At 34.7% G+C, this 288358-nt stretch overlaps 3 protein-coding genes, 3 long non-coding RNA genes and 1 pseudogene across 7 annotated transcripts; all 7 read left to right on the top strand.

Moving 5' to 3' along the window:
- Positions 1-26431: 26431 nt before the first annotated feature.
- On the top strand, positions 26432-30729 carry LOC114402250. Its single transcript, XM_028364752.1, has 4 exons — positions 26432-26648; positions 27503-27573; positions 28671-28806; positions 30398-30729. The coding sequence occupies exons 1-4, from the start codon at positions 26492-26494 to the stop codon at positions 30481-30483; spliced, it is 450 nt and encodes a 149-aa protein (XP_028220553.1). The 5' UTR covers positions 26432-26491; the 3' UTR covers positions 30484-30729.
- Positions 30730-37648: 6919 nt separating this feature from the next.
- On the top strand, positions 37649-119018 carry LOC114402015 (annotated as a pseudogene).
- Positions 119019-142124: 23106 nt separating this feature from the next.
- On the top strand, positions 142125-143991 carry LOC114402905 (transcription factor MYB59-like). Of its 2 annotated transcripts, none has more exons than XM_028365594.1 (3): positions 142125-142571; positions 143074-143191; positions 143295-143991. In XM_028365594.1, exons 1-3 carry the CDS (start codon positions 142412-142414, stop codon positions 143785-143787), a joined length of 771 nt encoding a protein of 256 aa, XP_028221395.1. In that variant the 5' UTR covers positions 142125-142411; the 3' UTR covers positions 143788-143991. The 2 variants fall into 2 exon arrangements, with proteins under 2 accessions (XP_028221395.1, XP_028221394.1); XM_028365593.1 differs by having other exon boundaries at positions 142146-142571; positions 143074-143203; positions 143295-143989.
- A 15868-nt stretch (positions 143992-159859) lies between these two features.
- On the top strand, positions 159860-162266 carry LOC114402398. Its single transcript, XR_003664430.1, has 3 exons — positions 159860-160082; positions 161883-161949; positions 162104-162266. It is a non-coding gene; the product is annotated as an uncharacterized LOC114402398 (long non-coding RNA).
- Positions 162267-162838: 572 nt separating this feature from the next.
- On the top strand, positions 162839-165326 carry LOC114401393. Its single transcript, XR_003664262.1, has 8 exons — positions 162839-163518; positions 163675-163805; positions 163903-163993; positions 164059-164134; positions 164237-164394; positions 164472-164592; positions 164670-164829; positions 164912-165326. It is a non-coding gene; the product is annotated as an uncharacterized LOC114401393 (long non-coding RNA).
- A 1018-nt stretch (positions 165327-166344) lies between these two features.
- LOC114401703 lies at positions 166345-167892 on the top strand. Its single transcript, XR_003664335.1, has 3 exons — positions 166345-166691; positions 166980-167354; positions 167469-167892. It is a non-coding gene; the product is annotated as an uncharacterized LOC114401703 (long non-coding RNA).
- Positions 167893-222974: 55082 nt separating this feature from the next.
- Positions 222975-223400, top strand: LOC114402017. The gene has a single exon (XM_028364568.1). It carries the CDS (start codon positions 222975-222977, stop codon positions 223398-223400), a length of 426 nt encoding a protein of 141 aa, XP_028220369.1.
- The last annotated feature ends 64958 nt before the right edge of the window (positions 223401-288358 follow it).

Here is a 288358-nt window from a genome sequence, read left to right on the forward strand (position 1 = left end):
TCCCATTATTTTTATGGATGTAAACCTTAGTATGTAGTTGACATTTCTATGAAATTGTATGTAATACATGTCATTTCTGTAGACTTTTTAAAATTTTGGAAAAAAATGTACAATGGAAGTATGATTTCATTATACACAATGTAAAATGGAATCACACTTCGTTGTATATTTTTTTAAAAAGAAAAATTACTAAATGAAAGTGTGATTTTGGTACAGATCATACAACAGAATCACACTTTCTTTATATTGGCATCTTTTAACCCCCTTGCACAATGGAATCATGGTTTCATTGTGCATTTTTTCCTCACCAAGATGCATTGCGGAATTGTGATTCCCCAACATAACAAGAATGCAAAAATTATGTCGTTGTACCCAATTTTTGCACCCTCTATTATGTTGCAAAATCATGATTCCGTAATACTTTTCGGTGATGGGTAATTTTGGAATTTTGAGGGATTGTAGGGGGCAATAACAAAGCCCATTAAGGTCAATAGCAACTCCCGATAGTGAATTGCTTTGCTCCCATTCCCATGGATGTAGGTCTTTAAGACTGAAACACGTATATCTTGTGTTCATCTTCTCTTTTCCTGTATTCTCTTTAATCCATTTTTAATTACTTTCTGATTCAGTTTTGTTCTTTATGTGTTTTCTTGTTGGTTTCTTGACGGTTTGTAGGTTTACCCACTTACATGTTATTACTTTTATGCCATCACTTTCATTGTTATTACTCTTATGCCATAAAAAACAACTTCAGTGTTGTCTTACCTCATTTTTTTTAAAAAAAGAAGTAATAGCCACATGGAAATACTGTTGCCTTGAAGGGAATGTTTGGTACCAAGAATTTTTTGTATTTGAGGATCATGATTCCTAGAGATTATAAATCTTGGGAATTAGGATTCCTAGAAATGATTATAATTTGTTCAATTTGTAATAAATATTCCTTGAAATATTTTTGGGAATAAAATATTAACATGGTATTTTTACCAAATTTTTTAAATGTTTATTAAATTAAGTGATTTAATAAGAGTAAAATAGAAGAATTTAATTACTTTTATCACAGTAAAATCTCTTTTTTTAACTTAGGAAAGTTCGATTTTCACCTTCTCTCATGGGAATGTTTTAATAAACTCAAAAACTTAATTAAGAAAAAAAATGATTCTTGGGAATGATTTTGAAAATATACATACCAAACACATGAGTTTAAGATTCCTAACCTAAGATTTCTAGGAAACTTAAGAATCTCCCTACCAAACGCACCCCCTAAAAGCAATAGTACCACTAATTTAAAAAACTCAATTTCAAGTAAAGTATTAATATTTGAACACTCCTCTATTTAAAACATCACATTAATACCTCTCATTTTTCTCTTTTTCTATCACATCACATCATCTATCATACTTATATTTTTTTCTCTTTTTTGTCTCTCTCTAGGTGTCTAAAAGTATTAAGGTGTCTAAACATCTTTTTCCTCCCAAGTATACTTTTCACAGAAAATTGGTGAAAGAGCAAATGTTGAGTTGGTGCTGTAGGCTGTAAAGGTTCAGAAGGATGAGAGGATTAAGTAACTTCAGGTGAAAGGCGAGAAAAGGTAATAATGGGAGAGGGATTAACAGGTTCAAGGATAGGTTTAGGTTCGGAAACAGAAGCAAAAGCAAAAGTGGTTGGAGGGGAAATACTAGGTTCTGGTGTAGGATGATAGGAAGAGTGTTGGTGTTGTATAGATGCAGTGGATAGTTGGGAGGATTGTGCACCAAAAAAAATAGGAATAGTGGGTAAAATAGTGAGAGGGGTGGGAATAGGTTGAGAATCACTGGAAGTAGAAGGTTCTTAAGGAAATAAGGTAGGATAAGAAAATTTTGACTCATTGAATAATGCATCTTCAGAGATGTAAATTCTGCCATCTGAAGCTAAGCATTTATAGCCTTTGTGTGAATAGGAGTAGCCTAAGAAGACACTTTTGTGATCTATATTGATGTTTATGAGAATTATAGGGTTTTAAAAGGGGAAAACAAGCACATCCAAAAATTCTGAGGAATAAGTAGTCTGGAATTTAGTGAAACAACTTATGAAAAGGAACAACATTTTGAATACATGTCAAAGGAAGTCTATTGATTAAATACACCCAGTAAGAAAAGCACGATCCCAATAGCGAAGAGGCATAGCAACCTGAGATAACAAAATTAAACCCATATCTACTATATGCATGTGCTTCCTTTCTATGACTCCATTTTGATGACAAGTATGCGGATAGATTAATCTATGCTGAATACCCAATTCACTCAGGAACTTTAGAGAAAAGTTTGTATTCTCCACCGCAATCAAATTGTATAACCTTTATAGGAAAATTAAACTAAGTATTCACCATAGTCTTAAACTGTTTAAACACATCCAGAGTTTCTAGTTTGTTTTTCAATAGTAGATCCATGGAAATCTGGTATTAGCATCAACAAATGTAACATAAAACTATAGCCCAAATTAGATACAAAAGATTTAGGGCCCCGTAGGTCTATTCAAACAAGTTCAAAAGGACTAGAATAGGCAATTAAAGAAAGAGAAGAGGGCAGTTTGTGACTTGCCAAGGCAACAATGAGAACAAAAATCTGAACCAATTTTATTCATAAATGGAAATTTACAAATTTGGAATACATGTTTCATGACATCTACACTAGGATGTCCTAGTCTAGCATGCCAAGTAGTAAAAGAAAAGGCTTTACAAGGGGCAGAATTGCCAACAAAAGTATTATTTTGAGTACTATTTACAAATTCAATACTAGAATTTTAACAAACAGTTACAAAGGGCAGAATTGCCAACAAAAGTAGTATTTTGAGTACTATTTACATATTCAGTACTAGAATTTGAACAAACCATAGAGTTTGCAAAGGACTTTGACTTGGAAAGCTGAAGCGGGTTAAGGAATTAGTAAAGACCATCTTGTCCCACCAAGCCCTTGGTGGGAACCTCTTTAGAAATCTATAATTTCACCAAAAAGAAGGTAGGGTGAAAGTCAAAGTAAACCAGATTATCCTTACAAAATTGACTCACAATAATCAGATTTTTAGTAATTGAAGGAACAAAAAGCAAATTGTTAAGAATGAGAGAATATTTAGGATTTAAAGGAGATTGAAATGAAGTTAGACCTATGGAATTTATCCCAAGACCTTGCCCATTACTAATTGTCATCTGATCATGTCCTTCAAAGGGAGTTAATTGCTGGATGTTTTAAGAAACATTTGTGACATGATGAGAGGCGCCAGAATCTAGATACCAGTTGTTTGAAGGTGCTGAACTGGAAGAAGCTATGTTGGCTTGAGGAGAAACTGTTGCCTGGATTCCAACATTGTGTGCATATGGCATTTGAGGATAATAGTATGGAAAAAGAGTCATTATAGGCATGTACTGCTAAGTAGAGGGAAGTGGTTGAGTTACAACTTGTTGCAAAGAGGTTACTGATTTATAGCTTGTTGTGTTGAAGAAGTGGATTGTGTGTTTCCATAGTCCATAGGTTGTGTAGGAAAATAATTTTCTTCATAGCGATAATAACAAAATGAAGCTTCATGACCATATTTAGGGCAAACTTGACACTGAATATTTTCAAACCTTCCACGACCACGACCATCACCTCTACCAACATTACTTCTTCCTCCATTTCGACCACCATAGCCACAACCAACTTGGTCGAAGTTAAAAAATATGTTACCATTATTAGTGTTATTGGAATTATTATAATTCCCTTGAGTAATATTGGCTTGAGCATCAAAGTTCTGAGTAGTAGAACTGCCATTAGAGGAACTTTGAAAATTTTGAACCACTTGAATAGGTTGAACATATGCAGAGTTATTAGAGGTTGAAGCTCCTTGAGTAAAATTAACAGAACTATTAGAAGTAGAAACCCTTGAGTCAGATTAAGAATAGTTTGGGAGTCATGTTTCTGAAATTTATCAAGCCTAGATTCATGACTTAGCAGTAATCTTTCAACCTCATCAATGGAAAGAGGTTCAAACTTACTGCAAATCAAAGACATTGTAGACACATACTCCCTTGGTAGGCCCTCAAGAACAACATCAAGATGTTCATCCAAAGAGATTGTTACTCCTATTGAACCAATAGAGTCCATAATAGTTTGAATTTGAAGTAGATATTCAGACACTGACCTATTTTCCAATTGCATGCTGCAAAGTTCAATTCGTAGTTGTCATATTTTTGTACGGATCAAGGAACGAAAATAAGAATGGAGTTTATCCCACAAATGCCACAAAGTTCAACATCCAAGAAGCCTAGGAAGAACCTCTTTAAAAATTGTAGATTGAAGCCATGATAATAGAAGTTGATCATATGATTCCCAAGCAAGATACTCAAGAGAAGCGATTCCAAGGTCGTGATCAACTAGGGTTCTGAATCATGGAGAAATTGTAGGATGTTCAAGAAAGTGATGAAGGTGTTGACCTTTCAACACTGGTTCTACTTGCTGACACCACAACAAGTAGTTCCTATTGGTCAATTTTGCATAGATCGCATGTGAGAATAAGGTAGAAGGATGGGATTGTAAAGACAAGGATACCGCAGCGACCGGAGTCAAAATCATCTAAAGCGGTGTCACAACAACTGGAATTGGAGTTAGTGTCGGAATAGACTGAGGGATCTTCGTTGGAACCGGTTGAGAAACCAGAATCGGTTGAGGAATAGAATCAGCCACCAGAGTTGAAGAAAACAGTGGTGGAGGGGGAGAAGGAGGTTGAAAATTGTTTGTAGAAGCCATTGTTGAAGCTCAAGATCAAACAAATCTCTATGATACCATAAAAGGATTTTAGAAATGAAAGAAGAGAAAATCATAAACTTGAAAATCGAGTTTTGATATTAACTAACTCAACTGAAAATAGTTACACCTCTAGTATTTATACTAGTGTTAGACAACTGATACAACTAACATTCGTAAGTGTCAACTAACCTTAAGTTAGTTGAGTTAACTAATACAACTAACCAACATTAGTTAAAAAAATAGAAAAGGAGTAACTTTACTCTTCTACTCTAATATAGACAGTTAAAAGAAAGCGATATGCAAAGCTGGCAACAAATTCCATCTGCCAAGCTAATAAGAGCAAAATGATGTGAAAAGAAAAATAATAAGACATATTAAACTTATTTGTGTCTATAACTACCAAATATAAAATCTTAGGGTGGTGTTGATGAATAAGATAGAACATAATGATTATAAATAAAGCATATCTTTTATTAAAACCTAAGAGGTGTGAGCCTTGTCATTGCTACCCAATCCTTTTCCTGACACAGGAGCAATTAAAGGTACAATTGTGTTAAGACAACGTGTTAATGATACAAGTGTTGGTGACAAGTAGGGGGCTAATGCTCTTGTAATTTTGAAACCCTTGTCTATGCATAATACATAGATACATGACCTAATCAGTAAGATCAGTGAGCCCAATAATTAAAGAGATATCTCTCTCCTTCTCTCCCTATCTTCTAAGGCTATCTATAGCTGGTTTCTGGTTGGAAACCTCAAGTTAGAATGGGCCTTGAGCATAAACTATCTTGAGCAGAAGCTTCCTAGTTCCCAGCACAAAACTGACATTAGAAGCTTCCCAGTTCATAGGACAAAACCGGCATCAGTAAACTGACATTAGTATTAAGACTGACAAATATGAAAACAAATGATAGAAGGAGAATAAAGATAATGCACACAAAATTTTATTATGATTAAACAAAATAATAGTACAATAAAGATTGGGTTCATAATCTCTCTCTAACTAGCCTTTCTTATAGGAGTTGACAACTAACAAAATAATTGAAAAATGATTACAACGACTAAAATAGTTACAACACAGAACATTTTTAATGAACCATCTAATCAGACAGAATAAATAGATTGGACGATACATTGTTAAACCTGATTAGATGCTCCATTGGATAGAAGACAACATCTAGTATAGAGAACAAGATTGGACTATACAGATAATGTTGTCTAGTCAGCTCTTTCAATGACATCAACTCTTTCTTCCAACAATCTCCATCTTGGTTCAATAATGATTTTGAATCAGTTGTAATACTATTTATTCCTAGCAATTTACTTTAAGTAGATCCAAACAATGAATGAACTCACTTTGAAGAACATGCTTTGTGAATATGTCAGTTGGATTCTCCTTTGTATAAACTTTCTAGATTGCAATATGCTTCTTAGTATGGATGAAGTGGTCAATATGTTTAGATCTCCCATGATGGGCTTGATCTTTAGCTAAACAAGTTGCACTTAGATTGTCACAAAAAATGATAGCTTTATCTTGTGGAAACATGAGGTTACTAATAAGACCTTTAAGCCAAATACCTTCCTTTGTTGCTTCTACCAGAACCATGTACTTTGCTTTTGTAGTGTACAAGACAATCATGAGTTGAAGTGTAGCCTTCAAGCTGACAAGTGAATTGCCAATTATGAATGCATACCTTGTCACAGATCTTCTTGCATCAAAATTTGCAGCGTAGTCAGAATCTAAATATCCAGCAGGGACACAAGATATGTCACCTTGATAGACCAATCCAATATCAGTTGTACCCTTAAGGTACTTGAATATACATTTCACAGCTTGCCAATGTTGCTTCCTAAGTTTACCTGTATACCTATGCACCTAACTGCTTTTGCTAGGTCCAATTTTGTGCTCATCATTGCATATGTGAGACTACCTACAACACTTGCATAAGGATTACGAGACATGTATTCCCTTTCTGATTTTGACTGAGTGGCATTAGGTTTAGTGAGACGAATGAATGCTGTCAAAGGAGTACAAACTAGTTTTCTACAACTCTCAAAAGGATTCAACACTTTCTGAATGTATTCCTTCTGAAATAAGAAAAACTTCTTTTTGACTCAACCCTTCTTAATCTCCATGCTCAAAATCTTTTATGCAACTCCCATATTTGTATTCTTAAATTTTCTATTAAGTAGTGATTTCAGATTTTGAATTTTAGACTTGGCTTGAGATTCTATAAGCATGTCGTCCACATGGAGTACCAGATAGATGTAGGAACCATCCACCACCTTACTATGATAGACACACGAAACCTAAGGACTTCTGCTGTACCATAAGAAACAATGAACTTATCGAATCTCCTGTACCACTGTCTTGAAGATTACTTCAGCCCATAGAAAGACCTCTTCAACGTATAGACAAAATTTTCCTTCCCTTTCACCTTGAAACCTTCAAGTTGTTGCATCAAAATGTCTTCCTCCAATCTTCCATGGAGAAAGACTGTTTTGACATCGAGGTGCTCTAACTCCATGTCCAGAGTTGTTACAAGATCCAATAAGACACATGTTGAAGTGCGTCTAACTACTGGAGAGAAGATCTCGTTGTTGTAACATCCCATTTTTTGTAAATAAAATTTTAGAGAATGATGAGATTTTTATAATTAAATAAATAAAGAAAAATAGTTATAATAAAATAATGGTTTGAGAGAAAATAAAATAAAAATATTTTATTTATTCATTTGATAGATAATAAAATAGAGTTTCTTTTTATGAAATAATAAAAATAAATAAATAGAGTAAATAATAAGTTATGAGTACCCTAAGTATAAATAGCGTTGTTAGGTCAGTTTTCAGACTGACGATGCCTCCTCTTCCCCTCATTTTCATTTTTCTCTCTTCTCCTTCCAAAACCCTCTCTTTTTCCCGTATACCACTAAACCTGTCTCAGAAAAACAACGATCTCGGACTCATTCACCGTTGGACCATCATGAAATTTTAGCACCACATTAGCAACTCAATTCTGAGCCTTTCCAGCGTTGGGAATTTAGAAATCATGTTTGAGTTGAGAGAAATACACTTCATACTGTAGACTTTTCTTCTCCCGCAGAAACCCAAAATTGTTTCGGTAAAACTACGATTCCGGATTCGTTAACCGTTGGATTATGGTTAAATTTTGATATGTTGTTAGAGATTCAATTTCACACATCTTCACCGTTGGGATTGTGGAGATAATATTCATGGAGGGAGATAATGGAATCACACGAAGACCATACAAATGGAGGCTGCAATCCCTTCTCATTCTCTCTAACGTTTGGGAATCCTATCAGAGCAATCAGAGGAGAAACTTGTGGAATCTCAAGAAATTGCTAGAGATGCCATTATCGCTGCTGGAACATACGTGAGCCCACTTAGAGGTAAGTGATGAGTTTATCGCAATTGGGGTTAGAATGAACATGTGTAGGGATCCTTGAGGATTAAATTGGGTTTATTTTGGGATGTTTATTGAATTAAAATTTTTCCTTTATGATTATAAATACAATATTGTTGTGTTCTACGTACCAATTGATGTTTTGATTAGAATTGATCGATAAACTTGAGTGCTCTTGATGTTTTTGTGTTTTGATCCATGATTTTGATTAATTGATTTTGATATAATTGTGAGAAATTATTTGAGGGGTTTTACTCCCCATGTTGTGATAAATCGTTTGTATAAATTGTTATGTTGAGATTATGAAATGATGATTCAAATTGTGAGTATGTGATAAATTGAACACGTGATGAATGATGAAATACATGTGTATGGAGATGAGATGTGTGTATTGAGTTGTGAGTTATGAACTGTGCAATCACACAATTGTAAGACCCTTTAAGGGCAATGTGTACTGTGATGGGATTCACTATGGGAACCCGATGAGTTAAAATGATTTTGAAAACAATTGAGTAGTTGTGTGTATTGCATAGTTCATAGGTAAAGTGTATATGATTCATGAGGTGTGATAACATGTTAATTGAGATTATACCATTGTGATTGAAATCGAGTGTATGAGATAAATTGTGTATGTATGTGATTGAGATGTTGTGTGTATTGAGTTGTGAACTATGAATTGTCCAATCACACGACTATAAGTCCCTTTAAAGGCGACGAGTTAATGTTAAGTCCCTTTAAGGGCAACAAGTTAATGCTAAGACCCTTTAAGGGCGACGAGTTAATGCTAAGTCCCTTTAAGGGCGATGAGTTAATGTTAAGACCCTTTAAGGGCGACGAGATAAACTATTTGAGAACAATTGAGGAGTTGTGTGTTTAGTACAATTCATAGATAGAGTCTGTATGCTAAAATGTTTTCTGGGTTGGACCTGAATCAGGAGGGAGAGGCCCTGACAGACTCTTCGGAGTGTAGGCCTTGGGGGTCACCTTGTTTGAGTGCTCCTTTAAGCCTATGTTGATCCCATATGGTTAGAGCATTCTTGCAAAATACTGTGACCCTGACTGGTCTCCCTATGATATTACCTAGTGAGAGTGACTTGACTTGCTAGTGTGTGGTTTGTCTTGTCATGTACTCCTAGGCGCCCAACGAGGTTTTTCACTAACATGGTACCACATTGCATATAGGATTGAGTCTTAGTGTATATGTTGCATAACGCTTGTGTATTGATCAATATTGATTGACTTGGTGATATTGTGTGTTGATCCTTGAGTACGTGAATGTTGTGAAGATGAATGAGACATGTTGTGTTATGATGTGATGTTGGGAGACAAAGTGGTGAAATGATGTGAGCTATGTTTAAGTAAGTTTTATTTTATTTTTATGATATTTACACCTACATGTTATCTCGTTACTCTTCATTAGTTAGGAATGTGATAACTCTTCATTAGGTGGATGACTATGAAGAACCTGATGTTAGAGGACACGAAAACATAATGTTCTGATAGGATGTGATATTAGGGTATATGTTCTATATTAATTGTATGAAGTTTTAGACGGTCTTGTTTTGAGCCGAAGTGAATTTATTATTTATTTGGACAAGTTTTATTATGATGTTAGAAAGGTGAATGTGAGCCTTTTACCCTTTTGAAAGGCTTGTATTTAAATGTGTTTTAAAAACTTTTAATTAAGTTTGATTTCTTATTTCTTTTATTATTAGTACATATATGTATGGGGTAGAGGGTGTCATAGTTGTAGTTCACTCTTTTTTTATGACTATAGCCTTTTACTACCAGACATGCTTTATACCTGATGACTTCATCACTTGATGAACCAAATTTCTTCTTGAAGATCCACTTGTATCCCACTACTCATTTGCTTTCATGTAATTCAAATAAATCCCAAGTTTGGCTTTTCTGAAGGGTTTCCATCTTTTCATTCATAACCATCATCCGCTCTTCTACTTCAGAATTGGAAATTGCTTCCTGATAAGTGGTTGGTTCAAATGAATTGATTTCTTTTGCTACTTGAGGTGCATAAGACACTATACTATCAAAGCCATATCTTCCAGGTGCTTTGATTTGTCTTTGAGACTTTTTGGGTGTTGTGGTTTTTGGTTGCTTCGGATGTTTCTGACTCGTCTAGTCAAACTCCTCAACTAGTACTAAATTTTGATGTTGAGGTTGCATTTCAAGATTCTGATCAGTATCATTGCTCGTTGGGAAACGATCTAGGATCACTTCCTAGTTACTACATTTTAATGTTTATTTGATTCGGGTACGGCCTCGATCAGAAAGTAACAAAAAGATAAGTTCCAAATGGCATAAAATGGATATTGTAAGAGTGGCTTCCAATTTATTTGGAAAAATGGTTTTTTCATCATGTTATAAATTTTTTTGTTCCGTTAATCAAAGTAGTTGATAGTAAAGTTTAGTCTTAGTATGAATACATGTGGAGTCTTTACATTATTAACAAACTTTTTATGGTTCAAGAATTTATCAACAGGTATATGTTTAAAGTAGTCTTATCATTTTAAATACAATTTAGATATAAAATAGATTCCTTTTATTCGGCAATACATGTTATGAACATAGTTTTTCCTTCACCCACTAGATTCATTCACCCAAAAATGGGGTGTACTTTTTTTTCCCCGTATACTCATTCCATTGTTGAGCAATTGGTAAAGAAGATGAAGAGGAAGACCACTCCCCCTCTCACCCTCCCTGGTGATATGATCATAGAAATTCTTTAAGGTTATGATGAGATCTTTATCGTGTTTCAAGTGCGTGTGTAAGTCATGGCTTTCCCTCATTTCCCATCCTCAATTCACCAGATCACATTTTGAGGTAGCCGCCGCACGCACTCACCGACTTATTTTTAGATTCTCTAGAGGTTGGGAAGTTAATTCGATAGACATAGAAGCACCACTTCACGATGATTATGCGAATGTAATCTTTAAGTCTCCAGTTGGATCATTGTTTAACATGCATGTATGGAGACTGGGCAAATATCATAGGTTCTCACAGAGGATACTCTTTATGAAAGAGTGCATTGATTACATTGATTTCATCATATGGAATCTGTCAACTGGCCTACTTAAACTTGTTTACACTATGAAGATGTATGGATATCTATGTGGCTTTAGGTATGAATTTTCGGATGGGTCCACGTTCCTCTATTTTTGCCATTGCAGTTTTTTCGGGAATTTATTTTCTGAATTTGCTCCATTTTCCTCCCACGTTCAATCCTTATCTCTGCAATGTTCAGTAACAAACTCACGTCCTTATCCTCAAACCCACATTCTGATCAAAATTGGTTGAACTCTATGATGGACATACTCTATAAATAGGATGAGGTGCTCTCAGTTTTGAATCACCAAGTCTACTTCTTTATTCAGAAAAATACACCATCTATTTTGAGTGAGTAAGGGTCTGGAAAAACAAAGTTGACTTCGGGTTCGTGTTTGCGCCGCTTCGTGTTTGATCTGCAATGGCTGGAGGTACGCTTGTGTTGTTTAGCTTCCACTGTTTAATCTGAATATGTCATTTAAATTCATTTGCATTTTTAGATCAGTATGTATATCTTTTACATGTATGACTCATCAACTAATGACTATGAGGCAGCTAGTGAAGCTAAACACATTTAGTAGGTATTTGGAAGTCCAATGTTTCTCTCTGAGAACCAAATCATGGAGTTGCATTGAGCTTATTGTTCAATATTATCGTGGAAATGGATGGCGCAATAGGTTTCTCTTTAATGGTGCTCTTCATTGGTTTGTTGAATCTATTAATAACATTGGCATAATTATTGCATTTGATGTGATGGAAAGGAAATTATCAGAGATTTCGGTGCCACATGATGTAGCCGTTGGGTAGGTTTTGAAATATATCAGAGGGGAGGATGTTTGTGCCTCTGTTCCATGCTTTACCACATGTCGTCCAGGACTACAATGGTTGAGATGTGGACGATGAAGAAATAAAAAGTGCAATCATCTTGGACCAATTCATCATTTGTTCTACTTACTACTAATTATTATCCTTGTTTCTCTATGTTTTCTCCAATTTTCTTTAACAAAAATGGTAAATTTGGGGATCAGGTGGCTATTATACATTAGTGAGACTTAATGACAAAGGAGAGTTGATTGAGCATCGCAGGTATAGGAAGGAGATCACCATATTTGATTATTTTCTACATTGTACAGAGAGTTTTCTGAACAAGAATAATAGACAATAAGTTAATGTTCGTGAAGTTATAAATCGAGTACATGATGCATGATTTGATTTCTTACCCTATCTTGTAAATCCTGACTGAAGTTACTACATGCCATTCAATATCTTTATCTTCATTTCTTGTCAATATCATATGTTTCACAAGTTAATTTTTCATACAAACTTTTTTTTTTCAGGTTCAAGCCCTACTTATAGGGTAGTGTGTTGTTACTCATTTTAACTTGTAGTTATTGAGATATTAACCTTGATAGCCTCTAGTACCTAATAGAAGGAATAGTTTGAAAGGGGTCGAAACTAATCATATTGTGATTGAATTTGTTTTGAATATATTTTGGTTTAATTTGTTTCTCGTATTGATATTGATAAGCCTTATGTCACATTGTCACATATTTTTTCATGATATCCCTAGAGATACATGCATACACAATGAATCAAGAAATTATAGCTTTAGAAGAACTTTGCTAATATTTTCTCTTCATTCCTATGTCCAGATTTTATTTATCTGCATAATCTATATATGCGACAAGAAACTTACATAATTAGAAAACTTATACAAGGACTTACAAAATTAGAAAACTTATGAGGAAGGCCTGATATTAAAATTATGAATATTAAATATTTAAATATGCATTTGATTTTTTATTATTTCTCCAATTATTTACCTCCTAACATAGCATATTCAAACATCAATTATTGGAAAAAAAAATCCAAGTTTCATATTGGCTAAAGATAAAACCAAGTTAGAGTATATAATGAGGGACAACCCTCACCCCTTGAGTTAATATTTGGGGTTGAGTTAGGCCTAAACTAATATTCGAAGAATCTAAGATATTATTAGAGCATATTCAAGATTAATTCAAATGGTCACCTACCACGTTATTCACGCACCAAGCCCAAAAAGTGTTGGGCGTGAGGGAGTGTATTGAGAAAAATCCTTGTTCTCTTTTCACTCATCTTTATTTGGTCCTCACAAACCTCACTTAGAGACAAAGGTGTGAGGGTCACCTTTTTCCCTTTATGTACAAATGAAAATTTGTTTGTGACACCATTATGGACAACATCCCTATCATACTGCTATGGCCTTCCAAGTAAGAGATGGCTATCCTCCATAGGGACTACATCAAGCAGTATCTTATCAACATATTTTCCAATGGAGAGGCATATCAAAACTTGTCTATCTACAACTAGTTCCCCATTCTCACTCAACCATTGTAGTTTGTAAGGCTTAAGGTGAAGGGAAGTTTTCAAAACAAGCTTTTCAATCAATCTTTGGCTAACTACATTGGTGCAACTACCCCCATCAATAATCAAAGAACATATTTTCTTCATTTAAATATCATGAAAAAAAGTGTTGTCCTTGGTAAAAATAATTCTAACCCTACTCCCACTTCTTCAAAAATGAGTTCTATTAAATGTTTTAAGTGTTTAGGAAATGGTCATATTGCCTCATAATGTCCTAACAAAATAACTATGGTTGTGTTGGGTAAGTTCCACATTGACTAAAGATAAAACAAAGTTAGAGTGTATAAGTGAAAGACAACCCTCACCCCTTAAGCTAGCTTTTGGGATTGAGTTAAGCCTAAACTCACATTCTAAGAATCTAAGATCAATCTGAATGACTTACAACAACAATTAAAACAAAAAATATACAAATCAAGAGCTAATTTATATCACACACTATACATATATCTATCTATTTGTATTTCTAATAATAAGGTCAAAATACTAGTAAACCAAGACATTCACTTTCAAGTGGCTACAACACATTATACACAAGTAGAAATTAACAAAATTCATCAAACTCATGAACTAGGCACCAGAATGTAGCCAGTTATGACTTTAGGGCAAGACCACTAAAGGCATAATTTAAACTCAAGGATTGGTGGTTGAAAATATTTTAGGAACTTTATGAACATTAGGAATTTAGGGACCTTAATCATCTCAGGAACCTTAGGAAACTTAGATTTTGGGAAACCAGTGACCTTAGGCAGCTCATATACTTTAGGCATTTTAGGAACATTTGCTAGTAACAAGACTATGTGTTGTATTTTTAATATTTATTTCAAAAGAATTTTCTTAAAAAAAATATTTAATAAAATGGAAAAGTTATTGTAAGTGCATATGTTGTATGAAGATTTTGATGATGCCAAAAGATTGAAGCTATTCCACGTTGATTCAAGTCAAGATCAAGAGAAACGATTCACAATAGTCTTTTATATGTTAAAAGAATCTCTTAAAAAGGTTGCAAAGGTTTGGCCTTAAAAGACTTAAGTTTTCAAATCTCTTATAAAGTTTTTAAAGTAATTTTACATCTTTGAAACATATGTATTTCTCTCTGGTAATCGATTACCAAAGGCTGTAATCGATTACCAGAAGCAAAAATGTTTTTGAGCAGCTTTCAAAAAGTTTGAATTTGAATTTTAAAAGTTGTAATCGATTACCACTATTGTGTAATCGATTACCAGTCACGGAAGATTTTGAAATTTAAACTGAAAAGACATGACTCCTAAAAAATTAACTGTGTAATCGATTACCACAGGTCTATAATCGATTATCAGTGAGGAAATTTCAAAAATAACTCTGAAAAGTCACATCTCTTCATAAGTTTTTGAAAGGCCACCAAAGGCCTATAAATATTTGACTTGTGTTCGAAATTCTTCAGAGTTTTTTAGAATTTCATTATCCTATTCTCTCACAAGAAAACCTTTGGCCAAACACTTGCAAAACTATTAAGGATTCTTATAAGTTCTTCAAGTTGTATCATTCTTCTCTTAAAGAGAGAAAAACATCTTTTGTACTTTAAAAGCAAACTGTTTTTGTAATCAAGAGGCAGTGGGTCTCTTGATTTGTAAGTTTTCTGAACACAAGGGAAAAGTATCCCTGGGTGGTTCAGAAGTTGTAAAGGAATTTACAAGTATAGTGGAAATCTCAAGTAGATTGCTTGAGGACTGGACGTAGGTACAGGGAGTGGCCGAACCAGTATAAAACAGAGTTTGGAATTCTCTCTTCCCTAAACTCTTTTACTTTATTGTAGTTTAATTTTACCTTGCATATTTAAAGAAGCATCAAGTAAATTGTTTATTACTTCTTTTTCTGCATATTAAAGTCTGCATATTTCTTTTAAAGAGAACTAAAACTTGTTAGGGGAAATTTTTTAAACTTAATTCACCCCCTCTTAAGTGATTGATACCACTTGTTTAATAGTTATGACATTTAAATTCAAATTTTATATTAATGCCAATAAAAGTGAAAATGAAGAGGGGGACAATGACATTATAGGCTTATAATTGGTGATAAAAGACAAAAAAAAAGTTGGCTGAAGTTTTTTTTTTTTTGAAAAATGATTTTAAAAGGAAATAAGGTCATTGACTTCTTCTTAGTTTTTCTTCTTTGTTTCTTCTGTGCTTCTTCTTTGCTTCTCTTTGTATTTTCTTTGCATTTATTAAGCCATCTCCCTCTTTACTCCTAGGTCAATCATTTTTCTTTGCGAGTTCTGTAACCTTAGCTCTGCTAAGACATTCATATTGTATCCTAGGAGGTTTGCGTGGGATTCCATGGATAAACCTTTTAGGAAAGTGACTGACACGCCTCAGGATGTTCAACCGCATTCTTGATTTTTGACTTCAGCAACAACAATCTAAAAGGTTTATTTTTCATGGATGAAGCCACAAAACTTGTCAACAATGTCGACGCTTCCAACCCCATGCCACCGACAACAATCTTTGCTAAGTCGTTGCCCGATGTCTCAAAAATTGAGGTCTTCACTGGCCAAAATTTTCATCCCTGGCAAGAATGTGTTCATACCTTGTTGGACATGCATGGAGTTGTCTTTGCTCTTTCCACTCCTAAAACTATTGTGATGCTGATGCTAGTCAACTTCAACAATGGGTTCAAGCCAATAAGGTATGCCATCACACTTTGTTAAGTGCCTTGTCTAATGATCTATTTGATGTCCATTGCTCTTACAAGGAATCCAAAGAGATATGGGACTCTCTCATACTCAAATACATTGTTGAGGACATATTCAGACAGAGATTCATCATTGCCAACTACTACCACAGGACCATGAACGAAGAAAAAAGACATCAAGGTACAAATCAACGAATACCACAACTACTGGAAGACCTGAAGACTGAAAACATCTCTATTCCTGACAAGTTCATTTCTGAACTATTGATTGAGAAGTTGTTGGAGTCCTGGACAGAATATAAACAACAGTTAAAGCACAGGCACAAACAGATGTCATTGTCAGACCTTATCATCCACATTATCATTGAAGATACAAATAGGAAGGAAAGTGTTGCAGCAAGGACCAAAGCAATGTCTGCCAAAGTAGACATGGTACAAGACAAACCATTTCATAAGAGGTATGCCAACAAAACTGATCACAATAACAAGAATAAGTACAATATAATAACCCATGTGTTGTTCCTTCTAATCCCATCCCACGTGCTCTTGCTTATAATCCTTCTTTCAAGAAAAAAAGGAGTTTGTTTTGTTTGTGGGAAGCCAGGACATTTTGCTCCTCAGTGCAGGTATAGAATTGTGAGAAATGACAATCCTCCTAAGCCTAGGGCTAACCTAGTTGAAGGAGATGACATTATTGCTCCGGTCATTTCTCAAGTGAATGTTGTCACCAATGTAAGAAAATGGGTGGTAGACTTTGGGGCTACCAGGCACATATGTGCTAATAAGAGTATGTTTACCTCCTACACTATTGTGGGGGGATGGAGAAGAACAAGCTTATCTTGGTGATTCAAGAACTAATTTGGTTCAAGGAAAAGGGAAAGTTCTTCTCAAGCTAATATCTAGGAAAATACTTGCTTTGAATAATGTGCTACATGTTCCCTCTATAAGAGTTAACCTTGCTTCTGTAGCATTGCTGGGAAAGGTTGGGGGTAAAGGTTTCCTTTGAGTCTGATAAGATAATTATGACTAAGAATAATGTATTTATGGGGAAGGGTTATTGTGATCAGGTCTCTTTGTACTCAATGTTTCTTAAGTGATTAATAAGAATGCATCTTCTTCTGCTTACTTGATTGATTCTTATGATATATGGCATGCTAGATTAGGACATGTTAATCCAACATATGTTATGAAATTGCAACAACTAGGTTTAATTAATATGAGTAATAAACAAAATAAGAAATGTGAAATATATATTGAATAAAAATTAACTAAGAAATCATGTCCTTTAGTACAACGTGAAACTAAACTGCTAGGCTTAATTCATTTTGATATTGTTGATTTAAAACAAACTAAGACAAGATGAGGTGAAAGTTACTTTGTAACCTTTATAGATGATTACTCTAGATATACTAAAGTTTATCTAATTAAGCACAAAGATGAAGCGTTTGATATGTTCTTATCTTATAAAGCTGAAGTTGGAAATCAATTGAATAGAAAAATCAAGAGGTTAAGATCTTATAAGGGTGGTGAGTATACTTTGTTTAATGACTTTTGTGAAAACGAAGGTTAATTCATTAAGTAACCCCCCCCCCCATATTCACCCGAGTCAAATGGAGTAGCAAAAATGAAAAATAGAACCCTTAAGGAAATGATGAATGTTTTACTTGTTAGTTCCTTTGCTCCTAACAACCTTTGGAGTGAAGCTCTCTTGATTGCTTGCTTTTTACAAAATAGAATTCCACACAAGAAAAATAGGTTTGAGCCCTTATGAGTTATGGAAAGGATATAAACCAAACCTCAAATATCTGAGAGTGTGGGGGTGCCTAGCTAAAGTGATGTTACCCAATCCAAAGAAAAGGAAAATAAAATGTAAGACTTCTGATTGCTTGTTTATTGGTTATGTTGAACATAGTGCTGCCTATAGATTTCTAGTTCTTAAGAGTGATATGATTGAGTGTGACACCATTATGGAGACTAAGAATGCCGAATTCTTTGAGGACATTTTCCCTTTGAGGTCTAGGGCTAGTTCCAGTACTATTTCGAGTCTTGAACAACAAGTTGAAACCTATAGTGAACCTATAAGCGAGGATTTAAGGAGAAGTAAAAGACATAGGACAAAAAAATCTTTTGGAGATGAGTTTTATACATATCTTATTAAGGATGATCCCTTAAGTTTTTCAGAAGCCATTAGTTCTTTAGATGCAAACCTTTGGGAGAAAGCCATTAGGATTGAAATCGACTCTATCAAAAAGAATAATACATGGACTTTAGTAGATCTACATGAGGGTGCAAATCCTATTGGATGTAAATGGATCTTTAAGAGAAAGTATAACCGTGATGGATCTATAAATAAGTACAAGACAAGGTTAGTTGCTAAAGGGTTTACTCAGAAACCTAACATAGATTTTTTGATACCTTTGCACTTGTTACAAGGATTTCCTTCATTAGGATTTTGGTAGCCTTAGCTGCAATCCATAAGTTAGTGATTCATCAGATGGATGTTAGGACAAATTTCTTGAATGGTGATTTAGAGGAAGAGATATATATGACTCAACCTAAAGGGTGTGTGGTGGATGGTCAAGAGAACAAAGTGTGCAAACTTTTGAAATCCCTATATGGTTTAAAATAAACGCCTAAACAATGGCATGAAAAATTTAATGAGACTTTACTTGTTGATGGTTTTTCTAGTAGTGATGCTGATAAATGCATGCATACAAAGTCTGTGAACGATGATCATGTTATTATATGCTTGTATGTGGATGACATGCTTATTTTTGGTGCATGCAATGATATAGTTTTTAAAACTAAATCTTTCTTAGCATCTAAATTTGATATGAAAGACATGGGTGAAGCAAGTATTATTTTGGGAGTTAAAATTATAAGGAAGGGAGATATTATATTACTATCCCATGAGCATTATGTTAAGAAACTTCTTAGGAAGTATAAATATTATGATTTTAAGTCAGTGAGTACCCCTTACGATGCTAACTCTCAATTAAAGAAAAATAGAGGAGAATGAATTGCTCAAACTCAATATGCACAAATCATTGAGAGCTTATTGCATTCGGTGAACTTTTCTAGACCTAATATTGCATATGCAGTAGGCAGATTGAGTAAATATACCCATAGTCCTAATCAGGACCATTGGGATGCACTTGTTAGACTCATGAGATATATGAGAGGTAACATGGATTATGGTATTGAATACAGTGGATTTCCCGCAGTACTTGAAGGGTATAGTGATGCTAACTGGATCTCTAATTCAGATGAGACAAAATCCACTAGTGATTATGTGTTTACTTTTAGTGGTGTGCAGTAGCTTGGAGATCAGCCAGACAAACTATTATTGCTAGATCAACAATGGAGTCAGAGTTTGTTGCTCTAGAAATGGCTGGTAGTAAGGCTGAGTGGTTGAAAAACTTCTTAGCTAACATTCCTTTGGGAATGAAACCAACCCCATCAATATCTATGCATTGTGATTCCCAATCAACAATAGTTGTGGGTAAGAATAAAATATTCAATGGGAAAAATAGTCATATACAACTGAGACATAATGTGGTTAAGCAACTGATAAAAGATGGAACAATTTCCACAGATTATGTGAAGTCAGAAGGAAACTTGGCAAATCCTTTGACAAAACCCTTAGGAAGGAATATGATATTAGAAACATCGAAGGGAATGGGACTTAAGCCACTTGAAAACAAACAAGTGATGGTAACCTAACCTTTGTGATTAGAAATCCCATGAAGAAGGTTCATATGGGTAAAAACAAGTTACTTGTCAGTTCTGCTAACACTCAAATTGATTTCTATCAATTTGCTTTTAGTCACTTCCTATGGTGTGAGAAAGTGTTAGAGCTGCATTAATGAGAGGATAAACTTTATAGTAAACTTTATATGTTGGAGAAAGTTTTACTTCTTAAATTTTTTTTACTGATTTTCATATCCCTTATGGGTGGTATATGATTTGTAGCATGCACTTGATGAAATCATCTATATGAGTGTCAAGTGGGGCCGCTTGCATGAGATCTTGGAGAGATCTCTAGAGCACTCATGAATACTGGGCACGCGCATGACCTAGTAGCGCAACACAACGATAACAGGTTTATTATAAAAAAATGCTATATGTAAATATTTTCGTCTTGGATTCAAGTAGTGAAAAGGAATCAATAAATTTAGAAATGATAGTTCTTTCACTACACAACTATTGTAGTGTCCATCTACTGGGTCTCGAATTAGATTGGATAAGGATAAGTTGGATATGGAATTCCCTTTTTAGTTAGAGAATGGGCGGAAGAAAAACCTTGTATACAGACTGATGAAAAGTCTATTACTGCTTCCACATTTCATTAATATTAGTTAGATTAGTTAGATTGAATAGTTTTTAATTTAGCTAATTGGCTTTCTTAATCTTAAAAGTATATATATATATATATATATATATATATATATATATATATAATTTTAAGTATTTTACAAAAAAATTATTCTAAAATCGAATAGAAAAAAAAATTTCTTTTCACTAACCTCTAGTAAAAAAAATGAATAAGCTAGGGTGTCTTATGATTAATAGACCACTATCACACGCCAAGTGTCTTTGGTTCATATAGCTTGCTACACCAACTAAATTGTGTGTTAAGTCCTATTAGTATAGGTCAGGTTCATATAGCTTGCTATATCAAGTCCGATGCATTACACCTCATGTTGACCCATGAATTTTCTTTTATTTATTAAATGTAATTTATTCTTTTGAAATATGTGGATGATTGTTGTATTTTTAATATTTATTTCTAAAGAATTTTCTTAGAAAAAATATTTAATTAAATGGACAAGTTATGACATTTAAATTTAAATTTGAAATTCAAATTTTCTATTAATGCCAATAAAAGTGAAAATCAAGAGGGGACAATGGCATTATAGGTTTATAATTGGTGATAAAAAAAAGTTGACTGGAGTTTTTTTTTTTTTGAAAAATGATTTTAAAAGGAAATGAGACCATTGACTTCTTAGTTTTTCTTTTATGTTTCTTCTTTGCTTCTCTTTGTATTCTCTTTGTATCTATTTAGCCCTCTCCCTTTTTATTTCTGGGTCAATTATTTTTCTTTGTGAGTTTTGTAACTTTAGCTCTGCTAAGACATAGACGTTCCTGTTATATCCTGAGAGATTTGCGTGGATACCACGGATAAACCTTGTAGGACATTGACCGTCACGCCTCATGAAGTTCAACCACATTCTTGATTTTCGATTTCAGCAACAATATGTACCATAAGAACCAAAAACTTCATCATACACATGTACCGAAAGGTGAATTCAAATTTTCACAATACAGTACAAAATATAATAAGCCAAAAATGTAATCTCCTCTGCAACTAACTATAAGCACACTGTTGTTAAGATCACTGCAAACACTAGCAACTAACTAGTCGAGTTATATATTAGCAGCCGAGGACTTTACATCAACAAATTTTTGTTTTTGTGACAGAAAGATACTAGATTTCATTGAACCAAAAAATTCTGTATGCCAGACTTTCTAACAAATCCGCTACTCTATTTCCTTCCCTCTTTACAAACATAATATCAAAAATTAAAAAAATAATCTCCAGCCAAGGTCGTTTCCTTTTGAAAATTCATTCATTTCTTAACAAGATAGACCAAATAATACCAAAAATTTGCTTCATGAACTCTTCATCTTGCAGCTGCAAACAATCCACAAGCCACTGATTAGAGGAGCTTTGGTAGGCATTTCTCATTCTTCCACTCACCGGGCTAGCAAACCAGATTGGTTGTACTTCCTTACGTAACAAGAATGCATATTCCAAAGACTCATATTCCTCTCCACAACAAGGGCACACATGATCTATGTCCATCTTTGTTTGAAGGTTTCCCCTCACAAACACTATTTTTGCATATTCTCCAAATAAGGCTTTGGCATTTTGGTTCCACTTGAACCTTCCATATTTTTTCTGCCAGAGTGTTCCAGTGTTAGAAATAGAAGAAGCTTTGCACCTGTAATTTTTTGGAAAACCTGATTATAACCAGATTTCACCGGGTAGAAGCCATCATTTGTGTGTTTCCAGGTGAGTTGGTCCACAGATGAGTTGATCCTAAGAGGAATATCCAGAATATTAGCAGCAATATTTTGTGGGAACAACCTCCGAATCTTTTGTTCATCCCATGTTCTAGTTTAATTAAGAATGAGTTCAAAAAACTCTGAGATCTGTGTCCGCTTCCTCAGGTATCAGAATTCCAACTCTATTATGATCCCAAGTTCCTAGAATCCATTTGTCAGTCCACACCTTGATCTGAAACCCATCTCCCACCTTCCAATAAGTACCTTCCTCTAGGATATCCTAGACTAAATGAATACTTGCCCATGTAAAACTCGGCCAAGGTCCACGATCTGCCTCCATAGCTCTCGAATGGAGAAAATGTTTTGCTTTTAAAACTCTGGTCATGAGTGAGTTGTTGCATGTTGCCGATCTCCAGTATTAATTGTTGGCCAGCAGAGCTCTATTAAAAGCTTCAAATCATTCTAAATCCTTGCCCCTCTCGTTTTTTGGATCTTGATAGCTCCCAACTCAGCCAGTGGATTTTCCTCTCTTAAGTATTCACACTCCAGAAAAATCTAGTTGCAAGACTCTCAATCTGGTTGCATATAACATTTAGAAGCTTCAAGCACCCCATAACATGAGGGGATCGCTTGAACTACAGTTTTTATCAAAATCTCCCTTCCAGCTTGTAATAAAAACCTCCTTTTCCATACTTTAATTAGCTTCTTACAGACCTTTTCTCGAACAGATTGGAAAACTTGAGTTTTGGACCTACCAATAGTAATAGGAAGTCCCTGGTATGCCATGGAACTCTCCATTCCTTAACTCCAAGCGGCTGTTGTAGTTCATGTTGACCTGTACTAGGCACGTTTCGGCTACAAGAAAGCTCCTATTTGTTGAGGTTGACATGTTGTCTAGAAGCTAGTTCATATTCCCTGAGGATAGAAGAAAGATGGTAAGCTTCTTCCAGATTGCACCTTGTATTATTAAGAATTATATTATTTTTATACACACAAGGTAAAGAGCATATCAGAATCTACATTGTTAATTTGTTTAGTGGGAAGATTTAAAGAATTGTGTAATAAATATTATATTTAGCCATTTAGGCGGGTTAGAACACTCTTTAAATTTGTTTATTTGAAATTCAAATGTTGAGATTTTCTAAAATTTGCAATATTATTCTCATTTAAATTTTTCATAACTTTTTTTTTATGTTTTTTGAAATTATTTTTCATCACATCATTCCTTTAATCTCACAATTCTCTTCTCTTCCTATGTAGAAGTGTTGTGAAAAATTTAACAAAAGTGCCATTACTCTTCTATAATATTTGATTACTTTAACACCATGCATGTATGTTACAAGTTAGAGTACAATAATAATATGTGTGTGTAATCACACCATTGTAATAGACTAAAATAAATGTTGAATTAATAATGTAAACGGAATAAAAGATGTAGATTCAAAATGATTTTGGTGAAAACTTAACAAATGAAGTGAACGGTGGGTGCTTCGAAACACTTGTTCTTATACAAATGTGGACACTGTTCATTCTGAGTGTATTATTATGTTATTTGTCTTATGCGACAGAAAACAATGTTTGAGATCGCACCAACCATATGAACCTATTGATTTCCCTGATTTGTACATCACTACGTCAGTTGTCCTCTAAGTAAGAGAAGAGAACAATTAAGATTGTACCGAAAAAGTCATCGATTTTTATTTACCCGATTCAACCACTAACAAGAAAAGCAAACGTTAGAGTACGTATAATAAAAAGGTAAATGGACATCAGGACAGAATAAGCTTACAATAACATGAACTAATAAGTCTATAGTCTATCCAAAGATCATGATACAAAATATCAGAGACGAAACTAGAAAAATATATGAGGGGGGCAAAAATTAATACATGAATCAACAATGATCCATAATTAAAATTAATTTTTCTTATATAAATTAAATCAATTTATCTATCGAATAATTTTTTAAAAAAACCTATTTAAACACAATTAATATAATTGAAACTATGCAAAAAAAAACACCTGATTAAAAGAAATTAACGTATAATTTCTAAAATTATATAATAGATAAAATAATTAGGGTTTCTATAATTCATATAAGAAAATAAAATAATTTATATAGCAATTAACATAAAAGAAGATAGTTTTACTAATGTATAGTTTTATTAAAAGCAACTGCTTACTCTATCTATCTAATGTATAGTTTTATTAATTAACCCAAATATGACTTAATTAAAAATGATATATGCGCAGAGATAAATGAGGAGTATGAAATTACACCCGGGATATAATTTTAATAATTATTGTATCATTTTTGTAATTTGATATAAAATGTGATTTTTATTAATCCAACCGTTGAATTATATCTACATGTTATCAAAATTATTTATGTCAAATTTTGTTTGATTTTAATAATAAGATAATAAATAATTTTTTATTAATATCAACTTTTATATATGTAATTTATGTGAAAGAAACTTTTAATTAAAACACAACTAATGGATTTTAAAAAAATATTATTTAATTAAAAATTATAAAATAATGTAATAATTATTAAATTTATACTATTGGATTCTTTCTCTCAATATATATAACATCCGAAGAAAATATATTTTTGTTTAAGCATGCGAAATGAACAAAAAAAATAACAAAAAGTACACGTGAAGGCTAACTTTAGAAGACGAATATGAAGTGGTGTGTTTTTCTGGCGGTGGGTGTGTGAGAAGTGAGTGCGAGAGAATAGAAAAGGGAAGGGGAATAGAAAATTCAACTCATGGAGTATGTTTTTCATATATGTAAAATAGGTTATTTTGGTTTTACTACTCAAATTATTTTTTTATTATCTAATATTTTTATAAGTTTGATTTTAATACCTATCATTAATGATGATTTATTAAGTAATCATATGATAAACTAATAGATGATGCATTTGCTTTGGTAAAAAATAAGGGACTAAATAGTATAAAAATATTTGTCCAGTATTTGATTTAAAAAATGATTGAGGGTTAGTTCAGAATAAAGAATGATGAACTAGAGAAATACTCAAAAACTTGTAACTCATAAAAGTTTGTACAACTTTTTATTCAGTGTCTAACAAAAGTAAAAGTACAATATTATCTCTATTTTCTGACTTTTCATTATCCCACATCTTTTTTCATTTTCTATATGTGCCTCCTTTTCTAAACCTCCTTCTCCAACCATCATACCTTAGCCGTCAACATGGGCACCTTGCCTGCCGACAAGGGTCGTATGGACTACTTCTGTTCCCATTTTGTTCATTATTTTTTTTTTCTTTTCATTTTTAATTTATTCAAATGTTCCCATTGTCATTTTCTTCATTCTTGCTATATATATTTTTTCTTTTGGCCAACTTTGGCGAGGCCACATCGTGCTGTCGTCGTGACCCTATGGCGGCCTTGCTCCGCCAGGCCTTGCACCCGGTGGCATTAGGGGCCGTGCCTCCTTGGTGGAGTTGCCTCTCCTGTGTTGTGTCATCAAGATGCTGTTAATACACCTATGATTTTATAGTAAAATTTATATTATTTTATCCAATACACAAGCACATCAAACGAAATACAACACAAAAATTACTTGTACTGTGCATCGACCACCAAATAACGTATAATATAAAAAAATTTCTTGTGACTCAACTACTTGTCCAATGTTATTATATCTCTCCTGTATTTTTAGCAAATCAAACGCACCCGGAATGTCATGTTATCAATAATAATGTGATAGACTAATATAATATCACGTCATGACTTAACGACTTTTTATTGATGTCATATAATAAAATAGAAGATCAATAATCTCAGGTAGTAAAATAAATAAAAAGGTAATTTGTGCAGTAAAACAAAAATGTACTATTTTATAGGTAGGAAGAACCTATGTAGGCTTTGGAGTGGGCTCAGCAATTTAGGAGGTGCCTTTAACAATCCCTTTAAAATTCACTCCTGAAGCCACGTTGACATTGGTAGCTACCACTTTCCTTTCCTTTCCCAAGTGGGCAAATTCGGAGTCATGTTAAGGTCCCACACCGTGAATATAGTAGCAAATAAAAATCGATTGCCACAATCTATGTGTCTTCGAAGTTAACCAAAAAATAATAATGGAGGTGCAGCAATGGTGGAGGCTCAGATTCTCCTTCAGGAATGCAACCATGGTCGTGTGTTTCCTTAACATAATCACTGCAATCTTCTTGCTTCATGCTTTTCTCACCTCTGCTTACACCCGCAACAAATTCTCCAACGCTAACTCAAACTCAGGCTAGTCCTTTTCTTTTTGTTCATTTTCTCTCTTTCTTGTGGAAATTTGTACCCTTGTAGTTGAATTGGATAATGGATATTCGGTGATTTCGTTGATCATGTCCTAAAGTTGAGATTTTTGGGGTAAAGATTGTGGCTTTTTGTGTGATTGGATTAAGTGGAAAGGGGGGGATGATGGGTTTTGTTGTTTGATAGATTGTGATTTGGGGTATTCTTAAAATTTTTTGATTTTTGTATCTGGTGGTTGTTCTTAGACCTTAGAATTGTGAGTTTGAGTTATCATGATTGTGTAAAGTGCTGATGTTTAAAATCAGAAGATGGATTTCTTGGCAAGTGGTTTTGTCATACTTTATTTGCTTGCTGCCCACAGTTATATGTGAGTTTAGTTCAATATTTTAGCTTTGTAGGTGGTCCTTAAGTGATGAAGTTTGAACTTGTGGCTAGTGTTTTGAATTTTGTGACATGGGTTTGGATTTGAATCCTTGCATGTTATTAGAGAGTACCATTGTTCAAACTTCAGTGAACATAAGGCAAATCTCAAAGTTGAAATTGTCACTGGTCGTCTTCCTTATTCAGTGGAACAAAGGGACTCACTTGAACAAAGGCTAATCTATGATAACTTTGGAGAGAAAGACACAGAACAGTTATCTTATAGTGACACTGATTCTACTTATGGACAGAGAAAAATGAAAACATTATATTTTTGAACTTTGGACTAAACAGTTATCTTATAATGACACTGATTCTACTTTTAAAATGCCTATAATAGACTGATAGTGATATAATGTGAAGTATTTGTTAAACTTGCCTGCATCATATGTTCTTCATTTTAAATTTGATGTTTTTAATTACAGCTCAACTCAATTACATTAAGGAATCTGAAGAGATTCGACTTGCCATGCTACCGGTGGAACTGATAAAAAGAGTGAGTTTGGAATTAGTTTTGTTCACTATATTTGTTATTACTATGGTTGCACATTAATGATGCTGAATATGTCAACAGTATAACTTAGAGAGGGACATACAATTAAAAAATCCTTGCACTTTTTCTGACCAACTGATAGCTTATTTCAGATGTTCTGGAACAAACCCAGAACTTTGTTGTGGTTTTCAATTCATTGTCTAGATGGAAAACTAAAAGGAGGTCATTTTTCAAATTATTCACATACAAAGCCTCTGCTCTGCCCTATACCGAATTTTCTATTTACTAGTGACTTGATAGCTTATCTGTCTGCCTCTGCATCTCTAAATGTAACATGAATTAAGATATACTTTGTTAAACTCATTTCTTGCACAATACTAATTCTTTTTTTTATTGTTTCAGCCAAATCCCTCTGTTTGTCTGTGTGTTTTTTTCTTCTCTTTTCCTTTTTACTACGACACACCAGTGAGATTATATTGCAATTCACTGACTTCATTGCTTTCAATTGTGTAAATCTGCATTTTTCCTGAACAAAGCTTGATCAGAGTAATATAAATTGTAAACTTTTAGTTCTTCAGCTGGTCGTGTTCATATAACATGCCACCATCACTGATATGCCTCATCATATCTATTGTAATCAGACACTCATTTACTTAAAATTAAAATTGCCCAGTGTCTAACATTCAAAAGTTAGACACTTAGACATCATGGTAGGTGGGTCAAGTATGGGAATTCAGAAGTTTAAATCAAGTATAATGAAGCCTTGTTTCTTCAACATGGCTATTTATGCACACATAATCACTTCCTCTTCCTTTAATTTCTCCTATTGCATGTTTGGTCTTCACTGCAATCATCTCTATACAGTGTGAGCTTTAGTCATACATATCTGAAAATTTAACTTCTATATAAGTGAGAAATTTTTTTAACTTTTGGGTATGCCAAAATGTGTTTCTCAACAGTCATAGCAATGTCCTAGTTTGTTTTCCTTTTGAGAGGCTAAAGCTAGGCCAGCGATACAGTATACACCAGTGGTTCAACTTCTGGTATATATATTTTTTAAGAATACATCTTTCTATAAATCTGAGTGTATTCCATTTTAGGTGAGGGAGATTGAGCAGGAAGTATACACTGAACCAGAAACTGCCCAGAAGAAAGACACAAAGCTGACTGCTGCAGTTGATCTGTCTAAAAGGTTAAAGGATTTCCGTTCCTTGAATGATGCTGCCAGCTTGAAAGGTATTTCTCTTTTCTCCCTAACAAACCATCTCAATCATAACACACTTTTGTGTGCAAATATACAAGATAAATGTTCATGCTCATCATTTATCACTTGTCTAAAAAATAATTTATTCAGGAAGTTTTTTCCTGAGTATTACTTAATAATTATTTCAGTTCCATCATATTTGGAATTGTGGATTATCATAGTGATGCAGCAATAGAATCACAAAAAACCATAGTTATAAGTTGGACAACATTAGCCATTTAGGTGAGGATCCTTCATTAGCACGTTTGTAACAGGGACATGATTTGTGTTTAAAGGCTTATAGGATTAGGCAATTAGCAATAAATTCTATGAAGATTTGTAATTATTTATTGACTTGAATATGTTTTTGATCCCTAATAAATATCTAATTTTTGTGTTTGTTCCCTAATAATTTTTTGTTTTGCATTGAGTCCCTAATAAAACAACAATTTTGTTTTTAGTCCTTGACACTTTTTTTAGTCCTTGATAAATTATCAAATTTTGTGTTTGCTCCCTAATAATTTTTTTCCATTTTTTATTAGTCGGAACGAAAATAAAATTTGCTAATTTATTAGGGAGCAAATACAAAATTTGTTAATTTATCAAGGACTAAAAAAAGTATCAAGGACTAAAAACAAAATTGTTGTTTTACTAGGGACTCAATGCAAAACAAAAAATTATTAGAGAGCAAACACAAAAATCGAATATTTATTAGGGATCAAAAACATATTTAAGCATTATTTATTAGATAAATGTTCAATTCTATGGGCAGTTCCAACAAATTTAACTTTTTTTTTTCTTTTTGTATTCTCTTAGCTACACTATGTTTAAAGCCTAGAACCCATTCTGTTTTAAGGGCTACAACAGTTTTGCATCTTCTACCTGGCATAGTTTAAAGTTTCCACTTTCTAGTTCCCAGCTCTTTTCTTTGTATTCACCCAAAACCTATCAAACCCTGAAACTTTATTATGCAAACCCTGCTTTCATCACACTTGCAGCCAGCTGTGCCTATGTTAGCCCATGATATGCCTCCAATCTTTTTTCCTGATGTAGTTCTTCACACCAGCTTGTTTCCTACTGGAAAAATAACCTTACTTGAGCCAGCAAGTAATTTTTGCCAGCAAAATGTTTAAAATGGATTCCAGTGAACTTTACAGTTCATTGATATTTTTTCAAGTTCTCCTTTGTGTTCACTTTTGTTTATCTTTATATGTCCCTCACTTGTGTCATCAAAATAAAAATAAAAAACCTTAACTGACATGATTTAATTGATGTTCTAAAGCTGATTTAAACAAAGCTTAAAGCCAAATTTCACAATATTGGATTTGTTCTCCTCTCTAAAGGCTATGTTTTCTACAAACTACAATCATCATTGCATCCACGTAACGGCTTTTGCTGTTACTGTATACAATTTATTCTGGAGTTTGGTTTACAATATATCCACTGTTCCAATTTCAAGCTTCTCATATTGAAACCTGAATCCTGCGGTATTTCAGTAAAGAAACATTCCTTGCTTTAGATCATACCAACAAAATTATATTGGCATTGGAGTTAATTCCCTTTGATGATGTTTGTGGTTCTCAGCTTTGGAGGAATGGCGAAAGAGGAAGATGGAGAGGGCCAGACAAAGAGAATTGGAGAAAAATGGAACAACTTCTTCTCAAGCTTGACTTTATATATTCTCTTATATCAAGTGAAAGTTGACATGCTGATTTCAATACATAATGGGACAATTAGTAGTCATTTAGTGTACACTGTATAGCATCTTTAAGATTTTCCACAGCTTATGTTATAAAGGAATCTTTCTTCGGACAGAATTTGTGATTGATAGTTTGATACTATTACTCATCTACTTTAGTTTTCTTTATATTTTAAAAATTAAAATAAATAATTTACCATCTTTCTTGATCTTGTCTGATTGTATCTTCTTGCTTTCCACCGTTACTTTTCAAGAAGCATAGTGTCATGAAAATTGTATGAAGGCAGCCATTTGTGATTGATAGTTTGATACTATTGCTCATCTTCTACTTTAGTTTTCTTTATATTTTAAAAATTGAAATAAATAATTTATCATCTTTCTTGATCTTGTTTGATTGTATCTTCTTGCTTTCCACCGTTACTTTTCAAGAAGCACAGTGTCATGAAAATTGTATGAAGGCAACAATTTGTGATTGATAGTTTGATACTCTTACTCATCTTCTACTTTAGTTTTCTTTATATTTTAAAAATTAAAATAAATAATTTACCATCTTTCTTGATCTTGTTTGATTGTATCTTGCTTTCCACCGTTACTTTTCATGATGCATAGTGTCATGAAAATTGTATGAAGGCAGCAACTGTGGAGTGAGGATCAAGGCATTATTGTTATGAAATATAGCTGGAAGCTACTACTATATATATTATTAGCGTACGACTGAGTTAGATTTTGGAGGAAAAGGGCGGAGAGGTAAAATTTTTATTTCTAAAAAAGCTTAAATATGTTTTTAATCTTTGATATATATACTTGAATTTTGCGTTTGATTCTTGATTAAAAAAAAAATCGCATTTGCTCCCTGATATATGAAAAGTTTTGTTTTAAATCTCTATTGCCAGTTAAGTGATGATGTGTTTGTTAAATATTTGACAACATGGTTTATGGTGACTAAAAAATCGTCAATATTTATTTCAAAATTAAATTTAAACTTTCTGACGGTTAAAAACCACCATAATCAATTAAAGTAAAAAATAAATATTGAGAAGGTTCTCTGCTTTTCCCTCTTCTTCCATGACCTCCTCCTTTGCATTGTTGCCTTCAACCACTCTCGCATCGTCTATGTCTTTGCTGGCGTCGATTTGCGGTGGGCCCCCACTCTACCATCATTGTGGGCTATCGTTACCACAACCGTGTGTCCTAGATCTCCAGTGTCAGATTCCCGCAGGCGCCTTCCCCTGTCGAGACAAATATCGAGGGAGACGCAGTGGAGCTCGTTGGAACTGTTGTGTTACCAACATAGTAACCATCGGCTTCTTACTTGAGGCCTCTCCCATCAGCAACAAGCCTCTCATTGAAGGAAACAACAAAGACAATGCTTATTCCTAACCAACCTATGAGCAAGAGCACCAACCTTGTTTCATCGAGAAGTGGGACCAACTATTCCTCCAATAACTACAAGCTCTTCTTTGACTTTGAGAATGTTCTGCATCTCATGTACTAGGGTCCTCATGTTTCGAGTGTTTAGTGTCCTTACACTTGGTTTCAAAGCAATAACTTCAATAATGGAAATGGTAGGTTCACTTTCAATGATAGCAAGGTTGTTGTGCTCGACGATTTCGGCAAACTCGTTTCTTCTGATAACCTCACTTTCGCTACAATCGATTACAAGATGGTGGTGCTTCGACGAGATTGACCCTCAATCACGACGAAAATGCGAGGGTGTATAGCATCAGAGATAGAGAAGATAATTGGAAGGTGATGGAAATATTTGGACCACAACCTTGTTTTATTCATGGGATTTGGGGACCCAATAGTTATTGTAGTAATAAACCAACTACTGGAAGAATGTGTTCCTGCCTTCCAAGTATTAGAACAAAAATTACAAGATTAAATTAATTAAATTTTGCTTTTGAGAGTTAAAATTAACTTATGCTTTTTCAATTTTTCGCTTGAAGCAAGGGTTTTCCCTAATTTATTTATTTTTTTACCTTAATACCGCTAGAAAATTTAAATTTGATTTTGAAACAAATAGTGATGGTTTTTGAGCCGTCAAAAATTATTATCAAAATATTTAACAGACATGTTATCATTTAGCTAATGGTAGAAATCTGAAACAAAACTTTTCAAATATCAAGGAACAAATACGAAGAAAAAATTTATCAGGGATCAAATGCAAAATTCGGATATATATCTGAAATCAAAAACATTTTTTAGCCTTATAAAAATAACTATTATTAACATTTTATGTTCAATAAGTTATAAGATTGGTTTGATGATAAAAAGAAAAAAAGAAAAAAAGACTTGTGAGTTCGACTCCTCTCACTAACAATTAATAACTTACATTTGTCCATTAAAAAAACTTTTTTTCTTGGATCCTTAATTTTAGTTAAAACTACTATAATGAGTATTTTTATTATGCATTCCTCCATTCTTTTTTTCTTTTTATCTTTCATTTGCCATGACACTGTCCTGGTTTAATTGTTACAATAGAAACTCTGGAGTCTCTCGGGAATTCAGTAACTAGCAGTTTCATACGCTACAAGGATTCCAAATGGCAAAATAAGGCAAATCAAGGAGCCTATAGCTTAAGATTATAAATCCTCTGCAAGAAGCCACGATAAGTCCCCATGATTGACATTTAGAAAACAATGGCAGATATGGAATATTGAAAACCACATTTGCAGGATCATCATGAAGTTCTCTATGTCTACGGAATTAACTCCAGCAGGATTTTCGGGGGATCTCAAGAAGTCGGTGTGTGGGTGCAGGCCCTAAGTCAAAATGGGATTTGGTGAATTGAGGATCGGAAATTAGAAAAAGCCATGACCTACGCACACACTTGAAACGCAATAGAGTTCTTAAAGGCAATCTTAACAGAATTTCTACAATTAGATCGCCAGGGAAAATGAGAGGGAGAGTGGTCTTCCTCTTCATCTTCTTTACCAATCGATCAATAATGGAATGTATATACAGGAAAAAAAAAAAAAAAGGAGTACACCCCATTTTTGGGTGAATGAATGCGGTGGGAGGTGATGAATGAATGAATGCATTATGTTGAATAATATAAACTTTATTTAGTCCATTAATTAAATGTTAGGTTTATTTAAGTTTGTGTTATTATTCCAAAGAAAATTCAAAAGAAGTGTAGAAATAAATAGATGTAATATTTAATAAGTAATTGAAAGAAATGTGTAAAATTAAATAACTGGGAGAAATATGTAGAAATCTAGTGTGTGGATTTTTTTTTCTTAATGTATTGAAACTCTTGTTTGGAGCCTATAAAAAGAGAAAAGATTGTCATTTGTAAACTAAGTCAAAACCAAAACATTTCTGAAGTAATAAAAACTATTTTTTTTCAAATATTTTCTCCTCCTCCATTTATTTCAAATACTTATGTAACCTTGTTCTTTCCAACACATTATGCATATATCAATATACAATCGAGGTAGCTTTTATCTTTTTCGAATATTTCTAAATTTGTTTTAAATTTTAATTTTATTTAAATTTTAAATCTTAGTTTTATTGTATAAGATACTTTTTAGATAAATTAAATCTTAAAATAATTTATAATCTAAATCAATCCTAAAAAAAATTATTGTAGTCTTAATAGGACATGTCAAAATTTAAAATTAAATTTAAATTAAGATTAATCAATGTTAGAGTAATATTTAAATTTAGTTTTTTTTTACATACCAACATGTTAAGATTTATAATAAATTAGTTTATTATTTATGCTTGACAAGTCATTTCAGTCTATTTTATTGTTTTTCCTTTACTTCTTGTTAAAAATCTTTTTTTTAATAGTTTCTAACATTTTTGTGTTAGATTTTAGTTTTTTTTATCTTTCATTATCTTTTCATAGTATGAAATTTTTTAAGAAATAATAAAAGATTTAGGTTATGACTATGTTTGACAAGACATTTCAGTTAATTTCTAGCGTTTTTTACTAGCTAAAAAACTTGTTTGACTATTCGATAAATAAACTTTTTTTTAGTAGTTCCTAGTATTTTTTGAAGCATTACTTGAAGGCTATGATTATGTTTGGCAAGACATTTAGGTTAATTTTTAGCCTTTTCACTAGCTTAAAAACTTGTTTGATTGTTAGATAAACAAGCTTTTTTTAGTAGCTTCTTGCGTTTTTTGAAACTCTACTTAGGCTATGTTATGCAAAACTAGCTGAAAAGCTAGATAGCTGGTAGTTAGAAGTTCAAAAGCTAGCTTATTGAATTATGAGTGTTTGACAAAACTAGCTGTTGAAGAAGCCAAAAAATATAAAATGACGGAAAAATAATAAAATCATGATTTATTTAAAAATGGTAACTAGGAAATTAGATAAATATATTGAAAATACAAATGGAAGAAAATATAAAAAATTAGAAGTTAGAAGCTAGCATTTTAAAAAACATTACTTCAAGTAGCATTTCAAAAACCACTAAAAGTGACTAAAAAAACTTGTTTATCGAACAGTCAAACAAGCGTTTCAGCTAGAAAAAAAAAAGCTAGAAGCTAGTTGAAATGCCTTGCCGAACGTAGCTAAAATGCCTTAAGCTATGGTTATGTTTGGCTGAATTAATTGGAATGCTAGCTGTAAGTTGAAAAGCTAGTTGAAAACTAAAAATCTAAAAAGCTAGCTGAAAGTTGATAGCTCAAAAGTTAACTTATTAAATTATCAATGTTCAGTAAAACTAGATGTTGAAGTAGCTGAAAAAAGTCAAATAGCAGAAGTAATAAAATCATGATTTATTAAAAAAGGATAATTAGGAGGTTAAATATATTAAGGATAAAGATAAAAGAAAATATAAAAAGCTAGAAGCTAGAGTTTAAAAAAAATGATACTTTGAGTAGCGTTTCAAACAATGCTAGAAGATACAAAGAAGCTACTAAAAAAAGCTTGTTTGGCTATGTTTGACAAAACTAGCCGGAAGCTAGAAAACTAGTTGGAAGTTGAAAAACTAGCTTATTAAGTTATAAGTGTTCAATAAAACTAGTCGATGAAGTAGCTGAAAAGTATAAAATGATAAAAATAATAATAAAATCATGATTTTGAAATGTCTTGCAAACATAACCTTTACCAAACAGTCAAACAAGTTTTTCAGTTTGTAAAAAAAGTTAGAAGCTAGCTGAAATGCTTTGCCGAATATAGTGTATGTTCAGCAAAACTAGCTGAAAGCTGGAAAACTAGCAAGTATCTGAAGGCTATGTTCGGCAAAACTAGCTGAAAAGTTAACTGAAAGCTAAAAAGTTAGCTGGTACCGAAAAACTTAAAGTTGAAAAGTTAGCTTATTAAATTAAAGTGTTTGATAAAAGTAGCTATTGAAGTAGCTGAAAAGTGTAAAATGATAAAAAAAAACAATAAAATCATGTTTATTTAAAAAGGGGAACTAAGAAATTGGATAAATATATTGAGGATAAAAATGGAAGAAAGTATAAAAAGCTAGAAACTTGATGCTAACGTTTTAAAAAATGCTCTTTCAAGTAACATTTCAAAAAATGCCAAAAGCTATTACAAAAAGTTTGTTACCAAATAGTTAAACAAGCTTTTAAGCTAGTGAAAAAAGCTAAAAGTTAGTTGAAATGTCTTTTAAATGCTTGGCATAAGATGACATCTATGAAATAGCCTAAACGAAAGGGAGGTTGATGTTTACTTTACTCACAACCTCAAGAAATTTTCTAAATTGTATATCCCGCTGGTCATTTTTAACTCTATGAGGAAAGGGTAGACTTACTTAAGGAGATGCCATTATCTCCTTTTTTTTTTCATCCCCTTCCTTCTTTGGCATTAGATTCCATCAGTAGGAACCTCAACTTTCTTAGGTGCTTGGTCCTTCTCAGTAAGGACGTCATCTGTAACTTTTGGGAAGGAATTTTCTGTCTCCTCGGAGTCCTCTTGAATCCTCTTTCTTCTAGTCATCACAACATTGACATCCTCCCTCTTAGGATTTGGTTTAGGTTCTAAAGGGAGTTCATTTGACTGCCTTTTGAACAAGAGAGATTATATGCTGGTCAGTTGAGACTCCAATAACTTCTTTCTCTGATCATTTTGGGCCATATATTAAAGCATGGATTCTTGAAGAGCGGGTTGCCTCTCCTCTTTCTCGGGCCTCTGATTTTGCATCCATTGAGACCTATACATTCCTTGATTCTGCTTGAAGCTCTATCCTTGATTGAAATTGATGATGTACTGATTATAAGAGTTGTTTCTTCCCCTAACAAAATTGTTCTCCTCCATGGCTGCAACCAACATATCATTACTAGTGCATTCTCTTGGCTCATTCACAATCCCACATCTATCACAGGTTGGGAATGGAGGTGTAGTGATGAGGACTTGAGCTTAAGCTCTCATGAGTGTCTCAATCTTCTATGTTAGACCTTGCATTTGCTTTCCCAATTCAATTTGGGAATCATCTTTCTCCACCTGATTGATGCTTCTCTTCACAATCCTCCTATCCCCTGAGTTTTTATAGGGGTAAGAGCACATATCTTCAATGATCCAAATGGCACGAGTAGGAGTTTTAACATGAGGTTACCCCCACAAGCAGCATCTAAACTTGTCCTATTGTGTGAGAACACTCCACCATAGAAAATGTGAACTAACCTTTGTTGAGTAATGCCAAGGTGTGGACAACTTCTGCTAATCTATTGCAACCTTTCTCAGGCTTCAAGTAGACTATCTTGCTCCCTCTACACAAAGTTTGCAATGTCCTTGATGTACTAATTCGTCTTCATGGGAGAGAAATAAAATACTACAAATTGTGTTTTAACATCGTTATACCTACGATGGTTTTCTCAAATTCGATGTTAGAAAAAACACGGGTGCATTTTTGAAATTAAGTATAACTTTTTGACAACGGTTGTTGGAAAACTGTCTTTGAAAGTAGCATATCATGGTGGTTTTTGAAAAAATCTTCGTTAAGTTGAAGAATATAACGACTTTTTTGACAAAATTGTCGTTGATATGAAGAAAAGCACAACAATTTTATACAAAACCGTCATTGAGTTGAAGAATGCCACTAAATTTTTCACTCTCGCGCCCTCACTCTCTATGAACCCTCACTCTGAAAGCTTCTAACTCTCGTACTCCTTCACTACTGTGCCCTTGCTCTACCACCGCAACGGTTCCCTCACCATTTGTTTTCACCGTGATGGCACTTCACTCTTGTGTCCTCACTGTCATCATGACAACACCCTCACCATTTGTTTCCACCGCGATAGTGCTTCAGTCTTGTGCCCTTGTTGTGACCACGATGACACTTCTCTTTGCATATTCAGTTTCTCTTACCTTGAACCCTTTCTTTCTATTTTTGTTACCCTTGAGCCTTCTCTTAGTCCCTCTGAATTCCTTTGTTTCTGCAAGGTTTGGGTTTCTAGAACTCATGCTCACAGTGATTTTCGTCGAGCGGCAAAAGGTTTGGGTTTCTGGAATTGGGGTTTGGGAGGTTAGTACGAAGGGAGTAGTTTTTCATATATGTGCACCACTTGTTTGGTTATTTGCCCAAGCTTTAATGATGTGTTGAAAGTTGTTTGAATGATATTTTGTTCTTAGTTTTGCAATATTTGTTGAAAGTTGTAGTATAATGTTGCAATATTTTTCAATATTTTGTACCTCCAGAGATGGATTAGGATTTTGTTGCCAATCTTGTTCCAAGCAGCAACAACGACATTGCGTGCAGCAAATCCTGCTAGGCTCTATGGCCCTTGGAACCTCTTTTTCATGAGGATGGCCATATGCCTTGAGTCCTCCCTCAAATCTTTCGGGTTTATTTTCCTTGGTCACGTGTTGGCATGCAGGGAACATTAATGGAAAATTGTCATTTATTAGGTGGATGAATCTATTGCATGGCATCATTATTTATTGGCCTGTTGCAAATTGTGGAACCTTGTTCTCGGGCTCATAAATGTGGTTGATGGGGTGTTATTGGTGGGATGAGGAGGTTTTGGTTTGGAAGCAAGTGTTGCGGGTGGATTTATCTAGTTGATTTTGTAGAGTCACAAACTTGTATTTTTCTGGTTACTTATATTTATATAGTTATGTTAATATTGAATAACTGAGGATTAGGATGTTGAGACTTGATTTTTATCACTTGTATATAGGTTTGGGTGCCCTTTGTACCTTACACAAATTAATATATACATCTATAATTTGCTGATTAAAAAAAAAAAAATACTGCTCCCAACTTGGGTTGAATGTTTATCTTCTTATTCATACCGCCGCATTAGAATGCTGCTTCGTTGATGAAATTTCAAATACATGTGTCGGGTTAGCACTTAGAAAATTTCATTTTTATCAAACATCTAGTTCGGATGTCAATGGGAGTATTTTAACAAAGTATTTTAATTGTTAGTGTTTTGGTTTCTTATTAAAACAGGGTGACAAGGCTCAAGTAATACAAACACTGCTCTTTGTGATTGACATTAGCACACTTCTCCAAGCACTTTTTCGAACAAGACTTCCTGCTGTAGTTGGAGGTTTATTTGCATATGTAATTCCAATTGCTCATAATATCAGTTCCAGATATGCTAATTATTGATCAACTGAAAAATCACTTAGTATTTATGAACTTCATTGAATGCACATTATGAAGTTGTAGATGACTAGTAGGGTCCCATGGTATTATGCATCATGGTACTAGGTAAATCCCAAATCTTTAAACTTTTAGTCTCAAAATATTTAATAAATTTTCTAGTTTAAAGTTTAACTCCCACTTACATGTGAACTAGAGATGTATGATAGATGACGTTGGTAACCTAAAATAATTTAGGGACCAACTATAAGACTATTTAAGTTTTCTTAGAAATATACTTAAAATACTTAAAAATTCATTTCTTCTTTTCTTTTTCTTGTCTTTAACTAAACTTTAAAGTTGGACCATTCATGTGCAATTAAGATAAGTGACTATTTATATGTCTTAGTTAATTAGTTTGAAATGAGAAATTAAAACTTTTCTAACTGTCTTTTGATGTGTGCAACATGTCACATTGCCATGTCTTGTAAATAAAAGAGTGATATAACTGTATAGTTTATGGCATAAGAAACTATATTAGTGATAAAAAATATATTTATAATTATAGTTTATGTCCTAATATAAAGAGTACTGGGAAATACCTTTGATTCCTTCGAATCTAATTTTCATTCTTTTCATTTTGTTGTCTTTGGTGGTCAAAGTAGAAACTTTCATTCTTTAAGTATCATCTAAGTTACGCTACTTTGTAACTATTACCAATCATGATAGTGAAGCCTTTTGATGTATCATCACCACTTTGAATGATTTTGGTGTTCTAATGCCTGCATATGCAAAATTATAATACAATAAATATGTGAGAATGGATATGTGGTTTGCTGAAATTAAGGAAACTTCAAGCAAGGACTATATTAAGTGATGCAATCCTACCCCCTAAGGGCATTGGATAGAAGACTCCAAGAAGATTGAGCCAGAGATGCAAGAGAAGGCTCTAGGGTTCTCATGAGCTTTAGGATAGATTTCGGGCCCATGGGCTAAGTATTAGCCTACTTATCTTTGTACATATTAAATTATGGTTTCATTATTTTTGGACATTGTATTTAGGACTCTATAGTATAGGTAGGGTACCTTAGAAATATAGGATTTTTTAGCCCTTGTATTTTAGGGCACCTAGACTAATTTTTATATTAGGGGTAATTTTGTAATTTCACATGCATTAAGTGAATATTTGATGTGTGTGTTGGGAAATAAATTTAATTGAATTGGGAGAAGTCCAATCCAATTAAATTTTAGAGGACGAGGTGAACATTTGTTTGCTACACTATAGTCACATTTTGTGCATGTCCTTCATGTTTTACATGCCTCATGACACCTAAACACACTTAGTGGAGAATCTTGGACTTGATCTTGGATTAGTGGGCTGAACCATAGCTAAAATTCACTAATCATAATTAGTGAAATTTTGGCTCCACAATTTGGCTCCACAAATTCAATTTCAAATTCAAGTGAAATTTGAATAGAAATTCAAATTTGCCTCCAATTTTGTGACACTTAGGCTATAAATAGAGGCCATGTGTGTGCATTTTTTCAACTTTGATCATTTGAGAATTACACTTCAAAGTTCAGACCTCTTTCGAGGCACAAAATTTCATGGCTTCCTTCACTCCTTCTCCCTCTACTCATCTTCTCCTACCTTCAAGCTTTTATCCATGACTTCCTATGGTGGTGAGCTTCTTCTTGACGCATCTTCTCCTTGAAGCGACGTCTCCTCTCAACTCTTCTTCTTCTCCATTCTGCTGCCATGATCTTCAAGAAGCAAAGGACTCCATTGATGAAGAAGATCCAAGGCCTACAAGCTCCACATGGAGCTACATCATGTGCTTTTTGTTCGGTCAATTCACTTTAATTCCTTGTTCTTCATCTTATTCTCCATGTATATCCTCCATTTTCTTGTTTTTTGGTGCTGTTTAGAGTAGATTCAAAAAAATAAACCGATTAAATCTTAGATCTACACTTGTTCTTGCATTCCTATGATTCAAATTTTATAGATTTACTCTTGAATCATGTTTTTGTGTTGATTTTAGGTTCTATCATTTTTCAGTCATAATATTTTTGTGCTGAACCTTTAGATCTTAATTTTCTTCCAAAATATTGATTAGAAAAAAAATACAAAAATCTAAGTATAAATCACTTAATCCATGTTGTCTTAGAGTCATGTTTAGTCATAATAATTGTCACATTATGTTCTAAGTTTGTGTTGAATTTTTATTTTGTTGATTGAATTCTAGATACATGAGTTCATGTATTCTTGTCATTCTTAGCCTATCTTTTGAGTTTTGAGTCTAATTCATGCATGTTATTTAGTTCATAACATGTTCTAAATCAATTCCTAGAAGTAGTCTTATTGTTGAACTTTGTTTTGTTTTATAAGTTTCCTATATGATGCCTGTGAAGAAATTGAGTTGTGGTGCTAAGTTGTGGCTGGATTTGTGAATCAAAATAAGTCTTAAGCTCTCTTGAATTGTGTTATTCAAGATAATTGAGCATAAGCAAACACAAATTGTAACTATCCAAGCCTTAAGCAACATAAACACTACTCTTGATTTCTAAGTTGATATCGCTGGTGCTGGCAGCTTGAACATATGAACTTGTATAAATTACTGGGAATTGGTCACTACGAATTTTGAGCTGAAAGTTTTACTGAATTTTCTAGACATCTGGACCCAAATTATAAAAAAAGAACCAAGTGATTTGGATAAAAGGAAAAAATACTAAAAAATCACACAAGTTGGCAGGAAAAATTAGTGTCCAGGAAAAAAAAAGTGAAAGGGAAGTGTGCTTGTTGTTTAGGCTTGAAATTTGTTCTATAATTGGTGCCTATTTTATACCAATCTTAGTTCTGAAATTTCAATTGAAAATTAGTGTGAAAACAAGTGCCAAAACTAGAGGTTTCTTGAGTCTTATTTTTTTTGAGTTTTTTTTACTCTACTCTAAAGCCTTTCTAGCTTTCTCTTTGAGTCCTAGCTTGCTTCTGTGTGCTTTTTATTGCTTTAATTGTTGAATAACCCTTGAAAATTTGTATTGTTAAACTTTATTGGTTTAACTTTCATTTCATTTTTTGGTCTTTGGTTATTGCTTGTCTCTTTGTTTCCTTGTTTGTGAGTTGGCATATAGGGAATTGGAAAGGAGGATTGGTGCCATCTCTTGAAGAATTTGAGTCAAGAAGCAAAAGGCCAACCACCTTAAGAGCTATTGGACTAATAAGCACTCCAAATTGAGTGAAACACCAAAGGGAGAATAGCCACCAAAATTGAGGACCTTTTTTTGTAATTTTGTAATTGACAATTTGCTTTGCTTTCAAATTTTGTAACAAAAAGGTCTTTCATTGGAAGTAAGTTGGGAGCCTCCAATAGGTCACCCTACTTCCATTTGTGTGTAATAATTTTAGGCAATTTTCTCTTAGGATTGTGAGTGTTTTGTTGGGAACCTTAAATGAGGTCATCCAAACACTCTTAGAATTCGCCTAGTTTACGTTTCTTGCACTTTAATTTCTTGCTTACTTTCATTGCTTATTTTCTTTACTAGTCACACCTAGTTTATCTTGTTATTGCATATTACTTTCTTCTTGCTTATCACGCTTATCTTGAGTTCTTTTGAACCCTAGATTTTACCTTTTGCAAACCCCTAACAAGAAAGAACCACAACTTAGGAACCAACATGAGTCATTATTCATCTAGTGTTAATGGTGAGGGTACTAGTCATAAGGAACCTCTATCTAGAATCTTAGATGAGTTAAGTTCTCTCAAGTTATGGAAATAAAAACTAGAAAGAAAAGAAAAAGGAAAAGAGAGGGTAGGAATAAATCAAGGTGAGTGGGAACAATTAAGGGAAGAAGAAAGAAGGAAAATACTAAAAGAATTAAGAAAAGAAAAACATGCCTCCTATAATAGTCATGACCCTTGTAAGAGCCTAAGTGAAGAACTTCATGACTATTATGAAGGAAAGCATAGGTAAAATCTTAGACCTCACTCTCATAGGAGAGAAAAGGAAAGAAAGCCTTAAGAGGCTAACATTAACCTCCCATACTTCCATGGGAAGGACAATGTAGAGGCTTACTTAGATTGGGAAATAAGGGTAGAGCAACAACTTAAAAGGACGTCTACTTCAAAATCTTATTGTCCTCACTCTTATCCAAAGAAAGACCAAGGTCAAGGCATCTTAGGGGCAGCACCTTTTAGGCCCAAAGATGATAAGAGGAAGACAATAGAAAAGCAACCCCCTAAGGATAGTATGCAAGGCAAGACTAGCTCTATAAAGTACTTTAAATGTCTTGGAAGAGGATACATTACTTCTCAATGCCCCACCAAGAAAACCATGATTATGAGGGATCAAGACATTTATAGTAGTCAAGATGAGGCTACTACTTCACCTTCCTCAAGTGAAAGTGAAGAAGCAAAAGGGGAAGAATCTAGTGAAGAAATCTACCCCTAAGAAGAAGGACAACCATTAATGGTTAAGGAGGAGTGTAAGGAGATAAGTGTCTCCTCCAAGAGGTTAGCTAAGAAGGAAATTCATTTTGCAATAAAGACAAACATTAAAGAAACTTCCCCTCTTAGACAACCTTCACATCTTCTCCTTTGTAAAAAGATACTTGTTAGCACTGCCACACCTCTTGGGTTTGAGATTTTTCCTCAACTAAAGGAGTTGTTGGATGAGGGTTTGGTTTGTAAGAGCTTAAATCCTTGTGCTTTGTTGGTGCCTAAAATAGGTATTATGAGGCACCAAATCCCTATGATAGGTGGTATGATGATTGTGTTGAGTGGTGCAACCCTCTTTTGTAAAATCACTCATGCATCCAACATCTTCATGATTCACATACATAGGGACTCATTAGGTAGGTTTGTTCTTATTTTTTGTTTCAATACAAACCTAGGTGCTGATATGGGATACCTTAGGTTTGTCATACTTTTTGGTGGGAGTAATCAACATGAAAATATAAAAAAAATGTACGTTTTATTGCATTACTTTCCTTAATTTTTTAAATGGTGATCAAGGGGTTCCTATGAACCCTAAGAGAATAAAGGTCATTCTTGTGTGGCCCACTCCACCAAGTATAAGGAAAATTTGGGGCTTCCATGACTTAGCAAACTTTTACAAAAGGTTTGTACCATATTTTTCTATACTTGTAGCACCACTCATTGAGTTGGTGAGGAACCATGTTCCCTCCTGGGAAGATGACCAGGAAAAGGAGTTTTCAGACCTTACCTTACTCCAACATACCAAACACCACTAATATATATGTTTTTATTATTTTTACAAGTGTGGAGGGAAGAAGCCCAGAGTTTCGAGAACCTCGGAATTTGAGGTCAAATCCTTTTCAAGGGGGAGAGAATGATGCAATCCTACCCCCCAAGGGCATTGGATAGAAGACTCTAAGAAGATTGAGCCAGAGATGCAAGAGAAGGCCCTAAGGTTCTCATGAGCCTTAGGGTAGATTTCGGGCCCATAGGCTAAGTATGAGCCCAGTTATCTTTGTACATATTTGATTAAGGTTTAATTATTTTTTTGGGCCTTGTATTTAGGGCTCCATAATGTAGGTAGGGTACCCTAGAAATGTAGGATTTTTTAGCCCTTGTATTTTAGGGCACCTAGAGTAGTTTTGTATTAGGGGTAGCTTTGTAATTTCACATGCATTAAGTGAATATTTGATGTGTGTGTTGGGAAATAAATTTAATTGAATTGGGAGAAGCCCAATCCAATTAAATTTTAGAGGAGGAGGTGAGCATTTGCTTGCTACAACCCATTGCTACATCATATTGTCACACTTTGTGCATGTCCTTCATGCTTTACATGTCTCATGACACCTAAGTACACTTAGTGGAGAATCTTGGACTTGATCTTGGATTAGTGGGCTGAACCATAGCTAAAATTCACTAATCATAATTAGTGAAATTTTGGCTCCACAATTTTAATTTCAAATTCAAGTGAAATTTGAATAGAAATTCAAATCTGCCTCCAATTTTGTGACACTTAGGCTATAAATAGAGGCCATGTGTGTGCATTTTTTTAACTTTGATCATTTGAGAATTACACTTCAAAGTTCAGACCGCTTTCGAGGCACAAAATTTCATGGCTTCCTTCACTCCTTCTCCCTCTACTCATCTTCTCCTACCTTCAAGCTCTTATCCATGACTTCCTATGGTGGTGAGCTTCTTCTTGACTTATCTTCTCCTTGAAGTGGCATCTCCTCTCAACTCTTTTTCTTCTCCATTCCGCTGCCATGATCTTCAAGAAGCAAAGGACTCCATTGATGAAGAAGATCCAAGGCCTACAAGCTGCACATGGAGCTACATCATTAAGGATTAGGTGGGGTGGAGATTTAATGCTATCTATGCATGAAGCCTTAGTAGGTTTATGAATTTGTGCAACATCATTAGTTGAACTAGGTGTAGGTATGTGCTTGCAATCAATCCCTAAATTAGAAATCTCTCTAATTAAGCTCTTATTTACTTTGAAATATTTTCTTTATAACACTTGCACGGTAGTATTGCTGCAACATTATCCTTGCAATTTACTTATTTATGTTTGAAGTTGATCAAGAATTTTGTTTCTTCATGTAATTTACTTATTTAATATGATTTCTCTGTAGTTTAACTACTTTACCATATATGCTTGGATCTCTTACCTTTTTAAGGGAATTGCCATTCTCTTTTTGAGGTACAATTGTTGGTCTTGTATATCTAAAGAGTGTTGTTATCCGTTAGCTATAGCCTTATTTTTTGTGTCTTGATTTGATTTTTTTTTGTTTCCTCTATTTTGTTTTGCTGGTGTAGGTAGTGTTCAATTTCTACGATTCTTAACTTTTATATAACACATCACTACCATCACCGCACTCTTGTTTTTGTTAGTGAGCATCTTACGAGGTACATATCTCTGTGATATTTTTGTGCTTGTTACAAGTTTGAAATTACTTCATAAAATTTGGGTTTGGTAGTATCTTAATCCTTAACTTATGCTTTATAATGTGTTTGTTGACATTTGAGTATTGTTTTATATTAATGTTATGTGCATTATGAGTGAACCTTAGTTTTCTGTTTAAGATTCAATACAATGATTAATATGGATAGTTTGGATTAATCGTTGAATTGGATATTGACTTGTCCGTTTGGACAGTTTGTGAAGAGTCATTTTTTATACTTGATTCATACGTAGAGGTTAAGTCTATTTTGCTAAATTTGATTAAATTTCAATTTAGTGCATTTCGTATTGTTCTTCGGGTCCAACTGGATTGTAGTGGAAATGACGTCATTGCTTTCATGTCATGTACTTGAATACCAACGTGAAATGCTATTGAAATTTTTCCAAATTTAACAAAAAGAGTTTCAACATTCACATATGAATCAAGTATAAAAAAACTCTTCCTAAACGGGATAGGACCACACCTTTATAAAAAAAGTGAAATGTTCACACATGGGATAACTTTGTGAGTATCATAGGAGTTGAAAGATGGATCAAAGTTGGATGAAAGCATTATGCATTAGTGATGAGTATGAGAATGTCGATGATTAGTTTTTTGGAATTTGCTCAACAAAATGCACATGAAATGGGTGAGAAATATTTATGTCCCTATGTTAAATGTGGGAGTAAGAGACAACATGTAGAAAATAACATAAAGACACATCTTATCTGCAATGGGATTATTCCAAGTTATACAAGATGAATATGGCATGGTCAATTGCATAAATACCAAGCGTGTCCTAAACTGAGCATGTTGATGTATGGGAGATCGATTAGAGGACATGATTCGCAATGTTGGACAAGAGTCTTTTCAACAAGCAAATGCACATTTGTATGATATATTACAAAATGATTCGAAGAAGTCTTGTTTCCGGAGTGCACAAACTTCACACGGTTGTCAGTGGTGTTAGATTTGGTCCATTTGAAGGCAAGATATGGATGGAGTAATAAAAGCTTCATTGAATTGCTTGACATGTTAAAAAAGATGCTTCCAAACCAAAACACATTCCCAAAAAATCACTATGAGGCGAAAAAGATATTATGTTCTTTGGGTATGGAGTACCAAAAAATACATGCATGCACTAATGATTGCATATTGTACAAAAATGAGTTTGTAGAAATGTGCAAGTGCCCCAAGTGTGGGGTATCTCGGTACAAAGTGAAGGACTGTAGTAATGAGGAAAGAATAAAGAAAGACCCCCCAATAAAGTTGTGTTGGTATTTTCTAATAATTCTAAAAGGTTTGGGCGATTGTTTGCTAACGGAGATGATGCAAAAAACCTTACATGACATGTAGATGGGAAAAAAATGATGGATTACTCCAGCATTCGACCAATTCTCCCTAGTGAAAGACAATTACTTACGTTTTTCTTGATTTTGGGAAGAAGGCAAGAAACCTTAGGCTTGGATTTGCTTCAGATGGAATGAATCCTATTGGTAACTTAAGCACTAACCAGAATTCATTTCATGTTTTGCTAATGATTTACAACCTTCCTCTTTGGTTATGCATGAAGTGAGAATACGTTATGTTGTCTATGGTGATTTCAGGTCTAAGACAATTAGGAAATGACATCAATGTTTATTTAAGTCCCTTAATTGAAGATTTAAGAAAGTTGTGGGAAGACGGGGTTGATGTGTTTAATGGGTACAAGCAACAAACCGTCAAGTTCCATGCAATGGTATTTTGTACCATTAATGACTTTCCAACATATGAGAATTTGAGTGGATATAGTGTTAAAGGGCATTTCACATGCCCAATTTGTGGAAATCAAACAAGCTTCATGCAACTGAAGCATGGGAAAAAGATAGTCTACACTACACATTGTAGATTTCTCAAACAATATTACTTATATCGTCGATAAAAAAAGCTTTTAATAGAAGACAAAAGTCTGGATTTGCCTCAATACCTTTATCCAAAAGAAGGATGAAAATGAGAAAAAAAATATGAAAGAAAAGCTCAATATTATTTGATATTCCATATTGGTTTGTCCTAGATGTTAGACATTGTATTGACGTGATGTATATGGAAAAAAATATTTGTGATAGTTTAATTGGCACGCTTCTTAACATCAAAGGCAAGACAAAGGATAGTTTGAATGGTCATCAAGATTTGGTTTACATGGGTATACGTGAATAGTTGTGTCATATAACAACAGAAGGTCGAGAAACATATTTTCCCCCAACATGTCATACATTGTCAAAAAAGACAAAATAAGTTTATATCAGTGTCTACAGAGCGTGAAAGTGCCACTGGGCTACTCTTAAAATATTAGGATACTTGTATTAGTGAAGGATCTCAAATTAGTTAGCTTGGCGTCTCATGATTGCCATGTCTTGATGCAACAAGTGTTGGCTATGGCAATACGAGGTATCTTACATGATAAAGTCAGGGTTGCCATAACCTGTCTTTGTTTTTTCTTTAATGCTATATGTAGCAAAGTCATTAACCTTCAAAATTTAGATGACTTGGAAAATAAGGTTGCTATTATCCTTTGCCAATTGGAGATGTATTTTCCTCCTTCATTTTTTGACATCATAGTTCACTTAATTGTTCATCTAGTGAGAAAGATTAGATTGTGTGGGTCTATTTATTTAAAGTGGGTGTACCAGGTTGAGCGATATATGAAAGTCTTAAAAAGGTATACCAAGAACTAATATCATCCAATTGCATTCATTGTTGAAAGATACATTGCAGAAGAAACTAGAGTTTTATTTAGAGTACATGGAAAAAGTGAAATATATTGGGCTTCTTGAGTCTCATCATGACAACAGATGGGGTGGTAAGGTTTCACGGAGGTTTTGAGGTTGTAACCATGGGTCGTGAGAAACTAAATCAAGTGCATTTGTATATATTGAATAACATCGAAGAGGTTGTCCTGTACATAGCTGCTCAAAAAGAATTTTTGAAGGTTAATCAACCAAAAATTACAAAAAAGAGGTGTTGCAAAAGCATAATAAGACTTTCATAAACTGGTTTAAAGGTACAATCTTTGGTGATGACAATGCTTTTGAAACATTAAGAACGTTAGTATATGGGCTAAAATAAAATGTGCTAACTTGGAAGGGATATGATATAAACAACTATTCCTTCTACACAAAGTCTTAGAATGAGAAAAGTACAATACAAAATAGTGGGGTTAGTTTTGACACTCATTCTGAACACTATTGTAGTGCATTAGATAACAACTCCATTTTGACGTCCATGCCTTACTTTGGAGTGATTTAACAAATATGGGAGGTTGATTATAGTCAACTCAAAGTTTCTATTTTTAAGTGTAAGTTGGTTAATGGGAAGACCGATGTGCGAGTCGATGCTATGGGATTTACATTGGTAGACCTTAATAACATTACTTATAAGGACGAGCCTTTCATCATGACAGAACAAGCAAAATAGATGTTTTATGTTTAAGATTTGTGTAACTCAAAATGGTCAATGGTTCTACAAGGAAGACCAAGTGGTGTTAGTCATGAAAATCAAGATTCAACACTTGATTTTTGTGACACTCCTTCTTTCTTCATATGCATGCCTTCCATACAAGCAAAAAATGAAGTGGATGACATTCATGCAAATCGTAATGATTATTATGAAGGCTTATGGGAAAACATTCTTGCCTTATTGTGTTTTACATAAGTAATGTTTATGTTATTGAATAATTAAAATCATTTTGTTGCATATTTACAATTTATATTAACTTAATTTGTATGCTTGCAATTGGTGTTAATGTTTTTATTCTTTTATTGGCATAGGCATATGGCTAAATCACCAAGCTTCCCTCTTCTTGATTCATTAGCTCCTTCAGAGTTTACCTCTAAGAGGACTAGACAATGTACACAACTCAGAAGATTGACTGCTAAATACTCAAATCAATTGAGGCCAGTGGTTCATGTGAACCCTTCCACTGAAAAAGCTTTAGGCCCACTTAAAGAGAACTTCCACACCTATTTGGGGATAGTAGCTCAAGAAAGGTTGGTATTTTGTATCCCAACTGGAAAACTATGTTGGAATCTCTAAAGGATTTGATTTGGGATGACATTCTGGCATGTGCAGTTAACCATCCAGATTTTAGTAACTTTTACATTGGTGCGCTTCACTATCTCTTATGAGGAATTTTGTAATGCAGAGACAATTTGATATTCCAAAAAGGTCCAATGCCAAGAAGAAGGTCATTTCATTGGTGGGTACAAGATGGAGGCAATTTAAGATAAGCCTTACCAGTAAATTTGTATACGCAAAAAATAAGGGTGAAGTTGGGATTCCTTGTAATAAATAAGGTCTGGATGAAAAGATATGGGAGGAATTTTTTGCAAACTGCAAAACCCCTTCTTGGAAGGTTAGTTATGTTTGTTTTTTTTTTTTTAAAATTGAAATTCATAATTTTTTTTACTAAAATTCTGTGTAATTTATCATAGGAATCAGAAAGAAAGCTCAAGAATGCCAAAAACACAACATGTGGCAACACGTATTGTCTCGTGGCGGTTATGACTTGCTTAAGAAGAAACTCATGGCTGAGAAAATGAAAAAATGACCGGAGGAAGCAATTGCATCTGGGAGTTCAACAATTGTTGACCCTTTATCTCTCATTAAAAGACATGTGAAGTGAAGGATGGTCCACACAAAACGTTCTGGGCAAATGACATCTGAGGTGGCACAACAAATTTCTGATATGATGTTAAGTAAATTTTTAGTTTTACATGTAACTTTATAATAACAACACCATTTGACAAATTAATTTTTGTTGGTTGTAGGATTCCATAGAAGAGCAGATGACATAAGACACCTTTATTCCCCATGGATGTCAGGATATATTGACTACTATCATTGGGCGACCGGGGCACCCTGGTCATGTTCGTGCTACGGGAATGGGTGTCACCATCACTTAATACTTTGAACAAGCATCATGTGGCTTTGATGCTTCTACATCGATCAACCTGTAGTAATTGGCTGAGTTGATAGAGACCTTTGAAGAGCGGTGGAAGAAAGAAATAGATGACGAAAGCAAATGTAGAGAGGAAAAACTTAGAGAGGAGTTCAAAGAGGTTCTACACAATGAGTTGAGCCAGAGGGCATCCCAGCAACCACCTGCAATAAAGGAAGTTGAACCTTTTATCAGTGCCCGTGTGAGCACAAAGGGAATGCAGGGACTGCTACTAATCCTTTAAGGGGGAACCTCACACTACTGATATAAACTAGCATGAGCTGTACGTTGAAGATGAGCATTGTACCTGTCTGGTGGCATTGGCAAAAAATAAATGAGAGGTCGTGAATCAGACACCATGTTATTTTGACCGATGGTGTGGTGAAGATCAGTGTCTCAAAAGTTTTAGATGAGGATGCATTAGTTCCTTTTTCAACTTTAGAGGTTCAGTTTGTGAGGCAGGCCAAGAACATCTTCATTGCATGTCCAAGATATCTTGTGAGACTTGTTTCACAGGAGGTGTTTGCTTGAGTTGTGTTTATTTGTAACAAAATGGACTTTACACTATTTATTGACATTAACTTATGTTTATTAACTACATAAGATTTACATAGACGTCAAAAGAATCCAGTTGAACCTGTTGATAGGTCGAAGCCAATTGATGGAGTTGATATGGTTAAGGTTTCCTTTGACCTTTACAGTAGAGTTATCAAGTGACATGGGAAGCAACTTTGTTTGGGGTAGACAATGATGATTTCCCCTTGTTCATAGATTATAGTGATGTACAAAAAATAATCTTAGGCAATCAGTGTCTAAGCATCACTGTTTTATAGTTTTGGACAACATAGGTATAATTTAGCATTATAGTTTCATTAACTTGTATACTTATAATATGATTAAAAATTTGCATTTTTAAAACAAAAATAGGGCAATGAATGACTTGAGCATAGAATCCGATCATGGTTTTGGGTATGGATTCCTTAAGCCTCAATCCATGCATAATGCAAATGATAGGTGTGATGAATGTCAAGGTTACATTACAAGATGGTTGAAGCATTTAGCTTGTGTTTGCATTTAGCTTACTTGAATAAGTAAGTAAAAAATTTCAAATGCATTTAGCTTGTGTTTGCATCATAACTAATTGTTTTCCAATGCAATCAACATTGGTCTTGTTATCTGTCCTAGGAACAATATTGTTGTATGGTTTTGTTCCTTGCGTAGGAAGGCTAACAAGGACATCAAAAGCGTAGTTAACAAGTTAAGTCTCAATGTGTAACACATTTACTATATTTTTAGTATTATACATCAACCATTTGATCTTACAATATACATGTATGTTTCTTTCTTTTAACTAGTGCTTTGAAGGAATTCCATGGCAAGTCCCTCAAGAGTAAATCCGATGCTAATTGGATTGAAGTAAAAGTAAGTAATTTAACAAACAATGCTTTAATCCAATTAGTTAATGACATTTTGTACGTTTGTAATCATGGAATATAATTAAATTTCATATTGAATTTAAAGTCATTTTCAAATTGGAGGCTCTGAATGTGGCTATTATGTAATGGATTGGATGCGAACCATAGTCACGAGGAATTTGAAGAATCAATGGGAAAGGGTGTACTACCTTATATGCTTTATCAACAATCATTTATTACACTTCTAATTATTTAATATAGTATTTTTCTAATTTTAAAAAATATATGTTAGTTTACTTTAACATGTTTCATTTATTAGAATTTTGATTATTTAATGTGATTAATTTTAACACGTGTTTATTATATGTTGCAGTGGTTTAGTAATCAAACATCATTGCAATCAAAGAGAAGGGAAACAATTCAAAATGAATAGACAAGATGTTTTTTAAAACTTAGAAATTTAGCATTGAACAATGAGAATCTCTAGGATAGTTAAACTTGTATTTTAGAATAGTTTTAGGTTGGGTTTACATTGTAAACATGAAAAATCTTGAATTTGCTTGTTTAATGTAGTTAATTTGATAATGTATTGTTATTTATCAGTTTTCTTGAATTTATTGCTTTTGATTGATGATAATTTGAATATAATTAAATCTACTTGTTACAAACTGTCTGGGTTTGGTTTTGTTTGAAATTACAGGTTGGATTTGTTATCAAAACAAAAATAATATTTTTAAAAAAATTGAACTTTCTACATTGATTACCAGAAAACCGATGTAGAAAGTCGCTTTCCATGATGGTTTCCCTAACAACCATCTCTGAAAACACATGTTCATAGACGGTTTTGGGAAAAATTGTTATGGAAAGTCGACTTTCAAAGACAATTTTCCCAAAACCTTCTTTGAAAATGTAGTTTAGAGACTTTTTTGATACCTTTAAACCATCATTAAAAGCCTTTGACTCTTAACAACGTTGAAACCCTTCAAGAACTATCGTTAATTTTTTTTTTTATAGTAGTTTATATACCTTCGTAAGAAGACACTTGTGCACTAGTTCCATGTAGTGATACTGTTCTCAGGTAGTGAGCACAGTCGATCCCATGTCTTCCCATTGAGAGAGAAAGGAAAACATAGAGTCTAATGTACTCTGTTGGTACTTGGTTTCGTCTCACTATGTAGGTCAACTTGATGAACTTCCTTAGGTGCTGCCTAGGATCTTTATGGGCAACGCCACTGAACGGGTTATTCTCTAGCATTTGTAAGAACCCATGCTTAAAGTCAAATGTAACTCCCTCAGGTAGATCGGGAATGGTATTGGCTTCCCCCAAGGTAGGAGTGAGGTAGTCCATAAGTGTCTATGCCTAATTAACTACCATTGTTCTTTCTCTCTCTTCTAGGATCTCGGCATAAAGTTTTCTAGCTTGTCAATATCAGGTTCATATTGTAGTGGTGGATTTTGGGGCTAGGTTTTCATGCACTACAAAATAGAGGAAAAGATCAAGTGCAATAGGAAATAAAAGAATAAAATAAAAATAAATAGCAGAAAATTAAATAAATAATAAAAGAATTTCTATAAACAAAACTATTGTGTATAACAAAATTGAACTAGTTGGAAATTCTGCAACTAATCCCTGGCAACAACGCTAGAAATTTCATACATAAAGTATGTAAGGTTCGGACGAGGGTAGGTGTACCCTACACAATAGTAACAGTAGACTTGAAAGTCCGGATATTAATAAGAGAATTTAAATATTTTTTTATTTTAGTTTTTAGAAGAAAAGAAATAAACATATGCAAAGAGAGGTTTTGAGTGATGATATGAGTGACTAGGGGTTATGACTAACTAGTACAAAATTTCCAATAATCCAAGTTATAATGAAATTCAATGCTTGGTTAATTACTGATTTCCAAAATCAACTAAAGCCTATGATCAAGGTCAGAAGATTCTTTTTTCATATAATCAATACCACAATGATCATGGATCTATTAATTTAAGTCAATGGATAAAATCAATTATAGGGATTATTAATTAAGGATTAACTAATTTATCGGAGATTACCCTAACAATTTGATTATGTAATTTGGAGCAAAACATTATCTACCTAGATTTAGCAATTACATGCAAATGATCACTACTATACAATTGGTTAAATATCAGAATGACCAGTTCCAAATAAACAATAAAGATAAGAAGAGAATTATTTAACACAAAATAATGAGAAATTCCATTAAGAACAAGGAAAATAGTACATTTGGACAGTTACATCATAACCCTCAAACAAGGAGGACTAGCTACTCATGATCAAAGTAAAACTAGCAATCTTATATGAGATAAACATAGACATACCAATAGGTAAGAACGATGGTCATGATCCGTCCTGGCGGTGTTGTCCACTCTTCACAGCTCTCAAAAGTCCTTAAGGTTCTCTTAAATTCATAACAAGATAAAAGTGAACAAAAAAAAATCAAATTACAACGTCTAGAGACTTGTATATAGCTTCCTAAAGATATTAGTATGAAAAGGCACACTACGGCTGTGGTAAATCCACCACGGCATGGTCGGAAGTGACATTGAAGCTCTAGGCCAATATGGATTGACTGTGGCCCTCTTAGTTGGCCACGATCCTCATAAATTGTCCATGATGATGGTGAGTTTACCATAGTTGTTGTCAGATTATTAATGTTGCTTTGGAGGGTTGTTATCATTTTATTGTGGTCATGCTGTTTACCATGGGTGATCAAGTGCAGAGTCTTCAAATCTTCATAAAATCGTACAATTTCTAACTATTTCATTCCATTGAGCGGTTGTACTTCTACAATGCAAAACTAATGTCCAAACGTGAGTTCTACCAAGAAAATGCATGCAAAATGACACAAAAACTCACACAAAATATCACTCAGAAAGTGGTTTATCATTTAATAACTAATTTTACCGAATACTTTTAATTTATTAGGCCAATTTTTCAGAGTTATCAACTCTTAACTTTCAGCTACCAACTAACTTTCAAACTTTCAGCTAGTTTTGTTGAACACAACCTAAGTAGTGTTTCAAAAAACACTAAAAACTACTATAAAAAACTTGTTTACAAACAATCAAACAAGCTTAGCTAATAAAAAGCTAAAAATTAGCTATAATATTTGACTGAACATAGCCTTAAAATTATAGACAAGGTATTATAGTATAATATGAATTATGGATGGTTATTTTTACCTCTTCCAAATGTTATTTCTAAATTTATGTTAAATTATAATTTGATTTAAATTTTAAATCTTGATATGTTGTGTTAATTTGAAGATATTTTTCCAGATAATCTAAATCATAAATTATTATAATCGTAACTAATCCTAAAAAATATAATCTTTAAAAATATAATTTTAAATAAGGATAAATATCTATTTTCTTCCTTAAATATGTTAGGTGCGGATAGTTGGGTCCCTAAAGATGAAAAGTTAAACTTGTGTCCCCGAATGTATAAAAAGTACGATAAATTAATCATACCATTAGTTTTGTTTGTTAACTCAAATGGTTGTACATATGTGACATTTTTTGTGATGACTTGGAAACTAATCATTGTCACATATCATCTATTACTACGTATCAAAAAGTAAACTTTTTGATTTGTTCTTTGAACTTAACATTCAATTTGTTGTTACATACTATCATTGATCCCTAAAAGTACTTTTGAATTTTTAATTAAGTTTCACACTATATATAAATTATTAGCGTAATGATAATAAATTACAATTGTTTATGGTGATAATAATTATTATGATAATAAAAATTGAATGGAAAATAATTGTCAACTATTGAAATAAAAAATATTGTATTTTATATTTGAAATTACCATTAATTTATTTATTATACTTTATTAAGTTAAATTCTAACAAATAATGTTATAATAATGACAAACAACCGTATAACTTAATTAAAATAAATAAACATACGAACACTAACTTAATCTTTCATAAGAATTAAATTAAAAATATATTGTTTAAATATATAGATACTAATAAATAATTTATTTTTAAAAGTCATAGTTATTTAAAAAAATAATTAAATATTTATTTATGAATTATTAAATAGTAATTTATAAAATATTTTAAATTAAATTGTAGTTTGATTTTGATGATATATTTTAGTTTGCTACTTTAATCATTTAATGTCAATTTAAATGCTTTTATTACCTTTGTTAAGTAGCTTGGGGAGCACTATCTAAGATTAGCCAGGGATGTCACTGAGTAACAAAATGTTTATGTTCGTTCTAGACAAAGGAGGGATACCCAGGACACATACACATGAATATAGTTGGGATTGATTAAGTAGTATAGCATACATGTATGCAATATGACTAAGCAGTGTTTAATATTTTTATTATTTGACAAACTATGTATCTTATGACTATGGTTTTATTTGTGCTTATGTAGTATTTCACTATTATGTTCTTCGACTAAATAGATTATGTTCAACCCTAAACCATAAACCCTACAACATAAAGCCTAAAGCCTAAACCTTAAACTCACTATGCCCTAAACCCTAAAATATAATGCTTAACTATGTCAACCATAAACCCTAAACTCACTAAGCCTTAAACCCTAATTTGAATAGTTGAACAACTCATGAATACATAAAAGAAATAATTACATGAATGTCCATTGAAAGACACGTTAATTACCACATTACATGTGTTATTTGTGTTTGTTTGACAAGTATGTAAGTTATAAACATTGCCCAAACAATAGCAAAATGTTTAATCTTCTTCTAAATCAACATAGTGTGTGGTCAACCTCATCAAATTGGTATACTGATGCATTCTACTAATATAAGGAGTAGACCACTATTTTGCATGATAATGACAATGTGTTGACCATAACAAAGCTGTTGGTGGCAAGGGACAATCATCTCTTTGAAATACATGTTACCTAGGCACATACACATTCCAATGTTCACAACACATTTTATAATAAAACAATTAACAAACAGGATGATCATTGTTTTACCTAAAAAAAACGATTGTCATACACATGACCAATACATATAACAAGATGTACAAAACTATCTCTTGGTGATTGACCTCTAAGAGGAAAAAACGTCAGCTTTGTTTAGAGAAAGAGAAACAAGGATGACATTATACCTTGATGCAATCACATAACCCATGTTGGTTATATTCATCCACTTATCCATGGTAACCTACATGTAACAATTTCAATTAGTATTATTTATAGAAAATTAATCCATGAAAACGTAACAAAAGACTTATATTCCATGGATAATCCATCAACAAGTAGCAAGCACTTTAACTCCTCATATCTGTCTATGCTACCAAGTAGGTGCATATACTTATCAGACCATTTTGCAAGTTCTTTCAGCAAATGGTTACGAACCAAAGACCATGAATCTTCATCCATAACTAATAAGCCAGCAATTTCATGATATCTACAATTACCATCAGCTTTAACATCGACATTGTTTTCAATGAAATCATGAATTCATGGATGAAATTGATCCAACATGGGAATCTTCCTCTTTGGTTTTGGTTGCTCAAATCATGATGCAGCCCGTTTCACTGAAGAATTGTTATTTTGCATAGAATGTAATGCATCCACATACTCCTAGTAAGATGAATCACGCTTCATTGATCTTTGATGTTTGCTCATCTGTTTCTTTTGAGCACCTTTTGTTTTCACATTTTCTAGAGAAGCACGCATAGAATTTAGATCAAGGTAGGCAATTACCTGAAGTTTACTCTTTAGAGTCACTTTGCCACATACATTAAGCTCTTCAAATGCTTGGATATGACTTCCATCTCTTTGGTTATGGTGACTTCGGACTCACATAAACCTTGGTCTAAAAAACTTAGCCTCTGCCAAAACATATGGATTGTGTCAAGTGGTATGCTACCAAGAACATATCTAGCTAGCTTACATGCACATGAAAGACTGTGAGTAGCTCTCATTATACATCCACAACGAGAACTGCCAATGCCAACATAATTTACACGCTCAAACTCAGCCGCAATTTGGTTTAATGCATACCTTGATATCATGCCAAATAGTTTCTTGTATAAGGTAACTTTAAAAACATGTCCAACCACATATGTACTTGTCTCAAAATATGTCTTAATTTCAGTGTGCTGCAGAGTGATTATGTTGTTCATGACTTCCCAAACACTACATAGATCTCCAAGGTTATTTTGCAGTAGTCTCTTTAAGGCCCAATGTGCAGACTCAACCCTGGATTTAAAAAACACAAACAAGTAAACAAAAATAATTATTTTAATCCATTTATGTCTAAACCCTAAAACCAATATATATTTACAAATTTCATATCTGTTAGTTGTTATGTTTCCTAGATGCATCACCTTATTTGTCCAGACTTTAACAAATCTTTATTTATGGGGAGCCAACCATGTTTGTTTGACATAGTCAACAAACATTGGCCATGGTGAGCAAGCAATTTCAAACTTCATAAGGCAGTCATTAAACTCTTGCTCAAAAGGACAATCCTCCAGACTCTCCTATGCTTCCATGACATAATCTCATACATTTTTTTTTACCCACAAGAGTTTTACATTTTGTCTTCACATTCTTATTAATGTGAAACCAACACAACAGGTTGGTTGACTCAAGGAAAATAGTTTTTACTACATTCATCAATGCCGAATCTTTGTCGGTAACAATAACTTGAGGGATTGTATCACGTTTCAGAAAATTACCTCGAAACCGTTCCAGAGCCCATGTTGGATCAAGTGGCCTCGGAATAATTAAGAAGGAGAGGTTGAATTAATTATTAACGAACCTTTACTAATTAAAAATCTATCCTTCTTAATATTACCAAAAGTAAAAACAATAATTAAAGTGTACAGCGGAAAATAAAGAGTGTAGGGAAGAAGAAGACAAACACAAGAGTTTTATACTGGTTCGGCAACAACCCATGCCTACATCCAGTCCCCAAGCAACCTGCGGTCCTTGAGATTTCTTTTCAACCTTGTAAAAATCCTTTTACAAGCAAAGATCCACAAGGGATGTACCCTCCCTTGTTCTCTTTGAACAACCTAATGGATGTACCCTCTGCTAGAACTGATCCAAAAGAGATGTACCCTCTCTTGTTCTCAGTTACAACAACCCAAGTAGATGTACCCTCTACTTGTACCACAAAGGATGTACCCTCCAATGTGTTAAGACAAAGTTCTCAAGCGGTTAGTCCTTCGAAACTTTGTGAAGGGGGAAACAAAAGAATTCTCAGGCGGTTAGTCCTTTGAAATCTTTTGTTTATGGGAAAGGGAAGAATCAAAAGAATTCTCAGACTGTGTCGTTTTGAATTCTTTGACAAGGGAGAAGGGAGACACAAAAGAATTCAGGCGATTAGTCCTTCGTTCTTTTGGAAAAGGGAGAAGAGAGACACAAAAAGAATTCAGGCGGTTAGTCCTTGGCGAATTCTTTTTGGCAAAGGGAGAAGGGAATGAAAAAGATGAATAACACAAGTTTTTGAACAAAGAACTTTTCTTGGAAGAGAAAGTTTTGAACAAAAACTTTTAGAAAGATGAAGAGAAGATGAAATAGAAAGTTTTGAAAGAAATGAAAGAAGATGTTGAAAGATAGAATGATTGAAAAAGATGATGGATCTGAATTAATTGAATTTTTGTTTCATGCCAAGGTCACATATTTATAGTTTCTTGATGACTCAAGTCAAAACTTGTAACTCTTGGCAATTCCTTTAAAACTAATCACTTAAAAAGATATGACTTTTGAAAGAATCTTCAGAAACAAGTCACTTGAAGAAATGTGACTTTTAGAAATGAATTTTTCGAAAACAGTCATTGGTAATCGATTACCATAAAGGTGTAATCAATTACACATCACCAGATGTGACTCTTCATTTTGAATTTTGAAAATCTTAATGTTTTAAAACCACTGGTAATCGATTACTATAATATGGTAATCAATTACCAAAGAGTAAAACTCTTTGATAATGATTTTGTGAAAACTTCTTGTGCTATTCAATGTTTTGAAAAACTTTTTAATACTTATCTTGATTAAGTCTTCTCTTGATTCTTGAATCTTTGAGTCTTGAATCTTGATCTTGATTATTCTTGAATCTTGAATCTTCTTGATGAAACTTTCTCTTGAATCTTTCTCTTGATTCTTGAATTGTTCTTGACTCAATCTTGAAATCATTCTCTTGGGCTTTTTGTCATCATCTTTGTTATCATCAAAACACCTTGAATCAATCTTGATTCATCATCATGAAGCAATGAAGTTTGCTTCTACAGCCCAAACAACATTGTTTATATGTTCTCTCTCCAAATAGGCAAATGTAACTGAAAATGTCATCCCAATTGGTGTCACACCAACAATATCAAATAAAGACAATCTGTATCTGTTTGTTTTATAGGTACTATCTATGAGAAATACCAAATTATAAGCATTGGTTAATTTCACTATATTGAGATGACTCCAAAATATATCACGTACAACATCTTCATCCATCAATCTATGCCAATGAATATACTGATCCCATTCAAGAAGCTTCATTAGTTGTTGCATTCTACTATTATTGCCTCTTATAGAAGAACGGTATGCATATCTTACATTGTATACTTGTTTCATTGTTGTAGAATTGTTGGAATTGTGCTCCTTCAATGTTAGAAGAATATTTTTTGGTTTGACCATTGACTTTGTCATATCACCAATAATAATTTTCTCATCCTTAGTTAGTCGACCAACATATGGATGTCCAAATAATGACTTAGCCAATGCATGATTATGACTCCCACATATTAATTTCACCATCCATCATTCACCTCCCAACAATGGTTTCGCTCGCAGCCTAAAGGGATACTCACATTTTTTACTGCCAGTAACTCTTCGTACTAAATCTTTCTTGTATGCCTTATATTTTTCACTTCTCTCACAACCAATTAAAACATATGAGGTCCTTCCTCTATTTCTAGTATTTGTGTCTGACCTCATTATCACCGCCACAAACCCAATATCGTACGCAACAGAGTGAGCTCAATGCAAAATGTCATCACGGATAGCTAACACCTACAAAAGAGATAATACATGTTTAGTCTTCAAGGGACATTCATTTACTTACTTTAACAAAATACAAAATCATATCAATACCTGAGAAGTATTGAAGGAATCAGACCATCAATATTTCCAAACACACTAGGTTCCTCTCCATTATCTTAATTCATATTAACTTCTTCAAACATTATGATGTCATATATCCACTATCTTCATCCATCTTAACAAAACATTAAAAAAATTCAATGACAAACTAATGACCCCTAACGACACCACATATAATTCCAATTATTTATAAATAAATCTATTTATTTTAAACAACTTCCATGTTGAAATTTATTTTAAAATCTTTTACACTACTTAAGTATGTCGATATATCAAAATAGAGTGTTAATTAAGTTAGTGTTAACATAATTTATAGCTAGTTTTACACATAAAAATAATAAATATTTGTGTCAAATTCACAATTTATTAGATAATTTTGTATAAAAAAATTAACTCCCCTTTAATATTTATCTACATCCATCTTTGTCTATATATAAATACATAAATATCAATGTAGCATCTAGATAACTTTCCATACAATCCAAATCGTAGTTCACCTTATATTTCATGTTGCAACACCATGAAAAAAAAAACAATTATGATAGGATGGGTGAAATAAGGCCAAAAACAGAAATCTACTTAATGTAATAATATTTACACAAATATTATAAAAACTATAACTAAATTTATTAAAAAAACATTAAAAATATTTTTTTTAATTTTTAATAAAAATTTTAGGTTATACGGATTTGTACTCCGTATAATTCTTACGGATTGACAATTCGTATGAATCATATGGATTGTCAATCTATATGAATCATATGGATTGCAAATCCGTCTGTTTATTAGCACAAACAGATCGAAGTTGCAGAAAAAACAAATGTACCTCCGTCATTTCATTGCAACAACAACCACCATGACAACCACAAACTGCCAACGAACCATTGTAACAATGCACCTCGATCAAACCAGACACAACAAGGAAGGAGGAGCGCAACCACGATTCATGAAAATGAATGGTGTATGAAGAAAACAATGAACGAACAAAGGAATAAAAAGAAGTTAACAGGGCTAGTTTTGGAATTTTAATAAAAGTGTTGGGTGTAGAAGAAATTCTTCCGGTGTAGGAAGAAAATCCCTCCACTCTTTCCACCCCAATCTTTAATTTGTTTGATGTGATAGAAACCTGATTTCATTAAGTAAAAATGCACAACAAAAATGCATTTTTGTTGTGTTAATGGGTGTAAAATTCACAAAAAGTGCAATTCCGTTGAGCAATATACACAACAAAAATGCATTTCCATTATGTATTATTTAAGTGAAATTCTAGAGAATGTTTGTTATCTTAAAATTTTCGTCAGTTTACATTCAACTAACACAACGAAATTATATTTTTGTTGTGTATTTTGCTCAATAAAATCATTTGAAAAAGAATGTTTGATATATTAGATCATAGAGCAAATGCCATATTTTCCGTTGTTGTTGCATTTTTCTTTTTGTTAGTTTCAATTTTTTTTTCTTTTGACAAACTTCAGTTGTTGTTGTTGCATGATAATCACAACGAGAGAAAAAAAAACTTTGAAAAAATCTTTATATTAAAATATAGACAAATATAATTTATATATCAACATATACTTTCTTTTCTTTAAAATAAAAACAGAAATAAGTATATTTTAAACATTTCTATAAGTTTTTTTTTTTCAAAATAAGAGGTAAAAAGATAATAAAAATAAGTTTTCCAAATTCAACATCTCAATCAAGTATCTCCTGCTAATCAATAAAACCGTTCAACTTTTATTTGCTTAACCCGTGTCTTTTTTTAGGGCCGTTTGATACATAATTTTTTTTTTCATTCCTGATAATTATATTTCTAAGAATTATATCTTCTAGAAATGTTATAAATATGTTTGATATGTCTTAGATGTTTTCGGGAATGAGATACATGAAAAAAATTAAAAAAAAAATCCTCTTCATGGAAATCTTTGTTACCCACCCTCTCTCATGGAAAAATTTCAGTGATAAACTTAATTAAAAAAAACTATTCTTAAGAAGAATGTTAAATTCGTAGAAATGATTTTTAAAATATTCATACTAAATATAAAACTTTAACATTATTAATATAATATTTCTGGAAAACTTAAAAAGAATTATTAACCTAATATTTTTGGAAAACTTAAAAAGAATTTTCCTACCAAACACCCTCTTAATATGATCTACAGAAATTCTTTCAATAGTATAATTGGGAAGAGTGTGAAATAATATTTTGTTAACATTTCTCCAGGGTCGTACATTCAACAAGGCAACTAAGGTCATGGCCCAGAGCCCCCAAATTTATAAGGCCCCCAATTTTTTTTAATAGTAGTATTATTAATATAAATTATTTTTGAAAAGTCCATAATCCATTTTTTAGTTTTTGCAAATGAAAAGTCACTTAAGAGTGACTCAGTCAATTTCTCAGCACCTGAACGTATAATCCCTATTGGCTACTTGTACGGTTTCAACATTAATGCAATTTAATTTTCTTTTGACAAAAAAAATGTCATTTTTGGATCAGCCTCTCCGTTTCCTCTCTAGTCTCTCTCATTCTCATTCTCTCTATTTTGAGTTCTCTACTACTACATTCAAACAATTATTTGACTTTTCAACTTTCATATAATCATATTCTAATTTGTAAATTGGTATACCCCACATCATGTGACCAACTCCAATGCTCCATCTCCAAGTGACACAAAGAGGATACTCACAAACGTTGTTAGCATCTCAAATTCTCAATAGGTTTGATCATTTCACTCATTTGCTTTGCATTTTAATTTATAAAGCAATTGATTGAATTGAAATTAAATTGAATGAACATTTACAAATTACAATTGTTAAATCTTATTTTTTTTTTATTGTTTATCATTGTAGGTGCAAGCAAAGTGATTGTCACTACAATTTGGATTTTGGATACTCGTAGATGTGACGGTGCATAGTCGCAACTTAAAGAAATTTTCATTCATGGATTTAATTTTTCACTTTCCAGGTTTTATTGTTTCATTATTATCTTCTTTTAATTTTAAAATAATTTTGCTTGTTATTTTTATTTTAGTCTATCAACAAAATATGTCAAATAGAAAGTATGCATCTGGTTTTGAAAATTGAAAAAAAAAAGAATTGAAAAATTGATTCAATCTCAACAAGGCGCTCTTCATAAATTTGTTACTATTCATAAAAAGGATGTTACAACTAGTTCAACACATACAAATATGACAGAAAATTCTCATTTAGAAATTCCAAATAATATTAATACAGTAGAGCAAAATACTGATAATGAAAATATTCAAGAGGTAGAAAATCTTAACAATATGAATAGTCCTAATCCTAGTCAAGAACAAGAGGATAATGAAAATTTACAATAAGATAGTTTAGAAACAAAAAGGAGCTCAATAGTACATCAAATGAAGTTTCTAAAAATATTTATGATCCAGGACAATGGAAAAATATTGATGAAAACTTTAGAGATTTAATTGTTGACAATGGTTCAATTAGATATAATGATATGCAATATCCAAAAGATGAAAATAATAGACATTTTTCTTCATTTTACTACCAAAAAGTAATGCCAAATGGAGGTACTAGATAAAGTGTATTGTTTTTTATGTAAGTTGTTTTGCTCAAAAAGTAGTGCTTGTATTGCTAATCAATTAGTTAATGAAGGTACTAAAGATTGGAAAAATATTGGTTCCAAGATTAAGAGTCATGAAACAACTTATGAACAAGTAACTAATATGGATAGATGGATCGAATTAGAAACAAGATTGATAAAGAAAAATACAATTGATACGGATATCCAAGAACAAATTAACAAGGAGAAGGAACGTTGGGAGAAGGTTTTGGTAAGGATTATAACTATAATTGAATATCTTTCTAAAAAATAATTTAGCTTTTCATGGGATAAAGGAAAAAAATATACCAAAAATGCAATGGAAACATTTTGAGTTTGATTGAGTTGTTAGCGGAATTTGATCCAGTTATGCAAGAGCATGTTAAGCGTATAAAAAAAGGTGACCTTCATAATCATTACTTGAGTAAGACTATACAGAATGAACTTAGAGTGTGTTTGGATGGAGAAATTTAAAATTATGAGAAATTTTAAATTCTAAGAATTTTAAATACTTCAATTGAAATTCTTTTATTTTCAAAATTTTGTGTTTGGATAAAAAAAATTAAAATTATGAGGATGAAAAAAATGAATGAAAAAAAAGAGAAGATATGATTGATGTGCTAGTTAAGTGTTGTTTCTCTATGCTCACACCTGATCGATATTTTAGGAGCTCAGACGATGTTTCTTGAAGAAGACGATAAGAAGAGAATTTCAATTTCTCACATTTTAAAAGGAAATTGAAATTCCAGATCTTTAGTTGTTTAAAATTCTGTTTTAAAATTCCAAAATTTTAAATTCTTCATAAAAAGCATCCAAACAATGAATTCTAAATTACAGAAATTCAAATTCTCTGATAAATTACTTTCCTTAGTTAAAATTCTCTATCCAAACGCACTTATAGAATTGTTAACTTCTTAAATAAAAATTATTATACTAAAAAAAGTTAAAGATGCAAAATATTTTTCTATCATTCTTGATTGTACTTCGGATGTAAGCTATCAGGAGCAAATGACTCTTATTTTGAGATGTGTTGATACTTTCAGTTGTCCCGTCAAAATAGAAGAATACTTTTTAGAGCTTTTACAAGTCAATGACACAACAGGAAAATGTCTTTTTGAGGAATTTACTCGGGTATTAAAAAATATGACCTTGATATTAATGATATAAGGGGGCAATTGTATGATAACAGGTCTAATATGAAAGGTAAAAATCAAGGAGTACAAAAGAGATTGCTGGACATAAACCCTAGAGCATATTATACTCCTTGCAGTTGTCATAATTTGAATTTAGTTCTAGGTGATATGCCCAATTCATGTACAAGAGTTGTTTCTTTTTTTGGAGTTTTGCAACACATTTATTCTTTGTTTTCTTCTTTGACCAAACGGTGGAAAATCTTACAAGAAAATGTATGTAAGTTTTCAGTTAAGTCACTATCTCAAACTAGATGGGAATGTAGAATTGAAAGTGTCAAAGCCATAAAGTTTCAAGCACCAAAAATAAAGGACGCAGCTGTTCAATTATCGAAAACTAGCGAAGATCCTAAGATAAAGAGTGAAGTAATATGTTTAGCAACTTATGAGATAGAAAATTTTGAATTTTTATTGGGAATGAATATTTGGTATGATATACTTTTTTATGTGAATTCTGTAAGTAAGATCATGCAATCTAAAGATATGCATATAGATGTTACTATAGATCACTTAAGAGACCTTATAACTTATTTGAAAAATTATAGGGAAAATGGTTTTGCATCTGCATTAGAATCCACCAAAGAAATGACTATTGAAATGGATATAGAGCCCAAGTTCAATGAAAAATGTAAGATTCATAGGAAAAAACATTTTGATGACATTATTAGTAGTGAGATAGCTTATTTTGCTGAAGATTCTTTTCGCGTTGATCATTTTTTGTATATATGAGATCAGTGTATTTCTTCTATTGAGAGTTGATTTGAACAATTTTTAGAATACAAAAACATGTTTGGATTTTTATTTGATTCAAATAAATTTAAAATTTTGAGTGAAGATGAATTGAAAAAATATTGTATCAATCTTGAAAAGATTGAGTTTTGAGGACCATTCTGATATTGATGGTCTTGATTTGTTTTTAAAATTAAAGTTATTGATACTATTAACATTATCTATAATTGTTACAATTGCTGAAAGAAGTTTTTCAAAATTAAAATTGATTAAAGTATATTTGTGATCAATTATGCTATAAAATAGATTGAATGGATTAGCTATGTTATCTGTTGAGAGTAAGATGTTAGAGTTACTTGATTATAGAACTTTAATAAATAATTTTACAGCTCAAAAAGCCAGAAAAATAACATAAAAATCATTATTCTATATTAGCATTATAACATAAGCCTCTGTCTTTTCTTTTCTTTTTTTTGAAAAAAAATAGGTCCCTATCTTAATTTTTGCCTTAGGCCCCGAAATTCCTAGATACGGCCCTGCATTTCTCATAGTACTCAATATTGATCCAAAACAAATTAATAAATTAACAATCATGAACAATGAATAATTAAATTGAAAAAAAATCTTTAAGCTCTCTTAGATGATGCAGGGCAAGCAAAGACAAGCATAATATGGTGGGTTATGGTTATATGTATGCCTACCCAAGCGTGTAGCTAGCTTGTCCCAAATGTTGACTAGTTGACCGAGGTTGATCCTTAATCCTATCCTTCACATTCAGTCAGAAAAATTAAAGTTAGCTCAAATGGAGAAAAGGGTTCTGCATTAGGATGTGCTTTGCATTAGGGGATGTGGGTCAAAGTAAAGCAAGAGTGCTTTGCATTAGGATGTGGGTCAAAGTAAAGCAAGAGTGCTTTGGTTGAATTGGGCTTACAAATACCTAATCAATTCAGTGCAAAGTGTGTAAAGATGGAAGAAAACGTGGGAGTTCTAATAAATTAATAAAATACTTTCCAATCGATATCATTATTGTCCAAATAAAGCTGGCATTAGCAAAACTGGTCGGCAATACCAAACGTTAACATCTAATACAAATTACTTTTGTTTGCACTACGATCTATTATTTCCTAAAATTTTTTATGTTGATTGTGCAAGTGCGTGTCTCAAAATTCTGCCATTCAAATTTTCTATCACTGGGTCGGTTCTAAAGGAGATATAAGAGTGATTTTGTGAGAAACGATGAAGGGGAAGAAATAAGTTATGGATTTGAATTCTTTGACTAATAAAAATTAATAAACTAACAATTAATATTTAATGATAAAAAAAATTAGATCGACTTCAAATTTATAGAAAAACATTTCTTTTTATTGAATTTACCCCTGCATTTGCTTAATTATGATATCCATGTTTAGGGCAACTCCAAGTAATTACGGGTTATCAAAAATATTTTTTCAATCAAGATTAGCCTAACATGGATCAAACGTCGAATGAAAGGAGTTGACTCCAGTACTAAAATTATTACAATTTACGTACATATTATTCAATAAACTGAGACGCCCTTGATATGAATCAAGTACATGTTAATCAGATGACTTGACGTTGTTACTTGCTGATGGACTTTGACACTTCTCATCATGGAATCGTTGTCTCTTATATATAAGGGCCAATTTATGTTCTTTTGAATTGGATTCGACAAATGATTCTAACACTGACCATGTTTACAGTCAGAAAGTGCCTATGGTTTTAAAAACAATTTTCTTGTGAAAGGTCTTAATAATTAGTACTCTTACAAACTAGTTAAGAAATTAATTTTGGAATTTTATGTTTTAATAGTTAATATGAGTTAATATTATAAAATAATTATATTAGTTATTTATTATTAATGAATTTTATTTAATGCGATCAAATTAAGTAAGTATATTACTAAATAAGATGATATAAATTTAAATGAGTAGATGTTAGGGCTGACTCATTAGAGAATAATGAAAATCCTATTAAATTAATATATTATAAGAAGGTTATGATCTATAATATACTCTCACACACATGGTTTTTTTTTTCCTTCCTATATGAAGAGTTGCAAAAATATTATTGAGGAATAAAAAGACCATGATTGATGAAGAATCATAAAGTTGTTGTTACATTATTCATTGTTTTTGTTTGTGATGGATTGATGTAAAGATCTTGCAACAATTATTGAAAAACGCTTGAATGATCAAGAACCATCTATGGATCGAGTATTTTATCTAATTCATGTTATAGATCACAGGACTTTGGTGAATTGTTCTAATATGTGTACATGTGAATTTTGATTTCTACATAAATAATAAAGAATACTAAAACAAGGAATAAAGGTTGAAATTCCTACAATTAATAATATTTTTTATGAAATATTAGAATGAATAAAAAACCATGATAAAATGCATTAATAATATTTTTAAATGAAATTTTTTTATTTTTACATTTGATTTAAATATGATTTTGGTCGTTATTGTTTTAAGTCCTTAATTTTTTTGAAATTGAGTTTGTAATATTTTTTTTTTGTTTTTGATCCTTATTATTATGTTTTAGTCCTTTTAATATATTGTTTTTTTAATTCCTATAATTTTTATCATTAGCCCTTGTTAAAAAAATTAAAAAGGATTAAAGCAAATTATTCACATATTACAAAGATAAAAATGATATATATATATATATATATATATATATATATATATATATTACAGTAGCTAAAAAATAATTAAGACCAATTTATTTTAAACCAAAAAAAAAAATACTCAAAATATAAGTCCGCTATATATTTTTTTTATAAGAAAGGAACAACTAATTCACAATGATTAAGAAATTTAGTTAATAATATATTTTTTTCAAAATTTATATTCTGTTTTTAAAATTATCCCTAAATTAATAAGGTATGTTCTTATTCTTTATTCAAATATTTTTATCAACTTTAAAATTTTTCTCACATAATACATCCTTAAAGAGAAACAATGAACTTTTAAGTGTGACTAAATCTTTGAGTATTAGTTTTATAGCTTACTCAAAAGATCAAAACTTGTAAGAATATCCCAAGGTTCCACCATAGAGGCACAAGCCCTAATTATGGTGATTATTCAGAAAATATTCATTGCTTTAATTTTAATTGTCTATACACGTAAAAAGGAAAAGTAATGTTCCTAAAATACTCCTCATACAAGACAAAGTTAAACTCCCAACAAGCTTAACATATTAATATATTCCACCTACTATTTACTAATTTCATAGAAATAACTTGTAAGTAAGGATATTTTTGTAAAAATAATTTATACAGGAGATATTCTAAATCGGTTCTTATATAAAAGGTTAAACACAATCTCTATTAATCCATTTGATTGACAAGTGATTTAAGGTCATGTTGCGGCTATTTAGCCGTAGGTGAACTTGCATTTAATTTCCTTCGTGGGAAAATTTCTTTGAACCATGCTCTGCAAGCATGAATTAGTGTGTCTGTAATCCAATAGATTGGGGGAATATTCATTGTCTCTAACCCAATACAAAAAAAAAAAATCTTTATTTTGGTTCTTATAAAAAGCACCAAAAGGAAATAATTGTTTTTGGAGTGTAAAACAAATTGATGTTTAAAAAAAATGCTCATTTTATATATTTGTGATTCAATGCATACATGCAAAACTAATTTTTACTAATGGCACCCAAATACATGTTCTAATTTTCTGTCTCATTTATCTTGTTCCTTTAATTAAAATATGTATGACCAAAACACTAACAACCATGGAAAGATAAGAGCAAGTTTTACGTGTGAAGCCCCATTATCTAGCAGCAGTTCCTAAAAAATAGGAACATGGCATATATGCTGAGCGGATTCAACTTAGATTTTATAATATAAATATTTGTTTCACAATAGTACAGTGGACCTTCAGCCAAATAAACAATCAATGCAACTATTTTTTAGTTATTATTCTTTTAAATTTATTGCTTTCTTTCAAATTTAATTGTTTACTCATATTTTTGTTAAAATTCACCTCCAATCAAGTATTTTTTTTTTTTCATAACTTTGAGAGCCCTCGTAAGATCAAGAGACAACTTTTCCTTCTTGGCAATTATATCACTTGATTCAAATATTCAAATTATGAAATTGTGTTGGAGCAGTCGAACTTTGTTCAGCTAATGGTCAGTTATTCACGCGACAACAAGCTTCCAATGACTTTTTTTTTCCTCCACTTCTTGTTAGTTTATGAGCATAATATTTAGTTTTAGGGTTAATGGCCCTTCGTAAAAGAAAAGGAAAAAGATTGATGTTAGTTCACAAAGTATTCTTAATTTATAATATAGCAATAAATTCCATATTTTGAAAATTGAAAAATGTTTTGAATTTCAAATATTACGTGAAAAACGGATACACAAGTTAAAATTTCCATAATTAGGTGATAGATTCAACTAAATGACTAACCCAGTTATAACCAAAAATAATGATTTTTATATGCAAGCTTGTATGTGAATCTCGGTTGTTTCTAGCTCCGGACTATAAAAGGCTATGGAGAAAAGTGTTGCAAAATATTGAAAGGAATTTGCAGCCATGTTTTTTGTGAAGCTTCAAATGATAAACTGAATATGGATATATTCTTCGGAGTTATTGGTCAGTGATCACACTTCATCTACTTTAAAGGGTAAGAATAGTATGTAAAATGAACTGATGAAGATAATGATGCCAGGGAACCCAAATTTTGGTCCCAGAGAAAAAATAGAATCATTAATTAATTAATTCTATAAAAAGTACCACAAGCCCCACCTTTTTGGGGGATTTTCTGGAACATAACATGGCAGGTATGGTCATCAATAGCATGAGCTAATTAGGTTGTTTCATTTTGTAATTGCGACCACTGTTGTGCTCAAACTTTTGATCTTTAAGCCAATGCCACTAATTGTCACAACTTTTCATCTGCTTTGATTATGTCAGAATTAGAAACTCAGAATATGGCTCGTACTTACCTACCTTAAAACAACTTGCAATTGGTTCATCAATATCTAAATATCATCTAAACGATTGATGTCACCCGAGGTCTGACGTCATATCACTAATTGATGTGAGATTTTTAACATACTTCCTTATGTCAAGGGTTAGACATCTCAAGTATAAAGTTTGCTAGTTTGAACATCTAGAATAATCTTACAATGACTCGATAGTGGGTGAGGTGATAGACCCAACAATAATTGTTATGATAGACTTTTATATCATCTTAAAATCAAGGAAGCACAAACACCTTTATAAAGTGGTGTATAAGCGTGTCAAACACATTTTGCACACAATGTTGTCCAGCACGCCTTAAACAGGTGTCGTCAAACATCTTTCAACCGTGTCATAATTTTTTTCCGACTCAAACACCTATTCAAAAGAGCTCGGACACCTCTCCAACGTTGCTTGAGCATGAGTGAATAAAGTGAGTTGGCACTTATTATTGGCTAAAGACTCCTTAGACAATGTTATCATATTAGAAAATAAAAAAATTGCCTTATATTAAAAATATTACAAGGCTGATAACATTATTTTGCGAGGTTTGTTATCACATAACTTAACTAGTTATTTTAACTTATAAGGAATATGGTTCATCTTATCTTTGATTTTTTTCTTTTGTAAACATGATCTCTCCTTGTATTCTATCTATGTGGATCATTATGATATGAAACTTGTAAAGCTTAATAACTTTGTCTTTTGAATGTGAATTATAAGTGGTGTCTCAATGTCCTATATTTTGGACATACATTAGCAATTTCAGTAATCTCTGTGTCTCGTGTTCATGTTGAAGCCGGTACTTCATACATAACTTAAAATTTTGGGTTGGACTTAACTAAATCCTATAAAGTTACCTTATAAGGTAAGGATTGTCCTCACTTATATACATTATATTGATCATATCACTAGTCAATTTGAGATCCAAAAGACACCTTACATATTGTCATCCTATATTAGTTTTTATAAGTGTAAAAATGACAGTGGTATTTTTAAAATATTAATAGTTTATAATATAATTTTAATCTTTTATTTTAATTTTTAGTTTCAATTTGTTTCTTTAAAATATTTTACTTTGATCCTTAAGGTGTCTTTGTTAAACTAAGTTAGTCCTTCGGTCAATTTATTACACTAATTCAAGCAAGTTGCACTAAACCAAAAATGGCATTTTATAATAGGATTTAACATCAGTTATATATGAGAAACAACATGACAAAAATGCACAATGACATTTTTGCGATTAGGACAACTTGTTAATTTACATCAATTCTAATTTGAACCAATATAAAATGAGATTTTAAAAACTGGCAACTCAGTTTCATTCCAGTGGCATGCCCTCCAAACCTTGTCTTCTTCTTCCTCTTGCTTTATAACCTTCCTTCTCACGAGCCCTTACCATTGTGTTGTGTTCGTGCTGCCATAGTAGTAGCAGTAACAATAATAATAGAATTCTGTAGAGGACTCATAGTTCACATTCTAAGACAAAATCAAGAAAATTTATACCTTATTATTTCTTATTATCATGCCCCTTTGGCTATTAGGTACCTAAGACGAGTTTTACTTTTATTTGTGGTATAGTTTAGGAATCAGAATGTCAGAATGTGCCCAAAATTAAATAATTTTAGACTGTAAATTAGTGTGTGCTAAGAGTTCAGTTTCAGTGAGCCTTGGATGAGGGAGTGTGAGTCTTGAACTATACATATGAACTAGCTAGGAATGTGTAAGTCTTGATTATGTATTTGAAAACAATTAAAATTTAACCTTCCAAAACATATGTATGTCACATCAGTTTTGGAGAAAATTAAGGCGATGGGCTTGATTGAATTGGTTTAGGTGAGCTTAGACTAATTAAAAAGATAACCTGGGTACTTTAAGGGAGTTAGCATGATTTAAAGATTATGAACTTAGTGATCTAACCAATATTAGAACAAAGATATGATGATATCTAACTCCTCAAAATCTCATAGTTCTTTTTATAACAAAAATATTGAAATTTGATGGGCTCATGAAATTTATTAAGTATTACAAGATTATGTGTCCAATATAAACAAAGGTATTGTATTTCTACCTTAGACATGCAAAATCATTTTAGTTAAATGTATCCAAAGTGAAAAACTGGACTCAATCCTATGTTTTCCAAAGCCAAACTTAGTGCCCAATGCACTATCAAGGAACATGTGTCCAAAGTTTTATGAAAATAGCACTTGACATGCTAGATCTCTTAACGTCCAATTATGATAAAGGAAACTTAAACTGATTTTAAAGTTTCTTTCATCCAACATAATGGATATGCATGAGTTCTTTTCAAGAATGATTTTGCTTGAAAAGTTTCATGTTCTTTTGTTCCCTTGCCTTTTCAAAAATATCTCACCATTTGAATTTTAAGTGTATCTATTGGAATTTTTTATTCCAATAATTAATGTGGGTTAATATTATAAGACAATTATATTAGCTATTTATCATTAGTGAATTTTATTTTATGTGATCAAATTAAGTGAACCTGTTAGACTACCAAATCAAATGATATGAACTTAAATGAGCAGATGTCAGTGTTGGCCCATTAGGAGATAATGGGAACCCTATTAGGTTAATACACTATAAGAAGACTATGGTCCCCAATATACTGAGCCATCACATTAGTTTCTCTTCTCCATCTGAAGAGTTACGAAGTTCCTATTAAGGAATAAAGAGGTTCCGGTTGAGGAAAAACCATGAAATAACCGATTACCTACAAATTCAGATTCCGCTGCATTTGTTGATCAGTCATTATGAATCCAAGTATTCTTAAAACTCTTCCTAATAATCTAATGTAATGTGTTCTTGGTGGTTATTGGTATTTTATAAGGATCTCCTAAAAATCCAAGAGTATCTTCATTAGGTTGGACAAAGGCACAATCGAGATATGCTCTGTGCAAATCATTTTTGTGCAAGTAGTGGAGACAATGCAAGGTGAATATTGCTCAAAATTAAAAAGGAATATTGTACCTTTTGCCTTTCTCTCTCCACCACAAGCTGACACTTAGCAAGAAGACAAACTTTGTGTCTTAAAAGGAAAATTCGAAGGATATAATTAATCCCCACAACGTCATACCCATTGAAGCCTGTATAAAGAGAATGAAGCTTTGAAGAAGAAGCCTTTGTAATCAATGAAAACAAAATGTTGAAAAAAACTCTACTCAAAGCTCTCATCTTTGGACGATTATCTGCTCTAATAGTTCTATTCTTTACTTAGCAAAGTTAGTGTAAAAATTGGTCTATATTGCCTATCCTCTCTTTGAGAGTTGATTTCATTGTAAAGATTTTTAAACATTGCTTTTTGTGAAAACCATGAGTGATTTAGTAAACATTGAACATTTTGTTTTTTAACCAATCTTTGGGTGAGATTGTTCGTGTGACATAATGGACCTAAAGAATACTAGTTGTAGCTAGAAGTGTGACAATGGTAGAATATTGTTGTAATAACTTATGGATTAGTGGAACTTTTCTAGGATTGAAAGATAGCTAAATTAAACTTAAGGATGAGTGAACTCGTATAAAAATGAGCGCTATCACTTTTATTCAAACGTTTTTCTTTACATGCTTTCTTTTACACATTAATTTATGGACATACAAGTATTTGATAAGCCTTGAGAAAAGTTTCTTTAATTTGTGAAAAAAAATCATTTTTGGACAATTGTCTTGACAAACTTGTTTTCAGAAATTTTTTGCAAAACCATTTTTGAAAAACTTTAAGATCTCATTAACACGCTATTCAATCTCCTTCTACTGTGCTTATTTGAATTTATTCCTAGAAATTAAATGTCCTACTAGTTTAGGCATATAGATTTATTTTAAAAGCTCCTTTAGTAACTAAAACCAAGTAAAGAGAGTTAAGTGTCTAAAGTGAGTTAAGACAAAAATTAGAATAAGCTGATTAGCTTTTTAAATTAGCTTAAACAACTTTCAACTGAAAATTAATTCAACTTTTCAACTAATTTTTAAATTTTAACTACTTTTATATTGTTAAACAAAAAATTTCACATATAACTTTGTGCCAAGCTGTATTAGCGTAAGATTTACATGAATTTTAATTAATATTAAGAGAAAATATAGGCTATGTATTGATAATAGAAAACAATTTTACACTATCATTAACTCACAAATTATCATTTATGGGAAGGTTGTGTTAGAATGAGTTAAAGAATACATTAATATTTGTCTTAATTTTTTTATGATCAGTGAGAATTGAAGACATGTATAAAAGAATTTATAATAATTTATGCATGCATCTTACTAAATCAACTGAGTTAAATTTCTTCCATAATTAAGTAAATTTGAAGTTTAAATGTGTTTGAGTCTCTTATCTGCCATGCGTTTTGTTGAAGAACAAGGTTTCAACAATTTCAGCAATGTCATATTCGAAAGTGATTGTATGGGGGTGGTAGATAAAATTAAACAGAATGTGGTTGATGTATCTGAGTTACACACTAAATTTAACGAGTACAGAAACCTCATGTCCCATAACCAAACCTTTTATCCAGAGGTTTTGTTAGGAGGCAAGTCAATGATATTGTCCAACCTCATGTCCCAACTAAACCTTTTATCCAGAGGTTTTGTTAGGAGCCAATTCAATGATATTGTGCACCCCCTTTGTAGGGTAGTCTCATCTTTTCCTTGTCTCTTTATTTTCTATTATGTTCCTTCTTGTATTCAATTGATTATTATTGAAATGTCAAGATTTTTTAAGTATATATTTTTTAAGAGTTTAATTTTTATATATACACTAAGAGTAAAATAATTTTACAAATTACTATATATTTGAATTACTTTAAAATAATTATTTTAAAAATTAATAAATTTATTATATATGATAGATTGTGATTACATGACTGTATAAAATTTTTAATATTATAAATATATAATCATTTTTCTCTTTTTATTATTCTACAAGTCCCTGTATCATTTGATAATTTTTACTTAACTCTCTGACGTATTTATTTTCAATTAGATCTCTGAAATTGTATTTGTTTGTTAATTAGGTCCGAATGCAGAGACCTAATTTTAAAAAATACATATATGAAGGCCAAATTAAAAATAAATAAAAGTTTAAGGATTCATTAAATTTTTTTTAAAAAAGTCAACCATTTAATTCAAAAATTGGTAAAAGTTCATGAATCTGCAATAAAAGCTTAAGGACCCCATTAATTTTTTTTATAAAAAGTCAACGATTTAATTCAAAAATTGGTAAAAGTTCATGAATCCGCAGGGTAAACTAGTGGTAAAATTTCGTAAAAATTCAGGAATCTTCTTAGTAAAATATTTATAATGTCTGTCATCATTCTTTTATTTTCTTTTAGTAAAGTAGTGGTAAAATATAACAAAAAGCAATTGGTAACACAAAGAGAAATATATATATATATATATTTAATCTCTATGTTCCCAAACGCATGAAGTTGGATAGGGTTAGTGGCTTAGTTAGTTGCATAATGCTATTTCTGGTTAGACGTAATGCTGGGAGGTTTATAATGATCATAATACCTTTCCAAAATTGTAAAATTCGTGTTTATCATTTAAAGAAGAATAATTCAATTTACATGACAGCCAATAATGTATTTTAGACTTATGTACCCTGGTGTGACGGTGTATACATAGAAACTCATCTTATTGGGTTCATATTTAAAAATTTTCGTCAGTTTCATAATGAATCTGACATATCTGATTCAAAGTATCCAACTAGATAGTAGCTGTAGTAGCTGTAGTGTGATCAAATCTTTATCACCCAGACATATCTTGATTTTCACTCTTCCTTTTTCTCCGTACAAATGCATGAACATTTCATTTAAATTAATATCAAATGCACAAAATGACTAATTAAAGGCTTTTGTTAATAAATGACTTAAGATGACGGGTGTTCCTCAACTTATTAGATCAGAGACCAATCTCATTCATGATATGTAACTCTCGCTAACTAGGAATGACAAATAGTATAGTTCATCCTACAAGTACCTACAAAAATATTCACAAATGAATAGAGTAAATACCTTCTTATGGGAAATGGTGGGTCTCGCCGGTATTTACTCATAAAAAATTAATGGAGATGAGTATTGGTACAAGTACTATAATACCTGTCTTACCAGCACCTATAATATATATTAGTTTAATTAAAATATATATTTATATATTTTTATATATTACTAATTACTACCTATTTTATTTACTTTTTATGAATTATGTAATTATTTCTTATATATAGAATTATAGGTAGCTTAATTTAATGGTAATTGGTAGGAAAGATAAGTTTTTGTTGACCCACATATAAATTTGTCATGCTGTTATATGTGAATTATGAATCAATGTATTTGGAAAGCATTGTAGATTGGGTGAAATTTGATTTTGGAACTTGTTATCAAACTAATACACGAAATATCATGTAAATTTATTCGTAATATATTTTTTTTATTACTTCAAATTTAAAATCAAGATAAATCATATTTCATTTGATGAATTATTTTTCTTTATTTTGTTATTAGTGAGTGAATGTTTAGTTAAAATTTAATCTTAATCAACTATTCATCATAACTTTTGGTTTTTGAATAGCTAGATTAACTAGTATATAAAATTTAGTATATAAAACATGACACTCCCTATAAAATATTTAATATATTAAATTTAAACACAACTATATAAGCCATATCTATATACTATATTATAAAAGAGAACCTCAGGAAAATTACTGGTGTGACCCTTCTTAGAAAATTGGCACCTGTCCCTTTTGCTGGGTTTATTGTCATTTTGATATGTTTTTGGTTTGTCCTGAGCTTCTACACGTCGGTGGTTTATGTGTTGGTTTTTTTATCAGCAAGTGGTTTACGTGTTAATTGTTTTGATCAGCAAGGGATTTTTGTGCCATGTGTCTGATGGCTAAGGTAGCTTCCACTCTTTGATTGGGCACGTGGTTTGGGGGTTTTGTGCAATCCCGTTGGTTGTTGTTGTGTCATTTTGGTTTGTTTCTTTTTCAAGTTTGAAAGCAAAGCTGGATTTGAAGGTGTGAGGCTCGGGCTTGGTCGTATCTTTTCTAACTTTTATGTGCATGGCTGTGATTTTCGTTTTAGTTTTCCAGTTTGGTTTTGTTCTGTTGTTGGGGTTGTTCTGTTTTTTTGTTGTGCCATTTTCGTTTGTTTCTTTTTCAAGTTTGAAAGCAAAACTGGATTTGAAGGTGTGAGGCTCTGCCTTGGTCGTTTCTTTTCGAACTTTTATTTGCATGTCTGTGATTTTCATTTTTATTTTCCAGTTTGGTTTTGTTCTATTGTTGGGGTTGTTCTGTTTTTTTGTTTAATGTCTTTGCGTTCAGTTTGGTTACAGTTTGTATGTGTGTTAGTCTTTTTCGTTGTTTTTCTTCTTTGGTGCTTTGTTTACTAACTTTTATATTGTGCATGTCTGTGATTTTACAGTTTTTCTTTGGTTGACAAGTTTCTTTTGGGGTTTGCTTTTCCTCCGTTGCTGGGTTTGACTGTGAGAAGAAAAGGTAATGTTTATGTTGTGCATGTGTGTTTTAGATTTCATTTGGCTTTTGCTGGGTTTGTTATGATTTTTTTGTCTTTTTGTTTTCTTCTTCGGGTGCAACACATGTGTGGTTTACATGTTTGTTTTTTTCCTCGAAAAGGAACTGTTGTACCATGTGTCTGATGAATAAGCTAGCTTGCATTGTTTGATTGGACAGGTGGTTTGGGTCTTTTGCAGAATGGTGTTGGCCGTTGTTGTGTCATTTTCATTTGTTTCAGTTTTCAGTTTGAGAACAAAACTGTTTGTTTGGTTGGTCGTTTGTTTTCTAACTTTTATGTTGTGCATGGCTCCTATATTATAAAAGAGAAACATAGGAAAATTACTGGTGTGACCCTTCTTAGAAAATTGGCACCTGTCCCTTTCGCTGGGTTTATTGTCATTTTGATGGGTTTTTGGTTTGTCCCGAGCTTCTACATGTGGGTGCTTTACGTGTTGATTTTTTGATTCGCAAGTGGTTTACGTGTTAAGCAAGTGGTTTACATGTTAATTTTTTTTATCAGCAAGGAATTTTTGTGCCATGTGTTTAATGGCTAAGCTAGCTTCCACTCTTTGATTGAGCACATGTTTTGGGGGTTTTGTGCAATGTCGTTGGTTGTTGTTGTGTCATTTTCGTTTGTTTCCCAGTTTGGTTTAGCTCTGTTGTTCGGTTGGTTGTGAGAAGAAAAGGTAATGTTTTTTTTGTTGAATGTCTTTGTCTAATTTTTCTATTGTGCATGACTGTGATTTTACATTTTTCCTTTGGTTGAGAAGTTTGTTTTGCAGTTTAGTTTTGTTGAGGTTGATTGGGAGAAGCTAAGGTAATGTTCATGTTGTGCATTCTTTGCTTGAGAGGTTTGTTTTATAGTTTGTTTCATTTTCAAGTTTCAGAGGAAAACTGTTTGTTTGTTTGGTCGTTTGTTTTCTAACTTTTATGTTGTGCATGGCTGTGATTTTCCTTTTTGTTTCCCAGTTTGGTTTAGCTCTGGTGTTCGGTTGGTTGTGAGAACAAAAGGTAATGTTTTTTTGTTGAATGTCTTAATCTAATTTTTCTATTGTGTATGGCTGTGATTTTGCAGTTTTTCTTTGGTTGACAATTTTGTTTTGCAGTTTAGTTTTGCTGAGTTTGATCGGGAGAAGCTAAGGTAATATTCATGTTGTGGATTCTTTGGTTGAGTAGTTTGTTTTACAGTTTGCCTTTGTTTGGGTGTTAGTTTTGAGTGTTGCAGATAAAAATTATACTTTTGTGCCCAAGTTTGGGTTTGGCTGAGAGAAGTTGAGGTTTAAGTTGAGGATGACTGTTTTTTGTATGGTTTGTTAACTTTGGTGCTAATGGATTCTTATATGTTAATTCTGTTTAGTCACATGTGCAGATGTTTTGTCCACATGTTTATTTTTACTGATTTATATGGAGTTTATTGTGGTCTATGTGTGCTTTGTGAATTTTCTTCTTTGTTTTGTTAGTGACAAGCTGTTAGCTTTGGTTTGCAGTGGTTGAGGTGGTAGTTTAGTTTTTTCGCCGTTTGACTATATGCTTGGTTTTTAACTGATGTTCTGTTTTTCTTGCAGTTGTTGTTCAGGGTTTGCGATTATAAAATTATGGCACGTGTTGCTGATAAAATAAAATTGATCGATGGATCAAGGGAAGCTCTTAAGCTTTCTGTAAGGATCACTGATCTTTGGTTCATTGGGATTCCCGGAAAGACTGAACAAGCCGAAATGGTGGTTGTTGATTCTGATGTATGTTTTTGCCGGTTTTTTGAAATTATAAATTATGTTATTATATTATTGGTCATTCAATGAAGTATTTATATGCTTTCTATATTGTAGGGAGACGAAATCCATGCTGTTTGCAAGCAGGATCAGCTGAAGTCTCGCAAGGCTGATTTGAAAGAAAATTTGACTTATGTGATGCATAATTTTAAAGTTATCAAGAATGATGGGAAATTTAGAGTTTGTGATCATGAATATAAATTATGTTTTACTGGAGTTACTGTTGTTAGGCAATGTGATATGGAACAGTTACCTTTTAGGAAATTCAGATTTGTTAATTTTTCCAGTGTCATTGCTGGTCATTTTAAAATTGGACTCTTGGTCGGTAAGATCGTTGTTTGCAATTTGTGGATTGATTTTGACTGACTTGCTTATGGCTTTTCAAGTAAGATACATTTACCTTGTGGTTGTTTTAGATGTTATTGGCGTGGTTGATGAAGTGGTATTCCAATATGAGTCATCCAAAAATACGAGGGTTGTTTTGAATTTAAAGGATTTGAGGTTATCTTTTACAATTTAATTTGAGTGTGTGTGATTGTTGTTTGTATCTGATGATGATTAGCTGCTGATATACTGATACATTAATTGTTGTTTCCTTCTGATAGTGGACAGGTGCTATCTTGTACACTCTGGGAAAATTACTGCTTACAGTTTTTGTCTTATTTGGATGATATTGAAGATGAAAGGCCGATCGTTATTCTCTTGACTCATGCTAGGATTAAGGAAGCACAGGGTCAGTGTAATGTTAGATTTCTCAATTTCCATGCTTACTTGATTATATTTTTTTTGGGTCTAATCTGTAGGATCATATCCGGCATCGGTCAGTAATTCTTTCAAGGCGTCTAAACTCATGATCAATGACCTCGTGCTGGAAATTCAATAATTTAGAGAGAGGTATTTTGGTAATGTGTTACTTATGTGATTGTAATTTCAAAATGTTAAATATGTAAGTAATGTTTGCTGGGCTTTTGCATTTGTTGTATTGTTATAACCTTTTAGATTTAGGGATCGAGGTTAGATCAATTTTGGCGCCTATTGGACAAGGGAGTTCACAGGTTTCAGGGTCATCTCAATTATAATCAAAAAATGCATTTCTGTCAAAGACTGAAGTAAAAAATATCTCTCAGATTAATGCCAGTTTAGAGGTGATGTTCTTATTCATTTGTAGCTTTTCTTTGTAGAAAATCTAATGTCAGTTTCTTCAAACAGGAGTATGTTTGTGTTACTGTCGCCAAGATTACAACTATAGTGATGGACAACTATTCATGGTGCTATCCGGCTTGTGGTCAATGATATAAAAAAGCTGACATGCAAACTGTGCCGTTCACATGTCCGTGTGGCAAAGAGAATGATCAACCTGTACTGAGGTGATTGATTCACTGTTTAATTAGTATGACGTTCATCAGCTACTTTTTCTTATGCTGGTATCTATATTGGCAGGTATCGGGTTGAGGTGATGGTTAATCACAAGGGTGAACAAACCAAATTTTTTATCTGGGATCGTGAATGTGCACAATTAATTGGTTAGTCAGCGGATGAAGTCAACAGGCTCAAAATAGAAGTATGTTATTGTATTGTCATGCAATTTTTTTAATTTACACTGAACATTTGTTACCTTGCTATCGATTTTCATTCTTCTTTTTCTGCGCAAGGATGGGGATGTTGATTTAAATGCCTCTCCTCAAGCACTAGATAGGCTATTGGGTTGTTTCCTTGCATTCAAAGTGAAGGTGCAACCAAGGTTCAGGAATTCTGTTGTTCTTAAATATTCAGATGAATCAGACTTGATCAATGCTGTGCTAGATATGATTCCCGATAGTGAGGTTGTGTTTTGTCAAATCTATTTTAGTTATTGTGAGTGTATGCATATATTCCATTTGTTTTTAACTGTCGATTCATATATCATGTAGCCATGTTGCAAGATCAAGAATTCAATACTTGAGTCGACTGATCCTACAGTGCTTGAATTTGTGAGCTAACATTGTCTTTCTCTGTTTTTCTTGGTGTATGTTGCAATGATGGCAACAAAATTTAGCTGACTCATCAATCAATATTTTATGCAGCAATCTTTGTCTATTACCGCTGATCATGATCGGTCAATGCTTGGCTCAAGTGAGCCTACAGAGCTTGAATCTGTAAGTTGGGATTGTCGTTGTGGGTTTTTGCTGGTGTATTTTTGGATGATGTCAACAAAATTTAGCTTACTGATCAATTAATATTTTATGTAGCAATCTATGTCTGTTACCGGGGGATCATGACCCTCTTCTCAGGATTCCATTGACACCAACTAAGCGCGTATCTTTTGATGAGTTGGATAATGAGCGAAAAAACTTTCAGATTTCACCTACTGAAGTTTCCTCGAACAAATTAGCCAAGCATTCTCAGCCTGAATGAATTATGTTGTTGACATGTTGCCTTGGATGTTTTTTGATGATCGTATGGTCAAATTGTAATATTTACCACGTGTTGGATCGAGTGGCCTCAGAATAATTAAGAAGGGGGGTTGAATTAATTATTCCTAAACCTTTACTAATTAAAAATTACTCTTTTAAGGCTTTTACAAAATTGTTAAGAGAATGAGGAGTAGAAGAGAAAACTTAACAGAAAGTAAAAGCAGAAATTAAATGCACAGCGGAAAGTAAAAGAGTAGGGAAGAAGGAAACAAACACACAAGAGTTTTTATACTGGTTCGGCAACAACCCTCTCTTGTTCTCAGTCAAACCCAAGTAGATGTACCCTCTACTTGTACCACAAAGGATGTACCCTCCAATGTGTTGAGACAAAGATCTCAGGCTATTAAACCTTTGATACTTTGTGAATGGGGATACAAAAGAATTCTCAGGCGGTTAGTCCTTTGAACACTTTTGTATTAGGGAAATGGAAGAATCAAAAGAATTCTCAGACTGTGTCGTTTTGAATTCTTTGACAAGGGAGAAGGGAGACACAAAAGAATTCAGGCGGTTAGTCCTTTGTTCTTTTGGAAAAGGGAGAAGAGAGACACAAAAAGAATTCAGATGGTTAGTCCTTGGCGAATTCTTTTTGGCAAAGGGAGAAGAGAATGAAAAGATGAATAGCACAAGTTTTCAAGGTTTGGAAAACCAGAAAATTTCAGAAAGCTTTTGGTACAAAGAAGAAGAAGTTCAAAGAGATTTCAAGGCTTGTAAAGGATTGATTGGAAAAGCAAAATTATTCAAGATATGAAATGAAAAACAAAGCCTTGCTTTTATAGACTCTCCATGTCTGGTCAAGAAGACCATTCAGAAGAGTTATAACTTTTAGAAAAACTTAAAACCCATTTGAAAAAGTCAAAACCTTTTTGAAGAGTTACATCTTTTGATTTTTCAGAAACAGTCACTAGTAATCGATGACCAAATAAGTGTAATCAATTACACAAAACTTTTGAGTGAAAGGATGTGACTCTTCACATTTAAATTTGAGTTTCAACGTTCAAGGGCACTGGTAATCGATTACCAAAACATTGTAATCGATTACTGCCTTTTGAAAATAATTGGAACATTGTAAATTCAGTTTGAAAACTTTTTCAAACTTATTTTGCTACTGGTAATCGATTACAACAATATGGTAATCGATTACCAGAGAGTAAAAACTCTTTGGTAAAGGTTTTGTCAAAAACTCAAGTGCTATTCAAAGTTTTGAAAAAAAAATTTAATACTTATCTTGATTGAGTCTTTTCTTCATTCTTGAATCTTGAGTCTTGAATCTTGATCTTGATTCTTGAGATCTTGAATCTTGATTCTTGATTCTAGGCTTTCTTCTTGAGTCTTGAATTCTCCTTGATTCTTGAACTCTTAACTTGTTCTTGATTCACTTGAGATGTTCTTTGATCTTTGAGCTTTTTGTTCATCACCTTTGTCATAATCTTTTGTTGTCATCATTGTTATCATCAAAACACCTTTGAATCACATTCACCATGAAGCCTTGCTTCTACAATCTCCCCCTTTTTGATGATGACAACTTCTGAAATCAAGAAACACACACACACTTTTTCCTAGTCGATCACTCTCATAAATTCTCCCCCTTTGTTTTTGAATTTATGCTTATCTTAAAAATAAGTTGATTACTCATGTGAATTTTTGATTTAATCCCATTTCTCTCCCCCTTTGGCATCAACAAAAAGCCAAAGTGCGTATCAAACAAATTTAATTTAAACATCCATACGATGTTCATAAAAAATATCAAACAAATCATGAAGCAAGAAACAAGAACCATGAAATCATGAAGCAAACAACCATGCATAGATTAATTATAAACTCCACATAGTCAAATAATATACTTAATATTGGTCCAAACATACCATGCAAATAAGGAAATAATAAATTGTTCAAATACCATACTAATATAGCCAAAATACATGAGAATAGAAAACAATCAAACAAGATATCATAACCATTCATCACACTAAAAATATAATACTTCATAGAATGTCATATAATCAAGAAAGTCATTCATAATAACCAAATAAAAGTACATACCACTAGTCATATATCATCAAAATAATTGAGTTTAAAACTCATAACCGTAAACAACCAAGAGCAAGTAAATATAATCATCATGTTCAGTCATACTAATCAAATAATAAAAGAAATACTAAGTATTTAAATGTCATAAAAACATACCAAAATACAAGGATTAGAAACAAAATATAATCATTAAACAAGAAAAGAGAAGCTTATAGAAATCAAACACGATAATAAATTATCCTCATATTATAATAGAAGCATGTGCATAAATAACAAATAAGTCATAAGTCATCAAAACACAAATCATTTGTCTAAGTTAGAAAGAGTATTTGGTTAGTGGTTTTGTGAAGATGTCTGTAAGTTGATTTTTAGTATCTACAATTTTTTTTAAATACAGTTACTTTTTTTTTAAGACTAAGTGCTAATTGACTACCAACACTTACCAAGATGAGTTTTTGTTAATATAGAAGGTTCTATCATATCAAAATAATTTTGTTTGAAATACAATATAATAATTTTGAAAAGCATAAAAAATATTTTGAACAATCAATCAAGTAATTCAAACATATCAAACAAGAATCATACAAGGATTGAAGGATATAGATAACAGGCATTATCAAACATTCAGATTTGTTAAAGATAATTTAAAAACTTAGAAAGTTCAAAGAACTCAATCAATCATGTAATCATTATTTTCTCTAAAACCTACATGCTCAATATCTTTATCATGCTCATGCTTGATAATACATTTTTCATAATCAAAAAGATACTTTATATATGAAAATTCTTATATATAAAAATAAATAAATATAACATAATGGATTTAAAAAAAAAACTTTATGAATGAACCTTAAGCAAGTAATTCACATGTCGTATTTAAAAATTATACAAGAATCATACAAGAGATATAAAACCATACATAACCATTCATAAATGACTAATCACATATCACATCAAAAATCATGCATAATCATTTTAAAATTATATTATCAAAATAATCAACATAACTTTTTTAAAAAAAATCATAATAACTCTCAAACACAATCAATCATCAAACATTTCAAATTAATTAAATTTAATTAACAATCAACTAACTATGCACAATTCTTTCAAAAATTCAAATTTCAAATTTTTAAATTTCAATTTTAAATTTCAAATTTCAAATTTCAAATTTTAAATTTTAAATTTTAAATTTTAAATTTTAAATTTTAAATTTTAAATTTTAAATTTTAACTTCCAACGTTTAATAACTTCCACTTCTAATTTTTCAACTTCCATTTTCAACTTTCAACTTCTAGTAACTTCCATTTTCAACTTCCAACTTCTATTTTCAACTTTCAACTTCCAATAACTTCCAAATTTTAATTTTCAAACTTCTAAAAAGTTGGACACAATTTCCAAAGAAAAAAAAATCAATCATGTATATTGAAATTCTTTTAAACTAAATATAGTTAATTAATCATGATAAATTTTAACATAAGTATCAAATAACAATCATCAACACATATCATGGTAATTATTTACTTAATTCAATTAATATATCATGTCAAAACAAACAAAACATAAGCAATTCAAACATTAATCAATTTAAACAAAATTAAATTTATCATATATATTCAAAATTAAAACTAAATATCGTTAATTAATAATTGTAAACACAATCAAACAATTTCAACAATTATTTTCTATTAGCCACAAACAAATAAATTAACTGAAAATACTACTCATACCTTAATTCATAGAGATGGCTTAGATGTTACCTCTTTTGAGATTTTATTGATATTGTTGTCGTCGTATGTAACATGTCCACTTTTGGGGGAAATGGTTGTAAACTTGGATACATCTCCCATCATATGCTTGGAACATCCACTGTCGATGTACCACTTCTTCCTTACAGAATCTTCTTTGTTGTTTTCATGAGATTTTTTCATGAGACAAAAGTTGACTTGGTCTTCATCATGATCTTGGAATAACCTGTTCCTGAAAATACGTTTGAAAAACAAAGAATCTAAAGAGGCCATTAATCTTGAAGTTGTCAAACTTTCTACAAGAAACCTGCTCTGATACCACTTGTTGGATCGAGTGGCCTCAGAATAATTAAGAAGGGGGGGGGGTTGAATTAATTATTCCTAAACCCTTACTAATTAAAAATTACTCTTTTAAGGCTTTTACTAAATTGTTAAGAGAATGAGGAGTAGAAGAGAAAACTTAACAGAAAGTAAAAGCGGAAATTAAATGCACAGCGGAAAGTAAAAGAGTAGGGAAGAAGGAAACAAACACACAAGAGTTTTTATACTGGTTCGGCAACAACCCGTGCCTACATCCAGTCCCCAAGCGACCTGCGGTCCTTGAGATTTCTTTCAACCTTGTAAAAATCCTTTTACAAGCAAAGATCCACAAGGGATGTACCCTCCCTTGTTCTCTTTGAACCTAGTGGATGTACCCTCCACTAGAACTGATCCACAAGAGATGTACCCTCTCTTGTTCTCAGTCAAACCCAAGTAGATGTACCCTCTACTTGTACCACAAAGGATGTACCCTCCAATGTGTTGAGACAAAGATCTCAGGCTGTTAAACCTTTGATACTTTGTGAATGGGGATACAAAAGAATTCTCAGGCGGTTAGTCCTTTGAACACTTTTGTATTAGGGATAGGGAAGAATCAAAAGAATTCTCAAACTATGTCGTTTTGAATTCTTTGACAAGGGAGAAGGGAGACACAAAAGAATTCAGGCGGTTAGTCCTTTGTTCTTTTGGAAAAGGAGAAGAGAGACACAAAAAGAATTCAGGCGGTTAGTCCTTGGCGAATTCTTTTTGGCAAAGGGAGAAGAGAATGAAAAGATGAATAGCACAAGTTTTCAAGGTTTGGAAAACCAGAAAACTTCAGAAAGCTTTTGGTACAAAGAAGAAGAAGAAGTTCAAAGAGATTTCAAGGCTTGTAAAGGATTGATTGGAAAAGCAAAAGTATTCAAGATATGAAATGCAAAACAAAGCCTTGCTTTTATAGACTCTCCATGTCTGGTCAAGAAGACCGTTCAGAAGAGTTATAACTTTTAGAAAAACTTAAAACCCATTTGAAAAAGTCAAAATCTTTTTGAAGAGTTACATCTTTTGATTTTTCAGAAACAGTCACTGGTAATCGATGACCAAATAAGTGTAATCGATTACACAAAGCTTTTGAGTGAAAGGATGTGACTCTTCACATTTAAATTTGAGTTTCAACGTTCAAGGGCACTGGTAATCGATTACCAAAACATTGTAATCGATTACTGCCTTTTGAAAATAATTGGAACATTGTAAATTTAGTTTGAAAACTTTTTCAAACTCATTTTCTACTGGTAATCGATTACAACAATATGGTAATCGATTACCATAGAGTAAAAACTCTTTGGTAAAGGTTTTGTCAAAAACTCAAGCGCTATTCAAAGTTTTGAAAAAACTTTTTAATACTTATCTTGATTGAGTCTTTTCTTCATTCTTGAATCTTGAGTCTTGAATCTTGATCTTGATTCTTGAGATCTTGAATCTTGATTCTTGATTCTAGGCTTTCTTCTTGAGTCTTGAATTCTCCTTGATTCTTGAACTCTTGACTTGTTCTTGATTCACTTGAGATGTTCTTTGATCTTTGAGCTTTTTGTTCATCTCCTTTGTCATCATCGTTTGTTGTCATCATTGTTATCATCAAAACACCTTTGAATCATATTCACCATGAAGCCATTGTTTGTTCAAAATATTTTTTATGCTTTTCAAAATTATTATATTGTATTTCAAAACAAAATTATTTTGATATGATAAAACCTTCTATGATGATAAAAACTCATCTTGGTAAGCGTTGATAGTCAATTAGCACTTAGTCTTAGGAAAAAGGTGATTGTGTTTTAAAAAAAATTTTATAGACACTAAAAACCAACTTGCAAACATCTTTACAAAACCAACCAAAGACTCTTTCTACACCATTAGAAGAGAATTAGGACTTCTAGATGCAAATGACTTAGACAAATGATTTATGTTTTGATGACTTATGACTTATTTGTTAATTATGCACATATGCTTATAATATAATGTGAGGATGATTTATTATCTTGTTTGATTTTTATAAGTTTTTCTCTCTTGTATGAATACATTCATTGTATGGTTATCCATTTTTATATAATTTGACATGATTAGATTTTTGTCAAAATTATATTAATATGCTAAAATAATTGAGATAAGTAATGAGTTACCATGTATGTGTTCATAACTAATTTTTGTTACTTAGAATTAAGTTTTGATTCTCTGATAATAGATTTAGATTATAATTATATTTTGTTTTTTAAAACCTTGTATTTGTCTATGTTTTTATGACATTTGAACACTTTTGTATTTTTTTTAATACTTGTTTAGTATGACTGAACATTATGATTATATTGACTTGCTCTTGGTTGTTTATGATTGTGTGTTTTTAAACTTAATTACTCTAATGATATATGACTAGAGGTATGCACTTTTATTTGGTTATTATGGATGACTTTCTGGATTATATGACATTCTATGCAGTATTATCTTTCTAAAATTGATGAATGGTTAAGATATCCTGTTTGATTGTTTTTCTATTCTTGTGTATGTCACTTATGTTGTTTTTATATATATATTTGATCTATTCATGTTTCTTGCTTCATGATTGGTTTATATTCTTCCATGATTGTCTTGTGAATGATTAGTAGTATATGTATGTTTCATACTTGTTACGCACTTTGGCTTTTTGTTGATGCCAAAGGGGGAGAGAAATAAGGATTAAATCAAGAATTCACATGAGTAATCAACTTATTTTTAAGATAAGCATAAATTCAAAAATAAAGGGGGAGAATTTATGAGAGTGATCAACTAGGAAAAAGTGTGTGTGTTTCTTGATTTCAGAAGTTGTCATCATCAAAAAGGGGGAGATTGTAGAAGCAAGGCTTCATGGTGAATGTGATTCAAAAGTGTTTTGATGATAACAATGATGACAACAAAAGATGATGACAAAGGTGATGAACAAAAAGCTCAAGGATCAAAGAACATCTCAAGAGAATCAAGAACAAGTCAAGAGTTCAAGAATCAAGAAGAATTAAAGACTCAAGAAGAAAGCCTAGAATCAAGAATCAAGATTCAAGATTCAAGATCTCAAGAATCAAGATCAAGATTCAAGACTCAAGATTCAAGAATGAAGAAAAGACTCAATCAAGATAAGTATTAAAAAGTTTCTTTCAAAACTTTGAATAGCACATGGTTTTTTGACAAAACCTTTACCAAAGAGTTTTTACTCTCTGGTAATCGATTATCATATTGTTGTAATCGATTACCAGTAGCAAAATGAGTTTGAAAAAGTTTTCAAATGAATTTACAACGTTCCAATTGATTTCAAAAGGCTGTAATTGATTACAATGTTTTGGTAATCGATTACCAGTGCCCTTGAACGTTGAAATTCAAATTTAAATGTGAAGAGTCACATCCTTTCACTCAAAAGCTTTGTGTAATCGATTACACTTATTTGGTAATCGATTACCAGTGACTGTTTCTGAAAAATCAAAAGATGTAACTCTTCAAAAAGGTTTTGACTTTTTCAAATGGGTTTTAAGTTTTTCTAAAAGTTATAACTCTTCTGAATGGTCTTCTTGACCAGACGTGGAGAGTCTATAAAAGCAAGGCTTTGTTTTACATTTCAACAATCTTGAACACTTATTTCATACAATCCTTTACAAGCCTTGAATCTCTTTGAACTTCTTCTTCTTCTTTGTACCAAAAGCTTTTTGAAGTTTTCTGGTTTTCCAAACCTTGAAAACTTGTGCTATTCATCCTTTTCATTCTCTTCTCCCTTTGCCAAAAAGAATTCGCCAAGGACTAACCGCCTGAATTCTTTTTGTGTCTCTCTTCTCCCTTTTCCAAAAGAACAAAGGACTAACCACCTGAATTCTTTTGTGTCTCCCTTCTCCCTTGTCAAAGAATTCAAAATGACACAGTCTGAGAATTCTTTTGATTCTTCCCTTTCCCTAATACAAAAGTGTTCAAAGGTCTAACCGCCTGAGAATTCTTTTGTATCCCCATTCACAAAGTATCAAAGGTTTAACAGCCTGAGATCTTTGTCTTAACACATTGGAGGGTACATCCTTTGTGGTACAAGTAGAGGGTACATCTACTTGGGTTTGACTGAGAACAAGAGAGGGTACATCTCTTGTGGATCAGTTCTAGTGGAGGGTACATCCACTAGATTCAAAGAGAACAAGGGAGGGTACATCCCTTGTGGATCTTTGCTTGTAAATGGATTTTTACAAGGTTGAAAAAAATCTCAAGGACCACAGGTCGCTTGGGGACTGGATGTAGGCACGGGTTGTTGCCGAACTAGTATAAAAACTCTTGTGTGTTTGTTTCCTTCTTCCCTACTCTTTTACTTTCCGCTGTGCATTTAATTTCCACTTTTACTTTCTGTTAAGATTCTCTTCTACTCCTCATTCTCTTAACAATTTAGTAAAAGCCTTAAAAGAGTAATTTTTTAATTAGTAAAGGTTTAAGAATAATTAATTCAACCCCACCTTCTTAATTATTCTGAGGCCACTCGATCCAACACCACGTCGCAGTTTTTGTGGTTTTTAAACTCTTTGCATGGAGGACGTTGTTGGAACATTAATTTTCGTTAAATAGATTTTGTAGTTGCAAACAAAATTGGTTTTTCCCTCTTTGATTAAATGAAACATTAGTTTTTTGGGACTTTGCATTACTCTATTTGTTAACCCTATGATGAAATTCCAATATGTGGATTGTTGTTGTCAAAATCTTAATGGATGTAATCAATTCAAGTTAGCTGATGAATTAATTTTGTGTCCTCTGCTCAGTGCTAATCAAAGAGACATTGAATACAAGCATTGTTTCGATTCAATACAAGGATGTTGATGAATGTTAACGAGTCAAGATAACTGATAAAGACAAATTGAATACAAGGATTATTTCGATTTATTACAAGAATGTTGATATATGTTAACAAGTCCAGATAACTCATGAATTAAGGTTTTTTTTGAGGGAATTACGCATGAACTAAAATATAAGCTGACATTTACTAATTAAAAACTCAGTTTTTTGACTACTCAAATATTAATGGTAAGTCATTAGAATCAATAAAATAGGAAATTGCTATTGCACAACTAATTTGGAAATTTAGTATAATCAGTACTAAGTGAGGACAAATTCAAGGCAAGGATTATTTCGATTCTATTAGAGATGATAATTGCAAATATGACACATTGATTAATCAAAGAGAGATTCGACAGCGTTCCATATCAAAGTTTTCTCTACCCTGCATCTTTAGTTGTAGTTTTGTGTTGTAATTTCAAGTTGATGCTAAATTTTTTTTATTACAATGATAATTGTCAAAATGTCTAATCACATTTAATCTAGCAAACACAGATTTGATATTTGCCATCTCTTGCCTTATGTCAATTAAGATTTGTTTATTAAAATTTAGGCATGAATCTTTAGCTGTAATTTTGGATGCCAAAATAAATCTGTTCATTAATTATGAAATCCATTATATAAAAACGTCAAATCACATTTAATCCCCCAAATCGGCATTTCATATTTGGCATCTCTTGCTTGATGTCAATTAACATTTGTTTATTAATTTACAAAATATTCCATCCTTTGTTGTAAATTGCGTTCTGAATTCTTGACCTCTAAAAGTGCAGATCTGTTGCATAGTCGATTCTATATCCAGAACTTACTCCTCTATATACAATATCTTTATAGCTGAGTCTGATCATTCCTACATGACTGATTTTCGAAACTACTTTAATTCAAATTGCATGTTTAATTTTGTTTTTATTACACAATTGAACATTTGGAATTACTTTGATGTATAATTTCGTCTCTGTGTATTTCAAATCTTTATTGTGGTGAATTGATATACCAAAAAGCTTCATTGATATCAACTGCAAACATGCAAAAAAATGTACATGCAAATGCATATACCTCTGGTAAAGCCAGAATGTATAGAAAAGGTATCCTTAAAAAAAAAAAAGGCTCAGCCTGACAGATCACATGAGGCAAATATAGATTCCACTCTGAAAGATATACAATGTCATGGTGAGAAATTATAAATAAGATGTTTTCTTTTATAAAAACATTAATCTGTTCAACTTGACTTAATTTGTCTCTATTCTTAACTCATGACAGCTAATTCATTAGAAGATATAAATTCTAAATCTCCACAAGGTATGATGATAGAAAATCCTTACTCACTTTTTTGCCCAAATTCTAATATTATCAATTATATCTAACGTAAATTGTTACAACATCTGATTCTAATTCTTTGTCTGACGATGAAAATTGCGAATCCAATAGTAATGAACCTGCAATCGATACTGAAGGTAATAATTATAGCTCTGATATAACGTTAACGATATCAACTTATATCCTTTAAATTAAATTCCACTATCTCATTATACAATTTCAGGCTATTCTGACTTAGGTGATCAGGCCATGGAATGTAGACATTGCAATGCAAAAATGTGGTATGATGAAAGAATTTCAAAAGATAGAAATACAACAAGTCCAAAATTCACCTTATGTTGTGGAGATGGGAAAGTTGAGCTTCCGTTATTACAAAATCCACTGAAATATCTGGAACGACTTCTGTTTGATGGTAAAGCAAGAGATAGTAAAAATTATCAATGTAACATACGGACATACAACATGATGTTTGCCTTTACGTCTGCTGGTATTAAGCTAGACAAATCAATTAATGAAAGTAGAGGACCTCCTACAATTAGAATTCAGGGTCAACCATGCCATCGAATAGGCAGCTTATTACCAATGCTTGGAAAGCAACCAAAATTTTCACAATTGTATATCTTTGATACGCAGAATGAAGTTGAAAATAGAATTAATACAATGAGGTAGTACTTCTTTTGTTTCTTTTATTATCAAATATGAAGAATTCTAATTCGGAAAGCATGTTTTGTGACACCAATGGATGTATTTTTATATTGTTTTTTGCAGTCAACATGTTGAAATTCAACCAGAGATTGTTTCAACTTTAAGTCAAATGTTGGATGAGTACAATGTCCATGCAAAAAGTTTTAGAATGGCCAGGGACAGATTGACAGATAGTCAAGTCGATAATGTAAAATTGAGATTGATAGCTGCACGTGAGAAAGATGGTCGTACATACAATCTCCCAAATGTTTCTGAAGTTGCTGCTCTGATTGTTGGTGATTTTGATCCAGACTCAAGAAGGGATATTATTGTTGAAACTCAAAATGGAGAATTACAAAGAATCCATGAATTACACTCTAGCTATCTAGGACTCCAATACCCTTTACTCTTCCCTTATGGTGAAGATGGATATAGACCTGATATACTTCACCGTTGTACACCTAGCAGCACAAAAAGGAAGAGAAATCATCTAACGATGAAAGAGTGGTTTGCTTATAGACTACAGTCCAGATCAAATGAAGCACACACTTTGTTGCATTCTAGAAAACTATTCCAACAATTCATTGTTGAAGCATACATGATGGTTGAGTCTGAAAGACTTAGCTACATTAGGAACAATAAAAAAAACTTAGAGTTGACAAGTATTGTAGTTTACAAACATCATTGAATGCTGGAAGCAGTAAAGGCTCTTCTAAAGGAAAAAGAGTGATTTTGCCGTCAACCTTTGTTGGTAGTCCACGTTATATGGACCAACTTTACTTTGATGGTATGACAATATGCAGCCATGTGAGTTTCCCAAATCTTTTTATTACTTTACCTTGTAATCCAAATTGGCCTGAAATCCATAGAGTACTTGCACCTTTGAATCTAAGAGCAACAGATAGACCGGATCTTATCTCACGTGTTTTTAGATTGAAGTATGAGCAGATGCTTTTTGACTTAACAAAAAAACACCTGCTTGGAAAAGTGGTCGCATGTGAGTATGCCATTAATATGCTTCTTAAAGTTACACATTTGTTTATTGCTTTTCATGTTTCCTTGATATAATATAACTATACAGAATTTCTATATTACTGTTCCACTATTAATACAATCAGCTAACAATTGCAGATATGCATACAATTGAATTTCAAAAAAGAGGACTTCCTCATGTGCATTTATTGCTATTCTTACACCCAGATAATAAATATCCATCTTCAGATGACATTGACCACATAATATCAGCAGAAATTCCTTTGCATGAAAATGACCCTGAACTCTATACATTAGTCCAAAATCATATGGTACATGGGCCATGTGGAATTCTCCAATCTAAGTCTCCATGTATGAAAGAAGGCAAGTGTAGCCGTTTTTACCCTAAAATGTTTCACCCTCAAACTATTTTAGATTCAAATGGCTATCCAATCTATCGTAGAAGAAATGATGGCCGTACCATTTCAAAGAATGGAGTTATTATTGATAATAGATATATAGTACCTTACAATGCAAAATTGCTGAGGAAATACCAAGCACATATAAATATTGAATGGTGTAATCAAAATACTTCCATTCAATATCTATTTAAATATATAAACAAAGGTTATGACAGAGTCACTGCTGTTGTTATTCATGATGCTAATGGTACACTTGAGAATGCTATCAGTCAAAATGATGAGATTAAAGAATATGTGGATTGCAGGTAATATTAATTCAACATGTATACTTAAGCTACTCATTGTTTCTTTAATTAATTCTTTTAATTATGAATTTTTTATGTCAGATATATTTCTCCATGTGAAGCTACTTGGAGAATTTTTGATTTTCCAATACATGCTAAAAAGCCTTCTGTGGAGAGATTACATTTTCATCTGCCAGGACAGCACAATGTTCTTTATGAAGATGATGATGATATAGATGTGTCGCAACCTACCCTTCGGCGGGAGGGCGACGCGAGACTCGCGGGATGCGTGTTCCATGAAAGGAATACGCGCGGAGTCGCCACCAACGTTTATTTGAGGAAAACGTCGGAAAAACCGGAAAAAGACGCGATCTACGAACTTTTAAGTGAAAGGTTCGGGAGTTGTATTTACGCACGGGGAAGGTATTAGCACCCCACACGTCCGTCCCAAGGGACGGCAGCCTTTAATCGAATGTGCAAACATGACTTTGATTTTTACGTTCCCTTTTATGTCCTTATATCCTTTATACCCTTTATATTTTTTCCTTTTTTTGTGGTCGACAAGGGTGTTTCCCTTTGCTCCTACGTATTCCTCAATTTTGGGATGAGAAAATCAGACCTACGTAGTTCTTTCGGAACAAAGTGTTTGGTTAAGTTGTTTTTGTCTTTTTTTGCAAAATATGTTGTTATTGAACAAAAGGTCATTTAAGGTGTTGGACCATTAAACGGTCTTTTGATTTTGAAAGGAGAGAAACGTTAAGGCGTTGGACCATTAACGATCTCTTGTTTTTGAAAGGAGAGAAACGTTAAGGCATTGGACCATTAACGATCTCTTGGGGTGGTCGACAAAAGCGGGGCTTTTGCTCCTACGTATCCTCAATTGCGATGAGGAAATCAGACCTATGTAGTTCTTGCAAAAGCGGTAAAGTTACATGTTGATTTTATGCTTTTGAACGGTCCATGTTAACCGATAAAAGCAAAGAGGACCGTTTAAGGCGTTGGACCTTAAAACGGTTTTTAGTGATTTTCGAACAAAACTTGATTTGTGAGTCTATTTTAGTCTTAGTTTCACTTTGGTTATTAATCAATTCATTCAAGGAAACTTCCAAAGAAAAACGTCCGATTGATTTTTTTAATTTATTTTATTGAAAGATATTTTGATTATTTTATTATTATTTTTCAAGATATTTTGATTATTTTATTATTATTTTACTTTTTTTGGTTTAACCGAGGTTATAGCGTGAACGATCGGTTAGATTTCATTTTAAAAGTGATTAAATGAGATTACAACACAAATGATCGGTTGAAATTCATTTTATCATTTATTAGATGAGAAAACGGCTTAAATAAACGGTAAAAGCGCGTTAAAGACGGAAGAAAAGAAATCGAAAATAAAGATGAAAGCTTAAAAAAACAAGAAATGAATTGAAAGTCTCGGATTCGAAAACTTACCCGTTGAAGAATGAAGAACGGATGAAGAACGATGAAGAACGGACGAAAACCTTCACGGATTTGCTTACGGAAACATCTCGGAAGCGTTACGGAAGCACCTCGGCTTGGATTTTCTTCACGGAAACAAGTTTTTTTCACCCAAAATAGCTGAAATACATAGCCAGGGGGCTGAGGGATCCTTAGAACAGCCCCCTTCAGCCTTTTTATAGGAAAAAGGGGGAGGAGGTTGCCGCCCAGCTCGCCCAGGAGGAAGCAACCCAGCTTCAAAAAACGTTCCGGAAGGCCCAATTCAAAATTTCAAAATTGCTATTTGCACCCCCCCAATTTTGATGAGTTCACCCCCCTTCTTTCATAATTTACGGAAAAGTTATGAAAGCCTTACGGAAGCATATAGGACTTGATTTTCTTCTTTTTTTTCTCTTTCGTCTCACCCGTATTAAGTTAATTATGCTTATTTAGAGTTATGGGAATTTTACGGAAGCATTACGGGTGTCCCGGAAGCCCCGGAATCCCATTTTTCAATAAAACGGGGGGTGTGGTGGCCATCTAGCTCGCCCAGGCGAGCTAGGTTACTTCAACCTTAAGCAAGAAATTGCCCAGAAACCTCTAGAAGGGCCCAGATTCGAAAATTACTGTTTGCACCCCCCCATTTTACTAAATACACCCCCTTTGGCTTTTTTTTGGTGATTCTTTTTTCGTAAAGTTACGGAAACTTACGAATTTCGTAAAGATACTTGTTTTCTTTTCGTAATGTTACAGAACCTTGCAGATTACATAATCATCCCCTTTTTGACTTACGGAATGTTACGGAACCTCACTAACTACGCAACGATGCTTCCATTTGATTTCCGGTGTGTCACGGAACCTTACGGATTGTGCATCAATATTTTCTTTTCTTTTTCGGCATGTCCCGGAATTTCACAAATTGCCTAATGATGGGTGCCAAGCACCTCACATGGACCAAAGAAAAGTCGCATGTCATCAAGCAAAGGTCCCCGGACGAAATTAGGGTATGACAGTTGCCCCTCTTTACTTGTCTTTTATTGGAAATAAAAGGAAAGTAAAGATAAGACACTAATTTCGTTCCTCTCGATTGACGAGAGTCGCGGGTAACCATAAAATTTCCGCATGCAAATGACTTGTTGTTCCCGGAATTTCACAAATTGCCTAATGATGGGTGCCAAGCACCTCACAAGGACCAAAGAAAGGTCGCATGCCATCAAGCAAAGGTCCCCGGACGAAAATTAGGGTATGACACTAATTTCGCTCCTCTCGGTTGACGAGAGTCACGGGTGACCATGACTTGTCGTTCCCGGAATTTCACAAATCGCCTAATTATGGGTGCCAAGCACCTCACAAGGACCAAAGAAAGGTCGCATGTCATCAAGCAAAGGTCCCCGGACGAAAATTAGGGTATGACACTAATTTCGCTCCTCTCGGTTGACGAGAGTCGCGGGTGACCATAAAATTTCCGCATGTAAATGACTTGTTGCTCCCGGAGGAACAAAAGGTGCAGAAGACTATGTCAGTCTCTGCATGCTATCAAGCGTTCTGTCTTACAGATAGCAAAAGAAAGTTTATACGGATTACCACTCGGGTATTTCCGCGTATCATCGGGCCCGCCGCCTCTGGATGACACAAGGGTGCAGATAACCGTAAGGTATCTCCGCGTGTCATCGGGCCCGCTGCCTCTGGATGGCACAAGGGTGCAGAATGACCAAATTTTGTCTCTGCTTGTCATCGGGCCCGCCGCCTCTGGATGACAAAAGGGTGTGGATAACCGTAAGGTATCTCCGCGTATCATCGGGCCCGCCGCCTCTGGATGACACAAGGGTGCAGATAACCGTAAGGTATCTCCGCGTGTCATCGGGCCCGCCGCCTCTGGATGACACAAGGGTGCAGAATGACCAAATTTTGTCTCTGCTTGTCATCGGGCCCGTCGCCTCTGGATGACAAAAGGGTGCGGATAACCGTAAGGTATCTCCGCGTATCATCGGGTCCGCCGCCTCTGGATGACACAAGGGTGCAAATAACCGTAAGGTATCTTCGTGTGTCATCGGGCCCGCCGCCTCTGGATGACACAAGGGTGCGGATAACCGCAAGGTATCTCCGCGTGTCATCGGGCCCGCCGCCTCTGGATGACACAAGGGTGCGGATAACCGCAAGGTATCTCCGCGTGTCATCGGGCCCGTCGCCTCTGGATGACACAAGGGTGCATGTCACATGACCTCAGGGTCAGTATGACAAAGATTATGGGGCGGCCGACAAAAGCAAGGCTCTTGCTCCTACGTATCCTCCAATGAGGAACTCAGACCTACGTAGTTCTAGATAACTTGTGAGACTTGAGAAAGTCTCCACTGGAAGATGCTGACATCTCCGGAAAGGGCGCAGATGACCACATTGGCCTCTGCTCATCAATCACACTTGGGGTCACTGAATAGCGAGGTGCGGATAACCGTAAGGTATCTCCGCAGGCTACCAGCTCTTGGATCATGGTAACAAAAAGCGGTGCGGTCGACAAAAGCGAGGCTTTTGCTCCTACGTATCCTCCAATGAGGAACTCAGACCTACGTAGTTCTGGATAACTTGTGAGACTTGAAAAAGTCTCGGTGTTTTCTCCACTAAAATGCAAACATGCTTTAGCAAAGAGACAAATATTCCAACTGATTTAGAGCAGCATATGCTTTTTTGAGTGAAAAACAATGCGTCTACCGGGGAAGGAGAGTCTGCTGATGAAATCTCCCATAACCATAAATGAGATTTTGGATGTTAGCATTTCGTTTCTAAATGACCATTTAGAGGAAACACTGGGTTCGACAAAAATAGAAGAAATCCACTCAAAGTGTATCAATCTCGCACAGGTAAGTGTTTGATCCTAATTCTGAACCATAGATATGTCATGACTTGACTTTGCAAATTATTTCCTATCAAATCAAAAATTACATGCGTGATCATGGATCAAATAGGACTTCCCTTGGGAATGGGTTCTTTTAGGGAGTTTTTCGGCTTTTGATTATTTTTTTGCCTTTTCCTTTTCTGTTTTGGTTTTGCACGAGGCGAACAAGTCACCGACGCACAGGATTTTGGTTGGTAATCAAAGGGAGAAGACCACTTTAGGTCATGGTTTCCTTTTCTTTCTTTTGTTCATTTGATGACAATTCTGTACTGTTCAGATATTGTCTGGTCCAAAGACCTCTCTGCACATTTCTTCTGGTTTCTTTGACCAGGAGCTTCCTTCTTTTTTACTTTCTCCCATTCTTTGGTTGGGAATTTTCTTTCTTTTCTTTTTTCTTTCTCCCACTCTTTGATTGGGAATTTCCTTTCTTTTCTTTTTTCTCTTTCTCCCACTCTTTGATTGGGAATTTCCACTTCCCTTGGGAATGGGTTCTTTTGGGGAGTTTTTCGGCTTTTGATTATTTTTTTGCCTTTTCCTTTTCTGTTTTGGTTTTGCGCGAGGCGAACAAGTCACCGACGCACAGGATTTTGGTTGGTAATCAAAGGGAGAAGACCACTTTAGGTCATGATTTCCTTTTCTTTCTTTTGTTCATTTGATGACAATTCTGTACTGTTCAGATATTGTCTGGTCCAAAGACCTCTTTGCACATTTCTTCTGGTTTCTTTGACCAGGAGCTTCCTTCTTTTTTACTTTCTCCCATTCTTTGGTTGGGAATTTTCTTTCTTTTCTTTTTTCTTTCTCCCACTCTTTGATTGGGAATTTTCTTTCTTTTCTTTTTTCTCTTTCTCCCACTCTTTGATTGGGAATTTCCTTTCCTTCCTTTTTTGCTTTCTCTTTGATTGGGAATTTCCTTTCCTTCCTTTTTTGCTTTCTCTTTGATTGGAAATTTCCTTTCCTTCTTTTTTTTTTTTGCTTCCGAGGGTAAGGTTTATGGTGAGTCAGGATTTTGGCTCAAGGCTTGTAGAATGGCTAGACATGATACATGTCAGGGTTTGGTTTGGTTCAAGGATAAAAAGGGATGCCCCACATTATTTCCATGACACAAATGCAAAAATGATGATTTGGAAATTTTATGCAAAACTGGTTATGCATGCACCTATGCGGACACTCAAGTGTCAAATTTTTATGGTCATGTGATGCTAGGGCTCAGGATTCATTTCCTCTATTTTAGTCAACCCAACGTTTCCAAAATATGTTCTTTTATCAATTTGTGCATTCATCCGAGTCCATTTTGGGCGTCTGGGAAAATCTTCACAGCATTCACCCTTCAGGTGTATACACATTTTTTCAAAAACTAGTTATGATCAGTGAATTTTTCCAAAGAAAAGTTGGAAGTCATCTCTTTTCAAAAGCATGTTGGTTTTTCAGCTTGACAACTTATTTTTTCTTTTTTCTCCTTCTTTTTTTTATCATTATCATTTGTTTATTTCTTTTTCTTGTTTTTTTTTCTTCTATTTTTTCATGAGGTATTTTGCTACCTAAACATGTGCATATTTTTGTGAGGTATTTTTGCTATATACATGCATATCCAAGGTATCTTGCCACCTAAACATACATATATATGTTTTGTGAGGTATTTTTTTGCTACATACACGCACATCTAAGGTATCTCTCTACCTAAACATACAAATATATATTTTGTGAAGTATTTTTTTGTTTACATACACGCACATCTAAGGTATCTCTCTACCTAAACATACATATATATATTTTGTGAAGTATTTTTTTGTTTACATACATGCATATCTAAGGTATTTTCACTACCTAAACATACATATATATATTTTGTGAGGTATGACTACCTTCCGAGCTTGCGCTTGTTTTATTTAAATCCCCAGGATCATGAGCAACTAGGTGCGTCCTACTATAAAAAGTGATCAAATAACAAGCATAGATTCAAAAGGTACTAGGTTGCCTCCTAGTAGCGCTTCTTTAACGTCTTTAGCTGGACGCCTTATGACTTGTCGGTCACTGACCTAGTACTTTGCTTACCTTTTGGCTTTGGACTTGGTTGCCTATTGGTCGACCATGTGTCGTAGGCAATACTCAAACCTTTTTGTGGATGAGCAGAGGTGAACTCTAAAGGTGGTGGCGGTGCGTCTATTGCCCGCTACCGACCATCCCCAGGCTGCTGTGGTGTTTCGCCCTGCGCCTGCCTGGAGACGCAGTACTTCTTGATGAAAGCTCGATTAGTAGGGTGCCTGATGCCCTTGCCGGAGGTGACAGGTACTCCGTAGAACTGACAGAGACCCGTAATTAGAGCTTGACAACTCCAAGACCCTGTTGGACTTCTTCGGGTCCACTGGGTGTCTTGCAGGCGCGATCCCTGCAAACAATAGATGAAATTAGAAATCAGTTGAGCGATGTGCATACTTACCTATGATGATGTGACCTTGTCGGGAGGGTACGAGCACCCTGTAGGACTGATAGAGGCCCGTAACCAGAGCTGGAAACCCCAGGGCCCTGTTGGACTTTTCCGGGTCCACTGGGTGTCTCTTGGGTGCGATCCCTGCAAACAATAGATGGTATCAGAAATCAGTTGAACTATATGCATACTTACCCATGTCAGGACGACACAAACCAACTGATACTTTTGCAGGGGGAGATTGGCATTGCGGTCGCTGGGCAGAATGTTGCTAAGTAGCAATGTAATCTATATCTGTGTAAGAGTGGTCATGTTGGTGCGCATGATCCGCACTCGTCTCTTTGCAGCGGCACGGGTGAAATCTTGCCCCGGTATGCATAGTAGCTGTGTGATAGCCTCCCTCTCTGGTTGTGCTCGCACAGTTGGCCCTCCTCCAATATCAGGGGGTGGCCCAGGAACCGTTAAAAGGAAACTACTGGCCCCTTAACCGGAAGTGCAAGTCTCGGTTAAGCATTTAAGGGCAGAGGACCTTAAATTCTTTTAAGGTGTGGATGTCAAGCACACTGAAAATGAGGACACGTAGCCCTCTAAAGGTGAGGGCGTGCAGCCCTCTAAAGGTGAGGGCGTGCAGCCCTCTCAAGGCGAGGAGGTGTAGTCCTCTGGAGGTGAGGGCGTGCAGCCCTCTGCTGGCGAGGACGTGTAGTCCTTTCAAGGTGAGGGCGTGTAGCCCTCTGACGGTGAGGGTAACTAGTACCCAAGGTGAGGATGTGTAGCCCTCTCAAGGCGAGGACATGTAGTCCTCTGGAGGTGAGGGCATGCAACCCTCTGATGGTGAGGACGTGTAGTCCTCTCAAGGCGAGGACGTGTAGTCCTCTCAACGGTTAGGGTAACTAGTACCCAAGGTGAGGGCGTGTAGCCCTCTCAAGGCGAGGACATGTAGTCCTCTAGAGGTGAGGGCGTGCAGCCCTCTGATGGTGAGGACGTGTAGTCCTCTCAAGGCGAGGACGTGTAGTCCTCTCAACGGTGAGGGTAACTAGTACCCAAGGTGAGGGCGTGTAGCCCTCTCAAGGCGAGGACATGTAGTCCTCTAGAGGTGAGGGCGTGCAGCCCTCTGATGGTGAGGACGTGTAGTCCTCTCAACGGTGAGGGTAACTAGTACCCAAGATGAGGGCGTGTCTCAAGGCGAGGACGTGTAGTCCTCTGATGGTGAGGGCGTGCAGCCCTCTGATGGTGAGGACGCGTAGTCCTCTCAATGGTGAGGGTAACTAGTACCCAAGGTCCACCCTTATGAGAAAGCAAGAGATCGACTCATCGAGAGGGCCGGTCATCCCAAATCCACAAGATTTGGACATTAGATGCAGGAAATCTATGCAGTTAACATGATTTTTAGGGATGCAGATGCATGCAACCTTTGTCGTGAAATTTGGTAAATGCGGACTTCATTTGAAACAATGCAATGTAATGGAAAGTTGTACAATGTTCATGACATTCTTTCCCTATTTTGTGATTTTGATTTTGATTTAATTTTTTTTGGAAAACACAGATTGACTGTCCTTTTGAAAGAGGTGATAATTCATGCAACCTCATCCTATCTTTTTTGCAAATCTCTCCGGGAACTCCCTCAGAGTGTGTGTTCTGTTTGATTTAGTCACTTGACCATTTTGGAGTGACGGCAATGGAGTCGTTTGATGTTTGATCAATCCATTGAAATCCTAGGGTTTGTCCCCCTTTTTTTTTTGTTAAAAACATCGATGGGTGAGAACTTTTGATCGGCCCCTATGTTCACTTGAGGCTCATGCACGGTGCCCCTCATTGCCCCAGTGTAAGGCTTTGAGGTATCAATCGTTGCCTTTCGTCATGACCTTGTAGGAGGGAACCTATTGGGTGAGAACTTCTAATCTGCCCCTAGGTTCGCTTGAAGTTTTTGCATGGTGCCTTTCGTTGCCCCAGTGTAGGGCTTAGAGGTACCAATTGTTGTCTTGTTTTCACGACCTCGTAGTGAGGAAGAATGAAAGAAGCAGTTGATTCTTGCAAAAAAGAATTTTCCAAGGACGAGAAATAATTGAAGGATCTTTCAGTTGATGGATTAAGTCAAATGACTCCTATGTAGAAGCAAGATGTTTTGATGTCTTGATGATGCTAAAGGATCAAGTGCTTCTAAGTTTTATCCAAGAAAATCAAGATATATGATCAAGTTTGATCTCTTTAGAATCTTTAGGAAGAAGTTTCCAAATTGAAACAAACAAAGGTTTGACCAAAGAATTCTATCATTTCAATTTGAGATTTGCTCTCTGGTAATCGATTACCAGTAGTTAAAAATGTTTTTATTCAAATTTTTAAAACCTGTAATCGATTACGTAAGTCTTGTAATTGATTACCAGAGGGGATTTTCAGAAAATAATTTCCAAGAGACATATCTATTCAAATGTTTTATGAACGGCCATTCAAATGTTTTAAAGAGAGTTTTCATTGCCCAAACAGTTTTATCCTCTCGAAAGATCAAGAGTTTTTCTGAACTGAAATGTCTTATCCTCTCAAAAAGATTCCTTGGTCAACCACTTGCATATTCAATAATGAATTTTGATTGGTCTTCATTGTACAATCTATCCCTTTTAAGAGAGATTTCTTCTTCTTATTTCTGAAAAGGGATTAAGAGACCGTGGGTCTCTTGTAGTAGAGGATTCTTGAACACAAGGGAAGGGTTGTCCCTATGTGCATTGTTAATCCGAAAAGAGAGAGTGAAAGTTTAATTGGGGAATAATATTCGTATCTTAATTCAATCCCCTCTTCTTCTCAAGGTAACTGAGGCCATTTGTCCAACATCCTATTCTTGATAACTCACTTCTCTCTAAAAAGACAAAATGAGGTCACATGAACGTCTATATTTTTACTTGAAAACACAGTCAATCAAATGCCTTTTTATTTTTTATTTTGAAACTTATTTTTTATTTTGAAACTTATTTGTTTTGAACTTTGCTCGTTGTTTTACGGCACCCCCACCAACGTGCAAGATGAGTAATCTCTGATTGAACGGTCTTGGAAGTCAACACTTAGGAGCGCAGGTTGCTTGAGCAAACAGACCAATGGCTTACACTCACATTCCGGTGGAAGTTGAATAAGCAAAGATGTGTTCGTGAGAGGATGTCCATTTTATCTATATCATTTAACATTGTAACTGTGGTTTATGGCATAAACTTGAAAATCCTGATGAGTCATAACAACAGCTTCCAGAATTGCCCCATGTATGGTGTTGCTTGTTAATGTTAGGATTCAACAAGCGATTCTCCTCAAATTTCAGCCAGCCCGTATCAATTAGACCTTGCACCTTACGCTTCAGAGCCCTACAATGCTCAATGGAAAGCCCTGGGGCTTCTCCGTGACAAGCACACGTTGCGTTCGAGTCGTATTCTCGGAGAAATGGAGGTTGATGAACCTTGGCTTGGGTTATGGCTACCATTGAATTATCAAGTAGATATGGGATCAAGTTTAGCATATGACAACGGAATTTGGGGTGAACCCTACAGGCTTTTTGCTGCAAAATTCCTTTTTGTTGGTGTTTTTTTTTTTGGTTTGTGCTAAAGGTGGTCTTCGTCATTGGAAGTGCGGTAGACAGACTTTGTGGTTGATTTAGGGATGGCCTTTGTGGATAACTGGGTGGTGGGTAAGGAGGAGGTTTGTTATTGGCTGAGTAATGACATTGTTGGGTTGGTGGGAAACTTGGCCGTATAGGAATGGCAGTCACAGCATGGGTTTCTCCCTCTTTCTCACCCTCTTCATTTGCCCCAGTTTTCTCAGTCGTCCTAGTAGGATGATCAAATTTTCCTCTTTTCGGATCCACTTCGATCTTTTTGCTGGCGAAGACCAAATCTGTAAAACTTGAAGGTGTGTAACCCACCATTTTTTTCATAGTAGAACACCGGTCACGTGTCTACTATCATTGTGATAATCTCTTTCTCTGTTTTTGGGGGTGCTACTTGAGTTGCCAAGTCTCTCCATCTTTGGGCGTATTCTTTGAAAGATTCGTGCCCCCTTTTTGCACACTTTTTGTAGTTGCATCCTATCCGGAGCCATATCAGAATTGTACTGACACTGCCTAATGAAGGCAACCATTAGATCCTTCCAAGAATGGACTCAAGAAGGTTCCTAAGTTAGTATACCAGGCGACAATTGTCCTAGTAAGACTTTCTCAGGAAAAATGTATCAGCAGTTTCTCATCTTTTGCGTATGCCCCCATCTTCCGACAGTACATCTTTAGATGGTTCTTGGAGCAAGTAGTCCCCTTGTACTTGCCAAAGTCCGGCACCTTGAACTTGGGAATGACCATGTTTGGGTATTAGGAACAACTCTTCTAGGTTAGCAAAGGCATAATCTTCACCTCCTTCAATGGCCCTGAGCCTTTCCTCTAAATGATCCAACTTTCCCATTCCTGCCATAGTCATGAGGGTTTTTAACCGCTGTGGAATGCAAGAGGTGCAGTTGTGGGTGATACTGAGGGCCCTCCAAAGGGTTTTGTAGGGGTATACCACCAACTGCTTGCCCTTCAGTGGTATATCCGAGCCAAGGCTCGAAGTCGGCTAGATTGTGATAGGGAATTTCATGGGTCTCTTCCACGGTTTAAGAGACATGTGCATGATCAGTTTGGGGTTGCTGGCTTTCAATGGGTATAGGAGTGGAGTTATTGACATTCTTATTGGGAGTGTACGCTACATTGGGTGGCGTATAGTTGAGAGGCAAGCCATATGACGGGAAGGCGTGCTCGTTTTGAATTTGCACATCATGGGGGCCGCCCGTACTTCCTAAATCTTTGCCTACCATATTTGAGGTTGGATGATTCATTTGCTTGAGGCCGGATGGGGACGTCGGGTTCACCTTAGCAACAACGCTGGTAGCGGCAATTGCAACCGCATTGGCTTCCATTATCTTCTTCACGCTCATCATGGCCTCCATCATTGTGGCCATTTTCTCTTTAATGGCCTCCATGTCGGCCTTCATCTTCTCTTGTACCTCCTCTACTTCACCCATTACTCTAGCTCTAGCACGAGTTCGGTAAGGGCATCGTAAAGCGTGTCCCTTTCTTTTTATAACAATGATTAAGTTCATTTTATTTTATTTTTCAAGGAAAGAATGCAACGAGCAATGCAACCAATGAAAAGCATGGATGCATGCGAATGATGTACAGTTGAAGTATTGCGAATTTTTACGCAAGATATGGGGTTGAATCAATTTAGATTTTCAACATGGTCCATGACATCTTTGTCAAGGTGAAACTGGAAGTAACAAGGACATCAATAATCCTAAATATGTTTGGCAGTAGACGAAGCAGTGATGTGACTCGATTCATCTTTTGCCCCAATTTTGCAAGACGGTTACTTCCATATTTCAACTTGACTTGATGAACCTTTTTGTAAAAGCATGAGCTTGGTTCAACCCTATAATCCAAGGAATGGCAATTCTGATCGCCAATACTTCAACAACATCTCATAGGGATGAATGACTCGGGCATACTTTAAGCTTATGCACGGAAAATGTAATTATGAAATTGAGATGCCCGAAGAAACACCATTTCCTAGTTAACCATGCATTAGGTACCATGTTCAATTATTTTGTTTTTAAGTGAAACGGGTTTATGATCCCAACATGGTTGGCTCGTGGTGCCTAACACATGAAACTAAGAATGTAGTGTGAAGTTTTACGCTTCCCCCTTTTTTGTTTTTGTTTTGTAGAGGAAAACGCAAGGATGAGCAAACATGAAAACAAATGGTATGCAATTTTGCAGATCAAAAAGTTTGTTGAACGCATATGCATGATGATGCCATGACTCATGCAAAATGTGAGGCTGGAATATGATAACGGACAAATGCAGGATATGTCCATTATGATGTTATGAAGAGATGCTTATGCGATGCATGATATGAATGCATTTTACGGACACGAGAGCCCGGAAAATTATCTCTTCTTACTTGCGCATTTGGGGGTGCAGTGCCCCATGTGTACAATTAAGAAGGTGATATGGACCTTCCGGCTTCCCGTGACAAAGGACGAGACCAACATACAATGCATGCTAGAGATAAAATGCGGGAGTGACTTGATTCGCACTGATTTTTGGAGTAAAAACGTGGGATAAACTCATTTTATTCAAAAAGTTATAACTAGTCAAGATCTGAGCGACAATACAAACTTCCTAGCGGTTTCTAATCATATGGTCCATTAAGTCTATCATATGTTGACAATAGCTGAGAAGTCCGTGGATCTTCTTGGGGGCGGAGTAGGTGTCCGCCATTGCTTTGGCCTTGGCTAGCAATCGGGGAAGTTCTTGACTCCTGTTCAAAGTAAGAGCAAATCGGTCCGTCAACATTGTTGCCTCTTGGTGCCATGAATCAATTACCCTCTCCCTTGCTTCGCTTTCTGCTGATATCTTGGCGTACTCATCCTCTAGCCTTTGCTCGTGAGTCGCCGCTAGATTTAGCTTCTCTTTGCACTCATCGATGATGGCCCACATATTCCCTTCAGTCTCGCTTAACTATTGGGACAAATTTCTTTTCGACCTAAGGTAAGCCTTTAGCTCGTCCTTCAAGATCATGCCTTTGACCCGTGATGATTCCTTTCACCTCTTCGGAGCTTGAGCTTACTATTGCTTCCCTATAAAGCCCCTCAAAACTTTGCTGGCACGTGTTCTTCCTTTCGGGCCTTCTTGGTTTCTCGTTCCAAGGCTTCAGCGGTGGCCATATTGACGTCCCTTAGTTCATCATACTCTTTTCAGACTATGGACTTGAACTTCTCTTCGACTACTCGGGCTCTTTCAAGCTCTGCCTTTAGGGCTTGTACCTCATCACTTTCTTCCGAAGCTTTAACCTCATCGTCCCTCACAGTCTTTAGATTTGGGAGCCAATCCAATCCTTGTGTTCGGACTCTCAGCCACTTATGATAGCCGCCGATGATCCCATTATTGCTTCCCCTAAGCTCTCTGTCCTTTCTTCACGCCGCATCCCATGCCTTGCGAACTTCTTGGAGTACCCTCGCGTTGTGGTCACTAAAACCCCGTGCGATGAAAGGCGTGATGCTTTCGTCTAATGGCGCTCCTCTCATGGGGTAGCCAAGCTGTCTTATGGCGAGAACGAGATTATAATTAATACAACCCCTTATTCCCATCAAGGGAACATTTGGACATCCTTCGCATGAAGATAGAATCTTGATTCTTCCTTCCTTCTAGCGAGGGAACCAATTAATAGACGCCCCCCCATGCTAGCCAAGAGTTGGTCCCAATTCGCCTTTCCTTTTTCGACGCACGAGCGGTAACCTTGTAGCGGATAGACGGGCCTACCTTCTTGGAGAAAAAGGTGTGAAACCAGCCCCACATAGAGAGCTGGAGTACAGCAAACAATCCTTGCATTGCTTTCTTCACATCTTCGGTCGAAGGTGTCATATAGGTCGGCTAGCATAGCGACAACCGGACTTTCCTTGTGGTTATGATAGGCGAGAAAAACGTCGATCGCTGCCAGGTCCACCAACCCATCCACATTTGGAAAGAGGACTCCCTCGAAAATCAACAGTGTGAGAATATCTATGAATGGGGTCCACTCGCCTTTATCTGCCAAGATTCTTGCTTTTACCTCCAAATATTTTCTCGGTATTCCGACCACCCCATTTTCGACTTGCCTTTGGCGGTCTAATTCCTGCGCCGAGATTTGGACTTTTTTAGAAATTCTGGCCAATGAGGGGTAGAACCCTGAGAAGAGGTATGGTTTCCTTCCCCCTAGAGGACATCCTAGGATCTCTTCAAATTCTTCCACCATTGGTGATAGCTGGAAGTCCCCAAAGATGAAGCACCTCAACGGCTGATCATAATACTGGGCGAGGGAGGCAATTGGTTCCATGGAGACTTCTACCCTAGCTAGGTCCCAAATGCTTACCATAGGCTTTGCGGAAGGCTTGCCGTTGAAGTTGACCCATTAATTGCCCCAACTTTCGTAAACTGGTGACCTCTAAGCTCTTGATTTTGACTTGATAAAACCTCTTTTTAAGCGAAGGCTTTTGACTAGATCCCATGTTTTACTAAAGTGAAATAAAATCTAGTGCGAATCAAAACTCCGACATCTATCATGGGTGGAATGGATGAATGCATGAAGGAATGCATATGACACGGATGCAATTTATGAATACGGGAGCTCGGGAAATTGTCTCCTTCTTAGATACAACGTCTTGGGGTAGCAAAGTGCCCAACGTATGTATTTAAGAAGGTGACACGGACCCTCCGTTGGTTTGCCCAAGAGAGGGGATTAAGACGGAACCCGCACATGATGCACATGCGAAAGGTACAATACGGGGATGTACATAGTATGATAATATTCACTGAACATAAGCAAACGGGTATATGATACTTATGCATGGCAGTGTGAAAAATGGCACGCAGCGTGTTTGCTCCGTGCCCCTATTTAAGGGACCTATAAGGGAGAGAACTAACTAGGCTTTTAGCAATAATACCCAAGGTAGTCATATCTCTCTTGATGGTTTCTAGAGGTATCATCCCCTTCGAAGAACATATTGCAGCAGTAGGGACTACTAGCAACAATAAGTTTTCAAAGAGAAAAGCTCTAGATGAGGGTTCACTGTAATCAAGCAAGTCGGAGACCTAGCATGATCACAGATTCACTTCCACTCCTTATGTTCCCATGAACCCGGGTATAGGGCCCTTTTTCACTCACAGTGTGTGCAAATAGTGTTAGTGTTTGTGTGCATCAAATGAATAAATATTTACCTCATGCATACATTCTAAAACACACTAAAAGCAACAAATAGTTTATATACACAAGAACATAAGACAAATAAAGGGAAACCAACAAAGGAGAAAGTCATGATAAAACATTGCACAAGATTAAATGGCCTAACTCTCTAAAAAACAGTCCCCAGTGGAGTCGCCAACTGTCGCAACCTACCCTTCGGCGGGAGGGCGACGCGAGACTCGCGGGATGCGTGTTCCATGAAAGGAATACGCGCGGAGTCGCCACCAACGTTTATTTGAGGAACACGTCGGAAAAACCGGAAAAAGACGCGATCTACGAACTTTTAAGTGAAAGGTTCGGGAGTTGTATTTACGCACGGGGAAGGTATTAGCACCCCACACGTCCGTCCCAAGGGACGGCAGCCTTTAATCGAATGTGCAAACATGACTTTGATTTTTACGTTCCCTTTTATGTCCTTATATCCTTTATACCCTTTATATTTTTTCCTTTTTTTGTGGTCGACAAGGGTGTTTCCCTTTGCTCCTACGTATTCCTCAATTTTGGGATGAGAAAATCAGACCTACGTAGTTCTTTCGGAACAAAGTGTTTGGTTAAGTTGTTTTTGTCTTTTTTTGCAAAATATGTTGTTATTGAACAAAAGTTCATTTGAGGTGTTAGACCATTAAATGGTCTTTTGATTTTGAAAGGAGAGAAACGTTAAGGCGTTGGACCATTAACGATCTCTTGTTTTTGAAAGGAGAGAAACGTTAAGGCATTGGACCATTAACGATCTCTTGGGGTGGTCGACAAAAGCGGGGCTTTTGCTCCTACGTATCCTCAATTGCGATGAGGAAATCAGATCTACGTAGTTCTTGCAAAAGCGGTAAAGTTACATGTTGATTTTATGCTTTTGAACGGTCCATGTTAACCGATAAAAGCAAAGAGGACCGTTTAAGGCGTTGGACCTTAAAACGGTTTTTAGTGATTTTCGGACAAAACTTGATTTGTGAGTCTATTTTAGTCTTAGTTTCACTTTGGTTATTAATCAATTCATTCAAGGAAACTTCCAAAGAAAAACGTCCGATTGATTTTTTTAATTTATTTTATTCAAAGATATTTTGATTATTTTATTATTATTTTTCAAGATATTTTGATTATTTTATTATTATTTTACTTTTTTTGGTTTAACCGAGGTTATAGCGTGAACGATCGGTTAGATTTCATTTTAAAAGTGATTAAATGAGATTACAACACAAATGATCGGTTGAAATTCATTTTATCATTTATTAGATGAGAAAACGGCTTAAATAAACGGTAAAAGCGCGTTAAAGACGGAAGAAAAGAAATCGAAAATAAAGATGAAAGCTTAAAAAAACAAGAAATGAATTGAAAGTCTCGGATTCGAAAACTTACCCGTTGAAGAATGAAGAACGGATGAAGAACGATGAAGAACGGACGAAAACCTTCACGGTTTTGCTTACGGAAACATCTCGGAAGCGTTACGGAAGCACCTCGGCTTGGATTTTCTTCACAGAAACAATTTTTTTTCACCCAAAATAGCTGAAATACATAGCCAGGGGGCTGAGGGATCCTTAGAACAGCCCCCTTCAGCCTTTTTATAGGAAAAAAGGGGGAGGAGGTTGCCGCCCAGCTCGCCCAGGCGACGTTAGCTCGCCCAGGCGAGCTGGGTTGCTTCCTCCAGAAGCAACCGGAAGCAACCCAGCTCCAAAAAACGTTCCGGAAGGCCCAATTCAAAATTTCGAAATTGCTATTTGCATCCCCCCAATTTTGATAAGTTCACCCCCCTTCTTTCATAATTTACGGAAAAGTTATGGAAGCCTTACGGAAGCATATAGGACTTGATTTTCTTCTTTTTTTCTCTTCCGTCTCACCCGTATTAAGTTAATTATGCTTATTTAGAGTTATGGGAATTTTACGGAAGCATTACGGGAGTCCCGGAATCCCATTTTTCAACAAAACGGGGGGTGTGGTGGCCATCTAGCTCGCCCAGGCGAGCTAGGTTACTTCAACCTTAAGCAAGAAATTGCCCAGAAACCTCTAGAAGGGCCCAGATTCGAAAATTACTGTTTGCACCCCCCCCCATTTTACTAAATACACCCCCTTTGGCTTTTTTTTGGTGATTCTTTTTTCGTAAAGTTACGGAAACTTACGAATTTCGTAAAGATACTTGTTTTCTTTCCGTAATGTTACGGAACCTTGCGGATTACATAATCATCCCCTTTTTGACTTACGGAATGTTACGGAACCTCACTAACTACGCAACGATGCTTCCATTTGATTTCCGGTGTGTCACGGAACCTTACAGATTGTGCATCAATATTTTCTTTTCTTTTTCGGCATGTCCCGGAATTTCACAAATTGCCTAATGATGGGTGCCAAGCACCTCACATGGACCAAAGAAAAGTCGCATGTCATCAAGCAAAGGTCCCCGGACGAAATTAGGGTATGACAAGATGATATCCTGTCAAAGCCAAGTATTTCAGATTCAAAATTCTTAGCTTGGATGAATAGCAACAAATGTTTTTCAAAGGGTAGAAATCTGAATTATTCACAATTTGTTTCCAAATTTGTCTACAACCAAAAGGCTAGATCATGGAACCTTAAAAAGAAAGGCAATACAATTGGCAGGCTAATATGGGTTCCACCAACCACTGGTGAATTGTTTTATCTAATAATGATGCTTACTGCATGCAAAGGAGCTACTTCATTTGAGGATATTAGAACAGTTGAAAATGTTCTATACCCTACATATAGAGAAGCATGCTTCGCAATTGGTTTTTTGCAAGATGACAGAGAATTTGTGGAAGCAATCAAAGAAGCTAAGGACTGGGGTACAACTAATTATTTGAGGAAATTATTTGTGTTAATACTATTATCAGGTGTCATTACTAAACCTGAAGAACTTTGGAGTCAGACATGGAATTGGTTAGCTGAAGACATTGCATATCATTATAAAAAAACAACTCTGAACACAGGTTAGTTTTAATCAGTTTGTAACTTTCTATATTGAATAACATCACATATATGCATTGTTTAACTATCTCCTTTATCATTTGTTAGAATTACACATTGATGATGAGCAACTTAAAAATTTAACATTACTGGAAATTGAAAAACTTCTGCATGCAAACCAAAAATCACTCAGAGGCTATCCTACAATGCCATATCCTGAGAGTGCAAATCCTGCATCGTGTCTAGAGAATAGCTTGATATTGTCTGAACTTAATTACAACAATGATGAGGCTAGATCAGAATTCGAAAATCATTTTCTATCCATGACAGGTAATCTACCAATTCATGTATTATAAATTGCATTAAACAAAGTTAAATTCCATCTGTATTTTCTAATTTTCCATCGGCTAATTCTTCATTTCTATCAAATCACAACTTATTTTTTATTCTAGACGAACAAAAACAAATTTATCACAAAATTATGGAAGTTGTCAACAACGATGAAGGTGGCATGTTTTTTCTATATGGATATGGAGGTACAGGAAAAACATACATATGGAGAACATTAGCAAGTTCACTAAGGGCAAAAAATCAAATTGTGATTATGGTTGCTTCTAGCGGCATAGCTTCTTTGTTATTGCCAGGAGGCAGGATTGCTCATTCCAAATTTAAGATACCTGTGCCAATTTTCGAAGACTCAACATGCAATATACTTCAAGGAAGTCAGGTAGCAGAATTGTTAAATCAGACAAATCTGATAATTTGGGACGAAGCACCCATGGCACACAAATTTTGCTTTGAAGCACTTGATCAAACTTTAAGAGACATTATTAAAGAAAAAAAAATCCCAATAAAATTTTTGGAGGCAAAGTTATTGTATTTGGTGGAGATTTCCGACAAATTATGTCAGTCATTCCAAGAGGAAATCGTTCAGACATTATAAATGCAACAATCAATTCATCATATCTGTGGCCTTCCTGTGAAGTCTTAATACTCACCAAAAACATGCGTTTACAAAGCAATGCCCAATCAATTGATGATCAAGAAACTACTAAATTTGCAAAGTGGATTCTAGATATTGGAGATGGAGTTATTGGGAGTCACAATGATGGATATGTTACCATTGAAATTCTTGAGTACCTACTGATTACTAAATATAATGACCCCATTGATGCTATAGTCAAATCAACATTTCCAAATTTATATCAACATCACACTAATCCTGAATTCTTCAAATCTCTAGAGCAATATTAGCTTCCACCAATGAAACAGTTGAAGAGGTCAATGATTATATACTTTCCTTGATTCAAGGTATTTATGCACATATGAAATTTACAAAAACTAAGGTCTACTCAGTATTTATTCTCTATTTAACTTTGCATGCTACCTCAAATAAATATAATAGGTGAACAAATGGAATACTTAAGCTCTGATTATATAGAGAAGTCAGAAAACATTGACAGTTGGCATTTCCAATCAATCACAACTGAATTTCTCAATTCACTAAACACATCTGGTCTGCCAAATCATCGTATCAAGCTAAAAATCGGTAGTCCTATAATGTTGCTAAGAAACTTAGACCAAATGCAAGGACTCTGTAATGGTACTAGATTAGTAATTACTAGACTAGTCAAACATGTCATTGCAACTGAAATCATTTCTGGCAAAAATCTTGGCGATAATGTTTACATCCCAAGAATGTCAATGTCACCTTCACAATCACCATGGCCTTTCAAGCTTTTAAGAAGACAATTTCCAATCATGCTATCCTATGCAATGACGATTAACAAGTCTCAGGGCCAATCACTTTCTATAGTTGAACTTTAATTGCCAAAACCAGTTTTTAGCCATGGACAATTATACGTTGCATTATCAAGGGTCAATTCAAGGCAAGGATTAAAAGTTCTTATTCATGATAAAGAGCAAAAAAATATGACTTCTACTACTAATGTAGTCTTCAAAGAGGTTTTCAAAAATCTTACAAGGTAACTCTAAATTTTCAAACAACAAATTGTACTATCTATTGACAACAATTCCTAACTGTTATCTTACTCTTATACATTCTAACATACAGCCAAAGATGATATCATATATTACAATGTTAAATTTTACATTGTCAGGTATGTAATCTTAATCACCACATTAATATCTTCCATTTATAATTTCATTTACTTAACGTTATATTATTTAGCAGTTTATCACAGCTTAACATTTGCTTTGACATTTACATGTACAAATTTTCTTTATTTCTCTACGAAATATAGAAATTTAAATTGCTGAAGTTCAATGATGAAATATCTAGCGTTCATATGCTACTGCTTATATGATAATTATGCCTTAAACAATATTTTTAAAAAATCGTTCATGTCAATCGTCCAAATGTAGCACATCATGCTGCATATACTCCATTCGTTCAAATCAACATCATTCTTATTTTATAGAAAAAAAACTACATTAAAAAAATCCAATTATCCAACATGACATAATCAGTTTTAAATAATTCCCATATATATCCTTCAGACATGATATCATTAAAAAATACCATATCATACCCCCTCTGCAATACATTAAAAATGAAATCCTAACAAGCAATTCTAGAAGTTGGCCCAATGCTCATATCCAGGCCCAAGATAAATTTACACAGTTACTGCCCTACAATACCAACGGTCTTTAGCTTCTATTTCGAACAAAAACTCTACATCTACTTCGCACCTTTTCAATTCACAATTATTGACATCACATCTATTCACAACCGTGTGGCATTGGAAAGAAGCAAATATTAAATACCACACTGTAGAAAGGCATATCATCTACTTTCTTCTGCAAATCCTTTTCCATTTCTCTGTCCAAACTCTACTTTCACGACATGCACAGAATGAGCACCACATCTTCAACCGCATCAACTGAGGTAAGTCATTTATACTCTTCTCTTCACGGCACCTACCTCTTTGTTGGCTTTATTGTCATTTTCATGGGTTTTTGGTTTGTGGTTTTTCTGCTATGTGTCTGATGCACGTGGTTTGGGGGTTTTGTGCAATGCCGTTGGTTTTTGTTGTGTCATTTTCCTTTCTTTCTTTTTCAAGTTTGAAAACAAAACTGGATTTGAAGGTGTCAGGCCCTCCTTGGTCGTTTCCTTTCTAACTTTTATGTGCATGGCTATCATTTTCGTTTTTGTTTTCCTCTTTCGTTTTGCTCTGTTGTTGCCATTGTTCTATTTTTTTTGTTTAATGTCTTTGCCTTCGATTTGGTTTTGGTTTGTATGTGCATTAGTCCTTTCCGCTGTTTTTCTTTTTTGGTGTTTTGTTTACAAACCTTTATATTGTTCGTCCCTGTGATTTTACAATTTTTCTTTGGTTGACAAGTTTCTTTTGCCATTTGCTTTTATATCCCTGTCATTGCAGATGAAAAATTGCATCATCTGACTACCATTGATCATCCAATTTATCGCTGCCTTCAACAATGACAAGGTCATCTTTTTTCCCAATTCTTTCATTACTATTATTGTTACATATACATGCATTTATATTTGTCACTTTTTTTTCAGAATACCATACAACTTCCTGCGTTCTATCATACACAATGGGCACCAAACTATCATGAGTTTGTTCATCTCAGATACAATGGAGCCATTTATGAAATACGAGTCAAACAACACAAAGATAAAGTGTATTTAGCAGATGGACTCCAAAACTTCCGGAAAGATTTGAAAATCTACGAGTCAACCAGCATCAATTTTTTTGCATGTGACCATCACTCTATTTTTGACATACATTTCATACCACCACTGGAGCGGCAAACTTGTGGCAGGCAGAGGCATTCATCCAGAAAGCACATCTGGACTCTTCAACTTACTCAGGAAATGCTGGATGATCCTGAACCCCTGGTAACCTGACTTTCATATCTTAATCTATTTAAACACATTTTTACCATTTTAACAATTCTACCTTTTCCAAATTACAGAAACTCCCCCATTGTACAGAAGTTCCTCTTAAAGCTTGCGGTAACCACATGACAATCTTAAGGCGACATGGCCCCCCACTGCAATGGAAAGTTGAAACCCTGAATCTTGCTATTGGTGGAAAATGTGTTGTCCAACCATGGTATGATTTTCTTGAAGAAATGGATTTTGATGATGGAGATGAAATTTCTATTTACTATAGGTATTATGAAAAAATTTGGGATATCATAATTAGGAGGCAGGAGGATTGGAAGGATAGTGACAACAACTAGGCTGTCTTTATCATTTTGTTGTTAATGTTTTGCTGTTCCAACAAACAATGTTAATGTTTTGCTGTTAATTTCAATTTCCCTGTTAATCAGCTTTATCATTTTGGTGTTCATGAACATATAGAAAATGCTAACAAAACAACCGTGCACGTGCACGGGTTGTAGACTAGTTAAGTATAAATGGATCCAAATATATAATTTTTTTACCGCAAACATCCAAATCTCATTAAACAAGTTTCTCATTCTAATATACTTTGTTTTAACTAACTACAAAATTGTTCATATAGAGTATCATCACATGTAGAATATATAATTATAAGTTAATTAATTTCATTTTATTTTCTTTTTGTAGGTCATAAAGAATACCATCACACAATACCGAGATTTTTAATGATTATGTTAAATGATTAAAACATGACACTTAATATTGATTTGTCGGATAATTATATTTGTAACATTGCTTTATGACTTATGTTTGAATGAATTTATGTTCTAATTGAATGTTTTTAATGCTACGCTTGGATGATTTAAGGGTGAATTTTTCAATTTAATAGTAGTATTTTTTTTTTTTGTATTGTAGTAGGTTTTTTTTGTGTGTGTGTGTGTATTTTCTCTCCTATTAAAATATTAAAATACAGAATTCAATTATTTAACTTAACGTTGTTAGAGTAAATTATAATATTCTTTCATACGAGTATCTTTTCTTATATGTTGAAGTATACATTTTAATTTAGCTTAATTAATATCGTCAAAGAGTCTTTTTTAAATATTTTAAAATATATTTTTAATTTAAATATATTAAAATATTTTTAATTTATCAAGTTACTCTTCACTCGCTTGATGCCCTGATATTTCTTTCTGAATACGCATTAATATTGCTTCTCTTCATTGGGGATCGCAGACAATTAAATTAAATGTTTTGATAGCCACAAAATGTCTAACCAAATTATTGTTAGTAGTATATAAAAAATTAGAAATAACATTCAATGGAAAAAATAATTTATGATAAAAAATATATATAAGAATTAATTAATTTAGTAACATATTTCTTGTAAAAAAAATGCACAAATTTATTTGGCTTCATTTAGGGTGGATGCATGCAGTTTTCAGTTTTTTTTTTTGTTTTTAAACTTAAATTTGAAAACAAAACCTATTTAGATAAAAATAAATTGCAATGGTTTTTAAATAAATTTCAAAACCATTTTATCCCACTTTTGGAAACAAAAATAAATAAATTTGAAAATGCACTATCCCTTTCTATACATTCTATCACTTGTGACACTCTTTACCTCACATAAGAGTATCCTTAAAACGCATAGTAGAATATATCTAAAGCGGAATTTTCAAAAACTTTCTTAACATAACTTACTCGTAAGACAAAGACATCACATAGTCTTGCTTCCTAAATATAGCATAAACAAATAGAAGCAAAATAAAACATCTTCGCATCCAAAGGCCATAAAAATTGGTAACTAAACTATTATAAGTTTTAAAATATAAATCTAAAAGAATAATTATATTGTCTAGTCCCAATGTCATGGTCAATCAAAGCATTACATTCCATAATAAAACATAAACAAAACAACTATAAATGGGGCCTAAGCCTCTCCTCCTGCATCACCAATAACATCTAATTAAACCTCCCTTGCAAGTGACAATCAATCAAACAAATCATAACTAAACTATTAATTACAAGTTTTAAAATATAAATCCTAAGAGAACAATGTACTATAATGTCTAACCTCGATGTCACATTCATACAAAGCATTATTCCATAATGAAACATAAACAAAACAACTATAAATGAGGCTTAAGCCTCTCCTCCTACATCACCAACACATCCAATTAAACCTAACTTGCAAGTAACAATTAGTCCAAACACAAAAAACACAATCAAGAAAGGGGGTCAAATACATCTCACTCATGTACACAATATATATATAAGAAAATGAAGAATAGTTGGGGACATGGATTCCCAGGTAAAGCATTCATTCATGGCATAATTATAAGATTAATTACTTCTATTGACATAGACACACATGCATTATGATGTTTAACTAACTCATGACTTGGGGTGAGTATACAAACCAAGGTCCTAGAATTAGCCCATGGATCTAGACCCTAGAGATAACATACCTCTTTTTTTTATCTGCATAGTTATAGCAAATTTTTGGACCCAACCTGTGAAACTTGCTTAATCTGCGGCCTCATGGGCTAGTTCAAAAACTTCTAAGTTTATGCTTTTCTTTACTCTTTTATTTCTCTCTTTTTTATTTACTTTTACTCTCTATTTTTTGGAAATAATATAAGAGTTTATACAATATATACGAGAATGAGACTTTTAAATTGTTAAGACATTGAGACTTTGATACTTTTGTTAGAACGTGCAAGTATTGATATGTTAAGACTTTGATGAAGATTTAGAAGGTTCGATATTGTTACAAATGGTTATATGTTTTCGTTACTTATGTTAAGACTTGATCTTTTAAATATGTTAGTATATTTTAGTTACAAATTGCAAATGTTAAGACAAGTTCAATATTTAAAGATGTTGACAATAATTAGAGTTAATTTTTTAATATTTAATTGAATGCTTACATGTATATTCTTTTTTATTATTAGTTTTTTTAAAGTTTTTTTCAACTTTATGGACTAGATACAAACCAAAAGAATAAATCAGTTTATCTAGTAGACTAGGCTTGTTTAGCTCTTATAAAATGCAAGATTCGCAGGTTGGGCCTTAAATGGGCCAGATCGATCCACATACCACCCTTACTTATGACTTTGTGTGCATGTAGTGTTAGTCAAAACACTTGTGAAAGAAGCATGGGAGGACATGCATTCAATAAATTCCTATACCATAGGTAATTCGACACCACACTCTTGATCAAGATGAGATTTTCGACAACCAGGGCCAACCCAACATATTGTTGGGCCTAAAGCAAATTTTAAAGTAAGGCATTTTCAACATTAATAATAACTTTTTTGAACAAAAAAATAATAAAATATTTTAATTATATATTTTATTGAGATGTGTGATCAATGATAAGTAATTCAAGAATAAAGGAATATAGAGAGAAAAGAATAAAGAAAGTGACTTTTGGACTGATTTTGGTGAGGATTTTGTGGGCCTTTGACATAGTCAATTAAGAAATATCTTCATTAATTGAAATTAATGAGTAATTATTGTTTCTTATTTTGGTCTACATAGTAATTATTTTTTTAAGTGGAAACAAATAACAAAATAATGGACCTTACAAAAATTATAGAAAATACTAATGTTAAATGATTTTGTTTAGGGGGCCTAAACCAAGATCGACCCTATCAACAACATGTCAGGGTTACCCAATATTATAAAGATACTCCAACCCATGAGATCAACATAAGCTACACAAAGATTCCAGGCTAAATAACACTTCCAAGGTTAGAGTCATACTTCAATTCATTCATGGTCTCCCAAATTAAGCTCAACAACATTATTTGAAATAACTTTATTATTAGAGAAAAAAGGCTACACACGAACAATGTAAAATGGTTTTATATTTTCATCCAATCACAAACCACCATGCATGTATGCCAACTTTGTTGACTTTTACAATAAATATTACTACAAGAAAAATGCATATATTACACTACTACAAAAATGTCTTTTAACGACGGTTCTGGAATGCTTTTAACAACGGTTTTCAACCATCAATGAAACAATCATAGTTAAAGGTCTATTTCTTTTATTGATGAATCAAAACCATTGTTAAATGTTGACTTTCAAGGATGATTTTCAAAGTCGTCTCCAAATAAGTATCTTAAATGTCTCACTACCCATGTCAACCAAATCTTGACGAGCATTCAAATTATCCTTTGTCTTGCCTTTAATGTTAAGAAGTGTGTTGATTAAACTATCGCAAAAAAATTTCTCCACATGCATCACATCAATACAATGTCTAACATCTAGGACAGACTAGTATGGAAGATTGAAAATATCGACATCTTCTTTCATATGTTTTTCTTATTTGCATCTTTATTTTGGGTCTTTCCAAAGATAGTATGTATGTCCTTCACCTGCTCATAAAGTTCATTTCTCGATAAGGGTATCAGGGAAAATCCAGACTTTGGACTTCCATTAAAAGCTTTTTACAATCGATATGGGTGATATTCTTTGAGAAATATTTGATGCCTAGTGTAGACTATCTTCTTTCCATGCTTAAGTTGCACAAAGCTTGTTTGATTTTCACAAATTGAGCATGCACAATGCCCTTTAACACTTTATCCACTCAAATTCCCAAATGCTGAAAAGTCATTAATGGTACAAAATACCATTGCATGCAACTTGAAGGTCTGTTAACGGTACCCATCAAACACGTCAACCCTGTCCTCCCACAACTTTCTTAAGTCTTCAATCAAAGGACTTAGATAAACATCGATATCATTTCCTAGTTGTTTTGGACCCAAAATCATCATAGACAACTTAATGTATTTTCGCTTCATGCACAACCAAGGTGGCAGGTTGTAAATCATTAGCAAAATAGGCCATGAATTGTAGTTAGTGCTTAAGTTACTAAAGGATTCATTCCATTGGAAGAAAGTCCAAGCCTAAGGTTTCTTGCCTACTTTCCAAAATTGGGAAACACACAATTAATTGTCTTCCATTAGGGAGAATCAACCAGATGTCGGAGTAATCCATCATTTTTTCTCCCACTGTATGCTATGCAAGGTTTTTTGTGTCATCTCTATTAGCAAACAATCGCTTAAACCTTGGAATTATTGGAAGAAACCAACACACATTATCTAAGGAATCTTTCTTTGTGCTTTCCTCATTGCTACCATCGTCATCCTTCACTTTTTACCATGATACCTCACACTTGGGGCACTTATGCATTTCTGCAAATTCATTTCTATACAATATGCAATCATTACGACATGTATGCATTTTTTGTACTCCATACCCAGAGGACATAGTATCTTCGTCGCCTCATAGTGATTTTTCAGTAAAGTGTTTTGGTTTGGAAGCATCCTCAGAAGCACGTCAAGCAATTCAAAGACACTTTTATCACTTCACCCATATTTTGCCTTCAAATTTACCAAATCTAACACCGGTGACAATTGTGCAAACTTTGTGCACCCTGGATACATAGGCTTCTTCAAATCACTTTGTAATGTATCATACAAAGGTACATGTGCTTGCTGAAAAAAATCTTGTCCAACATCGCGAATCATGTCCTCTAATCGATCCCCTATGTCTACATCAACATGCTCAATTTAGGACACACTTGGGGTTTCTAGCAATTGGCCATGCCATATCCATATTGTATAACTCAAAATAATCCCATCACAAATAATATGTGTCTTTATGTCATTCACTGCATGTCGTCTCCCATTTCCACATTTGACACAAGGACACAAATATTTCCTACCCATTTCCTGTGCATTTTGTTGAGCAAATTTCAAAAACTAGTCAACCCTATTCTCATACTCATCACTAATGCGTGATGTTTTCATCCAACTTCGATCCATCTTTCCTCTTCTATGATACTCACAAAGTAATCCTATGCATGAACATCTCACTTTTTTCATAAAGGTGTGGTCCTATCTCATTTAGGAAGGGTTCTTATTATACTTGATTCATGTGTGAAGATTAAGTCTCTTTTTTTTTAATTTAACAAAATTTTGGCAATATTTTGCATTGGTCTCGAGGTACATGACATGAAAGCAGTGACATCAATTCCACCAAAATCATGCACATGGAGAACAATACGAAATTCACTAAATCGAAATTTAGCAAAAGAGACTTAACCTGTATGTATGAATCAGGTATAAAAAAATAACTTTTCCCAAACTGTCCAAATGGACAATTCAAGATTCAATACAATGACTAATCCACACTATTTGTATTAATCATTGTATTGAAACTCAAACAGAAAACTAAGGTTCAGTCATAATGTACAAAACTTTAATATAAAAAAATACTTAGATATCAAGAAACACATTATAAAACATTAAAGTTAAGGATTGAGATACTACCAAAAAAATTATTTTGTAATAAGCACATAAGTGTCACAAAGAGATGTGTACCTCGAAAGATGCTCACTAACAAAACAAAGAGTTAAGACTCACATAAGTTGAACGTCACCTGCACCAACACAACACAACAAAGGAAACAAAGATAAACTAATTTTTTAAAATAAAAGTTGTTTTAAGAAAAGGAAAATAGTGGAACATATTAATTAAGGATAACTTATGGTCTTGACATAAACAATATTAGATTTTAAATATATAAAAGTTTTCTTAAATACAAGCTACACCAAAAAGGAATAGATCATATTAAATTATTTATTTCATTAAAATATTTTTTTTTCTTAGCATGCATTAGCAATTAAAAGTTAGAAGTCTCTATTTCAGTGCAGAAAATTAAAAGTTTCAGTAGTGGAAATTATCAATGGTGTTTGATTAATACTTACCAAAAGTTAAATTTAGTGATAATTTAAATTAAGAGTTTCAGTAGTGGTGTTTTCCTTGGAGGAGAGTCCTCATTAGATTCAAATCCTTTCCTTTTGGCATGACCTCTAAACTTCTTGGTCTTCTACTTTGGTTCCTATAAGAAAACATCAAAATTGTATTGAAGCCACAACACAACAATCAATCATGGTATCATCCTTATTTTCCACACATGCTAGGTTCTTTGAAAATATTTGGATTTCATCTACAATTGTGATAAAGAGAGCAGGTCATATGCTTTAAATTACTCACAAACGATACATTCATCATAAGAGCATCCCCCTACAAGATGTACAAGCACAAAGAGGACATATGCATAGTGGTCCTATGAACATAAATAAAAATAGCTTTATAGTACAAACCAAAACTCAAAATGGAAACATTATAAATGGGGATGATGAAAAAATCTACCAAAGTGCATGAACTAATCACATGTAATATACCTTATTAACACTTAAGAGGAAGGAGGTGCGGATAAGAAGCAATCTGAAACTAATCAAAAATAACTCGTGGACTATTAAAAAGCACATTAGCCCGAATATTTTGACTTTCAACCTGTTAAAAATATAGAGGAATTAAATAATGGTACCCAAGAGACACTATAAGCATTGATGCAATCCTACCCCCCAAGGGTATTGGATAGAAGACTCCAAGAGAATTGTGCTAGAGCTGCTAAAGAAGGTCCTAGGGTTCTCATAAACCTCATGGTAGATTTATGAGCCCATGGGCCAAGGTTGGGTCCACTCTTCTTTGTAAATATTAGAATATGTTTTTCTTTCTTTTGGGCCTTGTATTTCAGGGCATTTTGAGTAATCTTTGTAGTAGGGACTTTTTTGTATTTTCATGTATTTTGGCATGGGGTGAGCTTAACTATTATAGGGGTGTGTGTAACTAAGCTCTAGCTTCTCATCTCAAGGAGGTGAGCTTAGTTATTAGAGGGGTGTGTGTAGCTAAGATCTAGCTTCTCTAGGAAGCTTTTCAAAGAAGCTTTTCAAGTCAAGCATGCTTCTCAAGGAAGCTACCTAGGCTATAAATAGAAGCATGTGTAACACTTGTTGTAACTTTGATGAATGAGAGTCTTGTGAGACACACTTCAAAGCTCAGCTTCTCTCCCTCTTTTCCTCCTTCAATTTCGTGCTCCCCCTATCTCTCTCTCTTTCTCTTTCTTTTCCTCCATTGAAGCTTCCTCTCTAAGCTTCTTATCCAAGGCACTCTCTTGGTGGTGAAGCTCCTACTTCCATGGCTTATTCCCTACTGGATGGCGCCTCCTCTCACCTATTCTCCTTTATCTTCGGTTGCATCTCCATGGTGGAAAATCACCATTGAAGGACCTCATTAAAGCTCAAAGATCCAGCCTGCATAGAAGCTTCAGAAGCAAGCTTCCATCAAGCATGTAACTTGAATTATTGAATATACCTTCTATTTTTCCTTTTTTTCCCTCTAAGGATCAATGTCAGTAATTACTCATCAAGAAATCTACGAGAATAAAGAAATTCACCTTTCCAAGTCTAAGGAAAAGATGTGCTTGATCATGTTGTGCATCTAGCACTAATATGTCAAGAACTCCATTCCCAATTTATAGCTGCAGACTACCATCAGACCATCTCACAAAGCAAACATTAAATAATAGAAAATATTTTTCCTTAAAAATATTATACTTCAACCTGATCATGAATGACATTTTTTATTACAAAATAATTAATGTAGCTCAAATTGAACTATTATGGCCTTGAAGTTCCAAAAACAACTACCAATGGTAAGAACATGTGCACCCATTTTTTCCGCACTCTCACTCACATGCAGTAATGCAACCTAAGCTACATCATACAAGGACTCAGGGAGTAGTTATTTCTTATTTGTTTCCAACCACAATTATTTGCTATATGTAGTAGTAATTAATCACATTCAATTATTTCAGCTTTTGTGTGATGATAATAAATTAAAGCACCATTGCCATTATATACTCTCTTCAATTAAAATAATATTAATCTACAGAGTATATGAAACAGCAAAAAACCAAATTCACTCAAACAATAATAATGTTGGCTTTTCTAAGTGATGCATTTGGAAGTAACCAAGCAAACGACCTGTTTCTCCTTCTCCCATATCTATTTTCCCTTACATAACGAAGATAATTATCATAATTCAAAACCAAGCAATTGTGCCACACATATCACTTGCCAATTTCAAGACAAGCAGTATGCCTCCTTACTTGGTAGTAGCATAACATGTTTGGATCACATTTTACCAAACTTCAAAACCCAATTTAGAGCTCACATATTATGTTCCATCCATAATATGAACATTTTTCTTCTTCTTTAAACCATGACGTGAGTGAAATTGGAAAATATTGCTTTCCCCTTGAGTCAAATCATAATTTGCAAATTATAATCCAAACATACTATAAGCCAACCCCATGCGTCATTAATAAGAATAGTTCACATTATGGCAAACTTTTCATTATATTTTAAGTGACCATTTTTAAAAGTAATTTAAAAAGAAACACATTAAATCAATCAAAAAGATAAAACAACCAATAAAAGGGATACAAAGGAGAGTTTGTAACTGCATTCAAAAGAAGTACCTCTTCTATGGTCTTATCCTTCAGAGCTTCAGTAGACCTTAAGGCTTTGATTTCACCATGACAAGTCACTAATTCTTTATCTTTTTCTTCAAGGATGATCAAATTGAGTTATTAGTTATTACAAGGTCTATAAATGAACCACTGATAAAAAGATAGTAAAATTGGACGCTCTCAAACTATTTTCAACTCATTCATTTTGGGTTGCAAGAAGAAAACTATGATTTCTTGAGAATGAGGTATTACACGCAAACACAATGTATACAAAGAAAACATATCAATATGACACATAAACAATAGGAATATAAGACAGACACAATTCACTAAAGAAGTCCCCACAAGATTTCAATTTCTATAGAACTAAGAACATCAATGCAATTGGTATAGTGTTTCACACCTGATCAACAATCCCTAAAGAAAGAAAGGAACTAAAAGCCATAGAAATCAAAATGAAAACCGCAACACCAGATGTGAAAACATTTCATTGCCAATAATAAAATCACAGAAAAACAAATATCGCTAGCTTGTACTCTCTATTTTTCTCAATGAACTCCCTCTTTATTTTTCTCAATTATATAATAATAGAACAGGCAAAATATAATTGATTAAAAAATGCACCTTTAAAGGAAACCATTAAAGGAAATGCAAGAGAACAAGCTAATGGAGAATACCTGATCATCGGAGAAGGAGCGACGCTTACAATGGCTTTGATGCCTTTGAAGGCGGCAACAACGAATGAAGGCAGTGACAACGGACAAGGGCAACGATGGTGATGGCAAAATGTCAAGGGTTTTCAAAAATCGATGGTGCGAGAGAAAGGCAATGATAGAGCGCGAGAAAAAGGGAGCAAAATATTAAAGCGCATTTGAAGAAATTTTTTGAAAACCAACTTTGAAATATTGTTTTCAAAGACGGTTTTGAAAAAACCATCTTTAAATATTTGCAATTATTTATAAAATTGTGACTATTTTTTTTTTCAAATATTTGCTAAAATTGTTGTTGGTTCAACATTGTAAAATCCTATTTTAGTAGTAGTGTTAGTGATGAAACCTTCCCTTTCTAATCCCTTACAAACTCTGATTGTGAGGGATTAGCAAAGGAAACTACAACCATTGAAGATGAATCATGCATGTACAATAGTTTGTTGTATTATTGTATTGACATAACCATGTATTATTGTATTGCATTCAAAAGTATTCATTTTGATGATTAATCGTTATAACCGTAGTTGTTTTCATTATTAAAAAAATACTTAAATTATAAGTCATAAATATGAATATTTCAAATATAGTTATAAAAGTAGTTTTTTTTAATAAATTTATAGTTTTTGATGATAAAATATACTTTTTAAACAAGTAAAAATTTGTAAATTTGACTTGATGGAAGCTTGCTTGAGAAGCTTCTATGGAGGCTGGATCTTTGAGCTTCAATAAGGTCCTTCAATAGTGATTTTTAGCCATGGAGTTGCAGTGAAAGATAAAGGAGAAGAGGTGATAGGAGGCGCCATCCGCTGGAGAATAAGCCATGGAAGGAGAAGCTTCACCTCCAAGAAAGTGCCTTGGATAAGAAGCTTAGGAGGAAGCTTCAATGGAGGAAGAGAATGAGAGAGAAAGGGGCATGGGAATTGAAGGAGATTAGGGAGATAAATTGAACTTTGAAGTGTGTTTCACAAGTTTCTCATTCATCAAAGTTATGACAAGTGTTACACATGTTTCTATTTATAGCCTAGCACATGGGAAGCTTCCTTGAGAAGCAAGGAAGGTAGCTTCCTTGGGATGCTAGAGGAAGAAAGCTTCCTTAAGAAGCAAGGAAGGTAGCCTCCTTGGGAGGCTAGAGGAAGAAAGCTTCCTTGAGAAGCTAGAGGGGGTCTACTCACACCCCTCCAATAGCTAAGCTCACCCCCATGCCAAAATACATGAAAATACAATAGAAAGCTTCCTTCAGAAGCTAGAGGGGGGGCTACTCACAGCCCTGCAATAGCTAAGCTTCCATGCCAAGATACATGAAAATACAAAAAAGTCCTTACTACAAAGACTACTCAAAATGCCCTGAAATACAAGGCTAAAACACTATACTATTAGGGTACCCTTAACTTTTACCCTTAATTTGTAGGGTACCCTATAAACCTAAAATGACTAAAATACAAGGCCCAAAAGAAGGAAAACCTATTCTAATATTTACAAAGAAAAGTGGACCCAAACTTGGCCCATGGGCTCAGAAATCTACCCTAAGGTTCATGAGAACCATAGGGCCTTCTTTAGCAGCTCTAGCCCAATCCTCTTGGAACCTCTTGCTCATGGCACCAGTGACTGGTCCCTTCCTAGGGAGGATTGCATCATCCCCTCCCCCTTGAAGAGGATTTGACCTCAAATCTGTTGGTTCCTCCACCTCAGTATCAGCTCCACCTGCAAAAGGAATTAAATCAGAAATATTAAAAGTGGTGCTGACTCCATACTCTTCTTGGATGTCCAACCTATAGCCATTGTTATTGATTCTCTCAAAGACCTGAAAAGGTCCATAACCTCTAGGACTAAGCTTGGATTTCCTTTTAGTAGGGAATCTATCCTTCCTAAGATGGAGCCAAACCCAGTCCCCCTCATTAAGAACTAGCTCCTTTCTTCCTCTATTGTCTTTTGTTGCATACACCTTTGTTTGGTTCTCTATTTGGTTCCTAACCCTCTCATGCAACTTCTATACAAACTCTAACCTAGATTACCCTTCCTTATGTATAAAAGAAATGTCAAGTGGGAGGGGAATTAGGTCTAAGGGTGTTAGAGGATTGAACCTATAGACAATCCCAAAAGGGGATTGCTTGGTGGTTCTATGAACCCCCTTATTGTAGGCAAATTCTACATGAGTAAGATACTCATCCCAAGACTTATGGTTTCCTTTTAGAAGAGCCCTTAAAAGGGTGGATAGAGACCTATTCACTCCCTCTATTTGCCCATCAGTTTATGGATGGCAAGTGGTAGAGAAAAAAAGCTTAGTTCCTAACTTAGCCTATAAGGTTTTCCAAAAGTGACTAAGGAACTTAGCATCTCTATCTGACACAATGGTCCTAGGCAAACTATGGAGTCTTATAACATCCCTGAAAAAGATTTTGAGATGTAAGAAGCATCATCTACCTTGTGGCATGGTATAAAGTGTGTCATCTTGCTAAACCTATCCACCACCACAAAGATAGAGTCTACACCTTTTGGGGTTCTAGGAAGCCCAAGGATAGAGTCCATACTAATGTCTACCCAGGGTGCAAATGGGATGGGTAAGGGTGTGTATAGCCCATGAGGCATCACCCTAGACTTGTCTTATAAACAAGCCACACACCTAGTGCAATGCTTATGGACATCTTTTTTCATATATGACCAATAAAACTTTTCTTTGAGTAAGACAAGGGTCTTGTCTATCCCAAAGTGGCCCATGATCCCACCCTCATGGCTCTCTTTCACAAGTAATTTCCTGATGGATCCTTGGGGTATTCAAAGTTTTCCCTCTTTGATCAAGTACCCTTTAGCCAAATAGAATCCATCTTGGGCCTTTTGCCGACAACTCTCATAAATGGGAGAGAAATGTTCATCTGAAGCATATAATTCCCTAATGTTATCAAATCCTAAAATTTGAGCTCCTAGGGAGCAAAACAATGTGTGCCTCTTAGAAAGGGCATCAACTATCACATTTGTTTTTCCTTTTTTGTATTTGATAACATATGGAAATTGCTCTAGGTACTCTACCCATTTTGCATTCCTTTTGTTTAACATGTTTTGCCCTTTAATGTACTTAAGTGATTCATGATTACTATGAATGGCAAATTCCTTGGAAACAAGGTAATGTTCCGAAGTTTGGAGGGTTCTTATTAAGGCATAAAGCTTTTTATCATAGGTGGGGTAGTTGAGGGTGGCACCATGAACTTTTTCACTAAAATAAGCAATAGGGTGCCCACCATGCAACAATACAACTCCCACACCCACTCAAGAGGCATCACATTTGATAACTGCTAAATAATTGTACTATTGATGATATAAAATAAAGCAAATTTGTCTTTAAAAATAATTATTTAGCAGTTATTTGTGCCTAATTGATAAGAATTGATGTTTTTTAAAATTCTGGTTGCAGATATAAAAAAATGGAGGGACTAAAAGCAAAAAGCTGTAGAAATGACGAAGAAAAAGAGAACTCAGCATCAAGCCCATCCCATAGGCTCGCTTAGCACGCATCACGCACTGAGCGCGAAGGAAAGCAGTGGCACTGAGCGAGAAGTAGGCACTAAGCGTGAGATCTAGCACCCGCGCTAAGCGTACAAACCAGAACACTGGCACTGAGCGAGAAGAGCTCGTTAAGCGTGAGAACTAGCCTGCACTGAGCGAGGAAGAGCACACTAAGCACGTGTATGATGGCCCAAGTCCACTTCAGCAGCTATAAATAGAGAGCCAGGCCAAGGGGAAAAGACACACTGAGTCTTAGAGCATTCTCACTACTACCCAAAAGCCTGAGACCTCTTTCTTAAATTCTCTTCTCTCTTCCACCATTTTCTCCATTTCTTTCTTTCACCCCTTTTCTTCCATCTGTTCTCATACCCCGCATTCTAGTGTAAGGCCCTCAATGGCCATGAGAGGCTAAACCCCTAGTTAGGGCCTGGCAGGCCTAAAAATCCAAAGCAATGTATGATGTACTCCTCATTATTTATCAATGCAACATGTGTTTTCTATCCTATTGTCTTCTCTATTTATCTCCTATGCATTATTCATCTTTACATTCTTTTAGGGGTTAGGTGCTCGACAGAGGGTAGCTTCTAATAAAGATATAAAGAAAATGTGCATGCATTAGTTTTAGGGGTTAGACGCTCGACAGAGGGTAACTTCTAATATAACAAAAAGAAAAGACAACATAAGGAAATCATTGCTAGACATAGGATGATAACTTTATGCCCATGCATTTAAGCACACATCTAGAATTCAAGCTTCATGCATTTTATTTGTTGAATCTTTTCATAGGAATCTGGGGCAAGTAAATGAATAGATGTGGGTAGGATAAATTCACTTGAAATGATAAAGAAAAATCCTAAAATCATACATCCTAGGCAAACAAGGCATGCTAGGTCCTAACATTTGCATTCCATCGCATTCCCTATTTAATTCTTTTGCTTTCTACTATTTATAATTTCCTATTATTGTTTCCTATTTTTTCTTCTACCATTCTCTTTAATTATTTATTTTCTTATAAATTGAAAAGTATAAAATGAAAAGTACAACACAAAATCCTTATGGAATTCGACACTCGAACTTCCGAGTTTTACTACTTGGACATTTGGTTCACTTGCCAAACTGTTAACAACATTCTGGCTCAAAAGTTTTAGAAAAGTTAGGAAGAGCTAGAACAGGTGCCTTGGTGAGATTTTCTTTGAGCCAAGAAAAGGCTTGGTCTGTCTTTCACCCCAAGTGAATGTCACATTCTTCTTCACCAGGTCATTGAGAAAGGTGAGGCAAGTGTAGAGAAATTAGGAACAAACCTTTTGTAGAAACTTGCTAACCCATGGAAGCTTCTAATATCTCCTACACTTTTTGGGGTGGGCCATTCTTGGATGGCCTTGATTTTCTTAGGGTCCACTTGGACCCCATTTCTACCAACTACAAATCCTAAAAAAACTATATTATCTACACAAAAGGTACACTTCTCTATATTGGCATAGAGAGTGTTTTTCCTAAGAACTGAAAGAACTTGCCTTAGATGTCCTAAGTGACCATCTAGGCTCCTACTGTACTCTAAAATATCATCAAAATAAACAACTACAAATCTACCTATGAAATCCCTTACGACATGATGCATAAGCCTCATAAAGGTGCTTGGTGCATTAGTGATCCCAAAAGACATCACTAGCCATTCATACAAACCAAACTTGGTCTTGAAAGCGATTTTCCACTCATCACTCTCTTTCATCCTGATTTGGTTATAACCACTTTTAAGATCAATTTTTGAAAAGATATTGGCACCATGCAACTCATCAAGCAAATCATCAAGTATAGGAATGAGGTGACTATACTTTACAATAATGTTGTTGATGGCCCTGCAATCTATACACATTCTCCACTTTCCATCCTTTTTAGGCACCAACAACACTAGCACAACACAGGTGCATAGGCTCTCTTGGACCTAGCCCTTCTCCAACAATTCCTTAACCTGAGACTATATCTCCTTAGTCTCCTAAGGGTTAGTCCTATAGGCTGGCCTATTAGGAAGGCTTGCTCCTGGGACTATGTCTATTTGGTGTTCTATTCCCCTAAGAGGAGGTAGCCCAACGGGTATCTCTTTGGGAAATATATCACCAAATTCATGTAAGAGTTCTTGGACCTTGGGGGGTAAGGTCTCAAATGTAGGAATTGTGGTAGTGTTAAGGGAGGTTTCCCTTGATAGGAGAAGGTAGAAGGATTGTTTAAGAAGGAGTGCTCTTTTGATATCACCTTTTGTTGCAAAATGATTTTCCTTCTTAACAATCTTCTTGGAAGAATCTTTTTCCTCTTTTTCCTTTCCCTTGGCCTTTGAAGACAAGGCCTTACTATCCTTCTTTTTCTTTTGTTTTTCTAGTTTTTTTTCCTCATCCCTCTTATCTTTCATAGTTAGTTTATCTTTGGCCACCTAGGAAGGTGTTTGAGGATGCAACAGAAACTTTGTTCCAAGGTGGGTGAGGGTTATCTCATTAGTTAGGCCATTATAGATGATTTTCCTATCATATTACCATGGCTTACCTAAGAGAAGGTGTCCTGCTTCATAGGAACTACATCACAAATCACTTCATCCTTATATGTTCCAATGGAGAAGGACACTTTCACTTGTTGATTGACTATCATTTCCCCTTGCTCATTGAGCCATTGAAGTTTGTATGGCTTTAGATGAGGAGTGATAGCAAGGCTCAACTTAGAGGCTAATCTTGTGCTGCAACAATTGCAACATGAACCACTATCTACAATGAGAGAGCATGTGTTCTAAAAAAATTTACACCTTGTGTGAAAAATATTCTCTCTTTGAGATTAGGTCAAGTCACAAGATTGGCCTCCTAGAAGCCTTTTAACCATTAAAAGGTCCCCTTCTTCTTGGGGGTAGATTTCTTCACTAGATTCTTCCCTTTTTGTTTCTTCACTTTCACTAGAGGAATGTGAAGTAGTAGCCTCATCTTGGCTACTATAAATGTCTTGACCCCTCATAATCATGGTGGGGCATTGAGAAGCAATGTGTCCTCTTTCAAGACATTTAAAGCACTTTATAGAGCTAGTAATATCTTGCATACTAGCCTTAGGGTTTGCTTTTCTATTGTCTTCCCCAAATCTTCTTTAGGCTTAGAAGGTGCAGCCCCTAAGATGCCTTGACCTTGGTCTTTCTTTGGATAAGGGTGGGAGCCATAAGATTTTGAATTAGGCTTCCTTTTAAGTTGTTGGTCTACCCTTATGCAAAGTTGGACTAGGTCATCTAGGTCCCTATATGGAAGGAGCTCAACCTTGTCCCTCACTTCCATATTAAGTCCACTAAGGAACCTAGCAATACTTATTCTTTCCTCCTCCCTAAGCCCAGCTCTAAAAAGGAGTAGTTCCATTTGTTTCCTATACTCTTCAACACTCATACTCCCTTGTCTAAGCCTTTGGAGCTTGTCCATAAGCTCATTTTCATATTGGGAAGGGATGTGCCTCTTCCTAAGGGCACTTTTCAACTCATTCCAATACTCTACAGGAGGATCCCCATGAATCCTTCTTTCCCTAACAAGGGAAGTCCACCAATAGAGGACATACCCTTGGAAGCTAAGGATAGCCAAAGGAACCTTCATTTCCTCACTTGTATGATGACAAGCAAAGAGTTGCTCAACCTTCATTTCCCAATCTAAATAAGCCTCTACATTGTCCTTCCCATGGAAGTATAGGAAGTTAATGTTAGCCTCTTGGGGCTTTCTTTCCTTTTTTTCTCCTTTGGGAGTGAGGTCTAGGATGTGACCTATGCCTTCCTCCATAATAGTCACTAAGTTCTTCACTTAGGCTCTTGTAGAAGTCATGACTACTATAGGAGGCATGTTTTTCTTTTCTTAACTCTTTTAATATTTTCCTTCTTTCTTCTTTCCTTATTTGTTCCCTCTCATCTTGATTTATTTCTACCATCTCTTTTCCTTTTTCTTTTCTTTCTAGTTTTTCTTTTCATAACTTGAGGGAACTCAACTCATCTAATATTCTAGATAGAGGGTCCTTATGACTAGTACCCTTACCATTAACATTAGATGAATGATGACTCATGTTAGTTCCTGAGTTGTGGTTCTTTCTTGTTGGGGGTTTGCAAAAGGTAAAAGCTAGGGTTCAAAAGAACTCAAGATAAGCGTGATAAGCAATAAGAAAGTATTATTCAATAACAAGATAAACTAGGTGTGACTAGTAAAGAAAATAAGCTATGAAAGTAAGCAAGAAATTGAAGTGTAAGAAATGTAAACTCAGTAGATCCTAAGAGTGTTTGGATGACCACATTTAAGGTTCCCAACAAAACACTCACTATCCTAAGGGAAAATTGCCTAAAATTATTACACACAAATGGAAGTAGGGTAACCTATTGGAGGCTCCCAACACACTTCCAATGAAAAGCCTTTTCGTTACAAAATTTGAAAGCAATGAAGGTAAACGTACAAGTGTCCAATTACAAGTAAATTGCCAATTACAAAATTACAAAAAAGTCCTCAATTTGGGTGGTTGTTCTCTATTTGGTGTTTCACTCAATCTGGAGTGCTTCTTAGTCCAATAGCTCTTAAGGTGCTTGGCCCCTTGCTTCTTGACTCAAATTCTACAATTGATGACACCAATCCTCCTTTCCAATTCCCTATATGGCAATTCACAAACAAGAAAACAAAGAGATAAATAATAACCAAAGACCAAAAAATGAAATGAAAGCTAAACCAATAGAGTTTTAACAAGACAAACTTTCAAGAATTTTCAATAATTAAAGCAATGAAAAGCACATAAAAGCAAGCTAGGATTCAAAGAGAAACCTATAATGGCTCTAGAGTAAAGTAAAAAAAACTATAAAAAAAACCTCTAGAAACCTCTAGTTTTGGCACTTGTTTTCACACTACTTTTCAATTGAAATTTCAGAACTAAGATTTGTCTAAAATAGTACTAATTATAGAACAAATTTTGAGCCAAAACAACAAGCACACTTCCCTTTTCACTTTTTATTTTTTTTATTTTTCTTGGACACTGATTTTCCTGCCAACTTGTATGATTTTTATTATTTTTCTTTTTATCAAAATCACTTGGTTTTTTTTTTCTAATTTTTGTCCAGATGTATAGAAAATTCAATAAAAATTTCAGCTCAAAATTCACAGTGACCAATTCTCAGTAAGTTTTACAAGTTCATATGTTCAAGTTGCGAGCACCAGCGATTTCAGACTTCGAATTTTTTTAAGCATGGTATATTGATTGCCTTGGGTGTACTTTCAATTTTCCTATGTATGTTAAACTCACTAGGCCTGTTTACCACAATTTTAGGAGTTCAATATTCACTTAGGTTCAAAATTTTAGCCAGCAATTCAATCACCAAAACTCAAATTCACAATAGACACAATCATAAGGAAACCTAAAAGTTCAAGAAAAGGTTCACAATCAAAGACTCTCTAAGAATTATGCATGAACATGTTAAGGACTAATTAACATGCAAGATTTGACTCAAATCAATTAATAGGCTAAAAAAATTTCATATACTCATGAACAAATGAGTTAGACAAAGAAACAAGAAAAAATAAAATCCAGCACAACATAAGGAATCTTATGTGACAAGTTTCAAGACTAGACATGACTTCCATGACAAAACTATAATAGCTGAACATACCACTCTAGATTTTTTAGGTTTTCTTCTACTTTAATGTTTTTGTAAGAATTTTATGGTTCAGGTTTCAGCCACAAAAATTAGCAATACAAAACTCAAAGGAACCTAAACTCAACACAATTCATGGTTCAAGAACAAGAATAAGAAATTTGAACCATAGAAAATCAAATCTAGCTTCTATAGCAAGTTTAATCGGTGGAAATTCTAAAAAATCATGTTAACAACATTCAGCACAAGACATGTGAGGAGATACATGGAGAAAAATGAAGAAACAATAATAGAGGAGAAGGTAAAGCTGAAAATTAATGGAGGTTTAAGGAGCACCTACTTGAAGCTATTGTGCTCTAATACCACTTGATGAAAGCTTGCTTGAGAAGCTTCAATGGAGGCTGGATCTTTGAGCTTCAATAAGGTCCTTCAATAGTGATTTTCAGCCATGGAGTTGCAGTGGAAGATAAAGGAGAAGAGGTGAGAAGAGGCATCATCCACTAGAGAATAAGTCATGGAAGGAGAAGCTTCACCACCAAAAGAGTGCCTTGGATAAGAAGCTTTTTCACCACCAAGACAGTGCCTTGTATAAGAAGCTTAGAGAGGAAGCTTCAATGGAGGAAGAGAGTGAGAGAGAGGGGGGGAGGCGTGGGAATTGAAGGAGATTAGGGAGAGAAGTTAAACTTTGAAATGTTTCTTACAAGTTTCTCATTTATCAAAGTTATGACAAGTGTTACACATGTTTCTATTTATAGCCTAGCACATGGGAAGCTTCCTTGAGAAGCAAGGAAGGTAGCTTCCTTGGGAAGCTAGAGGAAGAAAACTTCCTTGAGAAGCAAGGAAGGTAGCTTCCTTGGGAAGCTAGAGGAAGAAAGCTTCCTTGAGAAGCTAGGGGTTACTCACACCCCTCCAATAGCTAAGCTCACCCCATGCCAAAATATATGAAAGTACAATAGGAAACTTCCTTGAGAAGCTAGAGGGGGGCTACTCGCACCCCTTCAATAGCTAAGCTCATCCCATGCCAAAATACATGAAAATACAAAAAAGTCTCTACTACAAAGACTACTTAAAATGCTCTGAAATACAAGGCTAAAATCCTATACTACTAGGGTACCTTAAACTTGTACCCTTAATTTGTGAGGTACCCTACAAACCTAAAATGGCCAAAATACAAGGCCCAAAAGAAGGAAAACCTATTATAATATTTACAAAGAAAAGTGAACTCAACCTTGCCCATGGGCTTAGAAATCTACCCTGAGGTTCATGAGTATCCTAAGGCCTTCTTCAACAGTTCTAGCCCAATCCTGTTGGAGCCTCTTGCTCATGGCTCTAGTGACTGGTCCCTTCGTAGGAAGGATTGCATCATGACTAAGAAGTAAAATTACAAGGCAAAGAGATCAAAAGATTTGTAAGACATAATGTTTTGAAAGTAAACCAAATTGAAATGCAAACAAAGATAATATGACAAAGTTAAAATGCTTTCAAAATGTAAATTGAAATCAAATGCAAAACAATATGAAAGTTGCAGAAGCGTAAAGAACAATAAATAAACGAGTTTGAGTTCATAAAAGAAATAGTGATTAAAAAGAGTTAAGAGTTTCGAGAAGAAATATAGAAGAAACTTGCATGTTTGTAAATTGATCAAAGAAATGAAAGAACGGAAATTGTAAACTGCATTAAAGTATGAGCTTGAACATACAATTTTCTTGGTAATCGATAGTCATTTCCTTGTGTGACGTGTTGGTGTAAAGGTGTTTGTGCGATCTTCATCGCCAAGAAAATATGACTATTGTTGTGCCTATTTATAAATTAATATAATTCGACTCAATGATCAATTTACAAGATTTGTACAATTATACTACTTATTTGAACTAACTATCTAAGATGTTGACACATGTATCTTGGTGCTCTCCATTTGAAAACGTTGATAACCATCTTTGTGCACTTGATCGAAACCTATAAGTCTTTGATGATTCTTTACTTGTCTATTCGAGGAGCATGGAACTTTAAATAACTTTTCTTCGTGATTTGTCTTGATCTTCAAAGTTCAATTGTTTCGATCTTTTCACCAAACTCTTGTACGCTTATACTCTTTTCAATCAATAATTGAACATAATCTTAGTATCATGTTCTTCAACTCCATTCAATTCCAATAAACTTTCTAAGTTCTATACTTAGAAAATTTTACTTGTACCCCTCACAATACTATTAGTGCATGACCAATAAACTCTTATTATTGTCACAATAAACTCTTATTATTGTCATTATTTTTATTGTTATGGGCGTTATTGTTACTGTCCTTGCCATAGTATATTGAGAGAAAAAATAGGAGATTGCAAATATGGAACAGGGGGAGAGAAAAGGGTTTATGTTTTATTTTCTCTATTATCACATATCTTGAATTATTATAATGGATCTTTTACTTTGTTTAAATTTACATTAGAAAACTTCGCTTGATCCAACCAAATTCTAAAAACCAAAAGATCAGACATGATATGCAATATTTATGGATCTTCTTCAACCATATCTTGTGAAAAAATATTCAAGCAGAAGAAGCAACTCAGAATTCCCATATCTATCGATGATTTTCCATTCAAGAAAATCTTCTATGTGGATACAATCATATAATTAACTTCTTGCGCGCGTCACTTTTCTACTATCACTAATGTAATCAACTAAAAGCTAGCTAAAACATTTAATTATTGGCTTCATGCACTTTTGTGAGAATCCAACTCAACATAAATATCAAGTAAAATTTAGTGGGTTGTGTCGCGGAGTTAACTCGGTCTAGTAGCGTTGATATCGATGATGGAAGAATTCACATACTATTCATCCAAAAATCTCATCTAAGAAACGATAAATTTAAACTTCATCTCAGTAAAGCTCAAACTAAGTTTAACGGATGATTGCCAAAGTTTCTTATTAAGAAATTGTTTTCTAGAAACTCTAGGCATGCCAGAACATCACTATCCATGTTAAACAATTTAAGCCGAAAGACAAAATAGTTTAATTTAAACACTTTTAACGTGACCCCACAAGATCCTAAAACCTTGATCATAATCTATACTGAAAAGACACGCAAAAGGAACAAAACATTATATATATATATATATATATATATATATATATATATATAATTGTTAGCAGCACAAGGAATCACATGTGATCCTCTCTTACCTTTCTTTTAAACTAATACTTCTTTTTAGTGCACATACACGCTGGCTGTTAAACTACTTGTTTTAGTAGCACTGGTATACATGAAGCGGTCCTTTTGAAACCGTTTAAAGTTTGAATTAGCATAAAATTAAATTGGATTGATCATATTTCGGTTGTATATATGTCCAGGAGTTTTTACTTTAGTTCCGTACTAATAATACACACAAATTATCGGATTGATTGAAATTTATTAAAATTAACTAAATTTGATGAATCTTACTTTTAAATCACGGTAGAAAAAATGAAAAGTAAGAACAAGAAAATAAGATTGTCCCTAACTTCCCTCTTTGAGGTATTTTGAGACATGGAGTTCGTCTCCTGTTTAAGAACGGTACACAAATCTGAACAATGAAAAATAATTTATTTTATAACTAACAGAAAAAACACACACACAACTCAATAAATATGGTTCATTCAGTAAGAAATTACACATCATCATGCAGTACCTTGTAAACGTCATAAGATCCATATTAACTTTTGAAACATTACCTTACCTTACCTTAAGGCATAGACGCATGGTATTAATATAATAGGCACTTAGGATATTTTTGGGGATTTCCTTTGTAAATGTAACAAAAAAAGGTTAAAAGGATTGCAGCAACAATAATAATAATAAGAGATCAGTGCCAAAAAAGAAGAAAGACAAAACAGAGAAAACTTTTTAATTTCACAAACTACAGAATAAGATGCACATCTTGCAGCAGATAGGAGAACAAACACTTAATAAATGGATTGTTTATATAAAACAAGAAAAGAAGAAAAGGTTAACATTCTCGCACTGCATAAAAGATCTTGGATTTATATAAATAAACTAATTAATTGTTTATTATAACATGAAAGACTTCATGCGTCTAGCTCCAGCATTCCACGAGCACCATCTTTCCAAAAATATGATCATTGATCACACAAGACAACACCTGTCACCTTAGATGACGTCCAAGGCATGATAGCCTTAATATTTAAAGATCACACAATACTCAAATTGGTATTCAATTAACAATATTATTATAATTTAATGAAATTTTAGAGATTATATAGTCTCCTTGAGAAGTAAGCAAATCCAACAGCAGGGGAAAGACCATTAGTCCTCTTGTAAATTTTAGCTTTAAAAAATGCCCACCACTATATTTTATGTGTCCTCCTCTGGATTATGCCTCTTGTAGCAGGTATAAATATGCAATACTAGACTCAAAATATGCAATAAACACTAGACCTAAATCAGTGTCACAGAAATTGGAAGCAAATATTTTATCCAAGCACAAACTTGAAGCCTTATTCCATGTATTGGGGGGAAGTTATGGCTGGCCATATGGGTAGAGGTGTCATAGAGGAGCAGGTATGGAGGAAGGGACCTTGGACTGCTGAAGAGGACAGGTTGCTTGTTGAGTATGTCAGGTTGCATGGTGAAGGCAGATGGAACTCTGTTGCTAGGCTTGCAGGTAAGAAACACCAAACTTTTTTCATTGTTTTGTTTCTTAATATATATGATTGGATTTTCACATTTATAAGTGACAATATAGCAAAAAAACAAGTGAAATTGTTTTCAACTTCTACTCTTCATAGTGGCTACATTCATGTTCACCAGAAGCTCTTCATTTTGAAAATTATACTATTGTCTGGTAGAAATTATGATATGATCTATGTATCTATGGTTTTAGTCAATCTCTACGTGATACGTAGTTGAGTTTTTCAATTCACAATAAAGACTAGATAAAACTCAATATGTATCATGGCTGAAACCATTAATCTGAGACTATATAATAATTTCTCCTGGTCAGGAAGGTCTTTCCTTTATGGCTTTTTTCTTCCAATACTAACCATATCTTTTTCCTTAATATTAAGGGACAGTGATTAACTATGTATTATTGTGATTAGTTTTATGGTCAAGTTATTATGTATCCAAGTGATTAATTATGTTTTATTGTTGTTGTTCATTAACAGGATTGAAAAGAAATGGGAAGAGTTGCAGATTGAGATGGGTGAATTACCTAAGACCTGACCTCAAGAGAGGACAGATAACATCACAAGAAGAAAGCATAATTCTAGAGTTGCATACAAGGTGGGGAAACAGGTAAAGTTTCAATTTCCGTTCTCTTGAACTTGCATGTCCCTATTGACAACATATTTATTCAAGGCCTTGTTTGCTAAACCAAAAACTTCAGGTGGTCAACAATTGCCAGGAGCTTGCCAGGGAGAACTGACAATGAGATAAAAAATTATTGGAGGACTCATTTCAAGAAAAAGGCAAAACGTCCCTCTGATGCAGTAGAGAAGGCTAGAAATAGACTGCTGAGGAAGCAGCAATTTCACCAGCAACAACAACAGCAGTTGCAGCAGCAGAAGGCACAACAACAACTGCAGTTCAACTTTGACGTGAAAGGCATCATGGCCTTTCTTGAAGACAACAGCCATAAAGCACCTTATATATCTCAATCTAGACTAGTGGTGAACATGCACCAAAACACCACAGAAGAGCAAGGATACTTGTATTCTATGCCCAATGGAAACTGTTCTGCTTCTTCTGCATTAGAGACCTCAGCTGAAGAAGTTTTGTGGGATGGTCTGTGGAACATAGATGATGTTCATGGCAATTTCAGTGTAGCTAGTGCAGCAAGCAAAGTTGGTTTATACAATTTAGTTGCTCCCTTCTGTTAAGGTTTTTCTGGTTAAGAAAAGTAGTCCTAACTAATCTAAGTCACAGTTTCATCATAAAGCTCCAAAAACCAGGAGCTTTGAAGTTTGGATTAGTTATTATTGCATAAGGTGTGTACTAGAGGTAGTAAATGATGTTATGAAGGAAACATTGTAACCTGTCAATAAAGTGTCCCATTTTTGCTTATAAAACTAAATTGAACTTTGCTTTTTTGCTTTGATCATTGTTTTGGATAACAAGCACTAATGACAGCTTTCCAATGTCTTGGAAAATAATTAATAAAGAAACAGGAAGAAACAAGAAATTGAAAAACGGGACTATCCCTTTGCATTTATCCCAAAAGTTTAATTGAGTTGTTAAGAAACCCCACATGAATAGTTTTATATTACATTTTTAATAAATCTTCTCATGTAGTTTGCTTATTGGAAAAAAATATTTAAATATGTTTTTGATCTGTGATATATATTCGAATTTTGTGTTTGATCTCTGATAAATTTTTCATTCGCATGTGCTTCCTAATATTTGAAAAATTTTGTTTTAGATATCTGTCATCAGATAAGTGATGATGTGTCCGTTAAATATTTGATCACTTGATTTGTGGTGGCTCAAAAACCATCAATATTTATTTCAAAGTTAAATTTAAATTTTCTAGTAGTTAAAAACTACCCAAATCAATTAAAGTAAAAAAATAAATAAATCAAACATTGAGAATCCTCTTCTGAGTCATCCTCGAGTCCTTCACCTACCTTCTTCTCCCTTCAACCTTCATCTTTCAAAATAGATCTCAATTTTTTTTTAAGAAAGTAACAGATCTCGCTGATAACAACTTCTTCGAAGATAAATATCAACCCAATCTCATCACACTGTGCAAGAGCTCCCATGTGACATCATGCTTTTAGTTCTGACACAATGTGGTTAGCTTAAATGCATCGGGGAAAACACCATGCTCACAAAGCTTGGTAACCAACCCCACGTGAAAGGCTTGTGGATGACTCGGAAGAGACTTCTCAATGTTTGATTTATTTATTTATTCACTTTAATTGATTCTGGCAGTTTTTAACTGACAGAAAAATTTAAATTTGATTTTGAAATAAATACTGGCGGTTTTTGAATTGCCACAAATCACGTTATCAAATATTTAACGGATACGTCATAACTTAAGTGACAGCAGGGATCTAAAATAAAACTTTTCAAATATCACAAGCAGATGCAAAGGAAAAATTTATCAGAAATTTGAGTATATATCAGAGATCAAAAACATATTTAAGGCAAAAAAAATTATTTCATTTTGCTTATTGAAAAAAAAAAACTCTATTTTATTGGTTAAATTCATTAAAAATCATAAAAAAAAAACATCTTTTAATAATTCTTTTTCATGATTATCTAGTTTTTAAAAAAAATAACCAATGAGATAGTGTGTTAAAGAGTATGTGTTCTAGCTAACCCTTTTGTCAAAGAGAAATTTTTTTTTATTCATAATAATAAAATTTAAATACCAAAGGATATATAACAACTCATATACAATGTTCAATTAACTGAGTTAAACCTTGATTCAGTAAGGAAAAATCTGAATAATAAAGAGGTGCACCTATCATCAGTCCAAATTCAAATTTTAGTAAAAAAAAAACCATGGGAGGAGAATCTAAAATTTATTCTTTTTATTAAAAGAATAGCAAGTGATGAAGTGAGAGATTCGTAAATCATACGATCACAGTGGTTCTAATTAATGATATGTCAAACCATTTTGGGATAAAAACTTATCATGTTAACTGCATACACGAGTAATTTTATATACACTTTGCCACAATCTTAACAATGATTCTCAGCATTTTTGCTTTTCTTTTGCATTTGTCTGAAATTAAACAAAGCCACACCAAATGGTAAAAAAATATACTCAAATTCCGTAAAGCACTTAAAAAGAACTAATGAAGTACCCGTTGTGTTGGTTCAAATCACTGTGACACTGCAAAGCAAGATCAAAGCTAGAAAGGAAGGATATAATCACACACACAGACACAAGGCACAAAAAATGAATGTTGTTATTACTCTTCTTCTCTCAATATTGACTCTGTACATTACACTACTCTCTCTCACTGCCTATGACAAACATGCAGGGGATATATATAGCAGTAACCCCAACAATTATAACATCCATGGCAGTTAAGGCAGTTACAAAACAGAAAACTAGAGGCACCAATACAATAATCTCCACCTTTACTCTACATTTCTAAGAGCACTAATCTCAGCCAAATCCTACCAAGCCTAAGCACTTCTTAAATTTATCCCTTGGCAGGGATTTAGTTAACATATTAGCTGGATTGTCTTTAGATGCAATCTTCACAATTTTGATTACTCCTGATTCCACCACTTCACGAATGAAATGAAGCTTTATATCAATGTGTTTGGTCCTTGTATGGTACATCTGATGATTTGCCAAATGAATAGCACTTTGGCTATCACAATGTATCTGGATAATCTCTTGTTCAATCCCCAATTCATGCAGCATCCCTTTCAGCCATATACCTTCCTTCACTCCTTCAGCCAAGGCATTATACTCAGCTTCAGTGGTGGATAGAGCTACAACTGACTGGAGGTTTGATTTCCAGCTAACTGCAGTTCCAAACAAAGTAAACACATATCCTGACAATGATTTCCTTGTGTCCAAGCACCCTGCAAAATCTGCATCCACAAACCCTTCAATCATTGTTCCATCTTGAGAGTTTTTCTGATACAGTAAGCCTGAGTCCAGAGTTCCATTTATATATCTCAATATCCTCTTTAAAGCCTCCCAGTGTGCTTGACTAGGTTCCACCATGAACCTGCTGACAACACTCACAACATGAGCCAAGTCTGGTCTTGTACAGACCATTCCATACATGATGCTTCCAACCCCACTAGTGTAAGGAACTACATCCATCTTCTTCCTATCATCATCTGATATTGGACCTTGGCTTTTTGAGAGCTTCATGTGTTGCCCCAAAGGTGTGTTCACAGGTTTGGACTGATGCATCCTAAACCTCTCCACTACCTTCTGCATATAGGCTTGTTGGGATAATAGCAAAGTTCCTTTCAGCTAATCTCTTTTAACATCAACACCAAGGATTCACCTAGCTTCCCCAAGATCCTTCATCTCGAATTCTGAGTTCAACCTTGACTTTAGGTCATTGATCATACATTTGTTGCAGCTAGCCACCAAGATGTCATCTACATACAACAGGAGATATAGATAATCCTCCTGGTGCAGAACATAAACACAGTTATTATAGCTGCATCTCTTGAACTCCATCTTTATCAAGAAATCATCAAATTTCTTGTACCATTGCCTTGGGCTTTGTTTCAGGCCATATAAGGATTTTTGCAGGAGGCATACCCTATCATCCACAGCAAAACCTTTTGGTTGCCTCATGTAAATGGTTTCCTCCAAGTCTCCATGTAAGAAGGCTACCTTGACATCCAATTGTTCCAGGTGTAGCTTGAATTAGTTGGCAATTGACATCAAGATTTTGATAGAGCAGTGCTTTACCACAGGTGCAAATATCTCATTGTAATCCACACCCTCAACTTGAGTAAATCCTTTAGCCACCAACCTTGCTTTGTATCTTGTCTTCTGAACCCCTGGAATTTCACCTTTCTTTTTGAAGATCCACTTGCAGCCAACTACTTTTTGTCCCTTAGGTAGTTCCACAAGCCTCCAGGTATTGTTCTTCCTAAGTGCCTCAAGTTCTTCTTCCATTGCATGAAGCCAAAGTTGTCTCTCCTCACTTTCATGTGCCTCCTTGAAATTCCTTAGTTCTATTGATCCTTCAATTTCCTCTGCTGCTGCTAAAGCATAGCAGATGAGATCAGCTTGACCAAGCTTTCTGTTTGGTTTAGGAATTCTCCTTTCCCTATCACGAACCAGTTGGTAATCATTAATGGCGTGATCTAATCTCCTTAAATTTGAAGCTGAGTGTCCAGTTTCCTTTGTTGTACTGTCTAGGTCAGTAGTTGGATTTATCTGAGTGTTTTCATGTACCTTATCAGTAAGAGGCTCCACCTCAATATGAGTTTTCTCCTTTCCACAATTTTGAGTTTTCAGAATATATTCCCATTCTTGTCTCATCAAATGTCACATCTCTGCTGATGATGAGCTTAGAAGGTTTTGGATCCAACCTCCACAGCCTGTATCCCTTGACTCCTTCAGCATACCCAAGAAATAGACATTTCACAGCTCAAGCATCCAACTTGTCCTTCTTGACATGCACATATGCCAAGGCTCCAAACACCCTTAGGTTAGAGTAGTCTGCTGGACTTCCACTCTAAACCTCCATTGGTGTTTTGTATTCAAGGGTAGATGAGGGACTCCTATTGATCAAATACACAACTGTGTTTGCAGCATCTCCCCAGAAAACCTTGGGCAAACCTGCTCCAAGAAGCATGCATCTCACTCTTTCCAGGATGGTTCTATTCATCCTTTCTACAAGGCCATTTTGTTTAGGGGTACCAGCAACTGTTTTGTGCCTCTTGATTCCATGATGTGTGCATAAAGTATTGAATTGATCTGAGACAAATTCAAGCCCATTGTCTGTCCTTAGGACCTTCAACTTGATTCCTTGCTGATTTTCAATTTGAGTATGCCATTCCTTGAACTTCTGAAATGTTTCAGCTTTGTTCCTTAGGATGTAGACCTATACTCTTCTTGAATAATCATCGATAATGCTCAAGAAATAAGATCCACCCCCATGTGTTTGGGTCCTAGATGGTTCCCATAAATTGCATGAAAATACTCAAAAGATCCGGTTGAGGTGTGCTTACCTGTCCCAAATTTCACCATGTGAGATTTCTCCATGACACACTGGTCACAAAACTGCAATTTGTGGAGTTTATCACCCATCAGCAGGTGCTGTTTTTCAAGTTCTACCAAGCCTTTCTCACTGATGTGGCCTAGTCGCAAGTGCCACAATTTAAACTTATCTTCCATTGTTTGACTTGCAACAGATGCTTGTCCAATAACTGTGGATCCTTCCAAGATGTACAACCCATTGCTTCGGCTTCCCTTAGCAATGATTGAGGCTCCAGTGGACACCTTCATCATCCCATCCTCAACCTTTGTAGTGTATCCTATAAGGTCAAACATGCTTATAGAGATAAGGTTTTTCTTGAGTTCTGGAACATACCTCACATCTTGCAGCAGCATTTCCCTGTTGTCAAACATTCTCAGTCTGACAGTCCCAATGCCATGCACCTTGCAAGCCTTGTTGTTCCCAAGAAGTACTGTTCCATGCTCCTTTTGTTCAAGATCCTCAAAGTAATCCTTTACAGGACACATATGGTATGTGCACCCTAAGTCCATGACCCAACTTTTCTATGAATCATCAGATGAAGCCACCAAGACCCCAGCAGATTCATATCCTTCAGAAGCTTCTGCAACATCTGCCATTTCAGTAACCCGAGAGGTCTTGGTACCTTTCTCAGGGCAGTGTTTCTTGATACGACCAACCTTTTGACATTTGAAACATCGGACCTGCTTCTTGGTTTCAGGCCTTGACTTCTTCCATTTACCTTCTCCCTTCTTGCCTTTTCCCTTCATTGCTGCTAGACCAGATAACACCTCCTCTGTAATCTTTGAATCTTGGAGTTTCTGGAATTCTTTGGTTCGAATTGAGGTGACCACCTCCTCCAAGGTAATTAGTTGATCCTTCCCATATAGAAGAGCATCTCTAAAGTGCTCGAAGGTCTTAGGTAAAGCATTTAGAAGAATGACAACTTTATCTTCATCTTCTAGTTTCACCCCGATATTCTCAAGATCATCAATGTTCTTGTTGAATTCTGCGAGTTGTTCCTCTATCGTTCTTGATTCTGCCATCTTGAATGAATAGAGTTGTTGTTTGAGACACAACCTATGGGCCAAAGACCTGGTCATGTACAACGATTCTAGCTTTTCCCATATCCCAGCCACAGTTTTCTCCTTTGCAACCTCCTTTAGTGACTTATCACCAAGACACAGCATGATTGCACTTTTGGCCTTGTTAATCATACTTTTCTTCTCTGCATGCGTCAAGGTTGGCGGCATGTTCGACTCCCCTTCCAACGCTTCATCACATCCTTGTTGAATCAAGATTGCTTCCATCTTGATCTTCCATAGCCCAAAGTCATTGGAGCTAGAGAACTTCTCAATGTCAAACTTCATTGCCATTTCTTGAATGATGTTGTTAACCTTTGCCTTCCCACAGATGGCGCCACTTGTTGGTTCAAATCACTATGACATTGCAAAGCAAGATCAAAGCTAGAAAGGAAGGATATAATCACACACACAGACACAAGGCACAAAAACTGAATGTTGTTATTACTCTTCTTCTCTCAATATTGGCTCTGTACATTACACTACTCTCTCTCACTGCCTATGACAAACATGCAGGGAATATATATAGCAGTAATCCCGACAGTTATAACATCCATGACAGTTAAGGCAGTTACAAAACAGAAAAGTAGAGGCACCAATACAACATGTTTGACTTGGATGGGAAAGATATGAATTTAAAATCAAAGCATGGCATTAGAGCATAAAGAAATCCCTTGAAGCATAGATTATGGGACACTTTTCGTGTTAGTACAACTTAATACATAGTTCACAACTTTTTCGTTATATTCTTTCTGTTTGTTTAATCCACTCAGTAATACAAATGCTTTCTTATTTCTTTTTACATTGTTTCAAATTAATCAAGTGGAATTTAGGCTTAAACTAAACAGAACTAGATTCTTGAAACGTCACATATCTCACACGATATCTTTCTTTAATTTCACAAATCATGTATGTACGACGTGTTGATTATGCTCTGAACTTATCAACAGAAGTATCATGGATTCCAATATTCTGTAATAAATATATTTTAATTATTTTTAAATGATGGTTTTCTTAATCTGACATTTATTTGAGAGGGAAATACAAACCTCCCCCTACCTCTTTCCCGGCTAATATATTCTCAGTTAGTAAAACTCTTATCTCTTATTTTGTGGTTAAAATTAATCTTAATCCCTATATTTCTTTTTACATTGTTTCAAATTAATCAAGTGGGATTTTGGCTTAAACTAAGACAGAACTAGATTCCTGAAACGTCACATATCTCACACATATCTTTCTTTAATTTCACAAATCATGTATGTACGACGTGTTGATTATGCTCTGAACTTATCAACAGAAGTATCATGGATTCCAATATTCTGTAATAAATATATTTTAATTATTTTTAAATGATGGTTTTCTTAATCTGACATTTATTTGAGAGGGAAATACAAACCTCCCCCTACCTCTTTCCCGGCTAATATATTCTCAGTTAGTAAAACTCTTATCTCTTATTTTGTGGTTAAAATTAATCTTAATCCCTATATTTCTTTTTACATTGTTTCAAATTAATCAAGTGGGATTTTGGCTTAAACTAAGACAGAACTAGATTCCTGAAACGTCACATATCTCACACATATCTTTCTTTAATTTCACAAATCATGTATGTACGACGTGTTGATTATGCTCTGAACTTATCAACAGAAGTATCATGGATTCCAATATTCTGTAATAACTATATTTTAATTATTTTTAAATGATGGTTTTCTGAATCTGACATTTATTTGGGAGGGAAATACAAACCTCCCCCCGCCTCTTTCCCGGCTAATATATTCTCAGTTAGTAAAACTCTAATCTATTATTTTGTGGTTAAAAATAATCTTACTCCCTATATTTTACAATAATGAATTTGGTCAAGGTATTTTCAATAATTGGTAAATTTTGTCCATTACCCTTTTTTTTTATAATTGATGCCATATTCGAAATTCACGCTCTCATGATTTCAGGTGATATCTGCAAACCACCAAGTTAAGAGGGGAAATGACTTTTGTCTCTCATCCTAGTATTCCAAGGTATGAAGAAAGGAGGAACTTACTAATTATAAAAAATCTAAGAACTGAAACAAAATTTAACCGAAGATTCAACATTGAGCAGCTAAAACCAATTTATTAATTAGATGTTCGATCGGTGCTTTTTTGTGCACAAATGTTTTGTAATCATCTGGTGTGATGCCTTAAAAGTGTTAATTGGTGTCGGATATCGTACCTATGAGATGTTGTCAACTGTGTGGTGCTTATGTGACTAATTATGTTAGAACCCGATGTGGTGTGTGATGTTTGTTAGTAAATATTTGTTTTATAATTTAAAATTTATAAATATATATATATATTATTTATATTAATTATATTTTATAAAATAAAATATTTATTTTAGAATTTATTACATAAAATTAGATTTTCTATATTTTTAAGATTTTGTTTTAATGGGTCAATACAATTTGTTACGTTTATTACCTATAAGTTGGTTTGGTTTTCAACCATCAGAGTTTTGTTGTTGCATAAAGTAGTCTATGCCTATATATATCTCTTTCCTCCTCCCTAAAAAGCACACAAGGAGAATAAATAATTTGTTCTACTTCTCTCTATATTTTGTTTTTTCCTTACTTATAAAAACTTATTTTTGAGAGTAAGAGCATTGGTGTTGAAGGTTTGGGGATCCTTTCGCTGCACACGATCGGAACCAACGGATTGTCATATCTTTGGAGAGGAGCGCAATCAGATTTTTTTACTAGTGCAGTGGGGGCATTTTCTCTCTAAGGATAACGTTTGCGCGTTTCAACCCAGACTAATTATTTCTCCCCCTAAAATATTTTTTTCTTTGTGCTTATTGTTTGATATAGTGCATTGTTGATTCATGTTCTAGTATTTAAAGTTATTTTGCTACTGTTATTTTGTTATTTAATTCAAGGCTTTGCATTTTCTTCTTATTTATTTTATTTTATTTTATTTTAATTTTCTAATAGTCTTATAGAGAAAATTTTCTACTTTCTTCTTGCATAGTCTTTTCTGCAGTAGCATCATGTTTTATCAAAATGTTTGTCATGGATATGATTAAGTCCCTTTTTAGTAAGCCTGAAAAATTTATGGGTGAAAACATAATGCATTATCCTCCATTAAAAATGTTTTTATTATATTATTTCATTTCTTTAAATTTTAAATTAGTGGTTGTCATACCCTAATTTCTTCTGGGGACCATTGTTTGGTGGCATGCAACCTTCGCTTGACCGCCTCAAGGTACTTAACACTCATCGTTAGGTAATCCGTGAAGTTCCGCAACATTCTGTACGTTGAAAGGAAGCATTGTTGCACAATCCGTAAAGTTCCGCAACATTTTGGAAGTCAAAAAGGGCATTGTTGCGTAATCCGTAAAGTTTCACAACATTCTGGAAAGAAAATGGGTGCCGTTGCGTAATCCGTAAAGTTCTGTAACGTTTCGGAAAGGAATCAGCAAAAAAACATACAAGGGGGTGTATTTAGTAAAAAGGGGTTGCAAATAGCAACCAGGCCCACTTGGGCCTTCCAGGGGGTTCCAACAGAAGGCGGTACCTTCTGGTGGAAGCAACCCAGCTCGCTTGGGCGAGCTGGGTGGCAATCACCTCCCTTTTTTCTCCTATAAATAGGGGAAAGAGGGCAAAGCAAAAATGTTCAGCCCTTCTGGTATTTAGGATTCTCTCGAAATTAATAAGGAAAATTGTTTCTGTGGAAAAAATCGAAGCCGAGGCGCTTTCGAGACGTTTCCGTGAGCGATTTCGTGAAGATTCTTCACCGTTCTTCATCGTTCTTCGTTCATTCTTCGTCGTTCTTCGGTCTTCAATCGGTAAGTTCTCAAAATCGAATCTTTCAATTCATTCTATGCACCCTTAGTGGTCCCCACTCGTTTTGCGTACTTTGTTTTTATTTCGTTTGCTTTTCGTACCCCCTTTTGACGTGCTTTAACCATTTATTTAAAATGAATTTCAACCGATCATTTGAGTTGTAATATCGTTTAATCACTTTTGAAATAAAATCCAACTGATCGTTCACGCAGTAGCCACGTTTAAACCGAAAAAAGGCAAAATAATAATAAAATAAAATAAAATCAATCGGACGTTTTTTTCTTTGAAATTTTCCTTGAATGAATTGACTAATAACCAAAGTGAAACTAAAGCTAAAATCAACTCACAAATTAAGCTTTGTCCGCAAAAATCACTAAAAACCGTTAAAGGTCCAACGCCTTAAAACGATCCTCTTTTCTTTTATTGGTTAACATGGACCATTCAAAATCATAAAATCAATATGTAACTTTGCTGCTTTAGCCAAAAAACCAAAGAGATCGTTAATGTTCCAACGCCTTAACGTTTCTCTCCTTTCAAAAATCAAAAGACCGTTTAATGGTCCAATGCCTTAAATGACCTTTTTGTTCGGTTAAAATATATCTTGCTAAAAAAGGATAAAACACAACTTAACCAACATTTAGTTCTCGAAGAACTACGTAGGTCTGATTTCCTCATCGCAATTGAGGAATACGTAGGAGCAAGGGAAACACCCTTGTCGACCACAAAAAGATAAAAATAAAAAAAAGGCATAAAAAGACATAAAAACATAAAAAAAATGGAAATGAAACATTTTGAAGTCATATTTGCACACTTGATTAAAGGCTGTCGTCCCTTGGGACGAACGCATGGGGTGCTAATACCTTCTCCGTGCATAAAAACAACTCCCGAACCTTTCACAATTAAAGTTCGTAGACCACACATTTTCCGGTTTTTCCGACATTTTCCTTAAATAAACGTTGGTGGCGATTCCGCACATTTTCCTTTCTTGGAAGACACACCTGTGAGCCTCGCGTTGCCCTCCTGCCGAAGGGTAGGTTGTGACAATGGGTGATTGTTAGAAAATATTTTCTTATAATTTAAAATTTAAAATTAAAGTATATTTCCTTTATCAATTATGTTTTGTAAAGATAAAATGCTTTTAGAATTAGTCTATGTGAAAAAACTGAAAGCATCCCACTATTTCCATTCCTATGTTAGGAAGCTATCTTTTACTTAGTCAAATTCCTTTGTGAATGTTACAAGTCTTTAAAATTAGAAAGTTTGTTGTTTGGTTTTTAATTTCTATTGTTTAATGTTATTGTTATTGCTGCAAGTATTTTGTTGTTACACGTTGGTGACTTGCCTCTATATATGTAGCCCATGACTAAAAAAATATAAATAAATAAACATATGAAAATACAACACACAAAGCAATAAAATGAACAATTGGATGAAGTTTTATATTCTACATGTCGTATTTTTAATATGGTACCTTATAAAAATTTTGAAAAAATCCCTTATGAGCTATGGAGAAAAAGAGAACCAAATCTAAAATATCTTAAAGTGTGGGGGTATCTAACAAAGGTTAACATCCCTATTAATAAGAAAAGGAAAATTGGACCAAAAATTGTTGATTATGTTTTTGTTGGATATTCTTTGCGTAGTACTACTTATAGTTCTTGGTTGTTAAATTTTTATATGGTTTGAAACAAGTTTCAAAGCAATAGCACAAAAAGTTTGATCAAGTTGTTCTTTCGAATGATTTTCAAATTAATAATAATGATAAATGTGTGTATGTGAAACAATTTGATGATAATGGATGTGTCATTTTATGTTTGTATGTGGATAACATATTGATATTTGATAGTAATATGCATTCCATAAATGATATAAAGTCTTTCTTGTCTAATAATTTTGATATGAAGGACCTTGGTCCTATAGATGTGATTTTGGGTATTAAGCTTATAAAGAAAAATGATGACATTTATTATACATGTTTTCCTACAATAATTGAGGAGGTTTAGTGATATAAATTGGATTTCTGATTCTGATGAAACAAAATCGACAAGTGGTTATGTATTTACTTTAGCTCGTGGTGCAGTATGATGAAAATCTGCTAAACAAATTATTATTTCACGTTCTACCATGGAAGCAGAAATTATTGCTTTAGATCAGTGAGGCTGAGTTTCTTAAAAATTTGTTATGTGATTTACCATTGTTGAATAAGCCTATACTTCCAATTCCAATGCATTGTGATAGTCAATTTGCTATATCTAAAGTTACTAGCAAAATTTTTAATGAAAAAAGAAGACACTTAAGAGTGAGACATAAGTCTATCAGAAATTTGATTTCTTATGGTGTCATTTCTCTTGACTTTGTCAGACCAGAAAATAATATTGCAGATTCGCTTACAAAAGGGTTGATGCGCCAATAAGTACTTGAGTCGTCAAGGGGAATAAGGCTAAAGCCCATTATTTAGTTACAACAATGGACACCTATCTCCGTGTGATTGGTGATCCCATGAATGGAGTTTAACGGGTAACAAGGAAATTACTTGTTGACTAAAGTTTTGGGGAGTTGTTCCATTTCTGATTCCTATGACGAGATGAATTATAAATTGTGGCAATATTAAGGTTGAGGTATTTATATATGTGTGTTTTTGGTATAAAAAAAGAAGAAAAATACCTCTTAATGAATCCAATGACAATTATTGTAGAGGTGAGGATCACAAACCACTCTTTGAGGATTCACCTAGTGAATGTGGTTGTGGGGTCGCCACTGTGAGATATGAGCTAATCTTTAAGTGACACTCACGAAACAAGATACATGCGCAAGACCATGTAACGCACTATCACTTATTAGAACCTAAATGAACTCCAATATTGTAGGGGTTGTGTACTAAAGTCCAGTTAAAGAAGGTGTAGTTCAAGACAATTAAGTCACAACATTTTTCTCGGGTGGAAGTTCATAAATACTAAGTATAAGACTCAAACCCGAAAGGTTCCTTATACCGAAATACAATATCTCATGCTCTTTCTTTTACGTTTGTATACAAATTATTTTTTAAAAAAAATATGTTAAAATTTTAAATTACGTAGGAGAATGTTAGTAAATATTTGTTGTATAATTTAAAATTTATAAATATATATTACTTATAATAACATATATTTATTTTAGAATTTGTTATGTAAAATTAGATTTTCTATCTTTCTAAGATTTTGTTTTAATGGGTCAATGCAATTTGTTACGTTTGTTTTGATACCTGTATGTTGGTTTCCAACGGTCAGATTTTTGTTGTTGCATAAGAGGGTCTATGCCTATATATATCTCTTTCCTCCTCGCTAGAAAACACACAAGGAGAATAAACAATTTTTTTTCTTTCTCTCTATATTTTTTCTTTTCCTTGCTTATAAAAACTTATTTTTGAGAGTAAGAGCATTGGTGTTTAGAAGGTTCGGGGATCCTTTTGTTGCATACGATCGAAACCAACGAGTTGTCGTATCTTGAGAGAGGAGTACAATCAGATTTTCTTACCAGTGCATTGGGGAAGTTTTCTCTCTAAGGATAGCGTTTGCACGCTTCAACCCAGACTAATTATTTCTCCCCCTAATTTATTTTTCCTTTGTGCTTATTGTATGATATAGTACATTGTTGATTCATGTTCTGCCAATTAAAGTTATTTTGCTACTGTTATTTTGTTATTTAATTCAAGGCTTTGTATTTTCTTCTTATTTATTTTATTTTAATTTTCTAATAGGTATAAATGTGATTTTAAAGTAATGTCCATGCCCAGCAAGGTGTCTTGTAGTGTTAGTGTCCAGTGTGGTGTTGGTGGTGCTACACGATGTAGTGTGGTGTCTAAGTATTCTCATGCACAATATGGTGTATATGTGATGTTTTTTTTTTATGCTTTGTATTTGTGATGTTTAAGTGGTAGAGCCTCTGGCCAATTGATTAAATTTCAGAAATCATAAATTTTTTTCAATCCCAACAGTGATCAAAACCTGAGGCACACCATCTCAGTTCATCTTGGAGTCACTGCAAATACGGGCATTGGCAAATATCTTGGCCTACCATCCATAATTGGTAGAAACAGGAAGTAGAATTTTGCATTTATCAAGGACATATTATGGAAGTGCATCAACTATTGATCAACAAAACATCTCTCAAGTGTTGGTAAGTAGATCCTTATCAAATCAGTTGCACAATCTATTCCCACCTATTGTATGAGTGTGAGTGTATTCTTCTTCCCTCTACCCTTGAAGATGAGTTACACAAAATGATGAATAGCTTCTGGTGGAGTTCAACCAAACAACCAAGGAGAGGAATTAATTGGTTAAATTGGGACAAGTTATCTATGAAGGAGTTTGGAGGCACGGGATTCAGACACCTTCATGCTTTTAATCTTGGTTGGAGACTTCTCACCAACCAAGATACTACATTTATTAAGGTCTTCAAAGAAAAATACTTTCCACATGTTAATTTTTTGAGGTAATCCAAGTTTTGTTTGGCATAGTACTTATGCTTCACGGGTAATTGTGAGACAAGGTATGAAGTGGAGACTTGGTAATCGTAGAGCAATAAACATTTGGAAGAATCCATGGCTCAATTCAAGCTCCAACCCCATATCTGTCCCTCAAGAAGGTAATGAACATTTGATTGTTTCCAATATCATTGACCATGACATGCAGTGTTGGAATATAAACATCTTGTAACATCTCTTCTCAAATTAAGACATTCGAGCTATTGAATCAGTTCCTCTCTTGAATTTTCTTGATAATGACCAATTAATTTGGATGTTTACTCCCTTGAGATCGTATTCAGTAAGGACAACATACCACTTTGTAGTGGAAGATATTCTGAACACTACCCATCTCAAAGTTGATGGCAATTGGAAGGCAATTTGGAACTTAAAGGTACCTCCAAAACTGAAGCAAATGCTTTGGCGTTCTCTAAGAGTCTGCTTACCAACTAGACAAAGGCTAATCTCAAGGGGAGTCAAATGCCCACCCTCATGCTACTTTTATGAGAATCAAATAGAAAATGAGAGGTGCGTTTTTATCTCATGTCCCAAAGCGCAACAATTTTGGCAGGAAACAAAACTAAGCCAGCATCTCCAATAATACTTTGACGCTACAGAGAGTTACAATGAACTAGTTTTTGGTTTGTTTAACTCCATTTCCCCTAGTATTTTGAGCAAAATAACAGTAGTGCTTTGGAGCATCTGGAGAAGCAGAATTAGAAAAGTGTGAGAGAATGATGAAACCTGTCCCAAGATTGTTGTTTCAAACGGATTTCAATTTTTCCATGAATGGCTTGTTGTTCGTTCACCTATAGCAATGAACCATCACACAACTAATGCAGTACCAACACAATGGAATCCACCTACTCAGGGGTTCTTCAAATGTAATTTTGACTCATCTATCTTCAAGAATGAGAACCGTTTTGGGTATGGAGCTTCTATCAGAGACCATGAAGGCAAGTTCATCAAGGCTCTTACTTTTGCAGTTCAGGACAACCATCACCGGTTGAGGCTTAAGTCTCTACTATGTACCACTGTCTTCAATGGATCTAGCATCTGAACATACACAACATCATTCTGGAAATAAATTGCAAGATGATCTATGACTACTTTGCCTCTAGCAACAAAGGGAATTCAAACTTTTGTGTTATTATGAATAAATGTAAACATCTTTTATGTTGTATTCAAAACTTTGGTGTGAGTTTAATTAGGAGACATGTTAATCTTGTTGCTCACTCGTTAGCTCGGGAATCAAGATCATAAATTGGCTCTCAAGTTTTTGATTGTATTCTCCACTTTGTTTCCTCTCTCATTTTGAATGAAATGAAATAATCATGTTTCTCTTTAAAAAAAATGTGTGATGTTTAAGTATAAGTGATGTTAGTTTGTGTTTTGGTGCCTAATGATAATATTTATATGTTAATATCTTCTCGATTAGTAAAATTTAATTAGGCATTCAGGGCATGAAAATATATTATGCGCAAAGATGTTTTTTAACAGTTTTTTTAGTAAGATTTTTTAAAATATTTTTTTATGGAATTTTTAAAAATATTTTATTAGAAATCTGCAAAAGCAAAAAAAACATCAAAATTAGTCTGAACTTATACTTTTACACCACTTGAACAAATATATCATGCCCTTTTCCTTATATTGAGATACACCAAAACTTTGATTATAAACACTCCTTTCAAAAGTAAATCACTAAATCTTGTTTATAGTGACAAAATTTCAGGTTGAGCTTGAACTAAATTTTATCACTCCAAGAAAAATTGACTTTTACCAAGTTCAATTCTTCCTGTTGCTTTAAGAACGAATGTTGGTTTAAATACTTGCCAATTATGGAACCACCATCAATAATGTAATTTATTTTTTCGCGCCCCGGTCTCTCCTACCAACTATGTGTTTTCGGTAAACTGAAAAAAATAACACAAAACATGCCTAGCTTCCTGTGTACCCTAAAATCAATTTTCTCTCACATGTCTTCTTCCTTGTGGTTCCCTCCACTATCCTAGCGTCATAGTCGTAACCAGGAACCAATCGCACCCTCTGCTACCTTAATCGTCCATTTCCTGTTGCGAGGAATCGCTGGGTTTTATGTAAGGTATGTTCAATTCCTTTAGTATAGAAATTACAGTTATCGTAGCAGATTTTAGTTTGTGGATTTTGAGAAGGAGAGAGAATTGGAGAATGTTATGATAGCAGAGGCTGTGGGGGAGGGAGTCTGAGAGGGTTTGTGTTTGGATGGGTTCAGTGTGGGTGTCAGTGTCCGTGTGGGTGAGAAGAGGGGTTCAGAGAAGCAGAGGCTGTGGCAGAGGGTGCACCAACAAATCATATAAATGACATTATTTTTGTTATATAAAAATATTGAAAAATATAAATTAATTTTAAGATAAATAGTCATTTTTGTCTCTCAACTTGTAGAGGGCTGACAAATCTGTTCTCAAAACATAAAAATTCAAATTTTACCCCCCCAAAAGGAAAAAAAGTGTGACAAATCTATGTTAACTTTTGTCCACCACTTTAATGAAAGAGGGTGGTATATTTAGGGGGGACGAATTTGTCAGCGTTCTACACATTCAGAAACGAAAATGATTATTTATCCAAAATATAATTTAATATTCATCTTCCTTCATTTTTTAATTATTTTAAGCATAACATAGTCATAAACACTTAAAAAAATAGGAAAACAAACATAAATATGAACAAACATAATAATAAGCATAATATTGATTAATAAGTGCAATCTATCTATTACTCTGAAATTTCTAATGTTATACTTATTAATTAATATTATGCTTATTATGTTTATTTTAACTTATGCTTGTTTTTCTATTTTTTTATGTATTTTTATTGTAATATTATGCTTGTAACAATTAAAAAGGGAAGATGAAGATTAAATTATATTTTGAATAAATAGTCATTTTTGTCCCTGAATATATAGAACGCTGACAAATTTGCCCTTGAATGTACCATGTACGCTCTCATTAACGGACAGATGGGTGAATCTGTCACATTTTTCTCACTTTCGAAAACTAAAATTTGAATTTTCATTTTTTTTGGATGATTTTGTCAGTGCTCCATACATTCATGGACAAAAATGATTATTTACCCTTGATTTTAATTTATGAAAGAAGTTAAATTTATTTTTTTTAAAAAAAATTCTTTATTTTCTTCTAAGAGATGTATCCAAATCTCTATCTTTTATACAAACAAGGCCCCTGCCACCATGCAGTGCCACATGTCTTCCCGCCCAAATTTTTTTTTTATATTTTTTTAAAAAATTTCCCTTTTGCATGCCTATTTTTCCTGGTTTGTCCACGTGTCTTCTTCCAAGGCTTCCTCCTTTTCCCTCCTCAATTTTGAAGGTTTGTGGCCACGTGTGGCCCTATGCTGTTCTCGATGGTTTTTTGTTTTTCACAAAAAAATTGTGTTTCATCTCATCCATCCTTTCTGTCCTTTGGGTTTGCCTTCTGACGTTCCACTTTCTCTCCAAACCACCTCCATCGACATTTGGCTTTTCCGTCCGATGTCGGTTTCTCTTACATTGTATCACGATTTTGTGCTTCTTTTTTGGTTGCTCTCGTTGGCTGACCTTTCTGCTCCTGTTCATTCTCTCTTTTCTTTTCTTTCTGGTTACTCTTACATTGTATCTGGGTTTTTAAAAGCTTCTATGGTATCTCGGTTTTTTAAAGCTTCTTTTGTTAGGTTTTGCTTACGTTTATGAGTGTATCGCGATTTTGTGCTTCTTTTTGGGTTGCTCCCGTTGGCTGACCTTTCTGCTCCTATTCATTCTCTCTTTTCTTTTCTTTCCGGTTACTCTTACATTGTATCTGGGTTTTTTATAGCTTCTTTTCTTAGGTTTTGCTTACATTCATGATTGTTTATCAATTTTTGTTGCCAGGTTGTTCTCCTATCCAGGTGTCATTCTGCGATTTTGTGCTTCTTTTTGGGTTGCTTTTGTTGTCCAGGTTTGTATTTCCCTCCCAGTGGCTAACCTTTCTGTTTTGTTTTTTGGTTCCTTTTCATTCTCTCTATTCTTCTGGATCTTTCTTTTGGGTTCCTCTTTAACCTTTTTTGGTTAGGTTTTGCTAACGTCTGTTGCTATTTTGTTCTCCTATCCAGGTCTGAAACTGTGATTTTGTTCGTCTTTTTCGTTTGCTTTTGTTGTCCAGGTTTGTATTTTCGTCTCGGTGTCTGACCTTTCTTTTTTGCATTTGGTTTCTCTTCATTCTCTGTAGGTTTGTTGGTTTTTAAAAACGTCTGCTAACATTTGTGTCTATGTCTTCCATTGTCTGTGCGATTTTTATATATAAAAAAAAAAAACTGTCTTTTACCATGCCTTTGTGCATGTCTTCCATTGTCAGTGTGATTTTGTCTCCTACCATTTACAAATTGTTTTCAGCATAACCTTTGTGTTATCTTTTCAACCTAAATTCTTACATAGTAAACTCAATATTTGTTTACTGAAATTCAACTTGGATTGAAGCAACATTAACTACCTCCTTATATATTCAGATACATTTGATTTTGAATTTACCAGTTTCGTGATTTAAAATTTGTTCTTAATAGGCTTCTGAGTCTTTTGTTCACAAACTATATCCTGTGTTGTAATTGTAATCACGCTCAATCCTTTAAAAAAAACTATTTCTACACAAAAGGTTTTGGAAGTTGGTATGTCTGCCATTTTTGGCTCCTATTTAGGGTTTAGGGTATGTTTGCAACTGTTTTGTTTGTATCTGTTTGTTTTTATTCTAAGCAAAAGGTTTTGAAGGACTGGTCTTTTACTGGGACTTTCGTTTGTTTACGTCCTATTTTCTGTCTATTTGTTTTTTTTTACTAATTTCCTGTGGTCTTCATTATGTGTATTGTAGCAATGTCTCCAAAGAAAAATCTCATATCTCAGTTGCATACCAAAAAAGGAACATGGAAAATAGTTGTCCGTGTCACTGATCTTTGGGAAGTTAGGAAGCAAAATAGTAAACAAGCAATTGACATGGTGTTGATGGACCAAATGGTTATTGTTGTGTTCTTTCTGTTTGTTGTTATTAGTCATTTCTATTGTATGTGACTTCATTTTGTCATCTAAGTGTTTTAGGGTACAAAGATTGGTGCTACTCTCTAGCAAGAATTGTTCCCTGAGTTTCAGTACAAGTTACGTTGTGGTTCTTTGTATTTGATTTAGAATCTGAAGATTGTTGATAACCAGTCTGAATACAAAGTGAGCCCAATTGCACTTTTGGTTTATTTCGTCAAAACTACGTCTGTGAAGGAGATCAACCATCCAGAAATCCCTCCTAATGTCTACATGACTACTCCATTTTGCTGATATAATTTCTGGGGTGGCACCACGTCATACTTTAGTCGGTCAGTTTATTGAGTTTTTTGTGTAAACAATGTGCTATATATTTTTCTACGGGACTAACATTTCTGTTGAGTGGCCATTTTCGACAATACATTGTTGGGGTGGTCGTTGATGTCATTGATGTTAAAACAGTTAATCCCTCTCACAGGATGACAATCAGACTCAGAGATAACAGGTATACAAATGTCCTAATTTGAGATGTATCCTCCCAAAGGAACCAAAAAAAACCATTTCAGCTTCTCCTTATTTGACATAAATTTTAGGCCTCAATATTAACATGATCAATAGGTTGGCAACAACTAATATAATAATTGTCATCGTCTGGTGATAGTAACTCGGACATCATAATGACTGTTTGGAAGGACTATGCTATTCAGCTTCATGATGCTATCAACAAAAACCACATGCTTAAGGAACCATTGATTGTTATGCTAAGCCTCGGTAAAATCAAAGATGTTACAGGTCAGTGTAGTGTAAATTGGTCTCTATTTTACAGATTTTATTCCCTTTGGTTAATAAATATGTATGCTCTTGATGATGTTGACGAATGCTTTTTCAGACAAGTATCCTCTCAGTGTCCAAAACATCAAGTATGGGTCGAGATTGTATGTCAACACCGACATTACAGAGATACAAGAATTTTGTGATAGGTTTGGAATTAATTTTGTATTTTTTATATGCAATCTTGTTGCAGCTCTAATTTTTTAACTTGCAGTCCATTCAGTTTGTGTGTCCCATTTTACTCTGGTAGAGTAACCGATGATAAAGGTGTTTCTCAGTGGTCAGTATAGGTGAAATTAACAGCCTCAAACAAGTGACTAATTGAACAGTTCAATCCTTTATGTGTGCTTTACATGATCTTTGATTTTACACCTATTCTTTACCGTTTTTAGGATTGTTACTGTTTGACTGTTGGGACGGTCGACGAAGTATTTATTGACGCTCCATGGAGTTATGACAGTTGTCCGTACTGTACCACAACATTGGATCCATCCAAAATAGGTTCAAGTTGTTGTTCTTGCCAAAACCAAGTGAACCACACAGTTCCAAGGTAAGGGCAGAAATGTTCTTTAGACTAAATGATTGATTGCATTACCAAATTTTACTGAAACCAATATGGTTCCCAAGGTATAAGTTAAATGTTAGGATGTAGCACAATGGAGACAAGGAAAACTTCCTTTTCTAGGATGCAACATGTATCAAGATGTTTGGTAAGACTGCTGCAGAATGTCGAGAAGAGTTGATTGTGGTATGTTCTGTAGGATAGAATGATCGATTAAATGATATTGTGGTTTGTCATTAACACAAATTGACTTTCATATGTAGGCTGGCGACGAGATCAAGGTATTTCCACCCTGTGTTGATGAAATACAAAACTTGGGCTGTCAGATTTAAGTACCGTTCACAATTGCGCCAATCATATGTGTTAGATGTCAGTGAAGAACCCCATCATATTCAAACATTGACAACCACATTTGGTTTGAAGGTAATAACCAATTAAATTGATCAAAATATAAGGTAAATAGAAAATAATTAACGTTTGTTCTGCCTTAATATTTTGCATGCAGGGAGAAGCAAGTATAGGAAAGGAAGGAGTTGTTGAGCCTGAAAGTTCTCCATCAAGTTACCATCCTACGGTGGGTATTTTGTTCTGATATTTTTCTAGGTGTAGGATTGACGAATGTTTAAAACTATTATTATGTGACAAATCTTTGTTTATTAAATTGTTAATATATTGCTAAATGGGTACACAACCATCATTGTCACAATCCGCTAATTACGATCCAAGAAAGACAGCCTGTGTAACTCCAACCAAAAGGATTAGTAGTCAGCAAACCAATTCTGAATTTGATTTTGATGAGTATACACAATATCAACTATCAACTAACAAACATATCAAAGCCGAGTAATTAGTGGTTAAAAAATCGAGTGGTATCAGCATGTATGTTTTGTTTTACATCAACTTTATCATTTTGAATGTATTATATCAGTCCATATGACAATATATTTTGTGATGTACAACAACATTTTATACCAATGTTGTATAAACAATTGGATATATGTATGAATCATCGTATTTATCCTTTAACTTATGTTTGTTGTTGATCCTTCTAATACTCTTAACTTTCACCGTTAACATAATAATTATCAGATTAATTCGAAGGATAACAATGGATGTGGATTGAACGGGATAACATATTAACCAATTGCCTTTTGTTTGTTTTGATGTAACTGCATTTATCTATGGTGTCTACACAAAAAAAAATTACTTGCTTCCTTCCTTTATCCTCCTGTGATGCTTACTGTTGTCGGTTATAAACCCAACCTTACTACTAATATTGGTTATTCACATTAAATAATTAGAATATGTAGTTCATGGATATTATATGCGCAATAGAACATTTGTGATTTAATATTATATTAGCATTTATGATTTTATATTATATTATATATACATATAGGTTCTAACGTACCCTTGAAGCTTCTAGACTATCTGTGGTGCAAGTAAACGCAAGGTAAATATGTGACAGATAGTGATTACTTTATGTAGGATGCACATTGCAATATACCTTTTAAATGGATGGTAACTTACAGAAACTACCAAAATCCATTGATTACATTTTATTGGAGTGTGTGATTATCTTTAAAAAAAATTAGAGGGTCTGCCTTTATCAGTACCCAAAATAGGTATAGACTACAATTATTGTCATTCTCCATTTTGCAAATAGGATGGCCGTCGTATCTTGACATAGAGATATTGATATAAATATACAATATATATATATATATATATATATATATATACATATATATATATATATATAATATATAGTATTATATATATAAATATATAAATGATTAATTAATTAAAATTATTATAATTATAAGGAGCCCTTTTACAAGTATTATTATTATTATTATTACTACTACTAATGTTATTGTTAATTATTATATTATGTTTTTATATTATTATATTAAATTATTATAATATGTTGTGCATTCAAGTCACCTCATCATAATGAGTTCACATAAACAACGATTTCAAAGACCTTTAAAGTACTGCTTCAATTACGAGTCCACATAAACAGTGCTTTCAAAGACCTTTAAACTACTTCTTCAATTTTATTTCCTGTTTATTATCCATTGTTTGATTGATTAACAATTCATAATTAATAATAATTAATTATTAATTATTAGTGATGGAGAACTGGATATCGTAGATATAAACTCTTTATTTTAGCCTGTTGTTATTGTCAACTTACTGACAACTCTTTTGTCGTTCTTCCAACACCAAAACCAAATTCTGCCCGCACCATGAGTTCGCAAATATCCACTGCCTCCACCGTCGTAAGTCATTATGGTTTTATTTAGTTCATTCTTTATTCTTCTCATATTTTCATTATTCTTCATACATTGTTCTTTACCTTTATGTTTATAAAACTTTGTTTGACCGAATTGTTAATCTCCATAGATATACAAACAACTTATTTAACTATGTCGAAAGTTTAACTATGACGCATTTCCCCATTCAGGCAGCACGTAGTTTCTTTGGCAACCTAGTTATATACCAATTTCAGTCTGTTTTCCATGTTGACAGTTTTCATACTGACCATCTTATTTGTTTTATTGTATCAGATGAACACAAGAATTATATCTACTATTATGGGGTTAACTGTGTCATCAATGTATAATTCCATAACTTCATTCAAATACCATCACCGTATCACAGGCAATGGGCTTCTACTTACCCATTGTATGTGTCGTTTGATTACAATGGAGACAAACATTTTATCAAGGTTAGAAAAGGCAGTAACAAATTCTATTTTGCGGATGGATTGAAGGACTTCAGAAGAGCGTTGGGTATTCAAGAAGGCCTGGTGGTTCATTTTGCTGCACTCGATAGAAATACAACCTTTCATTTGCATTTCATGCCACCACTGGACAGACAAACATCTGGCAGGCCTTACAGTACTACCATGACTTACGTATTTACCGTCGATATTACCAATCGTATGATCTCTACTCCTTCACCCCTGGTAAAAGTATCCCTTTGTATATTATAAACCACTATTAACAAAATTCCTGGCATTCCAATCCTAATTAACTGTGTTGGTTGTAATATAGGTGTTGCCACCTTATGCTATTGATGTCATTGGACGCACATCCCAATATCTTACTGTTGAACCACCCCGTGGTCGTCAGATTTGGAGGATGTCTGCCCATGATGGGCTGCAAACTCTGACTACACCTTGGTACCAATTCTTGACGGACAACAACTTGATGGCTATAGATGAGGTTGTCTTTTATTACCAGCCAAACCAAGGTGTATGGGAAATCATCCTGAGGAAGGAGATCACTTGGGATGAAGACGAGTCCCCCTAAATGACAGAGAGAATAGTTATAACAGTATTTTTTTACTTTTGTTGTGTTGTAGAAAAACTGATATGTTTTTTGCTTTCAAATACCTTCGCGTATTAGACAATATTATATATGGTGTTCCTCTTGATTCAGTATATGTTATAAACGTGTTTCTTATTCACATGTTGAATTCCTTGGTTTTTGTAATGTTTAATTAGAAAATATTATATTTGTTTTTCCTCTTGATTCAGTATATGTTATAAACGTGTTTCTTATTCACCTGTTCAATTCCTTGGCTTTTGTAATGTTGAATTTTAATTCAATTATTATATTGCTGCATAAAATGTTATCTACCAAGCCACTGAATCAATTATATATACTTAGCCTATCACAAAATACAAAAAATTTGGATACTCACCAATCCTACAATTATTACCCAATGGTTCTCAACATTTATTAATCCATATACAATTTTTTCAAAAGTTACTGATTATATAAATTAAAATCCCATACTTAAGCTATCCCCAAAATCCCCAAATTATTAATCATATGCACAACAATAACGAAAATGTCGTGAATATATATTCCTTGCTTTGTGTATTTCTTTCTTATAAATAATAATTATACTGTCACAAATCTCATTACCAGCAAACACATTTAATACAGCCAGGTAATCAAGGCTATACTGCTCTTCTATTCTTTATTAACGGCTATTGTTTTGGATGCCACACTCAATGCATTTAATGAACCAATTTTAGACATAGCTTTAACAGGAACAATGACTTACCTTGATTGGTTGGGTGGTTTCTCCCAGCATATAATCAGTTACTTGCGTGGTAAGTAAGCACAACCAATACAACACCCGAAGTTTCTTCACTCATTTAAGGGCCTTTGTCGATTGCCCATCAACGTCAATATCAATATCAATGCAAACCAAACTATTCTTCAACAACTTTAAATCTTATCGATTTCTTTGGCAATGGGTCACTTAATTTTCAAATACTTTGTTTCCTCCCTCATCAAATATTTAATGTATTCAACGACAAAAAGAAGGAGGATGATGATAAATGCTCAACCATAAGAGCATTGGCAGAACAACCAACCATCAAATATGAAATTTAATACATGTTTTACTACAGACTTTTGTATTCTTTTATACTATTCTACTTTTTAAATTAAAAAAACATATGGCTTCACTGGCGCGTCCAAATAAGTGTCATATTGGAATCATTTTCTATTTTTCCATTCCAGTTACTTATGTTATAGGCTTTAACATTAAATTTTCATGGTGGTTAACAATTATAAATCAGTTGTTGTTACACAAATCAAAGTTCAAATGGAAAAGTATGTTGAACGAAGAAAGCGTAGGAAGATTATTTTACAACAAAAAAGGCAATGTATAATCAGTGATGGTAACAATAATACAAAATTCGAATTCATTTATACAGTTTTTTTTATTAATATTATACTTACCAACACTGTTATTATAGTCAACTGCCAACCTACACCATCTACAACAAGCTCCCAATCTAGACCAACCTCCCCAACCTTTAATAGTGAGAAGCACACAACAAGCTCCCAATCTACACCATCCACAAACATCACTTCAAATGCCAAGACAACATTTACTCCAGAAACGTACACTCAATGTTTCGTTGATCCAGAGGAATTTGATGTCATCCTATGACAAACAAAAAAATGAGGCAACACCTTCTACATCCACATTCCACCCTATACAACCAAGGAAATATATACTACGAAATTCAAGGCTCATAGAGCACACCTCAAATGACAGTGATCATGGTTCTAATATCACACACTGTGACATTCATATAGGTAATTTTAATTGTAATGTTATTCTTACATATTTACATGGACACATCTAATTTTTTTTCTTACATCATTTTGTAATGTCATTCTTCAATCAACTAATATATGTGATGCCATCATATGTGTTTATGCAGATAAAAATCACACACCATCTAAGACTACACAGGAAGATCAGTTTGTAATTCACAACTCAGATTTAATTGATGACATCTCAGATTGCACTGATGACAATGTGAATATGACACAAGAAAGTATGGATATAGGTAATCATCAAATATTTATATTCAGCTTCTTGGATTATTAAATGACTCAATTAAATGCATTCAACTCATATATTTTATACCAAATTAACATATATAGATTACTCATTCAGCGACCCAACGATAGATGATGTTGATGATTATGATGGTCAGAGCATTCTAGACACACCATCTGAATATAAAAATATAGGTTTTGGCTCAAATCTTTCAAATACTTTGTTCTGTCTTCGATGTATGAAATTACTAATAATTAATTTATAGGTAGTGCTTACATTGATATTGGAGATCCAGTATGGGAATGCCAACATTGTAAAGCTATGATGTGATATGATGAGAGGATAAATAAAGACAAACAAACCAGAAAACCAAAGTTTACATTATGTTGTTCTGATGGAAAAATACAATTGTCTCTGTTGCAGCAGCCACCCCATCCATTGCGTCACTTAGTTTTCAATAACCATGATTCTAGAGCTAAGAACTTTTAGGAAAACATATGCTCATATAATCTAATGTTTGCATTCACGTCACCTGGTTTCAAAATTGACACATCCTATAATACTGGAAGGGGACCTCCAACTTTATGTATACATGGCCAAGCACATCATCTTATCGGAAGCCTCCTCCCTATTCCTAATAACCCACCCATGTTTGCACAACTGTATATTTATGATACAGACAATGAGGTCAACTATAGACTTTCCCAGAACCTGTCAGTATTTATATTTATCTTACAACTTTTTAAAATTACATTTAAAAATGTCTGCCAATTCTGTTCTGAACAATTTTAAATTTATAGTATGCATCATGTGCTTGATGAAAACATTATCATTGGAATAAAAAATATGCTTGATAATCACAATCATTATGCCCAAAAGTTCAGGATGGCAAGGGACAAATTACAATCTACCGCAATTCCTGAACTTAAACTAAAATTGATTAGTGAAAGACGAACAAATGGAAGATTATATAACTTACCAACTACTACCAAAGTTGTTGCTTTGATTGTTGGTGACGAGCACACATCTGATAAAAGAGATATCATAATAGAAAAACAATCTGGACTTCTGAAGAGAATACATGAACTTCATCCTGCATATTTGCCTTTGCAATATCCCCTTTTATATCCAAATGGAGAATATGGTTACAGACCAAATATACTTCATAAGGATCATGCCAATATACATACTGCAAAGAGGGAAAAAAAGTTACAATGCGGGAATATTTTTGTTATAGGCTGCAGTCAAGAACCAATGAAGATCAAACTATACTTCATTTAAAAAGATTGTTTCAACAATGGATTGTTGATGGGTATTGTATGATTGAGTCTCAAAAAATAAACTATGTTAGGCAACATCAACAACAACTCAGAGTTGACAAGTACATCAATTTAAATACCTCTAATAATGATCCTGAAACACTTGGTAGCGAAAAAGGAAAGAGAATTATACTGCCAAGTAGTTTTGTTGGTAGTCAGAGGTATATGGAGAAACTCTATTTTGATGGGATGACAATTTGTGGACATCTTAGATTTCCAGACTTATTCTTAACATTAACATGTAATCCAACATGGTCAGAAATACAATGGAAAGTTAGGCAATCCAACCTCGCCCCTCATGATTGCCCTGATATTATCATACGGGTTTTCAAAATAAAACTCAATCAATTGATGAATGATCTCAAACATGGAAATATCTTTGGTAACATTATTGGATGTAAGTAATTAAAATATCTATCACTCTTCTCCTACTCTGTAAATTTTAGTTAATAAATACACATATACATAATTAATGTTTATACTATCACTAATCCAAGTTTATTGCAGTTATTTATACAATTGAGTGGCAAAAAAGAGGATTTACTCATGCTCACATTTTAATCGTTCTACACCCTTCGAACAAATACCCAAATCCACAGGATATTGATCACATCATTTCAGCAGAAATACCAAGCAAACACAGCCATCCAGAATTATTTGAAATAGTCTCCAGCAATATGATTCATGGACCATGTGGCTTTGCAAATAAAAGGTCACCATGTGTGGTCAATGGGAAGTGTATTAGATATTTCCCTAAAAAATTCCATGAATCAACAATTGTTGACCAGGATGGATTTCTAGTTTATAGGAGAAATGATGGACATACAATTGGTAAGAATGGTATTCAACTTGATAATTAATTTGTTGTGACATACAATCCACAACTGTTATTGAAATATAAAACACACTTAAATGTGGAATGGTGCAATCAAAGTACATCAATCAAATACTTGTTCAAATACATCAACAAAGGTTCTGACCATATTACAACCACTCTTCTTAATAATCAGACCCAGAATGGTGCACACTCTCATGTTCAAGATGAAATTAAACACTTTCTTGATTTCAGGTATGGTTCTATTATGACTTCATTAAAATAACAACATTATTGCACATAACTCTATTCGTTATTAAAAAAACATTAAATCATAGGATTGTGTCTTCAACAATATACACCATTCTACTTGATTCCCTAATTTTATATATATAACTGTGTGTGTTGGGGTCTATGTTTGTTTGTCCATTCACTAGGTATGTGTCTCCCCCAGAAGCATGTTGGAAAATTTTTGCATTCCCAATGCACGGATGGTCACCAGCAGTGGAACGCCTATATTTCCACCTTCAAAATCAACAACCAGTACTGGACAGATAGTCAACAAATTGGTGCAGTTCTATCAAAGCCCACAGTCAAAGAATCAATGTTCACAGCCTAGATGCATTCTAACAAAGTATACCCTTATGGACAGGATCTTACTTATCCTCAATATGTGTCAAGATTTGTTTATGTTGCACACAAAAGATGCTGGCAACCAAGAGAACAAGGAAATACAATAGGCAGACTTATATGGGTCCCACCTTCAACTGGCGAATTGTTTTACCTCAGAATGATGTTTTCCTCTGCATAAGGTCCACAGTCTTACATAGATATTAGAATAGTCAATGATGTGATGTATAATACATTTAGGGAAGCATGCTTTGCAAAAGGATTTCTAGGTAGTGATCAAGAATTTATTGGCGCTTTACGAAAGGCTAATAGCTGGGGCATTGCACACTACCTCAGAAAATTATTTGTCAAGCTTTTATTTACAAACACCATGGACATACCAGAATACGTCTGGCAACAAACATGGCAATGGAGGGGGCAGATGATATTAAATTCAATCATAGAAAACAAGGTAATTCTATATATACCAAATAAGATATTATTACCCATAATCATGATGTTTATTACTATACTAATCACAGGTGTTTAGCTTACTGAAAAGGAAACAATCCATCTATGCTGGACTGAAATTGAAAATTTGTTGCAAGCCAACAGAAAAAGCCTACGAGATTTTCCTTCCATGTCATACCTAATAGGGTATGCAGCCAACCCACACCATAATAAACTCATCCACAATGAAACGACATATGACAAACAAATACTGGTGGCAGAATTCAACACATCCTACCATTTGTTGACATGTATATACAAATTTTTACACTTTTTATTTACACCATGCTCAATTACAAGAGTACATGTTACTAATTCATATTATATCAATATGTAAATACAGATGAGCAAAAGTCTATTGTTGATACCATTATACGTGTGGTTGACACTCAATCACCAGGAGTTTACTTCCTGTATGGATATGGTGGAACTGGCAAGATGTTTGTCTGGAGAACATTATCATTTGCTATATGCTCCAATGGTGGTATTGTTTGTACAGTTACTTCGAGTGGGATTGCATCATTACTATTACCTGGTGGTAGAACAACACATTCTAAATTTGCTATACCAGTGCCTACAACACAGAATTCAACATGCAATATTCATCAAGGTAGTGACTTGGCTGAATTATTGAAAATTACAAAACAGATAGTCTGGGATAAAGCTCCAATGTGTCACAAATTCACTTTTGAGGCACTCGATAAAAGCCTTAAGGACATCATGCACAACAACCTACCTTTTGGAGGAAAAGTTATTGTTTTCGGCGGTGATTTCCGTCAAATACTACCTATTGTTCCAAGAGGTAATCGCTCTGATATTGTCCATGCAACTATAAATGCATCATACATTTGGGATCATTGCCAAATTCTTAGATTGACAAAAAAACATGAGGTTGCTATCAAGTGCTTCTGGATAGACCAACAATGAAAAGCTGAAACAATTTTTTGATTGGCTACTAGACATAGGTGATGGAAAATTTGGATAAGCTGATGATGGATGTTCTGAAATCACCATCCCAGATAAGTTCCTTATAAAGGACTATACTGATCCTATCCAAGCTATTGTTGAAGCAACATATCCCAACTTGATACATAACTATAGCAACACAAATTACTTGCAAAAAAGAGTTGTTCTTGCCTCTAAAAAAGATATTGTTGAAAAAATAAATGATTGTCTTATCACTGGTACCCAATGACCAAAAGGAGTATTGTAGTGCAGATAGTGTTGATAAATCAGATGAACTACTCAATCCTGCTTTCGGATTACTGACACCTGAATTTCTAAACTCATTGCAAACATCAGGAATACCTAATCATAAATTAAAACTTAAGGTTGGTACTCCAATTATGTTGGTACGGAATTTGGACCAAGCTGATGGATTGTGCAATGGAACTAGGCTTATTGTTACCAAACTTGGTTCTAATGTAGTTGAGACAGAGGTCATTACTGGACCTAATACAGGAGATAGAACATACATACCCAGAATGAATATGTCTCCATCTGATTCTCTATGGCCATTTAAACTTATTAGGAGACAATTTCCATTTATATTTTCTTATGCTATGACTATAAACAAGTCTCAGGGTCCATCATTAGAACATGTGGGATTGTATTTGCCGCACCCGATTTTTAGCCATGGCCAATTATATGTTGCCCTTTCAAGAGTTAAGAGCAAAAAAGGACTACATATTCTTATTCATGACAATCAAGGTATTCCAAAAAATCTTACCACTAATGTTGTATACAAAGAAGTGTTTGCCAACTTATGAATAGGTATACTTCCGATCCTACATCCTTGCCTTGCAATCTCCCTGACTTTACTCTACCTTACTATTCCAAAACGTTTCATTTATGTACTGTTCAACAATTACGTTAACATTCATCCCTGTTATTACAACAACATCTAACTCAACATTATATATTCCAGGTTTTCCATTCTCAAATTGGAGTGACATCTCGTGCTTAATAAATGTACTGCACAATTGCTGGCGTTATATTTCCTTGTGGTGTCATACAACCTGTCTAATCATGGTGGATGGCCTACTAAATGTGATGATTATCGTGCATTCATATTCAGTAATTTACTTAATTGATGTAAACAATATAGGGAAGCGTTAAAAAAAATTGATGGCCAGAGATGAAGTTGTCTTCTACTTCTGGTTTGATGACCATGTATGACAACTTTTGATCAGAAAAGAAATTGAATGGGAGGAGGAGGACATCAACCTTGAAGACTAACTTCTTTTCATCTGCATGGAATTGTGATAGCAAATACTTTTTTGGTGGTATTGTTTATTGAAATTAAACTTGGATTGAAGCAACATTAACTACCTCCTTATATATTCAGATACATTTGATTTTAAATTTACCAGTTTTGTGATTTAAAATTTGTTCTTAATAAGCATGAGTCTTTTGTTCACATAATATTTATACCATTCACACTAGTTGAATCTAAATGTCATTCTCTCTTTTTGATTTTGTCTCTTCCTGCGTAGAACCTCTTTCTTAATTCTTAATTGTTTGGTATACGCAATTCTACTTTGTTAACCAAAAAATAGTTTATCTATTTCTATTATTATAAAAAATTGTTCAGCCGTTTTTTACTTGTTAGTTGTACAACATTCCACTTTTTTTTTTTTCACATTTCACTTTCTTTTCTCTCACTTTCTCCCTCTTTTTATACTTAAAAATCATGCAATGCACATGCTCGCTCCTAATTTGATTTATATATGTTACTGAAGTACACGACTATACGAGAATGAAAATAATTCACTAAATGATGTATTTGATATTTTATCCCTTTTTTTAGTTTGAATTTTTATCTTTTAAAAATTTGAATTTAGTTTTTTTACCTTATTATTTTAGTTTATTTTATCCTTTTATCTTTTTAAAAAATTTATTTAGTTTTTTATATTATTTTTTTCAATTTGATTATTTATCTTTTTTTTTTAATTTGATCATTCAATCTAATTAAGATTGACACGTTAATCATTTAAAAATAATTTTTTATTCAATTTTCTCTCCTTCCTCTCCACTTCCTTTTTAACAAAAAAAAATCTTAAATAATTAACGTATCAATGGCAAATGAATTGGATGATTAAACTGAATAAAAAAATAAGATAAGTTATCGAAATAATTTTTTAAGAGATAAAAAATTAAAATGAACCAGAAAATAAAAGATAGGATCAAATTAAACTTTAAAAAAAATAACAAATTAAACTGAAAAAAGATCAAATAAATAATTTAGTCAAAATAATTAGTATGAAGAGATAATTATTTTGAATAACTAGACAATGAAAAATTCTGTTTTTGATGAACCTAAGATATGTTTTAGATGAGATCTACAGATTAATTTTTTAAGATATTGAGAATTATTTAATGAATTGATTTTTCTCAACATATACTTTTCCATGAAAGGGAAATCGAACTTTGACAATATATGCTTAAAATTAAAAAAATGAAAAGGTTTATTGAGCGACACAGTTCTGCACCTTTTCACAATGTCATTCGTGTTAATCATATTTAGAAGGCTACTTTTTCTTTTGTAAAGTAACTAATTGCCTATTGCTATTTACAACTTCTTTTATAACGTGTACACCCCCTTTCTATTTTTTTGTTCACTATTTTTCCCAAACTACCCTCTACTCATTCTTCCTCCCCTGTATCGGTCAACTTGTTTTTTCTCTACAAATATTTTTTTTGTTTTTATTTTTTAATGTAACCAAGATATAGTTAAATTTATTACAATATTTTTTTTTACAAAGAATATTATTTGAATTTTTCAACATCTTCACATTTCAATACCATTAAAATTTACATTATAAAATTCTTAAGGGAGCATTCCCCCTCTTAAAACTTCACTATTCTTTTGTTTTTTTACTATTCTGTACGTGTACCCAACCGCTAAAATGAGTTTGGTCATAAGACGGCAAAGCTGCTGATAATCATAATTGGATTACGTTCTTTGCATATTTTTACGTTCTGACTTTTCTTTAAGCTGCTGTTAGATCTTATAGATTTGTGGATCATCGTTTTTGTATTGACTTTTAGGCATCACTTTTATTTTGTAAATCATGGCTTAATTGTTAACCGTACCGTTGACATTTGAAACAAGTTCCATCAATATACTATCAAATGTGACCTCATGTTAGCCCCACATAGAGTCAAATTAATGAGCAAAGATCCAGCTGTTAGAATTAAGTAATGATCCAATGTTTACCTTAGGTTTAGACATAGTTAATGATCAAAATAGTTTTTGTGATCAACATAAGAGTTATAAATAATTGTCTTAGCTTTCAAACAAGATAAGTATGAACTTAATAGGATTAGTACATCCTCTATACTTGTAATTTTACTCTACAAAGGTCTTAGTAACTTAGGAGGAAATGTAAGGTTATACTTGTTTACTATACATGTACGTGTGGTTGCTATTAACTGTTGTAACAATAGTTTATGATAAACCGAAAAAACTACTGGCTGAGTCGCGGACAATGTCGCTTTCTTTAATACGTTTCGTGGCACTGCCAAAAATTGTGCAAGCAGACTATCAACCACGAAGTCCCCAGGATAAAACATCCCAGATCACTGTATAAGATTCCCACTGTACTGAGGGAACCTTTTCTAGAATTACACCCTCTTGTATGACTTGAAAAGTCACTCTAAAGCCACCCAAAAATATGACTTGAAAAGTCACTCTAACAGCCAACCGAAAATATGACTTGAAAAGTCACTCTAATAGCCAACCGAAAAGTATGACTTGAAAAGTCACTATTATAGCCAACCGAAAATATGACTTAAAAAGTCACTCTTATAGCCAACCGAATTTATGACTTAAAAAGTCGCTCTTATAGCCAACCGAAAATATGACTTAAAAAGTCACTCTTATAGCCAACAGAAATTTTGACTTAAAAAGTCACTCCTATAGCCAACCGAAATTTATAGAGCGACAGAAAGAAAGGGGGAGAAGTTTGCCGGAAATGCACCGGCTGAAATATGAGAGGGAGAAAGAAAAGTTGAGGAAATGTTTCTCAACTGGGGCAAAGAAAAATGAAGAAAGGAGCTCTTTATATATAGGGAGTGAAACACTATTCAAGTGTTTATCCTGAACGATGTGAGACTTGAAGCTTTTTCTTCTTCTTTTTTTTCCTTTCTTTTTTTTCAAACTTTCATCCACATTCTCCTTTGTTTTAACAATCCCCCACTAGAAATTTGAAAAGAAGATTTTCGAGGATTTCATAAAATTGTCCATAAACAAAGGTGTCATACAACTTGAACCTTTGCATAGTGAGTAAGATTCAGATTTTACTAGAGTGACTCGAAGTCTTGAACTCTATCTCCGACATCAAACCACACACAACCTTTTCACATGTGTATTCTATAAAGCACGTGCGTTAAAGGTCATGCACGTCTATCCCGGTATAGTGAACGCTCAATAAATTTTTGCCCAAAATTTCATATGAAGCGGTCCCCACTTCAACATTCACATAGGTGAGTCTATCAAGAGTACTCTTGTAGCCTAGGTACTCCACTCAACATAGAGTATAGATCTCATTAAGAATTACGAATTTCTTTTTTCATAACTCATCCTCTTGTTACTTCAGGAATCATGCAGCTTTCACTTATAATAGCATATTCATCTCATATCACTTCATAACTTGTTATTACCCATTGAACCTAGTTCTTGGGATCTCCAGTCATTTAGGTCGGGTTACCATCATGAATGATCATCGTAGTAAGGGCAATAGTCTCATTCTTTTAGAAGTGTAATGGACTTTCTCTCTAGCTAATCCTTTCGTCAAAGGATCTGCTAAATTATCATCAGTGCGTACGTGATCCACTCTAAAAGCTCCTGTTGAGAGTAATTCTCTAACAGTGTTGTGCTTACAACATATCTGTCGTTTCTTACCATTGTAATAACGGTTCTCAATTTTTTTCAATAGCCGCGGTACTATCGCAATGGATCAACACAGTTGGTATCGGTCTTTCCCATAAAGGAACCTCTGCAAGTAAGCTTCTCAGCCAACTTGTTTCCTCACTAGCAGTTGCTAGTGCTATCATCTCAAATTCCATAGTGGACTGAGCTAAGATAGTCTGTTTCTTTGACTTCCAAGAAACATCCCCACCAGCTATGCTAAATATATAGCTGCTGGTTGCTTTGGAATCATTTGAAAGAGTGTTCCAATCTGCATCGCTGTATCCTTCAAGTACAGCGGGAAACCTTTTATAATGTAATCCAAGGTTTATGGTTCTTTTAAGGTACCTCATTACCCTTTCAATAGCGTGCCAGTGCTCCATACTAGGTCTACTGGTAAACCTGCATAATAATCCCACAACATAGGCTATGTTGAATCTAGTACAATCAGTGGCATGCCTATGGCTGCCAATGATACTTGTGTACTGAGTTTGTCGTATACCTTCACCAGTGTTCTTAAACTGTTTTACACTTGGATCATATGGTGTACTAGTAGGTTTACAGTCAAAGTAATCATATTTCTTTAAGATCATCTCAATGTAGTGAGATTGATCCAAAGAAATTTCCTCTTTTGACCTAGTAATCTTAATACCAAGGATTACACTTGCTTCTCCGAGGTCTTTCATATCAAAGTTGTTACACAACAATGATTTCATATCTAATTGGTTTGCAGCCAGGAGGCAAGTCTACTAAATGCCAGGTCTTGTTAGATTCTAAAGAATCCATCTCATTATTAATGGCTTCTTGCCACAATTCAGCATCCAAAGAAGACAAAGCTTCTTGGAGGTTTGATGGATCCTCCTCTAATGTATAGGTCATATAATCGGGCCCATACTCTTTAGCAATTCTTGCTCTCTTACCTCTTCGAGGCTCTATATCTGATTCTGGTTGTGCAAGATTTTCACTACTAATAGCAAGAAGATAACTGGATGAAGTACCCCCACTATTCCTTAATTTAAAAGAAAATCAGAAACTAGATTCTTTCTCATCTCTGGAGTATGCATCACATCTTTGAGAATCAAAGTCTTTCCAGAGGTAAACTTCAGTTCAACTTCTCTAGTTCCAGTAACCGTAGAGATGTGGGAATCACCCAGCAACACTTTCTTATTCATGTATGTTTTAAACATAGCATGATCATAGCAGACATAGCGGGAGGCGCCAGTGTCTACCCACCATCCATCTGATCCTCCAATCATATTGATCTCAGTTATCACAGCTATGTATGACTCTTGAGAAATTTTCTGTATCTCATGGGATTGAGACTCTACTAATTTATCATCAGTCATTTGATACTTGAGGTAGCGGCTAACAACATATTTTTTAGTCCCAGCTTCCTCAGTATCATACTTCTTTTCCAGAGCTAGCCAAACTAATTTGGCAAACTTATATGGACTATAGTAATCATAGAGATCATTAGCTAACCCATTCAGAATGAAATTCTTGCATAGGTAATCATTTTCATTCCAAAGAGCTAGTTCCATAGTCATTTTATCCTTCACTTCCATCTCAGCATCCTCAGGTACCACTGGAATATCAGTGTTCAAAACATAGGCAACTTTTCTCATAGTTAAAGAAAGCATCATCTTTTGTTGCCAACATTTGAAATGATACCCTTCAAACCTAAAAGGTTTGTTGAGGTCATTGCTATTCGAGCCAGTAATATCTACGGTAGCCATAGCAGAACCGAAACCGTCTTAAAATTGTTGTAACAATAGTTTATGGCAAACCGAAAAAATTACTGGCTGAGTCGCGGACAATGTCGCTTTCTTTAAGACGTTTCGTGGCATTGCCAAAAATTGTGCAAGCAGACTATCAACCACGAAGTCCCTAGGATAAAACAGCCCAGATCACTGTATAAGATTCCCACTGTACTGAGGGAACCTTTTCTAGAATTACACCCTCTTTTATTATTTGAAAAGTCACTCTAAAGCCACCCAAAAATATGACTTGAAAAGTCACTCTAACAGCCAACCGAAAATATGACTTGAGAAATCACTCTAATAGCCAACCGAAAAGTATGACTTGAAAAGTCACTATTATAGCCAACCAAAAATATGACTTAAAAAGTCACTCTTATAGCCAACCGAAATTATGACTTAAAAAGTTGCTCTTATAGCCAACCGAAAATATGACTTAAAAAGTCACTCTTATAGCCAACCAAAATTTTGACTTAAAAAGTCACTCTTATAGCCAACCGAAATTTATAGAGCGACAGAAAGAAAGAGGGAGAAGTTTGCCAGAAATGCATCGGCTGAAATATGAGAGGGAGAAAGAAAAGTTGAGGAAATGCTTCTCAACTGGGGCAAAGAAAAATGAAGAAAGGAGCTCTTTATATATAGGGAGTGAAACACTATTCAAGTGTTTATCCTGAGCGATGTGGGACTTGAAGTTTTTTCTTCTTCTTTTTTTTCCTTTCTTTTTTTTTCAAACTTTCATCCACATTCTCCTTTGTTCTCCTTTATTGCAAAAGTGAGAGTGATTTGACTTACCAGTATGTGATCTGTCTTGTCATGTACTCTTAGGCGTCCGACGAGATTTTTCCCTTATATGATACCACATTGCATATAGGATTGAGTCTTAGTATATCTGTTGCATAACGTCTGTGTAATGATCATTGTGACTTATTATGTGATGGTGGGTAATGAATTGTGAGTGTGAGATGTTGTGTTGTACTTGAAATGTGTTGTTCTGAACACATGATTAATGTGAAGGTGTGGAATGTAATTTTGGGATTAAATCTTTGGGACAAGTGATGTTACGCAATGAGTGGTAAAATTATGCGAATTATGGTAATTTAAGTTTGTTATACTTATATTATATCTATGTGCTTTCGTTTATCTCTACCTATTTAAGAATGTGATAACTCACTCCTTGTGTGTTGTTTGTGTTTGAATCTTATGATGATCTTGAACCTTGTGTTCATGGAAGCAGATGGTTAGGTGGATGACTTTAAAGAACCTCGTGCTAGAGGATGTTGGGACACAATGCTCTAATAGGATGTGAAATTGGGACATGTGTTTCTGCATTAATTGCATGAAGTTCTGGACATGTAGTTTTTATCATTTTTGTTTCACATGCTGAGTCTTTAGTTCATTCTCTGTAGTTTTGGAAAACCTTGTTTTGAGCCAAAAATATTTTCATACCCTTAATTGAATGTGAACCTTTTACTCATGTGAACTCCTTTATGTTTATTATATAAAATCATTTTATGTAATTTCTCATTTCCATGTATTTTATTATATAAATATGTACATCGGAGTAAAGGGTGTCATAATCGTACCCTTGGACAGGTAGCATATCTTTAACAAAGAAAACATTTACCTAAATTTAATGATTTAAATTTAACATACTAGACTGATTAAATTTATAATTAATAATATAGATGACTAAAATATTTAATTCTTTATGTTTTCGTAGTGTGTTTATTTAAGAAAAATTATTAACGCATTTTTTAACACACTATTTCAAACATATTCTTTTTTATTAGTTAAAATTTATTAAAAATTATAAAATTTTATGTGTCTCACATCTTATTTAACAAATATCTCTCATTGTTTTAAGGAAAAAAATTCTCTCATAATGATGTTCTTTTCAATAAACTTAAACCTATAATATTAAAGAATATGTTGGAATTTCTTTTGGCAGGCAACAAATTTCTCTCATAACGATGTTATAATAAATGTGATATGGTATCCCCCTTCTAGTGCAATTTCATTCTGGGGAGGCATAGTGTGGATAACATCGTGGTAGCATTTCACTCCATGGCATCAGTTGAAAAGGAAGAATAAGCTCATGGTAATCAAAGTAGACCTAGAGAAGGCTTACGACTTGTTACACTGGGATTTTTTTATCAACACTTTGAAGGACTTGAGCTTCAACAATCATTTCGTGAGCATCATTAAGCATTGTATGGACTCCTGCTCTATGCAAGTTCTAGCAAACAAGGAGAAAACAATGAAGTTCATTCCTACTAGAGGAATACAACAGGGGGAACCTCTTTTCCTCTTTCTTTTTGTTCTCTATATGGAATGTTTTTCTCATTTGATTAACAGGTCAGTGGAAAACAAGGAGTGTAAACATGTTGTTTTGTCTAGAAAGGGATCCCTTATCTCACATCTCTTTTTTATCGATGACCTGTTACTTTTGGGGCAGACCTCGACTAAATGAAGGTTTTTATGGATTGCCTTCATACTTTTTGTTTGACTTCTAGAGAAGTGGTGAGTGTAGACAAGACTATACTTTGTGTGTCTAAGAATATATTCTAGTTGTGGAATATCAAATAAGATATGCATCGGGATATACTTTGACTACTGACCTAGGAAAATATCTAGGTGTTCCCTTACTTCACACTAGGGTGACTAAGGATACTTATTAGCATATTGTGGATTTTGTCCAACAGAAGATGGCTTCCTGAAAATCACAATGTATTAATTTTGCTGGAAGGATCACTCTAGTGCATTTAGTGTTACAGGCCCTCCCTTCATACACTATGGAAACAACTTTTCTCCCCAAATTGGTTTGTAATTCTTTGGAAAGCTTAACTCGGAATTTTTTTTGGAAGGTTAGTGGGGGAAGATCTTGGCATACTATTGTATTGAGTGAATTGTTTTTAGCCAAGAAGGATAGGGATTTGGGGTTTAGGAATTTGTATTATTTTAATAGGGCCTTTATTATGAAACTGGCTTAGGGTATGATTCATTACCCAAAACCTCTTTGGGTGGAGATTTTAAGAAAGAAATATAGCTATGACATTGAGACTATCCCCCTCATTCAAAGGAAAACTAATTGCTCCTCAACATGAAGGAGTATCATTAATGTCTAGAAGGATACTCAGAGGTGTACGCATTAGAACATAGGCAATGGAAGATTAATAGCTTTTTGGAAGAGTATATGATTACCCTCCAAGGTTGTTATGGAAGATAAGGCCATAACCCTCATTCCTCAAGCGATCTTACATTAGAAAATATATTTTTTTGTGATAGATTCTAGTAGTTGGATTTTTTACCTCCTTGTTGGAGTCCATGTGAGAGATGAAGCATTAAATTATGTAGGAATGAGAAGATTGAACATCATATAAGTAAAGGTATAACCCATAAACCTGAGTCTTAAGGTTTTGGGTTAAGGTATGGTATCAGGTTCACTTATATTGTTGTTCATGGTCCATTGGTGTAAATCTTCCCGGTATTTACCCCTTCAATTTCCCAACACTCCTGAAGAACTACTTGAGTCCAAGTTTATTGTTGAAGATAACCAGTATGACTCCTCCTATGGAGGTAGATGTTTGGAAATGGGAGGGACCTCAAAAGACCAATGTTTCCTCTAGTCTACCCTAAATGGGGGGATAAAAACATATGTCCATAAGTTTGCTTGTGGCTTTATGGTTAATAATTAGTGCCCCATGTGTGGGGTGGAAGAGGAAACTGACTTACACCTCCTTATAGATTGTGGAGTGGTGCAACAAATTTGGAAGGTGTGGAATCTTAATATTTATTCTTTGCCTTCCTTCTCAGGGGATCTTTAGAGCTGGGTTTTTGATAATTTAAAGCCTGCTCAGAGACATTCTGTACTTCCTAGCAGATGGCATATTTTGTTTGGTGCTACTATTTGGAGTATTTGGAAAGGGAGGAATTCGAAAGTTTTTAAGAATGTAAACCCTACCCCTTTTGGGATCTTTCAACAAGTGAATTCCTTGTCCAACGATATCTAACATTGCAGTTTGGATTCTCTTCCGCACAGAATGAGAAACTACACTTGGAAGAATGTGGGTTGGATTGCCCTACTAATGGTATGCTCAAGTTAAATGTGGACGGGTCGATTATCCAAGGAGGTAGAAAGGTGACTTATGGAGGAATTCTAAGAAATGAGATGGGCTTTTGGCTAACGAGTTTTTCATACAATCTAGGATCTTATAGTGTGTTGAGGGTTGCGCTTATGGGCATCCTGACAGGGCTGAGATTGGCTTGGGAAAAGGGTTTCAGGAATGTTTGGTTGGAGTGTGATGCTTCTAATGCAATTAAGTTAGCAATAGATGTTAGGAATTTTATAATTTCTAATTAATTAATTAATGTAGGCTACATATTATATTATAACATTTACATTAGTTATTTACATTTTTTATGGGCTCAATATAAGTTGTCTAATTTGGTGAGCCTATTAGACTATTAACAAAAAAATTGATATGTGCTTAATGAGTGGAAACTAGTTTGGCCCATTAGGGTATAATGGTAACCCTAACAGGTTTAAAACCTGAGGCATGGTTATAGCCTCCAATACACCAAATCAAGAAACAATTTTTCCTTTCCCCATCTGAAGAAAAAATGATAGGACTATAAGGAATAAGGTGATTTGGTTAAGGAAGGTTATTAAACCAATTATTTGTGACTATTGTCCAAATTTTGTTGCGTTTATTTGATCAATCATTATGGATCCATGTATTCTTCATAACCCTTCTTGATAATCTAACATAATGTGTTTCTTGTGGTTATCGATATTTTATAAGGATCCCCTAAAATTCAAACAAGTGGTATCAGAGCCACCATTATTGTTAGATTATTGAGATCTAAAGTTTTTTAATTCCTATTATACCTGGATCAATTAATTGGTTATATATGAACCCTAATTTTATTTTGAGATAATTCATATTAATTTTTGGTAAATTTAGATGTTGTCATGCTTTTGATTTGAATTCAGTGGAATTTTTTTTTGCACTGCTTTTTGGATTTATGCACCACTCCTATTCATTGCACGTGTTTTGTTTTGTTGGACGGGGTTTTCGATTTTCTTTTTTGTTGTTGGATAGTTTTGTACAGAGGAGTGCGCATACAGATACATATGGGTATACAAATACGGGATACATATATACTTTTGTACTATGACTCATCAACATTAATTCTTCATTCTTTTTGTGTGATAATTGATTAAAGAATAATATATATTGTTCCATAAATAATTCTATGAAAGTAAATGAATCTAACATGCTGCATTGCATTTTATACTGGACGATAACCTTATTATATCATCCCCTAATTTTATTGCGTATATGATTTAAGTTTTTGCATATACAAATCCATTGTTATTTACGAATGTGATATTTACTTGTTGTATTTTAATTATAAATCAATGATAACATTAAATATAATATAAGGATATGATATTTACTTGCCGTAATTAATGTTTTATATTTTTTGCTATCATGATTGGGTGTAAATTTAGTATATCCTTCCCATTTATTTGCATGTCTAGTAATTTTTTTTAATTAAGTTGATTGGCACGATATATTGTCAAAGTAATCCCTATTGTGAAAATTGATTTGATTAAAATTACATAAATTTTTGTATGAAATTATGCAAATTGTGTTCGGTCCAAAGGAATATGCAATTTGGCCAAATAATATTGTACCTGTGATGATAAATGTGTGACAAGTATAAGGTATTTTCATGTGAATAATAGTCGGTCCAAATAAAGGCTATTATTTGACAAAATTTATTGTCAATATTTGATCATTGCGTTGAGAATACCAATTACAAATTAATTTCTCTGTCGAAAAGGCTAGGAATTATTGTGCTAGGTATCTTGTGATGGGATCTGTTCTGCAAAATGTTTACACATCTTGTTATATATATCTTATATGACTTGCTTGTTATTGAAAAATAATCCCTTAACGAGCTTATATCTTATTGTGTGCAAGAGAGAGAGAGAGGCTGCAAAGAGACATATATAAAATTGTTCATTTAAGCTCGGCCTCTCAGAATAAGAAAAGAAAGAAAACTAAAGGTGATGCGAAAGGGTCTTCTCAACAAAAGAAAGAAACAGAAGAAAGAGTGTCCCAAATATGTCACTTGGGGTGTAAAAAAAAGTAAATGTATTACTTTAGTTTGTTCTGAAGTTAATTTGGCTTTTGTACCTAAGGATACTTGGTGGGTGAAGTCTGGTGCTACTACTCACATAAGTATGTCTTTACAGGGTTGCCTATCTTTGTGGGCGATGGCAAAAAAGTTGCTGTAGAGGCTATTGGAACTTTTAGATTACCGTTGAAAATGATTTTATTTGGATTTATTTGAGACTTTTGTTGTACTGTCTTTTAGACAAAATTTGATTTCAATTTTTAGTTTGGACAAATTTAGTTTTTCTTGTTCATTTTGAAATAATAAAGTTAGTCTCTACCAAAATTCAAATTTGATTGGTTTCGGTTCTTTAATTGATAATTTATATATGCTAGATGTTATTTGTTCCTATAATGAAATACTGCAAACAAATTTAAGTGGTACAAAACGAAAATTAAATGAGAATTCAGCCACTTTAGGGCATAAATGCTTAGGTGATATCTCCAAATAGAGAATTCAAAGACTTATCTTAGATGAAATTCTTGAACCTTTAGATTTATCAGACTCTTAAGTCTGTGTTGAATGCATGAAGGCAAAATGAACAAACATGAGGAAATTAGGTGCCGAAAGAGCTAAAGACGTCTTGGAACTGGTACATACGAACATTTGTGGTCCTTTTCCAACAGCTTCTTAGAATGGGCAACAATATTTTATTTCATTCATAAATGACTACTCTAGATACGATTACCTATATTTGATACATGAAAAGTCCCAATCCCTAGACATTTTTAAAATTTTCATGGCTGAAGTTGAACTTCAACTTGAAAAGAAAATTAAAGCTATCAAATTTGACCATGGTGGTGAGTACTATGGCAGATATGATGGATCAGGAGAACAAAGTCCATGACCTTTTGTACTTTTTCTCAAAGAGTGTGAAATTGTTCTATAATACACTATGCCAAGCAAACATAGCATGAATGGTGTTGCAAAACGACGAAACTGAACTCTTAAGGATATGTTGAGAAGTATGGTTAGTCATTCTTCTTTGCCAAAGTCACTTTGGGGAGAAGCCTTAAAGACTACAACTTACATCCTTAATAGGGTGTCAAGAAAAACAATTAATAGAATCCCTTATGAACTTTGGATTGGCCAAAGGCCAAGCATTAAACACTTGCATATTTAGGGTTGTCCGGTAGAGGCATGACCCTATAAGTCGCATGGAAGAAAGTTGGATTCAAGAACAATTAGTTGTTATTTTGTTGGCTATGTCGAATTCTCTCGGGGCTATAAATTTTACAATCCCACTTTAAGATCCTTTTTTGAAACGGGAAATACGAGATTTCTTGAAGAAGTTGAGTTTGGGAAGGAAGAGAACATAAGAAATATTGTCTTTTAGGAAGAACCTGTTATTGACTGTGCTCAAGTCCTCATACCTATATTGTTCAAGAAACAACTCCAGTAATAGAAAACAATGTTCCAATCATTGTTGATGTCATTGTTCAAGAATAAAACAACAATGAGGTTCTCCCTCAAATACCTATACAGCAACCTCAAGAAGTGCCATTAAGGAGATCTGTTAGAAAGAGGAAAAATTCAATCCCATATGATTATATTATCTTTCTCCTAGAACATGAGGGTGACATTGGTTTAACAGAGGATAATCCAACCAACTACTGTCAAACTATGTGTAGTTCTAACTCTCAAAATTGGGTCGATGTCATGAAGGATGAGATGAAATCTATGCAAGACAATGATGTTTGGAATCTTGTCGAATTTCCTAAAGGTGTGAAACCTATTGGTTGCAAATGAATATTTAAAACCAAAAGGCATTCAAAGGGAAATGTTGAGAGATATAAGGCTTGTCTTGTCACTAAAGGTTTTACTCAAAAGGAAGACATTGACTATAAAGAAAAATTTTCTCCAGTATCTTCAAAGGATTCTTTTAGAACAATAATGGCACTGGTAGCTCATTATGATTTAGAGCTACATCGAGAGATATAGGCTCGTCTTATCACTAAAGGTTTTACTCAAAAGGAAGACATTGACTATAAAGAATCTTTTTCTCCAATTTCTTCAAAGGATTCTTTTAGAACAATAATGGCACTAGTAGCTCATTATAATTTAGAGCTACATTGGATGGATGTTAAGACTGTGTTTCTAAATGGTGACATTGAAGAAACGATTTATATGGTGCAACCATAAAACTTTGTATCAGGCGACTCAAAGTCTATGGTTTGCAAACTAAATAAATCCATCATGGTCTGAAATAGACTTCCCGTCAATGATATTACAAGTTGGATCAATTCATTACCTCGTATGGTTTTGAGGCAAATGCAGTTGATGATTGCATATATCGCAAGTTCAGTGAGAGTAAATACTTATTCTTGGTATTATATGTCGATGATATACTGCTTGATAGCAGCGATATAGGCTTCTTACAAGGGACTAACAAATTTTGAAATGAAAAATCTTGGGGAAGCCTCTTTTGTTTTAAGTATTAAGATACTAAGAGATCTCTCTCAAAGTATCCTAAGGTTGTCACAAGAGAGTTATATCGATAAGGTCCTAGATAAATTCAGCATGAAAGATAGTAAACCAAGAGATACCCCGATAGCCATAGGAGACAAGTTTAGTATCAAACAATGCCCCAATAATGACCTTGAAAGAATACAGATGCAAAAGATTCCTTATGCATCAGGAGTAGGAAGTCTAATGTACCCTCAAATTTGCACTCGTCCTGATATAGCATTTGTAGTAGGAGTTATGGGCAGATATTTGAGTAATTCTGAAATGCAGCATTAGAAAATAGCAAAACATGTGACCTGAAGAGAACAAAAAGATACGTGCTCACTTATCAGAAGTATGAGAATTTGGAGATCATTGGGTACTCAGACTCTTATTTTGCTAGATGTCAAGACAACAGACGCTCCACATTTAAATAAATATTTATGTTGGCTGGAGGAGCTATCTCTTGGAAGTCTATTAGCAGACTCTCATAGCTTCTTCGATCATGGCCATAGAGTTCATTGTTTGTTTTGAGGCATCCAACCATGCGATATGGCTGAGACATTTTGTCATTGGTTTGCGTGTGACTGGTGACATTGAAAGACTATTGAAAATTTATTGTAATAATAAATTGATAGTTCTTTACTCCAACAACAATAGGAGTACAACCAACTGAAAGTTTATTGACATCAAGTTTTTGGTTGTTAAGGAAAGAGTTCAAAATAAACAGATTTCCATAAAATATTTAAGGACTAATGATATGCTAGCTGACCCACTTACGAAAGGTTTGGTACCTAAAGTTTTTCATGAGCATATTGTTCATATGAGTGTAATTCCTAATAGTATCTTAGTTTAGTGGGAGTCTCATTTGTGTTTTATATCCTATGCTTTTTATATATTTGTATTGTTTGGATTTTTTGCAGAAATAAAGTTGAAGTTTATCATTTCATTTTGAGCTTGTTTTGTTAGCAATATTTATTTTGTGTTTGGATTGATCTCTATAAAGAATAAAGTATGAACTAGTTGGAAATGAACATGATTAAGATCACCTTACATGTCATTTTCATGCAGCTTATCCATATTTGATGTATGTCATCAAGTATAAGTGACAATGGTGATCATTGTGGCTTAGTCACGTTAGATTGTGATGAAAACCGTAGTAGTTCCTTGTTGTTATATGAGATGGATCAATTTGTTTAAAGAGGAGTCTTAAAGTAAATAGCATACAACTGCACGCCTAAAGAATTTTGTGGTATAAATGTCTAAAGTTAATATAAAACCCAAGTGGAAGATTGTTAGGATTTATAATTTCTAATTAATTAATTAATATGGGCTACATATTATATCATTTATATTAGTTATTTAAATTTTTTAAGGGCTCAATATAAGTGATCTAATTTGATGAGCCTATTATACTATCAACAGAAAATTGATATGAGCTTAATGAGCAGAAACCAGTTTGGTCCATTAGGGGATAATGAGAATCCTAATAGGTTTAAAACCTATGGCACAATTATGGTCTCCAATACACCAAATCAAGAATTAGTTTCTCCTTTCCCCATCTGAAGAGAAAACGACAGTCTCATAAGGAATAAGGTGATTTGGTTGAGGAAGGTCATTAAACTAATTGTCCGTGACTGTTCTAGATTCCACTGCGTTTGGTTGATCAATTATTATGGATCCATGTATTCTTCATAACTCCTCTTGATAATCTAACATAATGTGTTTCTAGTGGTTATCGGTATTTTATAAGGATTCCCTAAAATTCCGTCAAATCATACTATGATTGTAATTATTAGATAGGTTTCTGATTGGGTTACAAGCAAGGTTATCAAACTCGACAGTTTACATAAACTTGTGAGAGTTTCATAGACTCGACTCGTAGAATCAACTCATAATAACAAAATATCTATAAATAACATACCAATTAAACATTTCAATAATATAATAAAGCAAAATAGTAAATTATAAATTTCACAATACTTAAATAACCAAGTCTAGTAATGCATCACTACTAGCTAATAATTTGTAGATGTTATAGTAGTGGTAGATCATACCCATCGAGAGTTTGATGTTATTAGAGAATAAAAGTTTGATGTTATTAAAGGTGATTTTTTTTTGTTCGGGAATAACATACTAAATGAAGGTATGTTGAACACTAAATAGACAGAAAACAACCCAAGATGACTTACATTTTGGTCTAATTTTTTAACTTGCTGACTCGTTAACTCGGTGGTAAACTCGAGAGTCTACCGAGTTTACTTAGAGTTTATAAAATCTACCTAGAGTATACTAAAAAGAGAATTTACACATGAGTCAACTCGTAGAGAATAAGTGGACTCATAAACTCATAAAAATTAACGAGTTAACTCGAGAGTTTGATAACAATGATTATCAGGGACAGACAACACATAAAGCGAAATTCAGTTGCTGATAAACTTGGGGCTAAGGGACATGATCTTCTCCTGGGTTTTCATTTGTTTGAGCAAGTTCTTTAAGTTGTTTTTACCCTTTATGGGCTGATTTGTAGGGACTACACTCCCCTGTGGTGTTGTTGTGTAGGGATAGTCCCTCCCACTTATATAAAAACAAAATAATAAATGTGATAAATAATATATTACTTTTTTTATGGCAAAAACTCATCTTCAATTAATGTAAGGAAGGATGGGCATTATGCATTTGAATTTTGATACCGTAATCGACAAGCACCATATAATATATTAGAGAAATCCTAACATACTTAGTAACATTTTCATATTGAAATATTAATTAAAAACTCACTGATTTCTTTCCCCAAATTAGATCACGATGTTGACAAATAAAAAGTCGTCTAACCAAGGAAAATTCTCATCTCAATTAATTAGATACCATGCCATGGATTTTCTAACTTTTCAGTTCTTAGTGAAGGCAAATTGTAGCGAAACCTTCGACGAAAATTCATGCCACGATGATAATAACATATTAGTTTGACGTTTATTCAATATTATAATAAATTTATTTTTTAAGAATATAACATATTTATTTTATATCCTCTTTTGCAAGATACTAATTTACTATTGGAAAATTATTTATACACACTTTTAAATTTTAAATAATTTTATCTTCCGACCTAAGTAACTTATATTATTAAATTAATTACTTTCACATTATATTAGAATTTTTAAATTGATGTAAAATTTAAAAAGTAAACATTACAGGAAAATTGGTTAAGGGGAAAACGTGTAAAATTGTACAAGAAGTATACAAAGTTAATTCAATCAATTCTAGTTAAAACTCTTTCATCTAAATCACTGAAATTAGTCCTTAATTTTTAGGTGATATTCAATATGGTTAAGCGGTGAGAACATAGATTCCTAGAAACTCACAAGTTTAATATTCTATTTCTAGATACACATCGTCACATCGATCTATGGCAAAATATCCTTATGCCAATTTTCTAATTGCTTCCCAAACCAAAAATCGATATTCTAAAAATCTATAGAAATTTTAATATTCTATTTCTAGATACACATCGTCACATCAATCTATAGCAAAATATCCTAATTATAGCTTATTATTATGCCAATTTTCTAATTGCTTCTCAAACAAAGACCAATATTCTAAGAGCTATGGAAATTAAAAGATCACAAGGAGCGCTGAGATAGATGGACAAACCAAAAACGAAATTTTATTAAAATAAAAGCAACCAACTATATAAAGATCCCTATTGATTAAGTTTATCAACTATAGCATGAAGGATTTTAGTTACATAAGCAGGTACTAGCAAGAAAACTCAAAGGAATCAGTTGAAGATGAAAACATACTATATCAAGTTGCATTTGGTTTTTTCAAGTCATTTAAAACTTTTGGCTCCTAAATAGCTCTAGAAAGCTTCCAGAAAATTGCTCCTGAGATTCATTAATTTTTTGTTGTGAACTCTGAAAATGGTCCAAAAGTCTCATATAACTTTTTTCTCAATTTCTCTGGGCTCTTGTTAGGGAATGATATGAAGAAGGAGAAAGAGGGATGCCAATGGCAAGGCCCAACAAAAAGAGCACAAGGCCAGAATACCTCAAAGACTACTTGTAACGGCTAGAGCTGACCTGACAATCTTATCCCCTGCTTGTCTGCCAATTCCATAGTGCAGAATCCATTCTGTTATGAGCATATCCTGCAAATTTCAAATTTTGTTACTATAATAAGCTATATATACAACTTCCATGTAATAAGGCAAGGGATATGAATGAAATTAGCAATTACCTTTCCTTCTCTTCTCCTTATTTCCCTCTGAAGGCACTCGTTCCTCGAAAACCAGATTATCTTGACTCATAGCACCTAACATTTGGTGCTTTCATTGAGAGCCCATGGCTGCCATTCCAGACCAAACCACTGCAACCCATAGCACCCGCTAAACCACCTTGAACTTTCTCTCGCTAGCGTGGACCGCCTCGAGGCCGCCTTGGCCAAACTCACCCTCAGTCAAATCAACCTCGCCGCTGCCGTCGACACCTTGACCACCACCATCGATGACCTTCTTCAGTGACTAAGCCTTTGCAATCTCACTCCACATTTTTCATCTTCCATCCCTAGTCAGGCACGAATACCAGCCACCGCCATATTGACTCAGTTCATGTCGACTCTGCGACTCATGCTGACCCCGCCACCTATGCCGACTTTATCACCTATGTTGAGTTTATCGTCCATGCCACCTCCACCGTCCATGCCGTCTCTGCCGTCCATGCCGACTACGCCTCCATGTCCTACAACCGTGCAGCCATTCCTTGCACCCTTGGCGACTCCACTTCCCATGCCTGCTGCCTACCTTCCCAATCTCTGCCACACTCATGCCACTGTTTCATGCAACAAGTTCTTCAGTACTGTTGCTTCGTATGGTCGTGCAACAACACCAAATGACAAAGCTCTCGAAGGGAGAAACATGACGTTGTTTGAGATAGGAATTGAATACCATGGACCTACCATGGTTGCATGCAAGCGCCAACTAGCTGTGTTTGCATTATGGATGGCTACGGACCTAGAGGAGTCTTGCTGGAACAGACCATAGAATCCTGGTATTGATGTTGGAAGCCATTGTTTGAAGCCCTAACACCTTGAGGACAAGGTGTTTTTGATGGGTCAAGGAATGTTAGGGAATGATATGAAGAAGGAGAAAGAAGGGTGTAGACAAAGGATCAAGCTGAATGTTTTGATGATGCCAAAGGATCACATGCTTCTCAAAGCTTTATTCAAGACAAAGAAATTAATGATATTCAAGATGGATGATCAAGACAGTCTCTAGAGTCTTAGGAAGGGTATATTAAATAGGAAGGGAATTCCAATTGAAGTAGCAAAAGGTTTGGCCAAGAAATTTAAGTTAAAAAGTCTTTTTCAAAGAGATTTACTCTCTGGTAATCGATTACCAGTGGCCAAAAATGATTTACAACAGCTATTAAAATTTGAATTCAAAATTTGCACTGTGTAATCAATTACACATATATGGTAATTGATTACCAGCAGTTATTGAATGTTTTAATTCAAATTTTAAAGCCTGTAATCGATTACATACATACTGTAATCGATTACCAGAGGAGATTTTCAGAAAATATTCTCAACAGTCACATCTTTTTATTTGATTCTTAAATGGCCATCAAAGGCTTATATATATGTGACTTGAGACACGAATTTGCTAAGAGTTTTTCAGAACAAAAAGGTCTTATCCTCTTAAAAAGCAAAATCGTTTTATTCTCTTACAAATTCCTTGGCCAAAACACTTGTGATTCAATAAGGAATTATTTGAGTGCTCAAATTGTTCAATCTATCTCTTTCAAGAGAGATTACTTCTTCTCTTCTTCTTTATTCTGAAAAAGGATTAAGAGACCGAGGGTCTCTTGTTGTAAAGAAATCTGAACACAAAGGAAGGGTTGTCCTTGTGTGGTTCAGATCTTGTAATAGGCTTTTACAAGATAGTGGAACTCTCAAGCGGGTTGCTTGGGGACTGGACGTAGGCACAAGGGTGTGACCGAACCAGTATAAATCTGAGTTTGCAATCTCTTTTCCCTTAAACTCCTTTATTTATTATTGTTTTATATTCATATTCAAATTGCTCTATTTGAATCAATATGTAAGAAGTTCATTTTTAAGGGAATTTATAACTTGAATAGAAAGTGAAATAAAATTTTAATTGGGGAAATAGTTTGTGATATCTTAATTCAACCCCCCTTCTTAAGATATTTGAGGCCACTTGTCCAACAAGTTGTATCAGAGCATCATTTTTGTATAAAGTTTAGAAGCTTCAAGAATTATGGTCTCATCAAACTACTTGTTTCCCGAGGGAAATTCTATAAATAGACCTCCCATCTTTAATGGAGTGGGTTACCACTATTGGAAAACCCGCATGCAAATTTTTATAGAGGCAATAGATTTAAATATTTGGGAAGCCATATAACAAGGACCTTATGTTCCTTCTATAGTTTCCGGAAGTGCAACAATAGAAAAACCTAGAGCAGATTGGACTGAGGAAGAAAGAAGATTAGTATAATATAATTTAAAGGCCAAAAATATTATTACATCTGTCTTAGGAATAGATGAATACTTTAGGGTTTCAAATTGTAAAAGTGCTAAGGATATGTGGGATACACTACAAGTAACACATGAAGGCACAACAAATGTTAAAAGATCTAGGATAAACACATTAACTCGTGAATATGAACTGTTTAGGATGAATGTAAATGAAAGTATACAAGACATGCAAAAGAGGTTCACACACATAGTTAATCATCTTGCATCTTTAGGAAAAACTTTTCAAAATGAAGATCTAGTAAATAAAGTTTTAAGATGTCTTTATAGAGAATGGCAACCAAAGGTAACATCCATCACAGAATCTCAAGATTTGTTTAGTATGTCTCTTGCTACGTTATTTGGAAAATTGCAGGAGCCTGAAATGGAATTATTGAGATTAAATCAACATGAAGAAACTGATAAGAAGAAGAAGGGAATCGCTCTTAAAGCCTCATCAGCAATCCAAGAAGACAGTGATAAAGAAGATTCAATTGACTTGGTTAATGATGAAGATATTAGTCTTTTTGTAAAAAGGTTCAACAAGTTCCTGAGAGTCAGAGGAAATCAAAAGCGACCCAATTTTAAATCTAAAAGAAGGACAGAAACTTCATCCTCTACTCTAAAATGCTTTGAGTGCAATCAACCTGAACATCTGAGGGTTGATTGTCCCATCTTCAAGAAAAAGATGGAGAAGTCTGGAAAGAAAAATATTAGTGAAAAGAAATTGAAGAAAGCATAAATTACATGGGATGAAAACGATATGGAATCTTCTGAAGATTCAGAAAATGAAGAGATAAACCTCTGCCTTATGGCTAAAAGTTATGAAAGTGATGAAGAGGTAACATCTTCAAATAATTTATCTATTTCTTTTGATGAATTGCAAGATGCATTTGCTGATCTGCATAAAGAGTCAATTAAACTTGCAAAGTTAGTTTCATCTTCTAAGAAAACAATTTCAAATTTAGAAAATGAAATTTCAAAATTAAACAAAGAATTAGATCATCTTAGAAATGAAGTCTCAATTTCTAAACCAAATGAAAAAGTTTATATCTCTACTATTTCTGACAAGAAAACGTCAGATTCTTGTAGTTGTTGTGAAAAGTATGAAAAAGAAATTAAAGAGTTGAAAAACTCACTTGCAAAATTTTCTTATAGTAAAAATAATTTAGATGTCATATTAGGAAAACAAAGATATGCCTCCAATAAGGCTAGACTAGGATATAAATCTGAAAAACAACAAAAATTTCATAAAAACTTCTCTACTTCCACACAAAAATATAATTCTAGTTCTATCACATGTTTTTACTGTGGAAGAAAAGGGCATGGCACATCTACATGCTATTTTAGAAGAAATTGTAACAATATTAAAATGATTTGGGTCCCAAAAGGATCCTTTATTCATACTAACACACAAGGACCCAATAAAGTTTGGGTACCTAAGTCACAACCTTGATTTTGTAGGAACCCTTGAGGGAAAAGTGGTACATAGATAGCGGATGCTCAAAACATATGACGGGAGACGCATCAAAATTCACACATATCTCTCCCAAGAAAAGCGGACATGTAACTTATGGTGACAACAACAAAGGTAGAATTCTTGGAGTTGGAAAAATAGGTACAAATTCTTCAACCTCCATTGAAAATGTTCTACTTGTTGAAGGTCTTAAACATAGTCTCCTTAGTGTGAGTCAATTATGTGACAAAGGCTATCTGGTATCATTTGATTCTCAAAAGTGTGTCATTAAACATGAACATGATACAAAAATAAAGCATATAGGGTTTAGAGTCAACAATGTTTACATGATAGACTTAAGTCAAAAACTAGATAATAATCAATGTTTTCTTAGTAAAGATGATGATCCATGGTTGTGGCATAAACGGATTGCACATATAAACATGGAACATTTAAATAGATTAATATCAAAAGATTTAGTTGTTGGTTTGCCAAAACTAAGATTTGAAAAAGATAGGCTATGTGATGCATGTCAAAAGGGAAAACAAACTAGAATTTCTTTCAAATCTAAAAACATTGTTTCATCTACGCAACCTTTACAATTACTACATATGGATTTGTTTGGTCCTTTCAGAATCATGAGTTTTGGAGGAAGTTACTATGCTCTTGTTATAGTTGATGATTATTCTAGATACACATGGACTCTCTTTATCACTCATAAGAATGATGCATTTCAAGCATTTAGAAAACTTGCAAAAATCATTCAAAATAAGAAAAATTTCAAGATTATATCTATTAGGAGTGATCATGGGGGTGAGTTTGAAAATAAAGAATTTGAATTATTTTGTGATAAGCATAGGATTGAGCATAACTTTTCTGCACCAAGAACCCCTCAACAAAATGGTGTTGTTGAAAGGAAAAATAGATCTTTGGAAGAGATTGCTAGAACTTTATTAAATGATACTCCTCTTCCAAAATACTTTTGGGCTGAAGCCGTTAACACTGCATGGTACATTTTAAATAGGGCTTTAATAAGACCCATTTTAAAGAAAACTCCATATGAATTGTTCAATGGCAGAAAACCAAACATCTCACATCTTCATATCTTTGGTTGTAAATGTTTTGTATTGAATAATGGAAAAGATAACTTAGGAAAATTTGATGCTAAATCAGATGAAGGTATTTTTCTTGGATATTCTCTGCATAGTAAAGCTTATAGAATATATAATAAAAGAACAATGACAATTGAAGAGTCTATACATGTTTCCTTTGATGAGTCTAATGTCATTCTTCCAAGGAAGGATTTTTTAGATGATATTTCAGATTCCTTAGAAGATACACATATTCATGGAAATGACTCTAAAGAAAAAGATGAAGGAAGCAATGAGAATTCTCAAGATAATGGAGTTAGAACAAATAATGAACTTCCAAGAGAATGGAAAGCCTCAAGAGATCATTCCCTCGACAACATTATTGGTGATATCTCAAAAGGGGTAAAAACTAGACATTCTCTTAAAGATTTATGCAATAATATGGATTTTGTTTCTATGATTGAACCTAAAAATATAAAAGAAGCCATAGTAGATGAAAACTGGATCATTGCCATGCAAGAAGAACTGAATCAATTTGAAAGAAACAATGTGTGGAAACTAGTAGAAAAACCTGAAAATTATCCTGTCATAGGAACAAAATGTGTTTTTAGAAATAAATTAGATGAACATGGAATAATTATTAGAAATAAGGCTAGGTTAGTAGCAAAGGGGTATAATCAAGAAGAGGGAATAGACTATGAAGAAACATATGCTCCTGTTGCAAGATTAGAAGCCATTAGAATGCTCTTAGCATATGCATCCATAATGGATTTTAAGCTCTATCAAATGGATGTTAAAAGTGCTTTTCTAAATGGCTTAATTCAAGAAGAAGTATATGTTGAACAACCCCCAGGTTTTGAAATCCCGGATAAACCAAATCATGTTTATAAATTGCAAAAGGCTCTTTATGGTTTGAAACAAGCCCCTAGGGCATGGTATGAACGTTTAATCAATTTTCTCCTAGAAAAAGAATTTTCTAGAGGAAAAGTGGCTACCACATTGTTCATAAAGAGAAAGCATAATGATATTTTGTTGGTTCAAATATATGTTGATGATATAATTTTTGGATCCACTAATGATTCATTGTGCAAGGAGTTTTCCCTTGATATGCAAAATGAATTTGAAATGCCAATGATGGGAGAACTAAAGTACTTCCTGGGATTACAAATCAAGCAAACTCAAGGAGGTATATTCATCAATCAAGCCAAGTACTGCAAGGAATTGATCAAAAGATTTGGGATGGAAAGTGCCAAACACATGGCTACACCGATGAGCACTAGCTGTTACTTAGATAAAGATGAATCTGGTCAGTCTATAGACATGAAACAGTATCGAGGTATGATCGGATCTCTTCTCTATTTATCTGCTAGTAGACTTGATATTATGTTTAGTGTATGCATGTGTGCTAGATTTCAATCCAACCCCAAACAATCACATTTGAGTGCAGTAAAGAGAATCATGAGATATATATTAGGTATAATCAATTTAGGGTTATGGTATCCTAAGAACTCAACATGTAACTTAATAGGATATTCTGATTCTGACTTTGCCGGATCTAAAACTGATAGAAAAAGCACAAGTGGAACTTTTCAATTCATTGGATCTGCTCTTGTCTCATGGCATAGTAAGAAACAAAACAGTGTTGCTTTATCCACTGCTGAAGCGGAATATATCTCTGCCGGCAGTTGTTGTGCACAGATTTTATGGATGAAGCAACAATTATCTGACTATGGTATCCTTCTTGATCGCATACCTATTAGGTGTGATAATACTAGTGCCATAAATCTATCCAAAAACCCTGTACAACATTCTAGAACAAAACATATAGAAATTAGGCACCATTTTCTAAGAGACTATGTTCTAAAGGGAGATTGTTTGCTAGAGTTTGTTGATACAAAGAATCAGCTTGCTGATATGTTTACAAAACCTCTCCCAAAGGATATATTCTTTTCAATAAGAAGAGAATTAGGCCTTTTAGACCTTAGTGATTTGGATAGGTAAAGTTTTTGATTGATTGATTGTGTTTTGATTATGTATGACGCTTGTTTCTGTTTAATTTATGTCACTTTTCTTGATTGGTATAATTAACTCTTAAGATAGTATAAGTTTTTAGACTTAGAAATATGTTTTTCTTTTAGGAAAATGCTATTGTTTTGTTCTGGTAATCGATTACATTAATACTGTAATCGATTACACTAGAACAGATGACCTGTAATCGATTACAGTATTCATGTAATCAATTACCAGTAGGCTGCCTCCATCTGTAATCGATTACCAGTACTTGTAATCGATTACAATGCATCCTGGCCTATAAATACCACGTTTTTCAGAAACCCCTGCGCAGCCCCTTCCTCCTTGCGACGTCCCTCCATTCCCAAACCTTCAAACCTTCCTATCTTACTCATTTCTTCATCAAATCGACTCCCGTAACTTGCAATCTTCTTCTTTTTCATTTTTCGTTTGATTTCACCGATTGAAATCTGCAAAAACTCCATCATATGGCAGAATCATCAAAGAAACGTAAGGGTTCATCCGCCTCCGCTTCGGCTTCAAGAGCTCATCGTTCCGGAGCCACTAGCACATCCACAGCACCAATTCCACCCTCCTTATCCTCTTCCACACTGTTTTCTTCCGAAGAACAGCAAAAACGGTACTCAAATCTTTTCTCATCTCATTCCATTATCGACCCTAAGTTCATTGATATGGAATTCTTTTCTGCTGAAAGTTTTGATTGCATTCAAGCATTTCAGAACTTAGGTCTCATACCTTTCATGTCATTACAATTGCCTGTTTATCCTGAATTGGTTAAAGCTTTTTATTGTAACCTTGAAATTCAGGACATCACTTTGATTTCTGAGATTTTTGGGATAAAAATGGTCATTGACCAATCCCTTTTCCATAACTTAACCCAATTGTCCAGTGACGGTGTACCATTTGAAGGTACACTGAATGACGATTGGAAATTTGATTTCTCTGCACATGATGCCCGCCAGTTGGTTTGCACCAACCATGCGGATATGACCGGACGCCTTCTTGCCGGTTCATTGGCTTTTGAAAGCCGCATCCTTCATTATCTAATTGTGCGTATTTTGCTTCCACGATCTTCCAACCTTGCCCAGGTTTCTGAGGAAGATCTTGTTATCATGTGGGCCTTTCATACCGGGCGTCAACTTGACTGGGCACACTTAGTTAGATATCGTATGCATAAGGCATTGCGATTAAATGCTCCATTGCCATATCCACACCTTGTCACTCTCTTTTTTCGCCATTTTCAAATTCCTCTTGATTCTGAACCTTATGTTCCAATCAAGAGATCATTTTTAATTGGTGCTGTTGTGATTGCTTCTTTTGGTTACCGCAAAGAGCATGATGGCTCTTGGGTCAAAAAGGGTGCTCAACCCGCTGATGATGAAGGCAACCTACCAATTGAAGATAATTCCTCTCTTCTTCGAAGGCTTTTGGACAAGTTCGATGGTCTTCAGACTTTTGTTGGTGACAAGTTTGATGCTATGGAATTGCAAGTGGACATGCGGTTCGATGCCATGGAATCAAGGATCACCAAGGTTGAAGAAGATGTCTCCTTCATCCGTACTTGCTTTGATCCACCACCACCGCCTCCATCATCATCTTAGCTTATTTTCTTTTATTTACTATGATTAAGTATTATTAGTACTTTGTTTTATCGTCGTGTATTTGGCTTTGTGTTGGTCTCGTTATCGTAATCTTGCACTTCTATTATATTTCTCGACTTTGCTTTGGTTGGTTATGACAATGTCTGGACTTATTTTGGTTTAATGTTTGGCTCTGTTTGGATATTGATTGTTTTTCTTAGTTCTTTTTGATGTTGCCAAAGGGGGAGAGAACTTGGGAGAGAACTTGGGTTAGAAATCAATTAGAAATTTATCATTAAGAAAAGTTAGGCATACATGCTAAAAGATAGGGGGAGTAAGGGTTGTGTGAACGTGCTATCATCTTGTATATAGCTTGTCTTGATTTCAGGGATTGTCATCATCAAAAAGGGGGAGATTGTAGACAAAGGATCAAGCTGAATGTTTTGATGATGCCAAAGGATCACATGCTTCTCAAAGCTTTATTCAAGACAAAGAAATTAATGATATTCAAGATGGATGATCAAGACAGTCTCTAGAGTCTTAGGAAAGGTATATTAAATAGGAAGGGAATTCCAATTGAAGTAGCAAAAGGTTTGGCCAAGAAATTTAAGTTAAAAAATCTTTTTCAAAGAGATTTACTCTCTGGTAATCGATTACCAGAGGATGTAATCGATTACTAGTGGCCAAAAATGATTTACAACAGCTATTAAAATTTGAATTCAAAATTTGCATTGTGTAATCGATTACACATATATGGTAATCGATTACCAGCAGTTATTGAACGTTTTAATTCAAATTTTAAAGCCTGTAATCGATTACATACATACTGTAATCGATTACCAGAGGAGATTTTCAGAAAATATTCTCAACAGTCACATCTTTTTATTTGATTCTTAAATGGCCATCAAAGGCTTATATATATGTGACTTGAGACACGAATTTGCTAAGAGTTTTTCAGAATAAAAATGTCTTATCCTCTTAAAAAGCAAAATCGTTTTATCCTCTTACAAATTCCTTGGCCAAAACACTTGTGATTCAATAAGGAATTATTTGAGTGCTCAAATTGTTCAATCTATCTCTTTCAAGAGAGATTACTTCTTCTCTTCTTCTTTATTCTGAAAAAGGATTAAGAGACCGAGGGTCTCTTGTTGTAAAGAAATCTGAACACAAAGGAAGGGTTGTCCTTGTGTGGTTCAGATCTTGTAATAGGCTTTTACAAGATAGTGGAACTCTCAAGCGGGTTGCTTGGGGACTGGACGTAGGCACAAGGGTGTGACCGAACCAGTATAAATCTGAGTTTGCAATCTCTCTTCCCTTAAACTCCTTTATTTATTATTGTTTTATATTCATATTCAAATTGCTCTATTTGAATCAATATTTAAGAAGTTCATTTTTAAGGGAATTTATAACTTGAATAGAAAGTGAAATAAAATTTTAATTGGGGAAATAGTTTGTGATATCTTAATTCAACCCCCCCTTCTTAAGATATCTGAGGCCACTTGTCCAACAAAGGGGTGCCAATGGCAAGACCCAACAGAAAGAGCATAAGGCCAGAATACCTCAAAGACTACTTGTAACGGCTAGAGCTGACCTGACAATCTTGTCCCCTGCTTGTTTGCCAATTCCATAGTGCATAATCCATTCTGTTATGAGCATATCCTACAAATTCCAAATTTTTTTTACTGTAATAAGCTATATATACAACTTCCATGTAATAAGGCAAGGGATATGAATGAAATTAGCAATTATCTTTCCTTCTCTTCTCCTTATTTCCCTCTGGAGGCACTGGTTTCTCGAAAACCAAATTATATTGACTCACAACACCTAACAGCTCTAACCATAAACTATCAAATAATGTTTAGTTCTAGATCTGTCGAGGGCCCTAGTTTCCATTGAGTTTGACACCTAACATTCCATTGTTTCAAAGTAAATATTTTCGCTCGTATTGAAAATTTTTAATAGAAAAGAGATACACACAAAGATTTTGTGTGTATTTTTCTTCTACTGATAATCTCTGAAACTGAAGAACATCTCCATACATTTTTCATGCTAATTCCGGTGAAAATGTAATAAAAATGCTATATAAAAAAAAAGAATTAGCTTCAAGAAGATATTAAAAGATGAAAATATGAATTTTATGCAAAAATATAAATATAAAAATTAAGCTGGAATTCTAATTTTAAAGACAAAAAACACAACAAAACTATCTCAATTAGACTTAATTGTACATTTTACCACCAATTATAATTTTTTGCAAATATATTTTAGCATCTAATTTATTCTTTTTTTCACATTTTACCATTATGTTCTAATTTTTTTTAGTATTTTACCGATTTATTAAATATGTAACAAAAGACTTACGTGTTTTTGAGAAACGACTTGGTTTTGTCATTAATTTTTACTAAAGAATGTCATTTTATTATCAATAAAATTATAAAATGTGTAAGAGAAAAAATAATTAGGGTGATAAAGTTCGTAAGATGACGTTAATTGAGCAATAAAATGTGTAATATAGCCTATCATAGCTTTTATATGCAAAAGATGTTTCAAATTATTAGCCAATGTTAGTTACAAAACAACATATATAACCGATTACCCTTTGCAAAGTTGGTGGCCTAGATGGAAGTTGGGCGCCTCGCCATTCTTTTCTACTAGCTAGGGCAGTTGGTGAGGCAACTTTCTTTCAGTTGCGAGACTCGGACTAATTTGAGGAACGATTAATCATCCAAGATGGTGAAGAATAACACCTTTAGAAAAGAGACAAAAATAAGGGTACTAGAGGTGAACATGGACACAACATGTGAGAACTCATACACCACAGCTATATAGAGTTGGTACAAACGAAGTATATTCAAAATATTTACTGCAAAACGAAATTCTGGTTTAAGTGTTTGACCAAAAGAATGGAGAGGTGCATTGGTAAGGTACGATTGGTGGCTAATTGAATGAAAAGATTCCATTGGTTGTAGATTTTGAAAATGATATGCATCCTTCTAACTAACTAGATATGTGAGTTGTAATTAAGATGCAGGAGGGAAGTGTTAAACAAAGAAGAAAGTGGTTTTAGAACAGTACACGTTTGGATTTCACGTAAAAAGGTACATTTAAGGCAAAATTAAAAGATTAGGACCTTGTTTTTATTTTTATTTATTGAATTTATATTGGAGTATACGTATAAATTTTTAACTTCAATCTAAATATCACAAAGATAATTTCATCAATTGCCAACCTAACCAATTATCATTCGAATGTGAAACTAGTATCAAGCTAATCAATCACTAATCAGGTAAGTCAGTCACAGTCAAAGACAATAAGAAGTTTAAGCTGAAAAAATCAATCAAGGAATCTTTTAGTTTTTAACCGACCGATGTGAATCCAGCTTGTTGCATCGAGGTATTTAATTTGGAGATCTAAAAAATCAAAATTTTTCTCTAAGATCATGACCGTTTGTAATGTAAAAATGTCTCAATTATTAAGACTAGTTAATAGGAGTTTGACTTGGACCGGTTAAACAAAGGGAGAAATTACGTTAGTAGAGTGAAACTAAATTTGAATCTTTTAAATTAATAAGATTTCAGATTTGGATTTGAAAAAAAGAGATTTTACTAAAAATATTAATCAAGTTATTTGATAAAGATTAATTATTAATAAAATCAATAAATACTGTACCATGAACGTGGTAAAGAAAAGATGGGAGGATTCACGTAACCAATTCCTACATTTTTACGGGGAAAAATTTATCAAAGGTAAAACAGGTTTCTCATCATCAAGATTTTCACTTGTGCTTGTAATTAATACAGCTAAAACTCTATCCTAACCACCATTGTTGTGTTCCAGGGCTCCGTAGTCCATATCATCACAAAATACATAGGTTTAAGGGGATTAAGGTAGTCGGGATTAGTGTGATTATATTTTGTATATAAGCATATAAATATCCCTTATTTTCATTTGTATTTCTTACAAGTTTAATTAAGGTTACCATGTTACATACCTAAGTACTTTCTTTGGAAACTTAGTTACGAATATACAGTTTTTTTTTTTTAGGAGAGTTACGAATATACATTTAACAAACAAAATCTCTTTCTTGTTATAATTGTCTAATTGAATTATTCGGCTGATAATGAATCGAGTACACGATCAAATTTTCTGTCACACCTTAGCACAATTCAAAAATTGCAAACATATATGTATTATAAGGAACAATAATTTCATAGAAATTAATTATTAGAATCTATATATAATTACTTTGATTATGGAAAATAAATTTTTTAAAAAGATCGATTAGCTATAATTATAATAAACTGAAAATTTTGAATAAATTAAACTTAACATCTTATATAACTTCTTTTCTTCTTTTTTATTTTATCGTTGATCCTCTCCTTCTTAATTATGTGAGGTTCATATATTTTCGGCATGTAGCTCCCTCCTAATTATTCACAACCATTTTACTTAGTCAAAACCAAAAAAAATTTGGTCCGTCTTTTTTATAACTTGCCTTTCACACTCGTTCAATTCAACCAAAAAAATTTTGGTCTTGTTCGTCACAATAATTAAGATAATGTTTATTTTATAGGTGGATAAAATTCATTTTGTTAATGTTATAATATTTTGAACCATTAAAAATAAATATGTACATCCAAATTAGTCTTATTTTATGCATGTATATCCAAATTAGTCTTAGATTTAAAATTACATTAAAAAGTGAATTTTTAAAAATGTATTAAAAATATTTTTTCAACACCCAAACATCGCTAAATTGCTAGTTAAATTAATTTACTTGACATCATATATATGCAAACGAAATAAATTTTCCATTTTGTGCTGCTAATGGAATAAAAGTGACATTTTCCCATCTATCAACTACCAAGTTAAGGTAACCAATAAGAAAATTACAATTTTCATCAATAAAATAAAATGCAGATGAGATGTAAAACATGTGTTACGAAGGCTCCACCACCACAACATCATTATGTGGTTTAAAATAAGTTTTCATATTTTATCTTCGCTATGTAAAACAAACATGTGAAAAAGAAGGGCTACAAGTTGTGCGTTATCTTGTCTCTTCAACATAAATATATTGTATGGGACAAAGGAAGTACTATTCATCCTTTTTTTTATAACAAGATTCTATTCACGATGTTTTGATAATTTGAGGTGTTAAATTTATTCTGCACTGACCAATTTTGTGTATGTTCGTTGATGAAGTTGGACTTCATTGATCAATTAGTCGTTTTAGTTTAATGAGTAATTTTTAATTTAAGTCCTCTAGATCTATAAGCATTTGTTTTAAATATATTTAGAGAAAATATTTTGTTAGTAGTCGCACGCAACTCTAACAAGATGTTCTTCAAACAAAAAATATTTGTAGGCTTTAAAAAAAACTCTTGAGCTTCCGATTAAAAAGAAAGTAGTCACTACGGGAAAACAATGGTTTTACATTGGTTATATAAAACATACGACGTCAGTTTTGAACTGTTGTCGTAGAATGGTAACCCATCTACGACGACGGTTTATCACCCATCTTAAAATGTTGCTCATTCTACAATGGTTGTGACAACAGATCTGTCGTAAAATATGTCACATTCTATGATGGTCATGTCAACAAATCCGTCGTAAAATTATTCGCATTCTAAGATGGTCATGTACACAGACCTGTCTTAGATTGTGGTTCATTCTACGATGATGGCATCAACAGACTAGTCATAGAATAATTCACATTCTAAGACGGTTATGTACACAGACCTGTCTTAGAATGCGACACATTCTACGACGGGTGTGCTATCGTAACCGTCGTAGAAAGGGCCACATTCTAAGACGAATTTATGTACACAACCATCTTAGAATGTGGATCATTCTACAACGGGTTTGGCAAGAACCGTCGTAGAAATGATCATTTTTTTTATGGCTTTGATTGTTTTCACAACCATCTATAACTTTATGATTTTCAGTATCATTTTCAGACCACACAACCAAACAAAAATTAAGGTAATGACATTACATACCAATACATGTAATGAAAAGATAATAATGTTAGGTAGGTAGAGGCGCAAGTCAAACAATTTAACACAAGTAGGAGAACAAAATTATCCTATTGCTATTATAAAACACAATGTTGTAGTACATATTGTAATGCATTTGGGTTAATATGATTATGTACATCAATAACCATTCTAGAAAACCATTCTTATAGATCCACTTTTCATATTCAATGGTTCAACCCCTCATTTTGATAGATTAAAGGGTGTCCAAAATTTGAAATTATTTTATCAGTTGGCTGTAATAGAAATAAATTACATGTCCTTTTTGTACAATGATATTCCAGATAAACTCACTACAGAAGATGTTACTGACTGAACAATTTGGCTAGGGTGAGTGCCAAATTGATAGATTCCTTTGTTTATAAAGGTTGTTAGGAACAAAAAGGATGGTTGTACCTTGCATAAACAATAACAAGAATATTGACAAAAAGGTGCCAATTTGACATATCTTCAATGGTGGCAAACTCTTCAGGCTTATGCATGGTTGTACCTTGCATAAACAATAACAAGAATATTGATAAATTCCTTTGTTTATAAACGTTGTTAGGAACAAAAAAAACATTTTTGAAACTAAAAGGCAAATCTACATTGAACAATTAATAGCAACAAGGTGAGGTTGGGCTGGCTGCGCACCCCTAATCCCATATCCCCAAACCAACTCTCCATTTACATGTTGGGGAAATTCTAACCCTGAACTGGTCAAATTGGGTTTTCCAGCCAATTAAGGTTTGGGTGTGGTAGGATGGGGACCAAAGGCTATGATTGTTTTTGTCATGTCTAATTTAACATGAAAAACTTGTGCAATGTCTTTGTATTCTAAATTCATTCATTGGATGTTTATTTACATTATTAGATGTCTACTTTTCAATCAGTGTTGATACTTAAATAGTTAAAGAGATCAATAAATATATGCAAAATGGTAATATGTTCCAACGTAACAAAATAAAGTTTTAAGATTCTAATCTAAGAATAAATGCCAGTTCCTATAGTTCAGGCAAGGGAATATATGAAGTTTTAGTCTCGTAGTCCCTTATTTCTTCATATGTGGCTGGAGGCTTTATGTGATGGAAGCTTGCTTGTGGAGGTTCTATGGATGCTGAATCTTTGAGCTTCAATGAGGTCCTTCAATGCTGATTTTCCACCATGGAGATGCAGTGGAAGGCAAAGGAGAAGAGGAGAGGGGAGGCACCGTCCACTAGGGAATAAGCCATGGAAGAAGGAGCTTCACCACCAAGAATGTGCCTTGGATAAAAAGCTTGAAGAGCATGCTTTAATGGAAGAAAAGAAAAAGAGGGGGGAGCACGAAATTGAAGGAATAAAAGAGGGAGAGAAGTGGAACTTTTAAGTGTGTCTCATAAGACTTTCATTCATCAAGTTACAACAAGTGTTACACATGCTTCTATTTATAGACTAGGTAGCTTCCTTGAGAAGTTTTCTTGAGAAAACTTCCTTGAAAAACTTCTTTGAGAAAACTTCCTTGAGAAGCTAGAGCTTAGCTATACACACTCCTTTAATAACTAAGCTCACTTCCTTGAGAAGATTCCTAAAGAAGCTAGAGCTTAGCTACACACACATCTCTAATAGCTAAGATCACCTCCTTGAGATGAGAAGCTAGAGCTTAGCTACACACCCCCTATAATAGCTAAGTTCACCCCATGACAAAATACATGAAAATATAAAAAAGTCCCTACTACAAAGACTACTCAAAATGCCTCAAAATACAGCAAGGGCATTGGATAGAAGACTCCAAGTAGATTGGGCCAGAGATCCAAGGGAAGACCTTAGGGTTCTCATGAGCCTTAGGGTAGATTTTAAACCCATGGGCTAAGTATGAGCCCACTTATCTTTGTAAATATTAGAATAGGTTTTTCCTTCGTTTGGACCTTGTATTTTGTCCATTCTAGTAGTATAGGGTTTTAGCCTTGTATTTCAAGGCATTTTGAGTTGTCTTTGTATAGGGACTTTTTTGAATTTTCATGTATTTTGTCATGGGGGTGAGCTTAGCTATTATAGGGGGTGTGTAGCTAAGCTCTAGCTTCTCATCTCAAGGAGGTGAGCTTAGCTACACACACCTCTCTAATAGCTAAGCTCACCTCCTTGAGATGAGAAGCTATAGCTTAGCTACACACCCCCTATAATAGCTAAGCTCACCCCCATGACAAAATACATGAAAATATAAAAAAGTCTCTACTACAAAGACTACTCAAAATGCCTCGAAATACAAGGCTAAAATCCTATATTGCTAGAATGGCCAAAATACAAGGCCCAAATGAAGGAAAAACCTATTCTAATATTTACAAAAATAAGCAGGCTCATACTTAGCCCATAGGCTCAAAATTTATCCTAAGGCTCATGAGAACCCTAGGGCCTTCCCTTGGATCTTTGGCCCAATCTACTTGGAGTCTTCTATCCAATGCCCTTGAGGGGTAGGATTCCATCATTCCCTCCACCTTGGAAAGGATTTGACCTCAAATCCCAAGGTTCTTCATACTCTGGGCTCCTTCCCTCGACACCTGTAAAAGGAACAAAACATATGTATTAGTGGTGTTTGGTATGTTGAAGTAACGTAAGGTCTGAAAACCCATTTCTTGGGCATCTTCCCATGAAGGAACATAGTTCCGCACCAACTCAATGAGTGGTGCTATAAGTATAGAAAAATATGGGACAAACCTTTTGTAAAAGTTTGTTAAGTCATGGAAGCCCCAAATTTTTTTTATACTTGGTGGAGTGGACCACTCAGGAATGACCTTTATTCTCTTAGGGTTCAGGGGAACCCCTTGATCACTATTTGAAAAATTAAGAAAAGTAATGCAATAAAACATACCTTTTTCTGTATTTTCATATTGATTATTCCTACCAAAAAGTATGACAAACCTAAGGTGTCCCATATGAGTACCTAAGTTTGTATGGAAACTAAAAATAAGAACAAACCTACCTAATGAGTCCCTATGTACACAAACCATGAAGATGTTGGGTGCATAAGTGATTTTACAAAAGAGGGTTGCACTACTCAAAACATTCATCGTACCACCTATTTTAGGGATTTGGTGACTAATAATACCTATTTTGGGCACCAACAAAGCACAAGGATTTAAGCTCTTGTGAACCAAACCCTCATCCAACAACTCCTTTACTTGAGGAATAAACTCAAGCCCAAGAGGTGTGACAATGCTAGCAAGTGTCTTTTTACAAAAGAGAAAATGTGGAGGTTGCCTAAGAGGGGAAGTTTCTTTTATGTTTGTCTTTATTGTAAAATGAGTTTCCTTCTTAGCTAACCTCTTGGAGGAGACATTTACCTCCTTACACTTCTATTTAACCATTAATGATTATCCTTCTTCTTGGGGGTAGATTTCTTCACTAGATTCTTCCCCTTTTGCTTCTTCACTTTCACTAGAGAAAGGTGAAGTAGTAGCCTCATCTTGGCTACTATAAATGTCTTGGCCCCTCATAATCATGGTTTTCATGGTGAGACATTGAAAAGTAATGTGTCCTCTTCCAAGACATTTAAAGCACTTTATAGAGCTAGCCTTCTCTTGCATACTAGCCTTAGGGGCTTGCTTTTCTATTGTCTTCCCCTTATAATCTTTGGGCTTAGAATGTATCACCCCTAAGAATCCTTGACCTTGGTCTTTCTTTGGATAAGAGTGAGAGTCATAAGATTTTGAAGTAAACTTCTTTTTAAGTTGTTGCTCTACCCTTATTTCCCAATCTAAGTTAGCCTCTACATTGTCCTTCCCGTGGAAGTATGGGAGGTTAATGTTAGCCTCTTGAGACTTTCTTTCCTTTTCTCTCCTATGGGAGTGAGGTCTAAGATGTGACCTATGCCTTCCTTCGTAATAGTCACGAAGTTCTTCACATAGGCTCTTGCAAGAGTTATGACTATTATATGAGACATGTTTTTCTCTTTTCATTTATTTCATTATTTTTCTTCTTTCTTCCTCTCTTATTTTCTTTCTTTTATCTTGACTTATTTCTTCCACTCTTTTTTTCCTTTTTCTTTTCTCTCTTGTTTTTCTTTCCATAACTTGAGGGAACTCAACTCATCTAAGATTCTAGATAAAAGGGTCTTTATGACTAGTACCCTCGCCATTAACACTAGATGAATGATGACTCATGTTGGTTCTTAAGTTGTGGTTCTTTCTTGTTGGAGGTTTGAAAACAAAAGGTAAAAGAAACTATGTTTGAAACTAGCCGAAGTAATCACTAAAAGAGGTGTGGAAGATAGGTAAAAACTAATTCGTAAAAGGCAAGCTATCTAGGCGGTTTGACAATGGAAGGTAAAGGAAATAAGTTATGAAAGTAAGCAAGAAATGTAAACTAGGTAAATCCTAAGAGTGTTTGGATGACCACATTTAAGGTTCCCAACAAAACACTCACAATCATAAGGGAAAATTGCCTAAAATTATTACACACAAATGGAAGTAGGGTGACCTATTGGAGGCTCCTAACTTACTTCCAATGAAAGGCCTTCTTGTTACAAAATTTGAAAGCAATGAAGGTAAGTAAATTGGCAATTACAGAATTACAAAAGGTCCTCAATTTTGGTGGTTGTTCTCTCTTTGGTGATTCACTCAATTTGGAGTGCTTCTTAGTCCAATAGCTCTTAAGGTGGTTGACTTTTGGTAAACATCAAACAAGTTCTTAACTAATTCTCCCAATAGATCAACTGCAGCCACTTTATTGCCCCTTTCAGTAGGTCCAACCAAATTCGGCACACCCTTCTGCGAATCCTTCATGGTTAATGAAAATAACAATTAAATAATTTTTTTATAATGACAAAAAAGTAATGCATTGAGGGGAAAGAAAAAACCTCATCAGATACAACTTTTACAAGATGTGTCGCCCATCCGACGAATGTGCCAATGGCTTGCCTCACAAATTGAACCTCTAGCGTCGGAAAAGGGACCTGAGCGTCACCGTCATAAACTATGACAACACTCACCCTAAGCACATCATCTGCATAAGGGACATGGTGTATGGTGGATGAATTGTCATACACTTTTTCCAACATCACAAGGCGAGTACTTTGTTCAGCAACTATGTACCAGCCCATAAGATCCACACAAACATCAGAAGGCTCTTTACCTAATGCATTTGTCTTAGCTTCAACGCAGCTTCCCTTCATGCTCACACATGCAGCTAAAGGCTATATATCCGATGCCTCAACGGGGGGGTGAGTGATGTGATGCAATTTGGGATAACTTTATTTTTATTGCTTCTTTTAACTCTTGTTTAATTATCTCCAAACTCCATTTATTTTCCTCTTCTACTTTCCTCGTCCACGCCTCCTGCAGGTGCTTGTTTTCCTCTTCCACCTCTTTCCTACACTCATCCTTGAGGTTACCGATGATGTCAGCCAATTGTTGTTGGGTGATTGATGGGGACAAAGTGTTGGAGCCACATGAGGCTTGTCCAAAGTGTTGGGTGATTGTGACACTTGTTCCTATGACACGAACATGACTTGGATGCTCACGTTGGCCAATAGCTGTGTTAAGTATGTCCTCACGACCATGCAGAACAAAGCTGCCTTCCATCGTTTGTTCCACTAAAGAATCCTGTGACCAACACAATAAGGATTAACATTTCAATAATCATTGTTTTGAAACAATTATTTGACATTGACTCTGAACAAACAACACATGAACTCACAATTTTGTCAGATATTTGTTGTCCGCTGTAGAGGTCATCTGCCCATAACGCTTTGTGTGGGCCATCTTCCACTTGACATGTCTTGACACGGGGGATGGAGGGTCCACGGTCTTTGATGAATTTTCAGTAAACTCGGCTTCATGTTCTTGTGTCTTCCTTTTCTCGTCCATAAGTTTTTTTTCAAGAATATCATAACCTCCACGAGAAAGTAAGTGGGGGCAGTCATTATATTTTTGAATTTCCTGTGCCTTTTTTCGTATTCCCTTACAAAAACAAGCAACAATTTTCATAAATTAGTTAACAACAAAAATCAGACTTAATTCAATTTGAAATACAAATGTACTTAAACAAACTTGCCAATTAGGGGTTTGCCAGCTTTTTGCAAAATTCGGCCCATGTAGCTGGATCAAGACCATACTTGACGGTAAGATCATGTATTTGTTGACCCTCATTGTCAGCATAAACAAATTTAGTCGTCAAGGAAGACTTAAATTGCCTCCACCTAGTTGCGACTGTTCACATCACCTTTTTTTCGCATTGTCACCTTCAGGGATGTCAAATTTTCCCTGCACATCAAAATTGTCACGCAACAGTAACTGAATGATTAATTTTTAAACAAAGTTAAAGATAATGTTATACATACATGTAGTTAAATGAACTTACCAAAAATATCATCCCATATTAGGTTCTTTAGAGACTCCAGAACAACACTCCAATTGGAGTAGACAATAGGAATTTTTTCTCGTGCCACAACCCTGAGATAACTATGAAACTTTTCTTTATGGGGGCCTGATCCTCTCCCAATTGCAAGATTGACATTAACAATTAGTCGTGACTGATCCAAGCTTCTCACAGTCAACCTTCTTAGCCTGGTGGATTGTCTAGTCCTCCTTGATGTAACCTCGGTAGGATTATCTCAATGTGGAGGGGAGCTAGGGGGTGTTGCCATAACTCTGTGCAAATAAACCAAATTCAGTTAGGACATAGTAGTTGGTTTAAACAACATATATGAATTAACTTCTAAATATCAAAATAAATAAATGCATAAAAAATATGCGAGATGCAATTTGTATACATTACTTTGTTCTTACGTTGTTACGTAGGAATGTTCTCCCATAAACCTTCGTCATGATCAGTACAATTTGCATGTACATCATCCTCTTCATTATCATCATTAATCGAAGGCATTTGTTGGCAGAAAGGTGGCATGTTGCTTACATCATTTGCTAAACCATCAATATGGCGACCGATAGAAATTGTTCTCCCTTGTAAAACCACTGACCATCTAGAGTCGCAGGGATCTTGTATATAAAACACCTGCCTAGCTTGCGCTGCCATGATGAATGGGCCATCCTTGTAACCTACCTTTTGAAGGTCTACTAAAGTAAATCCCATTTGTCTTTATGCACACCGGTATTTCCATTTACCCACTGACACTTGAAGAGAGGCACTCTAAATTGACCGTAATCAAGCTCCCAAATATCTTCAATGACTCCATAGTAAGGCATGCATGCTTGAATGGGATTGTTATCTGAAGCACTACAAAAGTGATCTGATTGACCATCAACAGCCACCCCACTATTCCGCACACTACTTTTATCATCCTGTGACTTTGTATAGAAGGAATAATGATTGATATCATATCCCTTCCAAGTTGGAACATTCAAATTTGGACCAACAGTTAACAATCTTAATGTGTTCAAAGCACTGTCATATGCGAAAATTGTTTGTCCGAACCAGTTGATGAAAGTTCTATTGTGCTCTTGCAACAACCTCATCATGTTCATTTTTGGGTGAGTACTGGTGACATGTTGTTTGTGAGCATCTATGTATAGGATGACCTATGTTGTGTTGTTTAATACGTATAGATGAGCTTGTGAGAGCTACAGCCAATCCATGGTTACAACATTGAACCCTAGTGTGCCCCTACCTTGAATGGTGCAGTCATGACGACTTTAAGGAACACCCACTGCTGTAGCGGTATTTATATACTCTGAACAAAACTCAATAGCTTCTTCAGTAACGTATCTTTCAACAATGCTTGCCTCTGGTTGATATCCATTCTTTGTATATCCTTTCAACACCTTCATGTAACGTTCAACCGGATACATCAAACGTAAAAAGATGGGCCTTCACAACCGAATCTCCCGTACAAGATGAACAATTAAGTGAATCATGATGTCAAAAAATGATGGGGGAAAATACATCTCAAATTCACACAGGATAATGGAAGCATGATTCTTCAAATCATCCAATTGTTGAGGGTCAATAACCTTGCTATAGATAGCATTAAAGGAAAAACACAAGCGAGTTATGGCAACCTTAACTTTCTCAGGCAAGACACCATGAACGGCCACTGGCAACAGTTGTTGCATTAACACGTGACAATCATGAGATTTCAATCCAACCAACTTCAAATCATTAACTGACACAAGGCTCTTGATATTGGAAGAGTATCCTTATGGGACTTTTACATTTTTCAGACAATGACAAATTTTTTTTTCTCCTTGGTTAACATTGTGTAACATGTTGGGGGCAAATACGTTCGTTGACCTTGTGCTTACGGATGCAACTATTCTTGTATACCCATCTTCACCAAATCCTGACGACATTTTAGACCATCATTTGTCTTGCCTTTGATGTTAAGAAGGGTGCCGATTAAACTATCACAAACATTTTTCTCCATATGCATTACGTCCAGAGAAAGTCGAACATGTAGATTGCACCAGTAAGGAAGATCAAAGAATACTGACCTTTTCTACCAAATGTTCTTGTCAGAAAGATCCTTCCTTTGTGTCTTACCAAAAACAGTTACGAGGTCTTTCACCCGATCATACACTTTGTGTCCAACTAAGGGTTTCGACGTACCTTCAATCTCATGGGTTCTGTTAAATGCTTTCTTCAATCACCGATATGGGTGATAATGTTTCAAAAATCTTTGGTGCCTTGTATATATTGTCTTCTTTCCGTGTTTCAATTGGATGTAACTTGTGTTTTTCTCACAGATTAGACATGCATGGTGTCCTTTCACACTATATCTGCTCAAATTCCCATAAGCTAGAAAGTCATTAGCGGTGCAAAATATCATCGCATGCAACCTGAAGGTTTGTGCTACAGAACCATCATACACATCAACCCCCTTGTTAGTCGCTATTTAGGAGTTAGTTTTATGTTGAATATTTGCATGGAAATAGCGCTTTACCTCTAAATTTTGCTTCTTTTTGTAGGAATTGTACATATTTTTCTATTTAGTGTGATTTTATAGAGTAGATACTCCCATTCTATGCATTAATGTTGAATCCAACTCAATTTTAGGCCAAAGAAGAGAAGGTTCAAGTAGCTGATGACTCGCTCAACAAGGCAGATCCGCTTAGCGAGTGACATCCACAAAGCGAGGTAGACAACTTGCTTAGCGGGTTGGGAAACCCTAGAGGAGGATCAGTTAGAGATGTGCTCACCCAGCATGCAGCCATCCCGCCCAGCGAGGTCGTTGTCTCTTCTCGCGCTTAGCGCGCCCAGTCTCACTAAGCTAAAATTCACTTACTCTTGCTTAGCGAGCTAGTCTCACTAAGCGAGCCTTTGGAAGCTGAAAGGTCCAAGAGCCTTTAAAACACTGAAGTTGGCAGAAATAAAATATAGAGATTTGGAGAGAGCGCACAAGAGGAAGCTGAGAAGATAGAAGGAAGGTAGCTGAGAGAGCTTAGGTTAGAAGGAGTGAAGTCTAGGGTTTAGAGGTTGTAGGTGACATCCTTAAACATCCTTTGCCATTTTCTTTCACTCAAAACTATTCCTTCCTTGTATTAAGAGATTGCATTACTTGTAATCGAAGGCTAAGCCTCTCGGTTGGGGAGTTTTGCTGAAACCTTGATGTAACAATCTTTCATTATCCATTTAAGGTTATTTTTATGTGTTCATTGCTTCTATCTATGCTTATTTTACATGCTTGTGGCTTGATCACCCATTTGTATGTATAGTTAGGATTTTTAGCATTGGGAAATGCTTTAAAGCCTTAGAACTTGGTAAAGCAAGCTAGAAATCTGTATGTCTAAGAATGAAGTGCAGTGATCTAGTTCATATTATGTTGTAGACTTAATGCAACTCTTTTAGACTAAGTTTGTTGAGGGATCAAGGACGAAGTTTAAAGAGAGTTAGGCTCATTCACTAGAGGGATCTTGGTTTGAGTAGTTTCTCAGCTAAGAACACTAGGATAACATTAAATAGAGAAAAATACACATTAACATCAAGAGAAATTCAGTAGAAAGACCCAACACTTTTTACTTGATAGTTTTCACTTCCAAAATTCTAGATATTTAGTTTATATTCCAATAGACTTTAGTACAGAATTCAACTTGATATTTACTCTGCTTTTAATCCATACAAATGTTTGCATACTGAATGTACAATGTCTGAGTGAAACAAATTCTCTGAGGATATGATACTCGGTCTTACCATTTTATACTACTTGAGCGAATCGGTACACTTGCCGAAGTGCACCAACAAGTTTTTGGTGCCGTTGCTGGGGAGTTTCTTTCCACTTAGATAGTATAATTCAGTTTGGAAACATTTATTCTTTATTCTTTGATTGATTCGGTGAATAGATAGTTAGAATTCAATTTTTTCTCTTGACTTGGTTAACTGCTGCTTTGTTTAGTGCTTCTTGTATGCGAGGTAATTCTTCAACAGGGAATTTAGCTCCATTAGATTCGGAGATTGAAGCTACTTGCAGGAGAAACAATGAAAAAAGGAGGAGAAAAGCTTTGCAAGAGAGGACAACACAACCAAGTTCAAGGGGAACAGTTTAAAGACATGGGAAGAAGTAGTAGAGAAATTTCTGAAGAAATGCTTCCCTGAATCAAAGATAGTTGAAGGCAAGGAAGTTATTTCATCATTCCATTAGTTTCCAGATGAATCTTTGAGTGAAGCGCTAGAAAGATTCCATAGCTTCCTGCTGAAAACACCTACTCACGGATTCTCCGAGCCTATTCAGTTGAACATTTTCATTGATGGTTTGAGACTACAGTCCAAGCAATTGTTAGACGCTTCTGCTGAGGGAAAGATTAAGTTGAAGATTCCAGAAGAAGAAATGGAACTTATTGAGAATATGGTTGCTAGTGATCATTCCATTTTGCATGATAGAACTCATGTTCCCACCAAAAGAAGCCTGTTAGAGCTTTCTTCGTAAGATGCATTGTTGGCATAGAACAAGCTGCTAGCTAAGCAGCTAGAATCGCTCACTGAGACACTTAGCAAGTTTCCAACACAGTTACAAGTGGCTCAACCTTCCCATTCAGCAGTTACATGGGAAATCAAAACAAACAAGGATTCCATTTAGGTGGTTTTCCAGGTTACCAGCAAGGAGGAAATTTCAATCAAAATCAGGAGCAAGGATGAAGGTCACATCCAGGAAATCAGTTCAATAAAGACCAAGGAAGACCTTCCGACAGACCTCAGAATCAAGGGCCTAGCTTGTACGAGAGGACCACTAAGCTGGAAGAAACTTTGGCTCAGTTTATGCAAGTTTCAATGTCTAACCATAAAAGCACTAATCCAACTATCAAGAACCTGGAGATCCAAGTGGGACAGCTAACTAAGCTAATAGCTGAGAATTCTTCTAGAGGTTTTGGAGCTAATATAGAGAAAAATCCCAAAGAAGAATGTAAGGCTGTCATGACTAGAAGCAAGAGGGAGATCATAGTGTAGGATGAGAGTAAGACTAGTGATGAGAAGGAGTTAGAAGCTGAGGGAGAAAAAGAAAATGAGGGAGATCAGATGAGGGAGAAAAAAATAAGTGAAGAGAAAGATGAAAAAAAAGAGAAAATGAGGAAGAGAAAAAGACAAAGAGTGAGTTGGCCAGAGAAAAGAAGAAAGAGGTTGTTCCATGTATAGGGAAGGAAGCACCATATCCCTTGGTGCCATTTGAGAAGGACTAGGAATGACACTTTGCTCGTTTCCTTGATATCTTCAAGAAATTAGAGATAAGTATCCCATTTGGAGAAGCCTTGCAACAAATGCCACTCTACTCCAAGTTTCTTAAGGATCTGCTGACCAAGAAGGGCAAATATATCCATAGTGATAATATTATGGTGGAGGGAAATTGTAGTGTTGTTATCTAGAGAATTCTTCCACCAAAATACAAGGATCCAGGGAGTGTCACAATCCCTTGCTCGATTGGTGTTGTGTTAGTTGGAAAAGCCCTTATTGAGTTAAGGGCTAGCATTAATTTGATGCCTCTATCCATGTGTAGAAGGATTGGAGAGCTGGAAATCATGCCAACAAGAATGACATTGCAGCTGGCAGATCTCTCAATTACAAGGCCATATGGTGTAGTGGAAGACGTGCTGGTCAAAGTGCGTCAGTTTAATTTCCCTGCAGATTTCGTGATCATGGACATTGAAGAGGATGTTGAAATCCCATTTATTTTAGGTCGTCCCTTCATGTTAACAGCTAATTGTGTGGTTGATATGGGCAAAGGTAATATGGAAATGAGTGTGGATGATCAAAAGGTTACATTTAATCTATTTGAAGCCATGAAGCACCCAAGTGACCACAAGGCCGATTTTAAGGTAGAAAAGGTTGAACATGAGGTAGACATGGTAGTGAGAGCCATGGTGCTGTAGTCCCCACTAGAAAAAGCACTGACTAATACCATGGAGTGTTTGACAACAGAGGAAGAAAAAGAATTGCAGAACTGTTTGGAAGAATTAGAGGGTTTAGAAGAAAATCCTTCTAAAAAAGTTGTATTTGAAGAATTGAAGAAGGACACTCCGGCAGAAAAGGCCAAGGTGGAGTTAAAAACTCTTCCAGAGCATATGAAGTATGTGTTCTTGGGAGAAAATGAAGCAAGTCCAGTGATCATTAGCAATTCTTTAAGAAAGAAGGAGGAATCTCAGCTAGTGGAAGTTCTGAAGAAACACAAGGCAACTATTGGATGGCATATTTCTGATCTCAAAGGAATCAGCCTTTCTTACTGCATGCATAAGATCAACATGGAAGTTGATTATAAGCCTGTAAGATAGCCACAAAGAAGATTAAATTCGGTTATGAAGGAAGGAGTGCGGAAGGAAGTACTTAAACTACTAGAAGTAGGTCTCATTTATCCTATTTCGGACAATGCATGGGTTAGCCCTGTACAAGTGGTTCCCAAGAAAGGAGGAATGACGGTAATCGGAAATGAGAAGAATGATTTGATTTCCACAAGAACTATCACTGGGTGGAGAATATGCATCGATTACAGAAAATTGAATGATGCCACCAGAAATGATCACTACCCACTTCCCTTCATGGATCAAATGCTTGAAAGACTAGCTGGACAATCATTTTATTGCTTTTTAGATGGAAACTCTGGCTACAATCAGATTTTTGTGGACCCAAATGATCAAGAAAATACAACATTCACCTATCCTTTTGGTGTGTTTGCTTATAGGCGAATTCCCTTCGGTCTTTGTAACGCTCTTGCAACTTTTCAGAGATGTATGATGGCAATATTTGCTAACATGGTGGAGAAATGTATCAAAGTGTTTATGGATGATTCTCCGTCTTTGGCTCATCTTTTGATTGTTGTCTAGTAAATCTAGAGCGAGTGTTGCAACGATGTGAAGAGACAAACTTGGTGCTTAATTGGGAAAAATTCCATTTTATGGTTCAAGAAGGAATTGTGTTGGGCCACAAAATCTCTGTGAGGGGGATTGAAGTAGATAAAACTAAAATTAATGTGATTGATAAGCTACCTCCTCCAGTGAATGTCAAGGGAGTGAGAAGCTTTTTAGGGCATGCTGGGTTCTACAGGCGGTTTATAAAAGACTTTTCAAAGATTGCTAAACCACTCAGTAATTTGCTCAATAAGGACGCTGTGTTTTTATTCAATGAAGAGTGTTTGAAGGCATTCAACACTCTAAAGACTAGTCTAGTGTCCGCTCCCATTATTACAACACCAGATTGGAGTCAAGAATTAGAGCTCATGTGTGATGCAAGTGATTATGTTGTAGGTGTTGTATTGGGCCAGAGGAAAGGCAGGGTCTTCCATGCTATTTATTATCCCAACAAAGTTTTAAATGATGCTCAGATTAATTATGCCACTACAAAGAAGGAAATACTTGCAATTGTTTATGCTTTGGAAAAGTTCAAATCGTACTTAGTGGGATCAAAAGTTATTGTTTACACTGATCATGCAGCCATTAAGTATTTGCTGAATAAAGCTGACTCCAAGCCTAGAATAATTAGGTGGATTTTGTTGCTTCAAGAATTTGACCTCGTGATCCAAGACAAGAAAGGATCTGAAAATCTTGTGGCTGACCACTTGTCAAGACTAGTCAATGAAGAAGTGACTTTGAAGGAGCTAGAGATAAAAGACAAATTCCTTGATGGATCGCTGTTCATGGTAAATGAAAGGCCCTAGTTCGCTGATTTGGCCAACTTTAAGGCAACTGGAATCATTCCAAAAGATTTGACTTGGTAGAAAAGGAAGAAATTCTTGCATGATGCTCAATTTTATGTTTGGGGTGACCCATATTTGTTTAAAATTGGTGCTGACAACCTTCTACGAAGGTGTGTAACAAAGGAAGAAGCAAGGAGCATATTGTGGCATTGCCATAATTCACCACGCGGAGATCATTACAATGGAGACAAAGCAGCAACCAAAGTCCTACAATCAGGATTCTTTTGGCCAACACTTTTCAAAGACGCTCATGAACATGCCACTCAATGTGATCAATGTCAACGAATGGGAGGAATCTCTAGAAGACATGAAATGCCCTTGTAGAATATAATGGAGGTGGAAGTCTTTGACCGCTGGGGAATTGACTTTGTAGGTCCTCTTCCTCCATCTTTTGGCAATGAATATATCCTTATGGCTTTGGATTACATCTGCAAATGGGTTGAAGCAGTGGTTGCCCCAAAGAATGATGCCAAAATTGTAGTGAAGTTCTTGAAGAAAAATATTTTTGCTCGCTTTGGGGTGCCTAGGGTCCTAATCAATGATACGGGCTCTAACTTTTGCAACAGCCAACTACAAAAGGTGCTAGGCCATTATCATGTCACACACAAAGTAGCCTCACCATATCACCCACAAACAAATGGTCAAGCTGAAGTTTCCAACAGGGAACTTAAGAAGATCTTGGAGAAAATTGTGGCTTCAACTCGGATGGATTGGTCAAGCAAGTTGGATGATGCACTATAGGCTTATAGGACTACCTTCAAGACCCCTAAAGGCCTGTCTTCGTTCCAAATGGTTTATGGTAAAGCTTGCCACTTACTGGTAGAAATGAAACATAAGGCATACTGGGCTTTGAAATTCTTGAATTTTGATGAGGCTCTATCAGGGGAAAAGAGGAAGTCGCAACTCTTGGAGCTGGAAGAGATGAGATTGAATGCTTATGAGTCTTCAAGACTGTACAAAGAAAAAGTGAAGGCTTATCACAACAAGAAGCTACTAAAGAAGGACTTTAGGCCAGGCCAACAAGTTCTGCTATTTAACTCAAGATTAAAGTTGTTTCCAGGTAAGTTAAAGTCTAAATGGTATGGACCATTCACCATCAAGGAAGTCAAGCGATATGGAGCAGTGGAATTATTTGACCCTCAATCAGAAACTTCGGATAGAACATGGATAGTAAATGGTCAGAGATTGAAGCTATACCATGATGGGAACATTGAGAGACTGACCACCATTCTACAATTACAAGACCCTTAGAGGTAAAAATGCGTCAAGCTAGTGAAGTTAAAGAAGCACTTACTGGGAGGCAACCCAGCTTTTTCTTTAAGTTCTCAATCATTATTTTTTGTTCATCATTGCATATAGTTAGTTTTCAACTTATTTGAGATTGTTAGAGTCATAATTAGCATGTTCTAGTATGATAGAGCGGTTGACAAAAACTTCTCTGAAGCAATGAATGAGGAAAGAACTTAGAAAATTTTTTAGTCATCCACTCTCTCAGCGCCCCCTATGCGCTAAGCGAGCCATACCTTATGCACTGAGCGAGTACCATCTCGCACTAAGCGCACCAACCCCCACCCATTGGCTGAAGGGGTCTCGCCAAGCAAGACAATGGCGCTAAGCCCAAAAACCTCTCTAGATTGCATTTAATGGAATTGGGCTAAGTGAGCCATCTCGCTGAGCGCAACATAGTCTCTCGCTAAGCGCGTCTGTGCGCTAAGCACAAAAAGCTCTCTGCCTAGACCCCCATGTCAATTAGGCTAAACGGGTCATACCTGCTAAGCCCAAAACTCTCTTTGGAATGGCATTGCACTAAGCAAGACCATCACGCTAAGCGTGACCCCACTACTGCATCTTGAGGCATTTAATCCGCTAAGCCGGTCATGTCCCACTTAGTGGAAGTTGCAAACCAATCAGAGCTGCATAACTCGTTAAGCACACACCCGTGCGCTGAGCCCAAAACCTTCTCAGGTTTTCTAATTTCCTAATTGGGCTAACCGAGTTGGTCTCGCTAAGCGCATGAGTTTAAATCTTGAAAAATTCAAATGTCACCGAGTGCTCGCTTAGCGAGTCACTCGCGCTTAGCGAGCAGATCAAAACTGCCAAAAATAAAAAGTAACTGCCTTAGGCAGTTACCATTTGTACAAAAACATAACTTCCTACTCCCATCATTGGTAGTCATTTGCATTCTGCACTGTGCTTCCATTTGTCTGCTTCTTGCCTTCAATTCTCTCATTTCTCTGCAATCCAAGTAAGTTCTCTACTCCATTGTCATTTTAATTTTCTGAACCCTAGGATAGATGACATATTACTATGTTGTGATTCTCTGTGAATTGATATTGTTTATGCTTCGTAATTAGTTGTTTAGATTGTATGTTTTTAGGGCTTTAGTTTAGCATATAATTTAGGTTCATTTGAAGGGTTTTACTTAGATTTCCTATGCCTGAAAGTGGCTAGGGAGTTGAGGCTTCGAAACCCCAATTTTTTTCTGGAAAATTCAATGTACTCGCTAAGCGATATCATCCGTTTTGGATGAATTTCTGGGTTTTCAGATGAACACGCTAAGCGGGCCCTGACCCATTAAGCGAGTTCATTATTTCTGTTTAAATTTATGCATATATGTATGAACTCACTAAGCCACTACACTACGGCTTAGTGAGCATTTAAATTTCAAGTTTTTAATTTCTGAGTTCATATGAACTCGCTAAGCCGGTATACCATGCTTAGCGAGTCAATTTAGTTAGATCTGAGTCATAGAGACTGTTGGTATTCTGGTTACGGCTAAGTGAGCCACACTCGCTAAGCCACCATTGTTGCACCAACGGCCTCAATAACTTAAGAGGGATAGGCTTAGAATGCAAAAGAAGCAGCAATCAATTTAATAATGTTCTTTAAACATGCAAGACAAAATTGATTGCAACAAAATAAATGAGATAAGGGAAGAAAGAATGCAAACAAAATTTTTATACTGGTTCAGCAAAGTCCGTGCCTACGTCTAGTACTCAAGCAACCCACTTGAGATTTTCCACTCCCTTTGTAAAAATCCGTTTACAAAGTCTAAACCACACAGGGACAACCCATCCCTTGTGTTCAGGAATCCTTACAACTTAAGAGACCGTTAGTCCCTTAATCAATCTCTTTGAATGAGAAGAAAGAAAGAAGAATTCTCTCTTGAAGAGAACGATATTACAATTGAAGTCCATGGAGAAACTCTTAATGGATTTGCAAGTGCTTGCCCAAGAGTTTCTTTTGAGAGAGCATTTGGCAATGAAGTTCTCTTGGAATCTCTCTCATTTCCTTTTGAGAGGATAAGACATTTTGAACAAGCAAAACTCTCTACCAATTTCGTTCCTAAGTCACTAATTTATAGGCCTTTGATAGCCTTTCAAAATTCAAATGAAAAGCTGACTGTTGGGAATATTTTTCGAAAATCCTCACTGGTAATCAATTACAGCATTCTGGTAATCGATTACACGGTTATAATTTGAAGGGTCATGACTTTTGAATTTTAATTTTAGGAGTTTCGTTGCTGGTAACCGATTACAGACATATGGTAATCGATTACATGTTCAAAATTCAAATTCAAAACCCTTTTCAACAACAATTTCTCAAACTTCCCTTCTGATAATCGATTACACTTCCTGGTAATCGATTACCAGAGCCTTGCATGACTTTGAAACCCTTTGTTTTGAGGCAAGGCTTGGTCTTGAAGAAATCTTGAATCAAGGCTTTGTTTGTTGAAGCAATCTTGTATTGATCTTGAAGAAAATGTAGCAGCCTAGTTTGATTATTCTTTGGCATCATCAAAAACATCATACATTCACATTCTCCCCCTTTTTGATGATGACAATCAAGTGATTTCTTTTTGACATCATCAAGATATGCATGATTCATATTCTCCCCCTTTGTCAAGCAAATTCTTTTTGACATCATCAAAACCTGCATGATTTACAACCATGCCTCTGAACTTTGAATAAGCCTGGGCTAAGCGAGTCTATCTCGCTAAGCCCAAGGCAATTTAGTTTTGCTGAATTTTGTTCATGCGCTAAGCAAGCCATGCTCGCTAAGCGCAAATTCTTCTCTGTTTTAAAATTGGGCTTAACGAGCCTACTTGCTAAGCCATTTATGTTCCAGTAGTTAAGTTGCGCTAAGCGCCCACTGGCGCTAAGCCCATTTAGTGTGTCTTGCTAAGCACAATTAGCTCTCTGTTGGAGAATAAGGCTTAGCGAGCCATGCTCGCTTAGCCACTGTGTTGTTTCAGCTAGGTGAGGGTGTCTCACTTAGCCAGAGTCTTTATTTTTCAATAGCTGCACTAAGCACGCTAAGCGTATGCTGATATTTTCTTACAGCGCGCTAAGCGAGTCTGTCTCGCTAAGCGCCGAGTCCTTTTTCCTGTTTTATTTTTCTGTTATCATTCTTCAATAAAACCTGTCTAACTTTTTCTATTGCGCTTCTTTTGATGCAGATGGCCTCCAAAAAGAGAAAATCATCCATCTCCAGACCTCAAGAGCCATATGACACGACTAGATTCATTTCCGAGGTCGCCTGGGAACGGTATGAGCAAAACATGCATTCCAGAAACATCCTCCTTGAGAGGAATGTTGATTTGTATGTGACCCAGTATGATGAGTTCCGTAAGGAGCTCGAGAGGCAGAGATGGCATAAAACCTTGACCATGCAGCCTGATGGTCACATAGATGTGGCCCTAGTCAAGGAGTTTTATGCTAATTTATACAATCCAGAGGACAAGTCCCCTCGACAGTGCAGAGTGAGGGGCAAGCTTATAAAGTTTGACGCAGAGAAGTTGAATGCATTCGAGGAGATCCCCGTGTTTTTGGAGCCAGGGGTGCGCTACTCCACATACTCCAGGTTTTTCCGCACGCACCCGGATCCTCAGGAGCTCACTGCCAGACTCTGTATTCCAGGGCACGGTTTTGTTTTGAATGCTAAAGAAGTACCCTGGAAGCTCCTGAGGAAGGATCTTACTACTCTCGCCCAGACCTAGAGTATGCTTTCATACTCCAACCTTGCCCCCACCTCTCATATGTCCGATCTTAACATGGACAGGGTGAGGTTGGTTTACGAACTCGTTATGAAGATGGACATGGACATGGGCTCCATTATTTCCGGATAGATTTCCCAGGTGGCCCAGTCTAACTCCTCTTGGATAGGATTCCCTGCACTTATCACTGCCTTGTGCATTGCCAAAGGAGTTGTCCCAGATTCCCTCACTTTCAAGTCCTTGAGCCCTGCCATTAATTTGGAACATATCATAAAGAACTGCTAGAACCCGAATGATCCCACGATCACTTTTCTGGGTACTCACAAGACTCGGGCTCGGGGAGCTTCTAACGCCTCCACCTCTGCTCCAACTTCTACTTCAGCACCAGCTCCTACTCCTGCACCTCCACAAATCACAGCACCCTCCGGCCCCTCCGCTCAGAGCTCAGACGTTCTGGTGTCAATGCTGCAGAGCCTCCACCACAGCTTATGCCTGGTGATGCAAAGTATCCACGACCTAGCTCAACATCGGCCCATCCTTAGCATGGAGGACTTTATGGCCCAGGTGGCCTGGCCAGGAGTCCAACCTTCTCCTACGGGGGGAGGTGAGGCTCCTACAGCCCAAGAGCCACACCTAGAGTTGGAGGACACACCAGATGAGACACCAGAAGACATTCTTGCTGCCACGCCTTTGGAGGCCACAGAGGAAGGAGATGGTGCTACAGACACTGATTATGCTGCAAAGCAGCGCAAAGCACCTGGGACCCTTGGCCCACTCTAGCACAGGACACACCACGGCCAGCCCAGGATGCTTCCTCCTCATCTCAGGATGACCAGCACCGGCACAGGAGGATTGATGACAGGACACTTATTATATTTCTGTTATTTAGATTCAGTTTTAGTTTTAGTTTATTTACTTATTTAGCATATTTTACAGTTTTTTGAACAGTTTACAGTTCTTGAACTATGCACAGTGGTTTGGTTTTTAAAACATGTTTTGGTTTAAATTTTTTGGTGTTTGTTGATTGGTTTGAATTTGGTTGATTGTGTGAATTTAGTGAATTGCGATGATAGATCACATGCCTTGAATAAGTATGCGGTAGTTAGAAGAGAAAGAACATGAATTAGGGGCGTGAGTGAAAATGTTAGTTTGTTTGACAGGTAAATAGTGAAGGAAATCATTGGCTATATCCCGGTGAGATGTGTGAACTTAAATTGTGAGAAAATGACTAACATCAAGTATCATTTTTTGCATGAATCTCTGAATACTGAATGAATGCATGATTTGGAAATGATGAAGGCCATGATTGATTGATTTAGCCGCTTAGCCAAATAGCCTTACCCTGTTCATGAGTGATATAACCCTTGCACCAATTTTGACCTTGAATTTGATTGAATAAGCTGAACCCCAAGCCTGATTAAAATTATAATCTCCGTGAGACTCCGTCTACCCTTCCTTAGGTTGTAGGAGAGCATTGTGGTTCAAGGCAAATTTGTCCCAAATTTGAGGGAGAATGTTGGGTGTTTTTTATTGTGGTAAAGAAAGCAACAGCCATATAGACAATTGTTTAAAGAAGCAATAATCATAAACTGCTAAAATAAAAAATTAAAAAAAGAAGAAAATGAAAGTTTCAAGAATAAGTAAAGCTTTGTGTGTGTTGTTGCTTGAGATAAGTGTCTTTTATACTTGTGGCATATCAATAGAAGCTGGGAATTAAAAGGAAAAGGTGATCCAAGGATGAATGCTCTCCTAGAACCTAAGTATTGCATCCTAGAAAAACCATGAATTGTTTGTAGCCCAAGCTAAGAAACTCCTTCAGATTCAATTTGTGTGTTTGTGATTGTATGACATGATATGAAATGCAAAAGTTAAGACTTGTGTTGGTTGTTTATTTGAAGAATTCATTAAAACACTTGTGCTTATGAGAGAAACAGTGGCCATGAGGATTAAGCTTGATGAACCTTCCTTGATACCTGTCTTGCTTGCTAGCTTATTTCATCTGTGTTGCTTAATAAACATGTTCATGTCTTTGAAACATTGCATATCTTTATGATGGGCTATTGGTTGAAGCATTGCTAGTTGTCTCCGTTCATGTGATTGAATCATGTGAAACAAACACAATTTTGGCTAACCACTGTGAATTTTTTCACTTGACGACAAATAAACTGTTATTTCATTGCTTGAGGACAAGCAAAACTGTAAATTTGGGGGAGTTTGTTAGTCTTTATTCAAGAGTTAGTTTTATGTTGAATATTTGCATGGAAATAGCGCTTTACCTCCAAATTATGGTTCTTTTTGTAGGAATTGTACATATTTTTCTGTTTAGTGTGATTTTATAGAGTAGATACTCCCATTCTATGAATTAATGTTGAATCCAACTCAGTTTCAGGCTAAAGAATAGAAGGTTTAAGTAGCTGATGATTTGCTCAGCGAGGAAGATCTGCTCAGTGAGTGGCATCCACTAATCCAACTCAATTTCAAGCTAAAGAAGAGAAGGTTTAAGTAGCTGATGACTCGCTCAGTGAGGCAGATCCACTCAGCGAGTGGCATCTGCTAAGCGAGGCATACAACTCGCTTAGTGGGTTTGGAAACCCGAGAAGAGGATCAATCAGAGATGTTCTTGCCCAGTGCATAGACAGCCCGCCCAACAAGGTTATTGTCTCTTCTCGCGCTTAGCGCGCCCAGTCTCGCTAAGCCAAAATTCACTTACTCTTGCTTAGCGAGCCAGTCTCACTAAGCAAGCCTTTGGAAGCTGAAAGGTCCAAGAGCCTTTAAAACACTGAAGTTGGCAGAAATAAAATATAGAGAGTTGGAGAGAGCGCACAAGAGGAAGCTGAGAAGATAGAAGGAAGGTAGCTGAGAGAGCTTAGGTTAGAAGGAGTGAAGTCTAGGGTTTAGAGGTTGTAGGTGACATCCTCAAACATCCTTTGCCATTTTCTTTCACTCAAAACTATTCCTTCCTTGTATTAAGAGATTGCATTACTTGTAATCGAAGGCTAAGCCTCTCGGTTGGGGAGTTTTGCTGAAACCTTGATGTAACAATCTTTCATTATCCATTTAAGGTTATTTTTATGTGTTCATTGCTTCTATCTATGCTTATTTTACATGCTTGTGGCTTGATCACCCATTTGTATGTATAGTTAGGATTTTTAGCATTGGGAAATGCTTTAAAGCCTTAGAACTTGGTAAAGCAAGCTAGAAATCTGTATGTCTAGGAATGAAGTGCAGTGATCTAGTTCATATTATGTTGTAGACTTAATGCAACTCTTTTAGACTAAGTTTGTTGAGGGATCAAGGACGAAGTTTAAAGAGAGTTAGGCTCATTCACTAGAGGGTCTTGGTTTGAGTAGTTTCTCAGCTAAGAACACTAGGATAACGTTAAATAGAGAAAAATACACATTAACATCTAGTGAAATTCAGTAGAATGACCCAATGCTTTTTACTTGATAGTTTTCACTTCCAAAATTCTAGATATTTAGTTTATATTCCAATAGACTTTAGTATAGAATTCAACTTGATATTTAGTTTGATTTTAATCCATACAAATGTTTGCATACTAAATGTACAATGTTTGAGTGAAACAAATTCCCTGAGGATATGATACTCGATCTTACCGTTTTATACTACTTAAGTGAATCGGTACACTTGCCGAAGAGCACCAACACCCCTCCACCCACAATTTTCTCAAGTCTTCAATCAACAAAGTCAGATAGACATCAATATCATTTCCTGGCTGTCTTGGATCCGCTATCATCATACACAACATAATGTATTTTTGCTTCATGCACAACCAAGGAGGAAGGTTGTAAATCATCAGCAAAACAGGCCATGAACTGTGTCTAGTGCTCAAGTTACCAAATGGATTCATGGCATTTGAAGCAAGACCAAGCCGTAGGTTTCTTGGTTCTCCAAATTCAAGATACAAGTCATCAATTGTCTTCCATTATGGAGAATCAACGGGATGTCAGAGTAACCCATCATTTATTCTGCCATCTGCATGCCATCTAAGGTTTTTTGCATCGTCTGCACTAGCAAACAATCGCTTAAACCTTGGTAAAATTGGAAGATACCAACAAACCTTTGTTGGATGCTTGTTGTTTCTAGCTACATCATTACTGCATTCGTCATCATTCACTTTGTATCGTGATACCCCACATGTCAAGCAATTACGCATTTCCGCAAACTGATTTCTGTACAAAATACAATCATTCGGGCATGCATGAATTTTCTGGTATTCCATACCCGCAGGACATAATATCTTCTTTTCCTCATAGTGACTCTTGGGTAACTTGTTATCCTTAGGAAGCATATTCTTCAGCAACACAAGTAACTCAGTGAAACTTTTGTCACTCCACCCAAATCTGGCATTCAAGTTCACCAAAGCTAGTACTCCGGATAACCGAGTGAAGGTTGTGCACCCCAAGTATAATGGCAGCTTCGAATCTGTTTGTAATTCTTGATAATAATATGCATGAGCTTGCAAAAAACCCTCTTGGCCAAGATTGCATATCATGTCTTCCATACGGTCTCCGATTTGTACATGTATCGCCTCAGTGTGAGGGGCTGCTGACGTGTGTAGCAATTCACCATGTCATATCCAATTTGTATAAGTCGGACTAAAGCCGTCACATATAAGATGTGATCTAATGTCATTTAATGAATGATGCCTCCCATTGACACAGTTAACACATGGACATAAATAATTTCCACCTAACACTGGTGCATGTTTTTGTGCAAATTGCAAGAAATCTTCAACCTCTTTCTGATACTCATTAGTTATGCGTGGTGCTTCAATCCAACTTCGATTCATGTTTTGTGTTTTGTGATATCGGCTATGTTATCCCGTATGCACGAAAATCTCACTTTTTCTCATATGAAGGTGAGGTTCTATCCCACTCAGGAACAACCTTTTTTGCTTCATTCGTATGTACAAGTTAAGAATATTATGGTGAATTTGATGAAATTTTGGCAGCATTTTGTATTGGTCTCCAAGTACACGAAATGAAAGCGGTCACATAAATTGACCACAATCAAGTATGCACCCGGAGAACAAAGCAATATGCAATAAATTGAAATTTCATCAAATATATCACAACATACTTAACCTATAACTATGAATGAAGTAAAAAAAAAGAGTTCCCAAACTGTCCGAATGGACAATTTAAGATTCCATAGCACGACTAATCCAAACTATCCATATTAATCATGGTATGGAATCTCAAACGGGTAACTAAGGTTCACTCAAAATGCACATATTTTTCATGGTAAATAATAGTCATATATGAACAACAAACCAAATCTAAAATAAATGTCAGATTAAGTTACATACCTAGAAAGATTTAGTTAACAATAAGCATGACTGTGGTAATGGCAGGTTCAATTAGTATGACTTTATCTTCGGCAGACCAATAAATCGAATTGTCCAAACTCTCTTTAGTCTTCACCTACACAACTGGTAGAAAATTGACATCCTTAAACCCAATTAACCAAGCTGAAAAGCACCTTAGTTAAACCAAACAGCAGTAGAGGTGAAGCCTAAATTTAACCAATGTTAAGAATACCATAAACATAAAATATGTATATTATAGTGGGTAAACAATATTGACTAAAATTCTTGGTTTCACAATGATTTTCGTTGACCAAGTGTCTAAAGCTTTTCCTACCATTAAACTGCAGCCAGGGCCAATATAAGAATTTCAGTGCTGCGAAGCACAAGAAATGCTACAGAAACATGAGAAACTTAGCCATATAAGTAAAAGCTAACATTGGGGACTCAATGTTTCTTACATGGGCATCTCCTCATTACAGAATTCAACCACCAAGTTTTATGGTTTTAATACCTCTAGTAACAATATAAGTCAACTCCTATACTATTATAGACTAACAGGCAACATCAGGGGCATTCACAAATATTAATTTATTTAAACTTACGCTTTCAGAATTCTCATGCCCCAGCCAGTTATTCATCATAATTGATAGTCCATAAGTCATGTTAGTATTTCAATTTTCACAACTATGCTTAAAACTATAAACCAAGGTAACAAATCAACCACACAAGATTTTCATCAAACAACATAAATAGGAACTAATAAATAAATTCACAATCAGTGTGGGATGAAATTACATTTTCAATACGACACAAAAGCATGTACCTTGTCAAGTAGAAACAAGCTCTCACCATAATAAGCAGGGTATAGACTAAAAGGATAAACTACCTAGCTGGATGAATTTACTTTTTCTAAAAGGAACTCCTATATGCATGATTTTGTCATATGATCAAAATGAAAGTTCTTATGAGATGTATATCATGCAGGGTTTTATCACTGATCAAGAAACAACAATGGAAGATGTTTATGGCAATGTTGAGAAAACTCATAGATTTAGCACCACCTTCAATACTATGTATATTCTAATAGCTACAGTGTTTGCTTCATTGAAGGTATTACTCTTCTCTAAAACACAGTACTAGTACAAGGGAGCTCTTTGTCAATGAATTGTAACATCCAATTTTACCGTTGGGGGAGGAAAGATAATAGCGGGAAGCTGTTTTATTGAAATTTCCTTCTATGTTCTTATATCACTCTTCTTGGTTGTTGTTGTTGTAATCTAGCATTGATATATAGGGATACCAGATAAGAAGTGCACCCTTTCTACTATTTCTTATTCTTTTATAAATTACATATTTGTTCTGATTATGTTATTGTACTTCAGGTGAGGATTCATAAGTTCCTAGAAAAGACTAGAAGTCACCCGAGTAAACCGAGGCTGGTGATCAAGACAGTATGGATAATGATAAACAAAAATTAAGGAAGTATAAAGTTAGCAAGTATAAATTGTTCTTGTCATGTGAAAGTGTTTTGATGCTCCTTCCTTGGAGCATTGCATCTGTAACCTGCCTAAGAGAGGATCACTCACCGTGTTTGAAGCTTACCGAGTGGAATCCTTTTATTAGACTTGTAGTTTGAAGCTTCATGGAGTCCTTGGTCACAATAAATGAATAATATGCTTGTTGATTTCATTTCATCATTTTGTGTGAAACATGAGATGCTGAGTATTGGGAAGATAATCTTCCATGTTTGCTTATAAGAATGAATCTGATTGAACTCTAACTGAATTTTTTGTCCAAAATTTGTTTATTTACATTTTTCCAATTTGCTTTTATGTTTCAGCATCACTGTAGGAGGTGTGGGGGAATCTTTTGTGGCAGTTGTACTCAACAAAGAATGGTTTTACGTGGACAAGGTGATTCACCTGTGCATATTTGTGAACCTTGTAAGAAACTAGAAAAAGGGAACATGGTTTTAGTTGCGACATGGACACAGGCCTGGGAAAGGTATTTTTATTTATTTTTCTTAATATGTCTTTCAAACTATGCAGTTTTGTTAGACTAACATTCATTTATTTTACTTTCATTATTACTACATGGTTCCATACTTTTTGAATATTCATTTCAATTTATCCAGGAAGCTTGAAATCAGCACCTAGAGATGAAAATGAAGTTTTGAACCACATTCTTGGTCAAGCCAGTGACAAAGTTCCCAGCAGACAAAGATCATTTGGCATTTCATCTTCTTCGAGTAATTCCAATTTTGATGAAAACATACGAAAAATTGTCTCAAATGACAAGCCTAATGTTTTGCGTATTGATTTGAGATCCACCACTCAAGATGAGTTACGTAAGCAAGCTTTGGAGGAGAAGAAGAAGCATAAAATTCTAAAATGAGAGGGGAAATCTGACGAGGCGTTGAGAGCTTTGAAGAGAGGGAAGGAACTTGAGAGGCAAGCTGATGCTTTGGAAATTCAATTAAGAAATTCAATTAAGAAAATCTTGTAAGAAAAGTTTGCCTTCTAGAAACTTGTTTGACATGCTTAAGAAAGGCATTCCTACAGAGTCTGACAGAAAAACAAAGTCACTTTCTCATGTGGGTAGAGTAAAGGACGATCTTACTTCCGAACTTAGAGAGCTGGGATGGTCTGATATGGATCTACATAATGAAGACAAAAAGTCATCAAACTTGAGTTTAGAGGGTGAATTCTCATCACCGATTGGAGAAGCCTTTACAAAAACTGGTGAACAAAAAGACAACAAGATTGACAAGTCCCAAGTTGTTGCTCTGAAAAAAAAAATGCTCTAATGCTGAAGCGCAAGGGTAACCTAGTAGATGCCAAAGAGGAATTAAAAAGAGCTAAAATTTTAGAAAAGGAACTGGAAGAACAATAACTCCTTGCTGAAGCTGAAGATTTTGATGATGAGCTATCAGCATTAATTGTAGCATGAATAATGATAAAGAATTATCAAATATGCACGATCATAGGGATGGTTTTGATTTTGAACACCTTTTGGCCATTGTTGATGACCTTCATGGTAATTTTGAAGTGACCGATGAGGATATGATGGACCCCGCAATAGCTAGTGCTTTGGAATGAGTAGGTTGGACCGAACCTGAAAATGCATCTTCCAAGTCACAAACCTTTGACAAAGAAGAATTGCTTAGTGAAATTCAGTCTCTTAAAAGAAAGTCTCTTAATCGAAAGCGAGCAGGTAATGTCGAAGAAGCAATGAAATTCTTGAAAAAGGCAAAGTTATTAGAAAGGGGTGTTAACAACTCTGGACCTGAAGATTATAATACTATGTCACAAAAATACACTGTTGTAAGGAAAGGTGTGAGTTTTGAAATTGCTGGTACTAGATCAGACTCCATTCAACTAGATAAGAGAAATACTAGTGCCACTAATAATGTTGCTTCCAGAGTCGCACCAAAAAGCAGATTGATGATTCAAAGAGAGCTTTTGAGTTTGAAAAAGAAGGCTCTCACATTGAGAAGGGAAGGAAAAATGAATGAAGCAGAAAAAGAAATGCAAAAGGGTGCAGCTCTTGAATGTCAACTGATGGAGATGGACAAGGCTATGAATGTTACAATATCACTGATAATCTTCCACTGATAATGTCCCACATACAACACATATGCAAGCTGATTTCAGTAGAAGTCTGTCACTTGAGGAAGGAAGCGAAGATGACGTAACAGATCAAGATATGTCTGATCCAACACATCTTTCACTCCTTAGGGACTTGGGTTGGAATGATGACAATAATGATGTTTCTAATTCTCTAAGCAAGCCTTTGAAGAAATATGATGATCATTTTGTGCCATTCAATGATGCTTCCTTAAGTAAACATTCTACAAATATCTTGGTTCAAGCGCCAAGAAGTAAAGCTGAAATTCAGAAGGAACTTTTAGGTTTAAAGAGAAAGGCCCTTGCTTTCAGACGTGAAGGGAAAGTTGAAGATGTTGAGGAAGTTCTTAAAATGGCCAAAGCATCAGAAGCCCAAATAGTAGAGATGGACACTGCAAAGAGTAAAGCACGGGTTGAGATTGTTGTCATGAAAGACAGACTTTTCAATCCTCTAGTTGATGAAGAAAGGTGATGGAAGCTTGCTTGTGGGGCTTCTATGGAGGCTGGATCTTTGAGCTTCAATGAGGTCCTTTAATGGTGATTTTCCACCATGGAGATGCAGCAGAAGACAAAAGAGAAGAGGTGAGAGGAGGCGCCATCCACTAGGGAATAAGCCATGGAAGAAGGAGCTTCACCACCAAGATGTGCCTTGGATAAGAAGCTTGGAAGGATGCTTCAATGGAGGAAAAGAAAGAGGGAGAGAAAGAGAGATGGGGGGAGCACGAAATTCAAGGAAAAAAAAGGGAGAGAAGTGGAACTTTGAAGTATGTCTCACAAGACTTTCATTCATCAAAGTTACAACAAGTGTTACACATGCTTCTATTTATAGACTAGGTAGCTTCCTTGAGAAGTTTTCTTGAGAAAACTTCCTTGAGAAGCTTCTTTGAGAAAACTTCCTTGAGAAGCTAGAGCTTAGCTGCACACAACACTCTCATAACTAAGCTCACCTCCTTGAGAAGCTTCCTTAAGAAGATTCCTAAAGAAGCTAGAGCTTAGCTACACATACCTCTCTAATAGCTAAGCTCACCTCCTTGAGATGAGAAGCTAGAACTTAGCTACACACCCTCTATAATAGCTAAGCTCACCCCTATGACAAAAAACATGAAAATACAAAAACAAAGTCCTTACTACAAAGACTACTCAAAATGCCCCAAAATACAAGGCTAAAACCCTATACTACTAGAATAGCCAAAATACAAGGCCCAAACGAAGGAAAAACATATTCTAATATTTACAAAGATAAGCGGGCTCATACTTAGCCCATGGGCTCGAAATCTACCCTAAGGCTCATGAGAACCCTAGGGCCTTCCCATGGATCTCTAGCCCAATCTACTTGGAGTCTTCTACCCAATGCCCTTGCGGGATAGGATTGCATCAAAAGGGACATGGTTATTTTAGAATAGGATATGCATGACCCTACATTGAATTCAATGCTTACTAATCTAGGTTGGAAGGATGATGAATCTGAACCTATGACTATAAAAGAAGAGCCTGTTAAGGAAGCTACTGTTAGGTGTAAACATATTGTGGATCTATATGCACTTGATTCCTCTTTAGGCATTCCTACTATAGCTTTGAGATGTAAGGGAGAGATTCAAAGGGAAATTTTAACATTGAAAAGGAAGGAACTTGCTCTTTGGCGCAAGGAAGAGATAGAAGAGGCTAAGGAAATTTTGGGCCAGTCTAAAACTTTGGAAGGCCAAATAGAAGATTTTGGTAACCAGAACAAGGACTTGTCACTTAATGTTTCCATGTATGAACAATCTGTTTTGTCTTAATCATCTATCTTGCAGGAAAGGCTTGGGAGTTTAGGAGTAAGTCAAGACAAAGACATCATAGAAGAGATACAACAATCTCAAATCCATATTCCTTTTCTAGTCATAAACATAGCTACGTAAAAGGGTGTAAGTCAAGACAAAGACATCATAAAAGAGATACAACATGATACATGTGTACTGATTCTTGAATCCTGTTTCTTTGAAATTATATAGGTGGGAAGGACAAGGGGCTTATGATAGATCACGAGGAAATAGAAGGAATTGGTAATGTTTTTCAGTGTTGACTGATGAATGTTAACTTCAACACTGTATAGTGCAGATTAAATAATTTCTTTCTAACATTAGATATTAGATTAATTGACCACAAGTGTAGAAGCAAAGCTTCATGGTGAATCAAAGGTGATTCAAAGGTGTTTTGATGATAACAATGATAACAAAAGATGATGACAAAGGAGATGACAAAAAGCTCAAAGATCAATCAAAGAACAACTCAAGTGAATCAAGAACAGTTCAAGAGTTCAAGATAAGAATCAAGAAGAATTCAAGGCTCAAGAAGAAAGTTTAGAGTCAAGAATCAAGATTCAAGGTTCAAGATCTCAAGAATCAAGATCAATATTCAAGACTCAAGATTCAAGAATCAAGAGAAGGCTTAATCAAGAAAAGTATGAGAATTTTTTCTCAGAAATTGAGTAGCACATGATTTTTCTCAAAACATGTTTACCAAAGAGTTTTTACTCTCTGGTAATCGATTACCAGATTTCTGTAATCGATTACCAGTAGCAAAATTGTTTTGAAAAAGTTTTCAAATTGAATTTACAACGTTCCAATTAATTTCAAAAAGTTGTAAATGATTACAATGTTTTGGTAATCGATTACCAGTGCCTTTGAACGTTGAAATTCAAATTCAAATGTGAAAAGTCACATCCTTTCACATAAAATCCTTGTGTAATCGATTACACTAATTTGGTAATCGATTACCAGTGACTGTTTCTGAATAAATCAAAAGATGTAACTCTTCAAAAGTTTTTTACTTTTTCAAATTGGTTTTGAGTTTTTCTAAAAGTTATAACTCTTCTAAATGGTTGTCTTGACCAGACATGAAGAGTCTATAAAAGCAAGGCTTTGTTTTGCATTTCAATAATCTTGAACACTTATTTCATACAATCATTTACAAGCCTTGAATCTCTTTGAACCTCTTCTTCTTCTTTGTACCAAAAGCTTTATGAAGTTTTCTGGTTTTCCAAACCTTGAAAACTTGTGCTATTCATCTTTTCATTCTCTTCTCCCTTTGCCAAAAAGAATTCGCCAAGGACTAACCGCCTGGATTCTTTTTGTATCTCTCTTCTCCCTTTTCCAAAAGAACAAAGGACTAACCGCCTGAATTCTTTTGTGTCTCCCTTCTCCCTTGTCAAAGAATTCAAAACGACACAGTCTGAGAATTCTTTTGATTCTTCCCATTCCCTTATACAAAAGTGTTCAAAGGACTAACCACCTGAGAATTCTTTTGTATCCCCATTCACAAAGTATCAAAGGTTTAACAGCCTGAGATCTTTGTCTTAACACATTGGAGGGTACATCCTTTGTGGTACAAGTAGAGGGTACATCTCTTGTGGATCAGTTCTAGTGGAGGGTACATCCACTAGGGTTTCAAAGAGAACAAGGGAGGGTACATCCCTTGTGGATCTTTTCTTGTAAAAGGATTTTTACAAGGTTGAAAGAAATCCCAAGGACCGCAGGTCGCTTGGGGACTGGATGTAGGCACGGGTTGTTACCGAACCAGTATAAAAACACTTGTGTGTTTGTTTCCTTCTTCCCTACTCTTTTACTTTCCGCTGTGCATTTAATTTCCGCTTTTAATTTCTGTTAAGTTTCTCTTCTACTCCATATTCTCTTAACAACATAAGTAAAAGCCTTAGAAGAATAATTTTTTAATTAGTAAAGGTTTAGGAATAATTAATTCAACCCCCCCTTCTTAATGGTGTTGTAAGTTAACTTTGAATGTTGAACTATAAAAAGATGTTGAACTAATGAACCAAGCACTGAAAAATAATTGTTATCTACGTTAACTTTTTCTTATGATGAAATATATCCATCTGTTGATAACTTCTAGATAGTGATATGCAAGATTTTATCCATTTTGCAGTTATTCAACATGCATGATGCTTGTGACTTAGCTATATAAACCAATATATATAGGAAAAATGTACCTTGGTTAAATTTTCTAAAATCACACTAAAATGGCAATTGTATGTATAACTGATTAACATATGGATAGAACACCCATAACAAGCAGACATTAATTTTTCATATGGATAGAAACTAATTAACATTAGCATCAATACTCCTATATGTATAACTGACAAACATTGACTTTAATACACTCTATCTAGCTAGCTAGGGGTGATGCAATTCCTAAAACAATTAATGATAACCTAGCCTGCAGGTTGCTAATACACAAAATTCATACTATATGATCATATGAATACAAAGTCCATGATTTATAATTAACCATGAAGCGTAATAGTACTAGCTAAGGAATAATTAATGGTTAACTTTAATAAACCAATTGACTCTAAGGATGCTTATACAAGTTTCATGATGAATGGCGTGTGTATGTATGAAGGCATAAAACCGAATCCACGATGTACCTAGCAAAATATTGTCATTGTATCACCATAAAATTATTCTGTTTGTGTGTCTTTCCTAATATCATAACATGCATTACTCCCAAAGGATCTCACATACTTCTATTCCTATTATTTTAACAAAAAAAACCATCACATGCGTTAAAGTCTTGGTGCTATGTATGTTTTGTGTCACACACTGTTCATCTCCCTATCCTATATGTTGATTTTGCTTTCCTTTCTCCATTTCACATGCCGTTAGAACATATAACATTCTGTTTGATATATACTGTTCATTTTTTTCCAATGAACAGTGTACTTTGCATTAAATGCCACTGTCAATATTTTTACCTAGGATACTGGTTTCCATGAGTCTATTACTCCAAATAAACATGGAGAAAAAATATATGAATAGTCAAATGAAAAAAGTATTTGTATCATGTAAACCTAGAGACTAAAGCAAAATGCATCAATATGCCCCATCGGTGATACACACAACTCCCTTTACTCAGTTCATATTAATTCACTTCATAATTTCAAAAAGTAGCATTTTTCCCCACTTTAATAACATAGATCAATCAAATCAATTAGTCCACGATCTACACATCTCGAATGAATCAAAACGACAACTTTTATGAAAGGAAAAGTTTCACTTTTTTTCCTTATTATAGCATATGTTCTATATCCGCGATATAATTCAAGTTTCACACACGCGCACATAAAACAAAAAAAGAGGTACTATAACCTACCTGATAATTTATCACCTTAATGACCAAACACTACTAGGAATTTGTGTTTTTACGATAGGCATCTTACGACGGTTCTTCTGGAACCGCCTTAAAAAATAAGGCGGTGGTATTTTTGTTATTATTTTAGCAAAGAAACTTTTTACGATGCACATTCTAAGACGGTTATTGAAAACCGCCTTAGAATGTGTGTTGGTCATAAAAAATTACGACGGGTCATTAAAAACCCGTTGCTATCTCAGTTGAATTTAAAAGCCCAATGTATGAGTCCACGCGCAGCCAACAAAAATCTCTCGAACTCTTGAGCTTCCGCGCAGCAAGCTCGATCTCTCGAACTTCCGCGGCCACCCTCCGTCAACAAGTTTGCCTTCCCTTGGTGAAGAGATCCGTCGAAGTGCATCATCTCTCTCTCACTTGCGGCATTGTGTGTCTCATTGGGCAAAAACCATAGGCCCCAATCCCATGAAGGATAAGAAGCAGAGGCTCCGCTTAGTTCTGTTATGATGTAGAGGTGCGGTAAATCTCTCTTTCTCTCACTCACTCACTCACTACTTTGATTTTGTGTTGATGATGTTGTAGAAGAAGAAGAATGGTGGCGGAAACAGCAACAACAAGGAGAACGAAGACTCCACCATCACCTAAAGCATTCGAGCATGTTTCTTTATGTGGAGTTGTCTGTGGTATCCATCCCCACATATTCTCATTTCAATTTGCATTTGCATTTGCGTTTCATTTGGCGTTTTGTTTCCTTCAGGAAGCTTCATTTGGGCATCGATGGCCTCGTTCGATGAAGCTCCTCCCAGAAACTCCAAGAACGGCGAGAAGATCTTCAAAACCAAGTGTGCTCAGTGCCACACCATCGACAAAGGTGTCGACCACAAACAAGGTATCTATCGTCACTCATCACCTTCACTTTAAAGTAAAGCTCCTTGATTTGATGATTCAAAAGTCTTAGTTGTATTGTAATTATTGCAATATCTATGACAAATCCAAAGAATGTATGTAACTAACCAATGAGTTTTGATTTCAACTATCAACAGTAGCAATAGTGACTAAGACTAATTATGCATGACATGACGAATCTAAATCCATAAAGTCTAAAAGGCTTCATAAATTGTATTATCTCTTAAATTAAGGTAATTAAGCATCAGAGATCAAATGCCATAACATTGACATAAGCATCAAATAGAATTAGCCTACTACTACTACTACTAATAATAATAATAATAATAATAATAATAATAATTCAATAAATTAAAAAGAATAATATGGATTAAGTAAGCATACTTCGCTATTAATTTCAAGATTTTGCAACTTTGGGCATGGCTAAAGAGCTGAAAAGAGGGTTATGACATTTTTAACTGTTTTCCAATCAAAATCAATGCATAGAGTAGCCAGGTTCTCAAATATTCCACCAAAGCTCAAAGTTGTTCCTTAGATGACATGTACATCAATAAAGTTGATTACATTACAAAAGAAATAGAAAAAAATATCAAACAATAATATCAAGCTCAATGCATACAATAGCTAAGTTCTCAAATTTACTAGAAAAGCTTGAAGTTCAACCTTGACAACTATGAGGCAATAAATAAATACAACTATAAAAGAAATAGATGAAAATATCAAACAATAATATTACACAACCTAAAAGTCATAACCTATGTTTACACTGAATTCAAATAGACTCTTGAGTGTTAGAGTCAGACATATAATAAACAGAGAAAATTTCTACGCCAAAACGACGATATATAAAAACTATTCATATCTCTTCACTTACTAACAATAACATTTTTCCGAGGTTGCAATTTGTTCCTATAAAAAATGGACTCAAACCCTACCTAAGTTTTGCCTTCATCAAAGACATATTGTAGGTAATTTACATAGCAGGGGATTTCATTCACTGCTTCTAAGGATGGGGTGGTCTAATATGAAGCAATCAAGAAATTTTCATGCTTTGCCGAAAAAGGGATTCAAATTGATTCACGTTGCAAACAATCATGACCAAAGGATCTAGTGGATTTCATCATCTCACATCACATATTTTCTATGTCCAGGCACATACCTTCTTTAACACCAAATTGTGACTGGTAACTCCTCAGTTCTTATGAAAGCTTTTTGTTCTACTCCATTATCATAACTGTGTTCACGTGTGAGTGAGGATTACTTTACCATTGATAATAACAAATCTTCAGCTTCAAATTCTTCATTCATAGAAAATCTTTATTTTTCAGACAACCATTCTTGCAAAGCCTTACAAGATGCAATTGATATTTAATTGAATCGTGTAGATGTTGAAAGAAAAATTGTTGTTTGGGAGTATATTTTGGTCTGGAATGATATGGATACATTGTTAAGGCCAAAAAGTAGGAACCACTTCGTTTCCCTTATGTTTCCAATGTAATTATGAATGTCCTTGCATACTTGACTTAGCAAGACCAACTACTCTTATGGTGGCAACAAGGGTTGAGGTGAACAATGGTGCTTTCTAGTGTCGAAACCATAACACGGCTGTTGTAATGGTTGCAACTCTGTTGTTTGTCAAGGCTAAAGGAGTCTTGGTTGAGCTGACACTATCATATTGTTATGGTTTTATGGACAAAAGTGTCAACATGATGCAATAAATTGCATTAGAGTTTTATGTTCTATTACTTAGAGGAATCAACGCATGTATATGGAGAGGATATGGCTAGAGGGATGGGAGGCAATATCATTATTATCTCTTCTCTGATGAGCATAGCTCTGGGGTTACAGGGTTGGTTCTTTTGTAATACATCTAGTTTTCCAATCAACAATACAACTTATATATCTCTTTAATTCAGATTCCTATCACATAACATGGTTTCATAGCTTCCATGTAATATAATTCACAAGTCTAATCCTTATATTACAAACAGAAGAATAAAGTTTGTGGTCTCGAACTCCCACATGTGGGCCTCTCCTTTAAATAATTAAACATATATAAATTCATCAAGAATCAACTAATATCTTATTTTACCCACTAAACAATACCTAATCCCTTATTCTTTATCTATTTTAACATAACATGTACGTCTATGAACTAAACTAAGATTAGTTGTATAACTGCACAACAAATTAGGGAGAAATAATTTCCATCTTTGCATCCTGCATAGTTTGTTCTTTGTGAACTCGTAAATTATAGGTACCATAAAAATTTTAACTCAAAATCCAATCTAATATGTTGATTAAACAAAGAAAATGTTGCGCTGCTTGCTCATAATTAATTTTGAAAAAAGTATTAAATAAAAAAATATATGTCATAGTGGACTAACCTGGCTGAAGATGGCCAGAGGCGTGCGACACCAGGGACACAGAGGAACGCTATTTCAAACTGGGGCACAAGAGGCGCGATGAATATGGAGGCCAAACGTTAGCTCTGAAACACAGTGTAGTGTTTTTTACCTCGCACGCGAGAGGCGCCACATTAATTAGGGTAACAAAAGCGACGACGGTCCTTCAGCCAAAACCGTCTTCATTTCAGCTTCCCATAATTACAAAAATGTCACACAATTTCATTCTAAGACGGTTATGTAAAATCGTCTAAGAATGTGCGACGTAAAAACCAAATACATAGCCCCTAATTACAATATCACATTCTAAGACGGTTATTATAACCATCTTAGAATGTATGTCGTAGAAGCACCATTTCCAGTAGTGAGTAAAAACATTTTACCTATGATAAATTATTTTTCATAATTTCAACTTATACACTATATGAAAATTTGTTAGTATCAACTACTAAAAATGTTTAATAACATAGTAAAGTCCATTACGAATTGCACTACTGTTGGATCAAGTGGCCTCGGAATAATTAAGAAGGGGGGGTTGAATTAATTATTCATAAACCTTTACTAATTAAAAATTTACTCTTCTAAGACTTTTACTATATTGTTAAGTAAATAAAGAGTAGAAAAGAAACTTAACCAAAAGTAAAAGCGGAAATTAAAATGCACAGCAGAAATTAAAAGAGTAGGGAAGAAGGAGACAAACACACAAGAGATTTTATATTGGTTCGACAACAACCCGTGCCTACATCAAGTCCCCAAGCGACCTGTGGTCCTTGAGATTTCTTTTCCAACCTTGTAAAAATCCTTTTACAAGCAAAGATAAAGAAGGGATGCATCCTCCCTTGTTCTCTGTGAACAACCTAGTGAATGTACCCTCCACTAGAACTGATCCACGAGAGATGTACCCTCTCTTGTTCTTAGTCAAACCCAAGTAGATGTACCTTCTACTTGTACCACAAAGGATGTACCCTCCAATGTGTTAAGATAAAGTTCTCGGGCGGTTAAACCTTTGAAACTTTGTGAATGGGGATACAAAAGAATTCTCGGGCAATTAGTACCTTGAAATCTTTTGTATATGGGAAAGAGAAGAATCAAAAGAATTCTCAAACTGTGTCATTTTGAATTCTTTGATAAGGGAGAAGGAAGACACAAAAGAATTCAGGCGGTTAGTTCTTTGTTCTTTTGGAAAAGGGAGAAGAGAGACACAAAAAGAATTCAGGCGGTTAGTCCTTGGCGAATTCTTTTTGGCAAAAGGAGAAGAGATGAAAAGAATGAATAGCACAAGTTTTCAAGGTTTAGAAAACCAGAAAACTTTAGAAAGCTTTTGATAAAGAAAGAAGAAGAAGAAGTTCAAAGAGACTCAGAAATCAATGTGGAAAAATTGCTTGTGTAAAGAATGAATTAGAAAAGATAGATCTTAAAATGCAAAACAAAGCCTTGCTTTTATAGACTCTTCATGTCTGGTCAAGAGAACCATTAGAAGAGTTATGACCTTTAGAAAAACTTAAAACCAATTTGAAAAAGTCAAAAACTATTTGAAGAGTTACATCTTTTGATTTGTTCAGAAACTATCACTGGTAATCGATTACCAAATCAGTGTAATCGATTACACAAAGCTTTTTTGTGAAAGGATGTGACTCTTCACAATTTAATTTGAATTCCAACATTCAAACACACTGGTAATCGATTACCAAATCATTGTAATCGATTACAACATTTTGAAATCAATTGGAACGTTGTAAATTCAGTTGAAAGCTTTTTGAAAACCATTTTGCTACTGGTAATCGATTACAATAATCTGGTAATCGATTACTAGAGAGTAAAAACTCTTTGGTAAAAGGTTTTGAGAAAAATTCATGTGCTACTCAGTTTTTGAAAAAACTTTTTAATACTTCTCTTAATTGAACCTTCTCTTGATTCTTGAATCTTGATTTTGATTCTTGGAACTTGAATCTTGAAACTTGATTCGTTGATTCTTGAGATCATCGTCTTTGTTATCATGAATTGTTCTTGATCTTTGAGCTTTTTGTCATCACCTTTGTCATCATCAAAACTTCTTTGAATCAATCTTGATTCATCATGAAGCTTGCTTCTACAACTACTACAAAAAAGTCTTATAACGACTGTTCTAGAAGGATTTCGTCAAAGGTTTTCAACTGTTGTTGAAATGGTCATCGTTAAAAGTCAAAGGATTTTAACAAAAAAATTTAAATCATCGTTAAAAGTAATCTTTCGAAGACAATTTTTCAAAATTGATGTAAAAAAGGTATCAGAAAAGTCTCTAAGCTACATTTTCAAAGATGATTATAAGAAAAACAGTCTTTGAAAGTCAAATTTCCATGATGATTTTCCCCAAAGCTATCATTAAAAGTGGTTTTTCGAAGATAGTTTAACAAAAAATCATCGTGGAAATCAAAGACACTTTTTTTGCCACCGATGCAGAAAGTTCAATTTTTTAATATTGGTTTTGATTTGACAAACAAATCCAACCTATAATTTCAAGGAAAATCAAACCTAATTCTTAGTGTCTCCAACATCTTGTCATTCTTTCAACATCAATATAATTTGTAACAAACATATTTAATTATATTCAAATTATTATCAATCAAAAGCAATAAATTCATAAATACAAAAAAATACCAATAAAATGATCCCACATTATCAAATTAACTACATTAAACAAGCAAATTCAACATTTGACATATTTACAATGTTAAATCCAACCTAAAACTATTCTAAAATACAATTTTAACTATCCTAGACATTCTCAAACATTGTTCAGTGTTTCATTTCTAACTTAAAAAAAAAAATCTTGTCCATTCTATTCAAATTGTTTCCATTCTTTTTGGTTCCAATGGTTTTTTATCATTAAATCACAACAACATACAATAAATAGATGTTAAAGTTAATCACATTAAATCATCAAAAGATTAATACATGAAACATGTTAAAGTAAACTAGTATATTTTTTTAAAAATCAGCAAATTATTATATTAAATAATTAGAAGTGTAATAAATGATTCTTGATCAAGTATATAAAGCATTATATACCATGTCTCATTATTGATTCTTCAAAATCCCCTTGACTATGTCCTTTAGGTAAACGCAATCTCACAATTACCATATTTGAGCATCTTAGAAAACATTATTAAAAATGCATATTGAAAGAGGTGTGGTAATTAAGATAAACCAAAAAGCAATAAAAGATTTGTACTATTCCCGAGCTCCGACACAACTTAGATCTCTATCTTATTAATGACAATATCTTGCTCAACACAAATAATGTTACAAGTGTCATCCCTCCCCTCAAACATATATTTCTTCTATGTAAGTTTCACAATCATCAGGTCAAACATGCTATACAAACACAATTACCTATAAATGTTATATATATATATATATATATATATATATATGACATTCCAATAACACTTCTAAATTTTAAAAAGAAACTAAGGCACAAGCAAAATCCATTTATATCAATATATAACAGACATACCTTTGGAATCAGAATTAACATAGACTTAAGAGTCAGTTCTCTAATAAAAGCATATGTATGGAGAACCCAGTGGCAACATGAGGGTAAATCTAACAATTTCAAAGTACCCACATTGTCAACGTGAATGTTAGTATATATTGTACAAAAAGGAATTGTCATGAACAAAAAAAATAGAGAAATTGAGTGCATACTTGCTCATCAATAGTTTGCGCTGATAAAGACTCTCCATATTGATCAATATGTTGAAGAAGGGCAACTCATATAGCTTAATCATTGGAGGCAAAAAGTTTTACAATTGTTCGAAGTACCTAGATATGAATATCGAAATCCAATAAAAGAATAGGACTGAATCCTAATTAAAAAGAGTAAAATAGAGATAAAAGTATGCACTGTAAGAAAGGGAAAAGAAAATCATTGGCATGAAAATATGAAATTATAACTTACCTTGACATTAAACTAGCTCCGCAATCGAAAGCTAGGAACCCATTTTCAACAATACAATTAAAGCTAAATCAGCAACTGAACCAAATTCAAAGGCAGAAGTTAATGAAGAAAGTAACTGTGAAAATAAAAAAATGAAAACATAAGAATCATAAAAACTTGAATAACAAAGGTTGATCCAGTTATAATTTATAATTAGAAATTCCATTGGAATATACCTTATTCAACATTCATTGTTGTTTTCTATAAGCTTTGATGTATTTAATCTACGAGAAGGCATGGAACTCAATAGTCGTTGGTAATCTAGAAGTAAAGACTGTAAGACAAAAAAAAAAGTAGCATATAAAGATTAAAACTGATTTTTTTTTCAAAATAATAAAACATAAAAGCAATTGGAAAACTAAAATGTCCTTTAATTTCTATATATGAAGTCATAAAATAAAATAAATAAAAAAAAGAGAAGTTGTTGACCTTGGGAATGGAACCAATGTTGCATAACTCATTTATTTTGCCCAACCTCAGTCCAAAGAATACCTCGTAGATTAGGCAACCTATAAAATTATGATTTTTAAATATGTTAGAGAGGTATACATAGAAAGGAAAAGACAAAAAGTATTCAGTGAACCTACAATGTTTGTCCAAGTTTACATAAAAACTAAAACGACTCACTATCCCAAAGAAAAGGTAGTCAAGTTCTTCTAAAACATGAAGAAATTCTTAGAGAAGTTTCACGTGAAAGAAAAGTTTTTACATTAGTAAATATAGCATTGGGAAAGACATCCAAATTTTCAGGTTCTAATGAATGAGATTATCAGTAAGACAACAACAGTTATGATCCCTTGATTACTCAATTAGCATTATGATCCCTTTCTCAACAAAAAGTGTAAGTAGAAACATCCCCATGCCCAAAATATAAGAGAGCCAAGGAGGAATTCTTCTAATTACATCCCCACTATGTAAAGAGTGATTAGCAAATTTATAAAATCATATATATACTATATAGACAGAGTAGGACCTATTTTTAGTCATAAATTATTTGGTTATTAAATAAATGTTAAAAATTTAGTTGTTACTTGAGCTAAATATTAGATAAAACTGGTCTGATCCAACACTCTTTGTTTCCTTGTTTCTAGTCCATATTTTCCAAATTATCTCTCTTCTATTTCATATTCTCTTTCTCTATCCTTCAGCTGGATTTATGGATGGTTATCGAATGACATAGTCATAGGTACCAACAGTTCATCCAATGCCCGATTATTGGTCCCTATTACTTTTTCTAGATAAACATGCTCACTTTAATAACTTTAGTGAATAACAAGCTTTGACATTTAAATAAATAAATTCAATATTAAAATTAGTTCAAATAAAAAATCTTGCATGACTATCACTATGAACTATCATCAAAAGGAACTATCACTATGAACTATCATCAAAAGAAACAGAAAACAACATACCCATGCCCCAAGAATCAATGGCCCAAGGAAGAGACTTCTTAATTGCATCCCAGTCTTATTTTGCCAACTCCATTGGTTTGTATTATGATCCAACAAGTCATGCATTTTGCTAAACATGAAGCATGAAAACTTGTGACGACAATTTTGGTTTACCTATTCCATATCCTTTATTTTAAAATAAAGAATCCCAACTCAAATCATTACATGGGAGCATCCATGATATCAAATTTTTCATAAATCTAATTAAAGTCTTATTAAGTTAGAGATGGTCAAAATTTGAGAAGTTTTAGTTGACAAACTCTAGTCTGTCAAAGTTAGCAAGCCATGTCCTTTTTAATCTCACACCAAGAAACTTTCACCCTCTAAAGTAAAGTAATTATTTCACTTAATGTAAATTCAAATAGCAATGCCAAAACAAACGAGACAATGTTTTGCAAACAAACACATAAATTTACCAACATTTGGCCAAAAGACTTTTCACTGCTCCTATCAAACCCCCAAAGGATGTGGAATACTCAAGGTCAGTAAAGAAATAAGGAAAGAGAAGTGAAAACACATTTTTTTATACTTGTTTGTCTCCACCATTGAGATTACATTCAATTCTTAACAATCCACCAAGTTTCCACTATCTTTCTCACAAAGATACAAATATTTTTACACAACCACTTCTAGCTCAACCCAAGTAGTTTTACACTAGCCTCTACAAGCTAATATCCTTAAGTATTGTTTCCTAACAAACCAATTTTGGCTTTACATAAATCAACTAATATGTTTAAGGTAGGAAGCACATAGACTTAAGCTAACATCTCAAAGACGAAAGCACAAAGTAAGCTTACAATCTTTTCTATCAGGATATACAAATTGTTTCAAGAGTATTTTTTACAACTTAAGAATTTTTTTAAATTAGAGAGTTTGAATTCTTGTAAGATTGCTTCCTTCAAGGTTTATAAATTGAGCACTTCAACTCTTTTGGTATTTATAGGCTTGTTGGAGGAACCTTCGTCTATAAACAATCATTTTTTTAGGTCTATCAATCGTCTAAAGATAGGGTGTCCATTGAAGCATTTAATTCAACATTTAATTCTTGTCATCTTTCAGTCACTCACGGTTGACAAATTACTCTTCTTATCTTCCTTAAGTACACTCCATATCGGGATTCAGAGATCAAATCACCTTTTTTTCAATGAAGTGCATTGCATAATGTTATGTTGCGCCTTTTTATGTAGAAAAAGGCTTTATACTTTGACATTTCTCTTCCTTTTTCATTTTGACAGATCCTATCAAGAATAATCACCCATTCTCTATGCAAGAGATCAACCAAATAGAGATTTAATTTGGTTTTATATGCTTACAAAATCAATGTTTGTTTGTTATCATTTGATACAGTAGGGCTTAGATGCAACACTATCATCTATTAGCATTTCAGACTCAAACTTTTTAAACTTAGTATTTATTTGCATCAAATCAAAACCATTGAGGGACCTAATTCATCTTATGACTTAGCAGTTATATTGTTTTTGAAATAGGGGTTTTGCAACAAAAGTCTTTTGTATTCAACCACTGTTTAGAAAAAGTTTAACTTACCTTCTAATCATTAGATGAAACTTGCATCTTTAGAAAAAGGTTTTTGAAAAAAGTTTGAGACATAGCTCAACCCCTTCTTCTACAAGTTAGTTTTCATGTAGTTAATTTTAGGAATGTGTTTTTGCAGACATTTAGTACACTTGGAAGAAAAACTAAATACTTGAAGTTGAAGACTGCTTGCTTAACAAGTTAATGTTGCCACTTAGTGAGGAACCTCGTTCAAAAGAGAACACATGGAAACCTAAATTTGGTGGAGAGATCTTGTAGATGGACATGATATAAAAAATACCTCAATTTGGTGGAGAGATCTTACCCTAGTGTGGGGATAAAAGTGAATCAAAATGGGTTGAAAAGTGTGTAAAGTGGAGAAGATTTTGGTTGGATAATAAGGGTGGGGAGCATTGTCTTACACATCTATATCCTAGATTATTTTTCATATTTTTACAACAAAATGAGATCATAAATAATGTGGGAATATGGGAAAATGGTGAGTGGTGTTAGAAACTAAATTGGAGAAGACTATTGTTTGCATGGGAAGATGAGTTGTATGAGGAAATGCAAAGGGAACTTGTGCAATTGATAATACAACTAGATGTGTTTGATAGATGGGTTTGGAAACCAGAGAATGATGGTTCATATTCTGCTTATTTGGCTTGTAAAGAAATTTGTGAACTTAGAGAAGGAAATCAAGCTGACCCATGACTGGCTAGCATTTGGAGTATAAATGTTCCACCTAAGGTTCATTATCTATTGTGATTTTTTGTTATTTCTTAGGATAGTTGTGTTTTTATTTTCAATATTAGTGTGCGCTTGCTGTGGATATAAGGTGTTGTGAACAATTTTAGGAATGTCTTGCATGATTTGAATTGATTGAACTGTTGTGCTAAGGTGCTGAATGTATTTATGAAATAGTCTTTCTGCACTAAGGGCACAAACCCAATGTTATGAGAATCGCGCTTAGCGCATGACAGCTTACTAAGCGCCAACGAACCCTCGCTAAGCGCAAACAGTGGCGCTAAGACCAAATATCTCTTTGTGTGTCCATATTTTAAATTGGGCTAAGCGCACTCTCTTTAAGGTCGACCACTTGCGCTAAGCCTAAATTCTTCTTTGTCTGAAATTCTTTTGAATTGGGCATAGCGTACCTGTCATGCTAAGCCCAAAAACTTCTCTGTTTGAAACTTCCATGAATTGTGCTTAGCACACAGGTGCACACTAAGCATGCACCTACCAGCATGCAAAGCGTAACTGACGCGCTAAGCCATTGTGCACCTCTACAACTTCCACCATTTAATTCAGTAAGCATGACATCTCAGGCTAAGCGAGCGACCTATTCTCGCTAAGCGCTCAATGGCTCACTAAGCAAAAGTTGCAAGTCAATTTCACCAGCAACTCTCGCTAAACCAACCTAATGTCGCTAAGCCCAAAACCTTCTTGGGTTTGGAATTTCCCGAATTAGGCTTAACAAGCACGCTCGCGCTAAGCGCAAGTTCTATGTGTAAAAAAATTTGAAATTCAAATAAATTTTGAGGGAGAAGACCAAAGGAAATCATCCTTGGTGCTTTAAGCGAGCCACGCTCACTAAGCACGGGAACCATTAAAGCCACTAAAATTATCAGGCCGCGTGCTAAGCGCGAGGACCATAACTGCAGATAGTTCGAGAACTACCCAAAAACCTTAACCCCTTCTCCTTCCAATTTTTCTTCCTTTATGGGAAAACCGTTCTCTATCTCCTTGACTTTGCTAGAACTCTCTCCCTCAGCCTCTCTCTCACGCTACTTCTTCTACAACTCTCAGTGCTCACCCTCAACCCTTCTCTCTCTCAACCAATTCTGCTTTCTCTCTTCTCCCTCATTCCAGTGCATTAGGTATTATTTTAGTTTTATTTGTTCATACTGCTATTCATCTTGTCAAATTCCTTTTGTGGTATGTTCGTGTCTGTGCGTGTTGTGCATGTTGCATTCATAGTATCAATTTGTTCAGTGCATTTTATTTTAGCAAAATTTTGTTGAGCTCACTAAGCCTACACCTATGGCTTAGCAAGTCATGCGTTCCTAGGTAGCCCTTGCATTTCTGGAAATTTTTTATGAACTCGCTAAGCTTGCATTGTGTGCTTAGTGAGTTCATATGTTCTAGGTTTTGGTTATGAATTTCTTGGTTTTTGTGATGAACTTGCTAAGCCGGCATGCCTCGCTTAGCGAGTTCATGCATTTGTGTGCTTTAGTTCTTGAGTTTCTAGGTTATTTTTTACATGTCATGCCTGGGCTTAGTGCCAGCTACGCTCTAAGCCCCAGTGTCTTTTCAGCACCTCATCCATGGGCTTAGCGCGCACTCTCGCGCTAAGCCCTAATGCTGCTTTAACTCCTATGAGCCTTTTCGTTTTTTGCATGGGCTTAGCGCGTACTCTTGCCCTAAGCCCTATAGTTTCTTTGTCTTCCACGCATGGGCTTAGTGATGCAATCCTACCCCCCAAGGGCATTGGATAGAAGACTCCAAGAAAATTAGGCCAAAGATGCAAGAGAAGGCCCTAGGGTTCTCATGAGCCTTAGGGTAGATTTCGGGCCCATGGGCTAAGTATGAGCCCACTTATCTTTGTACATATTAGATTAAGGTTCCATTATTTTTGGGCCTTATTATTTAGGGCTCCATAATGTAGGTAGGGTACCCTAGAAGTGTAGGATTTTTCAGCACTTGCATTTTAGGGCACCTAAACTAGTTTTGTATTAGGGGTAGTTTTGTAATTTCACATGCATTAAGTGAATATTTAATGTGTGTGTTGGAAAATAAATTTAATTGAATTGGGAGAAGCCCAATCCAATTAAATGTTAGAGGGGGAGGTGAGCATTTGCTTGCTACACCTCATTGTCACATCATATAGTCACACTTTGTGTTTGTCCTTCATGCCTTATATGCCTCATGACGCCTAAGCACACTTAGTGGAGAATCTTGGACTTGATCTTGGATTAGTGGGTTGAACCATAGCTAAAATTCACTAATCATAATTAGTGAAATTTTGGTTCCAAATTTGGCTCCACAAATTCAAATTCAAATTCAAGTGAAATTTGAATAGAAATTCAAATTTCCCTCCAATTTTGTGTGACACTTAGGCTATAAATAGAGGCCTTGTGTGTGCATTTTTCAACTTTGATCATTTGAGAATTACACTTCAAAGTTCAGACCTCATTTGAGGCATAAAATTTCATGCTCCTCTCCTTCTCCCTCCACTCATCTTCTCCTCCCTTCAAGCTCTTATCCATGGCTTCCTATGGTAGTGGACTTCTTCTTGACTCATCTTCTCCTGGAAATGGCATCTCCAATAATCTTTTTTCCTTCTCCATTCTGCTGCCATTCATCTTCAAGAATCAAAGAATTCCATTGATGAAGAAGATTCAAGGCCTACAAGCTCCACATGGAGCTACGTCATGTGGTATCAAGAGCATCTTCATCTAGGTGATGTTATTTTGCTTCCTCTATCTTTTTGTTCGGTCAATTCACTTTAATTCCTTGTTCTTCATCTTATTATCCATGTATATCCTCATTGTCTTGTGGTTTGGTTCTGTTTATAGTAGATTCAAAAAAAATAAACCGATTAAATCTTAGATCTACACTTGTTCTTGCATCTCTATGGTTCAAATTTTATAGATCTACTCTTGAATCATTTTTTTGTGTTGATTTTAGGTTCTATCATTTTTCAGTCATAATATTCTTGTGCTGAATCTTTAGATCTAAATTTTCTTCCAAAATATTTATTAGAAAAAAAACAAAAAAATCTAAGTGTAAATCACTTATTCCATGTTGTCTTAGAGTCATGTTTAGTCATAATAATTGTCACATTATGTACTAAGTTTGTGTTGAATTTTAATTTTGTTGATTGAATTCAAGATACATTTGTTCAAGTACTTTTGTCATTCTTAGCCTATCTTTTGAATTTTGAGTCTAATTCATGCATGTTATTTAGTTCATAACATGTTCTAAATCAATTCCTAGAAGTAGTCTTGTTGTTGAACTTTGTTTTTTTTTTCTAAATGTCCTATATGATGCCTATGAAGACATTGAGTTGTAGTGCTGAGTTGTGGCTGGATTTGTGAATCAAAATAAGTCTTAAGCTCTCTTGAATTGTGTTATTCAATATAATTAAGCATAAGCAAACAAAAATTGTAACTATCCCAGCCTTAAGCAACATAAACACTACTCTTGATTTCTAGGTTGAAATCGCTGGTGCTGGCAGCTTGAACATATGAACATGTATAAATTCCTGGGAATTGGTCACTACGAATTTTGAGCTAAAATTTTTACTAAATTTTCTAGACATCTGGACCAAAATTATAAAAAAGAACAAAATGATTTGGATAAAATTAAAAACTACGAAAAATCACACAAGTTGGAAGAAAAATCAATGTTCAGGAAAAAAAAAGTGAAAGGTGTTGGATCAAGTGGCCTTAGAATAATTAAGAAGGGGGGTTGAATTAATTATTCCTAAACCTTTACTGATTAAAAATTACTCTTCTAAGGCTTTTACTAAGTTGTTAAGAGAATAAGCAGTAGAAGAAAAACTTAACAGAAAGTAAAAGTGGAAATTAAATGCACAGCGGAAATTAAAAGAGTAGGGAAGAAGGAGACAAACACACAAGAGTTTTTATACTGGTTCGACAACAACCCGTGCCTACATCTAGTCCCCAAGTGACCTGCGGTACTTGAGATTTCTTTCAACCTTGTAAAAATCCTTTTACAAGCGAAGATCCACAAGGGATGTACCCTCCCTTGTTCTCTTTGAAACCCTAGTGGATGTACCCTCCACTAGAACTGATCCACAAGAGATGTACCCTCTCTTGTTCTCAGTCAAATCCAAGTAGATGTACCCTCTACTTGTACCACAAAGGATGTACCCTCCAATGTGTTAAGACAAAGTCTCAGGCGGTTAAACCTTTGATACTTTGTGAATGGGGATACAAAAGAATTCTCAGGCGGTTAGTCCTTTGAATACTTTGGTATAAGGGAAAGGGAAGAATCAAAAGAATTCTTAGATTGTGTCGTTTTGAATTCTTTGACAAGGGAGAAGGGAGACCAAAAGAAATCAGGCGGTTAGCCCTTTGTTCTTTTGGAAAAGGGAGAAGAGAGACACAAAAAGAATTCAGGCGGTTAGTCCTTGGCGAATTCTTTTTGGCAAAGGGAGAAGAGATGAAAAGAATGAATAGCACAAGTTTTCAAGGTTTAGAAAACCAGAAAACATTGGAAAGCTTTTGGCACAAAGAAGAAGAAGAAGTTCAAAGATATTCAAGGCTTGTAAAGGATTGTATAAGATTGATTGGAAAAGTGTATTGAAAGGCAAATCAAAGCCTTGCTTTTATAGACTCTTCATGTCTGGCCAAGAGGACCATTTAGAAGAGTTATAACTTTTAGAAACACTTAAAACCAATTTGAAAAAGTCAAAAACCTTTTGAAGAGTTACATCTTTTGATTTATTCAGAAACAATCACTGGTAATCGATTACCAAATCAGTGTAATCGATTACACAAGGCTTTTATGTGAAAGGATGTGACTTTTCACATTTGAATTTGAATTTCAACGTTCAAAGGCACTGGTAATCGATTACCAAAACATAGTAATCGACTACAGCTTTTTGAAATTAATTGGAACGTTGTAAATTCAGTTTGAAAACTTTTTCAAATCCATTTTGCTACTGGTAATCGATTACAATAATCTGGTAATCGATTAACAGAGTAAAAACTCTTTGGTAAACATGTTTTGAGAAAAAATCCATGTGCTACTCAGTTTTTGAAAAAAACCTTTTCATACTTATCTTGATTAAGCTTTTTCTTGATTCTTGAATAGCCTTTTCTTGATTCTTGAATCTTGAGTCTTGAATCTTGATCTCTTGAATCTTGATTCTTGAATTCAACTTTCCTCTTGAATCTTGAAGTGTTCTTGATTCTATCTTGAACATCTTGAACTCATTCTTTGATTGACCTTTGAGCTTTTTGTCATCACCTTTGTCATCATCTTTTGTTATCATCTTTGTTATCATCAAAACATCTTTGAATCACTCTTGATTCACCGTGAAGCTTTGCTTCTACAAAAGGAAAGTGTGCTTGTTGTTTTGGCTCAAAATTTATTCTATAATTGGTGCCTATTTTATACCAATCTTAGTTTTGAAATTTCAATTGAAAATTAGTGTGAATACAAGTGCCAAAACTAGAGGTTTCTTGAGTCTTTTTTTTTAGTTTTTCTACTCTACTCTAGAGTCATTCTAGGTTTCTCTTTGAGTCCTAGCTTGCTTTTATGTGCTTGTCATTGCTTTAATTGTTGAATAATCCTTAAAAATTTGTCTTGATAAAATTCTATTGGTTTAGCTTTCATTTCATTTTTTTTTGTCTTTGATTATTGCTTGTCTCTTTGTTTCCTTGTTTTTGAGTTGCCATATAGGGAATTGCAAAGGAGGATTGGTGTCATCCCTTTAAGAATTTGAGTCAAGAAGCAAGGGGTCAACCACCTTAAGAGCTATTGGACTAAGAAGCACTCCAAATTGAGTGAATCACCAAAGAGAGAACAACCACCAATAGGTCATCCTACTTCCATTTGTGTGTAATAATTTTATGAAATTTTCCCTTAGGATAGTGAGTGTTTTGTTGGGAACCTTAAATGAGGTCATCCAAACACTCTTAGGAACCGCCTAGTTTACATTTCTTTCACTTTAATTTCTTGGTTACTTTCATAGCTTATTTTCTTTACTAGTCACACCTAGCTTATCTTGTTATTGCATAATACTTTCTTCATGCTTATCACGCTTATCTTGAGTTCTTATGGAACCCTAGCTTTTACCTTTTTTTCAAACCCCCAACAAGAAAGAACCACAACTTAGGAACCAACATGAGTCATCATTCATCTAGTGTTAATGGTGAGGGTACTAGTCATAAGGACCCTCTATCTAGAATCTTAGATGAGTTGAGTTCCCTCAAGTTATGGAAAGAAAAACTAGAAAGAAAAGAAAAAGGAAAAGAGAGAGTAGAAATAAATCAAGATGAGAGAGAACAAATAAGAAAGGAAGAAAGAAGAAAAATAATGAAAGAAATGAAAAGAGAAAAACATGTTTCCTATAGTAGTCATGACTCTTGCAAGAGTTTAAGTGAAGAACTTAGCAACTATTATAGAGGGCACCATAGTTCACATACTAAACATCATTCCCAAATAAAAGAAACGGATAGAAGGCCTCAAGAGGTTAACATTAGCCTCCCATATTTCCATGGAAAAGATAATGTTGAGGCCTACTTAGATTGGGAAATGAAGGTTGAACAACTCTTTGTTTGTCATCATATTAACGAAGAGAGAAAAGTTCCATTGGCTACCCATAGCTTTCAAGGGTATGCCCTCTATTGGTAGACTTCTCCTGTTAGGGAATGAAGGATTCATGGGGATCCTCCAGTAAAGTATTGGAATGATCTTAAGAGTGCCCTTAGGAAAAGGCACATCCCCTCCTACTATGAAAGAGAGCTTATGGACAAGCTCCAAAGGCTTAGACAAGGGAGTATGAGTGTTGAAGAATATAGACAACAAATGGAACTACTCCTTTTAAGAGCTGGACTTAGGAGGAGGAAAGATCAAGCATAGCTAGGTTCCTTAGTGGGCTTAATATGGAAGTGAGGGATGAGGTTGAACTCCTTCCATATAGGGACCTATATGAGCTAGTCCAACTTTGTATAAGAGTGGAGCAACAACTTAAAAGAAAGCCTTCTTCAAAATCTTATGGCTTTCACTCTTATCCAAGAAAGGACCAAGCCCAAGGAATTTTGGGGGCTGCACCTTCAAAACCCAAGGAAGATAAGGGTAAGACCATATAGAAATCAACCCCTAAGACTAGTTCCCAAGAAAGGACTAGCAACATTAAATGCTTCAAATGTCTTGGGAGAGGTCACATTGCCTCTCAATGCCCCCATGAAGAAGGTGACCTCCTAACGGTTAGAAGGCTCCTTAGAGGTCAATCTTGTGATCTATCTCAATCTCAAAGAGAGAACACCTTTCATACAAGATGCAAAATTTTAGATAAAACTTGTTCTCTCATTGTGGATAGTGGATCTTGTTGCAATTGTTGTAGCACAAGATTAGTTTCCAAGTTGAACCTCACTATCATTCCCCACCCAAAACCTTATAAACTTCAATGGCTCAATGAACAAGGGGAAATGATAGTTAACCAACAAGTGAAGGTACCTTTCTCCATTGGGACATATAAGGATTAAGTTAATTTTGATATAGTTCCCATGGAGGCAGGGCGTATTCTTTTAGGAAGGCCATGTAAATTTGATAGGAAGATCATTTACAATGACCTAACTAATGAGATTACCCTCACTCATCTTGGCACTAAATTTGTGTTGCATCCTCAAACACCTTCAAAGGTGGCCAAAGATTAACTAACTATGAAAGATAAGAGGGATAAGGAAGAAAAACTAGAAAACCAAAAGAAAAAGAAGGATAGTAAGGCCTTGTCTTCAAAGGCCAAGGGGAAGAAAAAAGAGGAAAAGGATTCCTCCAAGAAGATTGTTAAGAAGGAAAATCATTTTGCAACAAAATGTGATATCAAAAGAGCACTCCTTCTTAAACAATCTTTCTACCTTCTCCTATCAAGGGAAACATCCCTTAGCACCGCCATACCTCTTGAGCTTGAGGTTATCCCTCAAGTAAAGGAGTTGTTGGATGAGAGTTTGGTTCGTAAGAGCTTAAATCCTTGTGCTTTGTTGGTGCCCAAAATAGGTATTATGAGGCACCAAATCCCTATGATAGGTGGTATGATGAATTTGTTGAGTGGTGCAACCCTATTTTGTAAAATCACTCATGCACCCAACATCTTCATGATTTGTGTACATAGGGACTCATTAGGTAGGTTTGTTCTTATTTTTTGTTTCAATACAAATCTAGGTGCTCATATGGGACACCTTATGTTTGCTGTAATTTTTTGTAGAAATAATTAGCATGAAAATAAAGAAAAAGGTATTTTTTATTCCATTACTTTCCTTAACTTTTTAAATAGTGATCAAGGGCTTCCCATGGATCCTAAGAGAATAAAGGTCATTCCTGAGTGGCCTGTTCCACCAAGTATAAGGGAAATTTGGGGCTTCAATGACTTAACAAAATTTTACAAAAGGTTTGTCCCATACTTTTCTATACTTGTAGCACCACTCATTGAATTGGTGAGGAACTATGTTCTCTCATGGGAAGATGTCCATGAAAGGGGTTTTCAGTCCTTACCCTACTCTAACATACCCAACATCTCTAATACATACATTTTTATTCTTTTTACAAGTGTTGAGGAAAGAATCCCTGAGTTTCAAGAACCTTTGGATTTGAGGGCAAATCCTTTTCAAGGGGGAGGGAATGATGCAATCCTACCCCCCCCAAGGGCATTGGATAGAAGACTCCAAGAAGATTAGGCTAGAGATGCAAGAAAAGGCCCTAGGGTTCTCATGTGCCTTAGGGTAAATTTCGGGCCCATGGGCTAAGTAGGGGCCCACTTATCTTTGTACATATTAGATTAAGGTTCCATTATTTTTGGGCCTTGTTATTTAGGGCTCCATAAAGTAGGTAGGGTACCCTAGAAATGTAGGATTTTTCAGCACTTGCATTTTAGGACACCTATACTAGTTTTGTATTAAGGGTAGTTTTCTAATTTCACATGCATTAAGTGAATATTTGATGTGTGTGTTGGAAAATAAATTTAATTGAATTGGGAGAAGCCCAATCCAATTAAATTTTAGAGGGGGAGGTGAGCATTTGCTTACTACACCCCATTGCCATATCATATAGTCACACTTTGTGCATGTCCTTCATGCTTTACATGCCTCATGACACCTAAGCACACTTAGTGGAGAATCTTGGACTTGATCTTGGATTAGTGGGCTGAACCAAAGCTAAAATTTAGTAAAATTTTGGCACCAAAATTTGGCTCCACAAATTCAATTTCAAATTCAAGTGAAATTTGAATAGAAATTGAAATTTCCCTCCAATTTTGTGTGACACTTAGGCTATAAATAGAGGCCATGTGTGTGCATTTTTTCAACTTTGATCATTTTAGAATTACACTTCAAAGTTCATACCTCATTTGAGGCACAAAATTTCGTGCTTCTTCTCTCCCTCTCCCTCCACTCATGTTCTCCTAACTTCAAGCTCTTATCCATGGCTTCCTATGGTGGTGAGCTTCTTCTTGACTCATGTTCTCCTTAAAGTGGCATCTCCAATCATCTTTCTTTCTTCTCCATTCTGCTTTCATTCATCTTCAAGAAGCAAAGGACTCCGTTGATGACGAAGATCCAAGGCCTATAAGCTCCACATGGAGCTATGTCACTTAGTACGCACCTTCGCGCTAAGCCCCAGTGCCTTTTGAAGTATTGGTGCATAGGCTTAGCACACGACTTCATGCTAAGCCACCATATTCCTGAGGCTTGTACCTGTTTTGCCTAGGCTCAGCGCGCCACCTCTCACTAAGCCCAATTTTTTCTCTGCTTTATAATTGAGCTTATAACGCCCTCTCACGCTAAACCCTAGTTCCTATTCCATATTTTTTATTCTTCTGGGCTTAGCGTGCAGCTTCACGCTAAGTCCAGTTCCCTCTTTGTCACACCTATTACGCCTATTGGGCTTAGCGCGCAACCTCGCGCTATGTTAAACACTATGTTTGTGGCATTGGAACTAAGAGCCCACATGGCGACTTAGCACTCACTTTTTTTTCTCTTACACTTGCGCTAAGCGCCCCCATGGTAGCTTAACGCCCAGCCTATATTTTGTTCTCTTTTACTTTCTTTCACTTGCACCAATTACTTTTGCTTATTATCTTATGCGTTCCATTTTTGTTTCTTTTTGCAAATGGCCTCGAAGAAGCGTCATGCTAGGCCCAGTCGACCTCAAGGGAGGAACACGCATGGGATTCCTCCCGGTTTATATTTGAGGTTGCCTGGCTCCCCTATCAGGACAATGTTCATCTCCGGAACATTCTTCCGGAGAGGAACGTGGAGCTCCCGCCCACATTATATGATTAATTCTATGAAGAGCTGCAAAGGAGGTAGTGGCACAGACGACTCACCTTTCTGCTAAAGAAGCAGATTGACGTGGCATTGGTGAAGGAGTTCTACTCCAACATCTATGACCCTGAGTCACTTATGACTCCTTGATCTTTGAGTCGTTGAGCCCTGTGATTAACTTGGCCTATATCCGGAAGAATTGTTGGAATCTAGCAGATCCTTCCATTGTCTTTCTGGGGCCAAGGTGGGTTAGGACCTGAGTGTAAGTGCATATGTTGTATGAAGATTTTGATGAAGCCAAAAGATTAAAGCTATTCAAATGTTGATTCAAGTCAAGATCAAGAAATCAAGAGAAACGATTTATAAATAGTCCTTTATATGTTAAAAGAATCTCTTAAAGAGGTTGCAAAGGTTTGGCCTTAAAAGTTAAGCTTTCAAATATCTTATAAAGTTTTAAGTAAATATTTCATTTTTGAAAAATATGTTTCTCTCTAGTAATCGATTACAGAGGCAGTAATCGATTACCAGAAGCAAAAATGGTTTTAACAGATTTCAGAAAAGTTTAAATTTGAAATTTAAAAAGCTGTAATCGATTTCCACTATTGTGTAATTGATTACGAGTCACAAAAAGTTTTAAAATTCAAACTGAAGAGTCATAACTCCTCAAAATAACTGTGTAATCGATTACCTCATACCTGTAATTGATTACCAGTGATGAAATTTCAAAAATAACTCTGAAAAGTCACAACTCTTCACAAGTTTTTCGAAAGGTCACCAAAGGCCTATAAATATGTGACTTGTATTCGAAATTCCTTAGAGTTTTTCAGAACATTCATTGTCCTATCCTCTCACAAGAAAACCTTTGCCAAACACTTGCAAAATCATTAAGGATTCTTATAAGTTCTTCAAGTTGTATCATTCTTCTCTATAAGAGAGAAAAACAATTTTCTGTACTATAAAGCAATCAATTATTAATCAAGAGACAATGGGTCTCTTGATTTGTAAAGTTCTTTGAACACAAGGTAAGGGTATGTTCGCTTCCAACAAGTGCAACGGATTGCACAAGTAGTATAAAACGGTAAGAAGCGAGTATCAAACTCTCGGGGAACTTGTGTTACTTGGTAAGCTATTTCAGTTAATAGGTGTCTGGTGTGAAAATCTAAGTGTGAATATGAACAGGTATGTAAACTATCTACGCAAAAAGGAAAATCACGCGAGAGAAATGATGTGTAAAAATAAGCAAAAAACACGTTGGTCTTCCTAATAGGTGTCTGATGCTAAAAGGATATTCTCTATCTAACAATGCTCATGTGTTCGTATGGTGTCTCCTGAGATGCTAAACCTCAATTCCTCATGATAGTTTAGCCTAATCCTGATCAAGCATCGTCCTCAGATTCCTCTTGTTGGACTAAACTCAACCAGGACCGCATTAAGACAAACATATTACTACTAAATTATCGCACCCCGATTCCTCGTGATAGTACGACAGCTTAGCCCTGTCCTATCAAGGTCATCAGAATCAAACCAGTTTCCACTGTTGAATGACCCTAACAAAGCATGCATCTACATGATCAAGGTAAAGGCATACTAGAATGAAAAGCTGATAGCACAGAGAACAAACAAAATATCATTAAACAGATAAAAATATATTTACATCAAGTACCTACAAGGAAGATCCAACAGAGGATTTTAGCTTTCCATAACCAGGAAGCCTCCTTTACAACAAAGAGAAGAACAAGATGAAAAAAATACAAGTGGTGAGGATGTCTCCTTCACCTCTAGGATCTCACAACCACTCACAAACTCATCTCAAGCTCTCAAAACAGCTTCCTCTTCAAGCTCTGGTCTCTGCAGATCTTCACAAAGCAAAATCTCTCAAAACTCTCTAGAACTAGGACCTTTCTCTCTCTAGAATCACTAGACATGCAAAGCTTCAGCTCTCAGCCCAAACTCCCTTCACAAAATCTGATTTCAGGCTTAAATAGGTGGCCTTGTTCGTGCTCGTGCGCTTAGCGCAATTCTGGACCGCTTAACGCACATTAGTGAATTTCGGCTTAGCACGTGCCTTTCTCGCTTAGCAGATGGACTGAAGCGGTGTGCTTAGTGAACCTATACAACTCATCTTCTTCTAGATTCTTCCTTGCACTTAGCCAATGATTGTTGCACTTAGCAGACGCTCGCTAAGCCAGCGGATTGGCTTAGCAAGAATGTGAAAAACAACACTTCAAAACTTGCCTAATTAACCTGAAATTGAGAGAAAATGATTATTAACCACACAAAACAGAATTACTAAGTATTTATTAGCTATCTTTAACTAAAAGAACTTTTAACACTACAAAATAACCATAAATTGGAAGAGTTTGATACAATTTACACAATTTTTATTGACAAAAGTTAGTCGTATTCACCGACTAACAACTCCCCCAAATTTACAGTTTTGTTTGTCCTTAAGCAAAAAGAGAACAGCTCACTTTTCCTCAAGTGATAATAACATGAGTGATCATGTACAAAGGTGTATGCAGCAAAAATTACTAATTGCATGATAAGAGAATGAAGTAAAATGCCATCATCACTTGTCTTTCACAAGGTATGCAGTTATCGAAAGAGAAGAATAAAATGTAACTTGAACAATTAGATGGAGTTAGGCATAAGACAGATATCAAGGGAAGTAGCTTAAACCACAATCTCATGGCTACTGTTTCACTCAAGCACAAGTGTTTAAGCTATTCATTAATAATAACTAACAAGAGATCCAATCTTTGCACTTCATCTCAGGCCATAAAGTCAAAAATGTATAACCAGAATCAGAAGGACTTTCCCAGGCTTGTAGTGAGGCTTGGCTACAAAAATTCATTTGTTTTTCTAGGATTCAAAAGCTTAGATTCTAAGAGAGCATAAATCCTAGACTTATCCCAATGGTGTTTTTAATACAATTGGCTTGCTCACTAGCTTTTCACTTTCATTTGCTTTTGACCTTGTTACATCAGCACACTTTTCTCTTTTTTTTTTTTAACACACAACTTATGTGTTGTGTGTGCTGATGCTTTATCTCTTTCTTTGCATCCCAATTAGTTCCACTCCCCAAATTTGGGGTAAATTTGCCTTGAACTATATGCTCTCCTAGAATCTAAACAAGGTATATCTGGAGATAATTATTTAAGTTCAGGGTTCAAATTTTTTACAATATCATTCAGCTCAAAAAGGTGCAAAGGATATAATTATCATTCAAGGTAAGCTTTTTGGTCAAAAGGCTTGTGTATGTACAATCATGGCTTTCATCATGTCCTCATTTATATATTTTATTCTAAAATTCAGAGATTGATGCAAAGATTATTACTCACAGCTAGTCGTTCACTCACAGTTTAAGTTCACACTCTCAACGATTTTGGTTCAAGCTTTTCTTTCTCAATCAATATGTCTACTGACTAACAATTCTAAACACAAGTTCACATTCTTGTTCTTTCTTTGTCTAACATACACACTTGTTCAAACTCATGAAAAGAAACACAAACTCCATTACAATCATGCATTCAATTCAAAATAAAAGCATACAACCATTTTCATAAGTCAATAAAAGTGCTTCACTGCCATATCATTAAAAGCCAAGTTAAACTATTAAAAATGCTTCAGAATAAGCAAACCAATTATCCAAAAATAAAACTAGTAGTGTATATAAACATAAAATAAATACTATACTAAAATTATAATTAAAATAGTAATAAACCAAAAAGGAAAAAGTGTCATCAGGAATAAAAAATTCCTGTGACTGGTCCTGGATGTCCTGTGTCTGAACATCCTCCTAATCTGTCAGATGCAATACTGGAGTAGCTGGAGGAGAAGTGTCCATAGCCAGGACTGATGTAGTCGGGTCCTCTTGCATCTCTAGAAGAGGAGTGGAGGGGTCTGCTGCAGGCTGAGGTGAGGGTATGTCCTCCCCTTGTGCAGAAGGCTCTGAAGTAGCCTCAAGGGATCAATCAGGTGTGGCAGCAGCTACTTGTCTCACCTGTGTCTCCTCTGCCTCTTCTCCTATAACAAATGGCTCTGGGATGGTGGCCTCAGATGACTCATCCTCCACATGCTGAGGTACCTGGGTTGTGGGACTTTCATCTTCCCTGTGAAGAAAAGGTTGGGTTCCGGGCCAGGCTACCATCTCAGTGAACTGCTCCACTGAAGGAATAGATCCTGGAGGCGCCACCACCTGTAAACTCTGTAATAGAATGATCTGTCCCTAATGAATGCTCTGAAGCATGGCTTCAAAGCGCTGAGAATTTGTTTGAGCTGGGACAGAAGGGGATGCTGAAGTGGATGCTGGAGTACGAGCTGTAGAAGTAGAAGGAAGCTCAGCTAGCCTTGCCCTCGCCCTCTTAGCCCCTCAGATAGAAACTGTTAGATCCTCAAGGTTCCAACAGTTCTTCCTGATGTAGGCCAAGTTAATGATCGGGCTCAGGTGCTCAAAAGTGAGGCTATCAAAGACAACCCCTCTGGCTCTACATAATGCGTTGATTAGAGCAGGGAACCCAAGTCTAGAAGTGTTAGACTGGGCTATAGAGGTCATCTGGCCAGAGATCAGCGCTCCTATGTTCATATCCAAGTGAGAGACTAGGCCAAAGATCAGCCTAGCTCTATCCACTATCAAGTTAGAAGTATGTGATGTGGGGGCCAAGTTGGAGTATGAGAGGACACTCCATACCTGAGCTAGTGTAGTCAAATCCTTCTTGAGAATCTTCCCAGGATGGCCCTTTAAGTTCAAGATGAACCCTCGGCCAAGTATGCATAAGACAGCCTCTATCTCTCTATAGTCTGTAGGCAACCTGTAGTATCTGGAGTAAGCGGGTAAGGTCTCCCCCTCAGTTAATACCACGGGTGTCTCCAAGAATGTGTTGAGACGGTCAGCATCAATCTTCACCAAATGACCTCTGACTCTGGACTGCTTTGGTGAATGGTCCTCAGAACTGTATAAATTTGCATAGAATTCTTTCACCAAAGCTAGGTCTATGCTCTCATCAACTAAATTGGTGAGGCGTTTATGGAAATTACGCCTCACCAATTCAGCCTTAAACTCATCTAGCTTAGAGTGATATATCTCTACTTTCCTCTCTGCTAAAATGTTTCTCCCCAGGACATTATTTGTGTATCTGGTCCAAGCATCTAAGAAAGAGAATCTCCTTGTGTCATATTGCGCTATAGGTCTTGAACCAATACTTTTATGTTTCCTAGAATCCATCTGCAAATAAAGAAACCAAACAATTAATCAGGACACAATTTATTAAAAATCAAAACTGAAAAAGACAATGGCCACTTAGCGAGACATGGTCCGCTTAGCTGGCCTTTGCAAAAAAAAAAACACACTACTGCTTAGCGACATGTGGAGCCACTTAGCGGAAGCTACAGAAATTCAGCTTCTGTAGAATTGGCTTAGCTGGAAAGTGCCCACTAAGCTGAACATCTGCTGCAGGGATATGCGCTAAGCTCCTTAAAGGCTGCGCTTAGCGGCACCAACTCCTCAAAAAATTCACTAAGTATTGGGAGCTTAGTGAGCGAAGATCGCTTAGCTCAGCGGATGCCGCAAAAAATTGCGTTTGGCCTAGGAAAGCTCGGCTTATCGCGCGGCTATCAACAAAAATTTGTCTAAGTTACCTGGGCTTAGCGATTCAACCTCGCTTAGCCACAAGTAGTTCAGGAAGAGGATGAGTGTTCATCCTCAAAGGATGAACTCACTTAGCGCAATAAGCGCGCTTAACGAGTTCTTCAGAGAATGCCTATATACAATGGGTACTGATGAACTCGATTAGCGCAGCATGCTTGTTTAGTGAGGTTCATCGCATTTTCCAGAAACTGCAAAAAACGTAGTTCATTTTCTTTCACTTTTCAAGCCTCTAAAAGGCATATCAGATATGCAATATGTGCATCATACTCAATACAGTATACAAGCGTATATAGTCCTAATTTTAAACTAATTCTTACAAAACATTAAAACCCTAAAAATATAAAACTACAAGTGAAGTCTTTTATCCTAAAGTTTAGACAAGAAAAAAAGAAAAGGAACCAAGGAACTTACTTGGATGGTGTATGGTTGTTGCTTCGAAGTTGATAATGCAAAAAAGAAAGCACAGATGCAAAATGTGCAAATTTTTGGAGAAAAAGAATGCAGAGACGAGGTTTCCAAAATCTGGCAAATGTGAGTGTAACTGCTGTTACACTCACTTAAGCAGTTTTCAATACTCTCGCTTAGCGGACCGTTGCGCTAAGCGAGCCAGAGAGACGTTTGGTTTCTCAACGAGGCTCGCTTAGCGGACCCGCGCGCTTAGTCGATGTTTCAAATTCAAAATCAGTTTTTTTTTAGCACACAGGCTTGGCTTAGCGTGAGGATAAGACCGCTTAGCGAGGTTTGCATATCGGAAAAGCTGCAACTCTCGCTAAGTCAAGCTCTGGTCGACTTAGCTAAAATGATGCATCTTAAATACAGGGGAGCATGCGCTTAGCTAATAAGGACTCACTTAGCACTCATATTGCTGCAAGGAATTCAGCTTAGTTGCCATGACTGGTGCTTAGCTTCATGAACCTCAGTTCAGGCCGTAAGGAATTTAGCTTGGTGACAATATGTCGTGCTTAGCCAAGGATAAGCTGTCGCTTAGCGATCAGGCTACAGCTTAGCCAAATTCAGATCGAATTGAAGTTGGCTTAGCTCAGCCTTGGCTAGCTTAGCGAATCAAATCAGCCTCAGATGCAAGGGTTGGGTGCTAAGTGCTTGAGACTCTTGGCTTAGCGCATGACCAAAGATGCGCTTAGCGCGAAGCTGGCGCTTAGCGAAAGGACTATTTTTCAGAAAATGTTTTCTGAGTTATTTTTCAATCCCTTCCTCAACAACTTGAAACCCTTATATCTAACATTCAAGGATAAGCTAATATACTTCAATGTACAGATTAAAAAGCAAGTTCCACATGATATATGCATGAAAAACAAAGATAGCAGGAAATAAAATTGGGTTGCCTCCCAAGAAGCGCTTCTTTAATGTCATTAGCTTGATGCATTTACCTCACTGGGTGATCTTATGTTTTGGTTCTTACCTTCAGAACCTCTTGACCTCCTTCCATTACCTGTAAGCAAACATTTTGTTCTGAAGCAGGCTTGTCTTCAACAAATAAATCAAAATCAATTTTTTGATCTTCAAAACCTAACTCCAGCTTCCTCCTACCCATATCAATTATGCAGCTTGCAATCAACATGAATGGCCTTCCCAATATTACAGGAATGTCAGTATCTTCGCAGATATCCATTACCACAAAATCTGTCGGGAAGATAAAATGTTTCACTCTGACCAACACATCTTCTATTACTCCATATGGCCTGGTAATAGAGCGGTCAGCTAGTTGTAAAGTCATTCTAGTGGGTATTATCTCCAACTCTCCCAATCTTCTGCACATGGAGAGTGGCATTAGATTAATGTTGGCTCCCAAGTCAATAAGTGTTTTTCCCATAGTGACTTCTCCAATTGAACAAGGAATAGTTACACTCCCAGGGTCTTTATGCTTGGGTGGAAGGATCTTTTGAATCACTGCACTAAAATTTCCTTCCACTATGATGTTTTCCTAGTGAATATACTTATGTTTCCCTGTTAACATATCCTTCAAGAATTTGGAGTAGAGTGGCATCTGCTACAAAGCTTCTCCGAAGGGCATGGTTATTTCCAGTTTCCTGAAAATATCTAAAAATCTTGCCAAATGACGATCTTTTTCCTTCTTGGAAGGTACCATAGGATATGGTACTTCCACACCTTCATCCACAACTTTTTCACTTCTACTTTTCTTTGCATTCTTATTATTTTTTTCTTCTTTTTCATTTTTTTCATTTTCTATTCCTTTTTCTACTTCTTTTTCTTTTTCTTGGTCCTTCAATTCTTTATTCTTGACCATTATTTGTGCCTCTTTTTCTTGATTACTTTCACCTCTCACCTCATTTTTCTTGCCATCAATACCTTTATTGTCAGCAGTTTTCTTCTTATGCACAACACTATCCTCATCCTCAACCTCCACAAACCTTTTACTCCTTGTCACCACAGCTTTGCATTCCTCCTTGGGATTATGTTCTGTATTTGTCACAAAACTGTTGGATGACTTGTCAGTTATCTGCTTGGCCAGTTATCCCACCTGGACCTTAAGGTTCTTCAGTGTTGACTCAGTGCTTTTATGATTTGACATTGTCACCTGCATAAACTGAGTCAAGGTCTCCTCCAGCTTAGTAGTCCTCTGGAATATGTTAGGTCCTTGTTGGATTGGCCTGTTTGAAGGCCCACTCTGGTCTTTATTGAACTGGTTGCCAGGGTGTGTCCTCCCCTATCCTTGTTGATTATAGGGACCCTGCTAGAAGCCTGAAAATCCTCCTTGAGTATACCCTTATCACTGTTGATTTCCCATATAATGAATTTCTTGAGTGTTTTCTTCAGTGGGAATACATTGGCTTGTTTCATGAGCCTCACCACAAATAGTACAACCTGTAACTTGCAAAACAGAAGAGTGTGTAGGTTGACCAATAGACAACTTAGTTGGTAGCTTATCGAGTGTTTATGTTAAAATCTCAAGTTTCTTAGAAAACAACTTGTTCTGTGCCAATAAAGCGTCATGTGATGATAGCTCTAACAAGCTTTTGTTCATGGGTTGATGTGTTCTGTCTCGTAGAATGGCATGATCACTAGCTGACATGTTCTCAATTAGCTCAGTTGCTTCTTCTAGGATCTTCAGTTTTATCTTTCCCCCTGCAGAAGCATCTAACAGTTGCTTGGTTTATGGTCTCAGCCCATCTATAAACATATTCAATTGAATTGGCTCAGAAAACCCATGGGTGGGAGTTCTTCTCAATAAACCTTTGAACCTCTCCAATGCTTCACTCAGAGATTCATCAGGGAACTGATGAAATGAAGGCATTGCAGCTTTCCCTTCTATAGTCTTTGACTTTGGGAAGTATTTCTTTAGGAACTTTTCAATAACTTCTTCCCAGGTTTTCAGACTGTTACCTTTAAATGAGTGAAGCCACCTTTTGGACTCTCCTGCCAATGAGAATGAGAATAGGCTGAGTCTAATAACTTCATCTGGCACACCGGCAATCTTAACAGTGTTGCATATTTCAATGAACGTTGCCAAATGTGCATAGGGGTCTTCATTAGGTAATCCTTGAAATAAATTCCCCTGTATTAAATGAATTAAAGAATATGGGTAGTTGATGTTGTGAGCTTGCACTTTAGGACGTGCAATGCTAGTAAAGAATTGTGGTACTGAGCTGCTTGAATAATCCTCAAGGGTGATCTTCTGGTGCTGCTCATCTTCCATGCTGGCTGTTTCAAGCAATTGAGTAGTGGATTCCCTTGATGATGGTGAATCAGGTGATAATGAATTAGAAAAAAGAGTTTCTTCCTCAAGAATGGATGCAACTGTTCTGTCTTGCAGAAGTTTCCTTACCCTCTAGGCCCTGCTCCCTCTCAATGTAGCTTCAATTTCTAAGTCCAGAGGAACTAAATTACCTGTGGGAGATCTATGCCTATAAAATACTAACAGACACAACGGTTATCCAATCCGATAAGAGAAGAAAAAATATGAATTAAGAACAACTATTAACAAAATCAAAGAATAACTAATAAAGAATAGACACCTAAAAATGATCTAACTTTTCAAATAAAAAGAACTTCCCCGGCAACGGCGCCAAAAACTTGTTCGCTTCCGGCAAGTGCACCGGATCGCACAAGTAGTATAAAATGGTAAGAACCGAGTATCGAACTCTCGGGGAACTTGTGTTACTTGGTAAGCTATTTCAGTGAATAGGTGTCTGGTGTGAAAATCTAAGTGTGAATATGAGCAGGTATGTAAACTATCTACGCAAAAAGGAAAATCACGCGAGAGAAATGATGTGTAAAAATAAGTAGAAAACACGTTGGTTTTCCTAATAGGTGTCTGATGCTAAAAGGATATTCTCTATCTAACAATGCTCATGTGTTCGTATGGTGTCTCCTGAGATGATAAACCTCAATTCCTCATGATAGTTTAGCCTAATCCTGATCAAGCATCGTCCACAGATTCCTCTTGTTGGACTAAACTCAACTAGGACCGCATTAAGACAAATATACTACTACTAAATTATCGCACCCCGATTCCTCGTGATAGTACGACAACTTAGCCCTGTCCTATCAAGGTCATCAGAATCAAACCAGTTTCCACTATTGAATGACCCTAACAAAGCATGCATCTACGTGATCAAGGTAAAGACATACTAGAATGAAAAGCTGATAGCACAGAGAACACACAAAATATCATTAAACAGATAAAAATATATTTACATCAAGTACCTACAAGGAAGATCCAACAGAGGATTTTAGCTTTCCATAACCAGGAAGCCTCCTTTACAGCAAAGAGAAGAACAAGATGAAAGATTGCAAAAATTCAAGTGGTGAGGATGTCTCCTTCACCTCTAGGATCTCACAACCACTCACAAACTCATCTCAAGCTCTCAGAATAGCTTCCTCTTCAAGCTCTAGTCTCTGCAGATCTTCACATAGAAAAATCTCTCAATACTCTCTAGAACTTGGACCTTTCTCTCTCTAGAATCACTAGACATGCAAAGCTTCAGCTCTCAGCCCAAACTCCTTTCACAAAATCTGATTTCAGGCTTAAATAGGTGGCCTTGTTCGTGCTCGTGCGCTTAGCGCAATTCTGGACCGCTTAGCGCACATTAGTGAATTTCGGTTTAGCTCGTGCCTTTCTCACTTAGTGGATGGATTGAAGCGGTGTGTTTAGTGTGATGAAGCGGTGCGCTTTGTGAACCTATACAACTCATGTTCTTCCAGATTCTTCCTTGCGCTTAGCCAATGAGTGTTGCACTTAGCGGACGCTCGCTAAGCCAGCGGATTGGCTTAGCGAGAAGGTGAAAAACAGCACTTCAAAACTTGCCTAATTAACCTGAAATTGAGAGAAAATGATTATTAAACACACAAAACAGAATTACTAAGTATTTATTACCTATCTTTAACTAAAAGAACTTTTAACACTACAAAATAACCATAAATTGGAAGAGTTTGATACAATTTACACAAGTTTTATACACAAAAGTTAGTCGTATTCACCAACTAACAAGGTATCCCTGGGTAAGTTAGTGGAAATCTCAAGTAAATTACTTGAGGACTGGACGTAGGCACAAGGTTTGGCCGAACCAGTGTAAAACTGAGTTTGCAATTCTCTCTTCCCGAAACTCTTTTACTTTATTGCAGTTTAATTTTAGTTTTCATATTTAAAGAAGCATCAAGTAAATTGTTCATTACTTATTTTCTGCATATTAAGTCTGCATATTCCTTTTAAAGAGAGAATTAAAATTTGTTAGGAAAAAATTTTTAAACTTAATTCACCCCCCTCCCCCCCTCTTAAGTTATTGAGGTCACTTGTTTAACAAGTGGTATCAGAGCTTAATTCTTGTATAAGGTTTATTAACTTCAAGAATAGTCATGGCCTCATCAAACTTATTATTTCCCGAAAGGAACTCTATAAATAGACCTCCTATATTCAATGGTGTGGGTTATCATTACTGGAAAACCCGTATGCAAATTTTCATAGAGGCTATTGATTTAAATATCTGGGAAGCCATAGAAATTGGCCCTTACATCCCTACTATGATAGCAGCAAATGCAACTATAGAAAAACCTAAGGAACAATGGGATGAAGAAGAAAATAAATTGGTACAATATAATTTAAAAGCCAAAAATATAATTACATTTGCATTAGAAATGGATGAATACTTTAGAGTATCAAATTGCAAGAGTGAAAAAGATATGTGGGATACCTTGCAAGTAACCCATGAAGGAACAAAAGATGTAAAAAGGTCAAGAATAAATATCCTAACCCATAAATATGAATTTTTTAGAATTAAACTATACAGGATATGAAAAAGAGATTCACACACATAGTAAATCATCTTGCATCATTAGGAAAGATATTTCCCAATGAGGATCTTATTAATAAAGTTCTAAGATGTTTAAGCAGGGAATGGCAACCAAAGGTAATGACTATTACAGAATCAAGAGATCTTACTAACATGTCTCTTGCAACTTTATTTGGAAAGCTTCAGGAACATGAAATGGAACTAATGAGACTGAATCAGCATGAGGAGAATGATAAGAAAAAGAAAGGAATCACACTTAAAGCTTCATCTTCAATTCAAGAAGGAAGTGATAAAGAAGATTTGAATGAAATAGAGGAAGATGATGATTTTAGTTTCTTCGTAAAGAGGTTCAACAGATTTCTAAAGAACAAAGGAAATCAAAGAAGATCAAATTTCAAATCAAAGAAAAAAGGAGAAGATTCATCCTTTCTTCCTAAATGTTATGAATGTAATCAACCAGGACATCTGAGAGTTGATTGCCCGAGTTTCAAGAAAAGAATAGAAAGTCTGAAAAGAAAACCTTCAATGATAAGAAAGCAAGGAAGGCTTACATCACTTGGGAAGACAACGATATGGATTCATCTAAAGATTCAGAGAATGAAGTTGTGAATCTGAGTCTGATGGCCAAAAATTATGAAAGCGATGAAGAGGTAACATCTTCTGACAATAACTTATCTATTTCCTTTGATGAACTACAAGATGCATTCATTGATTTACATAAAGAATCAGTCAAACTTGCAAAACTAGTTTCATTTTTTAAGAAAACTAATTCTAACTTATAAAAGGAAGTTTTAAAATTAAATGAAGAATTAGAAAATCATAGAACTGAAGTCAAAACTTTAAAACCAATTGACACAAATCAATCTTCCACCATAAAAGTAATACATGACAGTAAAGAAGCAACTAACTCATGTAATTGTTGTAGTAAGTTTGTAGAAGAAATCAAGGATCTAAAAAATTCTCTTGCGGAATTTTCTATTGGCAAAAATAATTTAGATATTATATTAGGAAAGCAAAGATGTGTTTTAGATAAGGTTGGATTAGGATATAAACCTGATAAACAACAAAAATTTTATAAAAATTTCTTTGCATCCACTCAGAAGAATAGTTCTCCTTTCTTAACTTGTTTTTATTGTGGAAAGAAAGGACATGGTGCATCTACATGTTATTTTAAGAAAAATAGTAATAATATTAAAATGATATGGGTTCCAAAAGGATCTTTTATTAAAACTGACACTCAAGGACCCAAGAAAGTTTGAGTACCTAAGTCATAAACATGATCATATAGGTTTCTTTGAAGAAGAGTTGGTACATAGATAGCGGATGCTCTAAACACATGACGGGATATGCATCAAAATTCATTGATATTTCTCCCAAGAAAAGTGGACATGTGACTTATGGCGACAACAATAAAGGTAGAATCCTTGGAGTCGGAAAAATAAGTACGAATTCATCTACCTCCATTGAAAATGTTCTACTTGTTGATGGTCTTAAGCACAGTTTGCTTAGTGTTAGTCAATTATGTGATAAAGGCTATCTGGTATCATTTGACTCTCATAATTGTGTTATTGAAAACAAACATGATAGAAATATAAAGCATATAGGTTATAGATCAAATAATGTTTACATGATAAATTTAGATAAAACACCAAATCATGATCAATGTTTTCTTAGTAAAGATGATTATTCTTGATTATGGCATAGAAGAATTGCCCATATAAACATGGAACATTTAAATAAACTAATCTCTAAAGATTTAGTTATTGGTTTACCAAAACTTAAATTTGAAAAAGATAGATTATGCGATGCTTGTCAAAAAGGAAAACAAGTTAGGATTTCTTTCAAATCAAAGAATATTGTGTCTACAACTCAACTCTTACAACTTTTGCATATGGATCTTTTTGGCCCCTCTAGAACTATGAGTTTTGGAGGAAACTACTATGCTCTTGTTATAGTTTATGATTACTCCAGATTTACATGGACATTATTTCTCATTCATAAAAGAGATGTTTTTCATGCTTTCAAGAAACTTGCTAAAATTATTCAAAATAAGAAAAATCTCAAAATTTCATCTATTAGGAGTGATCATGGAGGAGAATTTGAAAATAAGGATTTTGAATCTTTTTGTGATGAAAATGGCATTGAACACAATTTTTTTGCACCTAGAACTCCTCAACAAAATGGAGTTGTTGAGAAGAAAAATAGATCTTTAGAAGAGATAGCCAGAACTTTCCTTAATGATACAATTCTTCCTAAATATTTTTGGGCTGAAGTTGTAAATATTGCATGTTACATCATGAATAGAGCTTTAATTAGACCAATCTTGAAGAAAACTCCATATGAATTATGTAACGGAAGAAAACCAAATATTTCTCATCTTCATGTGTTTGGATGTAAATGTTTTATGCTAAACAACGGCAAAGACAACTTAGGTAAGTTTGATGCAAAATCTGATGAAGGTATATTCTTTGTCTATTCCCTACACAGTAAAGCATTTAGAATTTATAACAAAAGAACTTTGATTATTGAAGAATCTATCCATGTTTCTTTTGATGAAACTAACCCAATTTTGTCAAGAAATGATACTCTACATGATATTTCAGATTCTTTAGAAGGTATGCATATTCATGGTGAAGAGCACAAAAGAAAAGGAAAGGGAAATGATGAAGACTTTCAAATTGATGAAACAAAAACAAGTGCAAATCTTCCAAGAGAGTGGAGAACTTGTAGATACCATCCTCTTGACAACATCATCGGTGATATATCAAAAGGGGTAACAACTAGACACTCTCTTAAAGATGTTTGCAATAATATGGTTTTTGTTTCTTTGATTGAACCTAAAAATTTAAAAGAAGCCATAATTGATAAAACACTGGATTATAGCTATGCAAGAAGAGTTAAATCAGTTTGAAAGAAATAAAGTTTGGGAATTAGTTGAGAAGCCTGATAATCATCCAGCTATAGGAACAAAATGGGTATTTATAAACAAATTAGATGAACATGGAATAGCAATTAGAAATAAGGCTAGACTAGTAGCCAAAGGATATAATCAGGAAGAAGGAATAGATTATGAGGAAACATATGCTCCAGTAGCCAAATTAGAAGCCATTAGAATGTTATTAGCCTTTGCATCCATAATGGACTTTAAACTTTACCAAATGGATGTGAAAAGTGCCTTTTTAAATGGCTTTATCTAAGAAGAAGTATATGTAGATCAACCCCCTGGCTTTGAAAACTCAGAAAAGCCTAATCATGTCTTTAAACTGAAAAAGGCTTTATATGGTTTAAAACAAGCCCCTAGGGCTTGGTATGAACGTCTGAGTCAATTCCTTTTAGAAAAGGTTTTTTCAAGAGGTAAGGTTGATACTACCCTTTTTATTAAAATAAAGTTAAATTATATACTCTTAGTACAAATCTATGTTGATGATATCATTTTTGGGTCAACTAATGATTCTCTTTGCAAATAATTCTCTCAAGATATGCAAAATGAATTTGAAATGTCAATGATGGGTGAGTTAAACTTTTTTCTTGGACTACAAATCAAGCAAACAAAGAATGGAATATTTATCAGTCAATCAAAATATTGCAAAGACCTGATTCACAAATTTGGGATGGAAAATGCTAAACACATGGCTACTCCAATGAGTACTGCTTGCTATCTGGATAAGGATGAAACCAGTCAGTCAATAGACATTAAGAAATATAGAGGTATGATCAGATCTCTTCTTTATTTATCTGCAAGTAGACCTGATATAATGTTTAGTGTTTGTATGTGTGCAAGATTTCAAGCAAATCCCAAAGAAGCTCACCTTAGTGCTGTTAAGAGAATCATGAGATATCTATTAGACACTATTAATCGGATTATGGTATCCTAAAAATTCCACTTGTAATCTAATAGGATACTTTGATTCTGATTTTGTCGGTTGCAAAAATGATAGAAAGAGTACTAGTGGAACATGTCATTTCATTGGCTTTACTCTAGTTTCATGGCATAGTAAGAAACAGAATAGTGTTGCTTTATCCAATACTGAAGCGGAATATATTTCTGCTGATAGTTGTTGTGCACAGATACTTTGGATGAAACAACAACTTTCTGACTATGGATTAATTCTTGATCATATTCACATTCGATGTGATAACACAAGTGCAATAAACCTATCCAAAAATCCTGTTTTGCACTCAATAACCAAGCATATTGAGATTAGGCATCATTTCTTGAGAGATCATTTTCAAAAAAGGGTTGTGTACTAGAATTCGTTGACACAAAGAATCAGTTAGCTGATATCTTTATAAAACCTCTCCCCAAAGAAACCTTCTTTGCTATTAGAAGAGAATTAGGACTTCTAGATATCAATGACTTAGATAAATAGTTAATTTGTTTGTTTACTATTTTCTTTTCTTATGATTATTAAAAACTTTTGATTTTCCTTCTTGATTGTGTTTGCTTTTCATGATTATTGTTGACTGAAGGTTAATGATTGTTTTTGCTTGAATTTTGATTGTCTTGAATGATTATGTTTTGATAGTTATAATGATTGTTGATTGTTGTTGATGATTGTTCTTGTAAATTTTTTATTGTCTTTGATGAATGTGTTTGAGAGTTTTGATGTGTATTTTGATTGTATACTTTGATTGTTGATTGTTGTTGACGAATGTTATACTGAATGTGTAGGTTTTGTGAGAGAGAAATAATTAGTTTTAATGCAAAATCTATGATTTTAGGGTCTGGTAATCGATTATCACTCCCTGTAATCGATTACCATAGAATAGGATCTTGTAATCGATTTCAATAGGTTGTAATCAATTACCAGAGAGGTTAGGGCGGTTACAAGTTAAGCCTATAATCGATTACCATGGACTATAATTGATTACAGCTTATCCCTGTCTATAAATACTGCATTTTTCTCTCTCCTTGTGCAGCCCACTTCTCTTTCACTCTCCTTGACGGCGCCACTCCCTCTCCAAACTTCAAATCTCCATAACTTTCTTGTTTCTTGCCCAAATTACTTCAAACAAAGCTTAAATTTCTTCTTTTTCAATTCTCTACAAAGCCCACCAATCAGAATTTGCAGAAACAAGCTCAAATGGCAGAATCCTCGAAGAAAAGAAAGGGATCCTCCTCCACCACTACTGCTGCAGGCCAATGCCGCCACGGCACATCCGGTGACTCACCAACACCAAATCCTCCTTCCTTTTCATCTCCCGAGTCATTAACTCTGTTTTCTTCTTATGACCAGCATCAAAGGTATTATTCCCAATTTTCCAATTGTGTCATTCTCGATCCTAAGTATTTAGATGTAGAATTATTTGATGGTGAAACCTTTGATTGTTATCAAGTGTTTCAATATTCTAATTAGTTGAGTTTATGTCTCTGAAATTTCCATATTATCCTAAATTAGTTAGAGTCTTTTACAATAATCTGAAAATTCAGGATGGAGTCATTTTTTCTGAGGTGCATCAAATCCCTATTGTTATTTATCAATCTCTATTTTATTCTCTGACTAAACTAAGCAGTTAGGGTGTTCCTTTTGAGGACACTTTAGTTGATGACTGGAAGCATGTCTATTCTAGTCATGATGCTTGTAAAATGGTCTACAATGACCATGCTGATATGACCGGTAGATTGCTTGCTGGGTCATTCACCATTAAGTGTCGCATCATGCATTATGTCCTTTGTCGAGTTCTGCTTCCCAAGTCCACCAATCTTGCTCAAGTCTCTGAGGAGGATTCAATCTTGTTATGGGCTTTTCAAACCGGTCGTCAAATTGACTGGGCCCATCTTGTTAGGTACCGAGTGCATAAGGCATTATGGGCCAATGCACCTCTTCTGTATCCTCATCTTGTTACCTTGTTTCTTCAGCATTTCAATGTTCCTTTAAAGGATGAACCTTTTGTTAAGGTTAAAAGATCTTTTGCTATTGGTGTTGGTGCTGTTACTTCTTTCGGATACCGAAAAAATATGGATGGTCAATGGGTGCATAAGCAAGACCTACCACCTCTCATTCCCAATGAATGCACACCGTCTCCACCACCGCAATGAGATACCTCTTCCTCCTTATTGACTAAAGTCCTCACTGAGCTACGGGATCTTCGAGCTTATGTCGGCGATCGCTTCGATGCCATGGACTCCTGTATCATGCGTCTTGAATACAACATGAGCTTCATCCGGCGTTGCTTTGATCCCCCTGTGGATTCTTAGACATTTCTAGTATTTTATGTTCTTACTTTTCTAGATATTTTACTTTTCCTGCCTTGTATTTGGCTTTTAGTTATTTCGCATTTTGGTTGGTTTATGCTTCGGATATTTAGCATTTGGTTGGTTTATGCTTTGCTTTGATATTTAGTTTTTGTTTTGCAATTGATGATTAGTTTTTTTTTTTATTTGATTGTGATGCTTGCTCTAGCTATTTTTTTCTAGTTTTTTATATTATCTCCAGCCTTTTTGGCTTTTTGATGTTGCCAAAGAGGGAGAGAAATTAAAGGGTAGATCTTATTTAAAACGAGGCCATAAATTGCAACTTTAAGGGGGAGTAAGGGTAAGTGCACGTATTGCAAATTGTATATTGGTTATTTTGTTTTCAGATTGTTGTCATCATCAAAAAGGGGGAGATTGTAAGTGCATATGCTGTATGAAGATTTTGATGATGCCGAAAGATTAAAGCTATTCAAACGTTGATTCAAGTCAAGATTAGGAAATCAAGAGAAACGATTTACAAATAGTCCTTTATATGTTAAAAGAATCTCTTAAAGAGGTTGCAAAGGTTTGGACTTAAAAGTTAAGCTTTCAAATATCTTATTAAGTTTTAAGTAAATATTTCATTTTTGAAAAATATGTTTTTCTCTCTAGTAATTGATTACCAGAGGCTGTAATCAATTACTAGAAGCAAAAATGGTTTTAACAACTTTTAGAAAAGTTTGAATTTGAAATTTAAAAAGTTGTAATCGATTATCAGTCATGAAAAGTTTTGAATCGATTACCAGTCATGAAAAGTTTTGAAATTCAAATTGAAGAGTCATAACTCCTCAAAATAACTGTGTAATCGATTACCACATGCCTGTAATTGATTACCAGTGAGGAAATTTCAAAAATAACTCTGAAAAGTCACAACTCTTCACAAGTTTTTTGAAAGGTCACCAAAGGCCTATAAATATGTGACTTGTATTCAAAATTCTTCAGAGTTTTTCAGAACATTCATTGTCCTATCCTCTCACAAGAAAACCTTTGGTGAAACACTTGCAAAATCATTAAGGATTCTTATAAGTTCTTCAAATTGTATCATTCTTCTTTAAAAGAGAGAAAAACAATCTCCTGTACTTCAAAGCAATCAATTGTTAATCCAGAGACAATGGGCCTCTTGATTTGTAAAGTTCTCTGAACACAAGGGAAGGGTATCCCTGGGTAAGTTAGTGGAAATCTCAAGTAGATTACTTGAGGACTGGATGTAAGCACAGGGTCTGGCTGAACTAGTATAAAACTGAGTTTGCAATTCTCTATTCCCTAAACTCTTTTACTTTGTTGCAGTTTAATTTTACTTTGCATATTTAAAGAAGAATCAAGTAAATTGTTCATTACTTCTTTTCTGCATATTAAGTCTGCATATTCCTTTTAAAGAGAGAATTAAAATTTGTTAGGAAAAATTTTTTAAACTTAATTCACCCCCACCCCCCCCCCCCCCCCCTCTTAAGTTATTGAGGCCATTTGTTTAACACCGAGCCACGCCAAACACCCCACCAGTCGCCCCTCCTCCAGTCGTCTTTCATTCTCCCACCGGCTAGCCTTCTCTTCCTTCGTCCCAACCAGAGAAACTCATTCTGATGATGCAAAGCCTCCACCATGGCTAGTACCTGGTCATTTAGAGCCTTCACCAGCTCTCCAGCATTCCCTTCAGCTGCCACTGATTACGCTAGAGACCTTCTTAGAGCAGGTCGCTTGGCTAGGGGTCCAGCTTCTCTCTATTGGAGGGGGGGGCTGACACCTCTGGCGCTAGAGATGATGCTGAGGGTAGTGACATAGATGCCAGTGCTGATGATGATTATGTTGCATACATCCCTGCCGCCCTGGGAGCTTGGGATCCTTGGCCTACTCAAGACTAAGGCTCATTCTTGATCAGGACTTTTATTTATTTTTCCTTATTTATTTTATTTTAATTTTTATCTTTATTTTATTTTCTTGCATTTATGGCAGTTTAATTTCAGTTATTTAATCGTTTTAATTTAGTTTGATGCATGATAGATACTTAGGTAATTATTGATTGGTTGCAACATGTTTGGTTGAATCGACCGCATGAGTGAGATAAATTGCGTAAGAATGTGTCATTGTGAGTGATAGGGTGTGAATTAAATGCGCATGAGTGAAGTGGCTAGCATGTCTAATAGGAAATCATGGAATGATGAACTGAATGCTTCATAGTATCGGGTGAGTTGTGTGAACCTTAACTATGATAGAATGACTAATTTTAATTTCCCAATTTTGTGTGATTCTTGAACTGTTGGAATGCGTACATGATGTGAAGATGATCAAGGCCCTGTTGTTTATTTAATTTCAGCTACTTAGCCAAATAGCTACCCTATCACTAGTGAATGAATGAATCCCTTGCACCATGTTGAGCCTAATGTGAATGAAATTATTGTTGAAACCTGAGCTGAATGCAAATGATCTTATGTATACCCTATCTTAGGTTATAGGAGAGCACTCATGGATCAAGACAAGTTTGTGCCAAATTTGGTGGATTGTCTTGGGTAAATTTTTGTTGTAGGGACATTAATAACAGCACACAGCTAATGTGAGTTGTAATATGTAGTAAATTGCTCCAGTATTACTGATTAACTATGCATAAAAAGAGAAAGAGAGAAACTTTTATTCATTTTGAGAAATAGGAGCTGGAAGCAACTATGTGCCAAATAAATTATGTGTGTTGTTAAGTGTAGCAAAACAATAAGGTTGGGGCTGTGGAAAATGGTTTATGGTTTGTCAAGAAAATGAGGAATGGGTGAATGCTCTCATAAAACCTAAGCTTGGAATCCGAGAAAAACCATGATTTCTTTGTTAGCTCGGCCACATTACAAGCTTAATAAAGACCTTAGTGGTCCACATTGTGTATGTATGATTGCATTGAATGAGATGATGTGAAAAGTTGGGAATTTTACTTTCAGTTGTTGTGATTGAAACACTCATAACCAAGACACTTGTGTGCTTGAGGGAAACACCATCCTTGTGAGGAATGAAGCATGGTTGATCCCCATTGATGCTTGTCATACTTGCTAACCTATTTTATCTCCAAGGGCATTATTGCTTGCCTCTATCATGATATTTTGATAAGGGTGAACTTGAGAGTTGGCAATCGAAGTTGTTGAAATGTTATCCAATTATCTCATGTATTGTGGTTGGTACATTCTGAACATTGTCATTAATCTAACTTAGTGTAGTTAGTTTACTTTTGCTTGAGGACAAGCAAAGCCTTAAATTTGGGGGAGTTTGATAACTGTTGTGCATAAGTATACTTTATAATTGAATTATAGAAAAGGTGTCAAATTTTCCCTCTTTTATTGCTTCTTTTTGTGTAAATCGTTAGGAATTTGACACCATCTAAATTTTGTCTAGTAGGTGCTTAAACTGGCAAAGTTATATTGTTTTGGTGGTGTATTTGTTGTAGAAACACAAAATAAAGCTTGGAAGAGAAGTTGAAGATTTGGAGACTCTCACTCAACGCACCATATGTGCTAGCGTGACGCAGTCGCTTAGCGGACAACACTCACTTAGCGCAAAGAAGCCACATGGAGAGCTTGATGTCATGTGAAGGCACACTTAGCGCGAGTCGTGCCCTTAGCGCGTGACCACTTACTCCTCGCTCAACATAGAGAAGTAGCGCTTAGCGCGAGGTCGCGAAAAATAACAGCACAAAGCTGCGTTTTAAAGAAGGGGAAAATGGGGAACATATGAAAGGAGTTCTTCACAAAATTATTTTGCTTCCCACAGAGAGCACAGGCTATGGATCATGCAAGAAGAAGGAGAATCAATCATTAGGAGCCATTTCGTCCCTTCATCTCTATTCTTCTCCATTTCTTCACTCCTCTTCACCCTTTTTGCAATTGTAAGCCTTTCATTGCTAAATCACCCATTATTGGGAGTTTAGCAACCAAACACTCTTGATGTAGTGACTCTTACTATATATTTAAGATTATTTCAATTTCATTGCTTCTTTTTTGTGCTTAATTTCATGTTTGTGGTTTGATCACCCATATTCATGTTATGTTTTAGGGTTTAGGCATTGGAAAATGTTCATCTCTTAAGAACTGGAGAAAGGCATCTAAATAATTAATCTCTAGGGGTAGAATGGTATTATTTAGCTTGTTGTATGCATCTCCATCAATAATGCAATTCTACTAGTTTATCTATAAGGGATTATGAGAGGAATTAAGTAAATTAGGCTCTTTCATGTGAGGAATCATGACTAAAGTATATAAGTAGATGTGAATGGTAATTAAAATAAGATTAAATAGAGAAAAATCATTAACGTTGCATCAAGAGTAGTTTCAGTAGGCTAAGCCCTAACATATCTATATTCTGCATCAACCATCTATTTAAATCCTCAGGTTTCCAATCCTCCAGCAAATGGCTGACAAAGGTTGTAACTAGTGATATAGCTGGTCTAGCTGTGGCTAGGTGTGAAGTCTAGTGGGCTTGCTGGCAGGTTGTTGAAATCCAATGGTTTGTTGGTCCAATAGTGGTTGATTGTGTTAATGAAATCATATCTTGAAGGGTGAGGACTGAAGTAGCCTAAGGTTGGGGTGAACTAGTATAAAATCATTGTACACCATCTTCTTTCTCTTTTTCTCTCTCAGCAATGATTTTTGTATTGTGATATGTTAATTGTTTTCATAAGTCTTTTAAGTCAAGTTAACACTTTTATAAATGAACTTAGAACTAAATCCTTTCAACATAGTATTTCCAATCAAACACATCTTTTGAAATAAAGCTCTAAACTACCAAAACCTTTTTCCATAACTGTTTGGATTTTTGTTATGAGCTTAGAACAATTCTTCATTCTAAACTATCTCTTCTTGAACTTATATTAGAAAGGAATTAAAATTTGTGAAAAACACAATTCAACCTCTCATTCTTGGGGTATTTTTGTCACTTTAATTGGTATTGGAACTTAACTCTCAGGGCTAAGCACACTTTGCAACGTGAAAGAAAGATCTTGGAAGAAGTGATGGTTGAACATGCTCCAACAATATTTATACCTGAAGGTGCTTCAACCAATAGGTTTCTTGGCTTTGATTGATTGAAAAGATTTCTACTACTAGAAAGAAAGAATGTCGTTGTTTCTGGAATCTCAAGATGTTGATCTGTAGGACATTATAGAGATTGGTCCCTACAAACCAACAAAAAAATTGTCCATTTTTAGTCTTTCATTTATTTTTATTTTTAAAAACTAATCCTTGTTTTTTCCATTTTTAGTTCCTTATATATTTTATATTGGTACCAATTTTGAGTAATAAAAATAAATGAGGGGTTAAAAATAGACAACAAATTTAGAGGGACTAAAATATTGACAGACAATTAATAAAATACTAATCGTTGTAAAAATATAGGAACTAAATATCGAAGCCCCATTCGGGATAGTTTCTCATTTTTAGTTTTGAAATTTTTAAAAATCAAAATCAGTTTTGAGTTTTGATTTATTCCTTCTTTCTAGTTTTTAAAAAGATGTTACAAATTAAAGATAAATAAAATTAGTCAATCTTTTTATCTTATCTCACTCTACTATGAAATAATGACAACCGTGATGGTGGTGGTGATAATAGTGATGCTAGTGGAATGGTGGTGGTGGTAGTGACAACAATGATGAGAGAGGAATAGTGGCGGCAGCGATGGTGGTGGTGGTGGTGGATGGGGATGGTGACGGTAGTAACGGTGGAATTCTTATGCTTGTCGGTTCGACCATGACCAGGTTACCTATCATATTAATCATGCATTGAACCTGGTGCAACCTAGTACTATCCGATCAAGTTTGCAGTTAAACTGATGACCCACTAACCTAAGTCGGGTCACATCCAAGGGGAGGATTGTGGATAAATTAAGATTGGGTATAAAATTTTAATTTTTTCTAATAAAGAACATGTCATGTAAGTCAATTAGTGACCTATTGGTTCGATCATTGACACAAACTGAATGCCTTATATTGGTCAATCATTGGTTTGATTATTGAAATTATGGGTGGTGGTGGGATGGAATAGTGACAATGACAATGATAACGACGATGGAGGCGACAGAATGATGGTGGTAGCAGAGATAAAATGGTGGTGGTGTCAACGACAACAACAGTGGGGTGAAATAATGGTAGCAGCGGTGACAACGACGATAGAGGCAATGAAATGGTGGTGGCAACTGTGGAAGCAATATCTTCCAAGGTTATTTTGATAATGCCAAAGAATCAAGAGTTAAGCAAATTCCAAAGATTCAAGATTCAAAGAACAATCAAGTTTCAAAGATTCAAGATTCAAAGAACAATCAAGTTTCAAAGAATCAAGATTCAAGAATAATAAAGATTCAAGAACAATCAAGATCAAGATTCAAGATTCAAGAATCAAGAGAAGACTCAATCAAGATAAGTACTAAAAAAGTTTTTTTCAAAAACATTGAGTAGCACAAGAAGTTTTCACAAAATCATTACCAAAGAGTTTTACTCTTTGGTAATCGATTACCAGAAGGTAGTAATCGATTACCAGTATTTTAAAACGTTAAGATTTCAAATTTCAAGAGTTACAACTTATGTTTAAATATTTTCAAATTATTTTAAACTTGTGTAATCGATTACACAATACTTGTAATCAATTACCAGAGCCTCTAAACGTTTTAATTTTCAAAATTCAAAATGAAGAGTCACATCTGTTGATGTGTAATCAATTACACCTTAATGGTAATCGATTACCAGTGACTGATTTCGAAAAATAAATTTCCAAAAGTCACAATTCTTCAAATGACTTGTTTCTGAAGATTTTTTCAAAAGTCATAACTTTTTTAAGTAACTAGTTTTAAAGAAATTTCCAAGAGTCACAAACTTTGACTTGAGTCATCAAGAGATTATGAATATGTGACCATGGCATGAATTTGTATTATCATAAATCATCTATCTTTCAATCTTTTTTCAACATCATCTCTCAACATCTTTCAATCAATCTTTCAATATCTTTCTACAAAAATTTCTGATTCATTTCTCTTCATCTTTCAAAAAGTTTTTTATCAACACTTTCTCTTCCAAGAAAAGTTCTTTGTTCAAAAACTTGTGCTATTCATCTTTTTCATTCTCTTCTCCCTTTGCCAAAAGAATAGAAGGACTAACCGCCTTAATTCTTTTGTGTCTCTCTTCTCCCTTACAAAAGATTCAAAGGACTAACCGCCTGAGAATTCTTTTGATTCTTTCCTCCCCCTTAAGAAAAAGATTTCAAAGAACTGACCGCCTGAGATATCTTTTGTTTCCCCTTACAAAGATTCAAAGGACTAGTCGCCTGAGAATTCTTTGTCCCAACACATTGGAGGGTACATCCTTTGTGGTACAAGTAGAGGGTACATCTACTTGAGGATTGTTATACTGAGAACAAGAGAGGGTACATCTCTTTTGGATCAATTCAAGTGGAGGGTACATCCACTTGGTTTTTCAAAGAGAACAAGGGAGGGTACATCCCTTGTGGATCTTTGGCTTATAAAGGTTTTTACAAGGTTGAAAGAAATCTCAAGACTTTGCAGGTTGCTTGGGGACTGGATGTAGGCACAGTTTGTAGCCGAACCAGTATAAATCTTGTGTTTGTCTTCTTCTTCCCTACACTCTTTAATTTCCGCTATGTACTTTTAATTTCCGCTTTTACTTTTGGTTAAATTTCTGTTCTTGTTCCTTACTTTCTTAA

The sequence above is a fragment of the Glycine soja genome, chromosome 20 (assembly GCF_004193775.1).
Source record: "Glycine soja cultivar W05 chromosome 20, ASM419377v2, whole genome shotgun sequence".
In the NCBI taxonomy this organism is placed as follows: Eukaryota; Viridiplantae; Streptophyta; class Magnoliopsida; order Fabales; family Fabaceae; genus Glycine; species Glycine soja.

What these genes read in the sequence shown, in the direction of transcription:
- LOC114402250 (XM_028364752.1), top strand. Translation starts at nt 26,492, where the DNA reads ATGGAGGTGCAGCAATGGTGGAGGCTCAGATTCTCCTTCAGGAATGCA. An exon ending in CAACGCTAACTCAAACTCAG is followed by an intron (nt 26,649 to 27,502) that starts GCTAGTCCTTTT and finishes TTTTAATTACAG; the next exon opens with CTCAACTCAATTACATTAAG. An exon ending in CGGTGGAACTGATAAAAAGA is followed by an intron (nt 27,574 to 28,670) that starts GTGAGTTTGGAA and finishes ATTCCATTTTAG; the next exon opens with GTGAGGGAGATTGAGCAGGA.
- LOC114402905 (XM_028365593.1), top strand. Translation starts at nt 142,412, where the DNA reads ATGTATTGGGGGGAAGTTATGGCTGGCCATATGGGTAGAGGTGTCATA. An exon ending in CTCTGTTGCTAGGCTTGCAG is followed by an intron (nt 142,572 to 143,073) that starts GTAAGAAACACC and finishes GTTCATTAACAG; the next exon opens with GATTGAAAAGAAATGGGAAG. An exon ending in CATACAAGGTGGGGAAACAG is followed by an intron (nt 143,204 to 143,294) that starts GTAAAGTTTCAA and finishes CAAAAACTTCAG; the next exon opens with GTGGTCAACAATTGCCAGGA.
- LOC114402017 (XM_028364568.1), top strand. Translation starts at nt 222,975, where the DNA reads ATGAAACATAAGGCATACTGGGCTTTGAAATTCTTGAATTTTGATGAG.